This window comes from Dermochelys coriacea, chromosome 1 (genome assembly GCF_009764565.3).
Source record: "Dermochelys coriacea isolate rDerCor1 chromosome 1, rDerCor1.pri.v4, whole genome shotgun sequence".
NCBI classification, from domain to species: domain Eukaryota; kingdom Metazoa; phylum Chordata; order Testudines; family Dermochelyidae; genus Dermochelys; species Dermochelys coriacea.
This window is the reverse complement of record NC_050068.2, coordinates 322584659-322823363: the sequence shown is the minus strand read 5'-3', so window position 1 is coordinate 322823363 and position 238705 is coordinate 322584659. Positions and strand designations below refer to the sequence as shown.

At 42.4% G+C, this 238705-nt stretch overlaps 1 protein-coding gene and 1 long non-coding RNA gene across 3 annotated transcripts; both read left to right on the top strand.

Annotated features, from left to right (window-relative positions):
- The first annotated feature begins 1259 nt into the window (after positions 1-1259).
- GRAMD4 (GRAM domain containing 4) lies at positions 1260-141585 on the top strand. Of its 2 annotated transcripts, XM_038372436.2 has the most exons (20): positions 1260-1508; positions 48338-48548; positions 60887-61007; positions 106342-106462; positions 113938-113999; positions 116197-116329; positions 116741-116766; positions 118249-118340; positions 120322-120413; positions 121860-121908; positions 122817-122888; positions 124889-124932; positions 125034-125143; positions 127250-127404; positions 131801-131818; positions 132418-132565; positions 133118-133211; positions 134381-134465; positions 136309-136377; positions 137616-141585. In XM_038372436.2, the coding sequence occupies exons 1-20, from the start codon at positions 1480-1482 to the stop codon at positions 137715-137717; spliced, it is 1833 nt and encodes a 610-aa protein (XP_038228364.1). In that variant the 5' UTR covers positions 1260-1479; the 3' UTR covers positions 137718-141585. The 2 variants fall into 2 exon arrangements, with proteins under 2 accessions (XP_038228364.1, XP_038228384.1); XM_038372456.2 differs by lacking the exon at positions 131801-131818.
- Positions 125735-126372, top strand: LOC122456578. The gene is made up of 2 exons (XR_006275525.1): positions 125735-126189; positions 126275-126372. It is a non-coding gene; the product is annotated as an uncharacterized LOC122456578 (long non-coding RNA).
- Positions 141586-238705: the final 97120 nt, after the last annotated feature.

The following is a 238705-nucleotide window of genomic DNA, read 5'->3' as shown; positions in this document are numbered from 1 at the left end:
GCAGCAAATAATGCATGGTAAAATATAATGTACAAGAAAGGTACGTAACGTTTACTAAATAACTACAACACATACACTGTATATATGTAGATATAAAGTGTGTAAATTATATATAATGTATAAGAAAGGTATGTAATGTTTACTAAATAACTACAGGTTTCAGAGTAGCAGCCGTGTTAGTCTGTATTGGCAAAAAGAAAAGGAGTACTTGTGGTACCTTAGAGACTCACAAATTTATTAGAGCATAAGCTTTCGTGAGCTACAGCTCACTTGTGGCACCTTAGAGACTAACAAATTTATTAGAGCATAAGCTTTCGTGAGCTACAGCTCACTTGAAGTGAGCTGTAGCTCACGAAAGCTTATGCTCTAATAAATTTGTTAGTCTCTAAGGTGCCACAAGTACTCCTTAAATAACTACAGTACACATATAGCTATAATGAGATACAAAATGTGTATATTTGAATGATTTTCCTCCCACCCTCTTTATGTCCTGGCCTTCTGGGAGCCTAATCCTCCAAACATGTACGCATGTGGGTAACTTCACTAACAGGAATAGCCCCATTGCTACCAATGGGACTACTCACCTGATCCATGTTCGCAGGATCAGAGCCTGAGACGGCGGGGCCCTGTGGGCAGGGACCCCCAACCTTGCGCAGCGTGTCCTCAACGTTCAGGCTGATTGCAAGGGAGCTACGCACACGCGCGAAGCGAAGCACAGCTGGGGGGTGGGGGGGATCCCCCCCCAGGACAGCCGCCCTGCGGGGGTGGGGGGGATCCCCCCCCCAGGACAGCCGCCCTGCGGGGGTGGGGGGGATCCCCCCCCCGGACAGCCGCCCTGCGGGTTGGTAAAGCCCCGAGCACAACGGGACCCGCACTTTGCTGGCGGCTTTCGGGGCGCCAGCACCATACAAATGGCTCGGGAGAGGGACATCGCGGGGCCGCGGCCCAGAGCGGCTGGAGGGAAGCCCGTGCCGAGGCGCCGAGCAGACGGCAGCCCAGCTGGCCCGGCCCGACTCCCTCGCAGGCGGCCCCCGGGCGCGGCAGCAGGTGCACCGGCCACAGCTTTCTCTCAACAGCCCGGAAGGCCTAAAAGCTGCTTGGACTCCCCCAGCCCAGCCCCCTTCCCAGGAGCCTCCGCCCCCCGGCGCCAGGCGAGCGAGCGGGACCGCGCAGGGGCAGCGGGTCACGGAGCCGGCCGCGCCCCCACAGCACCGCCCCTCGGGGCGCTGACGCGAGGGGGCGGGGCGCGGCTGCGCAGGGCAGGGCAGGGCAGGGCGGGCTGGCGGCGTGGGCCCGGAGGCAGACGACAGGCAGCGCGTCTCCCTGCCAGCGGGTGGGCGTAGGGGCTGAGTGGCCCGCCCGGCCCAGCCGCAGCCGCAGCCGCAGCGGGGTCTCTCCGCGCCGGGCGGCCCCTGGCGGGCGGAGCGGCCCCTGGGCTCGGCGGGGAGCCGGACGGAGCCGCGCCGTCCGCCCGCGTGAATGAGAGTGTGCACCGAGTGCCGGGCAGGGTGAGTCCGCCGCGCCCCGGGGCGGGATGGCGGAGACCCTCTCCCCGCCCCGTGAGGGAGACGCCCCCTTTCCTCCAGCTCCCAGGAGCTCCCCCTTCCTCTCCGGTGCTGCGAGTTCCCTGCTCCCTCCTGGGGACAGGGAGACACCCCCTCCCCGCCGCCCAAATCCAGCCCCAGGGGGCAGAGAGCTGCTGCCTTCCCATCCGTGGGGCCATTGTCTCTTTGCGGCCCTTTGTCTGGCATCTGGGAAGGGAGGAGCAGCTGCTCAGCCCCAAAGAGACCTTGTGGAAGGGGCTGACTCCTTTCTGCGTGGACCCCCCCCCCCTTTTGCCTTGGCCTGTGGAAGCAGCGCCCTGTGTAGATGCCCATGTCATTTGTGTAGTGCTTTCAGGATGTGAAGGGTTAAGTACATTGTGTGGGGTTGCTGTGTCCTCTTGGATGTGAGCAGGGGAGGGAACAGTTATGTTGTGCTTCACAATTTGCATGCAATGGTGTATTGTGTGGATTCGTGTATGTTTCACTATTGGGGCTATATATGGGAGGGGATTGTTCACTACTGGGGGTTGTGTGTAGGGGGATTGTTGGTTCACTGCTGGGTGTGACATCAGCATCCTGAGTATTGGTGGGTGTTTTGTGTCTTCCTGCATGGAAGCAGAACCCTTTTTGTGAGGGTAATGGGATGGTGTATTTGCTGGTGAAAGCAGCACTGTGTAAGTATGTATGCTGTTGCCTGTCTCATGTGAGAGCAGGAAGGTGTCTGGTCAGTGTGATTTTGCAGTGAGGTTAGAAATGGGAACCTTGGGGGTTGTTTTTGTGCCACTTACTTGCTTTGTGACCTCTGGCATCTATCCTCTCTGGGCTTACGTTTCTCACTATGTAAAACAGTGATTCTCTCCATCTACTTTATTGGCCTGGTTGTTGCTTTTTTTATGCTTTCTTTTCATATTGCTTTGGAAGGTTGTCCCGCTTTTCCCTATGCAAGTTGTTATGAAAATTATTCCTGGCCCTTTTCATGTTGGAGAGTATTTGGCTTTAGATTCCTTTCAAAGAGTTAGGTAAATCAAGGTTTACAAAAAAAGAAAAATCTAATGAACTAGTTTATTTTTGTTTTCCCTTGGTATTTCAGTACCTATGAAGAAAAGGAGTACTTGTGGCACCTTAGAGACTAACAAATTTATTGGAGCATAAGCTTTCGTGAGCTACAGCTCACTTCATCGGATGCATTTGGTGGGGAAAAAAAAAAGGTTTTTTTTTCCCCAAAGCTTATGCTCTAATAAATTTGTTAGTCTCTAAGGTGCCACAAGTACTCCTTTTCTTTTTGCGAATACAGACTAACACGGCTGCTACTGTGAGTACCTATGAAGTAAGACTTAATAGTGCTGTGTCAGTACACTATGCAGGACACTAATAAATTCCATAAAGATCAGACATTGGGGGAGATGAAGATACTTCAGATGGTCCTTAAGCACATAAGGATACTCTTACATAACAACCTCCCCTGCAGGATGCATTCGATTTTGTAGCGAGGATTGGGGTTGATGGCAAAGTGACCCTAGCAGACCTGCCCCTTTTCTGATCCTGAGACTTTTCTCTGATCTGCAAGTAGAAGCTGGTTCTTTAGCACTGTAATGCATTCTTTGGGGTGGCTGGTAAGGTCCTCCTGAAGCAGACGTGAAGGACAGGATTGACCTGCACACTACTGCCCTGCATATATCACCAGTGTCTTGCATAAAGAGCCTAATCTGGTCACTTCATGCAAACTGACTAAATTTTCATTTGAAAATAAAGACCTAGTGGAGTAAGACCTACTGCAAGGCATTGTCTAGTTACTTCACTAGGTAGAGATTGAATATCTGTCTTCAGTTTGAATAAGCATGCTTAAATGCAATATCAGCAATGTATTATCTGAAATGCATTGATCTTAGCAGTAAGGTGTATCGAAAAATGACTGACAATGTGGGCCAGGAAGCAGAGGAAGAATGAAGGAATGATAGCAGCAAATAATTGTGTCTAGGATTTCCCTCTTTCAAAGAGACAGTGAAGGGAGGAGGATGGATTGAAGAGTAGAGGCTCATCTGAGTTCCATTGATAGACAAACGTCTGGTGTTATGCAGGTGAAGCTGTATGCTAGTAAATTTATTGAGGAAATGGTCTTCTGGTGGGTATACCCACAAATATATCCGCAGATTCCTCTCTCCAGCCTTTTTTGAGTCTATTTGTAGGTAAGGAGTAAGTGATTTCTCTAAAAAATTTTTGTGAAGTGTTATCAAGAGTTAATTCAATTACTGAAGCTGTAAACTCTTCTATACCAATACATTTTACATTGAATAAACTTGAGTTTTAAGCGTGTGTGTGCTGCGGTGGAGGGGAATGGTGAGGGGGAAGGATGGGAAAGATTAGTTGCATTAGACCTTAGCTTTCATGTCGGGCTAGGAGAGGGAGATGGGCATGTTTATTAAACTAAAGAATCTAGTTACAATACTTCAGAATGTCAGATATTCTAGAGCTGCTGCAGACTTCTGCCTTAGAGCTTTTATCTATGGATGTTAAATACTTGTTTGACAAACTGGGAGGAGTGGTAGATATGCTGGAGGGTAGGGGTAGTATACAAAGGGACCAAGACAAATTAGAGGATTGTGCGAAGAAAAAATATCTGATGAGGTTTGTCATGGTTCCTTCCCCACTCTGAACTCTAGGGTACAGATGGGGGGGACCTGCATGAAAAACCCCCTAAGCTTATTTTTACCAGCTTAGGTTAAAACTTCCCCAAGGTACAAATTATTTTTCTTTTTGTCCCTGGACTTTATTGCTGCCACCACCAAACGTCTAACAAATATAACAGGGAAAGAGCCCACTTGGAAACGTCTTTCCCCCCCAAAATCCCCCTAAGCCTTACACCCCTTTTCCTGGGGAAGGCTTGATAAAAATCCTCACCAGTTTGCATAGGTGAACACAGACCCAAACCCTTGGATCTTAAGAACAAGGAAAAAGCAATCAGGTTCTTAAAAGAAGAATTTTAATTAAAGAAAAAGTAAAAGAATCACCTCTGTAAAATCAGGGGGGAAAATACCTTACAGAGTAATTAGATTCAAAACATAGGGAATCCCTCTAGGCTAAACCTTAAGTTACAAAAAGACACAAAAACAGGAATATACATTTCATTCAGCACAACTTATTTTATCAGCCATTTAAACAAAACAGAATCCCATGAACTGCTACAGACTAAGGACTGAGTGGCTAGGCAGCACAAAAGGACCAAGGGGTTACGGTGGACGAGAAGCTGAATATGAGTCATAGAATCATAGAATATCAGGGTTGGAAGGGACCCCAGAAGGTCATCTTGTCCAACCCCCTGCTCAAAGCAGGACCAAGTCCCAGTTAAATCATCCTAGCCAGGGCTTTGTCAACAGTGTGTCCTTGTTGCCAAGAAGGCTAATGGCATTTTGGGCTGTATAAGTAGGAGCATTGCCAGCAGATCAAGGGACGTGATCATTCCCCTCTATTCGGCATTAGTGAGGCCTCATCTGGAGTACTCTGTCCAGTTTTGGGCTGAGGGTAACTGGGATTGTTTAGTTTCCAGAAGAGATGAATGGGGGGCGGGGGATTTGATAGCTGCTTTCAACTACCTGAAAGGGGGTTCCAAAGAGGATGGATCTAGACTGTTCTCAGTGGTGGCAGATGACAGAACAAGGAGTAATGGTCTCAAGTTGCAGTGGGGGAGTTTTAGGTTGGATATTAGGAAAAACTTTTTCACTAGGCGGTGAAGCACTGGAATGGGTTAACTAGGGAATCTCCTTCCTTAGAAGTTTTTAAGGTCAGGTTTGACAAAGTCTTGGCTGGGATGATTTAGTTGGGCCCAGATTGGTCCTGCTTTGAGCAGAGGGTTGGACTAGATGACCTTCTGAGGTCCCTTCCAACCCTGATACTCTGATTCTTCTCTTTAAAATAGTAGAGATCTGTACAGCAAACCAGACTCTCTCTCGAGCACCTCCATGTGTGTATGTCTGCAGTTACTAAAAATGCAGGAAAGTGATATCTTTGTGAAAGTGCATTGGCTTCTAGCAACACATTTCTGTGGAAATCTTTTTTTAAGATTAAAGCAGTTTTAAACTTATGAGAATGAGTGTTTTAGAACTGTTATTAGTAACATGAGCAATTATGCAAACTAACTAAAAATCTGATTTACATTTCATCACTTCCTTATGCTGCCTGTTATGGAGTAGGGAGGGAAGTGTGTGCAATACATTTAATGTGGATGGGGTAGATGAACTAGACTTTCTAAAAAGAAAAGGAGTACTTGTGGCACCTTAGAGACAAACAAATTTATTTGAGCATAAGCTTTCGTGAGCTACAGCTCACTTCATAGCTCACGAAAGCTTATGCTCAAATAAATTTGTTTGTCTCTAAGGTGCCACAAGTACTCCTTTTCTTTTTGCGAATACAGAATAACACGGCTGCTACTCTGAAACTAGACTTTCTAGTTCACTTTCAGGTTCTCATGCCCTAATACAGTGGCACATTAGGCCCTGCTCCAGCAAGGAGCAACATGCTGTCAGACCGTATGCGCCTCGTTCCTTTCAGGATTCTGGCAATTGGTTGTAAACTTGGCAAGAATATCCTTAAATCCAAACACACTTGTTTAAGTGGAAAACAGCTTTTGTCTTTCTTTCATCCTGGCTTCTGTAGGTACATCACAGTGATCAGCCCCCATAGTGACTGATGGGGCTTTGGGGGATGAAGTGGAAGGGGTCTCCTGCAACATTGTTCCTATCTGGCTTTGCAGATGTATCCTGTAGAGCTTGTTGCCTCAGGTAGCACAGCAACCAGTTCCTGTGGAGTCCCATTCCCCCTTTTTGCTCCCCCCCGCAAGGTTTTTGGATTGTTATGGGGGAATCAGGTGAAGACAGCAGATTCCTACTGGAGTTGTGCTGTCTGGGTAGAGGTAATTAGAGGAGCAGCAGGAAGAGATGCCTGGAGGTCACTTGCTGTTAGACTGTAGGATTAGTAGGCCATGCCTTTTTCTTTCTTTCCCTCCCTGAGATCTCTTCTCAAACCTCTGCTAGGTGATGGTAGGAGGTCCTAGGCCCTGAGTCCAGCTTCAGTTTTCCAGCTTCTCTGTCCTGCTCCACTTGCTTTTTTTCCACGGGAAAGGCTAAGCTAGCCCTTTGTTAGGTATAAAATGGTCTCTGTCATTTCAAGCAGAACATTGATATTTAACACAAGGTATTAGCTCAGTCATACTAAGGCAGAGACTAAAGTGTGCATAGAATAACTTGTAGCACGTTTTTCCATATACAAATCTCACAGGATGACCTTGAAGCAATGACTTCATAGCTCAGCATGTGATGAACACAGCAAACCTTTCATACATTCTTAACTTAGGCAGTTCCTGTATTATTTCAAGAATGTTTGCAGTGTTGTTGTAGTGGTGTTGGTCCTAGGATGTGATAGAGATAGGGTGGGTGAGGTAATATCTTTTTTTTTATTGGACCAACTCTTGTTGGTGAAAGAGACAAGCTTTTGAGCATACACAGAACTCTTCTCCAAGTAAGTTTGTGTTCACATATTTCTTTTTTTAATCTCCATTCCACTTTTTTTTTTTAAATTGAATGAATATAGTGCCCTTGAAAAGTCCTGGTGTACTTGACCTCTGGAGACTAAACTTCATGCACAGAATACATACATTTCTTTGAAGTGCTATGCATAGTGGCTTCAAACTTGGCTAGGAGGGGCCACTTCTAGAAGTGAGTTGTTCAGTCTCCAAACCTATTCAGCTGGCTGCTTCTGCTGGGATGGCAAAACCTGTGATTCCACTTCTGGTGTGAACTATCAACCAGGAAGTCACCTACTACAGGACAGGCCCAACAAAGAAAACAACAGAACACCACTAGCCATCACCTTCAGCCCCCAACTAAAACCTCTCCAACGCATCATCAAGGATCTACAACCTATCCTGAAGGACGACCCATCACTCTCACAGATCTTGGGAGACAGACCAGTCCTTGCTTACAGACAGCCCCCCAATCTGAAGCAAATACTCACCAGCAACCACACACCACACAACAGAACCACTAACCCAGGAACCTATCCTTGCAACAAAGCCCGTTGCCAACTCTGTCCACATATCTATTCAGGGGATACCATCATAGAGCCTAATCACATCAGCCACACTATCAGAGGCTCGTTCACCTGCGCATCTACCTATGTGATATATGCCATCATGTGCTAGCAATGCCCCTCTGCCATGTACATTGGCCAAACTGGACAGTCTCTACGTAAAAGAATGAATGGACACAAATCAGACGTCAAGAATTATAACATTCAAAAACCAGTTGGAGAACACTTCAGTCTCTCTGGTCACTCGATCACAGACCTAAGAGTGGCTATCCTTCAACAAAAAAGCTTCAAAAACAGACTCCAACGAGAGACTGCTGAATTGGAATTAATTTGCAAACTGGATACAATTAACTTAGGGTTGAATAGAGACTGGGAATGGATGAGTCATTACACAAAGTAAAACTATTTCCCCATGGTATTTCTCTCTCCCTCCCACCCCACCCCCCACTGTTCCTCAGATATTCTTGTTAACTGCTGGAATTAGCCTACCTTGCTTGTCACCATGAAAGGTTTTCCTCCTTTCCCCCCCCTGCTGCTGGTGATGGCTTATCTTAAGTGATCACTCCCCTTACAGTGTGTATGATAAACCCATTGTTTCATGTTCTCTGTGTGTGTGTGTGTGTGTATATATAAATCTCTCCTCTGTTTTTTCCACCAAATGCATCCGATGAAGTGAGCTGTAGCTCACGAAAGCTTATGCTCTAATAAATTTGTTAGTCTCTAAGGTGCCACAAGTACTCCTTTTCTTTTTGCGAATACAGACTAACACGGCTGCTACTCTGAAACCAGGAAATGGACTCAGACTCGCACTTCATTTCATGTAGGCTACCAAAAAGCCATCAGTTGGTAATGACTTTATCCTATGTTAAGTATCCTCACACCTTCTTGTCAGCTGTCTAAATGGGTCATCTTGATTATCACTACAAAAGTGTTTTTTTTCTCCTGCTGATAATAGCTCCTCTTAATTAGCCTCTTACAGTTTGTATGGCAACTTCCACCTTCTCTGTGTGTGTGTGTGTGTGTGTGTGTGTGTGTGTGTATATATATCTTCTTACTATACGTTCCATTCTATGCATCCAGTGAAGTGGGCTGTAGCCAACGAAAGCTTATGCTCTAATAAATTTTAGTCTCTAAGGTGCCACAAGTACTCCTTTTCTTTTTGTGGATACAAACTAACACAGCTGCTACTCTGAAACCTACCAAACTAACTGTATTACACTTGGTGATTGAGCTAAAAGGATCCATCTTACATGACTTTCCAGTTATAATAATCTCTTATTGGAGTAACTTCATTGGTGAAAGAGAGACGCTTTTGAACTAAACAGAGCTCTTTTTGAACTAAACAGGGAAAGGTACTCGGAGGCCTTGTCTACACTACCCAGTTTTGTTGGCAAAAGGCAACTTTTGTCGATAACAGTGGAGAATGCTCTTCCCACCGACAAAACTCTCCTGCTTTGCTGACAAAATAAAACCACCTTGATCAGAAGCACAGAGCTTTTTGAGGCAAAGTTAGATTGACAAAGAATCAGTGTAGACACTGCATTTGTTACATCGCCATAACTGGCCCCCCAGGAGTATCCCACAATGCCCACCATGACCGCTCTGCTCACTGTTTTGAATCCACTGCCCTGCATCCAGCTACACAGTCATGCACCCCTGCCCTTTCAAAGCCCCAGCATTGAGAGCTTACATAGCTACCACCCAGCTGAGCATGCCAGCTCCCAGCAGCAAACACACTCTTGCCTGGACTACAGGGGAGGGAGTGGATCTCTTTGGTCTGTGGGGAGAGAAGGCTGAGAGAGAGTTTGGAGGGAATCATGGAATCAAAACATTAACGAGTAATTCTGCTCTCCCCGACACTAGGACCTCAGAGGCAGGCAGGCAGGGCGGGCTGCTGCTGCTGTGGGGGGCAGGAGGAGAGACTGCTGTTCTGTGCAGAGCTGGAGAAGGAGGCGGCGCTGATGTCAGGGTGTCCCCCGCCCCCTGCTGGTGTACTGGTCTCTGCTGAGCTGGGGTGGGGAACAGGGGACAACAGCTGTCCGCTTCTGCCTTGGGATTGGTTGCTTCTGGCAGATGTCTGAACTTGGAGACAGCATGCTGACACACACTTCCCCAACACACACTCTGTCTGTGTCTGTCTCTCACATACACATTCCCCCCCAGTCTCTCACTCCCTCAACACACACACACACGCGTGCGCTCTCTCTCTCTCTCTCCCCCCTCCACACACGTACACAGTTCTTTGGGCTTCTTGTGTTGGTAATCTGACCAAACTGACATTGCTGAGCACTAAGTGCTACTTTAAAAAGTGATTTAAAATGTCTGTCTTTCTGGGCACACACAGCAGTAATTACAAGGTTCAGAGCATGACGCAAATAAACAGTGCCAGGCTTGGCGCACTACCTGCCCCCATGAAGCATTGCAGATCGTTCCCAAAGCATCCTGCAGCCAATTGCACAGTGGGATAGCTACCCACTGTGCACTGCTCTGTGTCGATGGAAAAGCTGTTGTGGATGCGCTCCACTGACACAAGGAACATGGTGTGGGCATGCAACAGCAGTTTAATTACAGCGGTGGCTGTAGGTTGGTGTAACTTGCGTTGACAAAATTGTGTGGTATAGGCAAGAGTGTGTCAGCTAAATGCAAGGTAGAACAGATTGTTTAGCATAAATAGCTAGCATATATAAGAGACCATTCAAGGTGAAGTGGCCAGTTAACACCAATGCACATGTAGAACAAAATAGGGGGATTTAGTGGGTTACAGATTGTTGTAATAAACCATAAATCCAGTCTTTTTATTAAAAAGAAAAGGAGTACTTGTGGCACCTTAGAGACTAACAAATTTATTAGAGCATAAGCTTTCGTGAGCTACAGCTCACTTCATTGGATGCGTTTGGTGGAAAAAATTTTGTTTTTGTTTTTTTTTGTTGTTGTTCCACCAAATGCATCCGATGAAGTGAGCTGTAGCTCACGAAAGCTTATGCTCTAATAAATTTGTTAGTCTCTAAGGTGCCACAAGTACTCCTTTTCTCTTTGCGAATAACACGGCTGCTACTCTGAAATCAGTCTTTTTATTAAGACTCTGATTATTATTATCTAACACAGTTATGAATTTAACCTCCTGGGCTCATCTTTTGAAGGTTTTGTGTAGCTTTCCTTTGAGGACTGAGAGGTCAGATATGGATTGATCATTTTGTAAAAAGCGTTCGCCCACGGGTGATATGGTGTTTTTAGAGTGACGAGGTGGGTGAGATAATATCCTTTACTTCTCCCATCTTGTCTCTCTAACATCCTGGGACCAACACAGCTGTAACAAGACTACATACAGCAATAGTGTTTTTGTCTTTTATTATTTTTTTGTGTGAGTTCATTTGAGAATATAGTGATTGTCTGGTTTCACCCATATAGTTGTTTTGGGGCAGTAGTCATAAGTCTTAACTACTTAAGCTAAAGAATCTGTTCAACCTTGCATTTAGCTGTGACACTCTGGAAGCTCAAAAGCTTGTTTCTTTCACCAATAGAAGTTGGTCCAATATAAGATATTGCCTCATCTGCCTTGTTTCTTTAGTATCATGGGAACAACATGCTACAACAACACTGCAAACAGTTCCAATAACTAAATCTCTTTTTAAGTGAAACTACTCTGTTCAAGCAGATATAAATCATAGCTTCAAGACTTTTCTCTGCTGCTGTTTTGTGTTTATGAATTTGGAACACCATTTAGGAATGCTGGACGACTTGCCAAGGCCACTCATGATTGGCTGAAATTTTCTTTAACGCTAGTTAGCTGGTCAGGATCCCCCACATTTATCAAGCCTAGCAATGATGCCAACAATAACTGAACCTTCTTAAAGCAGTAGCTACAGCATAAGGACCTGATTCTGCTTGCAGGTCTTCCATATGGGCTTGGAGAATAAGGTCTAAAGTTAAGTTAAAAGTTCAAATGGCTGTTCCAAAGCTTTCATGCCTGTATTCTGTGCCACTATCTTTTCTCCCTTCCTTTCTAAATGATTATTTCCCTCACTTCCAGTACCAGCCCGTATTCTATAAACAGTCTCTAAGATTGCATTCTGACTAGAGCTCATTGGAAATCCTTCAGCAAAGTGTTTTTCATCAAAAATGCCGATTCATCAAAACCAAAACTTCTTGCAAGAAAGTGTTGGTTTTGATGAATTTCACATTTCAGATTTTTTTGAAAAGCTTCAGAATTGGCAAAATGTTGCATTTTGACATTTTTGAAACAAAGTTCTCTGTTTTTGGTTCAAAATGATTATGCATTTTGAAATTAAAGGTATGTATTAACCCCCCCCACCACCAAAATCAAAACAGAACACTTTATCCTGAACTAATTATATATATATATATATATATATATATATTTATATATTTATATAATATTTAATTTTTGGTTGGTAGAAAAAATTTCAAAATCTCAAATTTTCCTGGGATGGAAAAATGGCTTCTTGTTCACCTCTAGTTCTGATTGTGTTGCTGGAAGTTACTTTCACTTTACTTCCCTAATTTTAATTGACAAGAGGTGTTGGACCTGTGACGTTACCCTGAATTATAGAATCATAGAACTGAAATGGACCTCGAGAGGTCATCTAGTCCAGTCCCCTGCACTCAAGGCAGGACTAAGAATTATTTATACCATCCCTGCAGGTGTTTGTCCAACCTGCTCTTAAAAATCTCCAGTGATGAAGATTCCACAGTCTCCTAGGCAATTTATTCCAGTGGTTAACCACTCTGACAGTTAGGAAGTTTTTCCTAATGTCCAACTGCCCTTGCTGCAAAGTAAGCTCACAGCTTCTTGTCCTATCCTCAGAGGTTAAAAAGAGCAATTTTTCTCCCTCCTCCTTGTAACAACTTTGTATGTACTTGAAAACTGTTACCATGTCCCCTCTGTCTTCTCCAGACTAAACAAATCCAATTTTTTCAGTCTTCCCTCATAGGTCATGTTTTCTAGACCTTTCATCATTTTTTGTTGCTCTTCTCTGTACTTTCTCCAATTTGTCCACATCTTTCCTGAAATGTGGTGCCCAGAACTGGACACACTACACCAGTAGAGACCTAATGAGCATGGAATAGAGTGGAAGAATTACTTCTCGTGTCTTGCTTACAATACTTCTGCTAATACATCCCAGGATGTTTGCTTTTTTTGCAACAGCGTTACATTGTTGACTTAAGTGAGCTGTAGCTCACGAAAGCTTATGCTCTAATAAATTTGTTAGTCTCTAAGGTGCCACAAGTACTCCTTTTCTTTTTGCGAATACAGACTAACACGGCTGCTACTCTGAAACCTGTCATATTTAGCTTGTAATCCACTATGATCCCCAGATCCCTTTCTGCAGTAGTCCTTCCTAGGCAGTCATTTCCCATTTTGTACGTGTGCAAATGATTGTTCCTTCCTAAGTGGAGTACTTTGCATATGTCCTTATTGAATTTCATCCTGTTTACTTCAGGCCGTTTCTCCAGTTTGTCCAAATCATTTTGAATTTTAATCCTATCCTCCAAAGCACTTGCAACGTCTCCCAACTTGGTATCGTCTGCAGACTTTATAAGTGTACTCTCTGTGCAGTTATCTAAATCATTGATGAAGATATTGAACAGAATTGATCCCTGTGGGACCCCACTCGTTATACCCTTCCAGCATGATTGTGAACCACTGATAACTACAGTCTGGGAATGATTTTCCAACCAGTTATACACCCACCTTATAGTAGCTCCATCTAGGTTATATTTCCCCAGTTTGTTTATAAGAAGGTCATGTGAGACAGTATCAAAAGCCTTACTAAAGTCAAGATATACTGCTTCCCCCCCATCCACAAGGCTTTTTGCCCTGTCAAAGAGAGCTATCCCATTGGTTTGACATGATTTGTTCTTGAAAAATCCGTGCTGACTGTTACTTATCATATTATCTTCTAGGTGTTTGCAAACTGATTGCTTAATTATTCACTCCATTATGTTCCCAGCTACAGAAGTTAAGCTGACTGGTTTGTAATTCCCCAGATTGTCCTTATTTCCATTTTTATAGATGGGCACTATATTTGCCCGTTTCCAGTCTTCTGGAATGTCTCCTGTCTTCCATGACTTTTCAAAGATAATTGCTAATGGCTCAGATATTTCCACCTTCAGCTCCTTGAGTATTCTAGGATGCATTTCATTAGGTCCTGGTGATTTGAAGACATCTAACTTGTTTTAAGAAATTTTTGACTTGTTCTTTCCCTTTTAGACTCTGATCCTACTTTCATTTTCACTGGCATTCACTATGTTAGATGTCCAGTCGTTACCAACCTTCTTGGTGAAAACAAAACAAAGAAGTCATTAAGCACCTCTGCCATTTCCACATTTTCTGTTATTGTCTTTCTCCCCTCATTTTCTAACTTTGTCCCTACATACTTGTGTTGTTTATTTATATTCATCCTTTGTAATTTGACAGTTTCCACTTTTTGTAGGACTTTTTTTATTTTTTCACTTTGTTTCTACTGCCTGTTCCTCCCTTCTCACATTTATATCCAGACTTCTTCTTCTTGTCCAGACCTATTCCACCCCCAACAGTCTTCTGTTCATTGAACTTTTTGAAACTTTACACTTGTAGAGAGAGGTAAGGGATTGACTCAGTGTACTCAAATTTGCAGAGGGACAATAGGGTTGAGGTCTGTTATTTCTCACATTTATTTATTTATTTTATTTATTTAAAACATTTTTGCTGTTATCTCTGGAGACACAAATCCACAGTTTGAGAACTGCAAAACTAAGCATCTCTGATGGTATTTTTTAGACTGAGTCTTGAGTACCATTGGGTAGATAGAAATATTAACCTAAATAATCTATACAGAAGCCCTTGGAACCACATAAGATTGGATCCCTAGTCCATGAACTATTGTAACTCATTTACAAAACTTTTCTTAAACATTACATGAATATATTGTCTCATACTATAGAATTAGAATTTATAATCCCTATTCCACGATGAGATATTTTTGAGCTCTAATATATCTTAATTAAAACTATCTTTAGATAGGTTTTTTCCTCAAAGCATTTTATTAAAAAAATCCGATTTTTAAATTCATTGATTTTTATCCACCCAGGTGACTGGGCAACAAAATGGCACATGAAATTCAATGTTGATAAATGCAAAGTAATGCACATTGGAAAACATCCCAGCTATGTATAGAAAATGATGGGGTCTAAATTAGCTGTTACCAGTCAAGAAAGAGATCTTGGATTCATTGTGGATAGTTCTCTGAAATCATCCACCCAGTGTGCAGCGACAGTCAAAAAGCTAATAGAATGTTGGGAATCATTAAGAAAGGTATAGATAATAAGACAGAAAATATAGTGCCGCTTATAAATCCATGGTCTGCCCACATCTTGAATACTGTGTGCAGATCTCAAAAAAAACAATATATTGGACTTGGTAAAGGTCTGAAAAGGGGAACAAAAATCATTAGGGGTATGGAGCAGCTGCCATATGAGGAAAGGTTTTCCTCCTTCCCCCCCCTCCCCTTCCTGCTGGTAATAGCTCATCTTAAGTGATCACTCTCCTTACAGTGTGTATGATGAAACCCATTGTTTCATGTTCTCTGTGTGTGTATATAAATCTCCCCACTGTATTTTCCACCGAATGCATCCGATGAAGTGAGCTGTAGCTCACGAAAGCTTATGCTCAAATAAATTTGTTAGTCTCTAAGGTGCCACAAGTACTCCTTTTCTTTTTGCGAATACAGACTAACACGGCTGCTACTCTGAAACCTGTCATTAATAAGACTGGGACTTTTTAGCTTGGAAAAGAGACAACTAAAGGGAGATATGATAGAGGTCTATACAGTCATGACTGGTGTGGAGAAAGTAATTAAGGAAGTGTTATTTGCTCCTTCTTATAACACAAGAAGAGGGGTTATCAAATGAAATTAATAGGCAGTAGGTTTAAAACAAACAAATTGAAGTATTTCTTCACATACCGCAGGTCCATCAATTGCTCTTAGCCAGGATGGGTAGGGATGTTGTAGCCTCTGTTTCCCAGAAGCTGGGAATGAACAACGGGGATGGATCACTTGAGGATTACCTGTTATGTTCATTCCCTCTGGGGCACCTGGCATTGGCCACTGTTGGAAGACAGGATACTGGGCTAGATGGACCTTTGGTCTGACCCAGTATGGCCATTCTTATATAAAAACATAAGTTAGCAAAAAGTGTCGAGCTTAATTTAAATGTATGTTTAATAGCAAAGCAACTATTTTAGTGGTTACCTATCAATAAGGATGATCCTTTCTTTAGGAAAATATCTAAAGTATAAATGCAAAAGTAGTTTTAAAATCAATTATTTAAATCAAGGTTTCTGCTTGCTGATTTAAATCACTAATTTTAATCATGATTTAAATCAATCCACCGTGGCTGCAGTTCATAGTGAGTATTTCTCATGCTCTAGAAATCATGAGTTAAGATGCTGTCTAAATCACGGTTTCACTAAGGGCACAGAAATCATGAAAATGTTCCCTAACTGTGATCTTAAATATTATTTTTAAAAAAGGAAAATGTCTGCAACAAAATTTTTAATAAAAAAACCTTACTTTAGGCTAGTCAGTTTCAAGGGTGGAAAGTAAAGCAGTACTTGTAAATTCATCCGACCCTTAAAATTGACTAAATTTGGTCATAAAATTCATTTAATGAAAAGTCTGTGAAAGTCAGTATTTTTGCTATTTACACTATAGTATTTTTTTTAAGTGTTCTACAGAGGGCCCTAGTCATGAGTGACGTGATATTAACTGTACAAGGTGAGGAGAGCATGTTCTTACCCCCCCAAGCTTTTACAAATGTGTACTGCGTCTCAAAACACCAAATAACACAAACCAAAACCCTTGTGTGTAAAATGTTGGTTAAATTCAGTGTAGGACTTTCTAAGATGAACACAAATTTAAGTGGTATTTGTTAGATATAGCTGTAATGTAGGTTCACCTCTTGTCTAGTAACTTCACCCTTATTTTGTAGACGTACTTAGTTTTTATTTTAACTCCATCTTGTTTTGTTAAATTCTTCGCTACTGTTGGAACACAAGTGTATCTTAATACAGTTTTTGATGGCTTGGTGAGATATATGCTATGCTATGCTATGTCTAACTTCACTGGATAAGCACAGTAATGGATGTAATTGTTGTTACTTGGTGGAGAAAGTGAACTGGAATGCCCCTAGACTAAATAACCTATGATAGCTATTTTCTTGGGCTATTGAATGCTGTAATGACATGGCTAAAGATGTTAATGAGGTCAACACTGGGCTTAAAAATGGAGATAAATAGAGTGAAGTTCAAGTGAGGTTCCCTCCCACCCCCTGTTTTTTATGTCTGTGGACTCTAGTGGAGCCTTCACAATATTATTTATACAGATGGATGAGCTAGTAATATTGGCATTGGTGTAAAGAGTGCTACATCCTTGTAGTGCAAATACAGCTTTACTACTGGTAGAACTACACTCCCTTCTCTGTCCTCTTTTTTCCCCCCCCACCCAAGTCTCATGAAATACGTGTTGCCCTAAGAGTTTTTTCTTTATAGGGCTGTTGCTAAGAATTTTGGGGGGTGAGGGGTTGAATGGTGAAGCATCATCTTATCATCACAATTATACTCAATCTCTAGTATTCCTCCTCTGTTGTTCTACTCTCACATCTAGCTTTTTTTCAGTATGGTCTCTTTCATGAATAGTTCCAGACTCTGCTTCTTTTCCTGGCCAACATCATGAAATTGTCATGATGGAAAGCTTCACTGCTACTCACAAGCAGCAGCAGTGAACCTGACAGTCATGTAAACTTCCCTCTGCCTCTGGGTAGCAATGCTGTGATCCATAAAGGATGTGCTGGAGTTGCAGGCAGACTTGAGAACAGAGAACAGCATATATATAACACTTTATAACATTTGCTTCACGTTTAGGATGTTCTCTGCTATAAGAGCTAGAAAATCAATTTAAAAAAATGAAAACTAAAATCTATAGACATTTATGGGTTATGCCCTGGAGAAGTTTTCCACTCTCCTCTGGCAGGTGGATTTTTCCAGTCATGTGAGAGAGTATAGCTACAGAATGTGGAAAAAGCATTTTAGTGTTGGATATAAGCAGGCTACTTACTACCTGTGTCAAAAATGGGCAGCCTTTTCAGTATACTTGGGGTTGCCATCAAAATACTAAAAATCCCAAAACCAAACCTGATTTTATCCAAAGCTGCCAAAATGTTAACTTGTATTAAAAATTGCTGGGTGTTGCAAGGTGCACTTTAAAGATTTAGAGAAGTTCCTTACCCTGAAGAGCTTAAACTGGGGGAGAGGGAGGGAGGGAAATACAAGAAAAACAACCACCACAGCAAAAAGAAAAGGAGTACTTGTGGCACCTTAGAGACTAACAAATTTATTAGAGTATAAGCTTTCGTGAGCTACAGCTCTCTTAAGCTTTCGTGAGCTACAGCAATTCACCACAGCAATTCAGATAAAGGAGATTGTGGTGAAATTATTAGTGAAAAGAAAAGAGGAAGAACTAGTGAAAGTTGGTTTTAAGGTGGCTTTTGGCAGAGGTCGTAGGGGCTTGAAAGTTCTTCTGTAGAGGTGGTAGTAAATAAGATATGAAAGTGGCTTTTTTTTTTTTAAGTGAGCGAGCAGTAAGGTATGAAGGTTTATGTATGTGAAAGAGCAGCAAAGTAGATCAGAAATGTATGTGAACAAGGTTAGATAAAAAGAAAAGGAGTACTTGTGGCACCTTAGAGACTAACAAATTTATTAGAGTATAAGCTTTCGTGAGCTACAGCTCTCTTAAGCTTTCGTGAGCTACAGCCGATGAAGAGAGGTGTAGCTCATGAAAGCTTATACTCTAATAAATTTTAGTCTCTAAGGTGCCACAAGTACTCCTTTTCTTTTTGTGAATACAGACTAACACGGCTGCTACTCTGAAAGGTTAGATAAAGCCTTCAAGGGAAGGGCAAACTTACTTGACGTTTACATCACTTCTGTTTGCTCTGCATCTTCATATGGTATGGTTGTGTGTGCATAATACATATATGCAAAAAATAGTTGCATAACATGAGAGGAAAGGCAATATTTATCTTAAAGAGAGCAAAGCCATGCACTCCATACTAGTCTTATGCATGCAGTTAGTGACTAAGTGCTTGCTTATCTCATTTAGCACAGATTTGTTTTCAGCCTAATGACCTGTTTATCTTCCTAATTCTGACCACCTGACCACTATTCCTACCTACATGCCTCCAGCTTTCATCCAGACCACACCACACGATCCATTGTCTACAGCCAAGCTCTACAATACAAGCGCATTTGCTCCAACCCCTCAGACAGAGACAAACACCTACAAGATCTCTATCATGCATTCCTACAACTACAATACCCTCCTGCTGAAGTGAAGAAACAGATTGACAGAGCCAGAAGTCACCTACTACAGGACAGGCCCAACAAAGAAAATAACAACGCCACTAGCTATCACCTTCAGCCCCCAACTAAAACCTCTCCAACGCATTATCAAGGATTTACAACCTATCCTGAAGGATGATCCATCACTCTCACAGATCTTGGGAGACAGGCCAGTCCTTGCTTACAGACAGCCCCCCAACTTGAAGCAAATGCTCACCAGCAACCACACAACAGAACCACTAACCCAGGAACCTATCCTTGTCACAAAGCCCGTTGCCAACTGTGTCCACGTATCCAAGTGACACCATCATAAGGCCTAATCACATCAGCCACACTATCAGAGGCTTGTTCACCTGCATATCTACCAATGTAATATATGCCATCATGTGCCAGCAATGCCCCTCTGCCATGTACATTGGTCAAACTGGACAGTCTCTACGTAAAAGAATGAATGGACACAAGTCAGACGTCAAGAATTATAACATTCAAAAACCAGTTGGAGAACACTTCAATCTCTTTGGTCACTTGATTACAGCCCTAAAAGTTGCAATTCTTCAACAAAAAAGCTTCAAAAACAGACTCCAATGAGAGACTGCTGAATTGGAATTAATTTGCAAACTGGATACAATTAACTTAGGCTTGAATAAAGACTGGGAGTAGATGGTCATTACACAAAATAAAACTATTTCCCCATGTTTATTTCCCCCCTCCACCCCCTACTGTTCCTCAGACGTTCTTGTCAACTGCTGGAAATGGCCCACCTTGAGTATCACTACAAAAGGTTCCCCCCCCCCCCGCCCCCGCTCTCCTGCTGGTAATAGCTCTCCTGCTGGTAATCACTCTCATTACAGGTTTCAGAGTAGCAGCCGTGTTAGTCTGTATTCGCAAAAAGAAAAGGAGTACTTGTGGCACCTTAGAGACTAACAAATTTATTAGAGCATAAGCTTTCGTGAGCTACAGCTCACTTCATCGGATGCATTTGGTGGAAAAAAGTTTTTTCCACCAAATGCATCCGATGAAGTGAGCTGTAGCTCACGAAAGCTTATGCTCTAATAAATTTGTTAGTCTCTAAGGTGCCACAAGTACTCCTTTTCTTTTTGCGAATACAGACTAACATGGCTGCTACTCTGAAACCTTCCTAATTCTGTCATCCAAGAAATGAGGCCTCCCTTCATGTGTTAATTACTCATTACAGGCCAGGCCTCAGTTAGAATAGTCATCCTGTGATTGACTAAGGGCTTGTCTACACTGGCAGTTTACAGCGCTGCAACGTTCTCGCTCAGGGTTATAAAAATAACTTGTCTTATCAGCCCTGTAATATAAGACTGTGTCAGAGACTTGCGTTAGAGCCTCATATTATTACTTGCCATTTATACAGTGCCTCTAAAAATAATTCTCTCAATATCGCTTTCAGGTATGAGGTTATTTTTACTTATGTTTTGAATTTATTTCAAAAATAATAGCATAACCTAAAATATAAAAGCAAAACCAAGTTTTGAAGGCTAAAAGTTGGCATTTGAGTTTTCAATGACGGATACACAAACCTGTGTATATAACAGTCTTCAGCTAAACCAAAGATAATTTGAAGCTTGAAGTATCTCGATTAGAACTTCTGTTTTTTATGTGGCAGAAACAAACACTGGAGTCTGTTTTTCTTCCTAGAAGATGATGTGGTGGGTGAAAGAGCTCTTCCTCTATCTCCAGCCTTTCTTTGTCTTCTGGAGGGAGGCCCTCTGCCACATACCACTGTTGCTGTTACAGGGACAGCTGTGCGACTACAAGTTTGTATGTCCTACAGCTAACTCTAATGTTAGGGTGGCTTTGGATACTGATCTTCAAATCCAAGGTCTGATTGGTCTGGAGCCTATTTTTATTATATTGTCAAGCCATATAGCAACTCTGGCTGAATGTATAGCTAGGACCATTACCATTGGGAAGGGTAAGCATTAATGGAATTTGTCTAACTGCCTCCGTGCTTAACCTGACGCATACAACTGTATTTAAAAACTGTTTTTAGGTTTTATACCAGTCCTCTTAACCATAATTTATAACTCTGCACTTCTATAGTACCGTTCATTCAAGGACTTCATAGTACTTTTTATACATTAATTTGCAATGCCCAACCCTCTTGAGGGACATGTGAGATTGCTTCATGCAGCCACCTCTGGAGTGAGACATAGCAGCTTGATAGCTTACTCAACAGTTTGGGTCAGGAAATGAAGAATATCGTATCCAACAAATTACAGATAGGCAGAATGAGTTGCTGCCTCTTAGGAAAATTACAGACTTCTATAGTTGTCAGGACCTCTGTCTATCATCCCAAATGAGATTCGGGAGCAGTGTTCCTTAACACTGTGCTGGGATGCTGATTTATTAGTGACATGGAGGTAAAAACACCATTATCTAATCGCCGACATCACCTCCAAGATATTGGTGACTTAGCACAGCCATACTTGGCTTCTGAGACCTGAAAGGATCACAGCGCAAAGCTTTATGATTACAGACACACTGTTTTATATAGATCTAGAAGCGACTTCCTGGGTCATGGAATCCAGCCACCTGCTATTTCAGGTAACACTATCATATAATCTTGTTCATAAATTTATCAACCTCCATCTTAAAATTAGGTTGGTTGTTTTTCTCACTACTCCTGTTGGGGAAGCTGTTCCAGAACTTCACTCCTCTGATGGTTAGAAAACTTCCAATTTCCATCCAAAATGTATTCATAGCCCTTTTATACCCATTTTTTATACCCATTTGTTCTTCTGCCAGCATTGTTTCTTTATCTTAAATAGCTCTTCTCCTTCGCTGATGTATTTATAGAGAGCAATCATATGCTTTCTTGGCTTGTTTAGCCTAGCAAAATGAAGGCTAAGCTCTTTTAGTCTCTTCTCTTAAGGTCGGCTCTGCATTCCCTAATAATTCTACTAGCTCTTCTCTACATGTGTTCCGGTTTGAATTCATCTTTTTTTGAATATGGGTGATCAGAATTGCATGTAATATTCCAAATGAGACATTAATACTTCCCTAATTATACTGGAAATATATCACATGATGCATCCTAGGATTGCATTTGCTTTTTTTATGGCCGTATTACATTGGTGAGAAAAGAGGGCAACCTTTTTTTATATTGCTTAAGGCCCTTTTTTACTTTATATATTGTATTTTTTTTATATACTCTGAATTATTGTTTTTGATTTTTTTTTTTACTTTTTATGATAGGAAATTAATTTTATTTTGTATAAAAACATTTTATAATACTATATGTAGTTAAACTTACAAAGTTTTTGCTTTGTTTTTTAAAATGCAGTACATACGATGCTAATAGTGGCTGAAATATTTGCTTATGCAATAAATAGGTGCAGTACTTTTGCAGTTAGCTTCTGTTGAAATGCTTGGTCTGGAAACCTCAAATTTAAACCCCTCCAGTGCTATTGCTAAACTGCTGGATTGCGATCTTTGACAATAAAGCTACATGTACAATAAACTATACGTTCCTGCTCCAGATGAATGGATGTGATCCGAGTCACGGCACCACCAATGTTGGGATTCCCTCGGAGGCCTTTTCCACTCAGCTTATTCAGAACACCTTTTCCAGATCTGGGAGAACACTTCCTTCAATTCTCTGGGATCCAAAAAAACTCAGTTTGACTCCAGATTGCTTCACTTAGGTATCTTTATTTGGAATACAACAAAGCTACCCTTATTTGGTCAGACTCAAACGTAAGGGGTATAGGCATACCACACACTCAAAGTTTCACTGAATACCTCTTCCTTTATAAACATTTACACGTTATGTTGCATTTACTGTACATTACATCACACTTTTTTGGATTGGCTTGGTTACTTTTCAGGAACCAATCCCAGTGCAGCATGCTCTGTCCATGCTCAACCTCATCTCTATATTGCTAACTGATCTTGTCCAAAGTTATCTTGTTTGTATTAAATAAATGGTTTCCTGGGTGTTGTCCCTCTTATTCTAGCTGGCTCAGACGTTGTCTTTTTAGTCTACTGATCTATTTACTCGTCGTATTTAGCACAGATTTCTTTTTTCAGCCTAATGACCTGTTTACCTTCCTAATTCTATCATCCAAGAAATGAGGCCTCCCTCCATGTGTTAATTATTCATTACAGGCCAGGCCTCAGCTAGAATAGTCATCCTGTGATTGACTAAAGGCTTATCTATGCTGGCACTTTACAGCGCTGCAACTTTCTCTCTCAGGGGTGTGAAAAAACACCCCCCCTGAGCACAGTAAATTTCAGCGCTGTAAAGCGCCAGTATAGGCAGTGCACCAGTGCTGGGTGCTGCGCCCCTTCTGGAAGTGGTTGGTTTTTTTTTTTTTTTAAAGAGCACTGGGAGAGCTGCTGCGTCCATGCTTTAGTCTTTCCAGTGTAGAGAAGCCCTAATACACCTAGTGTTTCCCCTCTGTTTCCAGCTGGTGGAATCCCCAGTAAATAGCAGTTTTTCCGTGGGAGTCATTGATAACCTGTTGAATTCCTGTTGCTGAAGAGCTTTTCTTCCTTCCATGCTGAAACCAGAAGCATCAGAACCAAATTGGTGTCAGGGAAATTGAGCTATACTGTTTTTCTTTTGGTAAACATCTTTACAATGGAAATGAGTAGTTGCGTTAGAAAATCCAGCTTCCTTCTTGGGGTGGGGATACTGACTGTTTTTAAATTTTTTTTTGGTGAACTTTGTCCATATAGCAATCTCTTAAAAAAATTAAAACCTTTTAACATCAATAATCTACATTAGGATTTGCATCCCCTTGAGCCTCTTGTGCATTTCTTGGATGAAGTGAAGGTACCCTATCTCTACCTCTTGCCCATGTGCACGTGTTTGTGCATGTCTGTTATAATATGGCAGTGCTCAGGAGCCCTGACCCAATATTTGGGGCCCCATTTTGCTTGGTGCTATGCAAACATGAAAGACGCAGTTTTCTGTTCCACAGAGTTTACTGTTAAAACTAGCAGCCTGCGGAGGATGGGGGAGAAGGATATTATTCAACATAGACTTGCTACTTTTGTAGTTTATATAAGTATTGACTTCCTTAGCAGCTTGCCCCCCGAGCTGTCACTCAGGATAGTCCTGCTACCTTAGTCAATGGCACAAATACCCTGCCTCTAATCCTCCTATGTCACACATACCGTTATACGCCAATGACCCAGGTTCATTTAAGGCATAAACTATTATCTGTGGCTTTTGCTTAAATAGTGGCTCTACTGTTTACATTCCCTCTTATGTCTATTTTTCAGGATAACTGTGAATACTTGAAGTAAAAAGATGTAATTTTAAACTTGCTGATTAAGAGAGAACCTGCACTGAGAGCTAAACTTTCATATGATGGCTGGGATTTAGTTGCATTTTAATAGGAGTTCTGTAAGAATGGCCATATTGGGTTAAACAAATAGTCTATCTAGCCCAGTATCTTGTCTTCCGACAGTGTCTGGAACCAGATGCTTCAGAGGGAATGAACAGAATAGGGCAATTATCAAGTGAGCCATCCCCTGTCATCCAGTTCCAGCTTCTGGCAGTGAGAAATTTAGGGACACCCAGAGCACGGGGTTGTGTTCTGACCATCTTGACTAATAGCCATTGATGGACCTATCCTCCATGAGCTTATCTAATTCTTTTTTGGCCTTCACAACATCCCTTAGCAATGAATATCACAGGTTGACTTTTTGCAAAGTACTTCCTTATGTTTGTTTTAAATCTGCGGCTTATTACCATATATACTCATTCATGAAGTATGGGCTGGATGAATGCACTATAAGGTGGGTAGAAAGCTGGCTAGATTGTCGGGCTCAACGGGTAGTGATCAATGGCTCCATGTCTAGTTGGCAGCCGGTGTCAAGTGGAGTGCCCCAGGGGTCGGTCCTGGGGCCCGTTTTGTTCAATATCTTCATAAATGATCTGGAGGATGGTGTGGATTGCACTCTCAGCAAATTTGTGGATGATACTAAACTGGGAGGAGTGGTAGATACGCTGGAGGGGAGGGATAGGATACAGAAGGACCTAGACAAATTGGAGGATTGGGCCAAAAGAAATCTAATGAGGTTCAATAAGGATAAATGCAGGGTCCTGCACTTAGGATGGAAGAATCCAATGCACCGCTACAGACTAGGGACCGAATGGCTCGGCAGCAGTTCTGCGGAAAAGGACCTAGGGGTGACAGTGGACGAGAAGCTGGATATGAGTCAGCAGTGTGCCCTTGTTGCCAAGAAGGCCAATGGCATTTTGGGTTGTATAAGTAGGGGCATAGCGAGCAGATCGAGGGACGTGATCGTTCCCCTCTATTCGACACTGGTGAGGCCTCATCTGGAGTACTGTGTCCAGTTTTGGGCCCCACACTACAGGAAGGATGTGGATAAATTGGAAAGAGTACAACGAAGGGCAACGAAAATGATTAGGGGTCTAGAGCACATGACTTATGAGGAGAGGCTGAGGGAGCTGGGATTGTTTAGTCTGCAGAAGAGAAGAATGAGGGGGGATTTGATAGCTGCTTTCAACTACCTGAAAGGGGGTTTCAAAGAGGATGGCTCTAGACTGTTCTCAATGGTAGCAGATGACAGAACGAGGAGTAATGGTCTCAAGTTGCAATGGGGGAGGTTTAGATTGGATATTAGGAAAAACTTTTTCACTAAGAGGGTGGTGAAACACTGGAATGCGTTACCTAGGGAGGTGGTAGAATCTCCTTCCTTAGAGGTTTTTAAGGTCAGGCTTGACAAAGCCCTAGCTGGGATGATTTAACTGGGACTTGGTCCTGCTTTGAGCAGGGGGTTGGACTAGATGACCTTCTGGGGTCCCTTCCAACCCTGATATTCTATGATTCTATGATTAGCCCGTTCATTTATAAGCCGACCCCCCCGAAGATGATAGGTAAAAATAGTAAATAACCTTTAATAACCCTTTCATAATCCGACCCTATATTTTAGGGGTTGGCAAACTTTGGCTCCTGGCCCATCAGGGTAAGCCGCTGGCGGGTTAGGACGTTTTGTTTACCTGGAGCGTCTGAGGCATGGAGCCCCTCAGTTCCCTGTGGCTGCATTTTGCCATTCCCTGCCAATGGAAGCTCTGGGAAGTGGCACCACACCCTGCAGTTTCCATTGGCTGGGAATGGCAAAATGCGGCCACAGGGAACTGAGGGGCTCCATGCCTGCAGACGCGCCAGGTAAACAAAACAGTGTATTAGAAATTCAATTGAGTGATTTCATAGTTTAAAAGAATCAAATTTTGGTATAGACCCATTTATAAGCCGACCCCCGCTCTTTGATGCGTCATTTTTTATCAAAAATATTGGGCTTATGAACGAGTATATACGGTAATTTCATTGAGTGACCACTGGTTCTTGTGTTATGTGAAAGGATAAATAACACTTCCTTATTCCCTTTCTCCACACTGTTCATGATTTTATACAGTGCTATCATATTCCCCTTTATCTGTTTTCTAAGATGGACAGTCCCAGTTTTTTGTAATCTCTCCTCATATGGAAGCTGTTCCGTAGCTGTAACCATTTTTGTTGCCCTTCTGTGTCTTTTTTCCAATTCAAATATATCTATTTTGTTATGGGGTGCAGGCAGAACTGCATGCAGTATTAAAGATATAGGCACACTATGTATTTATATACTGACGTTATATTTTCTATCTTACTATATTTCCCTTTTCTAATGGTTCCTTCCAGTTTTAGCTTTTTTGACTGCTGCTGCTCTTGAGTGGATGTTTTCAGGGAATTGTCCAGATGACTCCTAGATCTTCCTTGAGTAGTAACAACTAATTTAGACTCCATGATTTTTGTATGTAGAATTGGGATTATATTTTCTATTTTGCATTACTTTGTATTTATCAGTATTGAATTTCTTCTGCCGTTTTGTTGCCCAGTCACCCAGTTTTGTGAGATACCTTTGTAACTCTTCGCAGTCAGCTCCGGGCTTAACAATCTGGAGTAATTTTGTATCTGTGAATATTGCCACCTTACTGTTCACCCTCTTTTCCAGATGCGATGACAAGCTTTCTAATCATGTCTGTCAGTGTTTGGAGTAGCTTTGACATTTGTGCAGGTATAAATGTTCACAAAGCAGTTTTTTTTTTTGTTTGGGGGAAGAAAAGGAAAACACAATAAATCTTGCAGCAAATTATTAATTAAAATGTGTTTCCTTACTGAACAGGACACAGTCTTTCTGTTGGGACCCAAAACCCAATTCTCTTCAGCATCCCTAGACTATGTTCTCTTTTAATTGTTTGCATCCTCTGTCCTAAATATAGCACAAGGAAGACTGTCGCAGTAGCATGTGTGTGCCCTTGTTAGGCAAGCTAGCATTGCCTTAGCCCCTTCACTTGTACACAGAGTCTGTTCCCTACCCCTTCCCAACCATACTCAATGTTTATCTAGTTGGACTAAGATGTTTGGAGCAGGGACCATGCCTTCCTACGATTGTTCTCCTTTGACTCTTGTACTGGTACTAAGAACCCTCTGTTCTGAATGGGCTTTTGGACACTACCATAGTTTGCATATAAACAAAAATAGTCTACCTTCTAGGACATGCAAGTGCTGCTTTGAAGAATGTTTGCAGCATTAAGTGAATCCTCATGAAATTCCTCCATTGTTACAATGAGTTATTAGGAGCTCTGACGCATGTAAATGACATATTGTTGGGCAGTGGAGCTGCGGCAAAAAAGCAAACCTGGACTATGAGGGACTCTCCTGCGCTTTTGAAAATCCCTTTTATGGGCTGGTTACAGCTATTGGTTTGTTGTATAGTGTTCAGTACACCTTTCTGTAATTAGAAAAACAAAACCAACAACTTTAACCCCTTTTAGGAGTAAAAGAAAGGGTATGGGAGCTTCTAGTGTATGGGTGTTGTCATGCTGAGGCATGTTAGTTAGTGACTACTAAACTGTATGTAAAGTGCTTTGTTTTCAGGAGTTTTAACTAAATTGGAGAAACTCATTCAGTTTGAAAGTGAACTTCATTCACATGTTTGTAAACTGCAAATTACAATACAAAAGTGTTTTTAAAAAAGAAAACTTAAGATTGCAATAAACCCTATTGTAAGTGAAATATTGATTGAAAAATGACTTTTACCTCATGGTTAAAACCTCCATATAAATGTTGTTTTAAGTACAACTTAATAAAACCAAAAAATTACATGGATATAAGGGAAAAATAATCCCAAAGGGTTCAGTAGGAACTTTGTCTCGCTAGTGACAGGATCAGAGGCTGTAAAAAAGGCTGAGGAAGCTGAGGAAAATGTAGTGTTTTCATCTTCAAGTGAAAAACTGCTGTTCCTTAATTGCTTGTGGTGTTATAGTGTAGGTATTTTCCTCAAGTACTTCAGGGTCTTGTAACGTATTGGGTTCTAACCTCTGTATTTGCATGAACGAGGGGGAAAAGTGTGTATCTGTCAATATGCTGTCGAAAAATTGGTGTACTCAGATAAAGCGGAATGGGTAGCATTTCAGCTTGATATCTCACCTGTTTAAAACCGGAGCTCAACTCTGACAGCTGGCTAGGCTTTCAAAAGCTTTTTAACACATTGTCTCATTAAATATTTCAAGATATCTGTGACATTTCAGGCATTGAGTACATGAATGCAATGGAAATGCCAAACTGGACAAGTAAACTACAATTTGGAAGAAGTTTCTTCACATTTTTGTCACTTAAAGCAGGGATTCTCAAGCTTTTTCTTTCTGAGCCCCTTCTCCTTCATCCTATAAAAATTCCACAGCCCACCTTTGTCATAACAACTGGCTTTCTGCATATAAAAACCAGGGCCAGCATTAGAGGGTAGCAAGCAGGGCAGTTGCCGGGACCCCATGCCACAGGGGCCCCTGCAAAGCTAAGTTCAGCTTCAGCCTCGGGTGGTGGGGCTCAGGGCCCTGGACTTCAGCCACATGTGGTGGGCCTTCAGTTTTCTGCCCTGGGCCCCAGCAAGTCTAACACTGGCCCTGCTTGGTGGACCCCCTGAAACCTGCTCATGGCCTCCTAGGGGGCCTTGGACCTCTGGTTAAGATCCACTGACTTTAAAGCAACAATAACAAAGAAACAGATAAGGCCACTGCTTGTCTATTTCCACTGCTCTCTGGAGTTTAATTTCTACTCCTTCAAATGTCAGTTTCTGAACATACAAGTGTTAATATTTCCTCTCTTTGGGGAATTCCTTTTACAGGGAGTGCAAACACTGGGTTTTGATTTGTGAAGTTGCTCTTATGAACCTGCCATGGGGATGGAGTTGTCATCTTCTGCTTCTCTTTGCTGAAGTGGCACAAGATTTAGAACATCCCAATATCGGGCAGGGTTAGGGAAGTGTATCTGTTGGTGGGAAGGGGCATCTATGCAAAGGCACCTTATCCATCTACATATATTAAGCTCTCAGAATTCATATAGCTAAAATGTTTTTCTGTGGCTTCTGATTTGCCTGTGTTGCATTATTTTCTTTCTTGATTATTTAGTCAGATGAAGCATGTTTATAAATAAAAACTACGTTGACCTTTGGACCTTGTCATTATGAATTGAAGTGTCCGCATAGCAAAAATACATTCTTAAATTCTGACTAATATAATTTTTGCTCTGCTCCCAGTTTTAGAGGCATAAATATCAACCACCCTTCAGCTTGCTTGAAAACTGAAAATTGGTCTGGTTATAATTAAGTTCAAGAGTGGATTAATTGTTTTCTGTTGTGGTGTGGTTTATATATTTCTTAAACTTCTTGCATGAATTTATTAGACTTCTGAGGTAGGATTTATGTTGTCTCAAAGAATTGCTAGATTATTCACCAGCAATTGAATTTCCTTAGTCTGTTGCAACATTTCAGATATCTGACAGTTTACATAACACTAATGATGCTTTTGTTTCCTTTTGTGGGGCAGGAAAATGTTTTATTTAAAATTTGGTGTTGAAGGATTAGGTCTTTCAATGTCAGTAAACGTCAATTTCACTGTACACACCCAAGCCAATGAAAAAAGTTTCTATTGATGATGATGATGATAGGCAAATAAGAAAATGTTTGACTTAAGGATACTTATTTGTATATTTTGACACGTGTTTTTCATAGATGCCAAGTCCAGAAGGGACCATTGTGATCACCTAGACTGACCTCTTATATAACACAGGCCATAGGCTCTAGGAATTATTTGGAGGAAGTTCTATCTTTAGAAAAACATCCTATCTTGATTTTAAAAATTGTCAAGGATGGGGAATCCACCATGACCTTTGCTAAACTGTCCTGCTGGTTAATTACTCTCATAATTTAAAAATGTACACCTCATTTTCGGTGCAAATTTTTCTAGATGCATTTTCTAGTGATTGGATTGTGTTATACCTTTCTCTGCTTGATTAAAGAGCCCATTATAAAATGTGTTCCCCATGTAGGTGCTTATACACTATAATCAAGTAACCCTTTAATCTTCTTTTTAAGCTAAATTGATTGAGCTCTTTGAGTCTATCACTGTAAGGCATGTTTTCTAATCTTTTAATCATTCTCATGGCTCTTCTCTGAATCCTCTTCAATTTGTCAACATCCTTTCTCAATTGTTTACACAGAAACTGGACACAGTATTCCAGCAGCAGTCACACTAGTGCCAAATATTAGAGGTAAAAAAACCCTCTCTGCTCCTGCTTGAGATTCTCCCTCTTCATGCATTTTAGGATTACATTAGCTCTTTTCGCCACAATGGAAGCTCAAGTTCAGCTGATTATGTACCATGACCCCAAAATCTTTTGAGTCTCTGCTTTCCAGGATAAAGTCCCCCTATCTTGTAAGTGTGGCCTACATTCATTGTTCCTAGATGTATACATTTAGATTTAGCCATATTAAAATGCATATTGTTCGTGCCCAGTTTGCAAACAGTCTTGATTTGCTCTAAATCAGTGACGAGTGTTCTTCGTTATTTATTTACCACACCCTTCAATTTTTGTCATCTGCAGACTTTCAGTGATGAATTTCTTTGCTTCCAGGTCACTGATAAAAATGTTAAACAGCATAGGGGCAAAGGTCACTGATCACTGCAGATTGTCATTTGAAACAGACCTGCTTGATGACGATTCCCTGTTTACAATTAGATTTTTGAGACCTATCTGTGAGCTAGTTTTTCATCTGTCAATATGTGCCATGTTAATGTTGATGGTGTTTTAATGGTTATAAAGCCTTACTTTTTGAATCTCTGTGTCTGTCATTAATTAACTGGGTGGAGGGGGTCCAGACAATATTTCCTACAACTGTTAAAATAAGTTGATAAAAATCGGGGAAAAAATACTTAACATGCATAATTTTGGCAACTGAATTTAAAATCTATTAGAAATATAAACATGTAAAATATATTATCCACTGGAATTATTTTTTTAAAATTGAATTATGCTCTATTTTAAATAGGCTTGGCAGGTCAAACAGAGTGGATCAAGGAGTATGAGATGGGTATAGTACTATGTTCACTTTAGCATCTGAAGTGGTGCACCTCAAACAGCAAATAATATTGCTAAACTTTCTTTAAAATAGAAAGCCCAACCTAAATAACCTGTGAGACTTATCTCCAAACACCCCATTCCTCTGAAGCCTGTCTTGTATGTGTATTAAAGCACCATTGCTAGTGGCAGTGTATTCTGGAAAGAAATGATATCCAGGAAGATGGTGATGCCTGATGCTACACTCTGTTATTGGGGGAAGGTTGCTTCAAGACATAGCTGTATCAGAGCTCATTTCAGAGGGGGTGTGTGTGTGTGTGTGTGTGTCTCAGTCAGAGAGAGAGAATATGAATGAATATAATGGGGGAAGGGGAGCTTGGATTTTTCCATCTGATCCTGTTTGCTTTAAGACTTGTTCTAGGATATAGAATATTTGAGCTTTCTACTTATTTCAATCTCAAAGGGAAAATATGTTCATCTGATCCTGCAGTTTAGAAGTTGTTTTTTTTTTAAAAAAAAAACAACACATTAGCCCTATATATTTGTAATTTGGTCAGTTTTATTTTCATTTGCTTGAAACTTTGCATGCAAATTGTCATGCTAGATACAAACTTGTTTTCCTACATAGAATTTAAATTAGGGCTTTCAATTAATTGCAGTTAACTCAAGTATTAACTCAAACCAAATTAACTTGATTAAAAAAATCATGATTAATCACAGTTTTAATTGCACAGTTAAACAATACTAGAATACCAGTTTAAATTTAGTATAAATATTTTTTGATGTCTTCCTACATTTTCAGATATGTTGATTTTTAGTTTTTTAAGCTCACGGTACTTTAAACCTAGGACCTCTTACTGCACTATGCTGCCTCCTCTGCTATATTTGGTGACACGTGTTCAGAAGATTTGTTTTTTCTGGCCAAGGGCCAGTGCCCTGACTAACTCCAAACAAAAGTCTCTCTGCTGCTGTCTGTTCTTTATAAAAAAAAAATATAAAAATTTAGGGGATTCTCTATCTTTTGCTAAGATGCAAGCAAGGATTTTGGTGGGGGGAAGGGAGACACAAAACTTGGACAGCAAACTCAAATGAACTGAAAATTGCTTTCCCGAACAGCGAGGGCAGACTGCTGCACAACTACCAGAGGGCTGTATGGCTTCAGACACTGAAATGGAATGCTTAAACAATCGTCAAGGTCCAGAAAAGTGTGTGTACCAGGTGGCCCTTCAGAGCACAATAAATGCATCCGATGAAGTGAGCTGTAGCTCACGAAAGCTTATGCTCTAATAAATTTGTTAGTCTCTAAGGTGCCACGGGTACTCCTTTTCTTTTTGCGAAACTTACTTCTGTTTTATGGGAAAACTTCTGCTAGAAGTGCGAAGCATACATATATGCATTCAAGAAAACCTTACTGCATTCCTGGAAATGATGGGGATGATACATAACTCCCGGAGAGGCAACTCTATTCTTGTAGTTCTAATATTAGTGATTGAGACAAGATTTTACTTACCACATATAATATAAATACAATGTAAAGGGGCAAAACTGTTCAACGCCCCTTTCCCATATCTCTGACTAGCTGCATGGCTAGGACAGAGGATTTTGCTATTTTGAAAAAAATTTTATGCACGTCCTTTGCAGCAAAACTCCATCATTTTGATGAGAAATAGTTATATTTTAGGATCAAATAGCAGCAGTCAGATGACACTACTATGACGATGCTCATGGTGAAGACTGTGATACAGAAGGAACTAAAGGTGTGATGTGACGGAGAGACTGCCGAGACTCATCAAGCCCTCGGATCGCTACCCCTTCCTGCTTCTCCACGTGGGCACCAATGATACTGCCAAGAATGACCTTGAGCGGATCACTGCGGACTATGTGGCTCTGGGAAGAAGGATAAAGGAGTTGGAGGCGCAAGTGGTGTTCTCGTCCATCCTCCCCGTGGAAGGAAAAGGCCTGGGTAGGGACCGTCGAATCGTGGAGGTCAACGAATGGCTACGCAGGTGGTGTCGGAGAGAAGGCTTTGGATTCTTTGACCATGGGATGGTGTTCCATGAAGGAGGAGTGCTGGGCAGAGACGGGCTCCATCTTACGAAGAGAGGGAAGAACATCTTTGCCAGCAGGCTGGCTAACCTAGTGAGGAGGGCTTTAAACTAGGTTCACCGGGGGAAGGAGACCAAAGCCCTGAGGTAAGTGGGAAAGCGGGATACCGGGAGGAAGCACAGGCAGGAAGGTCTGTGAGGGGAGGGCTCCTGCCTCATACTGGGAATGAGGGGCGATCAACAGGTTATCTCAAGTGCTTATATACAAATGCACAAAGCCTTGGAAACAAGCAGGGAGAACTGGAGGTCCTGGTGATGTCAAGGAATTATGACGTGATTGGAATAACAGAGACTTGGTGGGATAACTCACATGACTGGAGTACAGTCATGGATGGTTATAAACTGTTCAGGAAGGACAGGCAGGGCAGAAAAGGTGGGGGAGTAGCACTGTATGTAAGGGAGCAGTATGACTGCTCAGAGCTCCGGTACGAAACTGTGGAAAAACCTGAGTGTCTCTGGATTAAGTTTAGAAGTGTGTGCAACAAGAGTGATGTCATGGTGGGAGTCTGCTATAGACCACCGGACCAGGGGGATGAGGTGGATGAGGCTTTCTTCCGGCAACTCACGGAAGCTACTAGATCGCATGCCCTGATTCTCATGGGTGACTTTAATTTTCCTGATATCTGCTGGGAGAGCAATACAGCGGTGCATAGACAATCCAGGAAGTTTTTGGAAAGCGTAGGGGACAATTTCCTGGTGCAAGTGCTAGGGGAGCCAACTAGGGGGAGCGCTTTTCTTGACCTGCTGCTCACAAACCGGGTAGAATTAGTGGGGGAAGCAAAAGTGGATGGGAATCTGGGAGGCAGTGACCATGAGTTGGTTGAGTTCAGGATCCTGACGCAGGGAAGAAAGGTAAGCAGCAGGATACGGACCCTGGACTTCAGGAAAGCAGACTTTGACTCCCTCAGGGAACAGATGGCCAGGATCCCCTGGGGGACTAACATGAAAGGGAAGGGAGTCCAGGAGAGCTGGCTGTATTTCAAGGAATCCCTGTTGAGGTTACAGGGACAAACCATCCCGATGAGTCGAAAGAATAGTAAATATGGCAGGCGACCAGCTTGGCTTAATGGTGAAATCCTAGCGGATCTTAAACATAAAAAAGAAGCTTACAAGAAGTGGAAGCTTGGACATATGACCAGGGAAGAGTATAAAAATATTGCTCGGGCATGTAGGAAAGATATCAGGAGGGCCAAATCGCACCTGGAGCTGCAGCTAGCAAGAGATGTCAAGAGTAACAAGAAGGGTTTCTTCAGGTATGTTGGCAACAAGAAGAAAGCCAAGGAAAGTGTGGGCCCCTTACTGAATGAGGGAGGCAAGCTAGTGACAGAGGATGTGGAAAAAGCTAATGTACTCAATGCTTTTTTTGCCTCTGTTTTCACTAACAAGGTCAGCTCCCAGACTGCTGTGCTGGGCAACACAAAATGGGGAAGAGATGGCCAGCCCTCTGTAGAGATAGAGGTGGTTAGGGACTATTTAGAAAAGCTGGACGTGCACAAGTCCATGGGGCCGGACGAATTGCATCCGAGAGTGCTGAAGGAATTGGCGGCTGTGATTGCAGAGCCCTTAGCCATTATCTTTGAAAACTCGTGGCGAACGGGGGAAGTCCCGGATGACTGGAAAAAGGCTAATGTAGTGCCCATCTTTAAAAAAGGGAAGAAGGAGGATCCTGGGAACTACAGGCCGGTCAGCCTCACCTCAGTCCCTGGAAAAATCATGGAGCAGGTCCTCAAAGAATCAATCCTGAAGCACTTAGAAGAGAGGAAAGTGATCAGGAACAGTCAGCATGGATTCACCAAGGGAAGGTCATGCCTGACTAATCTAATCGCCTTTTATGATGAGATTACTGGTTCTGTGGATGAAGGGAAAGCAGTGGATGTATTGTTTCTTGACTTTAGCAAAGCTTTTGACACGGTCTCCCACAGCATTCTTGTCAGCAAGTTAAGGAAGTATGGGCTGGATGAATGCACTATAAGGTGGGTAGAAAGCTGGCTAGATTGTCGGGCTCAACGGGTAGTGATCAATGGCTCCATGTCTAGTTGGCAGCCGGTGTCAAGTGGAGTGCCCCAGGGGTCGGTCCTGGGGCCCGTTTTGTTCAATATCTTCATAAATGATCTGGAGGATGGTGTGGATTGCACTCTCAGCAAATTTGCGGATGATACTAAACTGGGAGGAGTGGTAGATACGCTGGAGGGGAGGGATAGGATACAGAAGGACCTAGACAAATTGGAGGATTGGGCCAAAAGAAATCTAATGAGGTTCAATAAGGATAAATGCAGGGTCCTGCACTTAGGATGGAAGAATCCAATGCACCGCTACAGACTAGGGACCGAATGGCTCGGCAGCAGTTCTGCGGAAAAGGACCTAGGGGTGACAGTGGACGAGAAGCTGGATATGAGTCAGCAGTGTGCCCTTGTTGCCAAGAAGGCCAATGGCATTTTGGGTTGTATAAGTAGGGGCATAGCGAGCAGATCGAGGGACGTGATCGTTCCCCTCTATTCGACACTGGTGAGGCCTCATCTGGAGTACTGTGTCCAGTTTTGGGCCCCACACTACAGGAAGGATGTGGATAAATTGGAAAGAGTACAACGAAGGGCAACGAAAATGATTAGGGGTCTAGAGCACATGACTTATGAGGAGAGGCTGAGGGAGCTGGGATTGTTTAGTCTGGAGAAGAGAAGAATGAGGGGGGATTTGATAGCTGCTTTCAACTACCTGAAAGGGGGTTTCAAAGAGGATGGCTCTAGACTGTTCTCAATGGTAGCAGATGACAGAACGAGGAGTAATGGTCTCAAGTTGCAATGGGGGAGGTTTAGATTGGATATTAGGAAAAACTTTTTCACTAAGAGGGTGGTGAAACACTGGAATGCGTTACCTAGGGAGGTGGTAGAATCTCCTTCCTTAGAGGTTTTTAAGGTCAGGCTTGACAAAGCCCTAGCTGGGATGATTTAACTGGGACTTGGTCCTGCTTTGAGCAGGGGGTTGGACTAGATGACCTTCTGGGGTCCCTTCCAACCCTGATATTCTATGATTCTATGATTCTATGAAAGGGGACTGAAATAGGACTTGCTGTGTATGATACTTAACTCCCTTGGCCTCCTTTGACTTATTCACAACTGGGGAAGTCCTTGTTCTGTGCATCTTGCAACACAGCATTCTTTGACACAAAGTGTCCATATTAGTCCACAAGGCTGCTGCTGGTGTGAACCTGTCTAAATGCTCTGTAGTGCTTCACTTAGAAGTCGGTGTGGTAAGAAAGTAGAACACTACATCCCCTCCTGCCACTCCCCCTCATTGCAGGAGCATCTTCAGTAATTTCACAAGTATTGTTTTTTCCATCCACACTTCCCCTCCCTCCAAAAATGGACACTGTTACATCATTGGCTCTTTGAAGAATGGATACACTGTCCACTCCCCTCCCCCTTGTGCAATGATCTTGATTTACTAAAATGTTGGTTAACTATAAAGTTATACAATAGAAATGTTTATTTTCTTGGATTATACTGACCTTGACCATGTGTTTGCAAACCAGTGATACTATTAAACAGGATTATAGATGGAGGTCATAGCCTGTATGATGATTACTATATATTCTTGGAGGTCTCTTTGACCTGTGTACCAGAAATGTACATGTCTTCATTTTTCCTTTCTCATTTAAAAAAAAAAAAAAGTGGCTAGAAGTGATACATATACTAGTTAAGGCACCTGCGAGAAATTGAAACTGCAGCAGATAAGTGCCCATCATAGGCATATCTAGGCAACAAATTCTGTAATACTTTAAGCTATGGTTTTATTTAATTAAATATAATAAATAACATGTCTCTAATTCTGTTTGGATAACATTTTCATGTTTTTTACAGTCCAGTTTATTTTTAATGTTTAAAAGAATCTCATTCTAACTGCAGAACAATGCAGTTACAGGTTAGCAGCAAATGTTCTATTCGTAGTTACTACTGTCCTTGAAATGTGTGATTTCTTGTGAAAGATCACCTTCGATGGCAAAAGATATTCATGCAACAAACATCTACTTAATAGAGCTGTTTGGGAAAAATTTCAATGGAAAATTGTATGTGTGGTGGGGTAGGGAAAGAATCTTCCTAAAATATTTCCTGGTCAGTTACTGTAGAAATGTTAGTTGTTAATGCAGGGCTCTGTCTTCTTGGATTCGCTGCTGTTAGTGTGTTGAGGACTGAGGAAGATAACGATGGTACTACATAGCAAGATCCTTTTTACTGCACAACAGGGTGGATTTGTTTTAAATTTGAATGACACTTTTCCTGCCCCAGTTAAAGAAGAATAGTGTTATTATCTAACTACACCCCTTTAAAATAAATATTTCAAGGGTCAGAGGACACGCGTAGCCAAATCATGAATGTGTTTGCAGTAAGAAATGCAGGGCAAGAATCTCTGCTTCTTTGAGCTTCTGTACAGGGTGGATTTGATTTAAATCACTAGTCAGGAAGACTCGATTTAATCATGGATTTCTATATAAAAGTACATTCTTGTTGGTTGGTATAACCTTAATACATATTCTTCACAACTCAGATGTAGGTTTCATTTTTAGAAGGTACACACTATACATTTTTAAAGTGATGTTCCTTTCATCATCTTCAATGCATCATCCTCCTGAGCAGGAACACTTCTCATGATGTTTCATTCGGGCAACCAGGCCTTGCATTTCGTTGTTTCACTGTTTGCATTTTGCACGCGTGCCTGTCTTACCCACAGATAGAGGAACTTAATTAAAATATTCTCAAACTGGGTCTCTTTTACGGCCTGCTGCCGTTATAGGTTTTCCCTTCTAGTGAGAGAATGGTACGGTAGATCTCAAATCAATGAAGGCTACACTCAGAAAGACCTCAAGACTTCTGGAATATCCTACTCAAACAGTTTCACTTTTGTTTCTTCTGCCTGTCCTTCCCTTCTCTCATTTATCTCCAGACTACTTTTCCTTGTCCAGATCTATTCTGCCCCCAACAATCTTCTGTTCATTGAACTTTTAGAAACTTTGCACTTTTAGAGAGGGATAAGGGATTGACTCTGTGTACACAAATTTGCAGAGGGACAATAGGGTTAAGGTCTGTTGTTTCTCACCTCAATATATTTATTTTATTTATTTAAAAACATTTTTGCTGTTAACAAGCATGTTATCTCTAGAGACACACATCCACAGTTTGAGACTGCAAAACTAAGCATCCCTGATATTATCTTCTAGACTGAGTATTGAGTCCCATTGGGTGGGTAGATGATTTAGGTTAATACTTCTATACAGAAGCCCCTGGAACCCCGTAAGATTGGGTCCCTAATCCATGAATTATTGTAACTCATTTACAAAACTTTTCTTAAACATTACATGAATATATTGTCTCCTACTATAGAATTAGAATTTATAATCCCTATTCCATGATGAGATACATTATAGCTCAAAGATATCTTAATTAATACTGTCTTTAGATAGGTTTTTTTTCCCTCAAAGCATTTTATAAAAAAAAATGATTTAAAAAAATTTTTTTTAAATAATTATTTTTATCCATCCTGCTGCACAAAAGCTAATTCTTGTGGCTGTTCTACAGCTTTTCTGTTTTCGCACCTTTTGATAAGTTGTCTGTAAAAATTTACTGCATGCTAAAATGTGACACACGATCCCATGTGTAGGTGCTGGGGCATGTGACTCATTCAATTCTGTGAAGTTTTCCTATAAACGTGTGCATGCACAATTTGTGCTATGTCATATGCATCTCTTAGGAAGGTAGGGGTGAATGAAAACAGGAAGATGAATGATCACTGCTCCAGCAATGTAGCTACATACAAATGGCTGTAGCTAGACTCTGGTACTTTGGGGAGGCACAGAGATACTTGGCAAACCTATAACCAGCCTGCCTATCCTAGGTTGGGGGGGTGAATGCATAGTCATTCTCCTAAATTAGTCTTTTGATTTATGCCTTTTATTATGTTCTCTCCAATTGTTAAGTTGGCCAAGAAAATGAACTGAGTTAAGATTGTGAATTGCTGACTTGCATGCATGTGTTTCTTCAGACTTATTTAGAGGTCTGTTTTGCTAATCCTGGATCCTGCCAGTTTTTCAAGACACCATTCACTATTTAGATCCTCGGTTTGAGGTTTTAACACCTGGACTTTGAAAGGTTTTGCCTCCTAAGCCAGGCCTGTTCCCAGAATCTAGTGAATTTCTGCTTTTATCTAGAAAACCTTCAACTGATTTTGTCTATAAGGGAATTTGGAGAATGTGGTTCTCTGGGTGTGTAAATTAATTGCTCCTCTTTGCCAAACACATCCTGTCACCACATGCACACTTCGTAAATATTAGCAGAGAACCAAAATTGACTTGGTTGGAATCTAAATGGCAGTGAGCTAATGTGCCTCAATCCTCTTGGTCATTGTTGGGGTAGATGGATAGGGATAATGGCAATGCTTCTGCAAAAGGTGTAACTGTTCTGTGGATAATAAGACTTCAAAATTCTGCCTTGCAAAGAACTATGAAAATGGCCATGTCTTAGTTTCTATATAAAATGTGCTGTCTTTAGAAATGCAGAAAAGATTTAGATACTGCTGCAAACTCAATCTGAAAGTAGAGCTTGGCTTCTTTCTTGCATATCACCAGTAACAAAGATTTTTACAGGCTAAGTTATGGAATGCAGTGGGTTTGAACACATGTAACTGACTTGGTAATTAGAATTCTTACACACAAAAAGGAATAAAACCCATCTCACCCTTCTGTAGCTGTAGTATCTCTTCAAGTAGAGGTGACTGGTAACTGCTGATAGTGGGCTTCCTGCTCTGAACTGGGCTGCCCCGGGGTCCTGATTTGCCCTTCTCGGCCGAGCGGCTGCCTAGGCTCTCCACTCCCAGCTGGTCAGTTACTCGGATTCCTGGCTCCTCGTTCCCTGCTGGGAGCATGGCAGCCATCCAATGGGGAACAGGGTGTTGAGGGGGTGGGGGCAGCTGTGCTCCTGTCAGAGAGTGGGGAGCCAAGAGCCCTGGTGTCTGCTGCGCTCCTGGGAGGGAGCGGGGAAGCTCAGGGCAGCTGGGAATGGGAAGTCGGGAGCCTCGGGCAACACACCAAGGAGTGGGAAGCATGGGGGCAACCCACAGGGGAGCTGGGAACCAGGGCAACAAGCAGGAAGTCCAGGCAGCCCCCAGGCTCCCATTGAGGAGACCAGGAGTCTCAAGGGAACCCAGGGGCAGCTGTGCTTGGAGCTGAGGCTTTCAGTCCCCCACACCGCTCCCCTTAGGTTGGTGGAAGCACTCCTGGTGAGGACGCACACCACCTACTGAAGAAGGGCAGTGTGGACATGAATCACCACAGGTAATTACTGTGGTGGCTATAAGTCAACCTAACATAGGTTGACTAAGTTTTTTAGTGCAATATGCCCGTAATATGACTGTAGTTACTGATTAAACTTGCAACATATTGAATCAATGTTGCGTGCCCTCCCCCCCTGAGCAATTTGTCAAAATGCACAGGAAATGGTCACTCTCTTCCAACAAACTCTTGTTAGTCATCGTGTGATAGGTTTAACTAATATTTTAAACAGATTTGTTTGCCAGGACTGTCTCATGTTTAAGCTTCTTTTTCCCTAGAGCTCATGTAAGTGTGTTTCTAATCAGTGTCTCTAGAGGGTGAATGGGGAGCAAGATTTTTTTTAGTTTAAATTGTAGTTTTGAAAAAAAGTTCAGGACCTCACAACCTTTGTGATTTGCTTTTTGCAACCAAAAGAGTAAGATCATGAAAAAGAAGAGTTGTTTGTGTTACATTTGTATTGACCCTGGAAATACCAATGTTATCTTATTGAAGGTCTGGGATAAAGTAATAGAAATCTAGAAAACATGGTTAATTGAGTACCAGCTGCAGAGTTCAGCGCTAAGACTCCCTTTCTGTATTTGGCTGAAGTCCAATAACCAGTAATAACATTACTTGTTTGTTTGTTTAAAATGTATAAAATCAATTTTTCTCAGGGGTTTCTTTGTCAGAGTTTTCTTTGACTATCTGGAGTCACTCCATGATGGGAGGGTGTCTCTTGCGATTGAACCTGTTGTAAGTATTTTGGCCAGTGCTTATAATTGTTGTTGCTAGGGTATAGAATATAGGTGTGTGTATGTGTTTATATTTGTATTTTGGATGTAACCAACATCAAGTGGCCTTCAGATTAGTAAAGGAATGCTTGGGTGGAAACTGAGTCATGGTAAAAGGAAAATTATTTCCAACACCTTGCATTCTGGGACACTGTCTCTACTTTATTTGGTCACAATGCACACAGTGAAATTCTAGTGCAAAAGGCCCATACAGGCCCTGAACCACTCTCATGTCCTTTAATGCTGGGCTTGAGAGGTGTAGGAAGTACACCCTTTGCACAGATGTAAAACTAACCCAGAATACTCTCCAGTTTTGGAGATCAATAAAAAACAACAATGCTCACAATCTTCAGTTTTCCCCTTCCTTACTCAATTTTATGGCTTGGGGAAACTGAGTTATGTTGCCTTGGGAAAATCACTCGTATTGCCAGTGGCAGAGTAAGGCAGAACTCTTGACCGCTAGGAAAACGAGTGGAACTCGTAGTGGAACTCTGATCCACTAGATCATACTGTTCCTCTGATTTGAAGATTCCCTGTGGCCAAAAAGCGGGGGTAGCCAGAAAGGAGGTGCAAGGAAAAATAATGGAAATCTGTGATCTGCTTTTAAAGAGATCCTCCACCCTGGAGGGCTGAATTAAGGTAATCTGAAGCCGTAGGCACACATGGCTCTGCCTCCACTCTGTGGCCCTCTCCCACCATGTAGAGTGGTGGTGGGAGTCGGGAGGATGCCGCTTTTGTACTTCAGGAGTGGCAGCAGGTGTTCCCTCTACCTCAGGAATAGCAGATGTCTGTCTATAATGGAAAGGCAGGGATGTCTGCAGGGGGTTCCTCAGTACATATGCCAATATCTGAGTTAAATCTGCCAGACTTGTTGTGTTCTTCTCTTGCTGCTGCATACTGTACTCGCTTTAGTAGTGATAGGTTCCCCGCAGCAGCGTGTCTTGCAATTAATACCCTATTAAGGTGCATGGGGCAGGTTCTCTTCTTTTTTGAGCCAGCCAACAGTTTCTTGCTGAAAAGTTCCTTTATAGGGAAGCAGGAAGAACCCTTACATAAACAACAATTTTTTATGAAGAAGTTTCAGGGAAATCTCAAGACCCCTTATTTAAAGGATGCAGCATCAGAAGTTTGATTTTTTTTTAACTAGTTAATTCAAATTGCATCTCTTTGAAAGCTTTTTGATATTCCTAAATGCCTCTTCTTGTTGAATGTTCTGAAAAATGAAGTGTCCTGCAGCTTGATTCTTACAATTCTGATGCCTTCAAAGATTTAACCTCTGTTTATCTTGCAATGGCAATTTAAAAGAAAGACAAGAAAATCAGAATAGCTTGAAACTTTTAGTGGCAATGATGTGATAACTACTCTACTGTATAATACAAAGCATCAGGAGTGTTTTTTCATGGCAGCGTAAGATAGAATTAAGGGCTAAAACTTTTTAACTGGGTGGTGAAATGTAGCAATGGAACCTAATTTTAATCACTTAAATATGAATGACATGATTCTTTCCTCCTTAACCAAATATCAAAGGTGCAGAGCTGTTGTAACTCCCATTGACTCTAGGCTTTGTGCATGCTCATTTATTTCTGAAAATCAAGCTATTGAATCTGACTTTAGATACAACTTTTTGAAAAAGTTGGCCAATATTCTTATGATCTTTCCATAAGTAGTACAGTTTTGGGTATGGAAGTGTGCTGGGAATAGGGTAAGGAGAATGGAAGTGTAATTGACAAATATAGCAATTTCATAATGGCTGCGTACCATAAATTAAACTTCTGCAAAATTTTTTCATATTTGTAGTCTCTTCTTTGTACTATGGTGGAAAATGTCCATTTCCCCCCAGTTATACTGTAGGGATGGTTTCATCAGTATCTCTGTGAGCACGTTAATTCCAAATATTTGTTAGCTGGACCAAGCATGGCAGAGTTGTACTGATATCGCCATTGGAGCAGCTGCTGCTAGTGTGCTGTATTGTGCCCTGGGAGCAGAAGCGTCGCTGGTGGGGGGGAGTGGGGCAGCGGCCGTTTTCCCACTGAGCACAAGTGGCGCCTTGTCAATGTCTTGGTACCTTTTTTAATTTTCCCCTGTTGAGGGAACAGGGGGAGCAATCTCAAAAAAAGACGCCACCCACTGTGGCACTTTTACTCACCTGGCGGCGCTCCGGGTCTTCAGCGGTGGGACCTTCAGTTCTGCCGAAGACATCTGGAGCGAGTGAAGGCCCGCTGCCGGAGCGCCACTGAGTGAATAAAAGCGCCGCAGCGGGTGGCACCTTTTTTTGATCGCTCCCCCTGTTCCCTCAACAAGGGAAAATTTTCAAAGGTGCCTAGACAGGCTGGGAGAACACTGAAATATGCAGTAATGTAAGCTGGTTATATATAAACAAAACAAAAACCCCATACTATGCTGAGTGTGATTCAGAAGTCCGTTGCTCTCTTAATTTCAATGCTCTTGAGAACAGTTGAGGTCTTCAAACTGAGTCATCTGCAGCACACTGTTTTGAACACTCTTTTCATGTAAATTACACAATCTGCCACTTTTATTTTGCAATGTGCTTTTTTTCCTAGGGCTTATGTTCTAAAACTAGTCTATTGTAATTGTAAGGAGGAATGTTTTACCACAGAGCCAGTACTGAACTAAAAAAGAAAAGGAGTACTTGTGGCACCTTAGAGACTAACAAATTTATTAGAGCATAAGCTTTCGTGAGCTACAGCTCGCTTCATCGGATAGCTCACGAAAGCTTATGCTCTAATAAATTCGTTAGTCTCTAAGGTGCCACAAGTACTCCTTTTCTTTTTGCGAATACAGACTAACACGGCTGCTACTCTGAAACCTGTCAGTACTGAACTAGTTACCTGTTTCTGGAATTGTAGGTACTTGGTAAGAAATTAGAAATGGGTAAAAACACAACCATTCATTACATAGTAGCATAATTTAGTTGCTGGACCATGCAGATGTTCTTGACCATGAGAATGTAAATAAAAGAACATCTAATGGACACAGTTTCAAAACAATGTGATAGTTAAACTCATAAATCTCATAAACCACTAGAATAGTGAGTTTGACTCCTTTTGTCATGCTGTGGAAATTTGATGGGCAGTGTAATCTGTTTCCTGTTACCAGAATTAACTCCGCAAGAGGGAAAAGTGGGAGGAGGGAAGCTATTTAAACTATATAGTTGCAGGGAAAATATTGCTCTACATCTTTGGTTTTGAGGACTTTATTTTTCAAAATGTGTTTGTAGGAATGGCTTTTTTTGTGTTAAAGCTAATAAATATACACCTGAAAAACTCCATATTAGCAGATTTTTCTGGCTTGCTACCGTGGGGTGGTTTTTTTTAAAAGAAGGTTATTTTCTTATAGCCCTGCATGCACAATCCAGCTATCAACTTTGACACTCCCTAGTGGGGGAAAAATGACTAGAAGCAGTATGAAATTGACAGTGGAGATTGGGACATGCATGGCAAATCTTTTGGGGCAGGGTGGGGTTTGTGTATGTTTGCAATGTAGCTGTAATTTACCAGTAAATCTAATTCTAACCTGTGCTCCCATTTTTATAAATATTGCCAAAGGGTTTAGCAGAAGACTTGTTTTCAGTCTGAAGCTTACTTAATTTTCTAGCTTGGGATGTCCAAAGTTGTGAGAAACTAATTCATAATGATGATCTTGGGAGTCTACCTAAGTGTTGCCATGTTTGTTGACCTTCACTTTTTTAGCAGCTAGTTGCAGAAGTACGACACTAGGTGTGTAGTAACCAGCTAATGCTGCACTTTTGTATAAAAACTGTCCTAGTAATGTGCAAACATAGTTTTCTTAAAGGAATAAATTGTGAAGATGGTTGTAGCCATAAGCAATATTATGGAACCAGAAGTCGGGAGTTCTCAATAGTTTTCAGACCTGTACTGGAAAAAATACTGCTTTAATTTGTACCACCCTTTTCAGTTTATAACTGAAAAAAATCATACTTCTGACCAATAATAACTTTCCTGAAAAAGAGAGAGGAAGATGACTAAACTATTTTCTTTCCTTTTTAATGATCAGCCTGATAAGCTGTTTTGGTCCCTGCCAATATTTGTATCTTGTGGTAGCCTATTTTTGAGCTTAAAATTTAAATTGAAGACTTATTTTGATCAGCAGACCAAGTTTGTTAATATTTTACTTTTAAAATGTCTTGCATTTTCAAAACTATAGGTGGTAATAACCCAATTAAAGGTGGACATATCAATTACAGTGGCAAATTAAGCAATCTGACCATGTTTTAAATAGAGTGGAACCTCAGAGATACAAACACCTTGGGAAGGGAGGTTGTTCGTAACTCTGAAATTTTTGTAACTCTGAACAAAATGTTATGGTTGTTCTTTCAAAAGTTTACAACTGAGCATTCACTTAATAAAGCTTTGAAACTTTACTATGCAGAAGAAAAATGCTGCCTTTTAACCATATAAATTTAAATGAAACAAGCACAGAAATAGTTTCCTTACCTTGCCATGTCTTTTTTTTTAAATTTTCCCTTTATTTTTTAAAAGCTTACATTTAACACAGTACTGTACTGCATATTATTTGTGTTTTTTGTTGCTGCTGCTGCCTGATTAGGTAATTCCTGTTCTAAATGAGGTGTGTGGTTAACTGGTCAGTTTGTAACTCTGCTGCTCATAACTATGAGGTTCTATTGTATACCTAATGCAAAAATCTGCATTTAAATAACATCAAGTTGCCGTCATGCCACTAACAGATGCAAATAAAATATTTTTGTCAAAAGTTCAGTCTCTAAACTTATTGTGTACCATGAATCAAAACATGCATGAAATTAGTGTAGCATAGATTCTTGACCTGTAACTCTTAGCTTGGAAAAGACTTGTTTTTAATCACAGATGATGTTTTTAATACTTGTTACATGGGTTTCTTACACATCCCTTCTCTGCTGCGCCCTTCCCAGCCCATATTTGTTTAATAGGTAAATGTCTTGTAGGCTATGGAAAGGGGTTACTGTGGGACTTCTGTCACTTTCAAATTCACATCTCTAATGTGTCAGTAGCCTTGTCAACATACTAAAAGGACGTTTGCCATGATATAAATTATGTGCCTTCTAAGACTTCACATCTACTTTTGAAGAGACCAATTTTTTAGCTGAGGTGCTATGCTGGGAAAGTAAGGATTGTTTCAGGCTGCTGGAATTTGAAGAGGGGCCTCTGCTGTACTTTCTCCAATCTGTATTCCCAATATTGTCTAACATTGTGTTGGAATATGAGGCTGAAGAAGAATAGAACAAGCAGTGTATCATTGCTGAGGGTGACAGCGGGGCAAGGCAGGTAAGGGAAAACTCGTTGGATAGCAAGGAAGGCTAACTTGTATTAGGCACACTGCATGAGAAGGGGGCAGGGGGCCTCCAGTCCAGGAGATTTTGAAAGTGGGGAGGTTCATGTTCCTGAGGATTTGGGAGGGAACATTCAGGCTTCTATATGATACAAAGAGGAGTGGGTCAGCAAGTCTGCCCTGCTCCAGTCTTTCAGTAAACAGCAAATATGCTTGCTTTTGGCTTTGTGAGTCAAGCTGCATCCTGTTCAAAAGAAGCTTTTGAAGTCAAATGCTTTTCTGCCTCAAATAATTGAATTTAAGAATTAAACTGTGCTCCCTCAAAAATCAACCTCTCCCCCCCAAGAAAATATCTTTAGTATAATGGGTGGATTTTCTCTGTTTAAGTTTTTAGCCTGGATACAAACTGGAAGGCAAAGCAGTTAAACCTCAGATGTTAATTTTTCCACCTGCGTTTTAACATATAACGGACATTAGCTGTAGAGATGTTATGGATGGTAACTAACTTGTATCTTTGTCTTTGATGAAAGACTAAGTTCACAAATTCTTCAAATGTTAATATGTTGTCCAAACTATTCCATTTATAGAAAACTCTTAGCTATGTATCTTGCTCAGTTCCATTTTTTCAGTGCTTTTCTTCATGAAATAGTGTCTTTAGTTAAACCATTATTTTTTAATTTCCCTCCCCCACCCCGGAGAAGCAAGAGAGAAGTGTCTCTTAGCAAGGCTTTGTTTCTCTAGAATTCTGTGTGGATCAGCGAGCAGTGGCGGTTTTGGAGATGGATTTGATGACTGCTTGCACAGATTGAATGTAGGTCACTGCCTCTGTTGAATACTCTTAATTTTGATGAAGTCTTTGATTCCAGTTGGTAGTCTAGTAGATTTCTTCAGTAAATCCTATGCAATATCTATGCAAGTCCTTGAGTAATACTTTGGCAATGTGCTGGCCTCTAAACTACCAATTTCTTGCTATGATTTGTAAGTCTCTTGAAAAATGTGATCTCAGCTATTCAGAGGAGTTGTATATCTTGATTAGATGTTGCAGCAAGTCCGTGTGTGTGTGTGAATATACCCTCAGAATAGACTTTTAATAAAAAAGAAGAAAATCCAAATGAAACAAACACACAATCCTTTGTAGGTCACTTGAGTTAGCAGGTTGGTACCTGCTGGGAAAGGTCACCATCAATTATCAGCCATTAGAAGCAGGCTCTGCTCACTGTCATACTTGAAAATAAGTGCTTCTTTGAATGCTAACCTGTGTTAGTTTTCCTTTTATAAATAACTGTTTAACCAGAAAGCACTTGAAAAATGATTAAAAGCATTCTTTGTAATTAGAATGTTTGTATTCAGGCATACTGCAAATGTTTTAATAATAATCATTTAATAAAGCGCATTGTTTTCTTTTATTTCTTGTAGGGACTCCAACCGTCATGTTAAGGTAAAGCAGAAAAGTTCAGTGCTGAACATGCTAAAGAAGTTAGACAAAATAAGGTTCAGAGGTCACAGGAGAGATGAGTTCCTTGATTTAGCAGAGTCTCCAAATGCTTCAGATACTGAATGTGGAGATGAAATCCCAGTGAAAATACCTCGAACGTCACTCAGAGAGAATGATGACCTAAGAGACCCTGTAAGTATTCAATCTGGCTACATTTTTAAAGCTATTATCAGATTAAAAAAATAATGGAATATGGTAGCTGTTAATGCTACTCTCCTGATTTTATTTTTATTTTTTTGGAAGTAATATTTCAGGATTAAGAAAGCAAATAAGAGGTACACAGTTTTGAACATGCTCCTATTTTTGTAACTGCACTTCAGTTCTTCCTTTTTGTTTGTGGAGTTAAGCCTATTTACTCTAATGGTCCACTGCTATCTATGCCATGGAAGTATAAAGTTATATTTAAAATGTGGTGGTTCTGTATTCATGCTGTCCGCTCTTGCTTCCCCTGGATTTTGTGGGCCCATAGGTCTATGGATGTAGTTAGCATGGGAAAGGAAGGACAGTGATACTTAGCAACACCAGCTCGGATTTTTCGGGGCAGTTAAGTGATAGCAGAATGTTAACCAAGTCTCCCTCAGCAAACTAACATACTGTGGAGAATGTGGGAGATTTTTGTATTTCTGTGAATATATTTGTCCCTTAATTTTTGATATTATTCTCTCTGACTGCGTTGAGTTAAATCACAGGAGGTTGTTAGGGGAAAACAAATGAAACATTGACAAGGGAAGATACCTCTAGAGAGAACACCAGCAGAACAATGGGGGGAGCAATTAACTGGGAGATACCCATCTGCCTAGCTCCTGTTAGGTGAAAAGATTTATTTGTCCCAGACCCAAGCCTAGCATCAGAGAGAACTAAACCATTAAAGTTCCCTGTCTATCGAGAAATGGGGGTGAGTAGGAAGCAGTGCTGGAGGTGAGATTGACAGGCACTTAGAGAATGCTGCTGGGGCTGGCTGTGTCTCCCCCAGTGCAGGAGTAGGAGTCTCTAGGCTGAGTGGAACTTAGCCAAAACTTGCAGGAGGTTTAGGTAAGATGCATGTGTTTAGGCAGTCTTGTTGTTTTAATCCATTTCTCTAACTACTGTATTCCTGCAGAGTAATGCATAAACCTTTTGGTTTTGAAAAGGCTGCACTGTGTTGCTGCATATGCTTTCTGGTTACAAAGTGCGTGCTTGCTCTCTCTCTCTCTCGCTCTCTCTCTCTCTCTCTTCTCCCCCCCCCCCCCCCCAAGACTCCTGCAGGGAGCCAAGCCAAACTGGCTCTGCTAAAGAAGCCATGGTGAAATATGGAAGGAGGGAGGCTGAAGCCTAGGGGTCCGGTTGAAAAGTAACAGAGTTGCAGGATGCTTCCTTGAGTGAAGTGGAGACCCACACTCTCTTACTAGGATGAATGTACTCACAAGAGACAGCAAAGGGGTATAAGGCATAAATTGCTATGTGAGCCATGATGCATCGACTTGAAACTGCTATATGCCTTTAATCTGAGAAACTCAAAAAGCTTTAAACAGCAATGCCCAGATCTAAAAAGTGCCTTATTCCCGTTCAGAATAATAAAAGGTACTGAGGACTTGTGGAAAATCTGGCCATTAAAAATTGCAGTGGCCCTGGGTGGGGGGTGGGGAGGTGTCACTTTTTCATTCTCCAATGAAATGCAACAGCCTTTGGTGTGAAACACAAGGCCTGTTTAACACTATGCAGCAGTTGAGGAAGGGAGGTGAAGGACACGGGTCAAGACTTTCAAAAGTTACTAGTGCTTTTGCAAAAAAGAAAAGGAGTACTTGTGGCACCTTAGAGACTAACAAATTTATTTGAGCATAAGCTTTCGTGAGCTACAGCTCACTTCATCGATGCATTCGGTGGAAAATACAGTGGGGAGATTTATATACACACACAGAGAACATGAAACAATGGGTTTCATCATAAACACTGTAAGGAGAGTGATCACTTAAGATGAGCTATTACCAGCAGGAAGGAGGGGTGATTATCACCACAAAAGGTTTTCCTCCTTCCTGCTGGTAATAGCTCATCTTAAGTGATCACTCTCCTTACAGTGTGTATGATGAAACCCTTTGTTTCATGTTCTCTGTGTGTGTATATAAATCTCCCCACTGTATTTTGCACCGAATGCATCGATGAAGTGAGCTGTAGCTCACGAAAGCTTATGCTCAAATAAATTTGTTAGTCTCTAAGGTGCCACAATTACTCCTTTTCTTTTTTGCGAATACAGACTAACAGGGCTGCTACTCTGAAACCTGTTGTTAGTGCTTTTGGATACCTGTTTATGGGTCCCCAGACTGAGACACCTTTTAAAAAAGTGACTTTTCAGAAAAGGATGAACATCTGTCTTCTGAAAATCGATCCACTTTTAAGGTGTCTTAAATTCATCGATCCTTAGATACTAAGGTCAGAAGGGACCATTCTGATCATCTAGTCTGACCTCCTGCACAACGCAGGCCACAGAATCTTACCCACCCACTCCTACAAAAAACCTCACCTATGTCTGAGCTATTGAAGTCCTCAAATCGTGGTTTAAAGACTTCAAGGAGCAGAGAATCCTCCCTCAAGTGACGCATGCCCCATGCTACAGAGGAAGGTGAAAAACCTCCAGGACCTCTCCAATCTATCCTGGAGGAAAATTCCTTCCCGATCCCAAATATGGCAATCAGCTAAACCCTGAGCATATGGGCAAGATTCACCAGCCAGATACTACAGAAAATTCTTTCTTGGGTAACTCAGATCCCATCCATCTAATATCCCATCTCAGGGGTTAGTCCTATTTACCCTGAATATTTAAAGATCAATTAATTACCAAAATCACATTATCCCATCATACCATCTCCTCCATAAACTTATTGAGTAGAATCTTAAAGCCAGATAGATCTTTCGCCCCCACTGCTTCCCTTGGAAGGCTATTCCAAAACTTCACTCCTCTGATGGTTAGAAACCTTTGTCTAACTTCAAGTCTAAGCTTCCTGGTGGCCAGTTTTATACCCATTTGTTCTTGTGTCCACATTGGTGCTGAGCTTAAATAATTCCTCTCCCTCTCCTGTATTTATCCCTCTGATATATTTATAGAGAGCAATCATATCTCCCCTCAACCTACTTTTAGTTAGGCTAAACAAGCCAAGCTCCTTAAGTCTCCTTTCATAAGACAAGTTTTCCATTCCTCGGATCATCCTAGTAGCCCTTCTCTGTACCTACTCCAGTTTGAATTCATCCTTTTTAAGCTTGGGAGACCAGAACTGCACACAGTATTCCAGGTGAGGTCTCACCAGTGCCTTGTATAATGGTACTAAAACCTCCTTATCCCTACTGGAAATACCTCTCCTGATGCATCCCAAAACCAAAACTGAATGTCCACAAATAGTTGTCCAAAATCACTAGTTACTCTTAAAAATTTTGGCCACTGTGTACAATGTAAATTGCAAGAGGAATTTTTTGTAAAGACAAGTTTCCAGAGTTGGAGTTGGGCCTGGACACCAGAACTCTCACCCCTTTTATTAAGAAATATGCTGTATTATCTTTATTGACCACTGTTGGTCTTTGTTCTTGCATGTTATCTGAAATTTGAAATGGTGCTCTCTAACTGCTTGCTGGGACACTAGTTCAGTGTTGATGTATTCCTGCTGTACCTGTATGTCCAGTGGTTATCTCTACTCTATCCCATTTAGTTAAAGGCTGCTGGCAACCTTACATTAAATCAGGTTAGCTTGATCAGCACAAGGCATGTATTTTTGTATTTTTAATGTAATGTTGCTGATGAAATATAATAATGTGTTGATAAACTCAACAGCTATCTGGCTTTTAAGTAACCATATCCTATCAGATGTCTTGCTATTTCTTTAAAGCATGTCACTTAATTTAGACTGGAATTTGTGTTGTGGATTTTTTTCCCTAAGTTTTATGCAAGAATTTAGTTCTGTATCCTCTTTAAATTACATGGAAATCAATAGCTATGCATTGCTTTGGGCAGGAAAAGTAAAACAAAGGGTATCTTTCTTTCTATACAGGGAATTGAGTCATTCTGCATGTAAAGTTAAGACTGTACCTCTTCCCATTAGACTTTCTAGGCTGTAAAGCACTCTGGTATGTACTTATGTTCCTGCAGCTCCATGTTCTCAAAAATGGGCACTTTGCTGTATTTGGTCTATGTAAGAGAGTGTTTCTTTCCATACTGACTATATAAATGCAAGAAAGCTACTCTGATTTTCCTTCTAGGGTTTAGCAGAGTTTCTAGTTAAAAATAAAAGCCTTTTGTTTCTGGCCCTGCTTATGACTAATATGGAACTCTGAACTGCACCTAAGGTGGCAGTGATATTGACGCAAGATAAGGAAGTCTGTTGAGTTTGTCCTGGGTGACAAATAATCAGATTTATCAGGGAGGAAAGAAACCTTTTGCTTTTAAGGTACTGGACTGTTAAATGGGGATAAAATAATTCTCTACCTTATAGGGGTATGGAGGATAAGTACATTAGTGGTTTGAGATCCGATACTACAGTGATCGGGGCTGTATAACTGCTAATCAAAATGTAGGTCCTGCTGTCAAAACTCTTATTAACTGACAAGGGGTGTGTGTGTGTGTGTGTGTACACACACGTGTGAGAGTGATAGAGATAAATGGTGTCTGGTTTTAAGCACAGTGACTGTAAATTGGAGGGATTAGTTACCAAATGTGAGTACAGTAGAACCTCAGAGTTAATACCTTGGGAATGGAGGTTGTTTGTAAGTCTGAAATGTTTGTAATGCTGAACAAAATGTAATGGTGGTTCTTTCAAACATTTACAACTGAATATTGACTTAATACAGCTTTGAAACTACTATGCAGAAGAAAAATGCTGCTTTTAACCATATTAATTTAAATGAAACAAGAACAAAAACAGTTTCCTTATCAACATTCCCTTTTTTTTTTTTTTTAGTTTACATTTAACACAGTACTGTACTGTTTGCTTTTTTTTGTGGGGGGGAGGAGGAGGGCAGTCTCTGTTTGTTTGTGCCTGATTGTGTACCTCCAGTTCCAAATGAGGTGTGTAGTTGACCAGTCAGTTCATAACTCTGAGGTTCTACTGTATCTGATGCCTGAAGTTTTCAGGCATTATTGCAATATTAGTACTTCTATCCCAAGAATAGTGTTTTTTCTAAGGCTATATGTTTAGACTCTATGTTTAATGTGTTTAAATCAATACCCAAAACTCAAGTAAACCTGAATTGCTGGGTTTAGTCTCTGTCTCTCATGGGATTTCCCTCCCACCCCCAGCCTGCCCCAGGAACTACTTACTAGGTAAAAAAACAATGTAAGATGTACTCTCTTCATGGTACTTTCAGGAACAGAGGTGGTGTGGGAAGATGAAGTCTTGTTTTGGAGGTTGGATGAGATGACCTCCTTAGGTCCCTTCCAACCTTGATATTCTGTGAAAGCTACTGCACTCTCATGAGTGGTTCCCTGGGGTACTGAACAAGACTATGAAAAATAAACATGAACACTAGATCTTGCATGTGCCTGTTTACAATTTTAGGACTATGCAGTCTAACATGTATCTACACTAGAAATGCTACAGCGGCAAGGGGTTCTTCCATTGCTGTAGGAAATCCACCTCTTCGAGAGCCAGTTGCTAGGTTGACAGGAGAATTCTTCCATCAATTTAGTGCTGTCTACACCAGAGATTAGGTCAGTTTAATGATGTCTGTCAGGAGTGTGAATTTTTCATGCCCCTGAGCAACATAGCTGGATCAACCTAACTTTCTAGAGTAGACCAGTCCTTAGTCTTTATTTCTCCACTTTCCTGTGTATTTTTTCAGCTTTTTGCTGCTTCACCTGTGCAGTGGTAATGATGCTATTAAAAGCCAAGACAGAGTGCAAAACAGTTGCCATCATGCATGTTGTTTCAGCCAAGCAGAACAGAATAATGGAGTAAAAGTTTGATCTCTTATGAAGTCTGCCTGAGCATATCCCCAAGGGGTCCTCAACAATGCCTTTGGGCCCCATATTTATATCCCTTGATGTGCAGATGAACTCTCCTTGCCAATAGTGAAAATTCCACAGTGCATCAAATGCAGTATAGTGAAAAGGACTTACTGGCGGTTCTCTTGGATAAATAACTTGTCAAGGGGATTGCTGCTCTGCCTCTGAATTTCTTTAACACTCTGTTTGGTGTTTGTACGAGATGTCAAATTGATGGCCATGTAGACTACAGCATCTTATCTATAAAACTATAAAATCGGTATAGCATGGGTAGTGAAATGCAAGTCACTTCTGTAGTGTACCATGAACCTAAATGGAATGGAGCAAAAGAGTAATTCAGTACTTGCCTTGTGAATTTGCCAATAGGAAAGCCAACTTATGGCAGGCTTTGTGATGTGGACACCTGCTCACTAGCAACTAGACCAAGGCCACCAATACACAGCCCACTAAATCATCACAGATGGTGACTTTCAGTCACTACTACCTAGGTTGGGTTTGAACCAGTGACCTAGTGCCCAATCCTGTAAATAACAGAGAACATAGTTCTCCCTACTGTGAGTACTTGCTCGAGTAAGGACTACTCACTAGTCCATGCTGAAAGGATGTGAAAAGCTCCATACTCACAAAATCCATTGAGCCAGCAGCTTCACAGCAACTCGTACATTTTAAGTTATTTTGGGCTAAATCTTGACTCAGGCAGTCTGTAAAGACCATATTTTCTTACATAATTTAATTTTAATATGTTCATTTGATCAGTTAGAAAATACAAAAAAAAGTATATGTGAAATACTTTGTTTGCCATTCATTTAATAGGAATTGGGATTTTGATATTTTATAGATTTCTTTTCCTCAGATAAAAGAGCTAGAACACAGAGTTTAAGGCCAAAAGGGACCGTTAATCATCTAGTCTGACTACCTAAGTTCCCACTAAGCTGTGCGGCTGCCTGTTAAGTGCATCACAGGTGCTTAGGGCTGTGGTTCAGAGAGATGCCTCTCCCCAAGCCCTGGACCTGCCGCAGTGCCGCGACCCAGCCCAGCGTGGAACCTGCTGCGACTGGGGGAAAGATGGCCCTGACCCAGCCTGTCCTGGACCTGCCGTGGTGGGGAGAGGCACCTTTCCTCCCCCTCCCCCCCCAGCCCAGGTGCTGCTGGGGGTGGGGAATCCTCTCTCCCCACCATAGCCCTGGGAAGCCCCACTGAACCTATCCCCTCATCCCCAGCTCCATTCCAGAGCCTGCACCCCCCAGCCAGACCCCTCACTCCCCCAACCCTCTGCCCCAGCCCTGAGCCCCTCATCCCTGGCCCCACCGCCGAGCCCGCACCCCCAGCCGGAGCCCGCACCCCTACCCCCACCCCATACCCCAATCTTCTGCTCCAGCCCTGAGCCCCCGCGCACACTTCGAACCCTTCGGCCCCACCCCACCACATGAATTTTGGTGCACATAACAAAATTCATTCCACACAGTAGTGGAAAAATTAGAGGGAAGATTTCTAATTACCTGTACATCTGAGGCCATTCAATTTCACCCATTTATCCATGTATTGAGCCCAATAATTTGAGTCTGGATAAAGCACATCGTCCAGAAAGGCTTCCTGTATTGATTTGAAGACCTCAAGAGACAGTCCACTTCATTTGGTAGTTTGTTCTATTAGTTAATCATCCTCACTTACATTTTTTGGCCTATATTTCTAATTTCAATTTGTTTTTCACTGCTAGGTTAAAGAGCCCTTTAGTACCCAGTGTTTTCTTCCTGTGAAGATACTTATACACTGTAATCAGGGTGGATTAAAAATCAATTAAAAAAAATTATTTTAGTTAAAATATCTTTTAAAAATAAACCTATTCAGAATTAAATTTGAAATGATAACTTATATTAAGGCCTAAAAGTACTATAATTTATTTTAAAAGTTTAATAAAAATTATATTCAAGCAGTAAAGGTTTGCTGCTAAAATTTTCAAGAAAGCCTGACCACTGAACTGGTAGAATTCACTGACTAAATACCCGGAACCAGAATTTGAAGTGCTACACCAGCCTAGGAGTAGTCTCATCTGTAAGTGAAGAGAGACTATTTTCTTAATTTCATTCAGTTCATTTCAGTGAGTAGTTTATTCAAAGTTCAGAAACCAGTTGATGGCTGAAAAAGAAGGAAAGCTTGTTTCCTCTTCCAATCATGAATAAAAATAAGGTGTGAAGATAGGTTCTTCTAGTTGTAAAATCTTAAAGGTTATGGTGACCAGACATAATAGGATCAATGGATTAACTGCAGATAATCAGTTAACCTTCGCTTAATCAGTTTTAAATGCAAAACATGTTTTGATAAACTTTATTATGTATCCAGCACCTTTAATTAGTTTTAACTAATGAAAAACAACTTTAAAATGCTGTTCCTGTGCCTTAATTGAAGTCTAATTTCCATCCAAACGGAGCTTTGTAATAAAAAATAAAAAATCATCAATCACCATCAAATAAGAAATGATAATAGAAGCAAAACTTAAAAATCTGAATATGTTGTAAGCTGCATAACTGCTTAAATAAATGTGTGGCTATAGTGTACTATCCTGGTTGGTAATTAGTATCATATTTAGTATGGAGACCTATGTTTAATTGCAAATGTACATGATATAATGAAAGTGGATGAGTCATTCTGCAAGCGGATAACATTAGCTAACACACTTGAGCTGCTGTATTAATGGGGGATTTTAACTTCCCTGATAACTGTTGTAAGATTGTTACAGCAAAATATAATATATAATATGTTCTGCACGTTCTTAGCATGTGTAGGGGACAACTTTCTGAGGAAACAATAAGGGGATCATTCATTTTGAATCTGGTTTTGACAAACAGGGATGTTTAGTTGCAAACATAAAGGTGGTCGGGAACTTGGAAGGAAGTGATCATGGTCTAATAGAATTCAAGATCCTAAGGAAAGGAGGACATGAGAACAGCAAAACAAGGACACAAGACTTCAGAAATGCAGATTTTAACCAACTGAGAGAAATAGGAAAGGCCCCATTGAAAGAACAATTAGAAAGAAAAGGAATCAAAAGGGGCTGGCAGTTTTAAAGATGTAATACTAGAGGCTCAACATCAAGGTACTCTGATGCCGAGGAAAGATAAGAGCCTGTGTTCATTGTGTTCAAATGTTAACTACCGTGATGCTTCCTACAACTCTGTATACAGGAACACTTTGTGGTCAGCATCATATCAACTAGTCCTAATTTTGTCCGGGCTAGAGAGGAACTGAACTGCTAATGTGAGAAATTATCAGAAAACTATTCTGCATTGGAATCTCTTTCCAGGCTTTTTCTACATATCACAAAGATGCAAGAAGGGGCATAAGCCTGATTTCTGCCTGCCTCCCTCTTCCACTTCTTTTTTTAAAGTGAACAATTTTCCTGCATTCGGCCACACTGGCAACCCTTGCTAACTCCTTTGTATCCTGGATTACTGGTAGCTTTGCTTCCCCCTTCCTGGTCACTCCCAGGCATTCAGGGATGTATTACGTATTTGATATTAATCCAATTTTGAGATGTACTTTTTTTTAAACTAAGAAAAAATGGTGGCTTCCAGAATCACATGGAATTGACTTTGGTGGAGTGATTGAATAGTGGGGACTGGGTTGTAGCTCTTCAAAAGCAGTGTCCTTAGAGATTTCCTGATATGGTTCTGCTGGCCAGTGAATATTTCTGCTTGGTATGGCATCCTGTTCTGTGACATTATGCAGTTTTGATGTGTGGCATGCTGTGGCACAATTTCTTAAACAGCCCTGTATTATCTCTCTTACACTGGGAGTTGAGAATCTGTCACTTGTAAGTGCTTGATGCCGACTGCATAACTTATAGCTGATGCTTAAGGGTGTGGCTTTTTCACATCTAGTCTAGATGCAATAAATCGAGCGCCGAGCGCTCTCCCGTCAATTCCAGTACTCCACCAGGGCAAGAGACGCAGGCGGAGTTGATGGGAGAGTATCAGCCGTCGACTTACTGCAGTGAAGACACCGCGGTAAGTAGATGTAAGTATGACGACTTCAGCTACATTATTCATGTAGCCAAAGTTGCATAACTTAGATCAATCCCCCGCCACCCTAGCGTAGACCAGGATTAACAGGGTTCGCAGACTCCTTAGACTAGGAACTATGCGTCTTCTGCTTCTGAAGATATTGACACCACTCAGCCACAAAGTCTCTTATAATTTTTTTTGTTACCTTCAAATGACTTTGATTGTTTACAGTTAGTTTTCCATTGACTGTTCGGGGATGGGTCAAGGGTAGGTGATTGAACCATATATTACAAAATTGGCCTGCCAGGGAGGGGTAACAACTCCCTCCTGCTTGAAAGGGTCATCACCGATGCATGATTCCCTGGATCGCTCACCCAGGACCGTAAGAGTATAATTTTCAACAGTTACATTATTCCTTAAATATTATCTCCATACACACATCTTGTAATTATTAAGGATATTGATAAGTAACAAGCTTTCAGTAGAGACCTTATAAGCTACTCCTTGTGGATAAATTATCATGAAACAGTGTATTAGGTGTAGTGAGTTTCAGGTCTGATATAGGACTTGGTTCATTGTTCTCTATGATCCTTTTGTGTGTTGGCACCAACGGGCCTCTGTATTACAGGTACATTGATAAGGTACTTAAAAAGTGTAAATCATTCCTAACGGTGAAAATGTATATGCTGTGTATGTTGTGAATAAATCATTGATCTGCTTTTAAAACTTTTGGATGACATACAAAAAGAACACTTTAAAATTAAATACTTCGTTTTTAAACATTGACTTATTTTAAAACTTAAAACAGTTCTGTTAACTTGCTAAATTAGTTGACTATATTTAGATCATATTATATTAAGTCAGTTACTGGATTTTATTTTTGTATAAAAAGTTTCATTTCTTTCAAAAGTACTCATGTTCTCACTTGAGTTCTGAATGTATACAGATGACTAAACCATGGGTTAAGAATAAAAAATCACCTTTGCTTTACTTATAAAATGAATACTATAAAAGCTTGCATCTGGCAGGCAGTTAATACCAGGAGTAGCTCCAAGAGCTTATACCCAAAATCAATCTATAGGGTTTGTACATTGCTAGTTATGAGTGCACATGTTGTTTTAATTAACCGTCTTGCAAAACAGAAATCTGTCTTCCTTGTAATTTAACAGACTTCTATTTCCAAAAATGTAGCGTATTCACCTGCCTCTTACTATGAAAGTACATCTGTTCCTTTGTTGTTTCACTTTGTGCAAGCTGCTGCTGCTTCAGTTCGAAGCCATGCATTCTTCTTTGATTTTCACATTCTGCAGTATTTCCAGTGCTTAGTTTGTATGGCCACTGCTGGTAAAGATGATGATGATAAATCACCTCCAAAAGATGCAAGAGCCTAGAGGTTTTTGTCCTGCAGCATCATCTTTTGGACACTACCCACGTTCATTTAAAAATGAAACAAAATAGCCCTGCTGGATTTTTGTTGCCTTTCTTGCATCAGGATTGTAGATTTTCTTCTTTCAGGATTATGTCTTGATGCTAAAGTATTCACGTATATGTGAGAGAGGATTTGTACAGAATGGTAGTCGATGCTTAGAAAATCTGTTTTTGTTAAGGCTTGTCTATGCTACAGGGGATTACAGCACTATAGCTATGGAACTGCAGCTCTGCCTTTGTGACACCATAGTGTAGACATACAGTACCGCAACTGAAGTAACTCCTCCTCTAGTACGTGCACCTCCCTGAGCAATAGTAGCTAGGTCAGCAGAAGAATGCTTTCATCAACCTTACTGGTTTCAGAGTAGCAGCCGTGTTAGTCTGTATTCACAAAAAGAAAAGGAGTACTTGTGGCACCTTAGAGACTAACAAATTTATTAGAGCATAAGCTTTCGTGAGCTACAGCTCACTTCATCGGATGCATCCGATGAAGTGAGCTGTAGCTCACGAAAGCTTATGCTCTAATAAATTTGTTAGTCTCTAAGGTGCCACAAGTACTCATCAACCTTACTGTGTCTGCACTAGGTGTTGAGGTCAGCATAGCTATGACACTCAGGAATGTGGCTTTTTAACAGCCCCGAGAGCTGTAGGTATGTCAAACTAAGTTTTAAGTGTAGACCAGGACATAGATTGTTGCTTGTGTGCATATTGGATTTTCTTTGTTTTAATTGGCCATGTGTCAAATTAAAAGGGCATTATTTGAAATGCATCTTCAGCCAGCAGTAGGGAAGTGAAATGATCATCATGTTGTAGCAAATATAGAATCTTTCTAGGCAAGCGCACTGAGAAAACCTGTTTGAGGGAGATGATGCATGTTTGATCAGCTGTTATTCATTTCAGTAATTCTAATGCTGAATAAGAGTGTTGCTGAGTTGTTGGCTTCAAATGCTTACACATTTTTTCATACAGCTCTTTGTTTAATGTCTTTTTTAGATAAATTGAAGTATTTAAATGACACTTCAGGGAGAAGCTTCCTTCTGAGTTGTCTGTTTTTTTTCTCCCCCAATCCTTTTTCATAGGCTGGTCCAGGGACCATCAACATGGCATCAGGAGTCCAGGATTTTAACAGAACAGAGTCTGATAGATTAAATGAGATCAAAGGTCACCTGGAAATCGCCTTACTGGAAAAACACTTTTTACGTAAGTAATAAAGAATGCTCTTGAATAAGAAATGTCCGAGCTTATTGAAATATGGCTTGGTGTACATGGAGAGTAGGAAAATACGGAAAACCTGTTTGGCAGTGGCTGAGGTTTTTTTGGTGCATGCTGTCTGTCTTTGGGTTTGATGCAAGATGTGTACCACATATAGGGTGGTCTTCAGAAAAGTGACAAGGTGGTTTTTTTTGTTTTGGCTTTTTTTAAAAAAAGCCTCATCAGAATAATTCAGAGTGGTGGTAGGTTTTTGAAAAAATCTATACATGTGTAGGAAAAGGGAAAAAAATAAGTCTTTCAAATATTTTATGTACTATATGCAGTTGGTGAGTGTTTCATACATATTGACATCTGAGGGTAGCTCTAAAATAACTGTGCTATTTTTTTCCCCTTATCTAGTAGCTTAAGGGGGAAAGATTTTTTTTTAAATGAGTCAAATTAAGCATTTCTTTAGCAAGTGCTCTGCTTTGCCAGATACATCTTAAAATATGTATGTTTTTCTCTTTTAATTATATGGAAACTGTTACTAAATGTAAAATGTTGGTGGTCCGTAAAATAGCAACTAAATGAAATATAGGCATGAAAGTATTCCCATTCATACCCAGAAGTTACAGTATTGTGGAATAGAAAAGCTGTAGGAATCTGACTGCACTTCTATGTTAGTAACATTGGAGTTCAAATTTGCCAGGTAGTTACATTAAGGATAGGAGCGAAAGGCAAACAATTCTCTTTTTAGCTGATAAGAAAATCTCCTCTTCTGACTGATCATAAAGTTTGCTGCTCATGTATTGTTAAAGTTGGTGTTCTCGCTCAATTGCTTCTCTACAAGAGGCAATTTTAATGTACTTTTTTAAAAACTTCAAAATATTAAGTTTCAAAGAAAAATTCATAAAAGCCCGTGACCTATCCCTGACTTTTACTAAAAATATCCACGATAAAATGGGAAGGGACTGCCCAGCCACCCTGCAGCTGCCAGCTCTGGGGCCCCCACCACCCATGGGGACTCAGCTCCAGGATCCCCCTGCCCCCAGTGGCACAGGGGAACTGCAGGGTCCCCTGTCCCCACCCCAGTGGCAGGGAGCTATGGAAACCCCCCTGCTGCCTCTGCAGTGGGGAGCTGCAGGGATCCCCCGGCCCTCCTCACTGTGGCAGCCGGGGAGCTGCGGGGTACCCCCCCTGCCTGCGACGGCCGGGGAGCTTGGAAGCTCACTGCCTCAGGCAATGGGGGTACCTTACAGCTCCCTGCCACTGTGGGAGGTGGTGGGACCCTGCAGCTCCCAGCCACTGGGGCTGAAGTCACAGAGGTCTTTGGAAATCATGGATTCCATGACTTTCGTGACAAAATCATAGCCTTATTCATGACATCCAGGTTATGTAGATCAGTTTGCCCCCGCCCATTGTAAGAAACCCCTTATCGTATTGCCAAAGCAGCAGCCTTGCTTATGCTGCAGTGACAGAATCTTGTCCTGACTGAGGTTGGATTATGGATACAAAAAGGGGAGTTGTAGTGAAGAAATCACCAAAATTTTACATCTTAAAATACATTTCTAGCCTGATTAGAATAATCTGGCTGCTGATCTATTGTACCAGACCAGAATTTATTTTCCTGTTATGGTTCCTTTCTCTTTTCCTTTCCCTGCCCCCCTTGCTCATGCTCTCTAGTGTGAACAAATGCTAAGTATTGTTGTTTTTTTTTTTATAGATTTCGATATCAGCCCAGATAATGGTGAGCATCCCATGGTACTAGCAGTGTTTGGTTGCCTCCAGGGGGAGATACATGCTGAATAGAAAAATATGATTGAAACGTGAAGTCTGTTTACTTTATCCTTGGAGGATAGATTTCAAAATGGAGGATGAGAGTGTGGCTATCAAAAGTAAAATATAGAAAATAGCAAAGGGAGGCTTGTCATGCAGCTGTCTGCAAAATACATCTTGTAAAAAGAGGGAATTTCATATTTTGAAAAGTAGGATAAACGGATGCTCTCTTCACCAATATTTCTTAAGTCATTTATGTATAAACAAAAAGTGCTCTTCCATTAAGTCTCATTCCCATATTCCCCAAGGAAGCCTATAAGAAACTAGTCAGCTAATAATGACAAGACAGGAGGATGATTGGGGGATAGTTCATGAATAAACAAGTCAGCCCCATGGAACTACCAATATGTGTGCCAACTGTCAGCCTTTGAACCCTCTATTTGTATTTTTTCCCCTCCTCCCCTTCATTACCTTTCTCCTTCCAGATTGTAAAGTAGTGTATTCTGGGCACTACTGCAGGCTGAATAGTCATTCTGTTTGAACATAGAGAATTTATGGGTCAGTGTCCCCTCTAAGCCGCACAGCCGCCAAGAGTCAATCAAGTGCCGAGCACTAGATTAGCAGACCTGTGCACATGCAGAGACGTGTTCAGATGCCCCTTCCCCTGCTCCTCTGCAGCCACGTTGCTCTTGCCCTCTTCCTTGAAGCCCCTGCCAGCTGCTTCCGGGACCCTCCGGCTCGCTGAGCAGAGCGGGAGGGGGTGCTGATGTCAGGGTGTCTCCCTCCCCCCTGCCCGGGTACCTCATCTCTGCAGAGGGAGGAGGGACTGGGCTTGGTAGTTAGATGCAGCTGCTGTGGTCTGAATGAGCCTTCAGACTGGTGAGTGACCATTTCCCTCTCCACCGATTGGTTCCCTGGATTCAAATTCAAACCCTCGGCAGTTATTGGAGCAGGGCCTGGATCCTGTCCCAAAGAGACCACAACAGGGTCTCTCAGCTGGTATCCTGGAGAACCCCAACGGCCAGCCAGCCCGACCTCTCCTGTGTCTGCACAGGGATCTGGGCCATAGGCGGGGCAAGGGGCTTCATCCCTGGCACCCTCGCCCAGCTCACACAGCCCCTCAGCATCTGAGGCTGCACCACCAGGGGCATGACAAGAGTTCTCTCTGTCCCAGGATCTCGCCACCCCAGGAATGTCTCCTCATTGACCATCACCTTCCGCTCCCACTGGGGGTCCGAGGGGCCTGAGCCCAGGAGACTCCACACAGACATATAGGTTGGCACCAGGAGTGGGAGCCTGTTCACCTCCCCACCCATCTGGCTGACGGAGTCTATGGCCTTGGGATCCAGCAAGGGAGCTAAACACCGGGGCTTTTCCGCAGGGTCCCCCGGGTTCAAATCGCCAGCCTGCTAAAAGGCAGTGAGGTGGGCATTCACATCTCTCCTCCCCCCAACCAGGGGCAGCAATTTAGTTTCGAGGTTCCCTTCGGAACTGGCACCCTGGGGTCTATCCCCACTCACCCTTGGGAGGTCCCCTATGCCTCTCCGCTCCACCACCACCCAGTTCATGCTGCTGCTGCTTCTGCAGCTTTTTCTTGGACTCTTGCTGTCTCTCACAGTTCTCTTGCTCTCTCCGACTCAGCTCCAATTCCGTCTGTCTCCGATTCTCGGATGGGGAACCCGATGGTGAAGACCCCCATCTGGTCGGGGACAGGAGTCTTGGGGATGCCTGGCTACCACTCCAGCTGCTCCCAGATCCTGCTATAGCCCCATTTGGGTCAGGAATCTGTTCCTTAGAGCAGTGGTGGTCCTCCAGCTGCATGAGTAACTGTGCTTTGTGAGCTGTAGCTCATGAAAGTTTATGCTCAAATTTGTTAGTCTCTAAGGTGCCACAAGTACTCCTTTTCTGTCTGCTTAAAGAGACAGCGCATGGTCTCTCATACACTTCCCCAGCAGCCAGCTGTCTCTCTCACTCTCTCTGGGTCTCGCACACATCTCTGTAATTTTATTCTTTCAAAGTGCTGTTGTTTTAGTTTTTTGACTGGTCTGTTTATTTCATAATTTTATTTCTTTTTTTAATTCTTTGAGTAGTGAGTTCTAAAATGCCTAACCTGTCCTGGCTGGAGTAATTATCCCAATGGTAACTTTTTAAAAATATATATTACATCTTGGTGTTTTGCTTCTACTGGTGGCGTACATCTGCACATTACCCTAATATTGGTGCACATGGATGAAAAAATTAGAGGGAACATTGTATTGGGCCATATTTTTTTGCGCATTTCCATTCCATGTAGCTTAGTGGAGGATGCACATATGATGCAAGTGGAGCAGAATTTTGACCTGTTGTGTTAAATTTTTGCCTTTTACATCTCCATGGCTATGAATTTGATGTCTCAAACACAGGACTGGCTTAGATAACAGACCAAACAGAAATAAGCTGTGTTGTGAAACAGAAATATCTTAGAATATCTTTACAGTTAGCAAAGAAGTGTTGATGTCCATTTTTTGTTAATATACGTACGTATGACTTTTTCTTCTAGTTAGCACCAACGAGGGTCTTTCAAAAATGATTGTTTCGTGACTGATTGTAGGTGGAAAAAGCAGGTTTAATGGCAATTGTGGTCTTAGTTTCCTTATGGGTATATTTTCCTTTTTTTTATTTGTGATCAAAGGCTAAGACTAATGCGGGACACTTTTTTTTTTTTTTCTTTTTGAAATATTAAATGCAGAAAAGACGGTGTGTGGAGGGACTGAAGCAGTGGAGAGGATGATGGAAGTCTAAGTTAGTCCATCTGAGTGGCTTAGGCTAGTATCAGGGTGTATCTGGGTTATCTTGATGCACTCAGAACTTGCTCCAGGACAATTTCTTGTTCACTTGTTCTTAAATAGTAATACATAATTGGGTGACTTGTATAAATTAGTGCATTTATAATTAGTACACTTACTGTGGTAGGTTTGCTAATACATCCTATTTTGATGCTTAGGCAGTTGTTTTTCTTTAAGGTTGTATATTTCCCCTGGATATCTGATGTCTGTATGTGTTACATTTTAGCAAAGCGCCAACTATGGCACCACAACATACTAAACTAATGCTCCTATGCTGTATATGTACTAGAAAAGAATCTAAAGCCGCTTGGAGAATCATACTATGTTTTCTCCCTCATATGGTTAGTTAACACATTTCTGTCTTGTCAGCAAGAAAACACTGGGCTGAAGTTAGGTCATTTAGTCTTTGAAATGTCTCTAAACCTCAGTTTTAATTAACTACTTCCTCAATGCAAAACAATAAGCTTCAGGCAAAGATAATCTTGAGAATTATTGAGTAATGGCAAGGAACCATAAATCTTCACTTTTTAGATCCCAAATTAAGTTCATTGCATAAGGAGGAGGCAGTACCTATTTATTGATCTATATATTCGGTTTATAGAAAAGGTATATACAATAAAGCATAGAAATGTTCCTTTGGATAGTAAATGTTTTTATTCGTTGTCACTAGAACCGAGATGCTAAAATTGTGGATCTGATGAAATATGGCCTTCAGTGGCTCTGTTTTTAATAAAAAGAAAAGGAGTACTTGTGGCACCTTAGAGACTAACAAATTTATTAGAGCATAAGCTTTCGTGAGCTACAGCTCACTCGATGAAGTGAGCTGTAGCTCACGAAAGCTTATGCTCTAATAAATTTGTTAGTCTCTAAGGTGCCACAAGTACTCCTTTTCTTTTTGCGAATACAGACTAACACGGCTGCTACTCTGAAACCTCTGTTTTTAATGTTAGTTGCACAAAATATCCATTCATTTCACCAAAGCTGCAAGTTTGCATAACCACAAAGAGATGGAAGGCAAATAGTGTGTGCCGCCTATAGTTGTTTTTGCTTAATTTAGCAAATGTCATGGAATTAAACTTGAAGCCTAAGGAGATTTTTGTAAAAGCTTTGAAAATGTCTTTAAATTGTTAGCGTAGCCAAATAATATTTTGTTACAAGAACATGAGTCATGGCATCAGCTAGGCTAAGGGAAAAACTGTGTCTCCCTTTTATATAGGAGATGCAGTAAATATTTATATAGTGTACGAGAGTTCAGTCAAATCTGAATTTCTCCTTTTGGTAGATGAAGGAAATACAGTGGATGTTACATTTGATATGTCTTTCAAGTTCTTAGTTAAAAAAAATTAACTGTTGGCTTGAATAGGAACTCTGTTTATTAAAAGGATAAAAACTCTGTCCTGTGGCTGAAAAGACTAAACAAAGGTGAGCTGGCAATGTATCAAATTGGGTGGATAGTTCTAGAGGGGGTACTTCAAGAATTGGCGAACAGACTGCTCTGAACTTGTGAATATAATGACCTAAAAGGTAAGAAAATGGCATGTTAGTTGGATTTGCAGTTGATTTCTAAAGTTGGAATTGTGAACACTCTTCAAGACTGAAGAAAATGATACAGAAAGACCATATCAGAAACATGGACAATAAATAACAAAATGAGATGCTATTTGGAAAAATGGAAGCTAAATTATGAGGAATGTTTCTATTCAATATATCTTGTGAGGAAGTAACTTGGGAAGCAGTAATAGTGAAAAGAGACCAGGGTGTTGGCAAATTCACCACACATTAAACATGTTCAGCAAAACAGTTTTGGGTTGTATGTGCAAATATATTACCTAATACAGTAGGAGGGTAACTGACTTTCTCTCTACTCAGCTTTGGTCTGACCATACTGGGAATATTGTGCCTACTTGTGTGCACTACATTAAAAGAGAGAAGCTGAAGCAAATTCAGAGTAGATCAACAAAAATTATCAGTGAACCAGTGTGGTTAAATTACAAAGAAAGTTTCAGAGTGAAAGAAGTAGAGCTTGGCTAAGCAGTGATTTGGTAAGGAGACATAGCTTACAAATAATTTGAAGATGTGGGGGAATAGTTTAGGGTGGTACACAAGGCTGTAACTAATCATAGAAGGAGGAAATTGAGGGGCAGGTAAACTTTAGGCTGAATATCAGGAAGAATTTGTAAAAAATGAAAGGCTATGAGCTGTTTTACTTGGTTCTTTTGCATTTAAAAGCCTTATTTTATCTACTGTGACACTTTCGTAGTATAAAGACCAGGAGTACTTGTAGCACCTTTAGAGACTAACAAATTTATTAGAGCATTTTGTGGGCTACTGCCCACTTTTTCAGATGCATAGAATGGAACATATAGTAAGAGATGGATAGATACAGATATAGATACACATACAGATGAGTTCGAAGTTACCATACAAATTGTGAGAGGCTAATTCATTAAGATGAACCATTATCAGCAGGAGGAAAAAAAAAAACTTTTTGTAGTGATAATCAAAATGGCCCATTTAGACAGATGACAAGAAGGTGTGAGGATACTTAATTTAAGGAAATAGTTTCAATATGTGTAATGACCCAGCCACTCCCACTCTCTATTCAAACCCAAGTGAATGGTAATCTAGTTTGCATAATAATTTAAGCTCAGCAGTTTCTGCCTGGAGTCTGCTTTTGAAGCTTTTCTGTTGCAAAACTGCCACTCTTAAATCTTTTACTGAGTGGCCAGAGAGGTTGAAGTGTTCTCCTACTGGTTTTTGAATGTTATGATTCCTGATGTCAGATTTGTGTCCATTTATTCTTTTTTAGCGTAGAGACTGTCCGGTTTGGCCAATGTACGCGGCAGAGGGGCATTGCTGGCACATGATGGCATATATCACATTGGTGGATGTGCAGATGAACGAGCCCCTGATGGAGTGGCTAATGTGATTAGGTCCTATGATGGTGTCACTTGAATAAATATGTGGACAGAGTTGGCATCGGGCTTTGTTGCAAGGACAGGTTCCTGGGTTAGTGGTTCTGTTGTGTGGTGTGTGGTTGCTGGTGAGTATTTGCTTCAGGTTGGGGGCTGTCTGTAAGCGAGGACTGGCCTGTCTCCCAAGATCTGTGAGAGTGAGGGATTATTTTTCAGGATAGGTTGTAAATCTTTGATGTTGCACTGGAGAGGTTTTAGTTGGGGGCTGAAGGTGATGGCTAGTGGCGTTCTGTTGTTTTCTTTGTTGGGCCTGTCCTGTAGTAGGTGACTTCTGGGTACTCTTCTGGCTCTGTCAATCTGTTTCTTCACTTGAGCAGGTGGATACTGTAGTTTTAAGAATGCTTGATAGAGATCTTGTAGGTGTTCATCTCTGTCTGAGGGGTTGGAGCAAATGCGATTATATCTTAGAGGTTGGCTGTATGGATCATATGGTGTGTTCTGGATGAAAGCTGGAGGCATGTAGGTAAGTGTAACGGTCAGTAGGTTTCTGGTATAGGGTGGTGTTTGTGACCATCGCTTATTAGCACAGTAGTGTCCAGGAAATGGACTGCTTGTGTGGATTGGTCTAGTCTGAGGTGGATGGTGGGATGAAAATTGTTGAAATCATGGTAGAATTCCTCAAGGGCTTCTTTTCCATGGGTCCAGATGATGATGATGTCATCAATGTAGCGCAAGTAGAGGAGGGGCGTTAGGGGACGAGAGCTAAGGAAGCGTTGTTCTAAGTCAGCCATAAAAATGTTGGCATACTGTGGTTCATTCTGGCGTAATCTTTTAGCCCCTTATCTCATAGAATTTACATCCCCCCCCCCCCTCGGCCACACACACACACATCTTGGCTATCGGCATCATTCAAATAATTAATATAATATATATTCTCTAAGTGGCTTACTCCTGGCCAGGGTGGAGATTGATTTAAATCACTGATTTTGAGATTGATTTAAATCAGCAAGCAGGAAACCTTGATTTAAGTTGTAGACTTTAATTGTGCATTGTATTTATACTAGTTATTTTCCTAAAGAAAGGTTAATTCGCATTTGTTGGTAACTGTTAAAATGTTTTGATTTACAACTTAATATAGCCTTTATACTAGATTTGGTGCTTCTTTTTGCTGTCAAAGAGGATACACTATATGTGTATACATTTAAATAATCATTTAGCTTAATTTACATTTATTCCGTTTTTTTTACATTTTTTGTTAGAAAATAGTGAATTTATATATTAATTACTAGAGATTAGTTTTGTGGTTGTGACATATCAAGCTCTACCTGTGAGATGGTGGTTTTATAGGTATGTTAAATGACTTGCACAGAGAAATACAGAGAATAAGTGTTGGAAATGGTAGTCTTCCACCTAATAAGGGCCCAGATCCTCCCATTCCACAGTAGGCGATTCTGGGTGAGGAACTCTGCATGTGGGTCTCCTTCTGGAGCTACCCTCAAAACTCTCCATAACAGAATAGAGTTTGCTCCCAGTAGTGTGTGTGTGCCCCCTGGCCCCTTCAGAAAAGGCCATGTGGCCTGCCTCCAAACTTGGTGGATCTCCAGGGATTGATTAAAAACAGTGATAAAAGCACTGGGCTCTGAAAGACAAATAGGGATATTTCTGGTTTTTAAGGAAATGTGGGTTATGTCTCTCTCTCTCTCACTCACACACGCGCACACACACGTGCGCGCGCACACAGGTTTTTTTATGTAAGGATTTTCATTAGGAGTTGATTCTGAATATTATTCAACAAATCTTGACTGTGGAGACTTCTCATGCTGATCTTAGAGAGGCTATTACAGAGTGTGCTGTTAAATGTTTTTAAAAAAAAAAAAAAACTTAGCCAAATGTTAAGAGCTCATGGAAAAACTACAGGTAGCACTAAGTTCAGGTTTCCATTATCTAGCCACCTTTTTGCACATACTTATCGTATTTTTGTCATATTCTCCTATTTGTGTAGGTGTTTCTTATGCTTGGTTTCAGATTAGAGTTGACTTTAACTTGTTTGGTTTTGTGTTTTTGTTTTTACAAGTCTGAGCAAAGTAATTTTGGCCATGTCAGAGTTACAGAACAGTGAGGGAAATAATTTCTACTATTTAAAAAAAATACATTTTTGCTTTCCAGTTCAATCTTCAAACTTTTGTATGCAGCTTTCCTCCACAAGGGAGTCCCTGAGAACTTGGGGGAAGTGGAGTAACCTAATGTTGTGAATGATTAAAGAATCGCTTTGATCATGCTTGCTGGAGATCAGTGATATGCTGTCTGGAGTGGTTCACGACCATGAGTGTCTAACCAGGACAGACTGTCAAAAGCAGGGCAGAAATGGCAAACTGGTGGTGTATTCTATAATTAGATTTCACCAATCCAGTAACAAATGTGAACTCCCAAAGTACTACAGTAGTCTTATAATGGAGTCTGAGGCAGTCTCCTTAGACACTCCAGCCTATCTTGCCACCCAGGCAACCTGGACTATGTGATAGATGGTCAGTTCCTCCAAAAATCACAGAATATTCAGGTTACATACAGTCCCAAGAGACCAGTCACTCAACCAGGTCGATTTGCATCCCAGATATCACACCAAAGACAGCACTGGTTGTCCATTCTGTAGTAAACTAACTAAAGGGTTATTAAGAAAATGGAATGTGAGCTATTGAGAGGGTAAAGTGGGTAAAATATATGTGCAGGCAAGTCACAGTCTATAATTTCAAAAGGTAGCAGAGATGTAGTGTTTTTCAGGGCTACCCAGAATACCTGGGGAATCTCCACCTCCTTGTTCAGTTCTCTGCCCTGTTAGAATCTAAACAGCCAACAGAGGAAGAATTTTTCCTTGTGACCATATTTATATCTTCTCTTAGAAAACAAATTGACAGCACCGGTTTCCATTCAGGTCCCTTCTTCATGGAGCGGGGGAGGAATGCACTTAAGTCTTTGATCCTTGATCTTGCATAGTGGCTCATTTGCGTTTAATGAACAGGATTTAACATGTTGTTAGGGACCATCATTTGCATTATACAAGGCTTTTTCCCTGTCTGAGTTACATAGCAAATGCTTGCTATCACTTTATAATATGGGATATAGTTGAGTGAGAACAATACGTTCAACATCCTACAAGCATTTTATAAAACACTACACACACTCTTATCAACTTAACATTTAGTATTTATTTTGATAATGCTAACACACAGAGAAGCAAGACTGGTTTCCAGCTATGCATTTGTACGTGTTCAGTGAGGCCTGAGGCCTTGGCATAACTGGCACCTGGTCTGCCACTGTCGCAATCAGCTAAGACATTTAGGCTATGGCTACACTAAAGTGCAGATGCTCTCAGCTGACGGGAGAGAGTTCTCCCACCAACTTAATTACTCCAGCCTCTGCAAGCGACGGTAGCTATGTCAGCAGGAGATGATCTCTCACCAACATAGCACTCTCCACACCAGTATTTAAGTCTGTGTAACTTGCATTGCTGAGGGGGGGAGGAGGCTTATTCACACCCCAGAGCGACATAACTTGTATCGACATAAGCTGTAGTGTGTACATAGCCTCGGAGCTTAACAGGGCCCTCCATGCCCTGTGTGATATTGCTAAAAGATTGGACAAGCTTCTTTATTCTCCCTCTCCATCTGTACTAACCCAGATTTGCCTGACTGCATTGGACAGTTCACTTGAAGAAAACTCTAATTTCTCACTGAAACTTAAGCACAAGAAATAAAATAAAATAAAAAAGCATTAACAGCAACAGAACATTTTGTAGTTCCTGCAGTTCTAAATAGGTTCTGCTATTTATTTATTGTATTAACTGTAGCACCTAGGAGCAATAGTCAGGGATCAGGACCCCTTTTGCTAGGTACTGTAGAAACACTGAACAAAAAGACTATCCCTGCCCCATGGAGCTAACATTTTTTTTGCTGCATTTGGTAAATGCCTGGAACTTTACAACCATTAATTAAAAACCTTGTTGGTTTGTAAATTCAGCCAGAAAATGTGTCTCTGGCAGCCAAGATAGAAACATACCTGTTCTTTCCCTCACCCCCACACATTACATTTACTTTAGTAAGGCTTGAACGTCTAAAACTATTCAGGATATCTTAAATGTTAGTAGGCAGCTTTTTTCTTTTAAAGGTGATCTGTGAGGAGAACTAGCTGGTCTTGTGTCTTTTTGGTTTTTGCCTTTCACATGCTGTAACTGTGTGTGTGGGGTATATAGGCCATATATATAAGTAAAGCATGACTGTAATGCAAGGCCTATAGGCTGAGGCCTGTAAAATTTCAGCTTGGCCCCACAAGGCTTCAGGCTTAAGGATGCTTGACATAAGGGGGGTGATGCTATAATTAACCACGTAACTATCAATTCATTCAATTTAATGTCTTTAACAAAAACCCACCTTTTCTCTTTTTCCTTTTTTAATTTTAGAAATAGGTTTTGTCTACCCTGGAGAACTCTATGGCATTTGAATATCTAGTGAAAATATGATACAAGACACTCAAACCTGAGCAATTGAGGGGGAAGGGGATTTTAGTCACTGTTTAATGTGTCATTCACACATGCTCTGGGAGAAAGGGTTGTCTTCCTTATAGATTAAATGCCCCTTGCTCCTGAGACGTCCATGTCTTCCAGCAATTCTAGGAAGGCTAGATATAGCATTCTTGATGTTTCTAAGGTAGAAATCAATTAGGGAAACTTCTCTTTGAGGAAAAACTGCTCAGGGCTCCTTTGTGGCACCATATTGAAGTGCACCAGATCCCCACCCCCAGAGAAACTTTAACCCAATCAACAAAGAATGCTTTTCAGGTCACTTTCCTCAAAATAAATAAATTTAAAAAACTAAGGAAATTAAATACTTAACTATTTGAATGTACCATTAATGTTTCAAATTTAAACATAAGTCAGAATGAGATTTAAGGTTTTCACAGTGGCACAGTTCAGCCACACTGTGTGTATACACGTGGGACATTCCCACATCAAATTGTGCACATAGCAAGCCTCTTATCACTGCATGAGTTTCAGTTCCTCTCCTTTACCTTGCATAATGACAGGTTTCTGAGTAGCAGCTGTGTTGGTCTGTATTTGCAAAAAGAAAAGGAGTACTTGTGGCACCTTAGAGATTAACACATTTATTTGAGCATAAGCTTTTGTGAGCTACAGCTCACTGAAGTGAAAGGCAAAAATCACTGAAGTGAGCTGTAGCTCACAAAAGCTTATGCTCAAATGAATTTGTTAGTGTCTAAGGTGCCACAAGTATTCCTTTTCTTTCTCCTTTACTTGTGCCCCTACCCATTGTTTGTTTCATTCACTTGTGTCTCCAGTTAGCTCTAAGATCTTGGAGACAGGGCCTGTTCATTTTTCCTATGTGTTTGTACAGTACTTAACACAGTGATCCTGATTGTGGCCTCTGGGTCCTGCAGTACTATAGTTTTATACTGGAGCTTGATATGAATGGGGAGCCAGTGGAATTCACTTGATAATGAATTGCTGTAGTCTTGCTGCTGTGTGTCTGTACCCAGGGCAGAGAGCAGGAACAGTGCTTGCAAGTGAAAACAGAGGAAAGCCTGGATAGATGGGGAGGGTTGAAGAGGGGGAGACCTCCCCATTTGCGTACATCAAAGCCTGAATTTTCATCCTGAAATGCATGCATGGAATTGGGGAAAGCGGAGTTTTTCTCTGAGGCTTTTAAAAACATGATTGGTTTAAAAATGATCATGTCTTCGGGGGGAGAGGGGCGTCTGTTTTGTGATTTCTGAAGTGTGAACATGTGTTCTCCCTTGTATGCCTAACTATAGCTCTGATCATGCAAATAGTTACTCACTAGACTAACTTTACTGTGGAAAAAGAAAAGGAGTACTTGTGGCACCTTAGAGACTAACAAATTTATTAGAGCATAAGCTTTCGTGAGCTACAGCTCACTTCATCGGATGATGATGTCCATCTGTTTGCATTTGGAGAGGAAGATGATGTCTGTCTGTATCTGTGTGAGTTTTTTCATGAAGTTGACAGATTTCCACTCTATACGGCTAAATTCAGTGCCTGGCATAATGACAGGTTTCAGAGTGAGCTGTAGCTCACGAAAGCTTATGCTCTAATAAATTTGTTAGTCTCTAAGGTGCCACAAGTACTCCTTTTCTTTTTGCGAATACAGACTAACAGGGCTGCTACTCTGAAACTGTAAGGAGAGTGATCACTTAAGATAAGCCCAGGTTTCAGAGTAGCAGCCGTGTTAGTCTGTATTCGCAAAAAGAAAAGGAGTACTTGTGGCACCTTAGAGACTAACAAATTTATTAGAGCATAAGCTTTCGTGAGCTACAGCTCACTTCATCGGATGCATTTGGTGGAAAAAACAGAGGAGAGATTTATATACACACACACAGAGAACATGAAACAATGGGTTTATCATACACACTGTAAGGAGAGTGATCACTTAAGATAAGCCATCACCAACAGCAGGGGGGGGAAGGAGGAAAAGCTTTCATGGTGACAAGCAGGTAGGCTAATTCCTGCAGTTAACAAGAATATCAGAGGAACAGTGGGGGGTGGGGTGGGAGGGAGAAATACCATGGGGAAATAGTTTTACTTTGTGTAATGACTCATCCATTCCCAGTCTCTATTCAAGCCTAAGTTAATTGTATCCAGTTTGCAAATTAATTCCAATTCAGCAGTCTCTCGTTGGAGTCTGTTTCTGAAGCTTTTTTGTTGAAGGATAGCCACTCTTAGGTCTGTGATCGAGTGACCAGAGAGATTGAAGTGTTCTCCAACTGGTTTTTGAATGTTATAATTCTTGACGTCTGATTTGTGTCCATTCATTCTTTTACGTAGAGACTGTCCAGTTTGGCCAATGTACATGGCAGAGGGGCATTGCTGGCACATGATGGCATATATCACATTGGTAGATGCGCAGGTGAACGAGCCTCTGAATAATCCCATTGAGTTAACTAGGTCTACTCGTATAAATAAAGTCTATCATGTGGGTACTTTTGTGGAATTGGAGCTTGTGTGCAATATAAAATTGCTTGACTGTCTAGGAAGTGAATGAAATCTTATCCCACTCCTTGTATTTCTTTTCCTCATTTCCGTTCAGTTTCTATGATATGTCGCTATAGTGCTGGCTGCATTGTGTGTTCTGACTTTGAAGTGAAATTGTCTAAAATCCTATTGTCTGAAAATCTGCTTGCCAGCACTTCAGCGAGCAGCATTTTAGGGAGCACCACTTTGCCGCGAGCTCACTGAATACAACAACTGTGCTGTGGTGGTGTTTGTTAGAGAAATAGAAAAATGAATCTTGAGCAAGCCTGTGTCAACTAGAGAGTCAGGTGATAATTGTGTCCAAAAGCAGAAGTCACTGTATCTAGGCTTTAGGCTGTACTAGAAAAAAGGCACCTATTCTCTTTCCAGTGGACAGATACATTGACAAAGTGAGTGGGCTTTTCAGACAGCCCTGGCTTGTAGTTAGAGAGCATTGCTCCCCATTGCTAGGTCCTGCTGATTCACACTTACCTTCTCCATAGGGTCTTAGACTGAGCTAGTAGGCTGCATCCGATGAAGTGAGCTGTAGCTCACGAAAGCTTATGCTCTAATAAATTTGTTAGTCTCTAAGGTGCCACGGGTACTCCTTTTCTTTTTGCGAATTTTCAGGAGTGCTCCCAGCAAGTCTTTAGGCATGGTAGCCAGGAAAGGCTGAGAAGTGGGTCCTCTTCTCTTCCCTCGCCCCAATGCACCAGTTTAGGGAGCAATCATGCACTGGCAGCAGGATGAGATCAGATTTTGTCCTCCAGCAAAACCAGGGAAGATATTGCTGATATTTCTAAGGTAAAAAAACACCCAGAAACTAAAACAAAAAACAAGGTCTGAGGGAAGGGTACCTTTTTGGTGCCCTTATACATCACAAAGAAGAAGAAAGGGGAGCAAACCAGTTTTCTTACCCAAAAAAACCCAATCATCACCACACACACACACATCACACACCCTTTGCTGTTCACCTTTAGTGTTTTTCGTCTTTTTTTTTGTATGATTCATATAGTAAACCCACATTCTAGTTTTTATAGCTGCTCTGTGATACTGAGCAGAGCACTGAAATCATTCTTGGAAGAGTTAACACTTCAGCTACAGTGAATAGATCCATTAAATAGAAAAAAGAGTTCTGAAAAGCAACTGTCAACTATTTCATAGCTGTGAACACTATTTGTAATCATAGTTTTTAAACATTGCAGCTAGGTCTTTTGTACCAGCTGTTGTCAGTTGGCAAGTATGTGTGTTCTCGCCATGTGCTATCCTGGTTCTGCACAGATAGCCAACCCAGCAGACCTCAATAGTATTATCCAGAAGGACCACAGACTTTGTTCAGTGGTGAAAGTGCTCGGCCAGGTTTATTGTCCTCAGGACACAGTTCTGGCTTCCCACATCAATGTCTATAGCTACTCTAACACAGGAGTGCCCAGTGGCAAGGACTCGGCTGAGTCAGCAGCAGGACTTTCCACTGCTCCCTATGCTGGACAAAGGGTTACGGTGAGGTTCCCTGACATTTTATAGGCTGAGACAACTGACATATCACCTTACGTGTTTCATGACATCTGCTTGTTACCTCCCCTTGTACCTTGCTCCAGATGTCTCAGGCAAAACATTCCTATTCATCACTTCTCTCAAATCCTCTTATCTTACGTTAGGTCAGGATGTACTGGGTCTAATCTTTTGGAGTGTATTCACATATATATTGTGATAGACCCAGGCCACTTGGGTACAGCAGAGTAATAGAAGGCAGATATACTGGCCACTGGATAAGCGGTTTTCTGTTTCCTGACTGACCAGAGCAGGGGCTGCTCCAGGCTAGGGTGGACACCTGACTCCAATTAACCTGCAAAGAGTCAGGTGAGCCTGTTAAGCTAATGTGAACACCTGACTCTAATTAAGCCCCCTCTGATACTATAAAAGGACTCACTCCAGTCAGGCTGAAGGGAGCCAGAGGAGAGAAAGTGTGGCTGAAGGGCTGGGTAATGAAGACCCCCTCAAACCCCTGGAAAGGGAACCCTAAGGTAAGGGTGAAGAAGGCGTTAAGAGAAAGGAAGAAGCTGTGGGGAAGAGGCTCAGGGAAATGTAGCAACTCTGGCAGTGACAGATCGGCTGCCAACAGCTGCTGCCATTAGGGTCCCTGGGCCGGAACCCAGAGTAGGGGGTGGGCCTGGGTTCCCCCCAACCCACCGCTACAGAAACACCTCCTGGGAGGGGAAGACAGGCCCCTGTCAGGACAAGAGGCTACACTGCTCTGGAATAAGCCCGTAGGAACAACAGAGACTGTGGGAGTTCTTTCACCAATGTCCTTGCTGGCTTATGATGAAAAGGGCTCAGTGAACCATCCTGGCCAGAGAGAGAGGCTACGTGGAGGGTCACAGTGAGCCTCTGAGGCTAGCATAAACCGCCTGGAATTGCGGGACCCATGGAGACAAGGTCAGAGCTCTGCCACAGTACCCAGTATCTGTTGTTTCTTAGGAGTGCCTGTATTTTAGTAACGCTAGCAATACCTTTGCCAGCGTCATGTATTGGACAGTAACCTTGTAAGCATCTGCTTTAATACATGGCCTAACTTGGCTGACTCTGGTTTAGGCCTCAGGTGCTACACCAGCCCTAAACTAACAAGTGAGCATTGAAGTAGTGTACTCAGAATTGTTTGACGTCAGTTATTGTGATGTTTCACTCCATATTCTTTATGAAAATATGCTGCTTCTTCGAATGCTTGTTCATGTCCATTCCAATCAGGTGTGTACGCACACATGTGCACAGTAGCCAGAAGATTTTCCCCCTAGCAGCAACTGTAGGGTCACCTGGGCACCCCTGGAGTTGTGCCTTCATAGTGCCTAATATAGAGCCCTGCTGACCCTCCACCCCCTCAATTCCTTCTTACCGCCAGCGACAATAGTTGGAACTTCCCCTTGCTCTTCTCTTGCTTCAGCAAGTAGAGTAGCAGTGCTTTAGCTGTATGCTGTACATAGTTAGTTTCCAGTAGTTACTATAGTTTAGTAGTTCTTTATAAGCTTCGGTTACAGGGAGTTGCCTCTCCCCCACCCCATCTCCTCCCCCATATTTGTTACCAGGGCATGCTGCTATCCCTGGGCTTTAATACTTGCCAGATTTATGTGAAATACATGCCAAACAGTGACCCCCCCCCCCCCACACCACCTGCTTACGATGCCTGGGTGAGGGTCACCAGAAAGACCGCTGCAAGATCCTTCGGGAATTCCTGACCGCGAACCATTGAGGAGATGGAGCAGCATCTCAAAATTCTTCTTATGAAGACAGCTCTCCGACCTCAGTCAGATCAAGGCACTGGGGCCCCTGCTCCCAGCATGTTGTCAGTGCAAAGCGCTCTGGTGCTGTCTTCAAAGGATCCGGCTCCGAAGAAAGATGCTGGCAAGGAAGCTCAGCGCTGACATGGAGCATTTCGGGGACATTCTAGCCTTTGGCACTGGTCCCAATCGCCGGCACAGAAGTAAAGGTTAGAGAGGGGCCGATCTCCCTTGGCAAGACTCAGGGAACAGTCACCAGTGGCACCTTAGTCAGGCCACAGCTCGGAGACTCAGAATGGGGCCACGTTGACTCCTGCCCAATTGAGGCTATCGAGTCTGGACCTGTCTTGCTCAGTGCTCCCATCGGAACATTTACCTCTCCTGTCCATCCCAGAGGCTTTTGAGGCGGCGCAGGACCTATTGAGGTTCATAGTGCCATACTCGCCACCGAGATAGGAGAGCATCGTGGCACTGCAGGTTCCATCCCAGCACCCTGTGCAGTCAAAGGGAAAGTTGGTGATGATGGCACACCAATCTCCAGCACCGCCATCCCGGGAGCGCAGTCAGTCCCCTGCTTCTCAACGCTCTACGTCGAGAGGAGCAGCGCCCCCCTGGTCCTCCTACTCAGTCAGAGTTGGACTGAAACCGCTCCGACTGTAGCAGAAGCAGAAGATCCTTCTTGTGGCACCATAGGCGGTCCTGTTAAACCAATAAAATAAAAACCAGCAGGATCTTATTAAAGGGGAAAAGGCAAAATGCCTATTTATTGTGAATACAGAAAGAATCATAGTAAGCAGTTATAACATTATAGCTATAACATTCCATTCAATATTGTATTTATTCACACATTCATTCTTTCTCTCTCTCTCACACTCTCTCTCTCACACACACACACACACACACACACACACACACACACACACACACACACACACACACACACACACACACACACACACACACACACACACACACACACACACACACACACACACATATTCTGCAAGGTTGTTATCATAGTTACCAGCCTTAGAGTTGCTCATGTCAAGCCACTGGCCAGGTGGCCTGGACACGAGGAGGGAGCAGGGCCTTGTCAGATGCACATCTGATGCTCCTGGAAGTTGGTTTGCAGACTCGGACCCCAAAATTCTGTTTCTAGAGTCCATTTTTATAGGAATTTACTCCTATGCCAGTCTATGGGAATTGCTTCATCATGCTGTTGCTGAATCAATCCGCAGATGGCACATTCCTGACGGCTTTGTGCTGCCAGATGTTATCTTGTTCTTCGGTTCTCCCATCCTTGAGGCTGTTGGGTGGATTCCAGGCTGCCCTCCGGGGGGTCCTCTAGTTGTTTCCACTTGTCGCCTTCTTCCGCCGATGGACACTGGATTCTTAGGCTGGCACTTCCCTGATCATTCATTTATTACCCACACCAAGCATCCATCTACATACATCCTCTATCACTATTTTAATCACAATTGTTAACAAAGCGAGATAAGTACAACAAAAGGGCAGGGAGTCTGTTTCTGTTGTTACGAAGTATTGCTTTGAGAACAGACTCTGTCTTAGGATGTACTAACACAATTAGCAGCTTGCAAGTTTCAGACAGAGAGGGAGAAAAACAGTACCAAAACCCAAGAGACCTCTTAATTAGTAATACCCTGGAATTTAAACTATGGGGAATCAAGCTAATTTGTGATTTTAATACAGAAGTTCTTTAATATGATTCAACAGTCCCACCCAATGTAGTGGGCCCCTCAATGGAAAAATCTGCCACAGTGGACCTTTTATACTCCATGGGCTTTCCATCAAGCCCAGGGTCGGAGCCAGGGTTCCTGGTCGGGCGCAGCATCAGTGGCATCTATGACCTTGGTTCCGCCACTATTGGCACCAGATCCAGTGCCTCGGTCATTAGCACTGGCACTGACTGCAGCACCGACTTGACTGCTTTGGCACTGGAGGAATCAGCGGCCCCGATTGCGGCTGCGACGCACCCTCTGCACCGACGACGACACGGGTGCCAGCACAGACACTGCCTGTGACATTGGCATTGACTGCGATGGCACATACAGGAACCCTGGCACACATGCTGCACCAGGCACCGGCACGGGGCTGCACATCGGCACCGACACCACGCCTTTCACAGCACCTGGACCAGGCCAACCTACCGCAGTTTCCACAGGGTCAAGAGATCCCTTGGGTGGGTACGGTAGGGAGCAACCAATTCCCCTGGTGGTCTCCTCCTCACCAGATGAGTCTCTAGTGGGCACTTCAGTAGCCCCCGCTCTGGAAGACTCCCGGATGTCTGAGCATTAAGGCGGAGGAAGTTGTGGAGGATGTGGACCCTATGGTGGACATCCTGGCTCCCTCTGGCCCTGCCCATACCACCTTAACGCTGATAAAGACAATCACAGAGATGACCAAGACCCTTTGGCAGACCCTGGCCTCGCTGCCACCTATGGCCAAGCGCAATGAGCACTGGTACTTCGTGCCCTTCAAGGGCTATGAACACCTCTATTCCCACCCTCAACGTGATTCCCTGGTGGTCAATGCCACTAAGCAGCAGGAGAGGCAAGGATTTCAAGGCCCTTCGCGGATGAATAGGGACACCAAAAAACTAGATCTTTTCAGGCAAAAGGTCTACTCTATGGAGGGACTGCAACTCCGAATATCCTACCAGCAGTCCATCGTCTGCAGTTACTCCTACAATACCTGCTCAGCAATGGCTAAATTTACAGAGTTGCTCCCCTCGGATTCCTGTGCTGAATTTTTGGCTTTGGTTGAGGAAGGGAGACTGATCTCCAGAGCATCCCTACAGGCAGCACTTCGCTGGGCAGATGTGGCAACCAGTGTTATGGCTACTGGAGTGGCCATGAGAAGGGGCTCATGGCTCCAGGTTTCTGGCCTCCCCCATGAGGTACAGCAAACCATCCAAGACTCGGAGAAGATGGACAAAAGACTAAACTGCCTTAAAGATTCCAGAGCCACCCTCAGGTCCCTGGGCCTCTATACTCCTTCAACGCAGCAGAGACTTCCATCTGCAGCCCCAGCAGCAGTTGGGTCAGCGAAACTGCCTAACCGGGTCCAAAAGGAGGAATCAGAATGGCAGGAGAAGGCCATGCCAACCCTCTAGCCAGGGCTTGTGACAACCGAAGCCATCTTCAGGGGGCCAAGATGGCCTTTTGAAGGCACAGTCGAGGACAGTGTACCACACCTGACAATGGATCCATCCCATCTTACCTTCTCGTCCCAACTATCCCCTTTCTACATGCATGGTCCCATATCACCTTGGACCGATGGGTGCTTTGCATGGTAGAGGTGGGATACTCCATCCAATTCTGTGCCCTCCCGCTTCCCCCCCCCCCGTCCCTCTTCAGGGACCCTTCTCATGAGCAGCTCTTTATCCAGGAGGTGCAGTCATCCCTATCTTTAGGGGCAGTGGAGGAGGTTCCTCAGGAGCATAGGGACGAGGGCTTTTATTCCTGATATTTCCTAATACTGAAAGCCAAAGGCGGCCTCAGGCCAATCCTGGACCTGCAAGAAATCAACTAGTTCGTGAAGAAACTCAAGTTCCACATGGTCTCTCTGGCCTCCATCATTCCCTCGTTGGATCCAGCAGACTAGTATGCCTCCCTCGACTTGAAGGACATGTACTTTCACATCACGGTCACCCAGCCCTACAGGAAGTACCTCAGGTTCGTGGTGAACAACACACACTACCAATTTACAGTCCTCCCATTCGGCCTGTCAGCAGCACTTTGTGTTTTCACCAAGCGCATGGCAGTTGTTACTGCGTTTCTGCACAGGCATTGAGTACAGGTGTTTCCGTACCTCAACGACTGGCTGATCAAGAGCCTTTCCAAGACCCAAGTGAAAGCTCAGGTCAGATTGATCAGAGCCGCCTTCGACAACCTGGGTCTCCTTCTAAACGAAGCGAAATCACTGTCCTCCGTCCAGAGGATAGAATTTATAGGGGCAATATTGGACTCGACCCAGGCCAGGGCATACCTGCCTCAAGTGATGTTTCTGGCCCTGACCGGTATCATTCAAGGCCTCAGCCAGTTTCCCACCTCCACAGCAAGAAACTGCCTGAAGCTTCTCTGACACATAGCTGTCTGTACCTTCGTGGTGCAGTATGCCAGACTCAGGCTTCGACTCAGTTATGGCTTTTTGTCAGTGTACCACCCGGCCAAGGACAGCTTGGACAGGATAGTGATCCCGCCTCACCCGGTCCTCGACTCCCTCCTTTGGTGGCTCAACCCTCAGGAGGTATGCTCAGGGATTCCCTTTGCTAGTCCGCAGCTGTCTGTCGCTAGTGGTGGACGCATCAGACTTGGGCTGGAGAGCACATCTAGGAGACTGCAGTACTCAAGGTCTCAGGCAGATCTGGCTCTCCACATCAACATCAGAGATCTGAGAGTGGTGTGCCTGGCATGCCCCGTCTCCCGGGCATACTTAATGGGACAACATGCATCAGTCATGATGGACAACAAACAGGGGTGTACGCTTCTCTCCCCGTTCCAGGAAACCCTCATGCTGTGGGACTTCTGTGTAGAACATTCAATACTGCATTGTACCTCCCTGGGGTACAGAACGAGCTGGCAGACCACCTCAGCAGGTTGTTTCACGGCCATGTGTGGTCCCTTTGCCCAAACCTCACGATTTCAATCTTCCAGAGGTGGTGCTTTCCCCAGATAGACCTGTTCTCCATGTGATACAACAGGAAGTGCCAGCAGTTCTGCTTCTTCCAAAATCACAGCCCGGGATCAGCATGGATGTGTTCTGCCTCACTGGGGAGATTGTCTCCTATATACCTTTCCACCCATACTGCTAGTTCCCTCTGGATCTTGAGGAGCACCTTGTGAATGAGCTCAGGTCATATTGATAGTACCAGCCTGGCCCAGTCAGCACTGTTACTTATCTCTCATAGATATGTCCATGGAAACCCCGCTCACCCTGCTGCTCTTCCTGGACCTTTTGACCCAAGATCGCGGTCATCTTCAACATCCGAACCTCGAGTCGCTTCACCTCATGGCATGGAAGCTCCATGGTTGAACCTGATGGAGCTTTCCTGTTCAGACCAGTTTAGACAGGTCTACTTGGCAACAGAAAACCCTCTACGAGAGCCATGTACCTTGCCAAGTGGAAGAGATTTTCAATCTGGTTGGCGCAGCGCCATTCGTCCCTGACACTAGCATCAGTGCTGCTTATTCTGGACTATCTCCTCCATCTGAAGCAGCAGGGGCTTTCGTTGTCATCAGTAAGGGTGCACTTAGCTGCCATCTCAGCCTTTCACCTGGGCAAGGAGGGACGCTTGGTGTTTGCTAACCCCAGGGTCAGATGGTTCTTAAAAGGGTTTGACAGGCTATACCATAATGTCCGTCAGCCTGTCCCGGTCTGGACCTCAACCTGGTCCTTTCTAGACTCATGGGACCACCCTTTGAGCCCTGGGCAACATGCTCTCTCCTCTACCTCTTACAAGGTGGCATTTCTGGTGGCGATAACCTCGGCCAGAGGGTGTCTGAACTCATGGCCCTATCCTCAGAGCCCCCTTATACTGTGCTCTATAAGGATAAGGTGCAGCTCAGACCTCATCCTGCTTTTCTTCCAAAGGTGGTGTCACAGTTTCACATTAACCAGGCCATCTTTCTCATGGTGGTCTACCCTAAGCCGCATTCTAGCTACAGGGAGCAGATTCCACTCTCAAGATGTCCAGAGGGCGCTAGCTTTCTACATCGAGAGAACGAAGCTGTTCAGGAAATCGATCCAGCTATTCATGGTGGAGAGAATGAAAGGCCTACCTGTGTTATCACAATGCATTTCATTATGGATCACATCCTGCATCCGCGAGGGCTACAACTTGGGGGATGTTCCCACACCCCCGATCACTGCGCACTCCACCAGGGCACAGGCTTAAGCAGCAGCATTCCTGGCGCAGATCCCTACTCAGGAAATCTGCAGAGCAGTGACGTGGTCCTCCATCCATGCCTTTACCACACACTTAGTAATTATGGAGCAGGCCAGAGACAAAGTGGCCTTCGGGCGAGCAGGGCTCCAACCAGTGGAAGACTCTGACCCCACTTCCTGAACTTGGGCTTGTCAGTTCCAATCAGGTGACTCATATGAACAACTCATAGTCCACTCAAAGGAAAAACGGTTACTCACCTTCTCATAACTTTTGCTCTTCGGGATGTGGTGTTTTATATCTATTCCAATACCCACCCTCATACCCCTCTGTCAGAGTACCCAGCAAGAAGAAACTGAGGAGGTGGCAGGTCGGCAGAGCTCTATATTGGGTGCCCAGGCCGACCCTGCTGTTGCTCCTAGGAGCAAAATCTTTCTGCTACTGTGCGTGTGCGGACACACCTGATTGAGATGTGTTGCTCATGTCCATCCCAAAGAACAACAGTTACAAGAAGGTGAGTAACCGTTTTTATGATATGAATGACACAACAGATGTACTTTATGCAAGATGGGTCTTGTAAGATATCATTGGAAAGGTTATAATTTACTGACTGCAATTATCTAATTTGTATACCTGTATCGCTTCTGTATGTGGAGTTAGGAATATTGACTATGTATCTGTATTTCGACTATGCTACTTTGGGTGACGACCACTGCTAACACTTCAGTTACAAAATGGAAAAGCCAGACAGGGCTGATGGCCCGTCAGCAAGGACAATGGACTGTGAAAAGGCTTGGCCTTCTTGCGGACACTCCATACTGCCACTGACTCATGGACGCTGATCCTGCAGATACTACAGAATCAGGTGGTCTTGTCACCTGATACTAAACTTTACCTGGGACTACTTGTAACTTTCTACTGGAACGGAAGGGGGGTAAAGTTTGGGAAACAAAGGATTCCCTGCCTTATGTAAATCCTATTTTAAGGGTGGGGAGGAATGCAAACAGGACTCAACCTCTTCATGGCCTGTCTGCCCAAGAAGAAAGACTGCTAAAGCCACTTGAAGACAAGGCAAGGGGGGAGTCCAGACAGAGACGGGTCCAGTTTGAAAAGGAATATAACTGGAACTCTGAACCACAGAAACTTTGCAACCTGCCTAAAATAATATTTAGGGTGAGAATTTACGTTTTGTAACCTGTTTTTTTTTAAGTATATTGAGCTTAGCTTGCATATTTTGCTTTATTTGGTCAGTAATCTGCTTTGTTCTGTCTGTTGTCTCTTATTCACTTAAAATTCACCTTTTGTAGTTAATAAACTTATTTCTTGTTTAATACCCCAGTATAACACAATCTGATATAACACATATTGGGATATAATGCAGTAAAGCATTTCCCCTCCTCCCCCCACCCCCCAGGCTTGCGCAAGCCTGGGGGGAGAAGCGGAGCAGCGGCGCGCTCAGGGGAAGAGGCAGAGCGGAGATGAGCTGGGGGGGGCATGGGGAGGGCCGCAGCGAGTAACTGGGGGGGGGAGGGAGCAGAGGAACTGCTCCCCGCTCCAGCTCACCTCCGCTCCACCTCCTCCCCCATGCGCACCACCACTCCACTTCTCCCCCCTCCCTCCCAGGCCTGCCGCCGCAAACAGCTGATTCGTGGCAAGCCTTGTTGGGAAAGAGGAAATGGGGAGAAGCAGAGCAGCGCTGGCGGGCTCAGGAGAGGTGGTGGAGGAGGGGTGGGGAGTTGCTGGTGGGTGCTCTGCACCCACCAATTTTTCTCCATGGGTGCTCTAGCCCCTGAGTCGGTGCCTATGGCGGCAGCATGTCTGGCTCCGACACACCGCTCTGAGCGGTGTGTTAAGGGAGTGGGGGGGTTGAATAAGGGGCAGAGGGTCTCGGGTGGCGGACGAGGTGGATGGGTTGGGGCTTCTGAGGGGTCAGTAAGGGGGCAGGAAGTAGGTGGGAGTCGGATAGGAGTCGGGGCCAGGCTGTTTGGGGAGGCACAGCCTTCTCTACCCTGCCCTGCATAGTAAGTTGGATATAATGCGGTAAGATTATTTTGGCTCCCGAGGACCACTTTATATCGGGGTAGAGGTGTATATCATCAAGGATCTACAACCTATCCTGAAGGACGAGCCATCGCTCTCTCAGATCTTGGGAGACAGACCAGTCCTTGCTTACAGACAGCCCCCCAATCTGAAGCAAATACTCACCAGCAACCACACACCACACAACAGAACCACTAACCCAGGAACCTATCCTTGCAACAAAGCCCGTTGCCAACTCTGTCCACATATCTATTCAGGGGATACTATCATAGGGCCTAATCACATCAGCCACACTATCAGAGGCTCGTTCACCTGCGCATCTACCAATGTGATATATGCCATCATGTGCCAGCAATGCCCCTCTGCCATGTACATTGGCCAAACTGGACAGTCTCTACGTAAAAGAATGAATGGACACAAATCAGACGTCAAGAATTATAACCTTCAAACTCGATCACAGACCTAAGAGTGGCTATCCTTCAACAAAAAAGCTTCAAAAACAGACTCCAACGAGAGACTGCTGAATTGGAATTAATTTGCAAACTGGATACAATTAACTTAGGCTTGAATAGAGACTGGGAATGGATGAGTCATTACACAAAGTAAAACTATTTCCCCATGGTATTTCTCCCTCCCACCCCACCCCCCACTGTTCCTCTGATATTCTTGTTAACTGCTGGAATTAGCCTACCTGCTTGTCACCATGAAAGGTTTTCCTCCTTCCCCCCCCCCCCCCCCCCCGCTGTTGGTGATGGCTTATCTTAAGTGATCACTCTCCTTACAGTGTGTATGATAAACCCATTGTTTCATGTTCTCTGTGTGTGTGTGTATATAAATCTCTCCTCTGTTTTTTCCACCAAATGCATCCGATGAAGTGAGCTGTAGCTCACGAAAGCTTATGCTCTAATAAATTTGTTAGTCTCTAAGGTGCCACAAGTACTCCTTTTCTTTTTGCGAACCCAGTTTATGTAATTTCTAACTGGGGAGAGGCAAGAAGTTATACATATCTCCCTCCACATTGAGGGATGGGTCGAATTTCATAAAACCTTTGGGTTGGTACCCCTTAAAGGGAGTGGGCACCAGGGTGTTGGGGCAAGCCCCTAGGGCTGAATCTTTCCAGAGCGGATCTTTGTCTCTGTGCAGCTGGGTGTGGCCCTGCCTGTTTGCTTGGCTGGAAGAGGCTTGTGAGCCTAACCCAGCAAGGCCAGGTAAAGGGGACCCAGGCTGGCAGAATAGGCTGACTCAGTGGCACTGCAGCACATCAGGTGATACCCCAAAGGGTCCAAACCCATCACAACCATTACAATTAAATTTAAAATTGAACCAGGCGTGATGTTCAAAGTATCTTGCTAAGCATAGCATTTAGCATCCTGGGAAACCTAGTTTTCATATATGAAACTCTCTCTGCCAACCAGGGGCACTTATTTCTCAGGATTTCTGCACCTTTATCACAATTACTGAGTAATAGAAACATAGGAGGAAAGGTGTACAGAACCATTGCAGGTTTATATATAGATGCACAGTACCTTTGCTCATAAACCTTTAGTATAATTATTTTATATATATCATAATGACGCATTTTAATTCTTTAACTTATCGGCAAACTTTTTTATTTTTAAGAAAAAGAAACTAATTCAGGTGCCGTTCCAAAAGTTGATTCTAATAACAAAATTCACTTTACATACTAAAAGATTTAAATATTGTTATGCACATAAGCAAAACATAATGGCAATCCTTAAATATTTAAATACTATGGAAAGTATAACCGCTTGTTGGTTGGATTTTAGATGGATTTGGTAACTTCTTAAATAGAGAAATTGAAAAATTATTTCCCTGGAAGTCATATTTGTGGGTGATGGCTCAGCATCAGTGCCTATCGGAGTGTGGGGAGCAGGGAGGCAAGGTATTTGGAAGCTGCATAAACAACGAAGGAGGGGGCTAGATCAGTTTACCTAAGAGATGAATTTTTAAAGTAGATCTGACCCTATACAATTCCTTGTTTATGACTCTGGGTGAAGCTGTCTGAATTTTTTTTTAATTGTATCACTGTGGGCCAAAAACTGACCTCAAAGCACCCCTTCGGAAACTCTGGAAAGAACAATAGCTTGTTTGTCAGTAGGATTTTAGGATAGGCTTTGATAAATGGCTGTAGTTAAAAAAGGAGGTGGAGAAGTAGACACATAGTAAGATTGATAATTTGTCAATAGAGTCAGTTTCTGGTCAGTGACAGGCCTCTAGAAAAGCAAATTCAGACATAGGGAAGTGGCGGAAACAAAAATTGGGCGTGGGTGAGAGGGAAGGATTGCCTGACTGAGGATGTTGTGGGGTGGATTGGTTGGTTGGTTCCCCCCCCCCCCAATAAATGGACATGACCATTATTTTTTAAAGTAGCAGATCACTTCCTCCTTTTACCACTTCTGAAGTGAGTCCTGCATGAAAATGAATCCTGCATCAGCTTGAGTTGGAAAATACAATTAAGTCCAGGGAGGAATATATAAATATTGCTCAGGCATTCAGGAATGAAATCAGGAAGACCAAGTCACAATTGGAGTTGAAACTAGCAAGGGATGTTAAGAGTAACAAGGAGGGATTCTACAGGTATATTAGCAACAAGAAGAAGCTCAGGGAAAGTGTGGGCCCCTTACTGAATGAAGGAGGCAACCTAGTGAGAGAGGATGTGGAAAAAGCTAATGTACTCAATGCTTTTTTGCCTCTGTCTTCACAAACAAGGTTAGCTCCCAGACTACTGCCCTGGGCAACACAGTATAGGCCCAGCCCTCTGGGGGGAAAAAAAGTGGCTCAGCACTATTTAGAAAAGCTGAACGAGCATAAGCCCATGGGGCCAGATGCACTGCATCCGAGGGTGCTGAAGGAGTTGGCAGATGTGATTGCAGAACCATTGGCCATTATCTTTTTGAAAACTGATGGCGATTGGGGAAGGTCCCGGATGATTGGAACAAGGCTAATGTAGTGCCCATCTTTAAAAAGGGGAGGAGGAGGATCCTGGGAACTGCAGACGAGTCAGCCTCACCTCAGTCCCTGGAAAAATCATGGAGCAGGTCCTCAAGGAATCAATTTTGAAGCCCTTCGAGGAGAGGAAGGTGATCAGGAACAGTCAGTATGGATTCACCAAAGGCAAGTCATACCTGAATAACCTAATTGCCTTCTATGATGAGATAACTGGCTCTGAGGATGAAGGGAAAGCAGTGGACATGTTGTTTCTTGACTTTAGCAAAGCTTTTGATACGGTCTTCCACAGTATTCTTGCAGCAAGTTAAAGTAGTATCGGCTGGATGAATGGACTATAACGTGGATAGAAAGCTGGCTAGATAATCGGGCTCAATGAGTAGTGATCAATGGCTCCATGTCTAGTTGGCAGCTGGTATCGAGTGGAGTGCCCAAGGGTTGGTCCTGGAACCAGTTTTGATGATTTAGTTGGGAATTGGTCCTGCTTTGAGCAGCAGGCTGGACTAGATGACCTCCTTGAGGTCCCTTTCAACCCTGATATTCTATGATTCTGTGAAGTCATAGAAGTCTCTCTTTCTACAAATGACCTGAAGAACTCCTCTATGTAAACTTGAAAGCTTGTCTCTGTCACTAACAGAAGTTGGTCTGATAAAAGATATTACCTCACCCACTTTGTGTCTCTACTAATGTCAGATTCACCCATACTTTCTATAGTATGGAAATAATTTAAACTATTTGTTTGGTAGAGGCGGGGATTGGTAGGGAGGAGGAAATGCAGATATTAAAGAAGAAAAAAATTACATGCATTTTAAACGGGCACTTGAAATCTAATCCGTTTAAAAAAAAATCTAAATGTAGTTTCAGGTACAGCACCTGCTACTGAGTTCCCCCTGCCAATATTTATGGCTGTAACCAAATCATGTTTTTCTATTCTTAAAAATGCTTCTCTCACTAGTTACTGGGTAAAAGACCCATGCAGGCAAGAGGAAGACTGCCTGCCTGCACATGGGAATTCATTAAATTGACAATACACAAGTGCTGCCAAATACATGAAGTAAACAAAACTAGCAGAGAACTGTTTTCTCTCTAATCTTTTGTGTATAGTGACTTTAGGTATTTTTCTTACTACCTATAAGGGACTGTGCCCTATTCATGGCCCTTATCACCTTAGTTTCTGAATACCTTACTATTCTCGTGCTTAAACTAGTGGGTGTCAAACTTCAGACAGAAAAGCTGCTAATGTCCCTTTCCTATCATTCACGATTGCATTTCAAAGGAAATCTGAATGAGGTGAAGAGCACTTCCTTTTCTCTCACTACAAACAAGTCTGACTAGCTGTGAGGACTAACTATATATTTGAGAAAGTTAAATAGTTCACAATAACTAAGAATGAGAGAGAGGTTATCGCATGGAGAGGTGGCAGAAGAAGGAAGTGATCTGCCACATCAACGAAAGCTTATGCTCTAATAAATTTTAGTCTCTAAGGTGCCACAAGTACTCCTTTTCTTTTTGCGAATACAGACTAACACGGCTGCTACTCTGAAACCTATCAAAAAATAATAGTCATGCCCATTTATTGAAAAACCACACTGAAGTTCTTCAGGCAGGCAATTTTCTTTCCCCTCACCCCTTTTTGTTTGTTCCACTTCCTGTGCACAGGTAACAAGGCTGCTACTATGAAAAATGGCAGGTCTGATTGTAATCTTTTTTTAGTTAGGCATGTTTATTATTTCTAAGCATGCATTGCTTGAGGTCTTTCACATTTGCCACCTATTTATCTTGCATTATGTATGAATTTCTTTCTTCTGTTGAGATTTACACCAAATAAATGTCTCTACTAAACTAATCCTAATGACACAGGATATGCTGACCTACATTATCTTTTGACTCTGCAGTGCTTGGAGAGACAAGATGGGTGATGTAATATCTTTTATTGGATCAGCATCTGTTAGTGATAGAGACAAGCTTTCAAGCTTATACGTAGCTCTTCTTCAGGTCTGGGTTTCCATTTCAGATGGTAAAATCTCGTATCTTCCAACATTGCATATCTGCAAAGGTTGGCAGTTCACCGCACTGAGTCTTGTTAAATGCACATGATGATTGAAATTAAAGTACATTGTCACTAAGACATTATTCCTGTAATATGTACAATTAGGATTACATCTTGAATGTAGGATGCTACTCATGACAGCTCAATAGAACAAACTAACCATGAGAATTTCCTGTACAATATATTTATTATAACTCAATTTTAAATAATTCTAGGAAGTAGTAATGAATCTGACACTCGTTACTTTGATTATATGTTCCCTGAAAACTGACTTTTGATTGAAAAATGAATCCTAGTACATTTTAAACAGACTAGTGTGGTTTGACTTATTTGGATGATGAATGAGTTGAGGGGAGAGACCCTTAGTGGGGGAAAAAAATACTTTGTTCTTAATTCTCTTTTCATTGGAAGTCTCAGCCAAGTAAGAATGGGGAAGCTGTTGCAGACACCAATATATTGGGAATTGCAACAGTTTTATATAGCATTCATCCATACATGCAACACTGTAGTAACCTTTGTTTTGTGCTGTGTACAGGGATAGGACAAGTGGCTCATAAGCAGGAAGAGAATGATGCATGCAATATTTAGCCTGCTGCAAGTATACACTCTTACACAAAAACATGTAGGGCAAGATCCGTGTTTACTCATCATTCATCTAGGTATCTAAATACAGATTCAAACAAACAACCCCACCCTCCTCTCTGTCCCTACCCTCAAAGCAACAAATTTGGCCAAAGTCAGAAAGTTCCTGTCCCAAGAGGTTTATAGTTTAACTCAAACATAGACATGAGGCAGCAATACAAAAGCAAAGAGGCATGGTATGGGTACAAAAAGGTCAATTTAGGAAAACTTCCCCAAAGTGAGTTTTAAGGAAGAATTTGGAGGAGGAGGTTTTTTGATGCCAGAATTGGTCTTCGTGTCCTGCAAAGTCCACAGTCATCGGCCTCTTTGATTTAAGGGAGCTGTAAAGGAAAATCTCCGGGTACATGTATGTGTGTGTATTCCTATCCCACTTCCTTGTAAGGATAGCATTGAAATTATACAGTGATTGCTAGGTTTAAAAGAAAATAAGTACCTGGGCTCTAGGTTAGCAGCAGTGTAGTTAGAGTGTAGGGACCAAAAGTGTGCGTGTGCATGTGTAACTGTGCCTTAGTGGGTCACAGCTGAGGAAGCCAAATTCAGGACGAACTGCTGAGAAATAGGATAAACACAACCCAAAACTGTTGGGTATATCTTTTATAAGATATACCAAACCAGCAACAAAAGTAAACTCCTGTTTCACCACACTGGCTAACAAGAAAACATAAAGGCAGTTTCCTCAGGCATTCCAGTTCTTATATCGCCACCAAAAACTCTGGATTCAGAGATGAGTGGTTCTTTACAACTAGTCTCATCAAATAGGTTCTTCTGCTCCCAAAGGACCAGCCATACATCCGGGTCAATATATAACTTACCAAAAATCATGCCAATTCCTTAGTATCTAAAATCTAAAGGTTTATTTATAAAAAGAAAGAAAGGTGAGTTAAAATTGGTTAAAGGAATCAATTACATACAGTAATGACAAAGTTCTTGGTTCAGGCCGGTAGCAGTGATGGAATAAACTTCTGGCTTAGGACAAGTCACGAATACATCCACAGCTTGGATGGGTCATTCAGTCGTCTGTTCAGAGCTTCAGTTTGTAGCAAAGTTTCTCCAGAGGAAAAAGCAGGATTTTTATGTAAAGTGAGCTAGTTAAGTTTGGTGTGTCTCACAGACTCATCTTGCTAGTACTTGTGCATGGTGGTGGACAGGAATTGGTTACATTTTGGAGGCAAGGGAGGAGGGACATGGAAACTTTCTCAGGCCTGCTATAAAATGCTAAGGCATATATGAAGGAGAGGGGAGGGTCAGCGCTAAGCATAGAAATCAAACATGAAAGAAGGCCTGAAGCAGAGAGATGGTAAAGAAACCGAGGGAACAGGAAATAGAGAAAATGAGGATCCTAGAGTATTGGTTTTGGGAGACAGTTGCTGTATATAGCAGCAGCTAGGTAGGGGTAAAGGGAGGATTAGTTTAATACTACACATGCAAGTAGGAAATTAGAATTTGTGTGAGGTCTTGCTGCAGAGGGAGATGCCCCACTTACCCAGGCTCTTGTTTGTAGCAGGTTAAAAACATAACAGCCATAAAGGGTCAGACCAGTGGTCCATCTAGCCCAGTATCCTGTCTTCTGACAGTGGCCAGTGCCAGGTTGCGTCAGAGGGCATGAACAGAACAGTCAATCATCAAATGGATCCATCCAGTCGTCCACTCCCAGTTTCTGGCAAACAGAGGCTAGGGACACTCGCATGCTATTGCATCCCTTCCCATCGTTGCTAATAACCATTAACTTCCATGAATAGCTAAACTTCCATGAAATTATCTCGTTCTTTTTTGAACTCTGTTATAGTCTTGGCCTTGGCAACATCCTCTGGCAAAAAGTTCTACAGGTTGACTGTGCGTTGTGTGAAGAAATACTTCCTTTTATTTGTTTTAAACCTGCTGCCTACTAATTTCATTTGATGACCCCTAGTTCTCATGTTATGAGAAGGGGTAAATAACACTTAATTACTTTCTCCACACCAGTCATGATTTTATAGACCTCTGTCATCTTGGTTGTCTCTCTTCCAAGCTGAAAAGTCCAAGTCTTATTAATCTTTCTTGATATGGAAGCTGTTCCAGACCCCTAATCATTTTTGTTATCCTTTTCCATACCTTTTCCAATTCCAATATATCTTTTTTTTTTTTGAGATGGGACTGCCAGATTTGCACGCAGTATTCACGATGTGTGCATAGCATGAATTTATATAGAGGCAATATGTTTTCCGTCTTAAGGCCCTACCAAATTCATGGCCATGAAAAAATGGACCGTGAAATTTGGTGTTTTCTGTGCTTTTACCCTATACTATGCTATTTCAAGGGGTAGACCAGTGTTTCTCAGATTGGTGGTCCTGACCCAAAAACGAGTTTCAGGGGGGTTGCGGTATTGCCACCCTTTCTTCTGCACTGCCTTGGGAGCTGGGCTGCTGGAGAGCAGTGGCTGTTGGCTGGGCACCTGTCTCTGAAGGCAGCTCCACCGCCAGCAGCAACGCAGAAGCAAGGGGAGCAGTATCCCAACTCCCACTACAATAACCTTGCAACTCCCCCCCGCCCAAGCCCCTACAATCGCAACACTATGAAATCCATATTTAAATAGCTGAAATCATGAAATTTACAATTTTTAAATCTCTGACCATAAAATTGACCGAAATGGAGCATGAATTTTGTAGGGCCCTATTTATTTTCTATCCCTTTGGTAATGATTCCCAACATGCTATTAGCTTTTTTGACTACTGCTGCACATTGAGTGCATGTTTTCAGAGAACTATCCATAATGACTCCAAGATCTCTCTCTTGAGTGGTAACAGCAACTGTAGATTCCATCATTTTACATGTATAGTTGGGATTATGTTTTCCAATGTGCATTACTTCGCATGTATCAACATTGAATTTCATCTGCCATTTTGTTGCCCAGTCACCCAGTTTGTGAGATCCCTTTGTAGCTCTTCACAGTCTGCTTTGGGCTTAACTGTCTTGAGTAGTTTTGTATCCTCTGCAAATTTGGCCACCTCACTGTTTATCCCTTTTTCCAGATCATTTATGAATATGTTGAACAGTACTGGTCCCAGTACAGACTCCTGGGAGACACCACTATTTCTCTCTCTCCATTCTCAAAACTGTTCATTTATTCCTACTCTTTGTTTACAGTCTTCTAACCTTCTTCAATTTCTGGTCCATGAGATGACATTCCCTTTTATCCTATGACAGCTTACTTTGCATAAGAGCCTTTGGTGAGGGACCTTGTCAAAGGTTCTCTGAAAATCTAAGTGCACTGGATCACCCTTGTCCATACCCTTGTTCTCAGGTTTTGGTAGTATACTATGGTTCCCAGGTAGATCACTGCTGAAAAATGTTTTGCCAGATTTTTTTATTTGAAGAATATGTATTGGGAGTGGACAAACTCATTTCCATGTTTAAGGAATTGTAAGCTTTCCTGCTTTTAGCAGAGGAAACCCTTTGCCCAGGGTAGGGTGGTGGTAGGAGACCAAAAAACAATTTGGGAGGTTTTTTTTATGGAATTTTTTCTTTTGGCACATCTGGCTGCTAAATATTGTGAATTAGAAAATGACAAGCACTGGCATGGATGCCTTTTAGGTTTTCATCTGTGTTTTCTCCTCAGGCAGAAAATGAGCTTTCCTCTGACTGTTTGAGCAATTGGATTCACCACAGGTGATAGGGGGAAATGGGATATTGAACTCTGTGGTTGACTAAAAATGTAAAAATATTTTAGTTTATTTTATTACTGATATTGGGGTTACTGGCTTTGATTGAAATTTGTATCAAAAATAGGAACAAGCCTGGTAGTTAATATATCAAGAGTCCTACTCTGAACTCTGTCAGCCAGATGCTGACATTCTGCAAGCAGTACCATATGTCTGACTCTCTTGAAAAACTTTTAAATGTCAGCTTTGGGGGGAAAAAACAAAGCTGGCAATGGTAGTAATACTTGTTAAAATTATTTTAGTGTCTGGCACTGCCATTGTTGCTGACAGATCCAGTTTCCCAGTGTGTGACTGGGATTTAGTATGTTAGTCTGTACCAATTACACAACATGCTTGAACTGAAATAATATTCAGGGAGTCATAGCAGATTTGCCATAATTAACACAGACATAGAGGAACTATTTCTGTCTTAAGCTTACACTGGGAAACATCAGTGTTTAACTGTCTGTAACTAGAGGATATATTTAAACTTTCCATTGCCACTTTTATTCAACTCATTGTCCTCAAAGTCAGTATAATACAGTGCCTGATACTGTACTGCTTTGGTAAACATAAATCTTGCCTTATGGGCTGTACTCCAGCACTGCCCTGAAATTTGAGGTACTGTCACACAAACGTATTGTCAGGCTGCCTGGAGTGGCTCATGAATGTGGGTGTCAACTTAGGGCAGATTGTCAAGAAGTAGGGCACAAACCCCAAATCGGTTGTATGTTCTATAATTAGATTTTGCCAGCCAAGTAACAAGTATGAACTCCACAAGTACTACAATAGCCTTAACATGGAATCACATAGTCCCCTTGGATATTCTGCTCTATCTTGCCACCTTGGCAGGCCCAAAGGACCAATCACTTACCCCCAGGTTAATTGAACTGCAGATCTCTCTTTAAAGTATGCACTTTAAAGCCAATCGTGTGTGTGTGTAAAAAAAAAAACAAAAAAAAAAAAACCCCAACCCCCCCCCCCCCCAAAAAAAAACTAACTAAAGATTTATTAACTAAGAAAGGAACTACTTGTTTAAAAAGTTAATGCAGGTAAACATACACACACAAATGAGTTACTATTACCTTATGAAACCTAAGACTAGCTGCTGTAATATGCAAGTCTATCTTGTATCTAACTGTGACGATCTGAGTACATTTCCCAGACATGAAGAAGAGCTCTGTATAATCTTGAAAGCATGCATCTCTCACCAACAAAGGTTGGTCTAATAAAATGTATTATTTCAACCACCTTGTCTCTCATATCCTGGGACTGACAAGGCTACCACAACACTGCATACAAGCTCTCTATATGTTCTTTGTGGCTAACCCAAGCGAAGGAGCTTGGGGATCCCTTGCTTTTACTTATAAATATTGCCCTCTTTGAATTCCAAGCAACATAGTGATAACAATTTCTCCTTAGCGGGGATTTTTATTCGCTTCTCCCAGTGTTCAAGCTGTGATGGGATGAGGGCTTATGCATGTACCTTCTTCATGGGTGTGGGGGAAGCAATCAACAAGTATTTTGTCCACTGATGTTCAACAAGGGTTTGGCCTGAGTCTATAGGCCTTCTTTTGTTGGGGAGGAAATGATGCATGTTGTGGTAAACTGGTATTTCACGCTTAGTGATGCTTCTCTCCTTACTGTGGGGTTTATAGTCTTATCAAGTGTTTTTATAGTTACAGAGCAAACACTTAAATATTACCCTATAATGTGGGATACAGATATTATAAGATTACTACATGCAGCATCTGACAAGCATTTCATAATGTCTAAACACATTCTTACAACTCTGTCTATTATAACAATACTAGAACCCAGGTGAGCCAGACTGGTTTCCAGCTATGCATTTGTCAGTGTTCAGTGAGGCCCAGTGACCTTGGAATGAGCTGGCACCTGTCTGCCAGTGTGTCACATATCTCCTATATTTAGCAAGCAATGCTGCTACATAGATTATTTGGTAAAAGGCACAATAGATACTGCAGCAGTTTATGATCCGTGTTAAGAGAAGACTGTCCTCCTTACGGTGTGTGCATTTGTGATGAGATTAGAAATCTAGTTTACTGCCATAATGAGTCTTCCCAGCCTATAATGTAGTATGTTACTATTTTACATACAGACATTGAATACTTTTGAAGTGCAGCAGGTAATTTTTGGCAATCTAATGAAAAGGTGGCTTTCTAGCTAACTGGTGTCATCAAAGGATATTTGATAAGGAAAACACTGAAATGTGCATTATCTGCATGGAGCTGTAGATGTCTGACTGACCTAAATGCCTTTTGTATCATTACAACCTCTAGATATTTTCTTCTGGCATCAAGATGTTACTGTGCAGACAAAAATTCCTGATGCAGACAAACTTCCTGTTTTCATATGAAGTTTTTGATCTAAGGCATACAGAATTTGGTTATAATATTTTAGGAAGGCATTGGTAGAGAGGGGGGATGCTTTGGAAAAACTGAAGACCCTAAATTTATTTTGGAATCTCACCTTGCATCCAAAAGCTGTTTTGGAATCTCATCCTACTGCTGATGATTTCTGCTATTAGGATCTATTGTATTATATGCTTATCTAGCCTAAAGGTAATAGTACTTAAATCTTACGATTTAAACTTGTTCAGGTGATTTCCCTTCATTGTTTTAATGACTTTTTAAAAATAATTTTCATTTATACAGCACCCAAGTCTTTGTAATAGAAAGAGACATGACCCTGTTACAGAAAAAATTGCAGGGTGCTTTTCTAAAATCACCTTTGGTGGGGGTGCTAAAACTGTACATTGTAATTACTGAAAAATTATGACAGGTTTCAGAGTAGCAGCCGTGTTAGTCTGTATTCGCAAAAAGAAAAGGAGTACTTGTGGCACCTTAGAGACTAACAAATTTATTAGAGCATAAGCTTTCGTGAGCTACAGCTCACTTCATCGGATGCATTTGGTGGAAAAAACAGAGGGGAGATTGATGTACACACACAGAGAACATGAAACAATGGGTTTATCATACACACTGTAAGGAGAGTGATCACTTAAGATAAGCCATCACCAGCAGCGGGGGGGGGCGGGGGAGAGGAGGAAAACCTTTCATGGTGACAAGCAAGGTAGGCTATTTCCAGCAGTTAACAAGAATATCTGATATGTATGTATCGGTATGCATCCGATGAAGTGAGCTGTAGCTCACGAAAGCTTATGCTCTAATAAATTTGTTAGTCTCTAAGGTGCCACAAGTACTCCTTTTCTTTTTAAGAATATCTGAGGAACAGTGGGGGGGGGGAGAAATAACATGGAGAAATAGTTTAACTTTGTGTAATGACTCATCCATTCCCAGTCTCTATTCAAGCCTAAGTTAATTGTATCCAGTTTGCAAATTAATTCCAATTCAGCAGTCTCTCATTGGAGTCTATTTTTGAAGCTTTTTTGTTGAAGGATAGCCACTCTTAGGTCTGTAATCGAGTGACCAGAGAGATTGAAGTGTTCTCCAACTGGCTTGTAGAAAGTCACATAAACACCACCCTATATCGGAAACCTACTGACAGCTGTTCCTACCTACATGCCTCTAGCTTTCATCCAGATCATACCACACGATCCATTGTCTACAGTCAAGCTCCACGATATAACCGCATTTGCTCCAACCCCTCAGACAGAGACAAACACCTACAAGATCTCTCTCATGCATTCCTACAACTACAATACCCACCTGCTGAAGTGAAGAAACAGATTGACAGAGCCAGAAGAGTACCCAGAAGTCACCTACTACAGGACAGGCCCAACAAAGAAAATAACAGAACGCCACTAGCCATCACCTTCAGCCCCCAACTAAAACCTCTCCAACGCATCATCAAGGATCTACAACCTATCCTGAAGGACGACCCATCGCTCTCACAGATCTTGGGAGACAGGCCAGTCCTTGCTTACAGACAGCCCCCCAATCTGAAGCAAATACTCACCAGCAACCACACACCACACAACAGAACCGCCAACCCAGGAACCTATCCTTGCAACAAAGCCCGTTGCCAACTCTGTCCACATATCTATTCAGGGGACACCATCAGAGGGCCTAATCACATCAGCCACACTATCAGAGGCTCGTTCACCTGCGCATCTACCAATGTGATGTATGCCATCATGTGCCAGCAATGCCCCTCTGCCATGTACATTGGTCAAACTGGACAGTCTCTACGTAAAAGAATGAATGGACACAAATCAGACGTCAAGAATTATAACATTCAAAAACCAGTTGGAGAACACTTCAATCTCTCTGGTCACTCGATTACAGACCTAAGAGTGGCTATCCTTCAACAAAAAAGCTTCAGAAACAGACTCCAACGAGAGACTGCTGAATTGGAATTAATTTGCAAACTGGATACAATTAACTTAGGCTTGAATAGAGACTGGGAATGGATGAGTCATTACACAAAGTAAAACTATTTCCCCATGTTTCCCCCCCCCCCCCCCCACTGTTCCTCAGATATTCTTGTTAACTGCTGGAAATAGCCTACCTTGCTTGTCACCATGAAAGGTTTTCCTCCTTTCCCCCCTGTGCTGCTGGTGATGGCTTATCTTAAGTGATCACTCTCCTTACAGTTTTCAGAGTAGCAGCCGTGTTAGTCTGTATTCGCAAAAAGAAAAGGAGTACTTGTGGCACCTTAGAGACTAACAAATTTATTAGAGCATAAGCTTTCGTGAGCTACAGCTCACTTCATCGGATGCATCCGATGAAGTGAGCTGTATCTCACGAAAGCTTATGCTCTAATAAATTTGTTAGTCTCTAAGGTGCCACAAGTACTCCTTTTCTTTTTGAAAAATTATGCTGGTAGGTAGGTCGAGTATATAAAGTGTGTGGGAGTGTATCTTTGGCCCAGAGAGACATAAGGAGCTACAACATAGAAGGTCCTGGAGGAAAACTGTAGCAAAAGCCAACTTAGATTGAGGTTTATGGCGTGTGTATGTGTATCTGTATTCTGGGAACGGGGAGTGGGGGGAGGCTTTAAGATCAAATCACGGTGGGGGGCTGAGTTTCAGGTACTAATTCAAGTTTTTGTCATCTGTTGAGGGTGCAGCAAGATTCGCCCATTTGTAATACTTTACAGACAAGTTGCTGATGTACCCTGAAGAATTTTCCCCTGTAAAAGATTCTTGTAGACTTTTTTTTTGAGTTGCTCTAAGAACTCCATTGTGTGCAGCAGACCTTTGAAATTCTGCAGGGAGAAAGTCCTGGAGCTAGAGACATGTCTGTCTTTGTCCCATTAAATTGTGTTCAGATTTGTCTGAGTTATAAACTGTTGAAAACTTACTCTTCAGTTGCTTAGCAGGATTTGTAAGCATGCCACACTAACTGCACATGAACGTTCTAAAGAGCCAGATCTACACTGCTGTCAAAAGTAGCAGACATTGCATTGGGAGTGTCTGCTACTGCTCTCAAAGCAGCTGTATTGGTGGGAAATTGGGGGAAGGAGGTGTCGTCTTCAACACCAACATATCCTGGATCAGTGCATGGTTCCTTTCTGCTTCCCTTCTGGGATAGGTCTTCTGCTGATGCTACCTAATGTAGTTAGTTATATGCTGCAGTTCTGAATATCTAGAGTTCAAATTCCTCTGATATGGTGGCTGTTTTTACCATTGTTTTCCTTTTAAAAATAAACCTCCCCAAAAACCTAGGAAATCACATACTAAAAGTCTACATTAAAGGAACATTATTTGAGTTCCAAAATTATGAACTTGAAAGTTAGGAAATGTCAGATTTATGGTTGTCCTTGCAATCTTAATTTTGCTATCTTGTGCATATGCTTTATTGTACAGTCTTAAATATGATGATCACGTATTATTTTTTCCCATAGGATCCCTGTCTCATTCAATGTATAGGATGAATGTACAAGGGAGCAAAATTAAGGTTCCACATGAAACCTATATTCAGGAATTTGCTAACTGTCATACACAACAGTGGTAGAGCCCCTCCTGGCTGGACACTCACCAGGTGGTTGTGTTTGGGGCCCAGCAAAGTGGGCTGTGTGCTTTAAACCTGCTGAGTCTGAACAAAGTCCAGGCACTGCCCCTGGTTGGGCTGTCTAGGCATACTCTTGATTGGTCTGGCACTATCTTCCGAGAAATGAGACCATGCAGTCCAACTGCCTAGTACCTAGGACAGTGCTGACTCCTCAGACTCTGCTCATAGCTTAAGCACATGCTCTCCCAGAGCTCCAGCTGAGAGGGTGCTCTGGGTTTGCAGTTTAATTCTTCAGGGCCATGTGAAAGTGAAGGCCGACAGACACCTAGACAGACATCTTTTGCATAGGATTTTAAACACAATCACTCTACTTAGCTATTTCAAGAAATATAAATCTAGACAAAATAATAAACACACCTATACACATTTCTCTGTCAGTTTTGTCACTGTTCTGGAGAGTCCTTTGGATTGAGGGCAGAGACCTTTGGGGGGTCCAGGATCATGGAGTCCCCCTCTTAAAGTCAGCTAGCACTCTTCTTTCCTGGCTGGTCCTGCAGTTAAGTAGGACCCTCTCCTATGAAAGCATTCCCCTCTCCTTTCCAAATTTCCTGTGCATCTGGCTCTCTCCAGTTTACATGTCCCAACAACAACCTGCTTTCTTTATTTTGTTGCTGAGGGTTTTTCAATCTCCACTTCTACAGCCCCATACAAACAAAACTTCATTAAACTGATTTCCCTTGGCATTAGCCAACCCATTGTCCCAAGGTGCTTCTACTTGAATAGGTGACCAAAAAGTATAGGTCCTACAATCCACCATTGCACCTGAACTGGGAGGGACACACTACAGCACTGACGGCAGATGGCAGACTCCATTACTCCTGACAGAATTCTGCGCTCCGGTCTGCATATTTTTGTGTCCCCCTCTGCAGAAAAATGCAAAAGAAATCTGCAGGGGGGACACGTGCCTCTTCCCCAGCAGCCCAGGCAGCGCATCTGTTCCGGCGTGCCTGGAGCAGCCTCAGAGATGCAAATCGCTGCAGGTGGAGGGGACTGGGCGTGCCTACGGGGGAGATGTTAATCATTGTCATGGGGTGGGGCTGTCTAACAAGTGAGAGAGAGATTGTATCTCTCGCTTGCTAATGTGGCTCGCTGGGCGTGGAGGGGGCTAGTTCTTTTTATTATGCATGAGCAAGACTCTGTCCCCGAGGCAGAAATGTAGCAGCCTGCCTGCTAGTTAATTGATCTCATTTGCTGAGGCAGAAATGTAGCAGCCTGCCTGCCTAGTAACATGCCTGTAACTTCTTGAGAATCAAAATAACACCCAATTAAATAGTAGTATTATTTTACTGAAAATTGTTTGCTTTGAAATGAAAGAAAATAGCTTTTGTAAAAAAACCAACCCCACATTTTGTTAATGTTACTGTTGATGCTTAATTGATCTCATTCCCTGAGGCAGATGTGTAGCAGCCTGCCAGCTTAGTAACATTGTTAATGTTCCTGTTGATAGTTAATTGTTCCCATTCTGTAAAACCTTTAAGGGCCTTACATTGCCAGAGTGAGGTAAAGCCTAATAAATGACAGTAAGGGAATCAGCTAGGCAGATCTATATACTTTCTCACTTTTTTCCTGTGCCAAAGTGGCACAGTGAGGTTAGATTACAGCTCAGGATTTATTTTACTTACCGATTTTAAAAAAAAGACTTTGAGGCAAATAATACATTTACCAAGCAGTAAATATAATGTCAGGAAAATCAGAACCAAATGCTTCCCAAAGTACCCAGCCAGGTCCAGGACAATGATTAGCAAAATCATATGACTTTCGTGTGTGAAAGTCTGAGCAATTTAAAACTACATTCTGTTCGTTCTTTCTTTGCTGTTTGGTGTTCTGTAATGTAATTTAAATGCAGGCTATTAGTTACCAAGTGTTTTGTAACTTAATTTCTATGTATTTAGGAAATGCTGAATAGTTATTCATGACTTTTTTTCTATATTGTAGTTTAAATAACTTACCAAAACAATTGAAACTGGAGATTATAGTGTATTTTTTTGACAAAATGTTCAGGATTTGTAATTTTTTTGGCACATAATCCCCCCCCAGAGTACCACATCTATATTTATGCATTCCATGGTACAATAGTTTCATAATAACTTTATTATATCAACCAGAACTCATAAGTTATACATTGTGTGATGATTCAGGCAACATGTATAATTTTCACATGCTTGACTTTTTCAAATTTAATTTTATGACTGAATCAATGAAAACAAACTGTGGAAAGGGAATAGGGTCAACAATCTTTCATCGTGATTGAGGTTTATATGCACCACTTGGTGGGTCTGCTGTGTACATATACACTGTAAAATCATTTCGTCTTTAACATTACAATGAAGAATCTGTATATTTCATTCGCTCTGGCCCATTACATTCTTACCCAGCACTCAGGCTTCACCTGATATTTTGTTGCAATATTTCACTAACTTTTAACTACTTTGAATTGTCACCCCGACTCATTGACTGTTGCACTGAAACTGTTTTGTTTATCTACAAAACAGATACAGTGTGTGCAATAGCTGTCAAAGTTTCCTCCTCCTTCTTTCCCTAATGTGCCACAACTCTGACACTGAGGAAACTCCTTTAGGGGTTTGAGGGTGGCTTTGTTTCCATGCTCATTCAATACTTGACCGTCTTTTTGCAGGGACTTCTTACAAGACATCAGTGGTATGTTAATAATTTTCATTCCCTCCAGACGTGGGTGGAAATTGAACCAGTAACCTAGCGATAAATGGAGCTGTAGCCTATGATCAGTCACTTGAGTCACTTATTTTACCACAAATGTATTGTAAACATTTAGTGTGTATTCAGAGTTGAGGGAAATGGAGAGTGGACAGAACATCTCTCTGTCTGCCCCCAACTCACTTAAAATATATTAAAATGTTCTTGCAAATTGCATAACCCTCTGATTAGCACAGACTTGCAAGAAGTGATATGCATAGGCACAGAACAACTAGCCAGAGGACAGGACATATTATTATAAGCATGTGGTGTTAGTTTGTCTGAAATAGCTTGTAGCATAGATCTGTTTTTGTGGGGATAGCAGGATTAGCTGGTTTCCCTTTTCTGGTTTGCTTTGAGTTTGAGACATTACAGCTGTTCTGCTGCTTATTGTCAAGGCAATTTAAAAAAAAAAAGCAACAAAATACTGAGCAGAGTAACTTTCATTTTTAAAAATGTAATGAGAATTCCTGTCTTGTTTTGTTTCATGCCTTTGTGCAACTGTTCAGAGTGATGTGCTGGAAGTGACATTGAATCCTTTTGTTCATTGGAAACTAATATGGAGTTGTGGAAAAGATACTATCAGTAAACTCTCCAACCTCCCAGACTGCAAGATTAATTAGTCATTAAGTAGGCTTTTCGTTGGTTGTACTGGTTGATTCAACACAACAGGCTTTTCTTAAAAGCATTTATCATAACACCCTATTGACCATAAAAATGTAACCTACATCTTGGGTCGGAATGGGCCTCAGTGGCAAAGTTTATATTAAAAACTTGCCCAAATTTAAAAGTGCTCAGATCTAGGGTTTTGGTTTGGACCTATATCTAACGTAAAGGGAAAACAAAAAATTGCCTTGTATTTCCTGTGCTGTGTCTTAATGTGAAGAACACTTCTATCATTTGAGAAACTTCCCTGTTCCTGGGATCCAATATAGAAAACTGTATTGGGTACTGATAGCTTATGCCTCAAGTTTATTTCATGTTTCTTTTTTACTATTTTAACTGTTTTGCAAGTGCATTGTAATTAACCCCATCCTTTTTAAATAATTGTTAACCAATGTTACCCTTCAATGGTGCATATGGACATGTTGAAAAATAGACTTCCTTTTTATGAAGAGCATATTCAACAGTAAAAAGAAAAGGAGGACTTGTGGCACCTTAGAGACTAACAAATTTATTTGAGCATAAGCTTTCATGAGCTACAGCTCACTTCATCCGATGCATCCGATGATGTGAGCTGTAACTCACGAAAGCTTATGCTCAAATAAATGTATGTTAGTCTCTAAGGTGTCACAAGTACTCCCTTTCCTTTTTGCGAATACAGACTAACACGGCTGCTACTCTGAAACATATTCAACAGTAATAACAAAATATATAAATTGGTCTTTCTGTTCTTCTGGACAATATATTTGCATAGACATGCATGTAAAGCAGTCCATTTGGTTATTTATTTGTCTCGATGGGTTGCTTTTTTTAGATTTTGTTAACACTTCAAGGTAATTAAACCTTTCTTCCTTCCTTTCTTAACAGAGGAAGAGCTCAGGAAGCTCAGAGAAGAAACAAATGCCGAAACCTTAAAACAAGAACTAGAAAAAGAACGGCAGAGGAGATTGGAACTAGAACAAAAGGTCAATGAAGTACTTAAAACAAGGTAAGAGAAATCACTGCATAAAGTATAGCTCAAGTGTCAGCTGAACTATCTGGGTGGCACTGAGTGAAGAGTTACAGAGAAACATTTAAAAAACTCATGCTTGTTGATTCACACAGGGTTTCACTAGAAAGAGTAGGGAAGTCAGAATTGATGTATTAAAAAGTTCAGAAGGGACCATTGTGGTTATCTAATCTGATCTCGCGCATAACACAGGCCATAGAACTTCCCTGAATTAGTTCTTTTGAACTAGAACATGGTTTTTTAGAAAAACACCCAGTCTTGATTTCAAAATTTCCAGTGATGGAGAATCCACTGCAACCGTTGGAATAAGTTGGTGAACTGTTTCACTCGTTAATAATCCTTCCGCCCGCCCACATGCCCGCCCACCCTCTTTTTTTTTTAAATGCCTTGTTTCCAGTCTGAATTTGTCTATCTTCAACTTCTAGCCACTGGATCTTGTTACGCCTTTGTCTGTTAGATTAAAGAGCTTTCTATCAAATTTTTATTCTCCATGTAGGTACTTACAGACTGATTAAGTTGCTCCTTAAATGTCTTTTCCGGAGCTCAATCTGTTCAGCTTGAGTCTTTCAGTAGAAGACCCTTTTCCCCAATCCTTTAATCGTTTTCATGGCTCTTCTCTGAACCCTTTCCAATTTATCAATATTCTTCTTGAATTGTGGATATTGAAGCTGGATGCAGTGCCAAATACAAATGTAATGTAAGCCCCACTACTTCTACTCAAAATTCTCCTGTTTATGCATGCAAAGATTGCATTAGTCCTTTTTTGTCCACAGAGTTGCACTGGAAGCTTGTGTTCAGCTGATGATCTAACATGATCCCGGTCACAGCACTGGTTGAGCTGCTGCTACTGGACAGTCACCAGAATGCTGTAGTTGGACCCACATGCTGGGCTTATATAATTTGTAAGTTTCTCTTGATCTGAGTAGGCTCCAGTACTGACTGCCCAAGAAACTCCAGTAACTCAAGTCACTCCTTCCCAGAGCTTCATCCTGTAGACACTGATACGTAGTTTACTCCTTTGGGAATATGTGATAGTTAAAGCTTAGGCACAGACTGTGCAAAAGGATTTCTGCAAACAATTGCTCTTCGCTTTAGACCCCACAAGAAGTGTGTAAATATAGATCTAGATAAAAACAAATGCCTGAACACTATTCCCTGCCTCAGTTTCCTTGCCACCGTAGATGTTCTTTGGGGTCAGGATTAGTGTCTTTTCAGGGTTCCAGGTCTTGCTTATGCCTTCTCCTTGTAACATGGAGTCAGCTCTCACTTTTGTAGCCAGTTTCCTTCTCGTTCTCCCTCTGTAAAATGGCTGTTGCATGCCTTCCTTCCTTCCATGACTTCCAGCCCCCTTTTATCAGGTGATAGTCTGTTCAGCCTCAAACCCCCAGTCAGGCGATCAGTTGTCTGGATTCCAGCCCATCTTGGGTGGACTGGTTCTTCTTGATGATAGCCAGCTCATTAAACTAGGGTGCCTCCATTTAAATAGAAGACCACTGTAATCCTTGTGTTACCACCCATTGGAATTTCAGATCAAGATGGAGGTAAAAAGGCAGAGAAGGCACAGACCAGCCTTACAATCAAAATGGGGTTTGTAGTTTGATACAGATACATGGAATCCATAATATCAAACAGAATTCAAAAGTTGCACATGGATTCTCCAAATTGTCAGAACCCCCAAGTTTGTTGCTGTTTCACCAGTTCTGCCCTCTGTTCTGTTTGTGAGGCATGCAGATGTGTGCAAGACCAAAAAGACAACAGCACTGGGAAAGTTTCCATGTTTATGCTCATGTCACCTCAGTTTTTATTTTAAGGTGCCTTCCACTTGAGTGAATTAAGTGTCTTTTATTCCTTTTTGGTCAGTTACACGTAACACAAAGTGTATTTTAAAACATCTTAAATGATTTTCATGCACAGACACATAATGCTGCTCTCACGTACAAACTTGAACAGCCAAACAAAACCCAAACTAATCAAGCTGTAGAGTAGGAAGAAGAAGATTGTTGTTTCCATTTTTAAATAGTTGAGAGGTACTCAGATACTACAGTTTTGTTGGGTCCTGTAAGTACCCCAAGACGAATACAGATGTTGCAACTATAATTCAGTGAAGGCAAGAAAAGGGATGCTTAAGAGGACCATCTTGTCAAAAACCTGGCTTCTTTCTTCTGTTTCTCTCCTGTTCTTGATTTTGAAGCTGTGGTGCCCACACCAACATACAGTATTTGGGAAGGAACTGTTTGAGAACATGGGGTCACCCAGATAGAGGCTTTTTTGTAGGGATGTCCTCAGACAGCCCAGTCTTTGGTATAGCAGCTGCAGCTTGCAGTACTTTGCCAGTGGAATGATGCATAACTGATCTGCCAGGTTAGCAAATGAGACCAGGACCCACATCACAGATTCTTGTCTGGCTCTTTTGGATGACCGTGCAGAACACTCATCTCCAAAACATTCAGTTGGCTCCACTTCTTGTTTTATTTATTTTTAATCTGCCTGAGATAGTGATAGGTTGCATGTACAGTACTACTCTTGAGAATATTTTTATCTGTTGTGAAACCTTTTAACATCCCAGGAACAGCTGTTCATCCTAAAAACACATGGACCAGTATTGTTTTGTTGACAGGATCTCCTGTGTGAGTCCCGTTTCTGTTGGCAAGGTACTTACAAGCATAGGATGTTACCTACATAAAGTGTGCTAGATGTTTACAAATATGGGAGTGTTTGGTGGGCAGGGAGAAAGGGAAGTCGGTGTATTTTATGTAAATCTTTAATCATTCCTCTGAAGTAAATTTAACGTGAAAATAATGTTGGGTGTATTCAAACGAGGAGTGAAATCCAGAATATATGTAGTTGTTGTGTTAACTCACCTATTGCCGTACGTAAGATTACTCCAAGTTCAGAAACCTTTACTTTGCATGGGCACAATTTGGATGATGACACTTTTCCTGCCCCAGTTTGAAAAGAATAGTGTCATTGTCTACCTATACCCTTTTAAAATAAATATATTTCAAGGGTTGGAGGACACTTGTAGCCTAACCCTGAATGTGTTTGCAGTAGGAAATGCAGGGCTAGAATCTCTGCTTCTCTGAGCTTCTGTAGCAGTCATCAGGAGGCCAGTTATGTCACTAGAGAAGTGCTGATGTTAGAATACTGGCATTCTGGAGACTACTTCTGTGTTCTGTCCACAACCTGATGCACTTTGTGGCAGAAAGAAAAGGAGTACTTGTGGCACCTTAGAGACTAACAAATTTAAAAATTTAAAAAGCTGTAGCTCATGAAAGCTTATGCTCAAATAAATTTGTTAGTCTCTAAGGTGCCACAAGTACTTCTTTTCTTTTTGCGAATACAGACTAACACGGCTGCTACTCTGGAACTTTGTGGCAAAGTACACTTAATTTAATTTGGAAGTACCTCAGTATGGTTGGAATGGGTATACAGTGGCTCCAAGCTTTTAAAAAAAATTTTTTTCCTCCAAAAATTGTAATGATATTGTCATGCAACCTCCAGAAAAACACTTAGGTTCGCGTAGCACTTTGAGAATGTTGAAGTAAATAACCAGCATGTCTGCTCTCAGGTTTCCTTTTTAATTTATGCATCATGCATGCAGCTACAAAACTCATGCTTCCTAATATCTTGACTTTGTTGCTGGGTGTTTCCATGGTTCAGAACTGAATGGAAGCATGTGACCCTGTACTTTGCCACTGTGTAATATTACATGTCATTTGCTACTTGTGAACAGCTATAAATGATGTTTCATGCTTTCCTAATTACCATATGCTTAAGCACAAATGAAGCCGTTTTTTTAAAAAAATCTGCATTTCTATTGGGTACAGTGGCCTTTTTATCAATGTAGTCAGTCCTTGTGTTCAAGTGCAGATAATTTGAGGTTGAGTAAGCATATGACTAATGTAATCTTAATGTTAGTACCCCTTAGAGTGAATTAACCCTTCCCCTCTCCCCATTTTTCTGGGTGGGAGTTCCTAGTTGCAGTAGAACTGCTGTGATTTTTTTAAAATTTGGATTTGGAGTGGATTTATGAAGCTTGTACCATGCTGCCCAGCTCCAGTGGCGTGGGAGTTGTGGGGACAATAATTAAGCCAGTGTGCCCCAGGATTTCCCTGGCTGAAAGAGGAGCTCAGGAGCTGCAGAGAAGAGAGGATGTCTCCAGCCCAGCCTGTTTACTCAATGTGTCCTAGTTCTAGTATTTGGTCCACTATTTTACAAGTGCACAAGCCTGAAACAAAGGAGTTCATGGCTTCTCCCTATGAATCTGTCTGAAGCAATTCATTACAGACCCTATCCCACCCCACCCCCCAGATGCAATCAAAGCTGCCATAGGCTATCATCTCATAACCTGATTCTGAGCGGTCAGGCTGTGGGCGGAGGTGAGTGGCAAGCAGATGTTAGCTTAGTCATATCAAGAAATTACCACCCAAGGTTGCATTAATCTTATTCATATTGGCATTCAGAACTAATTTTAAATCATAAGTTAAAATCCTTTCTCCTTCAAGAAATATGTGACGAAAAAATGGCACTGTGCTGCTCGTGGTGTTGTATTTCAAATAAGACTCAAAGCCAAGGACCTGACTGCTTATGGCCGTTGGTTCCTGCGGCACTTTTGTGTACGTCTTTATAAGAATGCAGGTGTGAACCCCAGTGTCCTGGCAGAATACTTGCTTGAATGATTATATCCTGCCTACCTAAACCTGATATTTCAGGGCCAGTAGGAGAAGTTGCTGGTGGATTAATATCTGTTGCTTTACAGATTAAAAAAGACATTGTGCTACAGAGAGTTTACAATCTAAATGCTTGATTCTACAAACATCATCATGTGTAGTGACATGAGCGGGCCTGTAATGAGGCTGACAGAACAGGAAGTAAAACAGAGTGGGGTAGGGAAAGAGAGCTGAGGGAGAAAATGAGTTGTTGTATAGCAAGTGACTCTAAAGGTTAAACATAAATAGGGCAAGACGAGAGAAGTAGATAATACATGTGCAGAAGTCATAATTAAGCAATAAGACTAAATTAATGAATTTTCAGAAGGGGTTTGAACGAGCGTTAAAATGCTTGATGCTGAAGAAGAAATGCCATGCAGCATGGAAAAGGCCCAGGGAGGAGTAGGAGGCACATCACTGTTTTTCATTTTTTAAATCGTAATTTTAGCAGTCTGCATTTCAGAGAGTGAATTATTCCTGAGTATTTAATCTGTAAAAGTTCTGGGGAGTTGTTCAGGATGGAGGATGTTTGTAAAATAGTAGAATATATAAAGATGTTTGGAACTGAGATCTAAATTACCTGCCCCTCCTTCAGTTGTTCTCTATGTTCAGTTCTGTTTCTGAATAGTGTCATGTTGCTGAGTTCTTTGCTTTTCGTATTCACAGAGAAATAATTGTCTCTTTGCCCTTCCCTATGGTCAGGTAGGTAGTGACATAACTTGGCTGTCTGAAGATCAGTTAGTTGGCAAGGCCTAGAAACTTTCAGATCTATGATATTGGATCTAATCCTTGTAAATCAATTTTGCAATTTAATTAGGTTGTGCATAACAGAGACTTGTGAAGCATTGCCTCACATCCTTTTTTATTGTAATCACTTGGCTCACTAAGACATTGAATTCAAATTGCATTCTGGACATCCTTGGTAGAGAGAGCTGCCTGGCTTTCCTCATGTTTAATCTCCACAATGGCTTGCCCACATTATATCTGGTGTTCCTCCCCTGGCTGTAGTGGGGTTTAATCCAGGTTGGAGGATGTTATGATTTGCATAGATTTATCTTGTGGTGCACCACTTGAGGATGGAAGGGAGCTTTCTCCCTATGCAACAATAGGGTTTGGGCCTTTGGGAGATCTGTTAACCCTTAATTGCTGCTAGCTGACTAGCAGGCCGACTGATGCATCATGTCTTTGAGGGGCCACATTCTATCTGTTACAGGATCCTTTCTCTTCCCCAGTGCTGCATAAGCTGCAGCCTACAGTGATCAGCAGCTAGGGGTGAACGCTGCTCCTGTACAGATAAACAGCATTGCATCGGGCTAGTTGCACTTCTGCGCCCCACAGCCTATCCGGTGAAATTCTACCTTGTATGCATGATTTCTCTAATTAGAGGAAGGTTCATCTGCAGTTTGCTGACCTAGACAGGATTTGGCTCTTAGTGTTTATGGAGAAAAATACACTTGAGAGCACCTATATCATAAAATTTTGAGAATGCATGTCTGTGACTTATCATACTTTTGCTTCAAATAGTAGGTTTGGCAATCATATAATTTCATGTTTAAAGAAGCTCTTATTATATCCTACACAGTCAGAGTAACTTCTCCAGTGGAGCAGTTTAGTTGCATGGTATCAGAGCCATTCTGTATGGATTGGAAGATGCCTGAAGGTTACAGTTTTACCTAAGAGCATCCTAGCAGCAGCTGGCTATGGATCAAAATAGACTTGCTGAAAATTAGTGTAAAAATAACAACAAAATGGAAAACTAGGTATGGGAACAGACATGTATGTGCATCTAAATACATTGTGATAACACTTAAATATAAATGTACCAAAGTTAACTTTTCAAACTGGCAGGATATTGGACTTGAAGGACCTTTGATCTCATCTGTTATGACCAATCATGTTTGTTGTAGGGATTTCGGGTATCTATCACCTCAGCTCTCCTGGTATGTTCAGTATACAGAAATATTGAGCTTTTGCATAACCTGTATTTTCCCACTAGTGAAAGAATGATTAACTTAACTACAGCAAGTTTTAAAAGTAATTTCATCATAAGTTAATATCTGTGCACTCTCTGTTGCTGTATAGGAATTTAAACAATACCATATTTAAATAAACTCTTTGTCTTATTCTTAATTTAGTGAAAATAAGTAGCTGGTGGCTCTAGTAGTAATGATGGCATAATTAAACCTTTTGGAGTATTGTTCTAGAACTGTGGTTCTCAATCCCCCACCCAGTCAGCAGTATTGGAAGGAAGTATGGTGAGGAAATCCTGATGCATGTTGGGAACATCAGTTCTGGATCATTGTACTGTACATGCAACACATGTGTACAGAGATATCTTGGAATGAACTATAGAATGGCTGGCTGTAGAGCTAAAGGGAGGAGGAATTGAACAGTTAGGGAAGAGGGGCATGCTTTAGCCTTTCACTGTAAATGTATTTTGTTTTCACGGATTCTAAAAATTTGTGAAAATAAATCTACAGTGAATATTTTACTTCCCCGTTGGCTACCAGCACAGCTTGCACTGTAATGGAAACAAACCTAACTCCTTCTCCTGCCTCCCTCCTCCCACGCTCTTGTGCTGCCTCTGCCATGGAAACAGACAGTGACAGCACTTCTCCCATTCCCCAGCAGAGGCAGTCCTACAGCATGAAAATATGCATCTGGTTCATTCCTGGGAAATTATAAGCATGACGTACTCTGATTCGACAGGAATTCATCTCTTCTTTTTGCTTTTTTTCTTTATAGAACAGAAGAGCTGCCTACAACACAGCAACCCGCAAAACCACCGACACAAGTCAATGGAACAGGTAGTTTTGACTAAGTCAGCACTAGTGATTTAATTCACTTATCAGTTTTTATTCACACGAGCGCTTCTCTCAAAACTGATCTGCAAGATGATACTGGAACATTTCTGCACAAGCTGATGGTTCTTTATTCAGGCCTTTGGAAAGCTACATATGAAGCTGTATGTTCTGTTCACACAGCCATGGTTTAACTTAACAAACCTAAGTTTACAGGATGAAAGGAAAGAGTGCTCTGTATCACTTTGGATTTCCTTTGAAGTTAAATGAGAATGCTGGTGTTAAAATGTTCTTTAGTATTTGACATTAAGTAGAATGTTTTTGTCTTCTTCTAAAAGCAAAGATGAACATAAGTACATAAGAACAGCCATCTAGCCCAGTATCCTGTCTTCTGACAGTGGCAAATGCCAGGTGCTTCAGAGGGAATGAACAGAACAGGTGATCATCAAGTGATCCATCCCGTCGCCTGTTCCCAGGCAAACAGAGACTAGGAACACTTCGGAACATGGGTTTGCATCCCTGCCCATCCTGGCTAATAGTCATTGATGGACCTATCTTCCATGAACTTATCTAGTTATTTTTGGAACCCTGTTATAGTCTTGGCCTTCACCACATCCTCTGGCAAAGAGTTCCACAGGTTGACTGTGCGTTGTGTGAAGAAATACGTCCTTTTGTTTGTTTTAAACCTGCTGCCTACTAATTTCATTTGGTGACTCCTAGTTCTTGTGTTATGAGAAGGAGTAAATAACACTTCCTTATTTACTTTCTCTACACTACACAATATTTTATAGACCTCTGTCATTCGTCTCATTTCCAAACTGAAAAGTTCAAGTCTTATTAATCTCTCCTCATAAGGAAGCTGTTGCATACCGCTAGTCATTTTTTCCCTTTTCTGTACCTTTTCCAATTTCAATACATCTTTTTTAAGATGCAGCGACCATATCTGCATGCAGTATTCAAGATGTGGGTGTACCATGGATTTATAGAGGCAATATGGTATTTTCTGTCTTATCTATCTCTTTCCTAATGATTGCCAACATTCTGTTAGCTTTTTTGCCTGCCGCTGCACATTGAATGGATGTTTTCAGAGAACTATCCTCAATGACTCCAAGATCTCTTTGAGTGGTAACAGCTGATTTAGACCCCATCATTTATATGTATAGTTGAGATTGTTTTCCAATGTGTGTTACTTCGCATTTGTCAGCATTGAATTTCATGTGCCATTTGTTGCCCAATCACCCAGTTTTGTGAGATCCCTTTGAAACTCTTTGCAGTCTGCTTGGGAGTTAACTATCTTGAGTAGTTTTGTATCCTCTGCAAATTTGGCCACCTCACTGTTTATCCCCTTTTCCAGATCATTTATGAATATGTTGAACAGTACTGGTCGCAGTCCCTGGGGGACACCACCATTTACCTCTCTCCATTCTGAAAACTGACCATTTATTCCTACTTGTTGTTTCCTATCTTTTAACCAGTTACTACTAATCCACGAGAGGACCTTCCCTCTTATCCTATGATTGCTTACTTTGCTTAAGAGCGTTTGGTGAGAGACCTTGTCAAAGGCTTTCTGAACATCTAAGTATACTATATCCACTGGATAATCCTTGTCCACGTGCTTGTTGACCCCCTCAAAGAATTCTAATAGATTGAGGCATGAGTTTCCTTTAAATAAAACCACGTGGACTCTTCCCTCAAAAAATTATGTTCATCTATGTGTCAGATAGGGTTAGGGTTATGTTCTTTACTATAGTTTCAACCAATTTGCCCAGTACTGAAATTAGGCTTGAGGGTCTGTAGTTGCCTACTGTATATAATTGGTGAAGTATCTGAAAGCAATGCAGAAGAAACATACAAATTAGATGAACTACTGCTACTTTTATTAAAACTTTTATCTAGAAGCATCTACATTTAACTGTAATATTTCTCCTTAAAGACCAGGAGACACATGTTAATTTAAAAAAGTGGGTGGCTCTAGATTGTTTTTAATTTCCAGAGTTGGTGGAGAAGGAACCATTCAATCCCATTGGAATCTGCAGTGGGGTTCTTGAGGGAAGTGATAACTTACAAAGAATGCCATTAAACTACAAAGAAAAACTAGATCTGGGGCATTTCTAGTTGCATGTTACAAAATGAGTTATTTTCAGTTAATTTTTCAAAAGTTGTTTTTTGTCTAACATACAAAATATGCTGTTCGGATTTATAGATAAACGCAGTCAGATGATGTGTTCGAGAGTCCAGAAGTGGTTTTATGACAAATTTGGGGAGTATGTTGAAGACTTCAGATTTCAGCCGGAGGAAAACACAGTGGAAACTGAAGAGCCACTTAGCGCTAGAAGGTAAAAATACTTTTTGTTTTTTTTCCTTTTTGGATAAAACAGCATAAAACTTGTCACAAATGATTCTACTATGATGAAATACATGTGCTTTCCAGCTCGGGTAAACAGACAGGTGCTAGCCCTGCTCAAGCTGGGCACTCCAAAAATAGCAGAGTAGCCAGGGATAGCACAGGTGGCAACTTTGGTACATACATGGGTGGCCAGCCTGATCTGATATCAGATAGGGCTTAGTTGTAATTCATTTTTAAATGCATTTTTGGCAGCTGAGAGTAGCTTTACACCATTGATATGCTAGCAGTCTAATGTATGTGCTGTACATATTGTACTAGAACAGAAGTACAGATATGTTGAGTTGCACTGAAATGCTTAATGTCTGCGTAACATCATGTTGTATTATCCATATTTTTCTAGGTTAACTGAAAATATGAGAAGATTAAGTAAGTATCCAGCAACATCATTGTCTTGACATTAAATCAGATTTTTTTTATCGCTTAACTTAATATTTGTGCATATAAACATGCAGAAGTCCTGAGAAATACTTCTGCGAGTTTGTAGGTGGAAGCATTTCTGAAGCTTTGAATTAATCTTTGTTGTAGATAGTAACTTAAGTAAGCAGTATAACACCAGGGATGATGCTGTCTGCAACAGTTATTAAATAGTGGCAGAAGCTATTCCCTTGTTAAGCTCTAAGTACACAGGATGTTCCCGTAAAAACTGTAATACAGTATGCTATAAATAAATACCCAGTCTGGTGAAACTTAACTCTTCAGAGCTGGGTAACTGAAAGCTTATCTTACAAACCCTTGCTCCCACTTAGTTAATGGAACTATGAGCAGAGATAGAGGCCTTCTAGAGTCAGTAAAAGTTTGCAGGCATGAACCCTAACAGATCAGGAGGAATACTTCATTGTTTCCATCTATCCTAATGCTTTGTACAGCCTAGTTTTTAAAGTACAATTATCATAGTGTGTTGCTTCCATCATTTGCTTTGGGAGACTATTCTATGGCTTGTCCTTCTTATTAGGAAGTCAGGGGAGTCCTGTCTGAGTAAAAAATGTAGGATCAAGCCCTTGGTATTTACGTAGGAGATCCGAATAGTTCTTAATTCCCTCAGGTGAGCAGTGAGGGCTAGATTGACTGACTTAAGTTGGTGTAAGGGGTTGTAAAGATTTCCCTAAGCCATCCAGACTCCTTGTGCCTAGGTACAAAGGAAGGCAAGCAGTGCTAACTTCTTCTGAGGGTCCTGCAAAGGCTGGGCAGCTGCCTTAATGCAGTACAGCACTGTTGACAGGAGCTGCTGTAGAGAGCAATTAAACCAATGAGCTCCCCTGGTACTATCTCCCTGCCAGCTAGTTGCATGCAATCCTTAGGATGTGATGTTGGTCCTTAGAGCTACCCTTTCGCAAATCTAGCCCTGGTTGTTTAAGAACTTCCCATGGAAGGCGTAGCAGGGATAGTTGAATTTTGAGCAATAGAAATTAAGGGCCTTGCCCTGTACTCCTGGAAGTTAACGGGAGTCTTGACTAAGGACAACAGGAGATCAGATTGGGCCCATCAGTAGGGTACAGGGTTGGAAGGAGAAGAGTATTTAAAGGATCTAAACTACAGTTCAAATCATATTTGTACTTCTTTGTGTTAAATCCTTTTTAGTTTGTGGGAGTGTGATTCTCTTTAATTGCTGAGTAATCTTGAAGTTTTTCTTTAGTTGTGTGTGGGGTTGGTGTTTTTTTTTTTGTTTAACTAATTTGGGTGCTGAGATTTTGGGCAGCTTTTTCATTTAAATAAAAAAATATGTAATCCAATCCATAAATCTGTCCTTAACATTCAATAAAGATCCCAGATTATTCCCAATTTACTTGTTTTACAAATGATTTAATTGCTGTTAATTATTTACCACATTTGTTTTTTTCTTCTGCCTAGAGAGAGGTGCCAAACCTGTTACTAATTTTGTGAAGAATCTTTCTGCCTTATCAGATTGGTATTCTATCTACACTTCTGCTATTGCCTTTATTGTAAGTTATCCTTTTCTTCCAAGTGTAATAACGGTTGAAAACTGTATAGCCATCACCTAGTGGCATTCTTTGAAAGTGTCTACTATAATTCAGCATTAGCACACATGGCAAAGTCCAAAACAATGTAGTATAATTTTGTTGTATATTAAATTAAATGATTTTTCTTATTTCAGAACTGTTTTAGGATTCTTTGTAATATTCTCTGTAATATTAGGATTCTTTGCTCATTTTTTAACAATGTCAGATATTCAAACAAAAGTTTCCATATTTGCAAATGGTGTACAGCCTAGTGGATATAATCCTGGTTGTCCTATTGCCTGCGCTTGCCACCCCTCCCTCCCCGCCCCCCGGAAAATGCGTCCAATCGTCTGACTGATGTTTCTCTGTGAAATATCTTATCAGTCTCAGTCCAGTTCCTAAAGCGGACAGTTCCACATCAAATGTTTCAGAAAGGTTTCAGAGTAGCAGCTGTGTTAGTCTGTATTCGCAAAAAGAAAAAGGAGTACTTGTGGCACCTTAGAGACTAACATTTATTTGAGCATAAGCTTTCGTGAGCACATCCGATGAAGTGAGCTGTAGCTCACGAAAGCTTATGCTCAAATAAATTTGTTAGTCTCTAAGGTACATCAAATAAAAGTCCTTCCCTGTAAGTACCCCACCATAACATCACAGTTTGCATTAATTTGGCGCTCTTTGTCAGAAGAGCGGCCCAGGGAATAGGCATACAGACTGAACTAGAACTGAGGTACACTGGTGGGAGTTTTGTGAGGAGGACTTGTACTGCTTGGTCTGTGGATAATTACGGAACTTTGGTCTATAGATCTGTCTGTGTGGGCGCACTTTATTGACACTACATCTAATTTAAAATATGCTGGAAAAATCTAATTTCTAATTTAAAAATAAATTACAGATAACTGAATTGAAGAGTTCTAGCAATATCATAAAACATGCAAGTGAAGTTTCATTATTTTATGTAGTTACAGCTGCACTTTCATTGATTGTAGCCCCGTAAGTCTACATGGGCTGCTGATTTAATGCTGTTTTAATACACCAATCAAGGAACATTAAAAAAGAACCACCTCCCTTCTGGGCTCCCTTACCCCCTTCTAACACTGCCTCTACACCCCTTTTCCCAAACCTCTATCCACCTCCTTCATCTCTTCATCTCACAAATTCTTGCTTCTCATCTGAAAAGTGATTTATATAGAAGCAGCGTCTGGAGAAGAGCCTTATCTGGGAGCTGCTGGTCCTGATATTGGCTGGGCACTGTCTTGTTGTATGGCTTCAAGTAGAACACCTTGCTATGTTACTTGTCCATGAAATGGCCTTTTCAAAGGTTGTGAGAGCAGTAACATATGTATGTAAAGCACTTCTGAAGTGTAATCTGTTATGCGAGTGCTAAATAATTTTTTCCCCTTTCTTCTTAGACATCTTACTTTTCCTTCCCCCGAATGGTATTAAATTTGGTGACACATTTGGGGTATTGCTTCTGTGAATAAAATACAGTTCAGTATCTTGGTGCTCATGCTGCTTCCTCTCCCTCAAGTGCCCAGTTGCTAGAACTACCCTGACTTCCACTCAGCACTCTGATTCACTGCTAGTGTGGCCTTCCTAGGTCAGACTAGATGATCATAATATGCCCCCTGCTGTCTTAAATTCTGTTAATCTAATGATTTTTATTGTTGTGCTCAAGCAACTATGAGAGATTCATCTGCCATGCATGCAGCTCAGGGCCGCTGAAGTAGCGGTTCATTGTGATTGACTGACTGAATCTCCTAGTTAATGTTTGACCCTGGGTGTATGAATCTGCTGCGTTTTCATCAGTCACAGGGGTGCTTTCACACCCTTAAGTGTTAATGGCTTGGGGAATTATGTTTTAGCATGGGTTGCAGTGTACCTAGTAACACAGTTCAGGTATTGTTTCATGCAAATCATTGTAATTTAGCTTGTAATCTGCAACTCTTTCCTTTTTTATCTGCAGATTTACATGAATGCTGTATGGCATGGCTGGGCCATTCCTATGTTCTTATTTTTAGCAATTTTGAGGTTATCCCTAAATTACCTCATAGCCAGGTATTTACTTTGTTTAAATATTAAGGATTTAGCCATTCGTGTAACTTAATTTATCTACAGGCTTTTATTTTGTTCTTACACTGAAATAATTGTAAGCTGTTAACTTTGCTATCAGCAAGGGTTAAAATGTGGTTTAAATAAATTTGTGGTTCAAAAGCTATGACAAATATGAAAAGGCATAGAATCCAAACTAGTCGTCTTGTTGTCATAAAGATCTATCACCCTTGTAAGTAATACTCTTGGTTTGCAATGACTCAGGTCGCCATAGGGGATGCTGCACATTCACTCACTTAATGCAGTGATTTATTGTTATAGTAAAATCCCCCAAAGGAGCCAGTTTCCATCTTCCAGGAGTACTGGAGGCGATTGGAGAGCAGCATGTTACAGGCTGAAGCCTGTTCACATTTTTATAGAAAGAACTTTTTCTTTCATCCAGGCGTAACACAGGTTGAATTAATATTTTAACTTGGATACAAATATGTTCATGAAAAGATTTCATTTTTTTCACAATTTTAAACCTAACTAGGCTTCCTTCTCTTAGATGTCATGGCATTTTTTGTTGTAAATGTAAAACTCAGCCCCTATATAAAATCTGTTTGTACAAGAAACCTAAAAATACAGTATATGCTGATTGTTCTGAGAAACTGAGGTATTGAAAATGTCCATTTCCTGAGAGTCATGAAGAATCCTTCCTACTAAAACCTCAGTGTCAGGCTGAGGACTCTTAAGAGTTCAAAGTCTCACTTCCAATACTGATCACTTATTTCAAGCTATAATATATATCAACAGTTCTGCAGAGGAAGGGGGAAAGCTCAGATCCTTGCACTAAAGCCTTTTCTAATTAGAACTTAACAGGTCAAATTTAGTTTGTGTGGGGTGTGCAACTCCAGTGACTTCATGACAGCTTCAACTGTTTAAACCAGTGCCGACTTGGATCCATAATGTATAATTATTCAGTTGTTAAGAAGAAAAATATAAACTTTGATGGTTCAGTTGCAAGTGGCCTGTGCAACATTAGTATATATTTATGGAACAATACTGTAATTCCTTAATTACTGCTTATTGTCAGAAAGGGGTGGATGTGCTTATTTTTTTAAAATAACTCCCAGCACAAATGATGATTTTGAACAGTTGATGTGTACTCTAAACATACAAATGGCTATAATTTCATTGCCATAAATCAGTGTAAAATGTTTGAAATATCAAGGCCATGTGACTTGTTGGAGAGAGAGAGAGAGAGAGAGAGAGAGAGTGTGTGTGTGTGTGTGTGTGTGTGTGTGTGTGTGTGTAGATTTGAAAGGACACTGTTAGCTACCCTCTCAGAGATCTTTAAAAACGTCGTCATTTTGTTAAGGCCACATAAGTGTTGGTCGCAGAAAAGCATTTTAAACCCTGATTGGTAGACTTGTGGAGCAGAGATATCTACATAGTTTGTTTGACTTTTAGGGGTTGGAGAATACAGTGGAGCATTGTGCCTGAAGTTTCTGAGCCCATTGTAAGTCTTTAATCCTCATTTTGCGCTGCATGTTTTAAAGCTATTCCAAAACACAAACACAGCTATGTGACAATTGTCCTTTCAAAGGATTTTCCCATTTTTCATCATTCAGTTTGGGAGGATGTAAAAATACACAGCTATTGCCACTCTTTGGTCTTTCTTACTTGCAGTTTCGAAGCCAACATTGGTTGTGTGTTGTTTTTTGTTTTGTTCTGTTTTTTTTTTTTACTGGAAAATGTTGGCAGGTGTCGTCATAAATGAAAGTGTAAGTTGAATTTCTGGTTTAAACTGATACAAGTCTCACAGTTCAATCCAGTGGACTTTTCAGTTCAGGAAACTTGCTTACACTGCTGTTGAAAGTCCACTGTAACAGTATGAAGCTGTCAGTAGCTTTCAGCATATGAAAATTAATATTGACTTGATTTAAACAGCTCAGAAATTTACACCATCTGCGAGAGTTCTGGGAACAACTATTGATAATAGATAGTTATTTGAATGACAAACTTTTTCAGTAAGATGTACTGAGGATTTTGGGGTTCCAGGGAAAACCTTGTGGTCTTAAATGACAAAAGATATTTATTTTTATTATAAGTTTCTAGACGTACAACTTTACTAAACAGAAATGTAAATGATTAGTATCTAGAGCAGGAAGGGCAACAAATTGCACAACATTTGTTTAGGTCAGAGAGAGCAATTTGTTAGCTACTGCTAAAACAAATCATGGCTAGCCACAGAAGAACTAAAACCTGTAAGTGGAATGTAGTGAATTTAGGATACAGGATGCACACTTGGTGGCTTTATTGTTTATTAAATATTTTTGTTTGTCACTAGCAGTTTTCTAAAATATAAAGAGCAGTGACAAAGCTGAAAGTTAAATTTAATTGGAATTTTTTTTTCTCTTGTCCAAGGAACCTCCAAAGGAAGACCTGACAGTGTCAGAAAAGTTTCAGCTTGTTCTAGATGTGGCACAAAAAGCACAGGTACTGTACTCCATTCAGACTTTGTCTGTGTTTCCTGAATAAAGAGAGGATACATCTTGAAAGAACGCAGTGTACAGTGTGTGAAAATGGGTCAGAACAAATTAATTTACCTCGTAATCTCTTGTACACTTATATATATTTAAAAGAAATACCCTGTGATGGAGAGGTAGGAATCATGCTAAACCGCTTTAGATTTTATGAAAACCGCATGCTGAAGCAGATAAGAAAACTTCAAATAAACTATAAAAAGAAATAAAATCCAATATACAAACTGTTGTAAGTGAACTTCCTGGCCATCCAGACCAATAATATTAACCCAGAATAGTAAAATAATAACCCCCTATAAGAGGCCACCATCTTCAACTACCATCCCTTATTTTTTAAAAAAAAAAACTGGAAATAGGTGGCCTCCTTGGGAAAGTTAATAACTTAAACCAACACTTTAAATGCCACCTCGTGGTTAATATGCATTCACGCTCTGTTCTGGGCTCCCTTGGTGCAATGTGCTCTTTATGAAAACTTGATTAATAAGTGAGCTGCTGCATTCTGCACTAGCTTTATTTAACTGTAGCTAATGGTCCCAAGATGTAGACCCACGTTGCAGTATTGTAATCTTGAGATGACACAGACGTGCAGCTTCATTTAGGGAGTCTGACATTTCCTCCTAAATGTCTTGCCATCATCTTGAATTGATCATACCTGAACTCCTTATCTTTCATCCCACAGAGCCTCTCTGCTCACCCCATTCTCTGTGATTGTTGAACATACTACCATCTGTCATGTAACTTAAGCCTGCTGAAGGGAATAATCAACTCCTCCCTCCTCCTCCTCCGCCAACACCTTCCAGGCAGTCTCCAAATTCTACTATCTCTTCATCCACACCACTATGGTCTGACATCCTTTCTCACCCAACAGCTAAAATTCGCATTCATGCCCTCATCATCTACAGTGACTTCCCCGGCCTCCCTGACACCTACATCAACCCCTCTGTTCTGTACAAAGCATGGCTACTAAGAACTTTCCTGGCTCGTTGTTTTTCTCACAATACCTTGAATGCCTCTGCCCTCTCCCTTACTTTCTCCCCTATTGCATCAAGTTGAAGCTTCTTGTCTTTCTTCCAGTTCCTGTGTAATTCTGCCCCTCCTTATTTATTCATATGTCTTTTTTCATCTCTCCTCACCCCCAGACCCTCATCCTCCTCTACTATCATTGATGCCAACATCAACATACTGTTTATCTGTTTCTCTCACAACAGTCAGAGACCATGCCCTCAGTATGTTTAGTATAGCCTAATGTGGGATCTATTGAAAACTATGTAATTTATGGTTCCTCAATAGCAAAGGTTAAGGAAAAATTATCTTTAGAAAATTCTACTAGACCATCAGTAGAGTGGGTAAGTATTGGATAAACAGTGTTCTTCATCAGAGCTGTCAGAATCTAACAGGCTCAATCTGCTTCAAAGAGTGTACCATTCAAATAGATCCACCACCCTCATGAGAGAGGTGGGTTCTGACTCAAAACCAAAGCCGCCAATGGTCAAACCATGACATATACAATAACGACTTCCCAAAATTCCAGTCCCAACCAAAACCTATTAGTTCAGATCTGAAGTGTTGTCTACTTACGTAGTTTGTCTTTTGACTTCTCCGTTATTCAAAAACTACGACCAGGACACACACATTTTCCAGACTTAACAATAAAGTTAAGCAATTCCTTCCACTTACTTTAAATAACCAGTGATTAATAGGTCAGAAATTGAAGAACAAGGTATAAAACAAAATGGAAATCCCCTGATTAAATAAATTTTAAAAGGAAAACATGCATGTTGTTAATAGTGCATATTTCATAATTCTCTAGACTTTTAACTAAAGCCAGGAGAAACTAAGTGGTTGGCTTTCAAGAATCACTTAACATAGAAAATAATTGAAACTGGTGGAAAGCAAAGTTATCTGCAGGCAAAAAGTATATTGCAGATTAACTGTCTCTTGCTTTTAATGCAGAACCTATTTGGCAAAATGGCAGACATATTGGAAAAAATCAAGAAGTAAGTTTATTTTTCTTTTTCTCCTAAATAAATCATTTGAACAACCTCTGACCAGCTGAAAACAAAATGCTGTAACAATTATTTCTGTTTTGTTTTTACAGCTTGTTCATGTGGGTCCAGCCAGAAATAACACAGAAGCTATATATTGTTCTATGGGCAGCTTTTATTGCATCCTGCTTCTTTCCCTACAGGATTATAGGGCTTGCAATGGGTAAAAATTACATGATGTTTATATCACAGGATAGATATAGCTCTTTACATTTTAGAATTTGTTTCTTGAAATACCATCCAGTTTAAGAAGAAAATGTTTTGATAATGTCATCCTTCCTTCAAAACTTAAGTCCATACATTAAAGCACCATATTTACTAAAGCATCAGCATTGTTCTTGGCACTGTGTAAGATACACAGAATAAAGGCACAATCCCTGCCCCATGAGGCACACAGTCTAGAAGACAGAATAGACAATGTACCAGGAGAGCTAGTGAATGGTAACTTTGGGAAGTGGGGGATGTTGTACAAAATAGGGATGGTGATGTGCTATTGACATGGGTTAGAGCAATGGTTTTCAAACTCTTTTTCTGGGGACCCAGTTGAAGAAAATTGCTGATGCCCGCGACCCAGCGGAGCTGGGGATGAGGGGTTTGGGAGGGAGGGCTCAGGGCTGGGGCAGGAGGTTGGGGTACTGGAGGGGGTTAGGGCTCTGGGCTGAGGGTGCAGGCTCTGGGGTGGGGCCAGGGATGGAGGGGTTGGGGTGCAGAAAGGGCTTCCAGGTTTGGGGGCTCAGGCCTGGGGCAGGGGATTGGGACGTGGGATTGGGGCGCGGACTTACCTCCGGCAGCTCCCGGTCAGTGGTGCAGCCAGGGTGCACAGGCAGGCTTTCTGCCTGTCCTCACACCGTGCTGCATCCTGGAAGCAGCCAGCAACAGGTCTGGCTCCTAGGCAGAGGCGTGACTCTCTCCTGCAGGCACCGTTTCCTCCCCCCCAGCTCCCATTGGCCGGTTTCCAGCCAATGGGAGTGCGGAGCCAGTGCTCGGGGCGGGGGCAGCACACGGAGCCCCGTGGCCCCCCTGCCTAGAAGCCAGACCCACTGCTGGCTGCTTCCGGGGCACAGCGTGGTGTCAGAAAAGGTAGGCTGCCTTAGCTGGGCAGCCCCACTGATGGGACTTCTAATGCGGTGCTGACCAGAGCAAGGCAACCCAGTACTCGGTCGTAACCCACGATTTGAAAAACACTGGGTTAGAGTTTGAAGGCCTCTGGTTTCTAAATTAACCACTAGCACTCATAGAGAGAGGCATTGTCAGGTTTAAGAAACCTGGCTAAGGATCCAATCTGTAAAATTAGAGATTTTCAGGAAGTGTGTAAAACAGTGGCAACTTGGGATGTAAGTGTGAGGCATGGCGGGCAGCAGGGAAGAAGTCATGAAGCTGAGAATATTTGGGGGAATTAGGAGTGCCCACCATGCACAAGTGCTGGAATTAGGAGCGTTAGTGGTGCTACCATACCCCCCAGCTTGAAGTGGTTTCCGTTACATACAGGGTTTACAGTTTGGTTCAGTGGCTCTCAACTCCCTCACTATACAAATTGTTCCAGCACCCCTGCTACCACGTCTCTGTAATGAAGCTTGTGACTGTCGTGTGCAGTTCTTAAACTGTAGGTAATATTTTAAATGTGGCATTGACTTTACATTGCTACATTAGATTAAACACCTACTACACATATTGGATCACTTTATATGGTGTTGAATTGACTGGCTGGAATTTTTTTTCCAATGGCTTTCAGAATGAGATTTCACTCTCTCTGAAGACTCCTTTTTAAAATCATTAGTCTCTGTTAAGAAATTAGAGGTTTGAAATATGTTCAGTAACCTAGCATAAAGGAAGAGGATCTTTTGTGTAAGATAAGAGGACATAATCAACTGTCTAAGAGCTCTCTGTTACTATTTAGATTATTATAGGGGACTACTGTTTTAATAGAAAAATAGGCAAAAGGGCATCTCTCATGTTTCTCAGTTTTGTTCTGAAAACAACAGATGGATGTTTGAATTTTTTTTAACGCTTCTCAACATTAAATACTAAACTTATGCAAAGAAACCAAAATTAGATCTTGCAGTTGTAGCTCCCATGTTCTCCATTTAAATTACTTTTTTGAGATGAAAGCATGTATGTGGGTGTGCTATATTTTTTATACAACATCGATTAGAAATATAATTGCAGAAATATGGTTTATAGATGGACTTTATGGAAAAGTGATAGAAAATCTGATAATCTTAATGCCAGTTACTGTTTGCTAAAAACAGATTTTTTTTCAATTGTTCAGGACTTTATGCTGGAATTAAGTTTTTCCTTATTGATTTTATCTTCAAACGATGCCCAAGACTTCGAGCTAAGTATGATACTCCTTATATCATCTGGACAAATTTGCCTACAGATCCTCAACTCAAAGAAAGGTCTAATGCTACAGTGTCAAGACGGGTAAGTAAAGTTTCATGTTTTTACATATCAGGCACAGTCCACTTTTTTTTTCTTTTCTCCGCCCCCTCCCCCTCCCAGTGACTAGAGCACATTGAGGGAGGGGTAATTGTTAAACCTAATTTCAGTGTTCATGCTTCAATGGCAGTCTGACGTCTGTATTTTTAAATCCAGGGTCCCAATATTCATAAAGTGACTTGCATTTTTGTGGACAAAGAATTTTCTTTTAGTTAAAAAAAAAAAAAAAAAAAAAAGGGTGGAGGGTTCAGGGGTTCTAATGCTTATAACCAAAAAAATTACTAAAAATAACATCTAGCTATCCATATTAGTCTGTATTTCCATAACAAATTTGCTTACATCACAAGTAAAAACAAGGGTTTTTTCCCATATGCCAGAAGTGAATACTCAATGTGCTATTTGGGTTACCCAGATAAAGAATCATGGTGACACTTAAAAGTACCCATAGGATAATAAATAGTTTAAGTTTAATAGTTTAATTTTAATAAATGATTAATAGATGGTTGTAAGAATGCTAGATATAAGTAGTATGTCTTAGAGATGGTTATAAGTGCTTCAGTAAAAAAACAAACTTGGTAGATGAGTATAAACTCATGGTCATAAAGCGCCTTCAACATTTTGGGCGTTAACAATTGATTAACCATTTATTAAAACATTATTAACTCTTTTATAAACTATTTATACATGTACCATTAATATAAACTGCAATCTCATTCTGCTTTGTACATAATTACTAGCAGTACAGTTCTTGGAATAAGAAACAATAACTTTGCTGATTCATGAAGCAAGTTGGAATGCAACGTGCTTTTCCACGTATTTGTTGTGAGCACTGCCAAGCTCAGTAAAACTTTGCTGAAGATGTACTTACAAGGAATGCTCACATGAAATAGAGCTAGATGGATATAGGATTTTATCTTAGAATTTTCTATAGTGCCCCTTACCGTAATATCTGAGTACTTTGACAATCATTTATAACAGTGGTTCACAACCTGTTTTCATTTGCAAACCCCTAAAAAATTTCAAATGGAGGTAACGCCCCTTTGGAAATCGTAGACATAGTTTGCAGACCTCCGGGTCTGCAGACCACAGTCTGAAAATCACTTTTCTATGGTAATGACAACCTTTCACTGACCCCTTAGGCATAATCTACGGACCCACAGGCATCCACGGACCACAGATTGAGAACCACTGATTTTATAGGACTATAATCAACCTTTAAAGAACAGTATTATCTCTTTTGTTATCTGAAAGATTTTTAAAATACTAGTTTTCTAAATGTACAATATTTTCCAATAGATGTGATTCCTCCCCAGCACTGCTGCTGCCCCCCTCCGCCCCGTCTGCTTTCCCCACTTTGATAGTGTCTGGTTTCTAAATTAACCACTAGCACTCATAGAGAGAGGCATTGTCAGGTTTAACAAACCTGGCTAAGGATCCAATCTGTAAAATTACTGAATGAAACCAAAAGTGGTAGTCAACTTTATCCCAAACCCATCTACTCTCCACACAATCCTTAACCGGGGATAAAGTGTTCATGACTCAAGACTTTTCTGAATCTCTGACAGGAGGACTCGTGCTCTGTTTAAAAGTAGTGCTAACATTAAACCAGATGCTTGCTCCTTAAGCAAGGGGCTGAGAATGAGGATATAGTACAGTCCGTGTACTATGAGCATAAGACTTGCACTTTACAACTTTTTTATTCTTTTCTATCCTTTTCCACTGAGGCATCCTTGTACTACAATAACCCTAAAGGCAGGATGATAAATAGCCTATGTCTGCTTAGCTGTTTTGTAAAACTTGATTCAGTTTCAGTGCACAGATGTCATTTGTTTTGAATTTTTTCATCTTGTAGGGCTCAATACTGAGAGTTCCATGAACGTACAGAGAAATCAGAAGCAGCAGAGGGTAGTCAACTCTTCTCAGGATTGTCTCTGTATAGATTAAGGGCTCAATCCTTCACCCACATGTCGGGCATGTGTGCATTACCCAGCTGGTGATGCATGTGGGTGATGAGAATGGAGCCCTTCATATGTAATTTGAAATGCCAGCCTGTAGAACTGTGCATTGTGCTACCAGCCAAGACATAAGAAAATAAAGTGCAAGAAAGCTTTCCAAATTCAGCTGTGTGTTGCCTTGTCAGAATTTAGGCTTTGGGCTAGATCCACAAAACGACATAAGACTTGAAATGCCTAACTCTTAGGTGCCCTGCTTGCAGACAGAAGTCGGAGCCCTTACTTAGGTGCCTGCGCTCCCTTTACAATGCATGGGGAGAGTTATGCACCCGAGAAGGGGATTCTCAGAAGTCAGAAAACTGAGCGGGGAGCTACGCAAGTTAGCTAGTAGGAAATGCCAAGTCCCGCCCTCAAAGGGAGTTAGGCACCTAACTCTGGGGCAGAGGGAGATGACTGGTGGATAGAAAGCTGAGTAGCTCGTTGGGCTTAACGGGTGGTGATCAACGGCTCGATATCTAGTTGGCAGCCGGTATCAAGCGGAGTGCCCCAGGGGTCGGTTCTGGGGCTGGTTTTGTTCAATATCTTTATTAATGATTTGGATGATGGGATGAATTGCACCCTCAGCAAGTTCACAGATGACACTAAACTGCGGGGAGAGGTAGATGCATTGGAGGGTAGGGATAGGGTCCAGAGTGACCTAGACAAATTGGAGGATTGGACCAAAAGAAATACGATGAGGTTCAACAAGAACAAGTGCAGAGTTCTGCACTTAGGAAGGAAGAATCCCTGCTATAGGCTGGGGACCGACTAGCTAAGCAACAGTTCTGCAGAAAAGGACCTGGGGATTACAGTGGACGAGAAGCTGGATATGAGTCTGCAGTGTGCTCTCGTTGCCAAGAAGGCCAATGGCATGTTGGACTGTATTAGGAGGAGCATTGCCAGCAGATTGAGGGAAGTGATTATTCCGCTCTATTTGACACTGGTGAGGCCACACCTGGAGTATTGTCTATTTTTGGTCCCCCCCACTATAGATGGGATGTGGACAAATTGGAGAGAGCCCAGTGGAGGGCAACGAAAATTATTAGGGAGCTGGGGCACATAACTTACAAGGAGAGGCTGAGGGAACTGGGGTTAGTCTACAGAAAAGAGTGAGAGGGGATTTGATAGCAGCCTTCAACTACCTGAAGGGGGGTTCCAAAGAGGATGGAGCTAGGCTGTTCTCAGTGGTGGCAGATGACAGAATAAGAAGCAATGGTCTAAAGTTGCAGTGTGGGAGGTCTAGGTTGGATATTAGGAAACACTATTACACTAGGGAAGTGGTGGAACCTCCAAATCCTTAGAGGTTTTTAAGGCCTGGCTTGAGAGAGCCTTGGCTGGGATGATTTAGTTGATGTTGGTCCTGCTTTGAGCAGGGGATTGGACTAGATGACCTCCTGAGATCTCTTCCAATCCTAATATTCTATGATTCTATGACTCCCTGTGCTCGGGATTCCCAGCTATGAATCCTCTCCTTGAGTTAGGCACCTAAGCCAGGTCAGCCCTTTCTGGCAAAAAATGAGAGAGAGAGAGATATCCCCTTTAGCCAGTAGCCCAGTGGTTAGAGTTCTCACCTGGGATGTGGGAGACTCGGGTTCAATTTCTTGCTCCAAATCTTGCTGAATGGGGATTTGAACTTGTGTTCCATATGCTGGGGGAGTACTCCAAACCATTGGGCCACTGGATATCAATCATGCATCCCGCAGCTAGCCACAAAAATTCCCGATATGTGCATCCCCGGCTGTCTTTTGTGTATGGCCTGTGCTCTGAGCGGGCCCCCTTGATTGGGTCCTACAGGTGAACTAGGAGAGGGAATGCTTCGTTTGAGAATCCCACCTGAACTAGGATTCAGAGCAGTTTGGCGGCATCAGGACTTAAGCAGTTTTGCAGATGCCTACTAGCCTCCTATAGGGTTAGGTGACAGCTGAGTAGGGGTTTCAAGGATCAAAGGGGGTACCTAAAGTGACTGTTAGTTGCCTAAGTCACTTTATGGATCTCACCCTTTATTATGGGGCAGCATCGAATGACTTAGGAGCTCTGTTTGAAAGTTGATTTTGCTTTAGAACATAGTGTTTGAGAAATCTCCACTCCTATCATCAGTGTTTAATAATAACCATGTCATTTTAAAAGCGTTAGCCTGGGAAATTCAGATCAGCTCCCAAAGTTGGGAGGCCAGCCCATCCTAAGATAATATGAATAAATTAAAATGGTGTGCTCTAACCACTGATAACTTGTTTTAAATTGCATTCATTGTGTGCAATTTCTTGGTATGTGAGTAAGATCTTGCAGCTTCATTCAATTTGTTTTATTCTGTATATGATACTGTTAAATAGATTTCACTTTTTTTCTTTTGTCACTGTCACATTTGTATTTGTTGTTTCTTTTCCTGCTAGCTGTCAGGGCATGAAAAGGTATGGATCTTAGTGTGGAAAACTTTCTTTCAATTTGGGCATTTGTGTTCATAATGAGCTGATGCTGTTTTGTGTGTGCTTTTAATGTTTGCTTTTTTTGTTCTTTATTTAGACTGAGTGTTCTGGGTTTGGTGTTTGTCTCGAAGACAAATCTTAAATGCTGCTACTGGTTATATATTAACTGAGCGTGGGGAAGTTCCTCCTAGCAAATTAATTTGGGTTGTGTGCAGTGACATATCCACATCTAATCTGATGTACTCCTGAGTGTGCAGAGACTGTATTTAAATACAGATGCCTCTTGCAGAATGTTTTTTGGAGGCATGAGACAGCATCTGTCTAAAGAATAAAATTGCAATGAACCAACACCCTTAAAAATTATCTTCAGATGGGATATTAGTGCATTATGGTATAGCAAGAATAATATGGTATTGTACCAAGTCCAGTTTGTGCTGGAGATAGCAAGAATGCTATTCAAGGTTATTTTTAGCTATCCTTTTCAATTTGATTTTAAATGAAAGTTAAAATTAATAATTAACTAATCATTTAAAGAGTGCAATTAAATATTGCTGTTCAACTTAATCCAATTTATTTCCCTGCAGGTTCAAACAGCATCATCGAGAAGTTATGTGGGCTCAGGTGCCCCAGCTGGAGTAAACAAAGATGAAGACAGTAGTCGTTTTCATACCACCAAAAGAGGCAATTTCTATGAAGTCTTTAACCTATCAGAAAATGAGCGTCCTTTGGCAGGTATTTGTACAGATATTAAGGTTACAGTGGTGGGAAAAATTAACTCTTTTGAACTAGTCAGACATGTAATTTGAAGTCTGGGCCCTTGTCTGCATATCCCAGCACTATTCAGAAATGAGCTGTATTGTAATATTATCTACTCTAAACTGGTATAGACGGGAGATCAAGTTAATCTTCTATCCATAAGATTCTCTGAAAGAACCCAGTGCTCACAGCCTGGCTTGTCTCTTCTCCCCTATCAGATTTGTATTACCACAAAAGATCCTTAGTCAACTCAGAGGTAGTAATTTAACCCATTCTTTGAACCAAATATTTTCACGTTTGGCTATAGAGCAAAAGCTTTGCAACCACAACATACATGAAGGTTCATTTGCAGAGTATGCTGCTTTTTATAGGAGAACTGTCTAATTGATGGGGAGCCATCTCTCTGATTTTAAAACTTCTGTCTGTCTGTCTGTCTGTCTGTCTGTCTGTCTGCCTTCCTTCCTTCCTTCCTTCCTTCCTTCCTTCCTTCCTGACACATTTGATTTTGTGTGTTGTATTTTCTGGTAGTATGTGAAAATGGTTGGCGCTGCTGCTTGATTAACAGAGACAAGAAGATGCCCACGGACTACATTAGGAATGGGGTTCTTTATGTTACAGAAAAGTAAGTCATTGACACTTGGCAGTACATTGTTTGGGGAGGGAGGACAGGGGAACAAACTTATTGGGAACTCATTTTCTTTTGTAAATACAGTTAAACAATGAAATGTAAATTTAAATGTAATCCTATAGGAAAAGCTTTTAACTACCTAGCCTCCTGACATTTGGATATACAATGTTTTTTCATAATACTAAACATATAGAGAAACTGTACAGGGTAAGGACAGTTGGAAATTGGAGCATGGTAGGATTTAACAAATGCATTAGGTGTCCGAAATGTTTGTAGATGAGGAAACCGTAGCATCAGTGTTTAGTATGTTAGCACTTGTTATAGTGAACGGGACAACTAAATTATGAAAACGTAAAGCACTAGCTACTTTTATTAAGTGCGGTACAAACGGTTGCTCATTATAGTTTACCAAATGTTCTGTATTTTGCTGTGTATTTTGAGTGCCGTGTAAACCCCATTAAAAATGAATGTATGGCTTCTTTAAAAACAAAAAAACCACAGTTGAGTAAGTTAAGTTTTGGTTTCAAAATCAAAACCGTTTTCTCCGTACACAATGAATGGGTATTACCAATGCTGTTTGGGATCTTAAACTGAAATTCCTTCAGTGTATTAGAACCTAGTGGAATTAAATCTAGGTTATCTGTATACTGTGCCCTCTAGTGGTGGAAATAATCCTTCTAACATCTAGAATTTCAAGCTTTATTTTAGCATATCTTCAGGTTTGTCTGCATTACAGTAGTGTGCAGCTAAGTCCAACTTTTCATTAGTTTTCACTTGGAAGGGGAGGAGGTTATATGGATGAGGTGGTTTTTTTTTTTAACTTTCAGTACAGTGGCCTACTTTTGCTGTCATTTAAGATTTGTATGTTTGTTCTCATTACATAGACTTTCACTGTAAGAATATGAGTATGAAATATTTGTGCATGCAGTAGATTACTGATCCTTCAGAGGAATTAGATGTTCAACTAATGAAGTTTATGAAAGTTTTTGATTTAACATAAAATCATAATTGGAAATTGCATTTTTCACACAATTCCTTGCAAAGCTGTTTTTAATTTAGAGAATTTCAAAACTCTTTGGAAGAAGGCAGAATTTTAAGAGTTTTGGTTTTCAGATTATTGTACCAAATAAACACTTTCCCTCCCCCCCCCCCTTTGTCTTCAGTTACTTATGCTTTGAAAGCTCCAAATCTGGCTCTTCTAAGAGAAATAAAGTTATTAAACTAACGGAGATAACAGATATTCAGAAGGTATGTCTGTTTTGTTGAGTGTATAGTAATTTGGGAAATTCACTTTTTCTGTTCCATTGCTAATTTTACTTTGTTTTCAAGGAGTGTATATTTAAGAATCAGGCGGTGGGGTTTTAGATTTTATAATGCAAGTAGATATGAATTTGTCACCTTTGCTCAGATGATTGCATAAAACTATTTAACTGAATGTTGGGGTTTTCCTATTGCAAAATTGGGGTGAATGTGAAATAATGCAAAGCAACTTGAGTCTTCCAACAGACGATGTTTACAGGAGTATATGGCGTGCTTTGAACTCACAATAGCTCAAATGCAAACATTAGGGTTTTTTTCTGGTGATACCTTGAAAACCAGTCTTTTCCTATTGAAGACTGATTATAATATAAAACTAAGTTGGAAAGTGGGTTCTTCTAGATCAGTTTACTGAAATCCTCATTCCTCCCTATTTGATTTCATGGAATTAAAGGCCAGAAGTGACCATTAGATCAACTAGTCAGACCCTCTATGTATCACGGGCCATTAAATTTCATCCCCTGTTTTGAGCCTAATAACTTGGGTTAAACTAAAGCATTTCAATCTTTGGGAAAGTACATTTTTTACTTTGGGAAAGTAAATTTTTGTGCACCAGAGAACAGGAGAGACTGAGGTGTCCCCATGCCAGGCCTGTGGCCCCTGAAATGGCAGGGAATTGATTAGGTGGGATATACCCTGGTTACCTTTCACTTCCTTCTCAGTCTGTCCGTCCAAAATTGAACTTCTTTCCTCTTGAGGCCTCTTTATCGCTACTGACAGGTGAACTGCCCTTTCCATCTCAAACTCTCAGCCTCTGTTATGCTTGACTCTCAGTATGTCATCACAGTAACTTTGTCACCAAAATTTTACCCTTTTCCTGCTTTCTTAAAATCATGATCCACGTCAAATCCGTGTCCTATGGATAACTGTATCCTGCTTCTCACTTCATCCCCTCAACCCCATCCAGAATGCGGCTCCGTACCATTCTCTCCCTTGATTTCAAATCTTTGTCCAACCTCTCATACATACAGCTGTCTCCAGTATTTTGTCTAAGTATTCTTTTCCTCTACTTTAAATACTTCCTTAAATCCTGTTTGTTAAATCCAGTAATCTCTCTCCTCTGCCCTCTTTCATACTGATCCAACAGTGACAAAGATGCTCTCCAGTTCTCATCATTAGGAATGATGGTTTAACCTCATATGGGGCCTTTAGGCGGTAGGAAATAAGAGACTGAAAACTGAACAATCCCACAAAAAACATGCCCCAGAAGAAACTTACATTCTTGAATATTATTACTGGCACTTCCTTTTTCTTGGCTTTGGTTTCTATTCAAGCGGTCCACTCTTGCTACAGTACTTACGAAAGGCAGCGTACAGTACATTGTTCGTTGGATTTTCAGTGTACTATATTCGCGTGATGAGGATTCTTTAGCCCAATAGGAAGCTATGATTCCTGCCATGATTCCCATACCTCTGAATTGTCACTTATCTATATTTCGCCTTAATCGTATGTTTGTGAACTCCTTAATGCACTTGCTGAGGCAGACCTCCACCAATGATCTTAGTAGAGGCTGTGCACAAACATGTTAAAAGTACAAGGAAAACTTATTGTATTGATATATTTGGCTTAAGTTAGGACCAACTTAAGCCAAATATACCAGCCACGTCTGACACTTTAAACAGTATGGACACTTTTAAACAGTATAAATAGGCAGCTTTTAGGCAAGCTTCAGAGGTGGGTGGGAGGATCCACAGTAGACGGGTTACATCACATTGTCTTTCATGCCCCTTTGTAATTGTTCAGCCTGTAAAGTATCTTCGTTTGTTTTTTGTAGTACAAAGTGCTCTCTGTTCTCCCAGGATCAGGGATGGGTATTGCAGTATCAACACCAGCTACACAAAAAGTAAGTAGCCGGCTCTGTCTGTATTGTTGCACTGCACCCTCGTGCTCAGGGATACTATTCCATTTCTTTATAGCTTGTGTCGGTGGGGGTGGGAGTGTGTGTGTTTATATTTTTTGCTCTCACTCTGTTTTATTCAGTTTAATATATTTTGGAAGCTGAGTATATCTATTATATAGTATAGTTGACATTGTTTTAAAATGGATTTACTTCATCCCCTCACCTGTGGTGTCCACAGCTTTCTTACTCCAAACTTAAATTGACTATTTTCTTACCAACCTTCTTCTTGGCAACCATAGGAACTGTTAGTAACACTGCTGCAAGCGTGTTAGAAACTGGAGGCCACATTCTCTGTATATAGTGCCTTGGGCTAACAGTGTCCACAATGCACTTGAAGAGTAGTATAATTGGGGTATTTTGAAGGCCAATATGATTTTGACAGGTCCTCCAAAGCCTCGCTGAAATCCACCAAGTTTTCCAGCTTCAGTCATGTTGTGACTTTCCAAGATCCTATGAACTAAAAAGTCTTGAACATTATCTAGCTTAATAAGCATTTCAGGTTTATAAAAAGCCATTTTAATAAGCAGGGAAATATTATTGAAACTTGATAACTAATCAAACTAATACCTTGTAAAGAGGTTCCTTCTGATTCACATGCTAGTTAGTGTGCTGAGCCTGGGCATGCATTTGAAATTTTTTTTTTAAGATAATTTTAATAGACAACTAATTACTCAGGATGTTTAAATTGGAAATCTAGTGACCTAAAACTCAGTGCCACTGCACCATTTTAGAAATCCTAAGACTATCTTAAAAGAACTCTGTCTCTGGTTATCAGGAAGGCTTGATAGGTCCCAAGCATTTGGAAAGTGAAATAGGACAATTTGTATAGAACATCTATGAACATTCTGTGCAAATGATAGTTGTGATCCAGTGCACTAGCAGAGGAAAATGGGAGATGGAAATGGAATACCTGGGGGAGGTTTTCTTAGGAATCGAATACTGAACGGATTCTTAAACTTTTAGGAAAAAGCCCATTCTAACTTCCATTCAAATCCTGTTTGTTTCACTGGACCAAAAAAACCTAAAAACCTAATAAAGGCTTATTAAAAAGGAAGGGGAGAGAAGGGTGTTGATTTGAAAGAACCTGGTCAGACTTGTCTAAAGACTTCAGGAAACTTTCTGATTTCCTTTCGCCTATAGTTTTGGTTTCATTTTTGTTTTGTTCTGTTTTTGTCCTGTAGCCATTAGTGTTTGGTGCCATGGTACACAGAGATGAAGCTTTTGAGACAATTTTCAACCAGTATGTGAAAATAATCTCTGCAGCATCGAACAGCGAAAGCTAGTATCTTATCTTCAGACGATCTAGAGGAGACTTTATTTTACAACTTGGTAGTGAATAATTGAACATCCTCATCTATTTTGCAATAATTTTTCTTGTCATACAGTTTATATTCTATCTGTTACATGAATCAAGTGTATTTTATATATGCCTTCATGTTTGTTTTTAAGGTTTTTGTAAAAAAACAGTGAAAGTGCTATCATCACTATTAGCCTTGCACATTAAGCACTTTTAATGTTTATTTACTGACATTAAAAGCTAGGACGATACTTGGAGAGCTGACTAAATAGCAGATAGACTGGAACAGATTCATCCCTTGGGTACCTCCATTGATATCATCAGGGATTAATTTTGCCCACTGTCGGTTGTTGGTTTTTTTTTTTTTCATGAGTAGAAACACATTACAATAGTCTGGTGTATGTTTCTTGAGTACAACAATCACTGAATTGGGTATTTTATGAAACCAGTATCAACACCTACTAGAAATATCACTATTAGCTGGTAAGAATATTATATTAAGGCAATTTTTCTTGCTGATTTCTGAATTATAAAAGGGTTTATTTTTGAACAGTTTGACCTGATTCAATTTTTCATGCATACATAGTTTCAAATTTCTTGTACAGTGAATTCAGCATTACAAAGCAGAAGGAAATGTTTGGAACCTTACCTTCCTTTTCTGATCAACCCAAGTACAAGAGGAAGAAAATAACTACTTTTTTGATGCCCACAAAAAAAAAAAAAAAACTTTGTTCATAAAATGTTAGGCAACATGTATTTGCATTCCTATTGATATTTGTCATGGAAGGGCTCAGTAATTGTACTTGTACACAATGTAGCAAGATGCATGTATGTTCATGCAAAAAGATTTAATGAGCATCTTTTTCTGATGAGGGGGGAAGTTGGGAATAATTACATCCAAGCAAAACTTGAGATCAGCTTTGTATGTTGTATATTCATTTATATGTGGGATTGTGGGGGCGGGGAGGGTTTTTTGAGAGTCCCTTATAACAGAAATGTCAGGATAATGTAACAAATGAAGGCATTATTTCCAGAAGAAATTATTCTATTTTGATCTCCCCTTTCTTTATTCCATTTTTTCCAACAATAGAACCTGACTTTGTCAAATGGAGCAGTGACACTGTGCCTGCCTTCTCCATAGTTTTTCTCTATTGAAGGGCAACACATATAATAACATTGGTCTTGCTTTAAATTATGAAAGCTTGGCATATTCCATGTAATATAAAGCCCATCTGAGAGTTTAGGATTTCATTTGCATTCTCCTAAAGACACAGCAGAATGTATACTAGCTCCCCAGTATATTTTCTCCCTACTGCATCTTTTGAGTTTATTGCACAAACTTTCCCATAAAACGGATCAAGAAGATAATTGTTAGCCTATCTAAAAAGTGTTGATTTTAAAGTCAATACACTTCTTAGCCATGTGTTTTCTATTTAAACAAGTTTTTTGGGACATCATTACACAGAAGATCTTTAAACAAACTCCAGGGTTACATTCAGTTAAGCATAACAACAATACAAAGATCCAGGGGAAAATGGCACTCTAAAACTGTAGAAACCTATTTGAAGTGGCAGTGAAGATAATTAATGTTAATATTAATATGAATAGTTAATGACAGTATTTCTCCATATTGTATTTAAAGTTCATGTGCATTGGGACTCACTCAATTGAATATTTAAGGCACAAAGTTGTTCATGCTAAAGCTCTGTGCTGTATAAATATGTAGCACAATCCATCTTAAAGAATTTAAAATTAATATCCATCACTGAGTTCAGAAAATCACTTAATCATGTATTCAAATGTCCTGAATAGTTATGGACCTCAGCACATGCTTAAATACAGTACAAAGAGGGATGTTTTCCTGAACCAGGGCCTTGAAAGTTTGCAGTATAATTTAAATTGGTAGGTGATCCAATTACCCATGGTATAACAGGGATGTTAACCAAATGCCATTTTGAAGCTACTTTCACTTGGCAAATAGATATTCATTTGACATATACAGACTTGTATTTAAGTAAAACTATTACTTTTAATTTTGAAGTTTTTTTTTAAAAAGGCAGTTTGATTTAGAGAGAAGAAATTGTCATTTATACAACAGCAATTTATTATACAGTTAGACTTTTATAAAGCCTCCTTTAAGCATCAGAGTGGCAGATGAATTACAATAAGTGGCAAATAAATAAGCATTAATGTTATGTACAACTTAGTCATATTCATAGTTCATTCAGTTTGTCTTAAAATCCCTTGGGTGTTTGTGAGGTTGTCATTTTTTGAAGAAACAGAAGTTTATATTTTTTACAGAGCAAGTGGTTCTTCTTATTTTTGTATCATTTTCAAATGTAATTTTTACCTTCACTCTGATCATAAGGCAGTGGTTTTAGTGTAATTGCTGGTAACTGCACTTATTACCTCCTCCTCCCCCCCTCCACTGACTGTAGTATGTAAAATTGTCCTATATGCTGGTTCCTGAAAGACTAAAATATTATTGTGGTGTTGATGCCAGGACAGTTAACAAGACTCGTTTTTAAAGAAGTAGTAAATCATTTGCCATCTTCCCAGACTTAGAATCCTCCTACAGAAAATATACTTTTTTAACACTTTAGTTTGGTCAACAAAGATAACTGTCCTACTAATACTGATTTGTCCTTTAAAATTAATCTGCACTTTAACAATATGTACTTTAAAAAAAAATTGTTAAAGGAGTAAACTTATTGCAAACTACAATGCAACATTGGTTCATGCTGATAAAAATAAAATGAACTGGATTTTTTTAGAGTAAAATGTGTAATATAACTGATGAAAGATTCATGTATATATTTTGCAAAGTTCACTTTACATTAGGTTATAAGAATTACTGCAGAGTAACTGCTCTCGTGTTACATAATTAAAGGCACTAAACAATAACTTCAGTGCTCTTGTGAGTATTGCTACACTTTTGTTTCTCCTGGGCCCTGAAATGCTGGGAGGCCGTGGACAAATACATAATTTACTTGTGTAATTGCACTGAGGTTAATAATTTAAAATTTACCTTCTTGCATACAATTTGCAGTATAGTCTTCTTTTGATTCAAGATTGAGTTGTGCCACTTAATGTAAAGTGTTACTTTTTGACAGCAAAAAGTGATGTTTTTGCCATACTATTGTTCATTTGCTGTCATTTGTTGAAATTCTGTTGATGTATATGGTTTATTGTTGGATCATTCACATTTAAGTGGTTTAACTTCTTTCCTAGAAGTGTAGTGGTTAGTTTGAGTTCCTTTCAAGAAAAAAAGGGAGATGAAAACTTACCACATTTATTATTTATCACTGACCATTTAAATACAAATTCCTGATGAAAAGTTCAGATACATCATCATGTTTTTCTGTACTTTATCACTCTTGTTAGGTCAGATTGACTATAAATGAGCTACTTATAAGTGGCATCATTGCACAAAAAGCCAGCAGCAAAACCTTATTACTGTCCATGCAGACCAAGAGAGAAAATATTTTACATGAGTTAAGAGGTGAATGTTTGTACTTTTTTTTTTTTTTTTGGCAACTTAAACTCCTGCAAAGAAAACTGGTAGTTTTTATCGAATTCTGTAAATTTTGGCTGATAATTAATTTCTATTACTAATCACTGAAATAGAATGGATGTTAAAATAGTTTTTATGTCTGAAGTTTGTCTATTTTGAAGTTGTAAATAATTATGCATTGGCAGTGTAACTTTTGTTCAACAAAAGACTTATACTGTGTGAAGAATTGAAATAATGAAACAATTTGCCTGTACATTTTTTAAGAATCTTGTTTGTTTAAAAAAAGTATTGTATAAATTATAATTTTTATTTAAATAAACCTACAAATGCTTTGTGCTAACAGGTATTTTTTTAAAAAACTTTTCATCCTTCAGATAGTGCGAACATAGTCTTTCTTTATTTCCACAGACTAAGGTTAGTAAAAATTATTTTTTTGATATGTTTATTACACCATCAAGAAGATCAAATAGGTAACAGGTTTTTATAAGTAGCAGTTTTGTGCTCTTGCTTGAATTTTTACATCTACAAACAGTTATTGAATTAGCTCATATAACTTGTTTGAGATTAAAAAAAAACATTATTCTGTCTTCATGCTGTTCAGATTTTTTTTTTATACAAATTCTTTTTGCAGTGCTGGCTCTTAACATTTTCTGGTTTTACCTAAGATAAATATCTTTACCTGAGAATATGATGTATTCCCTTTTACATGGCTGTATTTACTGTAAGAAACACCATGAATGTTACAATTGGCAAGAGTTCACAGCCCACCCACTGTAACTATCTGTTGGTATGCATGTTTGTTTTTTAAAAGTATGGTCATTTTAAAATGTTTTATCAAACACAACATGGGGAATTTTTAAAAAACTTTGCTAAACATTTGAAGTGTCTACATTATATTGCATTTAACATGAATGTAAATGAGGAATAAATATTACCCATACATAATGCAAATTTCCCTAGTTTCTGGAAAGTTGCCTCCCTTACCATCACTCCTTTCCTTTTCTTCCCCTGCCCCCAAAAACTCTGTTCACAAAATTTTTCTGTTCTGATCCTTTATTAAGGTCTAAGTTCCAGTCCCTCACTATAATCATACTAGCTGGATTTTTCCCAGGAGAGTTCCACAGGGCCTAATTGCACTTCCAGGTCAGGTTGTGCCATGGGCTGCAGTTACCCTACTACTTGTGTAAGGGGCGGGGGGAGGGAGGGGCGCTAGGAAATCCCATAATCACTGATCCAGTGGCCGCTCCTGATTCACCCCCTGCACTGTTGTGGTTGAAGCTTCCATCAGAGCATGCTTCTAGTGTCCATGTTGTTAAGAGACTTTCCACAGGTTCACTACATCCAGGGCCTCTGGTGCAGCAGCACTGCACCGCTCCATGGCCTGTTGGACTACACATGCCTCTGCAGCCAATTGATTTGTTTAGAAATACAAAATCAGCGGTTTGAGACTTCACAGATCAACTAGTCCAGCCACATTGCTGTGCCGCAACCATCCTCCTCGTGCATTTCACTCCATCATGATTTTTCTTTTAAATGAGTACATGTTGCTTCCCTTATTCGGATACCTTCTTCTAATAAAACAGCTGGCAATTTCCTGACTGAAAATTTGTCAGCTCTAAAATTTTTTCTTTGACCATGCTCATGTCCCTTTTGTGTGTTTCCATGAATGTTTGTGCAAAATGAGTTTTATTTGTACCAGTACTCGGAAAGTGAATTCTAATCGGCATGCTGGAGTCTGAGGCATGCACACTTAAATGCTTGAAGCAAACAAATGTTGATGAACATGTTCAGAATTTGGACTTCCAGTAGCAAGCTACTGAGTAAACAGAACTTGTGATTCTCAAACTTTCCTAAAATAATAAAATGAAAATTGTGATTGTTCTGACAGTCTGTGAAAGTGATTGTTCATTAAATGAACGGTTTATTACAGGTTATTCACACAACTCTAACTGGGCTGGGAAGAAAGCAAGTATGCTAGGTCTTACTTGTATAGCATCATAAATATATTCTGTGTTTTAAATTAGGAAATAGGAAACCATGGTATCCTGTGGTACAGCAGCCTATAGGCTTCATGGGAACCTTCATGGCCTTTACATTAGTTTACACCAGAACTGAATTTGGCGGTCAGGGGTCAAGGACCAGGGTGGGTTTGGATAGGTCAGGGCATCTGAGGGGGGCGGGAAGTGGGAGGAGGTGGATAGGGGGCGGGGGCCAGGCTGTTTTTCCCTACCTGGCCCTCCTAAAGTTTCACAACCCCACATGGCCCTCGGGCCAAAAAGTCTGCCCATCCCGGTATATAGCATTACTTTTCTTCAACCTGCCTCTTTCCATACCCTTTCTTCTCTACCAGTTACTGATCCTAAGATGTCTTGCTTGCCACCTGGCCTCTGGGGTTCACCCACTTCTCTCTACTGACTTCTCTTGCACCAGCTGTTATTTCTCCCTGTCATCTTCTCCTTCTGGCTCCAGCCTTCAGTGCATACTGGAGTGCCCTTCATCCAAGCCCCTTGACATTCCTTTTTTCCCAGTTATCCCTTTCTCTGTGATTTTCCCCCCTCTATATTTTGGTTTTGGGTGACCTTATCTGTTTACATAATTCACCTACTACCTGCATGCTAACCTGACAAACTTCTCCTTCTATCCTGCCCTATCTTCTGTCTGATATAACTCCACTGTCACTGACACATTGTCATAGATGGCCTGGTGCAAGCTCAGCTGAATATGGCTAAAGAGATGTGGCTTTTTTGTCTTCCCATGTTCTCTTCACTACTCTCTCTATTGCTGTGAACACTACAACCATTGTCAGTCACCCCGCTCATCTTTGCCTTCTTTCTCCCTTCACATCTGGTTTTGGTGCATCTTCACAACATCTAAACAATCCATACCTTTCTGCCCTGCCAGCTAAAATAAGTGTGTACACCCTAATCATTTCATGCTTTAGTTATTGCAACCTCCTCCTTTCTGGCCTCCATATCAGCCCTCTAGATTGTACAAATCATAGCTGCTAAAATTATCTTCCTTGCCCTGTCAGCATCATGCCCTCTCTGATCTTTCCACTGGATCATATTTGCTCATCATATCAAGTTTAAACTTTTCACCCTTGCCTTCAAAGTCCTGCACAACTTGGGTTTAACTGAGGTCAGAGTATGGTCCATAATATTATGTATGCTCTTTCCAGCACAGACAGAGAAACTATTTTACAAGACCTTCCATACAAATGCAATCTTTAGTTTCATCCAGCAGAACATGTGCTTGTAGGAGGAGGAAAAACTAAAGCACGTTGGATATTGCAAGATTATGTTTGGGAACATGTGTTTGAATTCCAAATCACTGTCCAATTGTCTTTGTCCAACCATCTGAACTCCTGTCCCATTTGTGAACATTCAGGGTGGGACTGTTCAGTGCTGACCTACCTCTGCTCTGGGAGGGAAGTTAGGTGGATACTGAGTGCTTTTGAAAATCCCACCTTAGGTTTTAGTTCAGGTGAATGTAGCAAGAATGATTGCTGTTTGCATGGAAACAAGTATATACACTGATCCCTACTCATCATTAATTAGTCTCCTGTGTAAAAAGTCTTCCAGTTTGCAAAAGATTTGTGAACAGGAAAAAAGGGCTAAATTTGCAATAAATATTTGCAAAGGGATAATTCAACCAAGTCTAGGAAAAATGATTGATTTTAAGGAACACATGCTATTTTAATTGATATTTGCGAGTATTCTGCTAGAAACTGTTTTTTTGTCTTGTTGAAATGTGGACCAATGGCAAAATGCAGAGAAATTTCTGGGATAAATTTTCAATATAAATCGGATACATGGTAGTATCTGTAATTGTTATTCACTTAAAGATGCATGGTATCACATGAGCTAATTTTCAACTATACATTTTTCAGTTTGAGTAATTGGCTTTTCAGGCAGCAAATACTTAGAGCAGTAGAAGAAGCCGCTATCTGTTTAAAAGCCCCCTTTATCTTTTTCATTACAATATTGGGAGATAAGGTTGCAAATCACTGAGATTTTTCTCTTTAGAGTTTCCTGTGTGCTTGTTCCAGCTCCAGCTAAAGTCTCGCCTATCGAGCAGAGCTGCAGGAACTGAGCAAACTTTACCCCTCTACCTGCAGAGGTTTGTTGGGGGATCTACACCAATGGCAGGGTAATATTTCACCTGTTCCTCTCTCAAGGCTCCCTCTAGTGATGCCCAGAAAATATGGAGCAAGGAGGAGGCAGAGCAGCTAGTTATCTTAGGGCTTTGCAATCAAGAGAGGGAAAGGAGAGAGGGCTCCAAAGGGCACAGGCTGGAGGAAGTATAGGGGTTCTCTTTTGAGTCCCTGTTGCTCCCCCATTCTGTCCTACCTGTTTCCTTTTGGAGGACCTGTTCCTCTCCTGGGACTTGCAGGCCAGGGGCCTGTCAGTTTGGAACAGACTTTCTATGCCTGGAGAAGCTGTGTGCATAGAAACCAGCTCATCCATCTTTGAACCCTGTCAAGGGAAAGACCACTCTAGTGTTATGTACCTTACGGTATTTGCATGCAGATGGGGCAGGTATTCTATTAGCTTTGGGCAGTATCGCCACACCCAGGAGGAGTTAAAACTCAGGAGTCAGCACTCCAAAATCATGAGACTGAAAAACAAAATAGGGATTTGGGTAGTTTTTACACCTCCCCTTCCTGGCGTCAGTGTGTGTGGGAGAGAGACAGATACAATTACAGGTTGAAATCGCATTCAGAATGTGCATGCACACAAATGTGATTGTGCTCTCCAGTTCCCTCCCATTGCCCAATCCTCCCGACTTGCAGCCTCTTGCAGCCCCCGCTCCCTTCCCCAGCATCTCCTGGCTGCCCCCACGCCTCCGTTCCCTGCTCCATCAACACCCAGTGCCAGCTCCAGCAGGTTCCACACCTTTCCCCCTGGATTCCTACTTCCATTAACCCACAGTGGGGTGGGGGGTTAGGCTGAGATCACAGCAGGGTTGCTTGTTCCCCCACAGAGTACACAGGGATGCCCTGATATTGCCTAAAGGGGAAATCTGCAAGCAGAATTCCTGAGGTGACCGTTTTATCACCAGAGCCTTGAGAGGCAACCCGACGCTGTGACCAGGCAAGTTCTGGCAATGAAGTTAGGGTCCTAGCATTCCATTAAAGTGTGTCTGCGTGAAATACGGGCTCTAGCACATGGGTAGGTGGCACCTGAGCAGCTGTCTTGATAAAAGTCAGGGCAGGATGGCTCCCCAGCCTTAGAAATGATTTTGGTGAATGGAATAACCTGGGCTTTCTCAGGTGCCCAGAGGAAACCCAAGTGTATGAATGTTCTCCCGCCCTTAAATTATTTCCAAGGCTGCTGAGTTGCATGGTCTGTAAAATTCTTAAGCAAACTTCAAAGGATCAACCTTGGATTTGCATGAGTTGTCAAATTCATCGCACCCAGCCTGCACCAGAAGAAAATTAATGGAAGCCTTGCCTTCCTGAACCTTCCAGTCTTTCTGGTTCTGTTTTATTGGTTTTACAAAGTGGAGGAGACTTAGACTAGTGCCCTTCTCCATAGCTCGAAAGAGACTCAAGCATGCAATATTTTGCTACAGTGGATGCAATCTAAAAATTTTATGTTTGCCCTTTTGAAGTGCAATTGCTTTGGAAGTCATGAAGGGATTTGGGGCTTATGTCTGCTATTGAAATAGTGCCTTTAAAATATTTCTCCATATTTTGAAATGTAATGACTGAATTTAAATGTGGTTTACAGGAAGAAAGTTTTACAGTAGGTGTGAAAGCTTGTTTCATACGAGTTGCTTTACATTAAGCTATTTATATTTTTCTGTAATTGGAATGCTTAGATGCATCCTACTGGCTGTATATTCTAATCATTGGATGCTGATAACATTTTCCCCACTGACCATCACACAAAACTATAATGATCATGTTTTGGCTGCCTGTATGTGTTCGTAACTACTCAGGAATTAAGGCTATTTTTTTTATTGGTGACAAGGAGTTACTCAGCTCGAATTGAACAAGAATGTTTTGCAACCTGTCAGCTTTTTTTTATTGCAGTAATCTCATTACATTGTTCATAAACAGATCAGCTGCTGGGCAGGCCTATAATCCCTCAGATGAAATCATATGAAGGTGTGTAAGTAAATTGACAGGACTCTGAAGTGTGAGAACCCGTGTGATAAACAGGTTTGGGTCAGAGCTCCGTTTTGTCAGAAATTGCTTAATTCAGGCACATTGTTGCCAACTTGTATGATTTTATTGAAGCTTGTGATTTGGTGTGTGTCTTCTATCTCCAGCTCCTGTAGTCATGAGAGTACATGACAATTTTATGTTTCACTTAAAATAAATGTTTCCAACCTTCAAGACAGCAGAGAAAAACTTGAAACTTAAGAGTTGACACAGCAGAAGGCACATAAAATGAAACATGACCAATGTGTGCTTTTAAAAACCCATTTTAAAGAGAGATGAACATGATGGCTGATGTGATTGCAGCGCCATTGGCCATTATCTTTGAAAACGGGTGGTAATTGGGGGAGGTCCCGGATGATTAGAAAAAGGCAAATATGGTGCCCCCTTTAAAAAAAAAAAAAAAAAGGGAAGAATGAGAATCCAGAAAGCTACAGACAGTCAGCCTTGCCTCAGTCCCTGGAAAAATCATGGAGCAGGTCTTCATTTTGAAGCACTTGGAGGAGAGGAAGGTGATCAGGAACAATCAACATGGATTCACCAAGGCCAAGTCATGCCTGACCAACCTGATTGCCTTCTATGATGAGATAACTGGCTCTGTGGATATGGGGAAAGCAGTGGACATGATATATAGAGACTTTAGCAAAGCTTTTGATACGGTCTCCCACAGTATTCTTGCCAGCAAGTTAAAGTAGTATGGATTGGATGAATGGACTATAAAGTGGATAGAAAGCTGGCTAGATCATCAGGCTCAACGGGCAGCCCTGGGCCAGCCACATCGGCCACTGCTGGGGCACTCTTGGGCTACTGCACCCCCTCCCACCAGTAGCAGCAGTAATTTGGATGTGGGAGGAAGCTCAGGGCTGGGGCAGGGGGTTAGAGTACGGGGCAGGGGCTCCCCAGAAGCGGTCGGCATGTCTCTGCAGCTTCTATGTGGAGGGGCCAGGGGACTCAGTGTGCTGCCCCAGCCTGTAGGCACCACCCCCACAGCTCTCATTGGCTGCAGTTCCTGGCTAATCGGAGCTGCAGAGGCAGCGCTCATGGTGGGGACAGCGCATTGGTCCCTCTGGCCTTCCCCTCCCCATAGCAGCTCCTGGACATGCCCGCTGCTTCTGGGGAGCTGGGTAGGGAGCCTGCCAAACCTCCCCCCGAGTCTGAGCGGGAGTCCAGGGCCGAGTGCTTCCACCCCCCAGCACTTGCAGCGCCCCCATCAGGGCCGCCCCTCCATAGCACCCATGGCCCACCCGGCCCAAGTTTTAGTTAGGGGTATATAGTATAAGTCATGGACAGGTCACGGGCCATGAATTTTTGTTTACTGCCTGTGACCCGTCCATGACTTTTACTAAAAATACTCATGGCCTTAATCATGTCCCATCAAAAATAGTGTGTCTCTTCATTTTTTCCTTATTTTTGTATGGCTTTGCAAGTCCAGGTGTTAGAATTCTTCATTAGTATGTGTAGCCCAGCTCTCAAAACTAAAAGGATTTGTTACATTATTTTTGGATTAACTTCAGTGTTCCTTTTCTCTAGATGTCCAATCTTAGTTTCCTTCTCCTAATTCTGCATGGGCAAAGATATAGCAACCAGATACTATGGTAACTATTGCTATAACTACAACTTAAACAGATTGCTTAGCCCCTTTGAAAGACAGCCATTAGCTGGTCCACAAGCAGATGGCATTTCAACCCTGTTTCTGACACAATACATATAGACTGTAGATGAGATGAGCCAAATCTATCCCCTTTCTCGGGTTTTCCTTTGATGTTAAACTGAGGTTTGTTTGTTGTAATTTAAGTTAAGGTTTTCCTTGAGTAGTATCAGAGCCTTAGACAGAAGTCAGACCCTTTTTTACTCGTGAATGTAGCCAGTGGTGCAAGTAGAAATAATTTCTTACTGGTACTGCACTCATGGGAGGGATACAAGGGGGGGCACATGACCTCCCCATGTAACTCCTCCCCGCCCAGCCCGGGGCCCCATGCTCTCCCCGTCCCCTCTGGCACTCCCTTTACCTGTCTAAAATTTTACAACTGCATCAGTTATACAGATGCAGTTGTAAAATGATGATTTGGGCCCACAGTGCCACCTGTACTTCCAGGTGTCACTGAGGATCTGGCAGCACCCCAAATTGAAAACTTCTTAAATGAAAGCAGGGTAGGAAGGACAATCACCCCACTTTCCCTTAACATACTATCAGTGCCTCCCTTATGTCCAAACTAAGCTTCTGCCAGCTTGCCTGTATCTAAGTATTGCTCTCCACCAGGCACTAGGAAAGCAAAGATGCTGCGCCATCTGGGTTTGACGGAAAGAGGCATAGAACTGTGGGTGCCATCGACATCTTGATAGAACTACAGCCCAAATTGTTTTATTATTTTCTTCAGCTTGACATAGTGGAGGGCAATCAAAATCAGCCTGGCAGAACATGCATGAGAACTGAATCTGGACAGGTAAGCAATTGATCAAAATCACATTCTCTGATCTCTTGGGGCCAAATCCTGTTCCCATTGAAATCAAAAGGAGTTTTGCTCTTGAGTTCAATGGGAACAGGCTTTGGCATTTGGAGAGGAAAGGAAAAAACCACTTGAGCAAGGGCTATGTTGCTTATACCCCAGGTATCAAAGGCTGCTGACTCGTGAGAAAGTCAGCAGACATCTGATCTTTGTCCATTGCAAGGGAGAAATCAGCAATCAGCAAGGCTAGAACAGTCTCTCTGTACCATATCCAACTCATAAGTCCATCTGCAAAGGATCAAGGAAATATGAAGGCTCCAGATTACCTTAAAGTCCTCAGTCCCTTGGTTAGAATACTGCCATTAGTCCAGAGACTGGAGCAGGAAAGAGGCAAAATGGAGATGTTTCCAGGCCAGGATGTTTTAGCTTCTGCCAAGTGCTAATTGAAGGGAAATCTGTTCTTACTGTGAAAGATGGTGTTTGGAGTCACATGGGCAAGTTACATGTCTCTCACCCCCACCCATATTCTAGTTAGAACATTCACAAAAAGTCCATTTAGTGTAGACAGGTGTTTTTCAGGGTCCATTGTGAGCTAAGTGCTCCTTAATGGGCCATTCAACTTGACTTGTCCCTTCATGTGCTGGCTAAATACCCTGTGGGTGTTACCACAGGAGCAAACATGTAATAAACATAGCTAATATTCATAACTTCAGATACCAAGATGAATATACATGCATAGAAATAGCATAATCATAAGTACCAGCTATTTCACATACGTGACTATTCCCAAAAGAGATTCTGAAAAATCACACCATGTACCTGAGACCCTATGTGCCGGCACCAGGCCCCACTGGAGTTTTGTCATCTGTTATGTAACAACAGAGATGGAGCCAGTGACGTGACCCTGTTTAGCCTAGAAGGGCAAGGTTAATTTTTAGCTGTTCAGGTGTGACTGAGCCTTTAGTCGGTGAGGGCAGACTGGCTGGCACAAGTTCAGGTTAATGCGCTTCAGTGTTCTTTTGTAGTTGCCGGGTTTATGAACATTACAAAGTTATATGCTGAGGGGGTTTAAAGCATGACACAGGTTTTTAGATGTGCAAATCTGTGAATCTCTGCCTCGTTGAGATTATTATTATTAATTTTTTTTTTTTGCTGGTCATAATGTGGGAGGGTATCCTCTCCACCCTTTGCTCATGAGGTTATGTATGTGTCTTGTAGCACTCTTCTGAACACCAGTTGGAAGGAATTCTTTTTCAGTTAGTGTGGACTGATTCTTTTCTCTTAGAAGGCATGTAATTTTTTCAGGTACACACTGATTAACACAGAAAACAATTGGGGCTGTTAAACTTTCTTCAAATTCCATAGAAAATTAATTTCAGCTATATTTTTTGGTACAGTGATGAAATGTGTGTTTTTGTATATATAAACATCAACATGCTTGATTAATTGATCAAATGATTAAGGGTTTACAGGATTAGGTTCCAAGTTTGTAAATTGTTCTGGATGAAATTGACAATGCCTGAGCGTCAGATCAGAAGGAGCTTCATTCGAATAAAGCTGGGCAAATGTGTAATAAGTCTTAGCTCCGTTGCTAAGACGAGGAACATATTTTCAGCAAAGTTTTTGCAGGTTCCTGAGACAGCTGGTTTAAGGCCATCAGTGACGGCATTATAATCTTAACTTATAGTTCTCTCACCCACAAAGTTGGAAAATGAGGCACTCATTCTCTTTGTTTTGCTGCTCCAGTTCTAGTTAACAAAATGCATGTTAGACTAGTTTGGCTGCAAAGAAGAATTCTGTGTACACTGGGGAAAACACCTGATTCCTGTAAGGCTGCAGAACTGGGCTGACATCAGAATCCAAACATCCTCTGGTCAGTGCAAGCAGAAGCATTACTCTAATGCAGTGGTCCCCAACCTTCCTATTAGCACATTCCTATTCCCAAACGCCTGTGGCAGGTGCCAAACACCCCGCCGCCGAAATGCTGCCGAGAAGCAGCAGCGGGAAAGAAGTCTTGCCACCGAAATGCCGCTGAGAAACAGGATCGCTTCTCAGTGGCATTTCAGAGGACAGTTCTCAGGTGGCACGGTGTCCTGCGGGCGCACACAACTGCCCCGGCAGGCACCACATTGGGGACTCCTGCTCTAATGATTTGGACTTGATGTGATGCAGTGTGAATATCATGGATAATTCAGACCAATGTGGAGAAATAGAATAAAAAACACTGTTTAAATACCTTCTATCCCACCCACCTCTCCCCTCTTGAGGACTCCTGACTAACTTAACAGCACAATACATATGCTAACAAACTAAACAAAGGCTTTGTTTAAGTTTGTTAGCATATGTATTGTGCTGTTAAAGCCATATAAAGAATGAATGCCCTCCCTAGCTGTGTTCTGCTCCTTTAAGGAGCAGAGTGCAGTCTCCCCCCGCCCCCGGGGGGGGGGGGTGCTAGCCCCAAGTCTTTCTGGTACCCTGTACCTGATTTAAAAAAAAAAAAATCTCTCTTGCTGGTACTGCGTACTGGAGATTACTGCCCTACTTTCACTACTGAATGTAGCTAATAGGCTACATCTGATCTTACTGTCAGGTTGAATCAATATATGTCACTGCAGCTGCTGCTCTAGTGCCTGTTACAGTTGCTCTGAGTATCCTTAGTTCATTGCTACCAAAGTTGTTGTATAGCTATAAGCAATGTATCATAGAAATGACTGGCAAGGGGAGGGGGCATTTGCAATTCAATATTTTTATAGGAAAAGCAAAAGATTTTTATTCTGTCACAAATGCTAGTTTCATTCTAAAAACCCCATGTAAAACCACCACCACTACCAAAAATCTCAATAGCTACACACTTATTTTTCTAGAGCTGCAAATGAAAAATCTTCTGGGTGCAAAATGCTTTAATTCCACAATAGATATTCTACAGTTTGCCTTGTAATATGCATTTCCCTATAGCCTTGGTTTTATGCATCTGTTCATGTCAGTTTTAAATTCATACTTATTAGAACACACTCCACCGTATTGGCTCCAAATGCTCTAGTGTTTTGGAATGTGACTAGTATTTTTATAAGGGATTCTAATTTCAAGAATATTTTTTATAGTGTCTGCAATGACATTGTACAATGAAACAAATACAGGTAAGAGCCAGATTCTTGTCTCGCTTACGGTGTTGTAAGTCAAGGGAAAGATGCTGAAGTTACTGTGCCATAAAGCTTGTGTAAAGTGAAAGGAGAATCAGGCCCTAACTCACTAAAAATAGCTGAGAATGAAATAAATGCAAACCCATTATCATTTAAATTGCGTAATGCTGACCAGTATGCTCGGAGCTGTTTAAGGCAATGTAATACAGTTTCTCTCCAGCAGAGTTTCTTTTAGAACAGCATTTCTCAAACTGGGGGTCCCGACCCAAAAGGGGGTCACAAGGCCATTGTAGGTGGGTCGTGGTATTGCCACCCTTACTTCTGCACTGCCTTCAGAGCTGGGCAGCCGGAGAGCGGCAGTAGCTGGTTGGGTGCCTGACTGTAAAGGTAATGCCATCAGCGGCACAGAAGTAAGCATGGCATGGTATGGGGGCAACATCACAGCCTGAAATATTTTCAATGGGGGTCCCAGCAAAAAAAAGTTTGAGAACCCCTGTTCTGGAATGTAGACACACCAAAGACAGGATGCAATGGAAAATCCAGAAGTGGGGGGAATGGAGGGTTTTTTCCCCTAATTTCCTCCAAAAATAAATTCACCATATATCAGATGAATGGATCATGTTAAAAAAAACTCCCAAATTATAAAGGGCTTTAAATGGATCTGATTCTTTGGTCATCCTCAGTGCAGAAGCAAGAGCATTCCTTAGCGCTGTCCCAGGGCCACAGAAGCAGAGAGACGCTTCCCCTGCAAACCTGGCAAGCCAAGCCTCATCCCCTTGCAGGGCAAAGAGAGTCTGAAAAGTATCTGGGACCATTCAAGCCTTAAAAGTTAAAACCAAGATCTGCCCATGCAGACAGTAATTAAAGGAGCCCAACAGCAGGCAGGGGGGAGCAAAGTCTGTCTAATCAGAATGGAATTGCTACATTCTGTACAGACTGCAAGTGTTGGATCAGAGCACGCTGCGGCTGGTCAATGGAAGTGTCACAAAGGCGCTGATCACCATTGCCGGCTCCGCATAGGAGAGGCATAACCACGGTCTGGAGCATGTAGTAAACCATCAGATGACAGCAGGCTGCTTCTTCGAGTAGTGTCCCTGTGGGTGCTCCACTGTAGGTGTCTGTGTGCCCCTGCACCTCTAATCGGAGATTTTTGGTTGCAGTGTCCTGTTGAGCCCGGGCAGGTGCTCTCCCTATTTAGCACTGGGCAGGGGAACCCCCCTCGCTTCCTTCTCTACCACCCTTTGGCCTCTGACCTAAGGAGCAGTTGTCCCTTCCTTAGCTGTGTCATTAGCATAAGCAGTGTTTGTTTTGTTACCTTTGCTCTCCCTAAAAGTATTCAGGCTCGTGGTTTTGTTTTGTTTTATTCCTTGGGTTTAAAAAGAAAAGAGAAAAAGGAAAAGAACTTCACTTTCCTTCCCTGTCTGGGGGCGTTTCCCCCCCCCCCCCCCCGGCATCTAGTAGACTCGTAATTATTTTCTTTTTCAGTTATTAAAAAAAAGAAAGAAAAGAAAAGAGGCCGTTCTTCTGCATAGTCCTCCCTGCTAGAGGATGACGCGCCCTGCCCAGGGGCTTGCCGGGCTTTCTCTGCTCCACGCGGTGCCTTTCCTGCCAGGAGTCGGTTCCTGTAACGGCCAGACACTCACTGTGCCTGGGAGACCCTCACAGAAGCGCTGTGCCTGCCACACCTGAAACGGCAGCCTCCCGGGAGCTGGGAGCTGAAGTCAAAATTCCTCCCTCTGGAGAAAACCCTTCAGTCTGCAGGGGACTCCGGTGGGCGTTGACCCGGGATCATCCCCGGAGCCCTCACGTCAGAAGGGGTCGAGTGGTGAAGGGGCGGGGGAGCCACCAGCAGACTCCCCCTGGAAAGGCTCCTCTGAGCAACTGGCCAGCCAGTTCCCCAGTGCGCCCATCTCGGCACCGACCCCCAAGGAGCTGGCCAGCCAATGGGACTCCCCAGAGCGGCCACCTCGGTGGGTCAATACCAGCAGAGGAACCTCCTGCTGTGAGCTCAGCTGCCGCACGGTTGGGCCTGAAGCTCTGGAAGCTGAAACCTGAGACGGGGCTTCCTGCTGTGAGCTCTGCCCGGCTCTGGGCTCTGCTCTCGGCAGGGACAAGGGGCTTCTGCGAGCTCTGCCCTGCTCCGACCTCTACTCTGGGCAACCACTGCTCCGAGAGGGCACCGTTACCATACCATCGCTAAAAGAGCGACACAGAGAAGCCCTGCTGGCTTCGCACCAAGACACCAGAGGCTTCCACCCTCATGCTCTGAGGCAATGGTACCATCCTCTAAGGAGAGGGGACAGTTACCGTATCATCTCTAAAAGACAGCTTTCAGAGTAGCAGCCGTGTTAGTCTGTATTCGCAAAAAGAAAAGGAGGACTTGTAGCACCTTAGAGACTAACAAATTTATTGGAGCATAAGCTTTCGTAGCTGTAGCTCACAAAAGCTTATGCTCAAATCAATTTGGTAGTCTCTAAGGAGCCACATCTCTAAAAGAGCGGCATAGAGAAACCCTTTGGTACCAGATGCAACAAAACTCCCATCTAGGAAGTGTTCTGCACCTTCCCAACCATTGATACCGACTACAGATACTCCTCTGGGGTTCCGGATGAGCCCATGGTAACACAGATGCTCTGATACTATGGAGACCTGTGCTCTCAGTACCCAGGGAGAGACAATTACCATACCAGCTCTAAAAAAGTGGCACCAACAAACTTTTTGTACTGGGCAAAACTCTCATTTAGGGAGTGCTCTGCCCAACTATTGATACCGACAATGTACCACAGACCCTCCTCTGTGGTACCAAATGAACCCATGGGCTCTGGTACCCTGGAGACCTGATGATTGGGGAAGAACCACAATCCCCATTACTTGGTACCAGGACCCCGGTATCGAGCACATCCCGGCACCCAGAATCGCTCTTAGCACTGGGCTGTATACTGCCAATACCTCAGTCAGTGGCACCCTTACCCACTGACGAATCTGACACTGGTCAGGAGGAGATCATTCCCTGGCCTCTCAGGGTGGCCCACCATCACGCTACAAGGGTCATCCCCAATTCCATCATGCCAACCGCCCATGCCTGCCTTCCTGCCTCTCCCTCCCAAGGCCATATTGTAACTCTTCGGGTATATACACACACATGACGTGAATGTCTCCAATGTCTCTCAGGGAGAGTCCACCAGATGGTTTGCTACAGCCTGGCATCTGAGCAAGGGCAGGAGAAAGCTTTTTCAGAACAGGAAAGAAGGGAGGGGAGGACCTGAAGAGGAAGCTCCCTCTTCTGCACACTTCTCCTCATCTCTCCTAGATGAGATTGTGCTGCCCACCCCTCATCACTAGGTGAAGATTTAAGAACTTTCTGGATCTTACCAAGAGGGTGGCAGATGAGCTGCAGATTCCCTTACAGGAGGTGGCAGATACACATCACAAGTTGGTGGAAATTCTGCACACTACCTTCTCATCTAGAACTGTCCTCCCTATTAATGAGCTGATTCCAGATCCTACCAAAATCATCTGGGAGAGCCAGCCTCCATCGTACCAACCAGCAACAGAGTGTAAACAAAACCAACCCTACATCTCTATTCAAAGAGGCAGACTTTGTTTTCAACTTCCGCAACCCAATTCCATCATAGTGGATGTGGTTAATACATGAAGCAAGCAACATAATGCCAAGTCAACTCCATATGATCAGGCTTCGCAAGATGGCGTATTCATTGACAACATTACTGTTTAGAGTCATAAATTATCAAACTGTCATGGCCAAAACAATTTTGTTAATCTTGGGAAACTCAGGATGTTTCTGAAACATTACTGGAAACACAAAAAGAACAGACTCAGACTTTTCTTAGAGAAGATCAGTTAGTAGCCAGAATGGTCCTAGAGACACCACTGGATGTAGCCATTACAGCTGCCCACCTGAACTCCATGACAGTGGTACTGAGGTGGGTTGTGGGGGGGGGGTTCCGTTCACTACACCTCTCTAGATTGCCCAAAGAGGTACAGACTTCCAATTTGAAGTGCCAAACTCTTTGCGGAGAAGACAGATTTTCTCTCCACATCCTGAAGGATTCTCGGACCACGCTACACTCCTTAGGAATCTACACTGTGGAACAGAAGAGAAGATACACCTCTCAACCACACCACAGATCACAATCTTCTCAATACTCACCATCTCTGTGCTGTTATGAGCCATAGTGTAAGAGGCCCAGGGCTCAAAAGTGAAAACAGTCTGCACTCCAGTCTATGACCTCTCAAACTGCCTCTTATAAGCCCTTTGATGAGCTGGTTGGGGGCCTGAACAATAATACTTTACAGCATCAGCTGCCATCTGTACACCTGTCACGCCACTCAGAAGTCACCTTATCTTACTTCACAGCAGTTAGGACCAGCTCTAGAGCAAAGAGATTGATTTCTAGCCCTGAACCTACAGGATGCCTACTTTCATACTCAATACAACCATCATACAGGAGATTTCCTACTGCTTACCTTTGGGGCAGGATCATTATAGGTATAGACTGCTCCACACAGGGTATTCTCCAAGATTCACTTCATTGTAGTGGCATACTAACCCCAGTACAGTGACTGGACTTTATCAGCACCAACCTGATGCAGTACAAGTGAGAGCATTCCTTTCACTACCCATATTCATCACCCTGGGACATGTCTCCCTAATACCCTGGGGAGCTCACCTACACAACCACAAGGTTCAAGACAAATGGCCTTCCACAGAAATGACTTTCCACATCACTCTTTTGGGGCTAAGGGCTGTCAGGAGTGCCTGTGTACAAACTCTGCCTTTCATAAAAAACAACACACAAAGGTTATGATGGACTTAATGTGACCAGTATGTTTTGTATAAACTGCCAAGGAGCTGCCAGATCTCCCTCCCTCTGCAAGACAGCATTCAAACTTTGGAATTGATACACCCATCACAATGTGCTCATCTCAGCTGTCTGTCTGCAAGGGATACAGAATGGGACAACCAACAGTCAGTTGGAATTTTCTCATGACAATGAGTGTATACTGAATTCAGAGGTGCTTTAAGATATAGCTACCCTTTGGGGAACCTGGCCTATGGATCTCTCTGCTACTTATTGGAACAAGAAGGGTCCTTGTTACTGCTCCAGAGCCGGCTTGAGGAAACATTCACTGGCAGTTGCCCTCATCTTCCCAGCGGAGAGGGCCCACTTGTATGTCTTTTTTTTCCCAGTTTCCTACCCTATCCAAAATTCAACGAAACAAAGCGAGAGTTATTGTGGTTGCCCCTCTTGACTACGGCAAGTCTGGCTCCCTTACCTGATGCAGATGGCAATATGCCCTCCTGTTGCTCTGATGTCAGCATATACCTCACCCGCCCTCTCAAAACAATGGGCTGATCCTTCATCCCAACGGATGGGTCCTCAGCCTCCAGACTTGGATCTTTCTTTGTTCTAAGGCTTAGAAGCAGAATGCCCTGACAAGTTGATACACATGTTGCAACACAACCACAAGTTGACCACTCCACATACTTATCTACAAAATGGCAGTGACTCCAAGTTTGTACCATTCCAAACAGATAGACCCAACCTCATCTTTCCTCCCTCTGATTTTGCGCTACATTTTAAACTCTCACTCAGCTCCTTAAGGTATCTCATGGCAAAAATGGCTTCCCACTGGGAGTTTGCTCAACCACTAATGTGTAGATTCCATCTTCGACTCCACAGTACTCTCTGTAGTAAAAGACTCCTCTCCGAGTCCCAGCCTCCAGTGGTGGGTACTGCTCCGGAGTCACCTAAAGTGGAGCACCCATAGGGACACTACTCGAAGAAGAAGAGGAAGTTACTCACCTTGTGCAGTAACAATGGTTCTTCGAGATGTGTCCCCCTATGGGTGCCCCACAACCTGTCGTCCTCCCCTCTACTTCAGAGTTCTCTACAGGGCTCTGTGGTAGAAAAGGAAGTGAGGGGGGTTTGCCCGTGCTGTGCTAAATAGCCTCGAGGCAGACCACGAGGGAGGGAGAGCACTTGCGCAGACTCAACAGGACACTGCTACCAAACATCTGTGATTAGAAGTGTAGGGGCGCACAGACATCTAAAGTGGAGCACCCATAGGGACAGACATCTCAGAGAACCATAGTTACTGCACAAGGTAAGTAATTTCCTCTTATGTAGATGAGAGGTAAATTTGGATTTAAATTAATGGGTGTACTGCATAATTGCTTTCAGCTACTTTAAAATACCATTCTCTCTGCAGCTTGGAGTAATCATCACTTACTTGGCAAAGATCAAAGTAGCCTGTGATTTCACTCACAAAAGCAGAAGAAATGCAGGGATGTTTAAAATGTAGCCCCACCTGGCAGATCTGGGATACAGAGCAACTTTGTTTTGATTCAAAATCCATCGAATGTGATATCTCGTCCAACCTTATGTGACTTCCAGTGTGAATAGTAAAGTAGAAATTGCAGGGCTGAAATTAAAAACAAAGTCACAATGCCTTTGAAATATCTGAAAATTCAACAAGCACTTTGTCATAAAAGTGCCAGAGTTGGAAACGGACAGCTTGCCAGCGGAAGGAAAAGGTGCATGAGGAAGTGAAAAGTAAGGGACTCTGAGTGAAGGTTTGGATCAATATATTTGATAGTGCATCTAATTCTAGTGTTGTTCCATCTTCATGTTGATCTAGTGATTCAGCCCAGAACTGTGATTCTTCACACTTCAGTGTATCATGAGGCTTGCTCCTCAGAGTGCTGTAGAAGAAACCCAGCTCCTCCAGAGCTTAAGCTCATTATGCCAGGAGAACTGGTCTAAATAAAAAATCCAAAATGGATTCAAGTTGGTCATGCATTTATTGGTAATACCTGGTATAAGAAGAAGGCCAAGAGGAGGTGGACATGGATTGCACCCAACGCGAAGAACAAGAATGAGGTTGACTATGTTCTGATCAATAAGCAGCACATTGTACAAGACATCTCAGTAGTACCATCATTTAACACTAGGAGTGACCATCGCTTGCTTAGAGTAGGCTCAACTTCAATGAAAAGGTGGAGAAGAAAGCACTACAGATGGCAAATCAGAGACAGTGGCCAAAAATATTTGATGAGACAATCTTGAAAGCAAACATTTTCAAGGAAGACTGGAGTCTTATAAATAACTGCGATGAGGATTATAAAAACTTCATGATAAATTGAAGCAATGCATGAAATTAACCAAGAAAGAGAGACCAAAAAGACTGAAGGGAAGAATCTCGGAGGAAATGTGGAAATTTCTAGAGAAGTGGAGGAATATGAAGCAAAACGATGGTGACAAACTTGAGTACTCTCTCCTCTGCAAGTTGATAAGAAGAAGACTAAAGGAGGAATTCAAGAAGTACACAAGAACATAAGAATAGCCATACTGAGTCAGACCAAAGGTCCATCCAGCCCAGTATCCTGTCTACCAACAGTGGCCAATACCAGGTGCCCCAGAGGGAGTGAACCTAACAGGTAATGATCAAGTGATCTCTCTCCTGCCATTCATCTCCACCCTCTGACAAAAAGAGGCTAGAGACACCATTCCTTACTGATCCTGGTTAATAGCCATTAATGGACTTAACCTTCATGAATTTATCCACTTCTCTTTTAAACCCTGTTATAGTCCAAGCCTTCACAACCTCCTCAGGCAAGGAGTTCCACAGGTTGACAGTGAGCTGAGTGAAGAAGAATTTCCTTTTATTTGTTTTAAACCTGCTGCCCATTAATTTCATTTGGTGGCCCCTAGTTCTTATATTATGGGAACAAGTAAATAACTTTTCCTTATTCACTTTCTCCACACCACTCAAGATTTTATATACCTCTATCATATCCCCACTTAGTCTCCTCTTTTCCAAGCTGAAAAGTCCTAGCCTCTTTAATCACTCCTCATAGGGACCCGTTCCAAACCCCTAATCATTTTAGTTGCCCTTTTCTGAACCTTTTCTAATGCCAGTATATCTTTTTTGAGATGAGGGGACCACATCTGTACACAGTATTCAAGATGTGGGCGTATCATGGATTTATATCAGGGCAATAAAATATTCTCCATCTTATTCTTTATCCCTTTTTTAATGATTCCTAACATCCCCTTTGTTTTTATTTCTGCTGCTGCACACCGCGTGGACGTCTTTGGAGAACTAACCACGATGACTCCAAGATCTTTCTCCTGATTAGTTGTAGCTAAATTAGCCCCCATCATATTGTATTATGTATAGTTGGGGTTATTTTTTCCAACGTGCATTACTTTACACTTATCCACGTTACATTTCATTTTCCATTTTGTTGCCCAATTACTTAGGTTTGTGAGATCTTTTTGAAGTTCTTCACAGTCTGCTTTGGTCTTAACTATCTTGAGCAGTTCAGTGTCATCTGCAAACTTTGCCACCTCACTGTTTACCCCTTTCTCCAGATCATTTATGAATAAGTTGAATAGGATTGGTTCTAGGACTGACCCTTGGGGAACACCACTAGTTACCCCTTTCCATTCTGAAAATTTACCATTTATTCCTACCCTTTGTTCCCTGTCTTTTAACCAGTTCTCAGTCCATGAAAGGATCTTCCCTCTTATCCCTTAATTTCCTTAATCCCTTAAATTCTTAATTTCCGTAAGAGCCTTTGGTGAGGGACCTTGTCAAAGGCTTTCTGGAAATCTAAGTACACTATGTCCACTGGATCCCCCTTACTCACATGTTTGCTGACCCCCTAAAAGAACTCTAATAGATTAGTAAGACACAGGGCTGGTGCAACCACTAGGTGAACTAGGTGGTCGCCTAGGGCGCCAAGTGGTTGGGAGTGGTGGTGGAGCAGAGGTGAGCTGGAGCAGGGAGGTGTGGGGAGGGCCACCTGCAGCAAGTAACGGGAGGGGCAGCGGACGGGGAACCGCTCCCCGCCCCAGCTCACCTCTGCCCCGCCTCCTCCCCTGAGCACCACCCCGCTCTGCTTCTCTCCTTCCCAGGCTGGTGTGCCAAACAGCTGATTGGTGTCGCAAGCCTGGGAGGCGGGAGAAGTGGCGGCATGCTCGGGGAGGAGGCGGAGCAGAGGTGAGCTGGGGCGGGGAGCTGTCACACATGGCTTCCTGGGCCGAGGGGAGGGAGGGGGCAGTGGGGAGCTGCCTGGGGGGGCTCCCCAGGCCAAGGGGGGTGGCAGAGGGGAGCTGCTGCAGGGGGGGCACCTCAGGTGGGGGGGCGGCAGAGAGCTGCCGCATGGTTCCTGGGGCGGGGCAGGTGCAAGGTGGAAGTTTCGCCTAGGGCATGAAACGTCCTTGCACCGGGCCTGGTAAGACACGCTCTCCCTTTACAGAAACTATGTTGACTTTTGTGCAACAATTTGTTCTTCTATGTGTCTGACAATTTTATTCTTTACTATTGTTTCAACTAATTTGCCCGGTACTGACATTAGACTTTCGATCTGTAATTGCCAGGATCACCTCTAGAGCCCTTCTTAAATAATGGTGTTACATTAGCTATCTTCCAGTCATTGAGTACAGTAGCTGATTTTAAAGGACAGGTTACAAACCATAGTTAATAGTTCCGCAGTTTCACATTTGAGTTCTTTCAGAACTCTTGGGTGAATGCCATCTGGTCCCGGTGACTTGTTACTGTTAAATTTCTCAATTAATTCCAAAACCACCTCTAGTGACACTTTGATTTGTGATAATTTCTCAGATTTGTCACCTACAAAAGATGGCTCAGGTTTGGGAATCTCTTTAACATCCTCAGGTGTGAAGACTGAAGCAAAGAATTAATTTAATTTCTCTGCAATGACTTTATCGTTTTTAAATGCTCCTTTTGTATCTCGATTGTCCAGGGGCCCCACTGGTTGTTTAGTAGGGTTCTTGCTTCTGATGTACTTAAAAAACATTTTTTATTACCTTTTGAGGTTTTGGCTAGCTGTGCTTCAAACTCCTTTTTGGCTTTTCTTATTACATTTTTACATTTAATTTGGCAGTGTTTATGCTACCCAAATGAAAGGCTCTTAAAGATCACAGAAGCCTCCAAAAGTGCAAAAGGGAATTGACATTGTACAGGTCTACAATAATGGTGCTGAAGAACAGGGACGGAAAACCAGTAATTGACAGAACAGAGATGGTCTGCAAAGATTTCTACACTGAACTGTTTGTGTCTCAGATAAATATCCCAGTACCAGCACTTCAACAGACCAATGAACATGTGCTCCCAGTCCTTGTCAGTGAAATTCGACATGCAGTTCACCAAATGAAGGAAGAAAAAGCCCCAGGTAAAGACGGACTGACAATCAAAATAAGAGCTGGAGGCCAAGACCCTTGCTAAGAGGTTTATCCATTACTTGGAAATGCAGAAGATACCATCTAGCTGGAAGGAGTCCAACACCATTTCACTATACAAGAAGGGCAACTGTGAAGATCTAAAGAACCATTGTCCAATATGCCTGCTCTCACATGTCCACAAGCTGTTCACCAAAATAATAACAAAACAACTCGAAGGAATTTCAGCACAATTGACCATATTTTCACTATAAACCAGCTATTGGAATGCTCAAGGGAAACCAATTCCCTTTATGTATTGCCTTCATCCACTATGAAAAAGCATTTGACAGTGTAGAGATCAATGCAGTGTTGAAAGTTCTTGCAAAGCAGGGCATTGACACAAACTCTATATCAAAGGAAGCTAATTCTTCACTATAGATATAACTTTATTTGATACCCCCCTTTGCATCCCAGTTAAGAAAGGTGTGAAAGAAGTAGATACGGTTTCACTGAAACTCTTCACAGCCTGCCTTGAAATGGTAATGAGGTCGATGAATTGGAAGGCTGGAATCAATATCAACGGACAGCAGTTAAACCATCTCAGATTTGCAGATGATATTGTGTTGAACACTGAAAATACTATCAAACTACAGAAAATGCTGTGAGAACTCAACACAAAAAGCAGCCAAGTTGGACTGAAAATTAATGACTCCAAAACTAAATTTATGCAGTCTGATACCTTGCCAAAAGCCCAAATAACAATCAAGGGAGACATGTTGCTCAACTTCTTCTATTTGTTCTATTTGGGCTAAGAAAATAACATGGGCCACGATCAAGAAGGTGAACTTTTGCGAAGAAAGAAAGCAGGTTGGTGCGAATTCAATTCGAGCAGGGATGTCCTCCAAGGAAAAATCAACAAGGCAACACACGCCAGCCTCTTCAACTCAACAGTGCTGCCAGCAATGTTGTATGGCAGCTAAACATGGGTGCTGACAAAGACAGAGGAGCAGCAACTGTCTGTCATGAAGAGGGTGATGGAAAGAAGAATTCTGGGAATGTCAATCCATAATCAAGTCCCCAATGAAGTGATCAGGCAGCAGAGTGGAGTGCAGGATGTCCTTTTGGAAAGCAAGTGCAATAAAATGTGATGGTCTGGGCATATAGCGAGGCTCACTGACAATTGATGGACTGCAGCTGTCACCGAGTGGTACCCATGGGAACTGAAATGACCACTTGGCCAACCTCCAAAGAGATGGGAAGATTTTATCTTGAAAAGACATGGCCACACATGGAGAAGGAAGGCCAAGATACGAGAAGAAGGGAAGACATGCTGTGATCGGTGCAATCTATATGAGGGTCTGAAGGACAGATCGATCAAGGTGAAAAAATTTTACGTTTTATTTTCTGTTATAACTCTTCTTCACAAGTGTCTTAATGTGTTCACTTAACAGTAGACATGAGGGATATGTTTTGTTGTTTTTTTTTAAATGTAACATCAGATCAGTTGTCTTTATTACAGACCTGGATTCCTTGAGGGAGCAATCCTTAACTCATCACTGAAAGGAAGACAACTAATAACCAGATGTCTCAGTGAAGGAAGCCTCCATACTATCAAATTAACCAGCTTCCTCCTCTGTTTGTTTGATTAACAAATGAGCAGGACGGCAAGACTGCATCCGATGAAGTGAGCTGTAGCTCACAAAAGCTTATGCTCAAATAAATTTGTTAGTCTCTAAGGTGCCACAAGTATTCCTTTTCTTTTTGTGAATACAGACTAACATGGCTGCTACTCTGAAGACTGAAAGCATTTATCATTGGTATATATTTATGTTCAGTAATTAATAAATATAGAATTGGACTTCACTGCAAGTCAGTGAACTGTGAAAATGAGCCTTAAGCATGTTGGGGGAGGTCTGTTATTTGCATAAATACTAGTGTGAAATGTTGGATCTTCTTCTAAAGGGGATATTTGACATAGCAAAAATGAAGAGGTATTTTAAAATGTCACTCAAACTGTTAGGCTACAGTTTGCCACAGACTTTGTTCTATGTTTGTTTCTATGGGAGACCATAGGTAGCAATAGTGGGGAGAAAAAGTGAAGAGCATTTTATTAACTGCTTCTAATCAAAACATACATACATCAGTCTAATATCATTTAACACTACGGAAAAGTTATTGAAAAATGACAACTTTTCTATAGATTTGTGAACCACCCCATAGAATCTAATAGCAAATCATATCCCTTCTTTAGGAAAGCTTAACTTAAAACAACCATTTAAACAGAATGAACAGAACTGGTAATCACCAGGTGATTAATCCCCAGTCGCCCATTCCCAGCTTCTGGCAAACAAAGTCTAGGGACATCATCTTTGCCCATCCTGGCTAATAGCCATTGATGTACCTATTCTCCATGGACTTATCTAGTTCTGCTTTGAACCCTGTTATAAGTCTTGGCCTTCACAACATCCTCTGGTAAGGAGTTCCACAGGTTGACTGAGTTGTGTGGAAAAAATACTTCCTTTTGTTTGTTTTAAACCTGCTGCTTATTCATTTCATTTGGTGACCGTTAGTTCATGTGTTATGAGAAGGAGTAAATAACACTTCCTTATTTACTTTCTTCACACCAGTTGTGATTTTAAAGATCTCTATCATATTCTCCCTTAGTTGTCTCTTCACTCCCGTCTTTATTTTTCTTAAATTTCAAAGCACTGATTTTTCTTGTTGATATTCTGGCATAGATTTACATTTTCACCCCATGTTTACCTTTTTCCTTGCCTTTATGTGTAGAGGATTGGTTGTTTAAATTCAGCACTGCACTAAATGGATTCAAAGAAATAAACAGACAGCATCTCCTTGTGAACCAATCATAGCGCAATATTAATGTTTGATTTCCCAACCTCTGTGTTTTCTATTGTGGAACTGCTTCCATCTCAGAGCAACAGGAAACAACAATTACGTAAAGCATTAGCATTTATACTCTCCACCCCCTAGAAAATTGTGTGAATTGATAAACTGGTGTAAATCAGTAAAAAAAAAAAAAAAAAAAAAAAAACAAAAAACAAAAAAAAAAAAACTCCTTTAATAAAAGAAACTGGTAATTTATCGGTGAAAATCAGTAAAAATTGAAAATACGGAACGTTAAGGATCCAGGCCTTAGATTTTGTAGAAACTAGCTTTTGCATTTATGGTTTTATGCATTTTTTTAATCCAATGGGGGAAATATTTTAACTCCCCCACCCCCCACCCCGGCCACCCTCCACTAATATTACCCTACAGTGTTTCCAAACCATACATTGTAGCTAGAGCTGATTGACAATTTTCCATGTGATAATTTTTCCAGGGGAAAATGCTCTTTTCACAATATTGAAATTTTGTACATGAAAAATTCAATTTTGCCAGAAAATTTTGATTTTTTTTCAATGGGGAAAAAACCAAAGATGGCTCCCTGGCTGCTTGCCCAGAAGGCTCTTGTCAATTTCACTTTCTATCTACAGGGAAGACCAGGATCTTCCATTGTTGCATGCAGTGCAGTATCTGTCCCAGTGATCACTCTATATCTGACCTATCAGTCCACATCTTTGAAGGAAACTGGCACAACACTTTCAAAAGAAGAGCTTGGGAGCTTAAATTCATAACTCTGCTAGAAACACAGGATTTATGGCTTATTACAACAATCTGTAACCCCCTAACCCCCTCTTTTTGTCCTATGTCTGTGAGTGCAGAGGTGTTAATGGGCCACTCTTTTTTGAATGGTCTCTTAGAATATGTGCTATCTACTTATGCTAAGTTTCAGAGTAGCAGCCAAATGCATCCGATGAAGTGAGCTGTAGCTCACGAAAGCTTATGCTCTAATAAATTTTTAGTCTCTAAGGTGCCACAAGTACTCCTTTTCTTTTTACTTATGCTAAAAATCTGTTCCACATTGTGTTTAGTTGTGACACCGAGAGGGCCTTTCCCAGATCTGAAGCAGAGCTCTGTGTGGCTCGAAAGCTTGTATCTCTCACCAGCAGATGTTGGTCCAATAAAAAGATACTACCTCACCCACCTTGCTTCTCTAAGAACCTTCTAGGTGGGAAGCTGGCAAGCTAAAAACTTCTGTTTTGGTTCTTTTGGAATTGTGCATCTCTGGAAATCCCTTTCCACAAAAAAAATAGTATTTTTGGCTTTTTTTTTGTCCTGCTTTGGTATGGAAAAAAATTTAAAAATGCAAAATGTTACAGGACTAGATTTCCATTTACCAGCCAGCTCTCATTGTGGAATTATGCTAGTGCTCGAGCATCTGGAAATGGAATTTACTTAAAAACAAAGTGAAACAGGCTCAACTTTGAATTTTCCAGGATGAGAGAAATGCAAAAGCAAGCAGCACAAACACAGAAAAGATAAAGCTGTTTAAAATTCTTTCGGTATCAGCTCTCTAAGGTGATGTTAACACAGGCAAGGAATTTTTAACCTTTAACAAAATCTCACCATAGCACAAAATATACTGCTGAAGCACTGTACTAAACATAGGCCCTGCTTGTGACTGATGGTGACCTAGTAAACATGGAAGTGGTCATGGCTGATGCAGTGCTGTTACATCTGGTAGTAGTAATGTGGGTTTATAATGACATGTCTATTATAAATCCATGTTCTATCTGCACTGAATGATATGGGCAGAGGGAGCTTCTCTCTCAGAAGTTGTACAGGGGGTGAGAACAGGGAAGGAAGGAGCAGGAGGGAGGGAGGGAGGGAGGGAAGAAAACCTTTTTTCCCTGATGCTCAGAAGTTCTTCAGAGAGAAAAGATTTCAGAGTAGCAGCCGAGTTAGTTTGTATCCGCAAAAAGAAAAGGAGTACTTGTGGCACCTTAGAGACTAACATTTATTTGAGCATAAGCTTTCATGATCTAGAGAAAAGAAAGAACTGGGGGAGGAGACTCTCCCCTAGAACACAGGAACTCTGTGAGGGAAGAGCATGAGGTTCCAACCACAATCTCTCTCCTCTGTGTCTGGCTCTCTGCACAGCATGTATTAACTTCTTAATGTTTTATGTGCACCATAAATGACAGGTTTTGCTCTGTGTAGAGATCTAAGGGTCTGTGCTGTTGTGGAAGATCTGGACCTGGGATGGTAACAGGGCTGTCCTTGGGCATATGCAGAATATGCAGCAGCATAGGGTACCTGAAAATTTGGAGCAGCACTGGGTCTTAGTGTCCATCCTCCTCCTCGCTCCTCCTATTCCTATTCTGACCCTTCTTGCAGGCTCCCACAGCTGGCTACTGCAGCCTGGTGACTCTTACTCTGGGAGGGGATCTAGTAACTTAAAAGTGAAAAAGCCTTCCAGCCTGCCAGACCTATTAGCACAACGTTGAAACTGTTAAAGAGCCATCACTACAAAAGGTCCGTCCCCCCCCCCCCCCGCAGGTAATAGCTCACCTTACCTGATCACTCTCATTACATAAGTAACCCCCACTGTTTCATGTTCTCTGTGTATATAAATCTCCCCACTGTATTTTCCACTGAATGCATCCAATGAAGTGAGCTACAGCTACGAAAGCTTATGCTCAAATAAATTTGTTAGTCTCTAAGGTACCACAAGTACTCCTTTTCTTTTTGAGGATACAGACTAACACAGCTAAAAGAAAAGGAGTACTTGTGGCACCTTAGAGACTAACAAATTTATTTGAGCATAAGCTTTCGTGAGCTACAGCTCACTTCATCGGATGCATTTGGTGGAAAATACAGAGCTGCTACTCTGAAACCTGTTAAGTAATAATGAAGCCATTTAACAAGCATTTGCCAACCCCCCTCCCTATATATACCATCAGTTTCTGAATTTACTGACAAAAACAGTTGTGCATTACTGTAATATTTACTCGGAACATGTTAGTCTACAGGACCCTAGTTTAAAATTTGCTTTAAAAATATTTCATTAGTGAGTTGGTGAAGATTATAAAATCACATCTCTAAAAAATCCTTGCATAGATTTTTAGTTGCACAATCATCTTTAGCCTTACATGAGTGGATCTTCAGACATAGTTTTTAAAATAAATCCTTCAAAAGACTACACTTATCTAAAATGCACATTTTAATTTTAATTACTATAGTAAAAAAAATTGTCCATCCCTTTCTGCCTACCACCCTGTTGAAGAGAGCCCTTAAAGGGACAAGACCCCTTTCCTTCCAGATAGCTGGACAAAGAATTTCCCTTTCCTTACTTCTGACTATTTGATGAACTAGTTTTAAGAGAACACTCCAGCAAAATGAATACCTTAGTAAGATATAAAACCCTCTGTTAAGCCTAAAAAAAGAAAATGAGTACCTGTGGCTCCTTAGAGACTAACAAATTTATTTGAGCATAAGCTTTCGTGAGCTACAGCTCACTTCATCGGTTCTGACCACAGGCCATGTCCCATAATGCCTCCCTTAGCTCTTTAGCTCAGAGAGCCTGCTGAGTGTCTTTCTGCAGTATTTCAGATGGGTTAGGATAGGGGCTAGCCATCCTCTGCCCTATGCCCCATCTGCTGGCCAGGGGCTGTCTATTCACAGTGCCAGGCAGAATCTGACCCAATATTGCTCTGAGTTGCACTGGTGCAAATGTGAAGTCTATTGACTTCAGCAGAACTACTCCATGTTTACACTGTTGTAACTGAGATCTGAATCTGCCTTCTTATGGGCTTTACTCATAGCTGGTGCAGTCACATGGATGTAGCAACTGACTAACATGGCTGCTACTCTGAAATCTGTTATGCCTAAAATCTTTGGAAACATATTTTTTAAAGTTGGTGACATTTCATAAACATGTATATTGTTTAAATTAGTGTTCCCTTTTTCTAAAAGCAATGAACACACTAAGCTTTTGTGACTGATTTATTTTAAAATAAGGTCTTTGTTTCAGTGAGTTAAATGTGTAGTAATCTGGAATGATTACTTTATGAAGGCTTAAGAGCACATTTAAAATATAAAATCATCTTAGAAATACTGATTAAGAAAATGTAAAACAGAGGAGAGCTGCATCATGTATTCCATAATATTTAATGTTGTATTCAGCAAGACAGCTGCCTCGCCCTTTCTACAAAGTTTTTGCAAATAAATCTCTGACAAACTTCAAGGCATATCAAAAACCTGTGACTGACATTTTTTATTACCATGTTTAGTGCTTTTAATTAGGTACCTTCTGCATGTCCAGTCTTTACCTTCTGGCATTCAGTGGAAAACATGCTCCATTTTCTTTAGAAAGAAATTGCAGAAGTGTTTTTTTTCAAATGTCATTTGCTTCATTTTGGTTCAGGGATTTGGCTAGAAGGGGGTGAGCAGAGTGTGGGAGGGAAGAGAGGAGGGGGGAGGGCGGGGCCTGGGCATAGTGGGGAGGGGCTTGGATGGAGAAGGGGTGGAGTATGGGCGGGGCCACAGGCAAAAGAGGTGGGCTGGGGAGCTAGCCTCCCCAAGCAGCAGCTTCACCCTCTGCTCATGACAGCAGGTAAGAGCAGGTCGGCTCCCGCACACCCAGTGTGCACGGCAGTCTCCTTAGGCAGGGGCTGTATTCACAGAGCCAAATGCACCGGCACTGCACATTCTGCATGAGGGAGAGGGTACGGGGGTCTCAGTGGGGAACTGTGACTCTCTGCCACTGTGAGGCGGGCCGGGTGTCTCCTTTGCTGCCTCGTCCCTCCCCATACCCACCCCCTTGGGCTGTGAGCCTGGACTGCTGTCGGGCATAGGGGCACCAGTTTAATAATACTGCGTAGAACCCCATAAATCCTAAGGACAGCCCTGGATTATAAGTACTGTGCAGAGGGCAGATGCAGGGGTGGCAGGGGCCAAAGAGAAGGAATTTAATTCCAGAAGGTGCCTTCTAAGTGGAGACCCCAAGTCCACTGTCCTTCCTCCACCCAGGCCACCCTCAGAAGCACAGAGAACTTCAGTCCAAGCCCAAATTCAGAGATGTCTTGTGTAGCTAAGTTGTGTGAGCCTAAAGTTTTTGGTATGGAGCTTGAAGCTTGATTGGGAAGACAGGTTTTGCCCTCTCTGGGCCCTGTGTCTTCCAGTTCACTGCCTTCCCAACCTATCCACGCTGCCACACGAACCAATTTCGTCTACACACTCAACTCTAATTTTGCCTTCTGTTGGCTGGTTCAGTAGTTTTGAGTATATATGCTTCATAGCATACGTTTTAAAAGTAGCAGGGTCTAAGTATCCATTTAGGACCCTGTTCAGCAAAGCTCTTATGCCCTTGCTTATTGTTAAACATGGCTATGGCTATGTTTTAGTCACGGGTATTTTTAGTAAATGTCATGGACAGGTCATGGGCCATAAACAAAAAGTCACAGGCCTCTGACCTGTCCATGACTTTTACTAAAAATACCGGCCCTGACTAAAACTTGGGTGGGGGCATAGGTGCTGACTCCATGGGTGCTCCAGGGCTGGAGTACCCATGGGGAAAAATTAGTGGGTGCTCCGCACCCATGGGCAGCCAAGCTCCCCCCTCCTCACCTTCTCCCCCCCAGCGCACCATGTCCTCACTCCTCCCCCTGCCTCCCAGTACTTCCCTCCCCCCCTCTCGCCACCTAACAGCTGTTTGGTGGTGCTTAGGACTTTCCAGGAGGGAGGGGGAGGAGCGGGGAGATGGCATGCTCAGGGGAGCAGGCAGAGAAGAGGCAGGGCAGGGGTAGGGATTTTGGGGAAGGGGTGGAATGGGGGCGGGGTGAGGGCCGTGCAGGGGCGGGAGGAGGTGGAGTAGGGGCAAGGCCGGGGCGAGGTCAAGCACCCACTGGGCAGAGGGGAAGTAGGCGCCTATGGGTGGGGGGCTGTGGGTGTTCTGGGGTGGGGGGTGGTCCAGAGGCGCAGTCCGGGGGCTCTGCAAGTGCTGGGAGAGGTGGCTTGGGACTCCTGCTGGTGCTGCAGGGTGGGGGGAGGCTGGCAGGGCTTCCTGCCCGGCTTCATGTCCCTGCAGCTCCTAGGTGGCAGAGGCAGGGGCTCCGCTGCTCCTGCCACAAGCGCTGGCTGCCGCAGCTCCCATTGGCTGGGAACCGCAGCCAATAGGAGCTGTGGGGGTGAGGCCTGTGGGGGCAGGCAGTGCGCAGTGTAGAGACACCTAAGCCGTGGAGCAGCAGGAGGGTGTGGCAGGGGGGTCATGCCAGTGGGAATCAGGGAGCCCCCAACCTCCCCTCCCCCAAGCCCTGAGCCCCCTCCCATACACCTAAACTGCAGCTGCTGGCCCGGGGCTACCCAGCTTGGGCAGCCACTGAGCCAGTATCAGTCGCTGCAGAAGTCACAGAGGTCACGGAAAGTCACAGAATCCATGACTTCCGCGACCTCTGTGACAGACTCACATCCTTAAAAATTAGTAACCTTATTGATTTCAGTGGGGCTACTCATGCACTTAAAGTTAACCAGATGCTTAAATACTTCAGTGAATCGCCTAAGTTATGTAATATTTGTATGAATTTTATTGTGAAGTGCTGTGCCATTGGGCGACACCCAACTACTTGATAGATATGAGAAACATATTAGCTCATGAACATAACTGGAATGTTTGGTTATGATTATTTTGCAATAATGTCTTGGTTACATGATGGTGGTAGACATTATGCTATACTAAAGTTGGAAGTCTGAACTTGTACAGTAAATACATATTGTGAGTGGATAATTCTGTGTAGTGTGCTATTGATATGTTCCATTGGAAATTTTGGAGAAAATGTCACTGTTTTGATACTCATTGCTATGTATGTTAACTTTTGAAGCTTTAAAAAGCAGAGAATTGGACAGGAATTTTCATCAAAATGGCTTTTCCAAAGGAAAACACAGTTTCTGAAAACAGTTTTGATTTAAAATCAAAACAAAATATTTCAAGTCGTTAACCCAAATCAAAACATTTCAGTTCATTGATCTGCACTGAAACATTTTGGGTCAGTTCAACATTAATCTGTCCCCTGAACTGCCCTGGTGCCTTGTGGGAATTTGGGTACCTTGTGGAACCCTTCTGTATGGGGTAGGATGTATCGCAGGCTCTTCTCTGGTTTAACTGCCATGACTGTGGTGGATCATGGGAGATATAGTCAAGCCAGGGACCATAGTCCATAGCAGAGAATGGGGGTATGAGGCAACTGAAGTGCAGCTTCAAGGAAGCACCGCTGTGGCTCAAGCAGACGCAGTTCAGTGTTCAATCTAGCTAGAATGAAACATTTAGGCATTTCTAGGTTTTTAACAACTTTATATTCTGTGAAAGATATCCATAGTTTGACTTTCCATCCCTGTAACCTGATGGGCTCCCTCACCAGCTCAGTTAGAATTCAGAGCCATTCCCAAGTCTCTTTTCAGGTCCTTCCTTTGAGGCACAGTTTCTTAACAAAACACGAAACAACACAAAATCAAAAGTTAGTGCCCCAGAGCTTACAGGCTGTCAGGGCCTAGACGCCTTTCCCTCTACACTTTTGGAAAGTACACATTCCATCCTTTTAGCCCACCTGAATCGTGTGACAAGCATCCCCTCACCATTTCCTGGCCATTCCACCCTGTCATCGGTCCCAAAGAGTTGGGTCTAGAGTGCACACTTTGTCCAACCCTCCAGGAAAAGAAATCCACATTCATGGGGGATGCACCACAGCTGGGCTCTACTGTGAAGGCACAGGGCTCCAGAATCACATAACCAGAGGCTCAACCTGTGGTAGGACTGGCTCATAGCCTGTGGCCATTTCAGAGAGGCATAGCTGATCAGCAGGGTAAAAGGTGCTCTGAGGAAGTAATACTTTTGGGCCCCAGCTGCTCATTTTATTGCTAAACACAAGTAATTCTTCTCCCTGGAAAGGAACTTCCTCCTGAGATGTAATACTAGCGGCTCCCCAGCCTCGAGCTCCTGTGAAAACAGCCCCAAGGCTTTGCTCAGAGGCATCGTGTGTAGGACAAACTCCTTGGTGAAGTCTGGACTATACAGCACCAATTTTCTGCACAGGATCCACTTGAGCTCCACAAAAACATCTGCACATGCTGCAGAGAAGTGTAGCTTCCAGGGTGCTTTTTTGTGCAGGATTTGCATTAAGAGAGCAGTTTTCACAGAGAACTGGGGCACAAATTGGTGATAATACCCCACTAACACCTGGCATTTCACAGCAGAGACTGAGGATTCTGGGCAAGGCCTTTACCTTACTCGCTAGGGGTTTAGTCTGTATAATTCCCAGGATGTATCCCAAATACTTGGTCTTGGCATAACCACTCTGACAATTGGTCAGGTTGGCTGTTATTTCTGCTGCCCTCCCAGGATGTTCTGACCAAGTAGTCGAGTAGATCAGTGTTTCCCAATGGTAGGTTCCCTGGGTCTCAGGAAGGTTCTAGCTGGCTTGCCAGATGCAGGGCTGGATTGACCCGTCACTAGGCCCTAGCCTAGGCAAACATACATTTCTCTTGGCCTGCTGCTGAGGGGAGGCCCTCCAGGGTTGGAGGGAGAGCTAGCCTCACGCTCACCCCACAGTAATAGCTCCTGTCCTGTGGGGTTGGGCCCAGCTCCCACTCTGGACATTGTGACCCAGTGAATAAATTGCAGCTCTACTCAGGTTTGGCCTGGATGCTCCTCTGTCATAATGGAGGGGTGGTTGGGCCAAACCTGAACTGTACTGTGATCCCATTCATCAGGTTGCAATGCCCAGAGCAGGAAGCCGTGCCCAGCCACACAGAACAGGAGCCACTGCTGGGGGAAAACTGCAGGTTGGGCTCAAACTTCCACCCCTTCTATCCCCCGGGGCCTCCCCGCTGCACCAGGCCAAGATTAGCATTGCAGTGACAGGGCTGAGGGTACATATATGTGATAGTGGATCACAAAAAAGGGCAAAATACAATTGGTGGGTCACCTTAGTAAATACTTGGGGAACTACTGGAGTAAATTACTACATCAGCCAGAGAGGCTTGGTGAGGTGATAGCACTCCCTTCATCAGCTTTTGAAATGCGGCCATGGAGCCCAAATTGTTGGGATATGTAAGGGTTAAGTAGAGACCTGGGAAACCGCTGGGAAAGGAAAGCGACGGGGGTGCTGAGATGGTATTAAGGAATAGAAACCCTGGCAATGTTTCTGCGCATGGTAAAGTGTTACCCCTCTCCCTTCCCTTCTCCTTGTTAAGGATTGATAAGCACTGCAACTGTGTAAGGAATGTGGGGACCTAAAGGATATCTTTGTGTAAAGCAGTGTTATCTCCCCCCTCGCTTCCTTTCCTAGCTACATAAACGACTTTGGGGTCATGGCCCTTTCCTCCATTCCCTGCAAACTGCTGATCAAGGGAATTCATGGCTGCAATTATTGCAACAAAATGCATCTTCAAAGTAAAAATTATCTGTAGAATATGCTAATGCTGTAAACAGTAATCAGGTGCGGGGATAATTATATTCAGGATATAGCTATTAATATTCATTGTATAGGCATTCGTATTACTCAATAAGGGTTTTGGGGGTGTTGTAGTAAATGTAAATATTTACATACTAACTTAGATAAAAAGTGTGCTGTAACTAACTCAGTGCTTACTCGACAATTGGGTCGAGGGGAACAGGTACCGCAATAAAGAAGCCCATCTACTCAATCCGCCTCTGGGTCAGCCTGCTCATTTTCTAACATGTGGCATAATAAATAGCAGCTAAAAACTGCAGGAGAGGAACCAAAAAGTTTTAAAAAAGCACCCCTCTGGAGCAACAGCAGAGGTGAAATGCACAACACTGATCCTTAAGATGGCTCTAAGTAATCTAACTGTCACAATGTTAAACCTTGTAATGAATGTTAGTAAGTAATCCCGTGACAATGTATAATGTGTGTGATTTTTGGGGGAATATTTTTAAGCATGCTAAAAATTGTAATTGAAAGCAAAAATCATGTCAAAGGTCTCATGGTAATAGTGCCTCTCAGCTATTACCTGTGAATAAACTTAAAGCTTGGCACAACAGAGAAACCATTACAAACCTGGTCTGTAGTACAAGAAGGAAAACTGAGGTACACAACCTCATGAATTTCATAAATGTACAGTGGAATAATTTACCCTTTCCCTTTAAGGGTAAAAACCTAGCCTGCCTGTAAAACAAAACAAGAAAAGTATGAAGGTAATTTTTCTATTTCCTGTAGTTAGCAAAAAGATTTATAAAAGAAAGGACTATTTTTATGCAATAATCTGTCTCCATCAAGGAGGTGGGAAATGTTTATATTGTTTTTCAGACACTCTATGGGCAAGCTGGCACCAGTGGAAGAACAACCCAGAACACCATGGGTCTACTGTCGCAACAAAAATTGTGTTGTATGTTTTGTGGTGTTTGTCTTGTTATTATAATTATTTTGGCAGTTATTGTACAAGGAGGGTTAACATATATAGCAGCATAGATCAGTGCATGGTATAACCTGCCTGGAGAGCACAGTCTACCCATCCTGGGGGAATCAAGTGCTGTACTGCATTCTAGGAGAACACCATCCATTCCAGTTCCTAAATGGAGGGTTCCTTATCTAGTCTTTGACCAGTTGGAGCCTAGCCTGCTGCTATTAAAAACAAAAAATAAAGAACAAAAATGGGTTTATTGCACGCAAATAAAAAGGCACAAAATGGGAATTAAAAATGAAAATAAATAAATTCCGTGGCATGCATCTTATAAGTAAACCCACAAAGGGGAAACAAGAATGCCCTGGCCTGGAATAAAACAACGATTGCTGCTATTCTTGCTACTGTAAGCCCTATCCAAAATCCAGCAATGTAAAGTAGCAAAGGAAGGAAACACATGAACTGTTACACCCCCAAATGGTGGTAATGAGGCAAATAAGGATTTTAAGGATTTATCCGTGAAAAACTGTACTATAAGCCCTCCATGGGAATTTGGCAAGTCTGTATGTGGTGTATGGATTGGAGGGGGAAATCCTAACCTGCTAAAAAAAAAAAAAAATCAAATTTATCAGGAAATATTGCGTAAAATATGCCATAATATAATGACAGAGGGAAACAGTCATCCAGGTAGGTGGTTTATGACAAAGGGCCCAAAAATATAAAACTCCAGCTTCCTGGGGTGTTTGGGTTATGGGGTTCCACAGTTGGAGTGTGGTATTACCATGTGTAATCATAATGGTACCTCTATAAAGGACAATCCTTAAGCTTGCAGTTATGTACATACCAGATGGGGCATGGAGTCTCCCCTAAAATGCTGGGAATATAACAATTTAACTGCTTTGCAGGTAATATGGATGCCAAGCTGGAAAGATCTTGATTTAAGTTGGCCGCAGCCTGGAGCTGGAAATAGTTCCTTATGGGCAACCGTGTGGGAGCGGGTGCAACCAGAGCTTGTCAATGTGTCCTTTCAGTCCATTACATGGATGGGTGGTACACCCCAGACAATGGTGGGTGGACCGGGTACACCCCAATTGCAGAACATACATCAAAAGGATCTATGGGCAGTTGGAACCACAGGGTTGGGTGTATTGAATCTGGGGGACCATTGGGTAACTAAGTAATTAATAAGCCAAAATGTAAAACTTCAACAATAAATCAATGGACTACTAGCACAGCAACTATCTGCAATTGCAATGGAATGAAAAAGGGCAACAAAGGTGAACCTGTGGTTAACTCGATGAACAGGGAACCTTGTGATATGGGTGGGAGGGGATAGCTTCAACAGGATCACTTGGGGGAAGACGGTGTATATGGAAATGCAAAATGCTCAACTAGGGGGCTAGCACCTCGGTAATAGTTGCACTAGTAGCTTGGAATGAGATGGCAACTAAGGTGGTCCCCATGAGCCCTATGGGAATAATAAGAAAGGGAGGAGCTCACTGGGAACCACTGGGGGATAGATAAGGAGAATGAAATGGTACAAAATAAACAATAATTCAGTTAAGTAATTGTCCAAAAAAAATTTTAATGTGCCCCTCCCCGATGGGTTTGCTCCTTCCCGGCCAATGGCCTGTCTCAGGGTGAATACATAGTCTAAGGGACCATTCCAAGTGGCCCATTAACACCTCTGCAGTCATAGGACAAAAGGGGGGGGAGGTTAGTGGGTTACAGATTGTTGCAATAACCGGTCCCACTATGGAGCCCCTGGTCCCTTTAGCCAGGGATCCCATCACTGTATGTTCCTTGTTCCCAGTCATAGGCCTGATACTGGGTCTAGCACAGGTCTCTACTTTCCCATAGCCTTGTGAAACCCTTCCCAGTGTGAGCCTTGTAATCCTGGCCACCCCCTCCTAGTCCCAGCCACTACTGGCCTCTTTCAGAGAGGGACTGGTTTCAAAAGCCTCAGTAGTCCCCCAGTCCAGTAGTACCTCCAGAAAGTTTTCCTGGTGGTTACTCGGTGGTGACGGACCCACTTCTGAGCCCCTATTAGTAGGATCTGACAAAATTTCTTCAGGCTACCACCTCCACAATTTCAGGGGATAGGATTTCTGTCCATAACTAGAAAAGGAGTACTTGTGGCACCTTAGAGACGAACAAATTTATTAGAGCATAAGCTTTCGTGAGCTACAGCTCACTTCATCGGATGCATCCGATGAAGTGAGCTGTAGCTCACGAAAGCTTATGCTCTAATAAATTTGTTCGTCTCTAAGGTGCCACAAGTACTCCTTTTCTTTTTGCGAATACAGACTAACACGGCTGCTACTCTGAAACCTGTCCATAACTAGTGAGAGCAGAAATCCCATAACCATTGAACCTCTGCTTGAGGCTCAGCATTTGGGACAACTTTCGTCTGAAACAGTCATGATATTCCTACTCGCTGAGAGCCAAGCAGTCCAAGATGGCTGCTTTCAGCAGCCCATTGCTCTTTGCCCAAGGCCCCAACCATAGCACAATAAACAGCCTGGGACTCCCTTGTCAGTTAAGGAGCAATCTTGAGGGCCCATACCTCCTGGGCATCTGCCACCTGTTCAAAGGTCTCTAGGAAGGCTTTGGGGTCACCCTCTGGCCCCATCTTAATGAGAAATGCCCTGCTACCTATGGATAGCCACAGCATTGCATCCACCTGTGAACCCTAGCCATCCTGAGCCAGGAGTTGGAGCAGTAACTGCTGCGGGCTTTCCTGTTGCTGTTTAATCTGCGGTTGCCAAACTTGTAGCTGTTCTTGCTGGAGCTGTTCGTACTGCTGTTGCTGTCCCTGTGCCAAAAGCTGCCTTAGCTGCTGTTATTCTTGTAGGGCTTCAGGATCTGGTTTTGGGCTGTGGCAGTTTTCCTGTGTTCTCCACCGTGTGTAAACTCATGGGCTCCCTCGCTAGCCCAGGAAGAATTCAGTGCCACACCCAAGTCTCTTTTTCAGAGTCCTTCCTCAGGGCATGGTTTATGAATAAACCTAAAACCTCACAAGATAACACAAAAGAAAAGTGACTCCCAGTTGCCAATGACAACAGGGCTTTCCTGCTGCATCTCTCTGCCCTGGAAATGGACATACCCCTACCTTTAAAGCCCCGATGAATCATGTGACAGACCAACCCTTAACCATTTCCTGGCTGTTCCACTCTGCTAGAGTCCTCACTCGGGACAAACCCACCTGCAGAAATATCAGAATTTCCCGTGGGACTGAAGTCTAAAAGAAGTAGTGTTAAGACTGTTGGGGGTCAAGGCTATGATTTTAGTGTGAAGGTCACAGTGTTCCCAGTAATTATGAATTTTAATAAAGTCTGTGACACCCCCTCCCCACTGGGCCGGGTCCCGTGGGCCCAGCTCCGGGCCTTGGCAGGTTTGGCATGTCCTCTTTTCCATAGACAGGGGCAGACATGCAGCCCTAAGTGGTGCCGTGACCTAATTCATGTGGGGTTGCAATGCTTAGAGCAGGTAGCCAGGCCCAGCCCCATGCGACAGAATCTGCCACTGAAGATTGAGTGAGGGATGGGCTCGCGCTCCAGCCCCACCCTTGGGGCTTCACTTCTTTGCTGGGGTTGGCTTGCTATACCAGATCCCACACCCTTAGTTGTGAACTTTTCCTGACAATGGGGTTTTTCTCAGCACCTCTGCCATGAAATTAATTAAAAATTTGCATGACAAAATCATTGCCTTATTGATGATGAACAATCCGCTATTACAGGGGTTTTCAAACTTTTTTGCTGCCCCCCCTTGAAAATATTAATATTTCAGGCTGTGACAACCCCCCCCAAAAAGTGATGATAAATTACTGTACGTACTCATAAGAGCATACTCATGGTTTTGCCACCCTTCCTTCTGTACTGCTGCTGGTGGCAGCGCTGCCTTCAGAGCTAGGTGGCCAGAGAGCAGCGGCTGCTGTTCCTTCCTCTCTTTGAGCTCCCCCTGCCCCGGCAATATTTTTTGTGATCTCGTGACCCCCTTTTGGGTTGGGACCCCCAGTTTAAGAAATCCTGAGCTATTACATAGAAGAGGACTTGACTGCATTCCTTATCTGGGCATTTTGAGACTGACATTTTTAGTGTTAGCAGTATATGATAGGGAGTTTTAAAAATGGTTGAGTGTTAACTGAGGTAAATGCTAAACGCTGCTTTAAACATACAACTCACAATGCACAATTTGGGTCTGATATGCAGCTGGACTGGCTTGTGAACATTTTGTGACTCAATGCAATGGCTAGGTGCAGGGAAGGGCTTATTGTCTGTACTTTCCAGAATGGACAAGTCCTTCTGCTGAACATACTTACCTAAGGGCTGGTTATTCTCTCTATCTGAGGTAGTTATATGGGCCTTCATTACTGTAGAATTCTGGTGCCTCAAGTCTTAAATGTATTTATCATCATAACACCCCCAGAGGTAAGGAAGTGTTAATTACAGGTGGGATATTGAGGCACAGAGTTAGTAAGTGACTTGCCCAAGGTTGCACGAGAAGTCTGTGGCAGAGCAGGGAACTGAGCCTGGTCTCCCGAGTCCTATCTCTAATCACTAGACCACCCTGCCTCAATCTCCAGGTGGGATTTTGAGTATCTTTAGAAGCAAAAAAGCTGCTAAGTACTTCATTTATATTCCCAGGATCACATGTAAGTCCTTGATCCCTACCCTCTGACCTCCACCCACTGAAATGCCAACTTTGAGTTTGCACAGTAATACACAATACCAAGTCTCGCTCATTGTGTTTAGCCACTGATGGGTATTGAGCAGCTAGTTCAGCACCTCTGCAATCTTAGGCACCTTCCTGCTTAGTTCCTTGCTGGTCTGATCTGAGTGCAAATCAGGATGTCATCCATATAAAAAAATCACACTGTCTTTTTCAGGCATCCCATGCCACATCCTGATTACAGGTGGACCCTGGCAAAACACAGCTGCTTCCCTTGAAAGCTAATGGCAAATTTGTAATAGCTGACCCGATGTCAAAGGATAGCAAAGAAAGCATTGGCCAAATCCAAAACTAAAACTACTGCGTTCCTCCCCACCCCACAATGGAGGCCATCCCCTCCTAATAATTAGCCACTATGGGCGCTATCAGAGATGTTACCCGATCAAGGAGGTGAAAATTAACTATCAGCCTCCAGGTCTTGCCATCACTTTCAAGGACTGGCCTTGGGGCTTGAGTATTTCACTAAAATCCCTTGGCTTTAAAAGTCCATCAGTTGTTTCTTTCAGGCTGGCTTCTGCCTCCCTTGGATACCTGTACTGCTTTTGGGCTTGGGGATGGGAGCCTGTAACTATGATTCAATTTTGCCACATTCTGTTTTATTCTTGGCCCACACCTCCCAGTGTGCCAACATTTCTGGAGCCCACGAGGGCCACTCCAATTCTTCAGTTGCCTTAAGGACCGCTATCTGGTAGCTTGCTAAAATCTCCACTGGTTCCTAGATATACCAGGAGGCATTTTCCATAGAACCCTGTTAGCAAAATCAGCTAATACCCTTCATTCTCTTAAAACATCAATTCCCCAAATTCCTTCTTCCCCCAAAATAATTAAACCAAATTTCTCTTTATTTCTCCTCTTCCACACCTAAAAACAAAATATTTTTGCAAAAGGGAACAACATTCTTTGTCTCATTAAACCCCTGTAAGGTCTTAAGTCCAGCTGGAGGGTCAAATAAGTTCTCATTCTGGGTACTCATCAAGGAGTAAGTGGCACCTGTACCTAACAACAAATTCCGTCTGAACTCCCCTCCTTCAAACGCCACATAAATCATGAACCACCCCCCACCCATCGGTGTCCAAATGTGTCATTGCTGGGGGAGTTGGGGGCACTGGCCTCCTTACAGGGAGGCAACTGGTTGCAGTAGCAGTGCACTCAGGATTTTTCCTGTGTGCTCAGCCAGCCTCAACAAAAATTCCAGGGTGGATAAGGCTTAAAAGCTGTCTCCAAATTTTCACCCGCCAGGGATCAAGAGCTTTGACTGGACCCTTGAAGGGGCTTGTCTTCATTCACTTTCCCTTTTTACCTTCTTTTAAAATCTTATTTAGGAGGGACCATGGCTTTAAACAAGATTGCTTCATGTGGACAAGAACTTTTCAATCTTTGGGCCCGATCCTTCTTTTGCTAATTTACTGCTTTTTCTCAAAACTGCTTCCCAGGTCTTAATCAGTATTGCCTGGCAACCATATAATCAAAGATAGTAAATACTTTCAGTGGAGAGAGAGGGGGAAAGAGTGGGGGGGAAAAGAAGAGGTGGAGACTAGAAAAGTGGAGGAGGGAGGAGAAGAAGCAGACACAGGAGGAGTGAAAAAAGAACTACTTAGGGAGAAAGGACAACCTAAGCCAAGGAAAGTACAGGCAGCAACAACAAATCTGGCAGTAGGGCTCCGCAGACCAAAGCATCTGGGAACCTGCACTCCTAACCCCTATCCTGGCTCCGAGAGGAGAATGTGAGATGCTGTAATGAAAGAGATGCTGGGGCTCAGTCCTCGCAAGCCCTGGCACAAATTAAGCATTGGCTGGGTGGCTGGAGAGTGGCGGCTGCTGGCCAGCTGCCCAGCTCTGCAGGCAGCGCTACTGCCGGAAGCAGCACAGAAGAAGGGTGGCGTGGTGTGGTGTATTGCTACCCTTACTTCTGTACTGCTGCTGGCGGCAGCTCTGCCTTCATTGCTGGGTGGTCAGCGAGAAACTGCTGCTAGCCAGGAGCCCAGAAGTGCTGGAGCTCTGAACTGCCAAGCCTAGAGGTGCTGGGGCTGACCCCTGGTACAAATTAAGCTCTGGGGTTAAGGTGCCTGAAGCTGGGCACTGAAGAACTGAGGCACCTGAAATCAGGATGACTATTTGAGCGCCCAGCCCTTACTATAACAATATCATACAATATATCTCAAGGTACTCCAGCTTTGTAGGGTTATGGCAAGGCTCTGGTCTGTTACCTAGGACACCTGTAGCAGTTCTTTTATAAAGGAGGTCAACCTATTTGTTAAGGAGCCAAATCACCTTGCATTGGGTTAGCTCTTCACATGAAAGTGTAAGTGCAATATCTCACAAAAGCACTGGATGGCAGTAAATGCACAATAAAAACTAGTATCAGGGGGTAGCCATGTTAGTCTGTATCCACGAAAACAACAAGGAGTCCGGTGGCACCTTAAAGACCAACAGATTTATGTGAGCATAAGCTTTCGTGGGTAAAAACCCCACTTCTTCAGATGCATGGAATGAAAAAAAAAAGTGAAGTGGGGTTTTTACCCACGAAAGCTTATGCTCAAATAAATCCATTAGTCTTTAAGGTGCCACTGGACTCCTTGTTGTTTTAATAAAAACTAGCTGGACAAACAAAGAAAGTGATGACTTCAACGGTTTCAATGACCAGTTCTTTACAAATGGTTATTATATAATATAATATGCAATGGTAGTTGGCCCGATTCATTAGAAAGCTATGTGTGCGTATACAATCCATCTGCTTTAAATGGCTAAAGAAAGAAGTTAGCTGTCTCAGATGTTATGGGAGTAACCAAATAGCTGGAAGAAGTGAAGGCCTTTTGTTTGCAGGACAATTGCAAGGGGATGACGTAAATCTATTTCTTTGACTATTTGAACAATTTAATACAGTTTGTTACTTGCTGAAGTTTTGCAGGATTGATTGCTTTTGATGTATATGCAGGCAAATGAGTGTGAGGTAGTTCTCTTCCAAACCCGAGATCATTTGTTGATGACATTACAAATCAGGTTGATAAAGATAACTGTTAACATAATATGCTTGGAGCGCTGTAAGGCATCTGACTTTAACAATGCATGACATTCCGATTTAAAAATTAGCACTATACAAAATCAATTCAGCCCATATTAAATGGATTAAAATTGGCTAACTGACAGATCTAATAAAATAATAGTAAATAAGCAATCATCATCATGGGAGTGTTTCTACTCGGGCCCCAGGGATCTGTTCTTTGCCCATTCCATTCTATATCTAGCAGGGATCTGGAAATTCAATGCTGGTGAAGTTTGCAGATGAAACAAAACTAGTGGAGTAGTAAGTAATGACAAAGAAAGGTCAGGACTACAAAGTGATCTGAATTACATGGGAAGATGGGCTCCCTTGAACAACATGTGTTTTAATGCAGCAAAGCACAAGATCATGTATCTTGGACCAAAGAAACTAGGTTGTACTTACAGGAGAGGGGAAGGTATTTTGGAAAGCAGTGACTCACAAAAGGACTTAGGGGGCATGGTGGATAACCAACTGACCATGAGCTCCCAGTTTAATACGGTGGCAAAAAGAATTACCACAAGGCTTCCATGTACAAGCAGGGGAATAGCAAGCAAGAGTAGGGAGGTGGTATTATCATTATATGCATGGCATTGGTATAGGGTTGCCAACTTTCTAATTGCACAAAACCAAACACCCGGCCCCTCCCGTTCCCTGATGTCCCACCCCTTCTCCGAGGACCCACCCCTGCTCGTTTCATCTCTCTTCCCTCTGTAGCTCACTCTTCCCTGCTCACTCACTTTCACCGGGCTGAGGCTGGGGCTGGGGTGTGGGAGGGGGTGAGGGCTCTGGGGGTAGGGATGCAGGCTCCAGGTGGGGCCAGAAATAAGTTGTTTAGGATGCCGGAGAGGGCTCTGGGCTGGGGCAGGGGTTGGGGTATGGGAGGGGGGTGAGGGTGCCAGCTGGGGGTGAAGGCTCTGGGCTGGGGCAGGGGATGATGGGTTTGGGGTACGAGAGGGGGCTCAGGGCTCGGGCAGGAGGTTGTGGGAGTGAGGGGTGCAGGCTCCAGGAGGGAGTTTGGGTGTGGGAGGGGGTTCAGTGTGTGAGGTCCCAGAGGTCCTTACCCCTAGGCACATGGGTGGCCAAGGAGGCTCCACACACTGCCCTCTTGCCCGCAGGCATCACTCCCACAGTTCCCATTGGTCGCGCTTCCCAGCCAATGGGAGCTGCGGAGCCAGCTCTCAGGGCAGGGGCTTCATGGAGCCTCCCTGGTTGCCCATGTGCCTAGGGGCTGCAAGGACATGATACCACTTCTGGGAGCTGAACAGAGCTAGGCAAGGCAGGGATCCTGCCTTAGCCCGGGCCCCCGCTGTGCTGCCAACCAGACTTTTAACAGTCCAGTCGGCAATGTTGACTGGAGCTGCCAGGGTCCCTTTTCAACCAGGCGTTCTAGTTGAAAACCGGATGCCTCACAACCCTACATTGGTGAGACCATTACTAAAATACCATGACCAGTTCTGGTATCCACACTTTTAAAAGGATGTTGATAAATTGGAAAGGGTTCAGGAAAGAGCAATGAGAATGATTTGAATATGGAAAACCTGCCTTACAGGGAGACTAGAGAAGTTCAATTAATTTAGTTTGTCCAAAAGAAGATTAAGTGACTTGTTCATGGTCTATAAGGGCCTATGCAGGGAGAAGATTTCAGAAAGCAGATACCCCTTTAATCTAGCAGACAAAGGCAAAACAGGATCCAGGTGAAGCTAGACTAGAAATAGACTAAAGATTCAGATAGAAGGGCAGGGACTTTTTGATTAGTGTTTGTATAGTATCTTCCACTATGTAGTACTGAGTTCTGATTGCAACCCTTAAAGACTAGCAAAATACAAATATATAAGACTGTTTGGAACTAATTCTGCTCTCAGTTACACCTGTGAATATCTAGTAACTATGGAAGTCACCAGTTATTTTAGATGTATACATGTGTAAATCAGAGCAGAATTTTGTCCTGTATTAGCTATGCATACCTAAATGTTAATAGTTTTGCATACCATGTATATGTATAAAGCATAAAAAACTATGTTGCCATGAAATATGAATCTATTTGAAGTATAAGATTCACACAATATACTGTAGTCTATATGGTCTATATTACAGATGATGAATATATACACTCTATTTGCAATAAAAGTATAACAATGTATCTTTGTGTGTAAAGAAAAGCTAAAGGACATCAATTAAATATTTTAGTGTATAGCTAAATAAGAGGGAGAAACCATCCATATTCAATATGTTTTCTAAACACCTTGTTCTGTCTGTCAGATCTGATGATGGCTGGTGACTAGATACTTCAAAGAAATGCTGCTTTGCTATTTATTTCTTATTTGTACTCCTGAGAAATCTCAAAACATTTTAAATTTGATTTAGAGAAGTTTCATGACATAAATTGAACATGCTACAGAAAGCAGTTTACTTTCATGGTCAATATGCAGACAATAAAGTACTATAAAGGTAAAGTAATTTCATTTTATGACACTTGCCTTGTATGTTTATGCTTTAGCTGGATTTTAATATCCCTGTCACTTGCTCTGAAGCTCCTAGATGCTTTCTTTATGTTGAATCCTTTTGTCAAATCTAAATCTTCATTGAGTCAAGAATGTAAAGCAGATGTGCATAAACTTTGCCCATCTGAAGGTCAAATTAGTTAATTGCCTGAGAGCCACACCTAATCTACATAAAATGGAACAGACATGGTGGGATCACTGCATGCTAGGATTTGTAGTTGCAGATAGCGGCAATTCCATATTATTGAAGATGACAGCCATGCTAAATAACTCCATAGGCTGCTTTTCCCCATTCCAAAGTAAGACATAGCAACCAAACGAGTGGCATGGAAAACATCAGCATGGAATGTAAGTATTACTGGAAAACAGAATGGGTGTGGGGGAATACACTCATTACCTTTAACATTAAAATCCTGTAACTGTCACTTGGAGTTTGCCAGCTTCTGGAGTGCCAGGCTGAACCTCTAGGGCAGAAGTGGCCAACCTGAGCCTGAAAAGGAGCCAGAATTTACCAACGTATGTTGCGAAATAAATAGCACAGTAATACGTCATCAGCCCCTCATCAGTTCCCCCCGCCCTGCTCCAAGCGCCTCCCACCCACCGGCAGACAGCCGATCAGCACCTTCCTCCCTGCACCTCCTGATCAGCTGTTTCATGGCATGCAGGAGGCCTTGGAGGGAGGGAGGGAGAGGAGCAAGGGCATGCCAGGCTCAGGGGAGGGGGAGGGAAGGGGTGGAGTGGGGGCAGGGCCTGTGGCAGAGCCAGGGGTCGAACTGTGAGCACTCCCCGGCACATTGGAAAGTTGGCGCCTTTAGCTCCAGCCCCGGAATCAGCACCTATACAAGGAGCCGCATATTAATGTCTGAAGAGCTGCATGTGGCTCCAGAGCCACAGGTTGGTCACCCCTGCTCTAGGGGTTCTAACCAAGGGACTATGTCTGGGTCTTCACCCGAGTGAAGACCCTGTAAAGGACCCTTTTTTTGTTGTAAGCTGGCCAGTGTTCACAGTGTTGCAGCCCAGGTCTCATCCCCAGCATGCCATTTGCCTGGGAAGGTGCCAAGCAGGGAGCTGGGTAGAGTGGTGAGTACTGGGAGAAGGGAAATTCGTTGGAGTGTTGGTACTTTCTAGTTAGCCAAACCTTTCCCTCCCAGGTCTTATTTTCCTGCTCCTCCTTGGTTCTATCGTTATTTTGGGGTGTGTCATTCCTTTGCTGGGGTTTGTGTTGATGCACTTTATTGTTTCTTGTGTACTGGGTTTATTACTCCTTGCCAGCTGTAGTATAAGTAGTAGTCATTTTCCCAAGGGATAGCCTTCTTCGTGTCTTGGGCCCAGGGAGGAGGCATCAGGCATCACAAAATATAACCGGGGACCCAACCCCTGTGAAGAGAGGGGAGAAGCCACTCCAAATAGCAACCAACCCCGGCGGATGTTTGAGCCACATCTCAGGGGACAGGCTACAATTCTGAAAGCCCATAAAAGTGACAAATTGTAACAATCATAGGAGTGTAGGGCGGGAAGGGATCTCACTATGGAAAAATGAAATAATTGTCTCATCTAACTCAAAGCTACTTTGTTTTCATACTTGTTATTGTTCTTATAGCTGAAATATAGGCCACACTGTGGTACCCATGTTATCATTCCCAGGCAAAAACTTGGCTAACCTGGAGGTAAGGGTGGCAGTACAAATCAGTGATATAAAAGAAAACGCCTTACAAGAACATTGTAGTTATCAACAAAACATTAGAAATCTGGGAAATTCAGAGGTAAAATTGAACTTAAAAAGAAACAGAAATACTTGAAAGTATCGACATGCAGCTAAGTTACCTGAACAAAGTTAACTATGGCCCTTAAGTGGTACCCCCAGCCTCCCACTTTGCTATCGTAGTATCTTTCATACAGGTGGTATGGTGGATTGGTTTGAATCAAGGGCATTTTCCTAAGGGCTTTAAGAGGTCTGCAGCTACGGATGCAATGCAGTGACCATGCACTGAACATGCCTTCTTCTTGCCTTCATCACATTTGTTCACAAAGGCTTTAAGAAGTGTGCATCCTGTGGCATTTGGTGTATTTGTACACATTAGGGGTGGAGTCTCAAAAATGTGCATCACAAAGCATTAGTTTTGCAATTGGTTTCATGCATACAGTATATCCCTGATGTTTTGTTGTCCCACTGTGTTTTTGTCGGGAGCATAATTAAGTGTTACAATTTCATGATCTGATACTGGGACATTTGGACATGCGGGCTATGTGTTTAATGATATTTGTGTACATAGAATTTTAATGAAGACTGGCTTCAGTAAGCTATTGTCTAATCAGGAATTTGTGAAGTGTTTCATTTTCTGTGGATTCTGTGTGGCCATAAAAAAGACTATAGCTAGCACTAATGGTGTACAATTAAGAATAAGGCATTTTAGTTTTTTTTGTCTACCAATGAGATTAAACTCTTAGGGATGAATAAATCGGATTCAGAGTTTCTGATTTTTCTCAGGACTTCTCCACAGGGACAGAGTTTATTGGTGACTTTAGTTATGAATGTCCATCCTTTAGAATGTTTTGGTTAGAGGGAACCCTGCGTGTAGTGGAGCTTGTCCATAGCAGCTCCTGGGGATGTTAAGAAGTCTATAGGACATCAAATTTGGAAGTGAGAGCAGTAAGTAAGGTCTGGGCCCTGTGGGAGCAGGGCAGGCAGGAGGCAGATGACTTGGGGATGGTGATGAACTCTAGGCTCAGAGGAAGCCATGGGACATTTAGGGTCTGAGTTGGGGCCAAATGAAGTGGGAGTCCACGTATCTTCTGCTGCTGGTGACTGTTGCCTCCCTACTTTTCACTTGTACAGATGCACATTGGGCACCTTGTAACTCCCCAAAGGACTCTAGTAGGACATGAAGAATAAGAAAGTAATTTTTTCATGGTGGTCATAGAAGTTTAGGATTCCTCATGCTAGGATGAAAGAAGCCTCCTTGCCCGTCCCTTCTATGCCTGTTGAGACAAGGCAGCTGCTGCTGAGAGGAGAGCAGAGACTGGTTCCTTAAGCCCAGGGGGAATGGAGGTGGTGGGAAGTGAGTTACCTAGGAGGAATGAAAGGGAGGGACGAGTGTTTCCTCCTCTCCCAAATGTAGCCTACAGACTTCTCAGCACCCCAGAAGTGATCTCCCCCTCCACTGTCTGGATTTCCTTTCTCCAGAAAGGAATGGCTCAGGGATGAGGGGAAATGTACTGACATTTTCCTGGTGGTCCTTCTGGCTCAGCCACAGAGGAGAAAAGTAGAAATCAGAAGAAAACGGGGAATGAAAATTTCTTGGTGCCTCACTCCATGAGTGGTGTGGGATGAAAAGCAAGTTATGCCAGGAGCAAGCATTGAGTTAGGAGCTCTCATCTCCAGGGGCTGAGCAGGCCATCCTTGGCAAATAACTTACGGGGTGAATGTTGCCTCTTTTTACTCATGAAGTCTCTGTAGCAAGCTGTGATCCCCTCAGATTCCTTACCTGCAACTGGAAGAACTAGTTTTGCCTGTTGTTGTCATCCCTGGATGGATCATGGACAGTTCTCTCTGCTGAGGATTTGTTATTCAGACTGTATTGGTCTGCTCGATACACACCCTGTGCATGGCTATTCCCTCACACCCTGCTGCAGGAAGGACAGCAGGACTTTCCCTCCCATCTCTAGGGCATGACAGAGACTAATTTCCTTTCATCTAGCTTTCAGGGGTGGGATGGAAGGGTTGAACATTTTCCTCCTTCTCTTTGTGGTGGTGAGGCCAGAGAGAGCCATTGTCTCCCCTCTGTTCCAGAAGGAAGTCTGGGGATGGGGAGGAAGGGAAGAAAGGAGAGGGCCACTCTCCCTGATCATTTTCTTCCCACCAGGAAGAACAGAGAGTCCTTGAGCCAACCTGGCCACTCCATCGTGGGGACAGTTTCCCTGACTCTGCATCACTGAATGTAATGCTGTGTGTTTGTGTAACGCCAACAGGCCCCAGTTGTTGGCGGGTGGAATCGAACCTGGAGCTTAGGGTGTGAGCCTCTACTGCATGAGCTGAAAGCCATATGGCTGTGAGCTAAGGCTGTAGAGCAGACTCATTAATCTCTCTCTCTCTTTCCTTCTCTCTCTTTCTCTCTCTTACTCAAGAGGTCTTGGTGCCACTAGATGAGACAGAACACCAGACCCAGGAGGTGTGTGGTTACATTTGTATACAATGGAAAACCAAACAGTTCTTAAATAAATCCATATTGGTTTGCTGCTGGGGTTAATTTTTCAATGGGTCTCGTGACAAGAGAGTTTCCTTTTCAAATACCTCTTCTTTTATCTGCAACTTCTACCCACAAGACGCAAACATTGTCTCTCTACCTTGGCATAGGGATCTTCCCATGCAGTGCTGTGTTGCCCACCTTTGCAAGTTTTCTGTCACTTAGCATGAGTAAATTAGAGAATTGATCCTAAATGTGACTATTTGCTTCTGTGAACTAGAGATCATACTCATTACGCCTTTCTCCTTCCACTTTTTTGTACTTGTCTCTCTCAAACTGCAGCCACATAGGACCACCCTTTGGAAGTCCATAGGATCCTGACTTCAGTGAGAGTTGAGTACATTCAGCTCATTGCAGGATGAGGTCCTAAAAATCATTCCAATTAATACTAAGTTTCAGCGGTAACACAATGCAGTTGATGCACTCCATTTTCTACAGAGCCAGCTGCATGCAAGTTTTGCAATAAATTGCACAGAAAGGTAACTCGAAGCCTTTTTTGATTTATCTGAAATCTAGTGGCTCAATTTTCCTGTGGAACTTATATAGTAGTAGGGTTTTCTATAGTGCCCATTGACATAGCATCTAAGTGCTTCCTGTATTAGCTGTCAAACCTGCTAGTTTTGCCACAGTGATCTGGCATCCTGACCAATCTCCAACCTCTGTGTATCCACTGATACCATAGGGGCCCAGTTTCGGAGTTTATCTCCTGTAAAATTCTCAGATACAATTTCTATGACTGTGACACAGTTTACATTCCTCCTCCACCTCCCCCCACCCCGATAGTAAATTTAATTGCAATTTAGAATCATAGAAACATAAGGTTGGAAGGGACCCTGAAAGATCATCTAGTCCAGGGGTTCCCAAACTTTTTTCGCTGAGGACCAGCTGTGTAGCTGCAATAGGCACAACTATTCACACTTCTTGAGGAAAAGTATTCATTTTTTATTATTACATACACAAACCATAACACTGCAAATAAACTGTGTCCTTTTCATTTTAACGTAAACAATTGTAATGATGGAAATCCCTAGCAATATGCACTCAAAAATGCTTCAAGATCTTTGAAACTAAACAGTTTTAGTAAAACTACACTTTTAAAAAAAAGTTGAGAGCAAAATGTGGTATTCAAATAGCGAAAACAGTTTTGTATCAGAGTGGCAACCGTGTTAGTCTGTAACAGCAAAAACAATGAGGAGTCCTTGTGGCATCTTAGAGACTAAAATTTATTTGGGCAGAAGCTTTCACGGGCTAGAACCCACTTCATTAGATGCATGGAGTGGAAAATACAGGAGGAGGTACAAATACATGAAAAGATGGGAGTTCCCTTACCAAGTATGAGGTCAGTCTAACGAGACAATGTGATATGTGCCATCATGTTCCAGCAATGCCCCTCTGCCATGTACATTGGCCAAACCAGACAGTCTCTATGTAAAAGAATAAATGGACACAAATCTGACATCAGGAATTATAACATTCAAAAACCAATAGGAGAACACTTCAATCTCTCTGGTCACTCAATAACAGACCTAAAAGTGGCAATTCTTCAACAAAAAAATCTTCAAAAACAGACTCCAATGTGAAACTGCTAAATTGGAATTAATTTGTAAACTGGACACCATCAAATTAGGCCTGAATAAAGACTGGGAGTGGTTGGGTCATTACAAAACCTAAACCTAATTTTCCCCATACTAATTTCCCCCTACTGTTACTCACACCTTCTTGTCAACTGTTTGAAATGGGCCACTCTTATTACCATTACAAAAGTTTTTTCCTCTCCCTTGGTATCCTACTGTTAATTGAATTGTCTTGTTAGATTGACCTCACACTTGGTAAGGCAACTCCCATCTTTTCATGTATTTATACCTGCTCCTGTATTTTCCACTCCGTGCATCTGATGAAGTGGGTTCTAGCCCACGAAAGCTTATGCCCAAATAAATATGTTAGTCTCTAAGGTGCCACAAGAGCTCCTCATTGCTTTTACAGTTTTATATAAAACTGAGCAATAAGCAACACAACATTAACAAAATTGTTAAAAAAACACATTGTGTTATTTGTTGATTTTAAAACTAAATAGTAGTCTAACTTTGAAGACTATATTGTGTTTTCAATTTTTGTGGGTATAAAATCTGAATTTCTATGCTGTATAAATAAATTTCTGTGCTGTAGATGGCCCAGAACTTTCATTATTTTCTCCACCAGTGCACCTGTCTCATTTTTGACAAATATATAGATCCATGTCAGATTGAAATACTGCTTGCTATTTTTTACAGTTGTAAATGACAGTCTGTGTGTACATTGCTAGGTTACCTTTTAGTGAAATGCACTGTTGTACTCATGAAAATTAAACTTGACATATTGCATCTTGTTTGTTTTTTAAATAAATAATTTTTTTCTAGACATTGTCCAACATATATAGCTCAAAACATTACATTTATCTAGCTTTTACTTAGATTACACGAGTCATGTAGATTTAAAGATTTACTAAGAGCTTGACTGGAGAATGCAGTTGCATCGGCAGACCACTTGGGACTGTGTTGTGTCCCACCCTCAGGTTGCGGCACGGTTTGAGAACCCCTGTCCAACCCCCATGCTGAAGCAGGATTTAGTATACCTAGATCATCCCTGAGAGGTGTTTGTTTAACCTGTTCTTAAAAGCTTCTGATGACAGGGATTCCACAACCTCCTGAGGTAATCTACTCCAGTACTTAACTATCCTTAGAGTTAGAAAGTGTTTGCTAATATATAACCTAAATCTCCCTTGCTGCAGATTAAGTCAATTACTTCTTGTACCTACCTTCAGTGGGCATGGAAAACAATTGATCATCATCTTTGTTATAACAGCCATTAATATCTTTCATGGCTGTTATCAGGTCCACCTTCAGTCTTCTTTTCTCAAGACTAAACATGCCCAGTTTTTTTAACCTTTCCTCAAAGGTCAGGTTTTTAAACCTTTGATCATTTTTGTTGCTTTCCTCTGGACTCTCTCCAATTTGTCCACATCTTTCCTAAAGTGTAGCACCCAGAACTGGACACAACACTCCAATTCACTCCAGACCAGGAGGTCTCACTAGTGTGAAGTAGAGTGGAATAGTTAACTCCAGTGTCTTACATCTGACAGTCCTGTTAATACATCCCACAGTAATATTTGCTTTTTCACAACTGCATCACGTTGTTGACGCTCATTCAATTTGTGACCACCATACCCCTATATCCTTTTCAGCAGTGCTACTGCCTAGCCAGTTATTCCCCATTTTGTATTTGTGCATTTGATTTTTCCTTCCTAAGTGTAGTATTTTTTCACTTGTCTTTATTGAATTTCATCTTGTTGATTTCAGACCAATTCTCCTATCTATCAAGGTCGGTTTGAATTCTAATCTTGTCCCCTAAAGTGCTTTCAACCAATCCCATCTTGATATTGTTCACAAATTTTGTAAGTACTCCATTATTCTAGTCACTAATGAAAATATTGACTAGTGACAGACACCTATGAAACTCCCTTCCTGAATATGCATCCTTCCAGTTTGACAGTGAACCACTTAATATGTTTTGTCGACCAGTTTTGCACCCACCTTATAATAATTTCATCGAGAGCACATTTCCCTAGTTTGCTTTTGAGTCACATGGAACTGTGTCAAAGGGGTTACTAAAAAAAAAATCCAAGATATCCCATCTACTGCTGCCCTTCTGTCCATTAAGCCAGTAACCCTGTTAAAGAAGGAAGTTAGGTTAATCTGGCATGATTTGTTCTTGACAAATTCATGTTGGCTATTACTTATCACCTTATTATCCTCTAAGTGCTTACAAATTGATTGCTGAATAATTCGTTGCAGTATCTTCTTGATATTGAAGTCTATAATTCACTGGGTTCTCTTTGTTCTTCTTTTCAACAATACGATGTTTGCCCTTCTCTAGTCCTCTGGGATCTCACCCCTCCTCCAGGAGTTCTTAAAAATAATCACTAATTGTTGTGAGATTGATTCCTAGTCAATATACAGCAGTGAATTTTCAAGTTGGCAAGGCCTGATGACATTCACCCTAGGGTACTTCAGGAACTAGCTGAAGCAAACGGGGTCAACTCCTTGGAAGATAGCTTGACTCACCACCATGCTACCCAGGCAACAACTAACAGAAGGAGTTGAAACTACTTATTACTTCCATGCACAGTAACTTCAAGTATCTGAGAATCTGGACAGTGCCTCCTCTTGCTCTTTCAAGTTCAGTTTAAATATAATTGGTAGTAGGACTCTCCGAGTGGGGGGAATGCACAGAAAGAGAATATTGACACAAACAGCTATTTGGCATTAACACTCTCTGCTTTCCTTGCTTTTGCTGACAGTTATTGAAAAGCTGAGTTTTAAATGTTTCCTACTTTTTCCTTATCATCCTGTCATCTTCTGCTTAATTCTGCAGTGAATTCAAAATCCCAAAGGCTTGATCCTACAAGTTGCTGAGAATCTCTTTGGAATTGATGACAGCCTGCAACTACCACTCCAATAGGAGTTGAAGCTTCCTACTGTCTTCTCGTTGCAGGCATTTAATGACAGGGTGGCCTGTTCTCATGGAAATAAGCATTACCTCTTTCAATTTCCTATGAATGTTCAAGAAAAGCTGAGTAGCATTGGTATTGATCACCAGTCATTTCTGAAGGTTATTCTAGGCTACTCATTCTCAGAATGCACATCAAGTTCAGTCAACAAGGGATTATCGATGGCAAAAGTGCATCAGTATTGACAGAGATAGGAAATCTCTACTTTTCAGCGTAACTGTGCTGCACTCCAATGAGCAGCATTTTAAGATCAAACATATTTCTATTTTGAATTCAGATCTTTACCTCAACAGTATGCTTGTATCGCCAGGGAAATCCTTGTGTACTCTAGAATTTGCAACATATAATCAAGAAATACAGAGAAAGGATATTTTTCTGTAGAGAACAGGGCCAAATTCTCAAATAGCTGTAAATAGTGCAGTGTGGGGAACAATTCATTTGTTCTCTTGAACAGTAGGGATTTTTGTATCAATCCGACTCGTCACTCAGCTATCATTTTTGCTTTAACAAGCATTTGCAGGGTGTTGCACATGATCCATGAAGGTCCAATCATGTTGCAGTATATGTGTGTTTCTTTCTGCAGTTCTCTATTTCTGACACACAGTCCAAAATCAAAACCCCTGAATCTGTTACTCTTAGCTGCTTGTATTTCAAGTCAGCAGAAGGCTGTAAAGTGCTATAGTTCCTGGGTGTTTAAAATATCTTCGACTGAATGGCCTTCACTGAATGAGTAACTGGGAACAGTGAGCTCTTATGCCATGTCTATAAGCAACACATTTATAAAAGTATCACTGTGATACTGGCCTGTTAGGTCAATGCTAACTCATCATTTCCTCTTTTTAAAGCATGGGCTGCATAGCAAGCTATGTAGGGGGACACATTTCCAGGGGTTGCTCTCGCTCTAGGAAGATTCCCTCTCCCAGAAGGATGCACTGTCTTGGAAGACTGTGCTCTGGGTACCAGTCCCTGGGAGCATATCTGTACAGGGAAACTTCTTCTAGCCACTTAAGACAACTTCCCTTTCCAGCAGAAAAGAGATGGGGAGCAACCCAGAAAGAGGGGAAGAGAAGGCAATGGGGGTCATGATTCAGTGAATAAGGGGAAGCACCAGAAACATTATTTACTTAACACAGAATATAATGAGGGCCAGCCCTGCTAATGTGCTAGGATGATAGTACCAAAAAGAACCTGAGTAGCATGGTCTGTTGGACAAGCACTGAACTGAGATTCAGAAGAGTGGGGTTCTATTCCTTGCTCTGCTACTGCAGGCTGGGTAACCTTTGGCAAGTCACTTCACCTCTCTGGGCCTCTGTTTGCTCACCTGTATAATGTACATAACAGGGTAGCAGGACCTTTAAATGAAACTGGGCTCAGGTCTCCTGTTCTAGTCCAGGTGCTTCCAGTTGGGCCAGTTCAGAGGGTGGAGGGTAGCAAGTGAAGGGCTATAAAATGTCAGTCAGGAGGCAGATCAGGCCAAGCCAGTCAGGCGATGAGAGCTCTCAGAGATGGAAGGTGATTCCTGGGAGGATGAAGTCAGGAGAGCAGAAAGAGCGGTTTGCTGGCTGGTGACTCAGAGCCAGGGACAGAGGGCTGAAGGCTGGAGGAGGAGGAGCAGCAGCAGCAGTGGGATATGCCTGTTGGCTCGAAACCAAGGGCCAGAGAGGGCTGAAGGAAGGGGGAGCTGCCAAGGGGCTGAGCTGCTGACGTCTCCTTGCTGGAGAATTGGACTTGAGGAATGGGAAGAGGGCCACTGGGAGTGGGGAATGCTCCCAATGGAGAAGTTGTGGGAAGATTAGGGTTACACCCCGGAAGGAAGGGCTGGAGTGACTGTCCTGGTAGAGGGATAGAGCTGTGGCAGAGGACACTGGCATGTGCTGAGAACGAAGCAGGGTTTTGAGGACTATGTGCACTGGGGGTGATATGAACTATTTCCATATGTTTTATTAATCAGCCATATTGATGGACTAGAGCAGTGGTTCTTAACCAGGGGTCTGCGGCCCCTGAGGGTCTGTGAGCCCTTTCAAGGGGGCTGCGGAGACCCGCAGCTGAAACCTGGTTCCCCTGAGGCCCAGCGCTGAAACCAGGAGCAGCGTGGGGCTAAAGCTGGTGCCCCACCCTAGCTGTGAGTGGCGCGAGGCTGAAGCCAGCGTGCCCCCCACCAAGGCAGGAGCAGCGGATGGCTGAAGGTGAGAACCACAGCAGCCACCCTGATGAAGTTGGGAGCCTCACTGGGAGCCCCTGCCTGGCCCGTACACAGCCCCTCGCTACCCCCTGACAACCCTCCTGCCTACACACAGCCCCTAGCTACCCCCTGCATGCACAGAGCCCCTAGATATCCCCTCCCTGCACCCTGAGCTACCCCCTATCCACACACAGCCCCAGCTACCCACTTCCCTTTACCCTGAGCTACTCCTCTCATTTCACACAGCCCCTAGCTACCCCCTCTCTGCACCCTGAGCAGTTTTCAAACTTTTTGAAATGAGTCCCCCCCCTTTGAGTTATATTTTTGGTTGCGTCCCCCCAAAGCCCAGACAGCCTGGATGGCCAGCTGAGTGAGTCAGGGGATGGAGGTGGTGCTCCCTCCCTGGACCTTCCTGTGTAGAATTGGCTTGAGCCCTGCCAGTCCTTGCCCTTCCCAAATAGAAGTAAAACTATGTGTATGCCTAAGGGTCCCCTGCTCCACCCCCCACACTGTGCCTTGGTGTTTTTGTAGCATGTTAAGGGGGGCCTCATCAAGAAAAATGGTTGAGAATGCCTGGACTAGAGGACAAGCTTATATGAAGTTAGTGGGGACCCATGTGGGAAACTGAGGTTAGGGGTGTTTCACTTCTGCTGCCGCCAGGCTCTGAGGGGGAACCTGGGAGGGGCCCACTCACTTACAGTGGTGTAGCTGGCAAGATCCAAGAGCCCCCTCCTGTCATGGAGGAATAATGGAGCTGAAAAGCTCAGACCCTTTTTTAGATGGGAAATGTTCACCCTCCCAAGTTGAGCATGGAAGGATGGCAGCAACTGCATGAGTTCTTGATTCAGTTTCTGCCAACGGTCCATAGCATACTTCCTGCAGTAATTTGCAGGTCTGGGGACTGTCTCTAAAGTGGTTAAGTTTTTTCTGCCTCTCAGACCCCATCTTCCTCTTCCCCAAGGTCCTCAATTCATACAACTGAAACACTTCTTAGAGGGGGTTTTCTTCCTTCCTTCCTTGTCCCAGTGTACACATCTCCCAAGCCTTTTAAGGGACATGTCCAATGTGACCCATTGCTCGTCTTTATGTTTTCATGGTGGGCAGACCTGTCTGATATGCCCCACCTCTTGATATTTAAAACACTTGGGCAGGGTGGCCACTTCCACCTCCAGGCCACCCTTGGAACATCTCTTCCTCAGTCCCACTTCGACCACTCCCCCTGACAGCTGGGGCACTCCACTCTTGTGTCCAGGCTTTCCACATTTAAAGCAAAGCAGGATCTCCCTCACCAGCTGGTAATGGTGATCTCCCTGACCTTGCTGCTACACTGCCTGCTGACTCCACTGGAACTGCAAAAGAAATGCTTGAGTACACTGCTGCTGCTCAACCAGTAGCCAGACCACATCCTCCATCTTGTCCACTGGCTACACTGTAGTCATTTCCCTACTTGAAGGGAAGTCTCAAAAATCCTGCTGACTACACCAATTTGTAGCACTGTGCTTGCTATCCCAGTGCGCTAATCCTGTTTTCTCCTTCTTCAGGGCTTCTGTGGAGGTTAATTTTCTCAATCTCAATTCCTGGGATCTGGGATTTTTTTTATTAAATTAACTAAGTCCCCAAAAAATAAACAGGAGAAATCTTCTACCCAGCCTTAAACTGGGCATAGCCACTCCTCCCTGAAGTACTCTCCCTTTCTTGGGGACCACTGCAGGAGGTGCTCTGTCCCTATAGCTTCACTCTGCAGTCCCCTTGTAGCTCTGCTCTTTCTTTACTCTTACTCATAGACTTTACTGGGCAATGGCTCTGCAGGAGCCACATTTTCTCCTTGTAGCTGCTCATCCCAGCTCCACACAGTCTCCTGTGGCATGAGCTTCCCCAGGTCACTGTTAGACTTCCTGTCTCTTACAGCTCTCAACTCCTGTCCAATGCCGGACTGACCCTTTATTGCCCCCGTCATGGAGGGATAATAGAGTTGAAAAGCTCAGACCCTTTTTTGGATGGTAAATGTTCACCCTCCCAAGCTGAGCATAGAAGGATGGCAGCATCCATATGAGTTCCTGATCCATAGCCCCCAAGAGCTTTCCCTCCACACCTTAAGTAGCCCAACTGGGAGCCTGTGGACTAGAACAGGAGAGCTGAGCCCAGTTTCATTTAATGGGCCTGCTACCCTGTTACATTTGGATAATGGTACTTCCATTCCTTTGTAACAGGCTTTGAATCTATGGATGAAAAAGCTTGTATATAGTGTAAGTACTGTATTATTATTATTACCATTTCTATTCATGTACCCAATGACAGGACTGCTCTTTTTCTTTGCAGAAAGAGGAAAAGCTAGCTCCAACCTGAGGAATGGTCTACTGGAAATACCTTGCATAATCTTAGGGGTGTCTGAGTGCAGAAGCAATGCTCTTCTAAGGACAAGTCAGGCTCCCAGTGAAGTCAACCAAAGTTTTGTCAGTGCAGTGAGGGTGCACGTTGAATCCCTGATAAATTCTCAGGACTACAAAAAAAAAAAAAAAAAAAGAAGAGCAGGTATGGGTAGTGAAATGTGATCTTGTTACCTGTTCCTGGAACCAATCAGGATTCACAGACAAAAGGTGAATTCAAGCAGCACAGAGGCTTGATTTATTGCTTTCCTTATTGCTTCCCTTATTTGTGCAGTCATACTCACACACGCAACACATTCACACTGGCAAGCTGCAGGTGTGGATGTTGGTTTAGATTTCAGTGACTGGAGCTGGCCAGGCCACAGCTGTTAGGCGACGAGAGTCTGCAGAGTCCCTTCAGATCTGCGGGAGGGCTCTACTGCTTCTGGTCTGGTCCCAAGTTTAGCATGCTGTTACATTCTCTTGTTGGTAACTCACCTGGCAGCCCATCTCGAGATTTATACCTTCACCTAGATAACACCATGGTTCCATAAAAGGCGATATTTGCTTCTTTGCTTTGCCATTGGCTGTCACTCACACTATCTCACTCATTCCATACATCAATTGTTTACATATTTAGAATCATGAATACAATTGGTAATATAGAGCACTATAGCTTTAAGCAAGCATCTCACATACTTTCCACTGCTGCTTGTGGTTTTGTAACAGCATAACAGGAAGCTATTCAGACTGCATTTGAAAGAGCAAATGGGCAGGGATGTGTGTATGAGTGTGCAGAGCAGGGCTGCATCTGGCTACAATTTAGGTAGAATATTCATCTTTTGCCTTGATTCTTTTGTTGAGATGGGGAGATGTAATTACTTTTTACTCTTATGAAAGCACCTAAAGCTATCATTTTGAAATGGAAATAATTTTTAACTAGCTTTGGGACTGAATAAGACATTGGAACAGAGTCAGATCTTAGTTACACTAATGTAAATTCAGAGCAACAACTCTAAGGTTAATGGAGTTACTTTGCATTTATGCTGGTGTTATTGAAATGAGATGCCAGCAAAGTAAGACTCCATTGTTGCAATAGTGCATCAGTTGTTGGGTTGCTGACAAACAGGTGCATCAACCATAGACTTATTTTGCTGTAATTTTGTATTTCTTGATAAAGAGCTTGGATTGCAAATTTGTGACAGATCCAGGGGCTGCAGCTTTAAGCCATTGGTTCAGTGCAATGTACCATTAGCAGGATTCTTATATCAGTCCTTTTTCTTTCTGAAAGGATGTGATTTAATTAGCTTCGCTGCCAGATACTTTAGAGCGGAATGAGGAGATACAGTTCATAATAAATCTTTAAGCTTTGTTAGGACAGGGAATGATGGCATTGCCTAAAAAAGGAAGGACCTGCAGAACAAACAGGGGGAGAAAAGTGGACCAGAGTTGGATAATCAGTAATAATGAGACAGGAGGATGTTTGCCTTGCATTTACCTGCTTCCCTGGCAAATACTACAGGGAAAAGAGCTGGAAAGGCTCTTAGACCATGAGAATAGAGCCCAGACTTTTAAAAATTGATAGTCAAATTCAAGATAATATTTACTGAAGGCTGCTGGTTTCAGTTCTAATATGGTGCTATCATAAATTATTGACTCCCTTTTAAGCCAGTTGCATATAGTAAATTTTTGCCCTCTATGTGATTATATGAAAACCTACAACATTATCCTACAGTAATAGTCCAGGACTGGGATTTTCAGTGGAGCCTAAGAAAGTTGGGTGCCTAAATCCCACTGACTTTCCATGGGAGTTGGGCACCTAAGTCCCATAGTCTCCTTTTACAAACTCAGCCCAAACTACAGTTTACAGAAATGTTACTAGTATTTAGCCCCTTACTGTAGAATATTTAAATCCTTTTAAATTGTAATCTCACTGCAATAATGGGAAGCTTAATTATCCCCAGTTAATAGGTAGGGGGCTCAGGCTCAGAGGTAAGGTGTCTTGCTCATGGTCACATGTCAGGTTACAGGCAGAAAGAGAGTGCAAATTACCCAACTCCCAAAAACTGATCTTAATCCACAACTGCCCCTTTAAAAAGGTATTTATTCCCCAGGGTTCCCTCACTAATAAATAATTGAAAAGGATGGCAGTGTTTGGTTGAAATACCTCCACTCTGTAAACAGTGTTGATCCCATTGGAAGGTAGTGAGATGGGCTCTGCTAACTCATTGGAGTAGGTAAGCGCTTAGAGGATGTAGGGTGCGGGCTGAGCAATTGTCCAGTAGAACCCAAGGAGCAGCCAAACCTGAGAAGATCTGAGCTGAACTTTATTAATTTCTGTGATAGCCAATCCTTCAGGCAAAGGCTGACTGTTTGACTCTCCCATCTGTGGACTTTAGAGAAGGCTGAAAAAGACATATCACAGTTACATTGTCTCAAGTTATTTTTCAAAGTCATGAAATACCTAACTCCGAACTTCACTTTTTTTGAACTGATGTACTACAAAACACAAAAATTGCCACTGCAGCCTAAACACTACATAAAGAGCATTAAAAATTAGCACCAGTGGAATCTCAGCAAGGTATTGCCTCCCATGACTTCTACTTGCTGAAGCTCCAAGGCCATTATCTATGCAAAACATTAACACCTCTGACATTATAGCTAGTAAAAAATCTGATGGAGTTATTTTTTAAACAAATTACGGATTTTACAGACTTAACCTTTTGTCCTGGAGCTTCTCATGACCCAAGAGATCTGATGCTCTGATTACTCCGGTTAAATAAAGTACAAAATTTAAATTATAGTTAGGTCTTGGTTTATTCCCATGATCTACAGCTGCAGTTTGGTGTGGGTGGTTCACGTTGACTACATAAGCTAACACCGACTGTTTGGAAAACATATAGATTTCTACCTAAGGAGATTTCATAACTGGATGATAAATCCTTAACTTGAACATTCAAAGGGTACTACTATGCTTTCTCACTACTCCTCAATATATGCTGCTATTTTGAAAGATTATACCGCTTGCAGTAGGCCCATTATCTCTATCTACTGGGGCTTTTTCTTACACAGTAGGGCAGATTCTGCTCTCATTTACACTGATGTAAATAAGGAGTGACTGCACCCAAGACAATGGAATTACATCACTCCATAATTGATCAGAATGAGGTCCATTGTTTCCTACTTACAGCTTTAAAACAGGCCCAGTTCAGCTCCCATTGAAGTCAATAGCAAAACCCCTTTTGGTTTCAAGGTCAGCATGATCAGAAAGTGGAGATGATAACCTCCTTTCGTTGCGTTCTCCTATGTACAAGTAACAAGCAGATACTTCAGTCAGAGAGAGATTTCTTTTATATTAAGAGAACAATAAAGAAAAGTAGAAAGCACATACTGGTTGCATCTACATTGCCATAATTTACCACAAGCACGGGCTTTAAAGTAGAAAAAAGAGTCAGATGCTTTTACCACCATGTCATCTAGGCATCAACAAGTGGCAATTTACAGGCCCTAATTTTCCCAGTGCAGAAGAAGATGTATTTCAGCCCTGTAAAAGGTTGCATTTCAGTAGAGAAGATAAGCTGTCTCTGAAGGCAAGGGGGAAATGTATGTACATTTAAAAGGTGCTGCACAAAGAAAAGAAGTTAGAATTAACACAAGCCACAGCTGCCACAGTCTGGTGTGCTAGTTAATTCAAAGGCTATCTCAACTCCTAGGTATTCACTTGATGCTTTGTGTAAATGACGGAGAATTATTGGAAATTATTGGAATTACAAAAAAAACCAGAATTTAGATCGTCCCTAGAGGCATAAAAATAAGCACACACTCAACAGGCTTTTTTGACACAGTCCCACATGACATTCTAATAGGTAAGCTGGAAAAATGTGGGCTTAGCGGACCTACCATTAAACGGATACCTATTGGTTAAACAACTGCAAACAAAGAGTAACTATTAATGGAAGGGTGTCAGATTGGAGAGAGGTCTCAAGTGGGGTTCCACAGACATCTGTTCTGCGTCCGGTGTTGTTTAACATCTTCATTAATTACCTGGATGAAGGAATAGAGAGCATACTGATCAAATTTGCAGCTGACACAAAGCTGGGGCAGCGGGTTGCCAGCACTTTAAAGAATAGTGATAAACTTCAGACAGATCTTGATAAATTGAAGAACTGGACTATAGACAGCAAAATGAAATTCAACACAGACAAATGTAAGGTGCTATATTTTGGGAAGAAAAATCAAATGCCACAAATACAAAACGGGGGATAACTGGCTTGGCAGCAGCAACGCTGAGAAGGATCTGGGAGTTGTAGTGAATCACAACCTCAACATGAGTCAGCAATGCGATGCTGTTGTGAAAAAAGCAAATGCAATTTTGGGTTGCATTAACAGAGGCATAGCATGTAAGTCACGGGAAATAATAGTACCACTCCACTTGGTGCTGGTTAGGCCTCAGCTTGAGTACTGTGTCCAATTTTGGACACCAACGTACCGGAAAAAAATGTAGAGAAACTAGAAAGGATCCAGAGGCGAGCGACAAAGTCGATCAAAGGGATGGACTACAAGCTATATGAACAAAGGCTGAAGGTACTGGGCACGTCTAGTTTGGAAAAGTGGAGATTAAGGGGGGGACAGGATTATGGTCTTCAAATACTTGAAAGGCTGCCATATAAAAGTTGGAGAAAAGTTGGTTTTCTCTTGCCACAGAGGGCAGGACAAGAGGCAATGGGTTCAACCTACCGCATAGCAGATTTAGATTAAATCTCAGGAAACATTTCCTAACTGTAAGAACAGTAGGACAATGGAACAGACTGCCTAGGGAGGTTGTGGAAGCTCCTTTGCTGGAGGTTTCCAGAAGGAGGCTGGACGGCCATCTGTCTTGGGTGGTTTAGACACAACAAATCCTGCATCTTGACAGTGGTTAGACTAGATGACCCTTCTAACCTTATGATTCTAACAGAACATGCACAATGTGCATGCAATTTTTCCTCCAGGGGCATGCAGGCAGCACAGGGAGTGATCAAGAGGAAGACAGGATTTTCAGAAATGGAGATCATGCAACAGTTGTAAATAGTGCAGGCCAAATGGCAGCACTGTTGCGTGATCTCCATTTCTGAAAATCCTGTCTCCCTCTTGATCACTCCCTGTGCTCCCTGCATGCCCCTGGAGGAAAAATTGCAGCTGCTCATTCACCTGTAAATAATAGTTCACAGACTCAGAGAAGACCAGATGGGGATGGAATGGGCCCAGTAGGGGAGCGTGAAGGGAGCCAATCTAGGAGAAAAATTATGTCGTAGGTCACAGGTACACATGGATGAGGCTTTCAGTAGACGAGAGAGAACAACTGACAGCTCAAAAGCAAAGACAGAATCTCTCCTCTTTCCTTTATAGGGGCCCCTAGGCACCATTCGCCCTGCCAGTCAGTGATATCATTGACCCCCTCCCGTACCGTGAATCTAATGTAATTATCTATGGCATTTGTAGTGCACCTGTACTCTCATAGGCACCAGTCAGGGTTTGGTGAATGCCGTAGTGCTTGGCATGGCCACCCACGTCTCTCTAAATGCTGCTGTCCCTGCCTGTTGGTGGGAACACATCCAGCTGGCCTGTTTTACACTATGCTCATTCGGCAGCTTCAGCAGAGTGCACTGGCCCTGTCACCACTGGCCACACCTACGGTCCTGAAAACCAATCCCCTTTGCAATGCATGCCCCCAGGAAGTGCAGCAGCTATCCACCCTAGCCATACCTCACCTAACTGTGAGGGGAGGGTACTAAATGCACCCATTTTGCAATACATTCAGGTCCCAATTATAGTCTGTAGCAAAATTCCCACTAACTACAGTGGAAGCAGGATAACCCTTTGGGGATGTTGTTGTCCTGCAGACTCAAAGGTCTCCCTCTACATATTTTTTGTAGGTTGCAGAGAACATGGTTACAAGGACTGATCAAGACCCAGCTGTTGAAAGTTCAATGAATTGCTCCTGTGGTTTTCAGGTTCTAAGCTTTTCAGGGAAGGCACCATGATTAGTTTTGTGTTTGCAGAGTGAATAGCACATCATTGGTGCTACTGAAATATAATCAGTAAATAATACTGTTATCTCCTCACCTTCTTATTTGCATTTCCCAGTTCAAGTGAAATTGGTCATTTCCATGAATGGGGCAAAATCTCTCTGTACAGTGGGAGAATATTTCTGTCTTGTGCAACTGTTTGTATACAACAGTGATCAGGACATGGAAAGAAAGCCTTCAAATGGCTCCATATATAATTATTTCTGACCTCAGAGTGCAATGTTTAATACTTGTGCTTTGGATGTATTAAAAGATAAAAAATGAACCAATGGCATGATTGGAAGCTGCCTTCCTTAAGAAGAAAGAGGAAGCTTAAAAGTTTTATAAATCATAGAGTTGGAAGGGACCTCAGGAGGTCATCTAGTCCAACCCCCTGCTCAAAGCAGGACCGATCCCCAATTTTTGCCCCAAATCCCTAAATGACCCCCCTCAAGGATTGAACTTGCAAGCCTGGGTTTAGCAGGCCAATGCTCAAACCACTGAGCTATCCCTCCCCCACCCTTTTATGCATCTGTACATCAAAGTGTTATTACTAGCTGAGGTTTCTTTTTTATAATTTCAACTTGTATATGAATTGAATTTTAATGGGTTGGTTGTGCAATGTATTCCGATCTCCAGATCCGTCAAATTTTATGAACACCCCAAAGCTCAGTGGCTATGAAAAAGTGGGGGGAAAAAGCATATTTAGGAACATCAAATGGGAATGCAGGACTGATATCTTTTGTCAATAGAAAGATTGTTTTAATACCCTGTCGGTCACAGTAATAACCTTAAACAAATAGATCACTTGTATTTACTTTGTAATATCAATGCTTTTACAAGATTGACTATCTAGTGGGATTGTCTGTACAAATTTCACAGTTGTCCCCAGGCAGCTCTGTGAAGAGGATACTTTCACTCCATATGCTATAGAAAGATGCCTTCAGTGACGCTCTATGAATTAATCATATCCCCAGGGGCTGGAGGAAGATAATCATAGAAAAACCCTGTAGCAGTGACTCGGAGAGCTTCAATAAGATGTAACAGCACCTGGCCACTTCGTACAATGAGGAGCAGTTATATCAAATAGGCTGCTGCCTCCAAGAGGAGATAGCTCTGAACCTCATGGAGTTGCCTGGGTTAGTCAGAGATTAAATGAGATGAATCCACATGATTTACATTACAGATTTGTGCATGCTCCCCACCACCTGAGGCCAAGAGGTTTAGAAGAGAGAAAAGGCACAAACCATTTATCTAGCCGATGACTCATTTTTTGAAATCTCCCCACTGCTCTGGTATTAGAGAGGCACAGCAGGACAGGCTGTACCTTATTCAATGTTAAAATACAAGTGCTAGATGGCAAACTGAAGGTTTTGACGAAACGTATCTTCATCAGTTACGAGATTTTCGTGCACATTTCTTCCTTTCACAGAGACACACTCACCCTCCTGCCAGGTCATCTTTCCCTGAAACCATCTATTATAGACCCCTTCCCCCTAGCACATAGATTCAAGGGAGTTTACATTAGTCACTTGGCATCCATCAGAAAATAAAAAGTCATGTCACACACCAAGGAAAGATAAATGTATCATTAAAACTGTGTTTGATTTTCTGTTCTGGGCCTTCTAAGATGTTACAACCAGACTTGGTTAAGTTTTATTGCATCTCTACCGGACAATAAGAGGTTTCTTCGTGTGTAAAAGGAAGCACACAGATTACAGAATAAAGATGTGTGTGTGCAGAGTGTGCTACCTGCAAGGGTATAGAGTCGGTTTATGTTCTGAGAACAGTAGGTGCATAGTAGTGATTTTTCCTCTGGGTGAGACCCATTTTGTTTTATTTCTTCTTGAGCTGTGTGCAAGTTCATTACTCTCAGATATTTAAAAGCTACTAGGAAAAATGAATGATTCATTTTTCAGAATATTTTTCTGCTGGTCTATTTCTATTATATTTTAAGGCTTTTTGTTCCCCCTCCAGAAAAATTCTGACCTGGTCTAAGTAGCAATTCTGCAAAACTCAATAGTTTTGTATCTACTTGTATTGTGCCAGTGTTTTTACAACATTCAGAAAGTTTCTAGAAGCAGTGGCCTGATTGTCCTCTGATTTACACCAGTATGATTCTATGGACTTCAGCAGAGTTACACCTGTCATAAGGAAGAGGCAAATAGGGGCCACTGGTAAAACACTCATTCCCCCCACTCCTCAAATAGTTCATATTAATCAAATGTTCAGTAAATCTATTCTTTTTAAAAACACAATCTTGAGCTCTCAGAGCTGAAAACTCAGCTGAAGCTTAAAGGCTGTCACATCTAAACACTTAGCTCTGAATTTGGAAAACTTTTTATAAATGGCTGCTAACTGGCACACTTGTTGGGAGTTTCAGCAGCCAGATCAACAATTGAATGGATATAAAAGCTGAACTCCCCACTTGTCCTAGAGGTTGGGAGGCACTCTGCCACAGCAGCATAAGACACGTGCTTCCACTGTCCTTACCTGTTCTGTGGCTAAAAAGAAGACTTGGGTCACCAAAGCTGCCAAGTAGGCATATCTAGCGATCTGTTTTATACAGCTGCCCATCACCCTGGAATCTGGGCATTTTCCATTTAAAATTGATAGCAGTAATGAAGTCCTTAGCGAACTCCATGGAGTTCCTGGCTCTTCCCTTTTTGACATAAAAACTCTGCTTGGGATAGGGGTTTTTTTTGTGGGAGGGTGAGGAGGATGGTTGATATGTTGCTGTTTTTTCAGAGTTCAGAGTAGCAGCCGTGTTAGTCTGTATCCGCAAAAAGAAAAGGAGGACTTGTGGCACCTTAAAGACTAATAAAATTTATTTGAGCATAAGCTTTCATGCGCTACAGCTCACTTCATCGGATGCATGCAGTGGAAAATACAGGGGGAGATTTTATATACACAGAGAACATGAAACAATGGGTGTTACCATACACACGGTAAGGAAGGTGATCAGGTAAGGTGAGATATTACCAGCAGAAGGGGGGGGGGCGCGGGGGCGGAAACCTTTTGTAGTGATAATCAAGGTGGACCATTTCTTGCAGTTGACAAGAACGTCTGAGGAACAATGTGTGTGTGCGGGGGAAATAAACATGGGGAAATAGTTTTACTTTGTGTAATGACACATCCACTCCCAGTCTTTATTCAAGCTTAATTTAATGGTGTCCAGTTTGCAAATTAATTCCAATTCAGCAGTCTCTCGTTGGAGACTGTTTCTGAAGTTTTTTTAGTGAAGAATTGCAACTTTTAGATCTGTAATTGAGTGGCCAGAGAGATTGAAGTGTTCTCCAACTGGTTTTTGAATGTTATAATTCTTGACGTCTGATTTGTGTCCATTTATTCTTTTACGTAGAGACTGTCCGGTTTGGCCAATGTACACGGCAGAGGGGCATTGCTGGCACATGATGGCGTATATCACATTGGTAGATGTGCAGGTGAACGAACCTCTGATAGTGTGGCTGATGTGATTAGGCTTTATGATGCTGTCCCCTGAATAGATACGTGGACACAGTTGGCAACGGGCTTTGTTGCTAGGTTAGGTTCGTGGGTTAGAGTTTTTGCTGTGTGATGTGTGGTTGCTGGTGAGTATTTGCTTCAGGTTGGGGGCCTGTCTGTAAGCAAGGACTGGCCTGTCTCCCAAGATCTGTGAGAGTGATGGGTCATCCTTTAGAATAGGTTGTAGATCCTTGATGATGCACTGGAGACGTTTTATTGGGGGCTGACGGTGACGGCTAGTGGCATTCTGTTATTTTCTTTGCTGGGCCTGTCCTGTAGTAGGTGACTTCTGGGTACTCTTCTGGCTCTGTCAATCTGTTTCTTCACTTCTGCAGGTGGGTATTGTAGTTATAAGAATGCTTGATAGAGATCTTGTAGGTATTTGTCTCTGTCTGAGGGGTTGGAGCAAATGGGGTTGTCTCGTAGAGCTTGGCTGTAGACAATGGATCATTGGTGTGGTCTGGATGAAAGCTGGAGGCATGTAAGTAAGCATAGCGGTCAGTAGGTTTCCAGTATAGGGTGGTGTTTATGTGATCATCGCCTATTAGCACTGTACTGTCCAGGAAGTGGATCTCTTGTGTGGACTGGTCCAGGCTGAGGTTGATGGTGGGATGGAAATTGTTGAAATCATGGTGGAATTCCTCAAGAGCTTCTTTTCCATGGGTCCCGTGATGAAGATGTCATCAATGTAGTGCAAATAGAGTAGTGGCATTAGGGGACAAGAGCTGAGGAAGCATTATTCTAAGTCAGCCATAAAAATGTTAGCATACTGTGGGGCCATGCGGGTACCCATAGCAGTGCCGCTGACTTGAAGGTATACATTGTCCCCAAATGTGAAATAGTTATGGGTGAGGACAAAGTCACAAAGTTCAGCCACCAGGTTTGCTGTGACATTATCGGGGATACTGTTCCTGACAGCTTGTAGTCCATCTTTGTGTGAAATGTTGGTGTAGAGGGCTTCTACATCATAGCTCACCTTACCTGATCACTCTCGTTACTGTGTGTATAGTAACACCCATTGTTTCATGTTCTCTGTGTATATAAAATCTTTCCCCTGTATTTTCCACTGCATGCATTTGATGAAATGAGCTGTAGCTCACGAAAGCTTATGCTCAAATAAATTTGTTAGTCTCTAAGGTGCCACAAGTACTCCTGTTCTTTTTTCAGTGTTTTTCTGAATACAGTGCTAGATTCACACACTTTTTATATCTAAAATCTGTAAAATTCTAAAATGTTTAGGCAAAAATTTCATTTCTAGCAAAGTACTTGATATTCCCTGACTGTTTTGATATGAAGCCTCCTTCCTCACTATAGCAATGAAATCTCTTGGGAGAGCACATCAGTTCTGATTACCCGTCTGCTCTAGGAAATGGCACAGAAGTATGGCTATTTCTTGTAGATGAAAGTGTTGATTGCAGGTAAAGCCTGCACACAGGTCTTTTGAAATTTCTATTAGTTCTTTTGTTTATCATGACCAGGGTAGCTGATACTCTGCCTATTTGCCTCAGCAACTCTTGTCAGTTCAGCACTGCTCTCTCTTGTCCAGCTACAGTAACAAAATAAACATGAGTACCATGATTGAGACACGTTATTGTGGAACCACACAAGTGCTTGTGAAGGGGAATGCTCGCTGCCAGTGCCACCTATGGTAAGTCTACACTGTAACGTAAACCTGTATTTGAGCCCCGGCTCAAGCCCAGCCCCCCTTGCATCTACATTGCAATTGTGCTAACCCAGGCCTCATACCCTGCAGGGCTGGAAAGTCCAAGCTTGATTTAAGTCAGGATGCAGGTTCCAAGCCCTAATGCTTTGCAGTGTGGAGGCAGCCCTACTTGACTCGGGTCCCAGGAGTCAGTTGGAAGTATCCCACAATTCCATGGGACAACTTCCTTAGTCCTCTCTATCCCAACAATTTGCAACCCACTCTATTGAAAATGGAATCCACTCAGGTCAGTATTAACCCATTCTCTTATGATCATTGACCTGCAAGCACACCATCAGAGAGCCTCCTAGACTCAGAATGGAGACTGAACTGATCGAACCTTTCGCAAAGCAAGCTGCTTCCTGGTTCAGTGGAGTCGCATCATACGCACATTTAACTTACACAGATTCAACTATACACGCTTGGCAAAAAAAAAGAAAAATAACAGTAACTCTCAGCGGTGGAGTTGAAAGGAGTCGACGGGAGAGCACTCGGGGGTCGATTTAGTGTGTCTAAACTAGATGTGATAAATCAACCCTGCTGTATTGATCGCTGCCCGCCGATCCGGTGAGCATCTTGCCATGCTGAGTGTGATTCTAGTGTTTAAATATATGTATTTTTTGTAAAACCTGGCCCCTAAATGCAAGCCAACTATTTCATCTGGTGCTTAACCAAAGAAATAGTGATCTGTTCCAATGCTGGAGGAAAAACTGGCTGTGTTGGACTTACTGGGAGATGGTATGTCGGTCTCCAATATGGCGTGTAAATATGGCCGCAACGACTCTAGCATCCGTGCCACCAAGATTCGAGAGAGAGAAATTCATCAAGCTGTGGCATCAAGTGCTCTAATAACTGCTAAGGTGACAAGCCAGGTGCATGATAAGACTTTAGTGAAGACTGAAAGGGCATTAAACTTATGGCTTGAAGACATGAACCATAAACATGTGCCTATCAATGGCAACACGTTGTGAGAAAAGGCTCTTAGCCTCTGTGCTGTTCAAACCTCCTGCTGAAGAGGTACAGCCTTCTGATGAGAAGGAATTCAAAGCCGGGGTACCGGAGGTGAGAAGGAATTCAAAGCGGTACCTCGAAGAGTAAGGACTTGACCTTAAAGTGTTGCTGATCGTAGATGATGCTCCTGACCACCCTGAGGCACTCCGGTTTGCACATAATGATGATGAAGTCGTCTTTCTCCTCTTTTTATTCTTTCATTTTTCTGTCTCTCTCTCTTTTTGACTATATGCGCTGACTTTAGAACCTAACCCCCGCATAAGATGCGACTCCACTGTATCGTGCAGGGCAGGCAAAGTTTTCCCACAGTGCACCACAGTCCTAGGGATAGAGTGTCCACATTTGGGGGGTGGGCGCTAGGAACTCTGTGATATGGTTACTTTGGCTCTGATCTGCACACTGCAGTGTGGACACCACAACCCTAGGTTTGAACACAGATTAGAAAATTCTTAACATAGGGTTAAAATACAATGTAGACACTCAAGCCCAGGGTCCACTAACACATGACTTGAGTCCCACTAACAGTGGGCTTACCTTGCAGTGTAGGCATACCCCTAGAGGGTCAGATGAGGTGCAGCAAATTTACTTCCCCCCTGGTGTTCCCCTTTCTTACCACTATTCTGCCCTGTGGTGCTCTGTCCTTTCTGTGACTCAGTCCTCCAGCCAGGGCATGTTTTCAAGTCCACCCCTTTCAGGGTATATGAAGAGTCAAATATCATCAGGATTAAGTGAGATATATAGGGCTTCCCCCTTGGGTCAGGATCTCATGGCCCAGACTCTTGTATCTTCAAGGTCTTCCTCTAATTAGGTTCCCCACTAAGGGATAGATTTCCTTCATTGCCCTCTTCAGAGGTTGATAGGGGAGCCCAGATCCAGCATCTCCACCAGGCTCTAATCCAGGGTACAATGGTAGGCAGCTAAGCCCTGCACCCTGGGGTGCTATGCAGCTGCCTCCCTGGATCATGTCCTACCAGCCCTCTCTCTTCCCACAGGGTAAAGTAAAGAACCAAACACAGAGATAAAGCCTCTGACCTCCATGGAGTCACCAGCCCTATTGTCGCAGGCTTGGCCCGGTCACTATCGCCAGGCCTCAGGCCACAAGAGCTCCTGCAATGCTCCTTTCCAGCCTCCACTACCTGCCACTGAGCTACTGTGCTCGCCTGTCTACACCTCTCCTCCTCTCTCGGGCTATGCAGGTGCAATGGGGTGAGGCCACCTGGGCACAGAGCCGCTCCTTAGCCCTTTTCTCTCCAGCGTGAGGTTTGTATATCCTATATCTATATCTAAACCAGTAAAACCTGAGGATGGCCCTGCCAGCTGACTTGGGCTTGCAAGGCTTGGGCTGCACTGCTGTTTCATTGCTGTGTAGACTTCTGCGATTGGGCTGGAGCCTGGGGTTTAGGACCTGTGAGGTGGGAGGATTCTAGAGCTCGAGCACTGTAAGCTGAAGTCAGCTGGCACAGGCCAGCCGTGGGTTTTTCTTTGCTGGGTAGACATACCCTATAAGGTCCAGACAGCTCCCCATAAACCACTCCCTAAATAATAACTGAACATTCTGATTTTCAGAGTATCAGAGAATTCCATTTCCCAGGATCACTGATAGGCTTTATGGAGTTCCAATTTAGAGTTGCTCCAACCAATCCAAATTCAGATTATCTAAGTGTGTCTGTAATATCTGCACAGTATAAACAGAAGTGTAACTATTCTAATGCTATTGCTGTTTAGAAGCCTAGTGTTTTTTCCTGAAAGAACTCTGCATGCCTTCAATGGGCATTTTGTCTGGGAAAGACTTGCAGGGAGAGGCATGGGGCGAAAATACAAATCAGGTGTTTCAAAGTGGCATACCATTAAAGGGGCAGAATATACAGAAGCAAATTTACTCTAGAGGTGCATAGATTTACGAGAGCAGGGCTGAGCAGAAATTGAGCACATAATCCAGAATTTTGGTTTATTTGGGGAAGATTATTTTTTAAATTAATATCAAGGGTGACAGGCATATCATTCATGTAATAAAATATTAATTAATATCAGTAATAAAAGATATCAGTTTAAAACACTTAATAATAATAATAATAAATATATTAATTAATGAAATCAGAGAACAGAACCTCTGCATCCTCTCTCACTGAATGATTCCTTTCTCTCTTTACCTCGCTCTCCTATAGACAACCAAATCCTAAGGTACCTGAGGCCACCCAAGCTGTTTGGGTTTCCACACCATCACCCTCTCTAGTCATAACCAGGAGCCTCTTAAAGATGGTGAAACTGTATTATAAAGCTAAACACATGGCACTGAACTGATCAGGATATCACTGGGACATTGAATGAGCTCTCTTGCCTGATTGAGGTGGTAACTGAGATCAATGGGAACAAACCACTAGGATATATATTAATGCTGGCACGTAGGGCTATTAGCACTTCTAGTTAGCTGGCCATTCCCCCCTGGCCTGGCAGTCTCCACCACACTTGTATCAGTCTTTATATTAAACTCTCAGCACAGCCTCTCTGCTGAGCTCCAGTGTGATGCTTGCCATTCAGTTCTGGATGCTCTTGCCCACAACAGGGCTTTCACACAGCTGCTGTAAACCCATCTTGTGTGAATCTGGCAGACTAGGTTCCTGAGAAACATGTGTGACCAAAGAGGGAGCAAACTGTGGCACTGCTTGGGGGCACCTTAGAGGCTGCATCCTGAATTCATCAGAAAGAGGTCACTAGCAGTAGATGGAAAGTGTAGGGTTGACACCTCTCCTGGGACTACTTGGAAGTAACTTTGACACCCACCAACTTGAAGCACACAATAACATCGTATCACAACATGATGACATCTTTGCAGCAACTGGCTTATCATGTGAAGTCGGAGCGATGACATTATTACTCAGCATAATGGTGTCAGATAGGAACATTATCATATGTGTATTGTGTCTGTCGCATTATGTCCCAACATGGCAGCCTAAATGGCACGAGACTGCGATGCATGAGCTTGTCCCAAGGGACAGTTTTGAAAAAGAAATAATTCTCTAAAGTAGCTGAAGAGGTTGCTCACTTCAGGGAGCTGGAATTTGCTTCTGGTGCAGCTGCTGTCTTACACATGTAAACTGATACTGTGGCTCAAAGGAGCTGTTGGCTGCTGAGGTGGATAATGGGCATTAGCTGTATGGTTTTGCCTTTGGATAGTTAAAAAAACCCAGGTTTTTATTCATGTTTAAGAAAGGGCTGAATCTGACACACAGAGTTACAGGACCTGTGCTCGGTGCTTGAGTACCACGAGTCTTGGGGAGCAGCAGGCTACTACTTTTAGGGGGCTACCTCGCTTCGCTCTTATTCACAGACGCTTGGGAGGGGGCCTGATTTTGTCCCCCTTACTTTTCAAGATACTTTCCTGCTCAGCTGCACTACGTGCTTCAGCTTGGGTTTGTCCTGCAGCAGGTCCTGGAGCTGCATGGTGCTGAGGACACCAAACCAGGTGAGGGAGCTGAGCTCCACCACCACCCACACACTCCAAAGAAACCACCAGAGTCGGAGACCTCCTGGACTACGACAGGGGGGACTGGGTGGCACCCCGCATGCTCAGTCTATGCATGGGGCTTTCCACCCTTTCGACCCCATGGTGTGTACTCCAGGAGGTGGAGGCCGTCTTGTTACCCGATTCTCTCATTTTCCTGCGGCGAGCCCTGTGAGAGGGCGCTCTCTGCTCACCCCTGACCCTCTGGACATTTTTCTTCGACCCCTGTTCTGCAAGCCCCCCCCCCCGGCCTCCCTGCCTCCATACTCCGAGCCAGCTGCATACTCTGCAGCCGGTCCAGTTTCGAACTGTGCCCAGAAGCCAACTGTACACACTTGTGCTCCACACACTGCACTTCCTCACTCTCGCGTCCTGCCCCGACATCAAATGGCAGGACTATCTTCCACCTAAAGAGGGTGAGGAGCCCCGGGGGGCCAGCCTTTATTCCACCTTGGTCCCACAGCCCGCTGGGGACATCGGTTGGCGGCTCCATTATGGAGCCGTGAGCACAATCGTGCACCTGGCGCAGTTCATCCCTATACCTGAGGCCTGCCCCTTTTGCGGTGTGAGGGAGAACCTGGCGCATGCCTATCTTGAATGCGTCAGGTTGTAGTCCCTATTCTGGCTCCTCCAGAACCTTTTGTTGAGGTTCTGACTGCACTTCTTCCTGCACTTGTTCTTTGCACACCCTATCCACGGCTCCACGAAGTCACGAGACCTCCTCGTCAGCCTCCTACTGGCCGTGGCCAAAGTTTCCATCTATAATACCAGGAAGAGGATGTTGGATGAGGGGGTGCTCTGCGACTGTGGGGCCTATTTTTGTCCCTCCCTAGTTTCATGCATCCGGGCAGAGTTCTAATAGGCAGCATCAGCTGGCTCCCTTGACAGCTTTGAGGAGCAGTGGGTGCTGACTAGGGTTCTCTGCTCAGTGTCCCCATCCGGTATCCTCATTTTGAACCTATGACCTTCACTCTGACCCCTGTTTTTCATTAGTTGTCCCCTGCATTTACTTGGTCCCTGGGTCCAGTGGTCCCTCCTGGTAGGCTGGGGGAGGGGCCTTTAGAAGTGGGGTGCACGCCCGCCCACCTCCCGGGTTTTCCAATAAGACCTACACATTCCAACCCTGGTACATGCTACCTGTTCTGGCCCCACCCACTCAGCAGGGCCCCAGGCAGCTGTTACTAAATGTGTCAGCTGCCAAAGGGCGCTATGTGGGCTCTTAAAGGGGCTGTGCTCCTTCTGCCTTGCACTCCCTGGAGGTGAGTATAGCAGCTTGGAACCCCTGTGGGCAGACTCTGGCATGTGCTCCCAGTATGGGGACGGCCTCACAGCAAAGAGTACTGGAGTGTGGGTCCCCCCGTGTGCCAGGACCTGGCTCCTTACATAGCCATGGGGAGCTCAGTCCTTAATTCTGCCTGGGTCCAACCCCTTGGAGAAAGTAGCAGGTCCCATCACCCCCATCCCCCTTTCAGGGGTGGGGCACAGTCCCTGGAGCCATCTGGGTTCTGTTGGCAACATAGTCTCGCTGCTGGGAGGCAGCATGACCTAGTGACCAGGAGGCAGAGCCCAGGACTCCTGGATTCTATTTTTGGCTTGGGTCCTCTCTACTTTTTCCCCATAATTCACGCACTGCCTGTTTTATGCTCCAACCTTAAGCAATTCCTTAGGAGGTCCCCTTCAGTGTGCCAGACCTCCCAAGCGGTCATATTTTCCCATAAGGATTGGCTATGTGGCTTGTAACACATCCTAGACTGAGCTTTGGGCTCCAGCACTCCTGTGTCTCACCATGAGCTCTGCCCATCAAGGCCAGCTGAGAGAGAGACTCCTGTTCAGAGACTGTGGTGGAACATCTGCCCCACACAGGGTTGAAAGAATTTAAGATGGCCAGGCAGGCCAATTAACTTCACTAGTACACCTGGAGGAGGAGCCAGGGAGCACTGGAAATGCCAGCCAGATAATAAGTCTGGAAGGACTTTGAATTCCCCAGAACGGGAAGATTTTAGAGGGCAAACCACAAAGAGGAGATCTGAGTGTGAGTGGGGCCACAGAGCGGGACAGGACAGGGGAAGACACCACCGGGGGAGAGCACAAGGCTGGTGGAGCTAATCCCCAGGACAGCCAGGAGGAGGCACCAGAAGTGGTGAATGCACCCCGTGATAGAGACTTTTATCCAGTTCAGGGATTGATGAATTTCAGCAAGTATTGGCAGTGACTCCATGCAGCCTTTTCAAAACACTCGGGTTTATGAGTTGACTGGAATACAGCATCGCGCAGCCCTTAATCTTTGCTTCTCTATGCCAATCTAAGGCCTTGTCTACACTACTCAGTTTTGTCAGCAAAAGCTGTCTTTTGCTGACAAAACCATGGAGGTGCACACACTACAATGTTCCTCCTGCTGACAAAACTCTCCTGCTTTGCTGACAAAATAAAACCACCACAATGAGAGGCGTAGAGCTTTTTGGGGCAAAGTTAGACTGACAAAGTGTCAGTGTAGATGATGCATCCGTTATGTCACTGTAACTGGCCTCTAGGAGATATCCCACAATGCCCACCATGATCGCTCTGCTCACTGTTTTGAACTCTGCTGCCCTGCATCCAGCTACACAGGCATGCACCCCTGCCCTTTCAAAGCCCCAGGAAGTTTTAAAACTGCTCAGTGTGGAGAGCTCACATAGCTACCACCCAGTTGACCATGCCGGCTCCCGGCAGCAAACACACTCCTGCCTGGACTACAGGGGAGGGGATGGATGACCTTGGTCTGTGGGGAGAGGAGGCTGTGGGAGAACTTGTAGGGAATCACGGAATCAAAACATTAACAAGTAATTCTGCTCTCTCTGGCACTAGGACTGCAGTGGCAGGCAGGCAGGGTAGACCAGGGTGAGAGCCGAGGAGGGAAGAAGGGGCTAATTTGGGGATGTTCCCCTTTCCTTGCCGGAGTACCAGTCGCTGCTGGGGTGCGGGGACATCAGTTGTCTGTGCACCAGCTTCTGCCTCAGGATTGGTTGCTTCCAGCTGCTGTCTGAACTTAAAGAGACAGGATGCTGACACTCACTTTCCCCCAAAACACACACACACACACACTCTCGTTCTCACTCTCTCCCTGTCACACATGCTTCCCACCCATCCCCATTTCTGTGGGCTTCTTGTGTTAGTGTTTAGCAACATAAATTTGGTCATATTACTGAGTGCTACTTTAAAAAGTGATTTTAAATGTGTTACTTTTCAGGCACACGCAGCAGTCATTACAAGGTTCATAACAAACAAAGCCAGGCTCTGCACGCTACACCAATACACATTACTGTGGCTCAGTGTTAATATGCTCCTTCAAGGCATCCCCAGCTGATTAGCCCCCTGTTGGGCTCCTCTTATAGCCTTGTGTTCATAAGGCACAGCACAATACTGAAGAGCAGTGCAGGATCCCTGTTTTCTGATAGACATGGCTGGGGTGCAGGTTACCAGGGTACTTGAAAAGCAGCTGGCAATCTAGCAGGATGCCCATGGAACTATGAGATTGGGAAACCTGCATCATGTGATGCTGAAACTGCCCCCATGAGGCATTGCAAACCCTTCCCAAAGCACCCTGCGGCCAATTGCACAGTGGGATAGCTACCCACAATGCACGGCTCTCTGTGTTGATGCAAGAGCTGCTACTGTGAATGCGCTCCACTGACACAAGGAGCATAGTGTGGGCATGCAACAGTGGTTTAATTAAAGCGGTGGCTGTATGTCGGTGTAACTTGCATCAACAAAACTCTGTAGTGTAGACAAGGCCTAAGTTAGAGTTCAGACTGGCCAACACCAGGGATCCCTTGAGCCATGCTGCTGTAGGAACCATCTTTGCTCCTTCTCTCTCTCTGTTCCTTTGTCTGAGGCCCAGGTAAGAGCTCTGTGTCTCTGCAAATCCAGTTCTTATCTTTGCCTCTTGTCACCTCCGCCTATTATCCTCCTGCTGCAAAGCCATGCCGAGTTTACATGTTTAGCCAGCTGGGAGCTTATGCCCAAATAAATTTGTTAGTTTCTAAGGTGCCACAAGGACTCCTCATTGTTTTGCTGTTGATAAGTAAATTGTTCAGGTGCTGAGGTTTCCATTGTCTCTGTAGAGTCTTCCAATATGGGTTGGCTCCAGCCAGTCCTGAATGACCCATTTAAATAACCCAAGACAGCTACCTGCTACAAACACCTCATGTCTCCTGCTTTGCCCTGAGAGCCGCAGTTTAACCCTTCTGAACCCACTGGATTCTGTTAGGTACAGAATCATACTGATCGTTCATACAAATATTACAGAGAATCTCCACATCTGTCACAACATGCAAATGACTTTTGAAGCAATGGAAAAGACTTCAGAACTCCAGAACTATAAGCGTTGGCAAATTGCGCAAGCTGTCTGAAATAGAACTCTAATATTTTGTATAAATTAAAGAACAACAGTTGTTGTTGCATGTCAGTGTTTTGGGAGGCTAATTCTAAGATGGAGCAGAGGAATAAGAGACCTTCTCATAAACACAGGGATGAAAGGAAGCCAGTGTAGCTGAGCAGTTTGTTAAAAATTAAACAAGTGAGAGAGAACTTGGCGGTGGTTTTCATGGGAAGATAAAAGTCCTTAATCCTTATTGAATCCTTGCAGGGTTTTTGATAATATTGAAAATAATGGGTCTCAGAAAGGATTTAGAGTTTTTACAGAGCGTTAAACTGTAAGCTGTGGACTTGTATTTTTAGCTCTGCTCTGGACACATCTGCAGCAATGAGGTCTGTGTGACTCTTCATACAGAATCGGTTTTAAACAATATTGGCAAAAATCATGCACCACATTTGTTTTCTCTTCAGTGTTTCTTTCACTGAAATACAGAACATAAACCTACCCCTCTCCCCACTTCCCCCCCTCACTGACTCTGAGGGTCTCATCTGTTCTTTACTTCTAATCTCCTCACCTGACTCTTGATCCATCCTCTCCTGGTGACTGACTCCGTTTGCCCCCTCTTTCTTGCCCTTACACTTTGAGAAGGATCCAGAGAGTTAAGTGTCAGCCTCTCCAAATATTACCCCATTTCCTTCTAACCTGTCTTCTGCCTTCAACTCACTGAACGAGCCATCCACAGCCATTTCCCTGAGTTCCTCTCCTTTAAGTCCATCCAAGCTCTCCTCCAATCTATTCTGCCCTCTGCAACTCCTGGCACCAAGGTTTCTAATGACCTTTAAATGAGGGACCCAGTCCACTTGTCTGGCTTCATTACTTCTTCTTCATGCTGACAAATCTCAAATTTACTTCTCCACTACTGTCCTTGAGCCAATCTCAGATTTCAGCCTGTCTGTGTAATTTAACCACCTATTTAGCTATAGGCATACCTAAGCTGGAAAGCCCCATTTATTGCTAAAACCCTTGTCCTTCCTCACCTCTCCTTCACCACTCTCCTTTTATTCCCAGTTGTCATGTCACATCCAAGACTACATTGCAAGTTCTTTGGGGCATAGACCAGGCCTTTCTATCTGACCCGTAATGCACTTGCAACACTTTTGGATATTGTAAAAATAATAATACAGATGTAGCAATGTCCCTCCCCTCATTCTAGTTTGCTAATGATGGAATAATGTTATTTTTGTCATTTCTAAGGCTCCATATCATAGCAAAGGATGGACTATTGTTTCCCATCTAGTGGCTATCTGTAATTACTTAGGAATATTTCTTTGAAAAGTGCATGTGGCTTACATTAAAAAAAGTTGACTATCTGTACAAACAAATAGCTGCTGTCTTCTGCCTTTATCTGGAGTAAAATCAATTCCTTTTCATCCTCATGTGTTATGCCCTCAGCTACACAAAGGAAATGCAGCCTAAGCAGACTCAGCTTTCAGGGCTTTCCTGTCCTCTGCTCTTTTTCTCACATGCTGAGGTTTGGCTAGGGTTTTGGCTAGTTTTTCAGGAACTGTTAGAATAGCTACCTGTGCAAGTCGAGGCAGGTGAAACCCCTTGCTTTGGCCATTGCTGTGTTTAGTTTGACAAAAGAAGTTCCCCTAGCAGTGGTTATAATGGGAGTTAATTTGGACTTTGCTGGATTTTATTTTTCATGCTCTATATGTGTTATCACTTAGTCAATGTGGCAGGTGTTTCTTCATAAAAGGAGAAAGATATTACTGTACCTTTCTCTTTATTTAGTGTTTGACAACTTCTAAGTGATATGCTCAAACTTTGTCACCTCTAATAGCAGCAGGGTTTGAGATTCCCCCTGGAATATCAGAGGAACAGACATGAAAGAAGGACTAGTATTATTAGGCACTAGTCCCTTCACTTTTCCAGTGCAAGATTGTCCCCTACCATATATTGTCAGTCTAGGGATTCCAGTTTTCAGTTTTAACCCAAAACAACTGGTTAAATTGCAAGAAATGTATTTATTCAAGTTCTGTTTTTAAAAAAAATGAACTCTGGAAAAGATGAGAAAACATCAAGAATGCACGACTGTTGTGAGTTACAGCTGCTATAGTCACCTGTTCATGTGCTGCATGGTTCCAGTCATGATCATGCAGTGCAGCAGCAGGGTAAGTGGCTTATTTTTGTGGGGTTATTGTGACACAGAGACCCACTGAATGTTCACTGCTCTGTGTCAGCTGCTCTTGTCAGGCCTGACATATTCAACACACACCTAACACACTGTTGTCATGATAAAACTAAAAGGTAGTATGTAATATATCATCTCAAAACTAATCATTCACTGGTCATTAATATTCTTGCATGATGTGTCTATGAGGTGTGTACAAAGGATACATTTGGATACATGCTAGAATTATGTTTTTAAAATGTGTTTGGCAAGCAATGCATAAGGCCAGTCTGTCCTAGATAATGGAATGTGTATTTGCTTGGCTCACCAGCCTTGCTGTCAGGCAGAGGCAATGACACTACATTTATATAAAAGGTAAACAGAGTTATCAGCCTAGTGAGTGGGGGAGTTAGCCTCTGACTTGGGGAGGGAGTTGGGGGCTGAACCTCAAATGATATGCAATTGAATCAGCTGATTGTATACAATATTGCTCAAGTGAGATCTTTTATGAAAGCTAATGACACGGGTGATTAATTTTATTGTGAAATGTATTATTAACACTGTGAAAAAACATGGATACTCAATGATATTATGCTTTAAAATCTGTGACCAAACACAGGGAGAAACAGGTTTTCACCCAGACAGGAGTGAAGGCAGCTATTTACCTGTTGCCAGTGAAATTAAGCAAAATGTGATAAAAAACAATGGAAACCCAATTTACATACAAATCAGCAGGGAGATGGGAAGTCCACAGGAAAGCAAGAACTACATGAGGTGATCCTGAGTCTGGGGACAAAACAGTGGGTTTTGGAAGATATAAGGAAAGAAAGAAACCATCCTGACACCCATCACTGGACAGACACTAGAGGCTAGAGCTCTGGCAAGCTGAGAAAGATGGGTTCTTCAGCCAAGGGGGTTGAAGTCTCTGGAAACTGAACATAAGTGAGACACCTTCCTAGGCAAAGATCTTTCACCTAAGAGGAAACAGGAAATTTGCACCTTGTACTTCTGTGGAAGGTCCTGACTGAGAGAAAGTCAGTCATGGCTGGAAAGAAAGATTGGAAAGAAATCTACTTTGATCCAAGGCTGTAGCTTATTGAGTTGTCTTAGCCACTAGAAAATGTATTTTACTTTTATGTGCTTGTGATCATTTTTATATTTTTTCCCTTGTACATGAACTCCCTTAAAACCTCTCTTTTATTTTGTTTTACTTTTAATTTATGCTGTGTTTGAATTGAAGTAGTCATTAACTACAGTTAAAGTGATATTGTGCTTTTGTCTCTTTAAAGGCGCAACAAACCTTATTAATTCTCTGAATGTTCCAGGAGAGGGCTGGGCACTTCAGGGCAGAGGGTCTTGGGGAAAGTTAGGTCTGGAGCTACATTGGGAGGTCACCCGGCAAGAGGCTGTCTGAGACCAGGGGATAGCTGTTGTGTTGTAGGCAGGCTTCTGGGGTCAGAGCACTGAACTAGGGTTGCAAAGCACACAGATACTCAGGGACCTGCATGCTTGTCTGCTGGATGTTGGTGTCTTGGCTGTGAGCCACAGCAGCAGAGCATTTAAAGTGCCCAGGGTTATGGGGCAGGCAGTGACACAACCTCTCATTGGTCTGGATTGCACCCCAGAACATGACAGTTATATAACAAACCCTGCCAGCATAGGCTGTTGCTATACAGCATACAATAGCCAGCTGGAACGTTGTAGTGCCAAAGAAGATAGAACTCAGAAGAACAGCCCACTAATACTTAAGCCAAAGGATAATCTTCAACAGTTGTTAGCAGTACAGCAACTTATAACAGCTGAGCAGCTCTGAGCCTGTCCAGGAAGGGCAGGTAGCCCCATTGCTACAAGGAGACATTGGGAGATGCTGTTCCTCAATTGTTTAGTCAGCTGAGCTAGTGCCTCCACACCTCTGTGTTGCTCTCTGCCTTGTTGCTCTCTTCCTCATGGTTCAGCCACCTGACTACAGATCCACTGTCCAGCAACCAGCCCCATCCCAGCCAGCAGCCTCTCCCTTATAGCTGTACCTATAGCAGGGGGCCCCAGCTCATCTCCTGCTCTGTTTTCCTCCACTCCCAGCTCAAGTGAGAGAGCTGCAGGGCAGAGCACCCCTGAAGGGTAAGGAGGACAGCAGCAATGAGAGTAGGGCTCATTGCGGCTCTAAAGAGGAGCTGCCTGGGTCAGGAGCAGCTCAGCAGGCAATCACACAGCAGTGAAGAAGAGGGAAACTGCTCATAGGCAGGGAGAGGCCAGAATTAAATAGTGAGTAGAGAGGGAAGTGCAGAACTAATGAACTGTGGAAAGGGAGGCTGTGAACTGGACTGAGGTACTAGCAGAGGGGCGGGAATCTGAGAATTAGCAGATCTGGGGAGGGGTGCTGAGAATTAAATTGATGGGTGAGAAAGAGCGAAAGAGTAGCAGAATTGAGCTGTCTGGGGCAAGGGATAGCTAGAACTTATGAGGTAAGAAATTAATTGAATGGGTCTTGAAACTGAATAGCTTGGAGTGGGGTATAGCTAGAACTGATGAACTGGGGAGGGCAGTTGAGATGGGAAAGAATTGGAAGGAAGGGGCTGAATTGTTGAACTTGAGGCGTGGGATACAGGTTTGGTGAATTGCTTGGGAAAAGGGGCATTGAACTGATGGGAGGAAATGAATTATGTGAGACAACTGGGAAGAAAAAGAATGAACGGATTGGGTAGAGAGCTCTGGAGGAGAGAGAATGGAATGGGGAAAATGGTGAGTGGAATGTGGGACAGAGAGATGGGGGAGAGAGATTTGGATTTAAGAAGAGAAAGTGACAGGTTGTCAGGGAAAGACTGAAAGAACAAAGAAATTGTAGCTAGTATTTCAAAATTGTTCTCTTCAGTTTCCCGAACTTCGGGGTGATTAAGGATTGCGTCTTGTTACTTGTTTGGGCAGTGTGTAGCACAGCATGGATACATCTAGGCTAATAATAATGATGAAGCTAAATGACAGATGGCAGAGGGATAATCACACACTCGTCAGCTCATTATAGTAATTCTAGTGTTTTTTTGTCCAGACTCCAGTGATTTGGTTTCCGTCACCTTAAGTTCCTTGAAAGACTATAGCCCAGTCCTATAGATCTCGTGGTCAGAACGTTTACACTTATGAAATAGGTGACAAACCCAAAATATCAATGTTTTCAGTACAAGTATACATATAATGACAGAAAAGGTATCTAGCCAAAAACAAAAGGGAAAATGTTGCTTTTAATAAAAGGCCTAGCAGCTCTTAAATTGTCAGAAAGTTGGTGTGTATCTAGATTCCTGGCTTTTGTTTTAGCTGTTAGCTTACTCCAGGCTGCAAATTGGTTTCCTTCTTTCCCTTGTAGTCTGAGACTGGAAATGTGTTTGTTCTTTTCCCTCTATACTCCTTTTTTCTTACTCATCTTAAAGGGCTGTATTTCAAAATAAGGAGAAACACCACTATAGTTTTCAGTACTAAAATATCGTTGTGCATTGTGAGTATCAAGCTACTGGCAGGGAGAGAAATGACTAAGCAGGAGGTGCACTTTTTTCCCCAACTTACTCCAGAATTAATCTGACAGTTTTCAGCTAGTTCCTTAGTGACTGATTTCACCTACTTCGAATGAATAAATTTCAGTACTTGGATTTCTCCTTGGCACTCAAGGCTCAATCCCTCCACAATACTTAGCATGTCAAAGGCTGTCAAACAGCTCAGAGCCCTGCCTGTAAAACATATTACTACTAACAATAAAAAATAAACAAATGTAACAAGACTGTATTTTGGCAATAGGCTTAAATCTCATGCAAACATTCCAGCATGCAGATTAATTAAAAACAGCCCAAGTGTTACTTTAGCTTGCAGCCGTTTAAGCTGATGCATCATAAAGCATCCTAATTAATACTAGACACACTGAAACGGGAGAGATATTTTGGATTTTTAGTTACTAAGGGAAACCTAAGTGCTGTGCTAAATGCTTTGGCCTCCTTTTACTTCTAGAAAATCTGCTTTGTAACTCCACCATATGCACCCGCTGTTCTCTTCCTGATGGATGTTGCTATGGAAGCAAACTGGGGAAAAAATCAAATAGCTAATGTTTCAGAAAATGATTGCACAGGTGAGGTTGGAAATTACTGATGACACAAGATAGTTAAGCAGAAGCTCTGAACTATAACAGCAATTTGAGGTTTCAGAGTAGCAGCCGTGTTAGTATGTATCCGCAAAAAGAAAAGGAGGATTTGTGGCACCTTAGAGACTAACAAATTTATTTGAGCATAAGCTTTCGTGAGCCACAGCTCACTGCATTGGATGCATACAGTGAAAAATACAGTGGTAATAGCTCACCTTACCTGATCACTCTTGTTACAGTCTGTATGGTAACACCCATTGTTTCATGTTCTCTGTGTATATAAAATCTCCCCCCTGTATTTTCCACTGCTTGCATCTGATGAAGTGAGCTGTAGCTGACGAAATCTTATGCTCAAATAAATTTGTTAGTCTCTAAGGTGCCACAAGTATTCCTTTTCTTTTAGCAATTTGAGGGCAGGCTTCAAACCTGTGAGATTTTTATTTTCCTTTCCTTTCCCTTTGTGTGTTTGTTGAAACTCCACACCCCGTCAAAATCAGACCATGGAGGCTTTCTGTGCTCCTGGCTGACTGAATTTATTCAAAGACTTAGGATTACTTCAAACCTTTGGATAAAATAACAGAGGGAGGAGGGAGAGGGCACTAGATGAATGGGGGAGGAGCGCAATGAGTGATGTTTATGCATTTAGGGTGATATGGCTGAGGTACCCTGAGGCTTGGGGATAACTGGCATATGTCCTCATCAGAAGAGAAAGTCCATTTTGTTTCATGTAGCAATTTGATATTCTTATGCCAAAGGTGGTAAAATGCATGCATGGAATTAGTGGAGTGAGTGGATATATGACTTTCCATTCATACACAGAGCTTTAGTTAAAGAACCTGATGTGAAGAGGCACATCTGGCACAGCTGCTAAGGGTACATGGATAGATAACTACACTCTTTTGTCTGGACAGAGACTCACAGATAAGCATTCAAATCAATTCTAGCCACATTCAGCACTGAAAACAAAAAGAGCCATGCAATGGGGGGTGATGCAGTTTGCCTCCGAATTCTCTACTAGCTTGTATGCCTATGCCTCACTTATGGCAGTGCATCCAGCCCTCTCTCTGGGGTGGTCTCCCAGTTCTGTGCTCAGGCATTCTCAGGCCCCAAACCAGGCTTGCGGCCCCCACTGTGTGTCTCGTTCCAGTCCCACCCTCTAGGCCTGTTTTCAAGGATACCTGGCCCAGCTGATTGGCCCAGTGGACTGTAGTCAACAAACTATGGATTTGGGCAGCTCTGAGTTCCTCCTCTGGCATGCCATTTCCATCCTCCAAAAGGAGCAGGACTGACAGCTGGAAGTTGGGAGTGGGTTTCCTGTCGTCTCTAACCAGTTGGAGCATTGACACGTGGAAAGGGCAACTCTTTCCCTCTACCCATCCTCCTAAGCACTTGGGGCTCAGGGAACATGGCTGGCCCCATCACAGCCAGGCTGCCATCACATGAAGTGGGGACTATGGATGTGAAAAACAAGGAGAGGCAGGGGTGAATTTAAGCTAATTGTGCCCAAAAGGTGCCATCCAAACCATACTGTGCAGAAGGAGTGCAGGTTAAGCGGCAAAATTGTGGGCTTGCAAATCTACTTGTGTATTTTCAGGGAAAAGGGAAGGCACAAAATGTGAAGACCAATTTGCATTGTTTGCTGTGAATCACCAGCTCCAGTCAATCCTGCTTGCAAATAAAATTATGGCAAGAGGCTTTAAAATGTCTCTTAAAGTGCCAGGACTTAAGCAAGGCTTTAAAGTGAAAGGTCTCAACCCGCTGGAAGTTATTGCTTCCTATTGTGTTGAACCATTATGCCCAGAACCTGCACCTGGTGTTGGATGATACTGAGTCAGTATGAAAAGAGCGTGTGACTCAGTTGCAGTTAAAAAAAAAATTTATTCAGAAAACAGTGCAACCCCTCCCCTCCAAATTACCAAACTAGAGATGGGCATGACCTTCAGTCTGAACAGCCTCAAACTTTGGACCCTGATCTGAACTTTTTAGCCTTGCTTCTTGGATAATACCAACTCTGCAGTATTGTACCTTGGGACCCGTTACCACTAATCTTGCTTTAATAAAGACCAGACCTGAGTTGTTTTATATCTATCAGCTGCTTTTTTCAGAGCACAGCTGGTTAACACTTTTTCCCTCAGAAAATGAACACACCCTAGCTCAGCAGTTCCCAAACAGTATTGGTTCATGTACCAGGTTCTTAAAATAGTTGTGACATGAATTGACTGAACACCAAGCTCATATACCACCACTAAACATGTCCCACACAGTGCTTAATTTGTAATGAAAGAGGTGCCAGGGCTCAACAAATTTTTTTACATTCATAACTGATGCAGCAAGGCCAGAGCTGTCGGGGCTATGAACTGTCAAAGCCTAGAGGTGCCATTGGCATCAATGGGAGCTTTGCCATTGGCTTCAGTGGGTGCAGGATTAAGCCATAGAAGAATGGTTAGAGGAGAAGTGAATTTAAATGTTCAAATCCTCGTGTTCCCTCTAGAGATTAATACTTAATATTGCTGCATATAATAAGTCTACTAACAGTACAATGAGTGAGACGTTAGTTATTTTACGGTAGAATCAAGAGGTCCCAAACAGAATCCTGTCTCCATTGTGCAAGGTGCTGTACAAACTTTCTCTGCCTTGAAGAGTTTACAATATACATGATGCAGATCCTGGACTAGGCTTAACAGGTTGCTGACTGGAATGTCCAGAGCAGCTGCTAGAATGCAGAGATTGGGCTACACCAAATCTCCATGGTGTGACTGAGGGGCAGCAATGCAAATGGTCAAATGTGATGGAGGAGTGCACAATCAGAAGATTGGAGTGGACTGCAACATCTTGATACCTTTTGATGGAGCAATGAGATGGCTGAATAATTTAGTTATCAACTTGTGACCCACACAAAAGAAGTGCCCTTAACAATCTCTCAGTATTTGATAGAGCAGTGTCAGGTGTCATAACATGGTTACCTTTCAAGATGATATTCAGGTACTACTGAATATAATGGCTACTATTCACTCTTTTAATGGATTGCTAACTTGCATGCTAAGATCAGAGTGCATGTCCTAAGTCCTATTGTTTGCATGCCTCTTTCTTTCAGGAAGACAAGAACTTCAAAGGGGCTTCTTCCTGCTATTAGCGTCTGCCTTTTTGTTTCTTAAGATTTAATCAGAAATGCAGATACACAGTTTGAAATATGGACATAATTCTTGAGATGGACCCATCCTCCAGGTACAAGCAACAGTTACATTATAAAGGCAGACAGACCATATGTTATGACCCATAGGTCTCAAACCTGGGTCTGTAGAGTTTATAAGAACAGCCATGTTGCAACCTACCATCTGAAAGCTTACTGATGCATGCTTACTGGGACCTGTAAAGCCCAGCCCCTGTTTGAGGCTGTGCCCCTCCACCCTATTGGTGTAATCCTGGAGCAGCTGATTGGCCCACTAGCCTCTCTTAAGTCAGCAGCAGGAACAGGAATCTGTCTGAACTGGGCTCTGTATACCTTGTGCTTCCTGCTACCCTGGTTTAATTTCCTGGTATCCTGACTTGGTGTGACTCTTGGCATCTGATTTGTAGTTTTGATCTCCAGGTATCCTGACCTAGCTGACTCCTTTCTTATGACTATGGATTCTTCCTCTGACAACTAAGTCTGGCTGCCCATGACCCGGCCATGACACCCTGTTGCAAATATCTATCAAATATGCATTGTAATTTACAGTGGCAGTTCATCATCACCATCCCAATGGATGCAGCTACACCATATGGAGTAGCTGGGTTGCACTGTTTTGCTGATAGTGCATATTTGCCAGAAGCACACAACACTGTGAGAGGCAGTGTCCAGGGTGACCAGATGTCCTGATTTTATAGGGACAGTCCCGATATTTGGGGCTTTGTTTTATATAGGTGCCAATTACCCCCCACACCCGTCCCAATTTTTCACCCTGGCTATCTGGTCACCCTTGCAGTGTCACACAGTCACTTCTGCCCACATTCACACGCCAGCCATCAGAAGGCAATCAATCAATGCCATTTTGGCTCACTGAACTATTTCTTTTATTAATTAATGCATTATAGATACAACAAGGATGAGCACAATAGAAAACCCTAAAACAGCTTCATTGCTGCACTGCAGCCTAAGAGTAAGCCCTGAACATTAACAGATAGAAGGAAAATTCTAACATAAAACTGGAACCAGGAACTGAATCTGCTTAGCATGCGTCTGCTAAAATGTGACTTGTTTGTGAACCCTCAGAACAGAACATCTTCCTCAGGCAGAGCTCAGTCTGCTAGAAATGGAAGCTGAGCCTGTGAGTACCTTATGATTAGCACGTTGAGTTGTCATGTTCTATATCAGTCTAACAGTCAGCTATCAGCAATTGCAGCCTAAAGCACACATCTTGCTGGTCTGTGTTTGAACCCATTGGGGGCTGAGTAAGGCTGACCCTTCTGACAAGATGTGTTGGCAGTTACCTGTGAGAATATCTCCAAGTGACGTTTAACCAACGACTTAGGATGATACATGGAAAAACCAGCTGAATTCTGCTCTCAGTGTCAGCCATGCAAACCCACTGGGGAAGTCCAGCTTTGGCTCAATGGGCAGTATTTGGCTCATTACGCAGAATCACTGATGAGGTGGGATAGTAAGGAACTCCTGTCTCTTCTGATGTACTAGAGGATAAGGAAAACAATTTTTAAATGTGTTCTTATTGTTGGATGTGATGTAGGAGAACTGGATGGGATGAAATGAGGTTCTCCTGAACCTTTGTTCAAACTCAAAACAGACCTGGACCCATGTGGCTCTTTGAAAAAGTTCATTTAACCGTCATCTTTATCTTTCACATCTGTGCACTTGTTGGTTCTGGTTGGGCCTAGATGCAGAAGGGTCAAGAATACATATCCTTTGCACTATCACATCAGGCAATTGATCCTTTAAGCACAGTGATCTCTCTCCAACAGCGGTCAGTAGGGCTTCAATCCTGCGATAAAATATGTGTAGGCCAAATGTCGGCAACCTTCGGCACGCCGCCCATCAGGCTAATCTGCTGGCAGCCTGTGAGACATTTTGTTTACGTTGAGTGTCTGCAGGCACAGCCCCCCACAGCTCCCAGTGGCCACGGTTCACCGTTCCCAGCCAATGGGAGCTGCGGGAAGTGGCGCGGGCCACAGGGATGTGCTGGCCATCGCTGCCCGCAGCTCCCATTGTCAGGGAACGGTGAACTGTGGCCACTGGGAGCTGTGGGAGGCCAGGCCTCTGGATGGTCAACATAAACAAACTGTCTCATGGCCTGCCAGCAGATTACCCTGATGGGCCGCGTGCCGAAGGTTGCCGACTCCTGGAGTAGGCAGAGCCCGCTTGAAGAGAGAGGAACTGTGCATGGGCAAATGTATTTGCCTGTGCATTTTTCATGGTAGGATTGAGGCCTGAGCAATACAGATAATTTGTACAGAATAATTTACGGTACTCCCATTTCAATTGGTGAATTGTTTACCATCAAGTCAAAAATTATTTGCCACATAATTTTTGTGCATATACTTGGGATGTCACTTATTCACAAGAAGTTTGTTGCAATTTATTTTGAGCTTGTTTTGATTGGACACAAAGGTCATGTAGTACGTTTAGTGCCTTGGATGGATGACCGTAATTTCTAGAATCAGGTTTCTAGTGCGACTACTTGGGGATACACATTCAGAACCTACTTTCCAGGGAGATGCTGCCATAGTTATTTAAATTTGATCTATTGGGGAAAATGCATGCCAGTAATCTCCTTTACTTGGCTATTTTCAGGAAAGTGAACACCAGCTGGGAGTGTATACAAAGTAAATTAACTCAAAAGAAATTTGAATAGTTGCAGAAAACTTTGTGGCATATCCACCCAACCATTCTGCACCTGGCCAATTGTACAATGCAGCTTGTGGGAAGATGTGTGTGTGTGGGGGGGACAATAATAGAAAATGTGGAAATGGCAGAGGGGCTTAATGACTTCTTTGTTTTGGTTTTCACCAAGAAGTTTGGTGGTAATTGGACGTCTAAAATACTGAATGCCAGTGAAAATGAGGTAGGATCGGAGACTAAAATAGGAAAAGAACAAGTTAAAAATTACTTAGATAAATTAGAGGTCTTCAAGTCACCAAGGCCTATGAAATGCATCCTAGAATACTCAAGGAGCTGACTGAGGAGGTATCTGAGCCATTAGTGATTATCTCTGAAAAGTCATGGAAGACTGGAGAGATTCCAGAAGATTGGAAACAGGCAAATATAGTGCCCATCTATAAAAAGGGAAATAAGGACAGCCCTGGGAATTACAGACCAGTCATCTTAACTTCAGTACCTGGAAAGATAACGGAGCAAATAATTAAGCAATCAATTTGCAAACATCTAGAAGATAATAAGGTGATAAGTAACAGTCAGCATGTATTTGTCAAGAATAAATCATGTCAAACCAACTTTGATAGCTTGATAGGGTAACAAGCCTTGTGAATAGTGAGGAAGCAGTAGACATGGTATATCTTGACTTTTTATATGGTCTCGCATGACCTTCTCATAAACTAACTAGGTAAATGCAACCTAGATTGAGCTACTATAAGGTGGGTGCAAAACTGGTTGGAAAACTTTTCCAAGAGAGTAGTTGTTATCAGTTGTTCACAATCATGCTGGAAGGGCATAATGAGTGGGGTCCCGCAGGGATCAGTTCTTGGTCCGGTTCTGTTCAATATCTTCATCAATGATTTAGATAATGGCATAGAGAATACACTTACAAAGTTTGCGGATGATAGGAAGCTGGGAGAGGTTGCAAGTGCTTTGAAGGATAGGATTAAAATTCAAAATGATCTGGACAAACTGGAGAAATGGTCTAAAGTAAATAGGATGAAATTCAAGAAGCACAAATGCAAAGTACTCCACTTCGGAAGGAACAATCAGTTGTGCACATACAAAATGGGAAATGACTGCATAAGAAAGAGTACTGTGGAAAGTGATCTGGGGGTCATAGTGGATCACAAGCTAAATATGAGTTGTCATAAATATAAAGGGAAGGCTAACCACCTTTAAATCCCTCCTGGCCAGAGGAAAAATCCTTTCACCTGTGAAGGGTTAAGAAGCTAAAGATTACCTCGCTGGCCCCTGACCAAAATGACCAATGAGGAGACAAGATACTTTCAAAGCGGGGAGGAGGGGGGAGAACAAAGGGTTCTCTCTGACTATCTGTGTGTTACTTTTGCCAGGACCAGAGCAGGAATGCAGGTCAGAACTCCTGTAAAGAGTTAATAAGCAATCTAGTTAGATATGTGTTAGATTCTGTTTTGTTTAAATGGCTGATAAAATAAGTTGTGCTGAATGGAATGTATATTCCTGTTTTTGTGTCGTTTTGCTTAGAGGGATTCTCTTTGTTTTGAATCTGATTACCCTGTAAGGTATTTACCATCCTGATTTTACAGAGGTGATTCTTTTACTTTTTCTTCAATTAAAATTCTTCTTTTAAGAACCTGATTGCTTTTTCCTTGTTCTTAAGATCCAAGGGTTTGGGTCTGTGTTCACCTATGCAAATTAGTGAGGATTTTTATCAAGCCTTCCCCAGGAAAGGGGGGGGTAGGGCTTGGGGGGATTTTTTGGGGAAAGACGTTTCCAAGTGGGCTCTTTCCCTGTTATATTTTGTTAGACACTTGGTGGTGGCAGCAATAAAGTCCAGGGACAAAAGGTAAAATAGTTTGTACCTTGGGGAAGTTTTAACCTAAGCTGGTAAAAATAAGCTTAGGGGGTTTTTCATGCAGGTCCCCACATCTGTATCCTAGAGTTCAGAATGTGGAAGGAACCTTGACATGAGTCAACAGTGTAACGCTGTTGCAAAAAAAGCAAACATCATTCTGGGATGTACTAGCGGGAATATTGTAAGCAAGACACAAGAAGTAATTATTCTGCTCTACTCCATGCTGATTAGGCCTCAACTGGAGTAGTGTGTCCAGTTCTGAGTGCCACATTTCAGGAAAGATGTGGACAAATTGGTGAAAGTCCAGAGAAGAGCAACAAAAATGATTAAAGGTCTAGAAAACATGACCTATGAGGGAAGATTGAAAAAAATTGGGTTTGTTTAGTCTGGAGAAGAGAAGATTGAGAGGGGACGTGATAACAGTTTTCAAGTATATAAAAGGTTGTTACAAGGAGGAGGGAGAAGAATTGTTCTTCTTCACCTCTGAGGATAGGACAAGAAGCAATGGTCCTAAATTGCAGCAAGGGAGGTTCAGGTTGGACATTAGGAAAAACTTCCTGTCAGGGTGGTTAAGCACTGGAATAAATTGCCTAGGGAGATTGTGGAATCTCCATCATTGTCTAACCTGCTCTTAAAAATTTCCAAACACCTGTCAAGGATGGTCAATACTTAACACAATCAGCCTGATTGACTGGCCTGAAGCAAGATATTTATTATTTTTATTTTTGATTCAAAAAACCCAAATATTATTATTAGTCATAAAACTATCTTGAGGGACAGAGTAAGTGAGGTAATATTTTTTTTTATTGGACCAAGTTCTGTTGGAAGGGACAAACTTTTGAGCTTCACAGAGCTCTTCTTCAGGTCCGGAGAAGGTAACAAGAGCGTCTTAGCTAAATAAAAGTTGAGACAGATTGCTAAGAATAAGGCAGTGGTCACCAAACTTTTTACCTTGTGCCACTGCCCCCACCCCCACCCCTGCACTCCTGTCCACATCCCCTTTCCCCTGTGCCACAGTTGTAAGTTGGGGCTGGGAGCAGGGCCATGGTTAGGGCCAGAGTGTGCCTGCGCTGGGAACCAGAGGCCACAGCTTGGGTCAGGGATACAGGCTGTGGCCTTGAGCAGAGATAGGGGGGCTGGTCTGAGTCCCACCAAGCCCCCCCAAACATTTCTCCATGCTCTCTGGGGACCACTGGCATAAGGGGTTCACACATGCTGGAGGATACCACTTAAAATGAAGTGGGCAATTAAGGGATAGCAGGCAGCAAGGAATGTGACAAACTGTGATAGTGAGCCAGAGGTGCCGACTTTCTAATTTCCCAGGGGTACTTGACCCCTGTTCCACCCCAGACCCCACCTCTGCCTCTTGCTGCCCCCATTCTGCCCCTCCCCCGAGCATGCCCAGCCTTTGCTTTGCCCCTCCTGCCCAGTGCCTCCTGCACACCACTGAACAGCTGGTCACAGCAGGAGGCACTGGGAGGGTGGGAGAGAGAGCTGATCAGCAAGGCTGCTGAAGGGTGTGAGCACCCACTATTTTTTTCCCATGGGTTCTCCAGCCCTGGAGCACCCATGGAGTCGGTGCCTATGTAATGAGCCATAAAATCAGCAAGTCCTTGTTTTAGTATCTAGCAGCATTATGAATTTTGGTTCCCAGGCTTGTCTCTTGAAGGAGTTGTGCAAGTTTCCTTTGGGGATGAGGAGTGAGAGGTCAGATATAGAGTGATCACGTTGCGAAGGGTTCGGTCACAGAGACCCCCTTGGGACTGTCACCTGATGTGATGAAATTACCTCTGAGCCCGTTTTCCTTGCCATCTTGGGACTCCAGAACCCTGCCTTGTTGAGCCAGACATGCCAGCCTGCTGCAACACAGACCCCCAAAGTTGCAGACTTTAACCAAAAACTGCTCAGCAGGTCACCTATCTCCAGCACCCAGACACCCAGTTCCCAATGGGATCCAAACCCCAAATAAATCTGTTTTACTCTGTATAAAGCTTATACAGGGTAAACTCATAAATTGTCTGCCTTCTATAAAACTGATAGAGAGAAATGCACCGCTGTTTGCCCCCCCAGGTATTAATCACTTACTCTGGGTTCATTAATAAGCAAAAGTGATTGTATTAAATATAAAAAGTAGGATTTAAGTGGTTTCAAGTAATAACAGACAGAACAAAGTAAGTTACCAAGCAAAATAAAACAAAACATGCAAGTCTAAGGCTAATATATTAAGAAACTGATTACTGGTACAATCTCACCCTCAGACATATTCCAATAAGCTTCTTTCACAGACTAGAATCCTTCCTAGTCTGGGCCCAATCCTTTCCCCTGGTACAGTCCTTGTTAGTTCCATCAGGCATCTTAGGTGAAAAGCAGGGTCTCTCTCATGACTGGGATCCCCCTTTGTTCTCTTCCACCCCCTTTTATAGCTTTGGCACAAGGCGGAAATCTTTTGTCCCTCTGAATCCCCACCCCTCCTTCTAAATGGAAAAGCACCAGGTTTAAGATGGATTCTACCACTCTTCCTGGGCTGGCTTACATGAACACAAGAAGGCTTGCAAGAAAACAGAGCCATTTACAGCAAATTGTCCTAGTCAATGGGAGCCATCAAGATTCTAATTTAAATCATCATCAATGGCCCATGCTTTGTATAAATACAATAGTACCTGAGAGTTATACTTTATATTTCTAGCTTCAGATACAAGAATGATACATACATAAAAATGGGATGAACACACTCAGTAGATTATAACCTTTGTAATGATATCTTACAAGAGACCTTTTGCATGAAGCATATTCCAGTTACATCATATTCACACTCGTTACCATATTTCCATAAAACATATGGAGTGCAACGTGACACATGTTCTGAATATTCTTTCTCCATGGGTGAAATGATTTTTTGTCCATTATCATTTCCCTGTGTGAGTTCATTTCGAAGCATAGTGATTTTTCTGGTTCCACCCAGTTGTTGAGGCCTTTGGTGCACAGGATGAGGTATACTACATGATGAGACAGGCATGTGTTGTACCCATGGATCTTAAAGGTGTTTTGTGGGGCTATTGATCATCATACCTTTGGAGATATGTCTGCAGGTTTCGCATCTGTTCTGGCAGGGTCTGGTGCTGCTTTGAGTTGGTGGGTCTGGGTCTATGGGGAGCTTGCTTCTGATGATGAATTTAATAAGGTTGGGGGGGGGGGTTGTTTGAAGGCCAGAAGAAGGGTTCAGGAAAGATTTATTTCAGAATGTGGTCCCCATCAAGTGTGGATTGTAATTGTTTAATACCCTGTACAGGTTCCAGTATGGGGTTTTAGGTGACAACTAGGAGCATGCGGTCAATGTTATTGTGGTTTTTTTGTTTTTTGTATTGAAGTAGGTTCTCCCAGGATATTTGGGTGGCCCATTCCATGATGGAATCTACTTCTCTGGTGGAGTGTACTTGTTTAGTGAAGCTGATGGTAAGTGTATTTGGGTGTATTTTCTTCAGAGAAAATTCTGTGGTACAACAACATTACGAACATAACATTATCTACTGCCTTTTTATATTCAGCTCCAGGATTTGACTCTCATTCTTCTGTTTTGTACAGACTGATTGTATGCTGTGTTAGCAGGCAGTCCCTTTTGTTTGTTTTAAATTTACCAGCTCTTAACCTCGTTAAGGGGGTCAGTATAAAAAAAGGAGGTGCTGGTCAGTTTCTCTGTAATCATCATAATTCTAAATTCTTCAGTTAAGTCCCCTTTATTTCCTCCCTTCAAGAAAAAATCATCCTCATCTTTGAAATACCTCCTTAGACTAAACCCAGCTATTCACTAAACATTTTTTATCCTGGTGTATATAGGTATTTATTATAATAGTACTCAGAGGCTCCAGTCAGGATCAGGGTGTTAGGTGCTGTACAAACATATCAAAGACACATCTCAAAGAATTTACAATTTTCATTGACCTTCACTCTACCAGCTCAACCTGTGGTGAGTTCATCAAAATGGCACACAATGATCCTAATGAGGATGTACTATTACTTGATAGAATGTCATTATAAAGTATTGTGGAAAATATTTTCCATTAGGTTCTGCATTTGTGTTTCAAAGGAATGTGTTGGCTGCAGAGAGAATAATCACATGATAAAGGGCTGCAGGACTGGACCCTTAGTGGGAATTTTTATTGAACCATGTTAATTGGAGCAATCATTTTTCACCCTTATTATTTAGGGTTATTAGTGGGGAAATTCATGGTGTAACCATTTTTATTTCCTGCAGATTTTTCTTTTTTTGGCTTGATAGCAGATCAGAAGCTGAGTTCCTGTTTGACCAGGTTTGGGATGACAAAATAAGGGCTTCATTTAAATCAGATATTTATTGGTATCACTGTAGTGGGACAAAAGAACACTGTTTAAAGGAATGAAATATATTTATGCCATAGCAGTTAAACCAATGTCCTAGAACTAATTAATTCATTATTTTATCCTAACTCCCCAGATGACTGTACTAATAGCAGCTTGATATATTCTTGATGAC

What these genes read in the sequence shown, in the direction of transcription:
- GRAMD4 (XM_038372436.2), top strand. Translation starts at nt 1,480, where the DNA reads ATGAGAGTGTGCACCGAGTGCCGGGCAGG. An exon ending in CTGAAGTTTCTGAGCCCATT is followed by an intron (nt 121,909 to 122,816) that starts GTAAGTCTTTAA and finishes CTCTTGTCCAAG; the next exon opens with GAACCTCCAAAGGAAGACCT. An exon ending in CAACACCAGCTACACAAAAA is followed by an intron (nt 136,378 to 137,615) that starts GTAAGTAGCCGG and finishes TTTGTCCTGTAG; the next exon opens with CCATTAGTGTTTGGTGCCAT.